This window comes from Alligator mississippiensis, chromosome 4 (genome assembly GCF_030867095.1).
Source record: "Alligator mississippiensis isolate rAllMis1 chromosome 4, rAllMis1, whole genome shotgun sequence".
Taxonomy (NCBI): Eukaryota; Metazoa; Chordata; order Crocodylia; family Alligatoridae; genus Alligator; species Alligator mississippiensis.
This window is the reverse complement of record NC_081827.1, coordinates 214,966,133-215,194,694: the sequence shown is the minus strand read 5'-3', so window position 1 is coordinate 215,194,694 and position 228,562 is coordinate 214,966,133. Positions and strand designations below refer to the sequence as shown.

The 228,562-nt window shown below is 42.6% G+C and overlaps 1 protein-coding gene across 5 annotated transcripts; it reads right to left on the bottom strand.

Annotated features, from left to right (window-relative positions):
• Nucleotides 1-16,935: 16,935 nt before the first annotated feature.
• Nucleotides 16,936-228,057, bottom strand: STK39 (serine/threonine kinase 39). Of its 5 annotated transcripts, XM_019480504.2 has the most exons (19): nt 227,805-228,057; nt 175,516-175,628; nt 164,654-164,762; nt 163,017-163,158; nt 159,746-159,801; nt 150,028-150,137; nt 149,830-149,931; nt 145,770-145,903; nt 142,322-142,370; nt 140,703-140,768; nt 101,841-101,909; nt 100,820-100,942; nt 100,683-100,715; nt 97,651-97,713; nt 96,980-97,047; nt 58,619-58,671; nt 55,042-55,110; nt 27,548-27,612; nt 16,936-18,420 (listed from the first exon to the last, which is right to left on the bottom strand). In XM_019480504.2, the coding sequence occupies exons 1-19, from the start codon at nt 227,974-227,976 to the stop codon at nt 18,346-18,348; spliced, it is 1,671 nt and encodes a 556-aa protein (XP_019336049.2). In that variant the 5' UTR covers nt 227,977-228,057; the 3' UTR covers nt 16,936-18,345. The 5 variants fall into 5 exon arrangements, with proteins under 5 accessions (XP_019336049.2, XP_059583290.1, XP_059583291.1 ...); XM_059727307.1 differs by lacking the exon at nt 97,651-97,713; XM_059727308.1 differs by lacking the exon at nt 101,841-101,909.
• Nucleotides 228,058-228,562: the final 505 nt, after the last annotated feature.

The window sequence follows — 228,562 nt, the reverse complement described above, 5'->3', positions numbered from 1 at the left end:
TGGCACCCAAGGAGCTTTTTTATGGGGTGCTGTCTCAGAATTCCACCACTAAATGGCAGAAATATCATGACAAAATTACATCTGTTGTTTTTGCCTCAGATTTAAAAAACAGTAACAGGTATTAAAAAAAATATTGAGGTGTTAGATGTTTCTTTACTGATTATCACTCATTCTCTTTAGTCTGTGAACAAGCTGAACATAAGTCAAATCAGAAGAGCTCAAAATCCCTAGTAAAAATGGAATAAAAGAGCTGAGAATAGACACGCACAAACTAGTTTCATATTCTAAACAGATATGCATTATGTAGGTGGTTGAGGAGGACTGGACTAACTTTAATAGTCCTATCCACTATGTAGGTTCAAATTTTTTTCTATGGTAACAGATGTTGATTTTCTGCATACTGGGAGACCATTTCTTTTCTTTTTTAACAATAGTAATATAACATGTCTACTGAGACAGGCAAGTGGTGGATAGTATGTATCCACCACTGCAGGACCTTTAAAATTACTTCACAATCACTAACGCTGAATTTCAGCCTCTAAAGATGCCAATAAAGAATTGAGTCACAGCAGGCTGTGAAAAATCTGGCAAATGACTGTTTTCTGGAATGCAACGCAGTTTCCAAGAAATGGTAGTTTTAATTTCTACAGATTGTATGTATATGTGCGCCTCAACAGGGACTACTAAATTAAATACTGGGGAAAATGTAATACATTAAAAAATTTTATCTAATAAGACAATTAAAGATTGACCAATGAAAAGATTTGGGGAGCGAACAAAGATTGAAAGGGTTTCTGTCACAGAAGTCTCATTTGACAGGTAAACAAATTACGTATCACTATGTGAGCCTCTGTCTTAAGAAATGCATCCTCTTCTGTATTCTGTGTGGATTTCAGAATGAGAAAATGAAAAGAAGAGAACATTGTTAATAAGAGGCTCACAAAGAGCCATATTATGTACATATTGGGTGATCAACAAATTACATTGTACCAAGGAGATGAGAGATGATTGGAACTATTGAGGTAAACTTAAAAAAAAATCAAAAGTCATGTAAAACCACATGTAAAATTCACAAGTAAAACCTGAAACGTTTTTATAAACTCATATATATATATATATATATATATATATATATATATATATATACATATACACACACACACACACACACACACACACACACACGAAAAATATGGCTACAACATTTTAATAAAAATGTATAACTTTATATCAGTTTAAAGCCAGGTTAGACCACTTGAATTTTACCAAAAAAATAAAAAACCTTGCTTTGCTGCAGGGCAGTAAAAAAAAAAAAATCAAACCCTGCTTACAAGGGTTTAGAATCCACATAGATGAGCTAACAAGATATAAATAAGGCCTGTGACCAAGCCATTGGTGATGTTGTACACATTACCCCGGTCCATTGAAGGTAATGGGCTGCCCTCAGGGAATAACATGGGAGTGGTGAGACACAAAAGAGAATTACTACAGTTCAGCAAACAGCACCTTATCTACTTTGTGTTTCAGGGCTGTAGACTAGAAGGTACAAAAGTCATCTTGCTTGTAGATTAAGGGTGTATATACAATACAGTCACTGTGCCTGCATTGCAGTACAGACATACAGAAGCTTGCTTTAAAATTAGCTAGCTCAGCTGTCTAGCCATGGAGCTCACAAGGCTTAACCACCCAAAGATTTACCAAGATTTTGGATAGATTTTGGAAGCTTATGCTAGGTTTCTGTGTTGATGACAGGCCTCCTGGCATTCATGGTAGCTAATTTTAAGCTAGCTCACGTACGTCTACACATACTTACAGCACTAATGGTACTGTCAACAGGATATGGTAATGTTGAAAGATAGGACAGACACACATACACACCAATTACCAATGAATGTGACCCCTATTTTGTAGTCATTTTTGAAAACAGACATTTACTAACAAAGGATCATAGAAAAATAAGGCTGGGAGGGACCTCAAGCTCATCCATTTTAACCCCCCACCAAATGCAGGATCATCCCTGTTAAACCACCCCAGACCTGTCTAAACCTGTTCTTAAAAACTCTGAGGATGGGAATTTACAACCACTCTAGGTAATCTATTCTAGCTATTTTCCACCTTCATAGTACATAGCATCATAAGAAAGTAGGGCTGGAAGGCACCTCACAAACTCATCTAGTCTAGCTCCCTGATCAAGGTAGAATCATCCCTGACTAAAGCATCCCAGGCAAGTGTCTATCTAACCTGCTCTTAAAAATTTCCAGGGATGGACATTCCACAGCTTTTCTAGGTAGCTTGTTCTAGTCCTGGACAACTTTTGATGGCTAACAAATTGTATTTAGTTGCTTTTGGGAATTTGCTTGTAAGTAAAGAAGATATGCATTAAAGCAATGACAAGGGTTAATTGATTTCTAAAAGCCTGCTTGTGGCAAAGTTTCTTCAAGGCCCACTGTGTCTGACACAGGCAAGCAGCAAGCAGACACGGGCTGGGAAATTGAAGGCATGTACCACAGTGTTCCATAACATGAGATAAGGTGGCATTAGGTCACAGGTCCCAGCTGCACAGCCTTTGGGACTTCCAGTTTTTGGGGAACTGACCAAATTAGGAGGACATTGTAAAGAACCAAATTAAGATGTGTGCATGCGATGGGTTTGTAAAACAAGGGAATATACTAACAGGACAGAATGTGAACAGTATGATGACCACAGAGATACCAATCAGTGCTGCCCAAAGATGAAGAGTCATCAGAAGAGAGAAAGAATACAATAGGATTTCAGAGTAGCAAAGGGTCCCTGAGAGGGGAACCCAAGGTCTCCCTGGACAGAGGGAACACTACCAGCCCATCTCACCCGCTCCACTGGAGAGGCCTCGGCCTCCAACCTCTGAGTTGCTGACTTCTGACATTCAAGAGAGAATCTCAGAGTGAAGCTCGCATACTGGTCAGACGTACCTTGACTTTGTGAACCCTGGGACTGGTAGATATAGAATTGTTTGCATTAGTCTTATCTGCTATCACTGTGTATCAATAAAACTTGCCTATTATCGAATGAAGAGGTCATGGTTAGTCTGAGGATTGTTGGTCCGCCTGGCACAAGGTATCTGGATCATAAATCCTCTGCCAACAACATTCACAGTCAGAAAATTCCTCCTAATCTCCATCCTAAATTTCCCCTGCTGAAGCTTGAGGCCATTGCTTCTGTCCCCTATAGTCACAGACAAAAGCCCCTCTCCATCCTCTCTATAATAATCACCCTTCAGGTATTTAAAGACTATCATATCAAATCCTCTCTTCTCTTCTCCAGGCAAAATAACCCTAGTTCTTTCAGGCTTTCCAGGTCTTGCCTCCAAGCCCCCTAATCATTTTTTGTTGCTCTGCGCTGTACTCCATCCAAACTATTCATGTCCTTCTTGAAGTGTGGAAAGATTATTTCTAATAATTAGCTTAAATTCCTTTTATAATAGTTTAAGACCATTATTTATTGTTATGTGGACAGTGATGCTTTACTACATAGTAGACTAATCTACTGAGCAGTCAAGCATCTTGTGTAGACACACCCGAGGTTTTCCAAGACCTTTAATCACGTTGCAGACATACCTCAAGATACTTAATGCTAACATCAAGAGTTGGGAGGAGCTGGCTGCTGATTCCAGTGGCACTGCAACCTCAACTAAGCAACAGTCTGTTTCAAGGTAAAATGGCTTTCCCTTGAAACACAGAAAAGAGAAGAAAAGAGGGTAAAGTAGAGGAATCCTAGCCTGCAGCCTATTCTCCTCTGCAGAAAGACTTGCAACTTCTGCAGATGGATCTGTGGCTCAAGGATTTGGCTCTCAAGGCCATGTGTAGATGAAACAAGAGGTGTGTGTGCACGACACTTTAAAGCAGGCTAAATGCTTTTGCACCGTTTTAATGGTGTTGGTGTTTGCACGCCTCAGTGGCATAATGTGCATTAATTCTAGCCATTGTAGAAACCTCAGTAGTGCAATGCTTCTTACATGACCTGGGGCAGAGCAAACTAAAACTCCTCCAAAGCGTTTTAGTTTGTTGCCCCTACAGCCATGGAGTGAAGCACTGGGCTCCATACAGCTGCATGGCTATGCAGGAAGCCCTGCAGGCAGCTTGACAGCAGCCCAGGAAAGCAGCTCCACCCAAGAAAAGCAGTGAGCCTGATTGCCCCCTCTCCCCTCCAGAGCCTGCCTGCTTGCCTACTTGCCTGAGCTGCGTGGGGGCCCGGTGCTTCCCTTTGTGGCTGTGGTGCCACCTAAGACTGTCTGAGCCAGGTGCCTGTGGGTGGGTGCTACCTGGGGGGGCCCACAGCTGCCATGGAGGGAAGCACCATCCCCCCCACTGCAGCCCAGGGACCGCTCCACCCACCAGCAGCTTGCCCTCCCCTTCCCACTGGAGAGGCAAGTAAGTCAGCAGGGTGGGTGCACGACACAGGGGTTTAAATCAGGCCTAAATTGAAGAGGTGTTTTTTTAAACCCCACTGCTTCAGTTTAGGGACCCTGTTTCATCTACGCACGCTTGAAGTCATCTCAAGACCCATCAATGAGCCGTTGTAGAGATCATCCTTGAATTGAGGGACTGCAGATGATGAATCATTTTTGTTGCTTTCTATTGGTTACTTGCAAATTTGCTCATTTATTTCTTCATATGGGGTGCCCCAGATTGGACACAGTACTTCAGGTGAGCCTTGCTGAATAGAGCAGAAGAAACTCTGTCTGCAACTCCACTGAGCTTGGTGGCATCTGAAAATGTGCTAATTGTGCATTCAATCCCATCCTCCAAATAGTTAATATAGGTAATAAACAGTACCAAATCCCCAGAGAACCTCTTCCCACTTGGACACTGAATTGTTTATGACTACTGTCTGAACACAATGATCCAAACAGTTATATATATCCACTATACAGTACTTTCATCTAAACTTTCCTTAACTTACTAACGTCAGGACTACTGATTACTGAGAATAGTTTACTTCTTTGTCAAACATAATATGAACAGGAATTTTCTTGCCACAAAATATACAAATTATACAAATAATGGAGGAAAACATACTATTCTAGGTAGAGGAATAAAAGAGAAGGAAAGAAAGGAGTGATTTCTAATTTAATATGTGCAATTGCCTTGGTAGTAGTTAGCCAGATTTTTAACTTCTCAGCTAGATTTCAGGTTCTCACTAAAATCACTCAGATGTCATTTTTATTCCATAAGAAGTGGCCCATGGAAATGTAAAGATATATGAAATACGCAATAAAATGCATCTTGTAATTAATTAAACAGTCAGAACATTACCTTGAGCAAAAGACATTTTTCCCTTCATAGTACTATCTGCATGTGTGAAGAGTTGCAGCAACTGCATCACAAAAACAAAACACTGCACCAAAAATAGCATTTTCTCAAAGTAGCAGAGTTGGACAGGAAATAAAATCTCATCAGCATCCAACACTGAAACTGTAAATCTTGTACTGATCTAAACACACAACTTGTGCTTGTAAATCAAAAGCAAAATAACCAGACTTCTTTCCTGAGCAGTAACATGCAATTTTTTATTCAATTTGTTATAATTCTTTGTATCCAACAGCTGTACTCATTTTGTAGGTTTTAATTTCACACTGATCATGAGAATACTCTTTTTCAAGTTATTGTGAGACCTTTCACTGGCACTGTAGAATGAGATGTCCATTTAATGAACCTTGGCCTTGTTCACTCTTGGAATCAACTTTTATTTTGCCTAAATCATTTATAGCAGAAAAATGTAAATTCCTCAACCAATTTTAGCATGGAATAAACAGCTAGACTGGCCACAAAACATTATCTGCATATGGTGAGATTTCATATGCTATACTATTAACAGAGATGCCCGAAGTTGAATATCCTGCAATGTTTTTACTGAAATAAAATTAATGTCTCTCTGAGGCGATTAAGAATTAAATATTTGAAGATTAAAAAGGAAAAGCTGAGGAAATAATATATAAGGCTTTTAACTCCTCTGCATGAAAACAGTCCCATTTGAGATTTATAGAGCAATCTGAACAATGTTAACATCAAATCAAGTAAAACAGATTCAGCTGTTTATTGGTCTTGTAAATCCAACAAAGGAACATTGTTACACATGCCATATAAATATCTGGCAACAAGGTAATTTAGGATAATAATAGTAATTATATCATGCTAAATAACATTTCAACAGCTTTCATCCTAGATTTATATTTCTAAAGTGCCACGCAGGAAAAACAAATGTATCTGGCAATATGCAAGTCCAAATTTTTGTCACTTTGCTTCTTTTGAGAGGCTTCTGGTTTATGGATTACTAGACTAGGCAGTGTCTGATGGACAGTCTTACAGTATTAGCACTAAACTTAATCATAAACAACTGAAAAGCCCTCTTTCCAATATTATTTTCTGCTTGGCTGAATATCTATGCTAATAAAAACAAGAAAAGGTTGAGACACAAATAGAAGCGAAGTGGGAAACTGTTTGGATCCACTTTCCATTCAAATCAAACAGACTTTCAAGCACTGGCAGTATATTTACTCATTTTATAACCCTGTGCCCGCCTGGCCTTGAACATCTTGTTCCGTGCTTCCTTAGTTTGGGTGCTCACCAGGATCTGCCCTGCCATTGCAGGTGGTCTTACAGAGAGGTCTTCACACGCGCTGCAGATCGCCCCTTTCTCACCTGCCACGACTTTGAATCTCTTCCAGTGGGAAGGCTTAGTATGGCATGGTTACCCTCGTTAGACACCTGCTCCTTTGGAGGTCTTCCACGAGGCTCCACCTCCCCTCTACCTTACCCTATATCCAGCCTGGCGGGTCACTGTCGATCTTGCGGCCGATCTCGTACTCCATGATCCCCACTCAAACAACAAGGGCTCGACTCGTCTTCCCGTTTTTCTTGTTTTCACCTTCCCTCAACCCCTTCCGACACAGGGAAACACAAAATACTCTCTCTAGCCAAAGAAAAGAACCAATAAACACAAGAAAACCACCACCAACACCATGCCTCCTTGTGGATCCCAGATAGCCCCTCGACGCTCCTATTCGCCCAATAGGGGCCTCACTAGATCACCTAGCCCTGAGGCTTGGTCCCTACCGCCCTGGCTACGGCTGCTCTCCGTCGCGACCACCAAAATGTTATGACCCTCTCTCTGGGTCTTCTCAATCCTGCAGCCTTCTCTCTGGGATTTCACAGCCCCATAGCCCCCTCTCCAGGTCTTCCCAATATTGCTGCCCTCTCTCTGGGTCTTCCCGAAACTGCTCCTCCCCTTGCGGTATCTCTGCATGTGCTCTGAGCCCCTCCACCGTCCCACCTGTTTGGATGTTGTAAGGAGGATCAGCGTTTCCTCCTTTTCCGTGGAAACTATTGGTCCCCAGGCTTTTCCAGGTCCCTTCCTTATTCTCTGCCTTGCCCGTCACCGGAGCGCCTGTTCCTAGTGCCAGTTTGTCTTTACTGCTGCTGCCGACCTTTCCCTTGCTGCCTCAGGCGTTGGCTCCTCCTCGACTCGCGATCCTTGCCTTTCGCTCTGTCCCGTCCTTTAGGCTGACTCCGCCAGCTGGGGCTCCACCCAGTATCTGCCCCCCTGCCTCTCCATGTGCCGTCCTTTTTGTTTCCGTCGGCTGGTAATCGCTGCTGACGTCACCCGCCGGCCGCAGCTGAATGAAGGCGCGGCTAATAACCCGCGCGGGTTTTCCCCATCGCTCCTGTTTTACCTCAAGTCCTGCTGTGGGTAAGTTTTCTTTTTTTACTTTTGTTTTCCCTGCTCCTCCCCCGTTTCTTGGCCCCGGGGTTTCTCCCTTGGGCTTTGGGGTCTCCCCTGTTTGTCTCTCCCCGTGACAAACCCCCTTTGGCATGCTAAGTCGTCGACTGTAGAGGGACATGGAGTTAAATACTGGTCCTACTGATGCTAGTGGCAAGATTTTTTTTACTTCAGTGGACCAGGATTTTTATCAGTGGCCACTGTCCTTGCATCATCTATTCATGAGTTGTTGTTGGGGTTTGGTTGGTTGGTTTGTGGGGGGGGGGGTGTTGGCGGGGGGGGGTGTTGTATTTTTTGGTTCCATTTTCTCTTAACAGAAAACAAAACCTATATTAGAACTGAACTGTGTACTAGTGAGATGGGGCTTCTTTAACCAAAAAAAATCATAGGATCATAGGAACGTAGGGCTGGAAGGGACTCCATAAGGTCATCTAGCCCAGCCCTCTGTTAAGGCAAGGTCATCCCTGACTAAACCATCCCAGGCAAATGTCTATCTAACTTGTTCTTGAAAATTTCTGTGGATGGAGAGTCTAGAGTTTCTTAAGGTAGCCTGTTCCAATACTTGACCACCCTCACAGTGAGAAAAGTCACACTGAAGCCTGTTGAAAAATGGGGTTCTTGCTGCAACTAGGATAAATGGAGCTAGCTCCATTCGTTTTCTTTTCCTACTGAGTCTGGTTGCTGTAGCTAGAGAGGGACATTTGCTATTTCATAACTTTCTAGAACGCTGTCTTATATTTAACAAGTCTAGACATACCTATTTATGCCTTCACTTTAGCTTAATATTTACTTACATGAACCACATAAATAACTACGTACGACTGTGACTGAAGACATGACTATGAATTTTATATATTCAATGTAAAAAAGTGTGCCTGCATATATGTTGTTGATCCTTGTATTAACTTCACAGAAGTAACAGCCAGGAAAAATTCCAGGTACTTTTATACTGGTCTTTTGTCCTTTCCATGATAACGGATGAAAGTATCTGACTTCTAGTAAAGTTACTTTTTCCATTAAAATAGGATTTTTTGACAGATTCTCAAACAGACATTCATAGTCATAGCCAGATGTCATTACAACTACTGCTAACATGGCACTATATATGGTTAGGAATGGAACCTATCAAACCTAAGACATCATGCAAGAGTGCTGCAAAACATTTTAGAATTCAAGTGAAGAACATACCCTTTGCAAATTAAGTTATATGAGAATATAGAAAGCAGAAAATTCAATTGCTCGAATAATATTTTTGCTCGAACTGGACTGGCATGAGCCAGTACATACAAACAGAAACTAATGACAATTCGGTTTTACATTTTATTCATTGTTACAATATGTAGCTTGTTGTCAGTCAGTCAAAAACCAGAACATTATATAGGGGTTTAGCACACAATATTTTTGGCAAAAGTCATTCAACAGCCTCTATCATATGATTCTGCAATGGTTAAAGTTGAAAAATGAAATTTCATGGCTCTCAAATATCTTTGGTGCATTGGAGATAATGGTAATTTTTATAGATCTAATCGTCCAAAACCTCCACTGGTATAACCTACCCCTTCTGTTATATAAAAGTATAGGTACAGGATTAACATCAAAGCACATCATTCTTAGTGTGTATAGAGGAAGAGGGAACTTCTAAATTCTTGTGCACATGGGGTTTATCTGTCTCTTTAAGAAGCTGACATCTTTCCTAGGGCACAATTAGAATGCACTGCTATTTGTTCAGACTTTCAACTCCCACAAAACCTGGAAAATAATCTTTGTGCCTGTTTGTTCATTTAAAAGCAACCTAAGAGCAAATCCCTCCAATCCACAACCACTGGGTCACATTAGTGCCCTTGGTGCATTATTAGTGTTGCATTTTGGATGAGGATTTGAGCCAGCTGTTTTTATAAGCGACAAGTCTAGAAGTCAACCTCATGATTACCTTGAATCTCTTTAAATCTGGAGAACCCATGCTTTATTTATATTCCAGATGATTAGGAAGCAAACATAAGTCTATATGCTATACTTAAAAACTCAACAATGATTCTTTGCCTCTGTTTTCCTGAACAGGGACTGGGATATCCCACCTACCAGAGGTAGGGACAACCTTGGGGATAGCTCTATCAAGCCTTCAGTCAGTGCAGATGTAGTTAGGGATCTTCTGGAAGGGCTAGACATTTTTAAATCTGCAGGTCCAGATGCCCTCCACCCAAGGGTGTTGAGGGAGCTGGCAGGGGTCATCGTGGAGCCTTTGGCCTGGCTGTATGAGTATTCATGGTCATCTGGCCAGGTGCCGGGGGATTGGAAACTGGCTAATGTGGTCCCTATTTTTAAGAAGGGGAGGAAGGAGGACCCAAGTAATTATAGGCCTATAAGCCTCACCTCAGTGCTCGGGAAGCTCTTGGAGAGGATCATCAAGGAGCACATCTGTGGGGGGCCTGCAGGGGAGATCATGCTCGGGGGCAATCAGCATGGGTTCACCAAAGGCAGGTCCTGCCAGACCAACCTGATTGCCTTTTATGACCAAGTAACTAAATCCTTGAATGATGGTGTCGCTGAGGACGTAGTCTTTCTAGATTTTAAGAAGGCCTTTGACACTGTCTCTCACCCCATCCTCATCAATAAATTAAGTGACTGTGACATTGATGCCTGCACAGTTGGATGGGTAAAAAATTGGCTGATGGGGTGCACCCAGAGAGTAGTGGTGGACGGGTTGTACTCAACCTGGTGAGATGTGAGCAGTGGGGTACCCCAGGGCTTGGTCCTCGGGCCCACACTGTTTAACATCTTCATCAGCAACTTGGACGAAGGGGTGGAAAGCACACTGTCCAAGTTTGCTGATGACACTAAGATGTGGGGCGAGGTGGACACACTTGAAGGGAGAGAGAGGCTGCAACTAGATTTAGACAGACTACAAAAGTGGGCAGACGAGAATAGGATGGGGTTCAACGTAGAGAAATGCAGGGTGCTGCACCTTGGGAGAAGGATATCCACAGCATACATACAGGCTGGGGAGTTCCTTTCTTGAAAGCACAGAGGTGGACCATTATTGACTCCAAGATGAACATGAGCCGCCAATGCCAGACCACAGCCAGCAAGGCCAGCCATACCTTGTCATACATCCAAAGGTGCATCTCAAGCCGGTCCAGAGAAATGATACTCCCCCTCTATGCGACTTTGGTCAGGATGCAGTTGGAGTACTGCGTCCAGTACTGGGCGCTGCACTTCAAAAGGGATGTGGCCAGCCTGGAGAGGGTTCAGAGAAGGGCCACCTGCTTGGTGAGAGGGCTGCAGGACAGGCCCTACGAGGAGAGACTGAAGGACCTGAACCTGTTCAGCCTCAGCAAGAGGAGGCTGAGGGGGAACCTGGTGGTTGCCTACAAGCTCATCAGGAGGGATCAACAGCAAATAGGCAGAGCTCTTTTCTCCCCAGCACCACCTGGGGTGACGAGGAACAATGGTCATAAGCTGATGGAGAATAGGTTTAGGTTGGAGAGCAGAAGGCAATATTTTACAGTTAGGGTGGCCAAAATCTGGAACCAGCTTCCCAGGGAAGTGGTCCTCGCCCCTACCTTGGGCATATTCAAGAGGAGGTTGGATGATCACCTGTCTGGGGTCTTGTGAGCCCAGCATTCATTCCTGCCTGTGGCAGGGGATCAGGCTAGATGATCTGTTCAGGTTCCTCCTGATCCTAGCTACTATGAAACTATGATTATGATTCACTGTACTAGGGAAAGCAGTGGAACAAAATACACAGTAAACTGAGCAAAAATTAAAAAGTTTTTTTCTATTTAAGAAGAAGCTCTGTGTATTAACAGAATCCCTCCTTTGCAATTCTTAAACTAACATGAAAGACCCAAGTGACTCAACCTGTTCAGTCCCTTCCAGCTAAATGGCTTTCAGAGCTGGAAAGAAAACACACCTTTCATTTATTCATATTATTTGGAAATTTTACATGGAAGAAGTGGGGATAGAGAAGAGAAATGAATACAAACAATTGAAGTAGAATAAAAGTGCTTCACCACTGTTTCTTTACATAAACATATCCAGCTGCCATACTAGTTTGCTGTACCCCACTGAGATGGCAGCCTAATATATTTGTTCAAATTCATGTATGCAAATTGACTGGCAGGATATACACATGGCTTCCTGAGAAGGACATTATTGCCTCCCTTTCAGTCTGTGCAGTGAAAAGTAAATATTTTTGCTTACAACCATAATTTCTTTTGAATTAGCTCTATAATATCTCAGCTGCATGATCTAGAGCTACCCATACTCTGAAAATTATTAGGAAGTTCTTTACTTCTCAACTACTGAATTTGATTCACACCTCAGGATTTCTTTGACTTTTCAAACAGCTTGACAAGCAGCAATCTAACAAACATAAAACATCCATAAAACCACATTTTTATGTACACAATAATGTTGGGTTTATTCATAGTGACAAAATGAATTACTATACAGCTATTAAGTCTGGATTTTTAATCAGTTGGACTATCATGCAATAAAATGCAAGTAAAACACAGGAGAGATTTTGCTAGTCGGAGTCTTTGCTGGTGTGATAAAACCCAGCTACTCCATCAGCTTATTTGTAGAGCATATACATAGGGAACTTGAAGACTTGGGTTCCAATTGATTATCCAACTTCTCCCTTTAAAATAATTACTGCACTAAGTATATATGTGCACATTATGGGCACATTATAAGGAAGTGGATGACTTGGCCACCTGATGCGAAGGCAAATACCACCTGATGCAAAGCTGTACTGGAACTGATTGGGGGGAGGTGATGTGCAGCATTGTTTGCATCTCTCCACAAGTGCACGATGGGTTAGCATTGAGGCCCCAGCAGTGAATGTTGGCTACGCAGGGGCCGTGGCCTGTCCTAAACTTGTTTAGCAGGGACCACACTCACCATGATAGTTCAAAGCCAGCAGGTTGATGAGTGGGGTTTATCACAAGGATCTTGTTTGTGACGTCCCACGATCCCCATTCCTTGATCCAGAGGGCTTCTGCAACGTTACATATATTACACAATTTACTGGTAAATCACACAATATATTTAGACCAGCCACAAGTAATTATCATACCATAAAAATGTCCATCCAACCATAAAAAGAGCCAACCAGCTATAAAATTAGTGCTTGAAAATATGTAACAACTTTACAGCCAGGTTCTATTCAGGTTGATTATGTCATGTGGCAGGGCACTCAGACTCTTCCTCATAACCAAATGATTTCAGACACAAACCATTTTCACTACCCAACATCAAGATGCAGGACTGGATAGCAGAAAGGAAAACAAATCTGAATACGCCAGAAATCAGGCAGAGATATCTGCTATTTGCAAATCACACAGAGTAATCATTTTTAGGAATATAGCTTTGTTTAAAGGCATTTTGTAGTGGAGCACTTTCTCCAAGTCTTTTACAGAAGTTGTAAAATCCCTGTCACTGGAATTTTTAAAAAAACAGCTTAGACAGATGTCCCTTCTAGGTTTCTATGATCTCCAATTCTAGGGGAACTAAAGCAGGAAAGCAGAATGAGGCAGGGGATTGTTTTGAAAATAACTTCTGTGTCATCATTTTTAGGAGGTAAAATATCAGCAGGTCTAATCAGTTTCCCAAAGGGTTTTAGGACTCTCTAGTGGATGTGTCCAAGACTTGCTCCTTTCTCTTCTACACATTCTTAATGCCCTCTCTAGTCTTCCAATACCAGCTGTATCCCAAGAGGAGGCAGCAGAGGTTGCATGGTAGTATTAGTTTCAGAGACTAGGGGAGGAGGAGCTAGGGTGAGAGGAAAGTTGTCATGGGACCCAGAACTACTAGGAAGAGGGTGGGGAAAGCCTCAGAAGGCCAAGAAGGAAAAGAAAAGCATACATCTTCATACATACCCATGCACTGAGAGCACATAGGTCAAAAGGAACTGGAAGAGGAAAAAGGTAGAATCTCAATTTACTTAGCTTATAACTCAGGTAAGGACCCTAAGGATAAGCATTTTGAAATATATGTCTCGGGTAATTTGATTTCCCCCTTCCCCCCCAAACACATTTGTCTACATTTTATTAGTTTATGTTTAGCTACCAACTTCTCTCCAGAATCTGGTAGTAGTTCAGTTTTGTGCTGAGCAGGATTGTGTGTTAATATTTCCCCCTTTTAGCACTACAAACAAGAATGAGCAGATACAGAACTTCTTTTCCATCTATTGGCTTTCATACCAGTCCACCACGTACACTTGCACTAGTGTGTAGAAAGCATTGAAAGGTTTAGTTCCATGGACATTTAAGTCCATTAACAAACAGATCCTGAAAGTGCGAACTTGTAAGTGGTGGCATATAATCATTGCTACAGAAATGCTAGGGAACTGTCTAATTAAGGCCCATTTCCCTGGGCTCAGAAATGGCTACACAGTAAGTCACCCGCTCCAAATTCATCTAGTTAATTAGACACTTCTTCTTTTGAATGCAACCAGGTGCTCTCTCTATTACTAGGCACTAGGCCATTGTTTCATCAACTCCTGTATAATGAATCTCATCAGAACTGCTTTGGGAAAATTCATATTATACAAGTATAAGGTACATTCATTTTTTGTCCTTTCTCCTGTGAAATTGCACGAACCACATTCACTGTATTTTCCTCTCCATGTTCTATTGAAGTATTTGAATATGGTATTTACAGGAACTTTCTTCTGGAATGCCATCATGTTTATATTAGCTTGGTTTCTGTTCATGTCCCTACACAGGGTGTGCACATTGCTTTCCATAGCAAGCTAGAATCTAGCTATTTTCCAATTCTGAATAGTAGATCTTTGTCTATATTATGGAGGATTTTAAGGTAGAATCCACCCTCATGAGATCCATGTTGACTCAGTATGAAGCTTAGGCTGTTATATTATTTCTCCCCAGCCACTTTCCTTCTGAATTCATTTGGTCATGTAGGATCTGTTTTTTATTTACAGTGCTTTGATACAAACAAAACATAAACCAAGCAACCAAAAAAAACCATGCTAATGCAATGGTGATAACGTATTGTTTTAGTGTGATCAGCTGCCACTTAGTACTCAGGAAGATCATTAAAGTATTTCCATGCTTCTATAGATCATTAAGGGGCAGAAACCCCTTATTTAGTTTAAACCCCTAATTTATTTATTTAAACCCCTAATTTATTTATTTATTTTAAACCCCTAATTGTAGTCACACCCTTGTAGGATATTCATGAATATGCTTGTTTTATTTTTGCCTGAGTACACAGGTGATCTCAATTACAGACATCTGAACAGTTTGGCTAGGGACAGACATTCAAAAAACCTGAGCCTGGATTGATTAAATTTTTGCAGGTTAGTCTAACCTGGCTAGGCTAAATCAGTTTGTATCTGTATAGATATCCCAGACATGCAGGCAAATGCCTGCACTGGGACTCAGGCTAGAAGCCTGGGGCACTAGAGCAGCCCTCCCTTCCCTTGTAGCTAAGCTGAGGGAGGCTTGGCCAGGCCCTGGCAGGATGCTCCGATTACGGAGGGGTTCCCCCCCTTCTGATCATCCCAGCAAGGAATTGATAACAGTGTTCATCACCCCATTAAGGAAACAACAGAGTGACATTACCAGCTACCTGTTGATTCTGCCTTTGTCCCCTCTACTATAGCACAGACTGTAGACAGCATGTGGTCTGCTAGCTAATGCTGATAGGTGTCTGTGTAAGACAGAGGGGAGCAGACAATCCCTGCTTAGCAGGGAGTGAGGAGGGGATGGGGGGAGCAGGTGGAAGCCAGGCAGATACATGCAGTCTCTGCCAGAGCTCCACCCACAGAGCAGAGGGGAGGGGGCAACAGACTGGTTTAACTTAAACCAGCAAGGGGTCTGGGACAGAAATTGCATAAACTGGTTTACCCAAATCAGTTAAGTCTGATACTACATTCAACCAGGTTTATCTCAAACCACTTTCAGCCATTTTCAAACTGGTTTATGTGCACTGAACATGTGTTGTTACAGGATTAAACCAGTTTCTGATCACTTAAACTGGTTTATGTCTAATGTCTGTCCCTAGCCTTTTGCTCAGTTACTGCTTATATGCCCTAACACTTAATCACAGCCTTGTTGATCTCTTTATGCATGACTTGCACTAAGTTTCGTTTACTAGTGCAACATGGTCTAGTAAATGGGCCATTGACTTCCCATATATTCATCACGACTTCTTGTGTGGTCTTGAGCAAACAGCAAGGCTTCCTGCAAGTTAATGTCCTTCTCTAAAAATGGAAGTAGCCAGGCACTACACAGGAGAGTTAGTTAATGTTTGTACAGCTCTTTGAAAATATAAGCTGTGCATGCCAAGAATGATTAAATGCCATTACAGCCTATGTACTAAAAGTTTTGGTCTTGCTCAGTGATCAACCACCTGACCACAGGCTTATCAAGTGGTTTGTTTGTTTTTTTCTAATTAGGAGTCATATGAATAAACAAAAAGGGAAACTATACATATTTCAAAAGAGCAATTGATAATGTATAATTAAATTCCTCAGATTGTACCTATTCACACAGCTGGGACATGAAGTATTCTCATTTTCTCCCCAGATAATAGAAGATGTAGTTCCATAGATCCTAGTTCTGCTCTCAACACTGCCAGCTTCAGTTATTGCCTCAAACTGCAACACATCTACTGACCATTATATATCCAATAACCCAATACTGCTGTGTTTCAGTACCTATACCATGACTCAAGCAGAGGCTAAGGCAGTGAGGTGAGTTAGAGAAGGAACAGTCCACAATATTTGGAAGATGTTAAAATAAAAAAGTGGGAATTTATTTTAATAAATGAGAGCATTACCCAAAGTAATAAAGTTAAGTAAAGGAAATTGGAGTTTGTATATTGGGGTTGGGAAGAGGAGGGAGGAGTCTGTTGAAGAATAATCAGAAAGCAAGAATGGAGATTTTTACACTAGATTAGACGGAACTGGAAATATTAATGGTAAGTAACAATCCTCCATGTGGGTAGATGGACAGAGAAGTCAGCCATTAAGTAGTCCCCTCAACATTTCTTTTTCTAAACTTCATGAACCTGATTTTCCTTTCCAGGAGGCATTTTCTATAAGAAAACTAAAGAAAAAAATATTGGTAATTGGAACTAACTTTACAATCTGGCAAATGGCATGTTTAACCATAATGCATGCAATACAGAAAGCAAGAAGACTCACAACCCAAAGTCTGTGCAATACACTTTTTATTTTTCATTTTACCTTTGCAGTCATCTTTGAATAATCATTGTGTAAACAATAGAATGGAATGAAATTACATTGAGTTGTTTGCAAATGGCTCTAGAACACCTCAACAATTATAACAAGGCATTATAAATAACTTTTTCCTTAATAATATATATTTGCCATTTTCAGTACATTAAAGAGCTGCCATTTATCTAGGTTTAGCTAGGAAGTAATTTAAATTGTAATATCCAAGGAATGTGTGTCCCAGGAAATATGCTCCAAATTTGAGAATCTTTCTAAAGTTTACTAGCTCCATAATATCTAAGTCACAGGTCAAGCATAAGACTACTTGGGTCAGAAATGTTTTCTTTGTTGTGTAACAGAATTTTACTTTAGTCATTGCACAAAGCCCTGTTATTTTTTTCGCTCTGCCTTGGTATTTTGCAGATTTTCAAGTAAAGCTCAAACTCTGTTCTTCAAGTTTCATCATCTTTTTACAAATTCTATCACATAAAGATAAGCCAAATCAGAGATGGGCACAGTAAGCAGTCTAGCTTTATGACAAATAGTATAATAGTTATAGCTTGTAGACTCCCCAACAAAGCATAATTTAGGCCAAACTTATCTAAAGTCTTTTGCTCAGATAACTATATATGGTTCTTCTAGAACTGAGATTATTCTAGTTTTAAGCAGCCTGAGGCACATTCTTGAAACATTAATATCTGCAAGGCACCTCCCACACCCTTGACAATCAAACTGTGGATTGTTTGGTTTTTTTTAGACACACAAAAACCAAAAAAGGCTTCCTAATCCCTAATTAAGTCATTTCCAAAACTAGTAGTTACAAGTACTTCAAAGATATCTTACCTTTTTTGGTTTTTTTAAATAACGGGAGATTAACTGCAAATAGCACGTAATCAAATCAATCATTTTCTTATAACTAGGATGTGTAATGCATAAATATATGAAAATAAAATTCACAGTCAGTTTTAAAACTAGATTTCAAGTTTGGCTAATAAATCTTAACTTTTATCATTATGTTAATTTCTAAATACAACAGAAGAGAGGCAGTATTGTCAATCACAAGTACAATTAAAATAGTATCACTGAAATTTTATGAAAAGAAATAGGTTTAATAGAAAATTCCTTTTATAACCAATAAATACAGCCACCTGAGTGCATTACCATATGTTTTTCATTTAAGGGAAATCCAAATTGACTGCTAAGAGACATTTAGTAGCATTCTGAATGTTAGCAGCAGCGATGTAGCTGTGGGCTTTTGCTTGTTTTGTTTTTGTGAATTGCTAGAGAATGAAGCAGAACTCAGTGTGTGGTGCTTTAAATTTTCCTTCGCATCTAAGCCGGCCTCTTCACAATCTCACAATTCTGCTTGGGGGGTCAAGTGATAGACATCAGCTGACACTTAATTGAGCAAACCCAATCAGTTTCACTTCATCAGGGATCTCAGTGCCATCACAGCCAGAGGCCTGCAAGAAAAAAAAAAAACAGAAATGTTCACTATGAGATGTTAAGAAATATTTGACAGCCAAACTATGTATTTCCTGCACTGCCTAGTTAGTAACAAAGGGGTTTCCTTCAGCTTAAGAATGAAGTGTCTAGACTTCCAGGACAATCCTCTATCAATGTTAATAAAGAGCATAATTCATTTTACCATCATACATCATCTTTCATACAATATTGCTAATTACAAACAGAAAGTGAAGGACAAGCACTGGTGCCTATGCTTATATAAAAGTCAGTTTTCTGTCATCCAAAACTGTCAGTTTTACAAAGATAAAAGCAAAAAGATATTGTCCAAATCGTCCAGCCTTGTCCAAACCTGCATTCAATGTGCACCCAGCTTTTGGGTGAGGAAACCTGAGAGATTTATTCCCAGTAGTGGTTTTAAACATTGTGCTGCACACACATAAATGTGTTGCCAAGGATTCCAACTCCAGATTTTAAGACTGTTTTAGAATTCTGGCCCTGAATTAAAGGTAGGAATGAGGAAAAGGTAGACATTTTTTGGTTATTTGTTTTAAAAAGACCCAAGGGACTGCAGTTTACAGTCTAGTAGTTCACATGGCATTTTTGAGATTTTTAATGGAGTGTTTTGCAGTACAAAACTGGCACAAAGCAAGAATGCATTTTGCACAAATAATGGTACAGGTATAAAAGTTCTCATTTCTTAGGAACAGAGTCTTGCTTTAGCATTGCTTTAATAAATGCAGCCACTGTACGGTATTGTAACACTGCATTTTCTAAATGCAAAATGTATTACTATAGCTCAGAGATTACTACATTCTTGCTGGTGTTCCCAACTAGTTTGAAATTCTATGCCTCTTTGGTGCATAAAACAGAGTACCAGGCCATGGACAAGGCTTACATTTGTGTTGAAAAATACTCCCTTTTCCTGGCACTAAAAGTAAGCGTGCGGGAATTCAAATGGCTTGTAACAGAAAAAAAAGCAACCATACTGATTCTGCCACAAACTATTGGCTCTTTCAAAGACCAGTTTTGCTGGAAAGCAAAGTTTCTAGCACCATGTGTAACGTGTGTTCAGTTTCACACAGCACCATGGAGGTCCCTAGGACTCCTGGTAGTCCACAACCTTTCACTCTCCTCCTTCCCCACCCTGACTCCAAGGGGGTGGGAAAGCACTAGCTCCCTGATAGCCCACCCAGTGGTGAACAGTTAGGGGGGCCTTTGGGGGCCTTGCTGCTACCATGCTTGAACCATCCCTGCTCCCTCTGGAACAGTTCGAGCAGCAGCAGCAATCCCCTCACACCAGCCCAAACACCCTGACCCACCTGTCTGCTCTGCCAATCACCGGAACAGGCAGGTCTGGCTTGTGGGGGGGTAAGGTTGGGGTGACAGAATTCCCACTGGGACTCTGGCAGCAGCACCATCAGAGGTGGCAATGGTGAGGAGAGCAGTTCTCCTTGGTCCTGGCAACCCGGCAGGACAGGGGGCTGTCCTTGGTAGCTGTGGTCATTAACAGCCTGCCCCTTTCCCAGCAGAAGAATAATTCCCAGCCCAATTATTGGGCTCTCCTTGGGAGCCCCCTACCAGCCCTTGTCTGGAGAGCTTTCCCTTGAGGCAATGAGGGGCTGGACTGCCTTATGTTCCACTTCTTGCCATGTTTTCCTTGTGCTGTAACTGAACTCTTGTACAGAGCCTAAGAAATAAAGAAGTTTGATAATAGTAAGCTACCTACAAGGTAGTTTCTGACTCTCTTAAGCATACCACACAAAAACTGTGCCAACAATTGGTTCCTATTATGAAAATGTTTTTAATCCCTTTAGAAATACAAAAAACTCTAAAATTCTTGGTTCTTAGATCATACTTTTTATTAGACCAACTACAAAATAGCCAAAAAAATTCTTTCTATATAGGCTTTTGGGTGCACACACGTTTCCTTCAGGCTGAGGAGAAATCAAAGATTGTAAAAGTCCTCTTAGGTAAAAATATACTTCATTTTGCACAGGAGAAGCTGAGGCTGGACATATATTCCCCTGGGTCTGTTAGAGTCCCTTTGTATGAGTTGCTCTTTGATGCGGGTGCCCAAAATCTTGCAAAGAAAGAATTTTTTTTTGCTATTTTTAGTTGGTCTAATAAAAGGTATCACCTCTGAATCAAGAGTTTTAGAGTTTTGTATTTCTCTTTGTCTTAGACTGATACGGCTACAAAATAGATCCCTTAATCTGTTTATGCATTTATTACAGGTTAGTCTGTAACCTGAGAAAGGAGCCCCAAAATATGTAGATAGAAGTGCTGGCAATATTGTAGAAATATTCACCACCAAACCAGAAATACCTCTTCAGGAATAGTAATAGTCTACTTCTAAATAACCCAAATGTATTATTAGGCTGGCAGTAATTATTTTTTGCCCTTTTGATTTTAGAAGCAATGCTTTAAAAAGATAGACACACAATCCATTAAATTTCTATTTTCAAGCTTAGCATAAACACTAATATGGACCAAAAAACCCCAATCAGTTGAAAATTGTTCAAGAAACAAGCAAACATGCTTTCCATTAACAGTGTTTTATTATAGGGCAAACTTTAAAAAGAATTTTGTAAACTGCAAATTATATTGCACAGTATTTTTGTATTTCTCTAGCTATTCTCATAAATATCTGTATTTTAAAAAGAACTATTCCTACCCCAGTTCTTCATAAATAGATACTTCAGGAAAGTCACAGCTCAACTGCAACAGCATTTTGCAACAAGGACTAAAAACAACATACAATTTGTGGCATTACCGTACAGAGGCATAATTACAATTTGCTGATATTTTATAACATAAATCATTATCAACCATAACAGGTTAGTGTTATTTATTTTTTAAAAATAGACGTTGATAGGACATTAATTCTTACTGTGCATTTTAAAGTTTCCTTCAAGGTGAAAACATTTGTTCATTGAATAGCAAATCTAATACATAAACAATGATCAAAAAAGTTAGATACATATTTCCTAAATAGCAATAAATAATGCCAGACTAATGAACATTTTTCAAACAACTACAAAGCCAGCATACATTGGAAATATGTTACATTTTAGACTTCAATTTTTCAAACACCATTTATGAGAAAAATGAATTTTAATTGACTTAGAAGTGCTGTCAAACTGGGTGAAAACTTGGTAAAAAGTAATGAAAATATACGAGTGTGTGCAGTGGAATGACAAGAATTCCGAGTTAGGCAATACTTTTAGTGCCTCTGTTGCATGATCCAGGAACAAACAGAATAGAAAAGCCACCTATTAAATAAATCCAGGGATGATACCTATACATTGGGAGAATTAAAAAAAAATTAAAAAATTACAAGCTAGAGAAATACAAGAGACACCTGGAGAAGTGAGAAATATCAGCACAAATTAGATTCAACCCTAAAAAATATTACCAAATGAAATGAATCTGTGGAAAAACTATTCAAAATAAAGTCCATTCCAGTGCCCACTGGTGACAACACAAAATGAAACTGCCCCTTTGAAAAGGATAAGGCTGATGATATACAGTTTGTCAGGATGATTAACGATGGATATGAAATTGAAACCCAGTGGCTATTCACACTGTTATGTAGTTAAATGGTTATTACCATATAACCGTGGTATAAATAACCTCTTTGGTTGACAGCAACTAGGAATTAGACTGAAATATGCTATGTCTTAACTATCAGAAAAGGCATAAAATTCTGAATTTTACACAGAAAGGCCTCGTTTCACATACCAGGTAGGCTGTAATGTACATAGGGGTGTGCAAAATGGGCCCTATTCGATTTGGATTCGGTCCGAATCAAGAACAGTGATTTGATTTGTTGATTTGGATCACTGTCCCTGATTCAATTCCAAATCTGATGATTCGATCCTGATTCAGAGAATCAGCAATTCAGACACAGGCTCAGCTTTAACAGTTTTTTCTACATACCTTGAAGTAGCAGCGTGGCTTGTGATTGCTATGGTGCTGGGCCATATGAAGCGTCCCACAGCAGCATGGGGGAGCTCTCCAGAGTGCACGGCAGCAAACCCAGAAGTGGACTGGAAGTACCCCCTGTGCCCCCCCAGCCTGGTGATTGGCCACAGGGGGACCCCGGGTGCCCTCCCCCCCCCTCCGACCCAGGAGACACCAGTTGCCGAGCCAGTGGGCCCCGGTGGACCCAGAAGTGCTTCTGGCCCAATTCCAGGTCTGCTCCCGATTGCACTGGGGAGCCCCCTGTGCTTCTGTGGGACGCTGCATCTGCTCTAGCACTGCAGCATTCAGAACCTCTGTTATCTAGAGGTATGTAGAAAAATCATTTAAAGCTGTATCTACATCCGAATCACCAAATCTGTCCGAATCGATTTGGAGAGATTAAAAGGTCATCTGAGTCAATTCGAATTTGAAGATTCGGCCACCAAATTGGGCCAAATCAAATCAGGGACCGAAACTTTGCACAGCCCTTATTGTGTGTATTTTAGTAACAGATACAAAAGAGGGAGCTCAGCAAAAAGCAAGAAAACTTTATCAGGTGGTTTGGTTTTCAACAAATAGTGACATTAACAATGCTATAGGCATGCCTATGCTAGCTTAATGCAGTGCCAGAGAGCTCCACAATAAGGAATGCTGTACTTCTGATTCAGGAGGCAGCAGGTAATATTGTGCTGAGTACATGCAATAAGGATGCTCTCAGGAGGCTTTAGTGATGCATGACTAGTGCTACACTAAGAGACACAATTTCCCTGTAAGGAGGTAGCATGCATGGAGTGGATGCATCCTGTTTCGCTGCTAGGTGGGGTGTAAGCATGCCCAATCTCACCAAACAACAATTAAGAGTAAAAAAAGATTTTGTATGTAAGGGGTAAATGCCAGAGAAAAAAAAGACTGATTTAGGGTGTTGGAGTAGTCCTGTTTAATGGAGAAAAGGGACATTTGTAAGGGTATTTCCTGACCCCCGAAATTAGGCTAACAGTTCTATGAACATTTTCACAAATGAAAAGGAAAGGTTCATTGACTCTGTTAAAACCATACAAAGTAATTATAAATCCTAAACAGGTAGGTAGATCAGGCAACCAATTGGATCCTTCCTTTTTCTACAAATTTTCTCTGTAGCCTGACAGAAGGCAGCCTCTTTGATAAACAAAACTCTTTTGGAGGTCCTCGTATCTAGCAGACACTTACTTTAACGTTATATAAAGCAGCTAAATTATACTCAACTAAGGATGCTAAAACTAGAAAGTTAATTGGCAGCAGCCTAGTATTTACATTCAACAGCTTTGGGTATGCGAATGTTTCTACTTAATTTTGGTAGTAAAGAAAAACAAATATAGCACATCAACACCTGCAAACCTGAGCTTAGTCTTTTCAAGATAAAGTTAAAATCCATATTAATAACAACATTTACCACTGTACCACCACCTAAGGATCAACAAGAGTGCAGCCTGTTATTGCTTAGAGTAGCAAGGAGTCCAAACTGTAAACAACCTGCAATTTAAATGTACAAGACAGAGCCTGGGTGTGGGATGGAAAAGACCATGGAAGAAAGTGAATGCGACAGCACCAAGCAGTGGATTAGTTCCATGATTGGTGGCAGGATAAGGGAGGAAATAAACCAAGTTGAAAAAACTAAAAGAAAAATGGATAAGAGGGGTAGGCAGAGAGAGAGAGTAAAGCTGAGACGAAGACTTGGGGGGGGGGGGATGGAAGAGGAGAGCAAACAGTATTCTGTGATCACTGCAAAAAATGCTGTTTCCTGTGATTTTGTGTCCCCCCAAAATAAAAGCTCACTGGAACTCAAAGAAAGCACAGTAATCCCTGCACCCATAGAGCACGTAGTTTGAGAGCTACTGAGAGGCTGAGCTAGTGAGATTGACTCAGTAAAGGCACCCGTCAGGAAAGCAAAAGGGTTTCAGCACCATCTTTTAAGAAGCCAGATGCAACGCTGCAGCAATGCTGTAGTCTAAAGATGAGAAGTGAAAAGAAATCCAAGAAAGCTAAATACATTTCAGCTCAGGATTGCATAAGGCAAATTCCCTGTAGGAACCCTACATGCAGATGGTGGGAAATTGTTTTGTTCGTTGTGCAACATGACTCTGGATGTGGCGAGGAAAACATCACTGATTGGCATTTAGAGTTCAAATCACATATAAAGTGAAAGGCTGCTGCAGAAGCTGAAGGTCAGAGCTAGAAACAAGCAACCATGTCCTCAATCTTTAAAAGAACCACTGAAAGCAGTCTGACAAGAAGAGAGGCTGCATTCATGCTAGTGGAGGCATTCACAGCTGCCAACATTCCTCTGGAGAAAATTGATAATCCTAAATTAAGGGAGTACTTGAACAGCCACACACCAAATCCTGGCAGTTTCCCATGTGCAAACAAGCTTCACCAAGATTATCTACCAGGAGTAATTGCTTCGCACGTTCAGTCTACAAAATCTGCATTGGCAGAATATGAATCAGTCTCAATTGTAGCATATGAAACAACAGATGTCCAAGATAACCATGTTCTGCACATTTTATTTGTACTTGGGAAGCTGGACAGACTGCGACCTGCCTGTTTGTCAAACACAACAGTTTCGCCTTGCGTCTGTCAATTTTTCTACCATGGCACAAGCTGTAGCGAAGGCTGTTGTAAACTATGGTTTAGAATTTAACCAGATCTCAGCATTTCTGTCTGATAATGCAATGTATATATGCAAAAAATTCTCTAAGGTGTTCCATGGAATTCATGAGACAATTCATGTCACTTGTAATGCACATATTCTTTCTTTGGTAAGTGACATCTGGTGCATATGTTTTCCTGATGTGACTAGTCTGGTTTCCTCTTTTTAAAAAGCAGTCAAACATTGGTCCAGGCCATAACCTTTGATATAGGGAGTCCATCACCAATCAAACCAGGGATCTACATGCAGCTGTGTCACTTTCATCAGAGCCAGTACTTACAAGGTGGAATTCATGGTTTAATGCAGTTAGTTACCACGCAAAGAATATGAAATACTACCAGCAACTTGTGTGCGAGAAGCTTGAAATCACACCTGGAACACAATGCATGCTTAAACTGTGCAATCTCTTAAGACAGGACAACACTGAAGACCAAGTAAAGTTTGCTGAAAATGCCACCCGGTTCATGGAGCTACTAATGTGATTTGAAAGTTGGCAGGCTTTGATCCACCAAGCACACAACAAACTGATGGATTTAATAAGCTGGGTCATAGACATGGCATCACACAAGCTGTCAATGTGAAAACCAGCAGAGACAAGAACTGTTCCAGGCAATAGCTGTGAAGTTGAATCAGTATTACAAGTACGATCGGTCACTACCACCATGGTTTAAACAACCAGCTTCCTCCTTTTTTAGCGCTGTTCACATTTTTGGCCCCAATCAGGTGCCTTTTTTGAGTTTTGACCCTCAGCTACTGAAATCAATCCCTGAATGGCAGAAAGTGCACAACAAGGAACATGCTGCTTACGTGGACTTTATCAAAGAGCGCTGGATGCCTTTGACTGTGACCGTTTTGGGAATCTGTTTCTGATTGTTTTTCATTTTCCAAATCTATACCACTTTCCACATCTCAAACACTGCCAACAAATTCAGTGGATACAGAACGTGCGATCTCAGTGTATGGACATGTGTTCACACCACAGAGACACAGGATGTCAAATGCAACTGCTGATGGATGCTGCATGCTAGCATCTAACGACTAATATGAATTGTTTCTATCAAGGTTAGCATTAGTTAGTGTTACTAAATTTTTTGGTAGGGGTGTCTCACTGAAAAAAGATCACGAAATTGGCTCTGCAGGCTGTGAGCAGCTCACAAAAATCCCTTTGTTTCACTGTAATTTAGGTATGTCCCTACAAATAGTCCATCAGCACAGGGCAGAGAAAGTTCAGTCAAAAGCTGTAGAATACTTCCGAACATCAGAAGGTCCTTGCCTTGGACCTGTCTGGAATCTCTGGCTGGTTCCTCTCTGCTGGTTCCCAGCACCCAAGGCGATGTGGCAGGGGAGATGGGAGACACTACCAGAGAGTTTTAGTTTCTTCAGTGTGTGAGTTTTGGGTTTACAGCACTTTGGCTAGGCCCAATTTTCTACGTTTTATTATTCCAAAAGAACTTTAGGCATCTATAGGCTTTTCCTCTCTCAAATGCCCACTTACCCGCCAAACAATTTATCCATCAAAATAGTAACGTGCAATAAAAAAACCTGCCATGACAAAAAACCATATTCATTATTCACTAGAATAAGTATGTCATTAAAACGTGTACTGTACATTAGGCCCTGTTAAGGTAATTTGATATCTGGAGTTAAAGGGTTACTTGGTTTTTAGGCTTTCACGTGAGCTGTTCCGCGAGAGCCCCAAATCACAATGAACCTTGATACAATTGCCTTTTAGTGTTTGCTCACTCCCTCTCCAATGACTTGAAGAACCCCTCTCCACAGAAAAGATTAATTTAGAAAATGTTCAGACATACTGAAAGAGAACAGAAAATGGCTGTTTTTGACTTAAGGACCCAGCCCTTCAGTGAAAATACTGCCAAGAGGACAGACTGGTTCTCATTTTACCCTGCCACACTGTTGTGTACCTGCACAGAATCCTTATTTTTCTGATGTAGGACCACACTGACAAACCTATGTCCCTGTGTGGGTTTGTCCTTTCAACCATGGTTATATATCAATGTATTCTGAGACTTATATCATCTCTCAAATGGACACTTCTGGATAATTTCCAAAACACTGCACTGAGGGATAGACTTCATCAATTTTCCCCAAGTATAGAACAGAAGTTTCAAAATTGTAGAACACAGTAGCTCAACAAGACAAGAAGTAAAATGACCCCAGTTCAAGTCTCCTCAGCCAACTGGTATCACCAGCAACCCAGAATGGTTGTTGTGTGTATATGAGGGATCACAAGCACCACAAGCTCAACCATTCAAAGCAGTGTTTTCCTCCATTGCTTCTTCTGCTTAACTAGAGACAGTGAACAGTTAACTCTTTTACATGGTATACTCCTTTAAATTCTTAAAAAGTTAATGTAGATACAGCAGAGTCAAGAACAAAGTACCTAGAGTTTAAAAAGCTTACAATGTGTAATTTATTTGTGTGCGCTATTTTGTCACTAAGAATATTTTACTTACCAACTTAAACGTCAATGTTTTCAAGGCCCTGGGATCCTCTACTATCTTCTGTAAATTAGCAGCAACTGCAAAACAAAGCATGAAAAACGGTGTTCACAGAAAACCAGTCCATATATTTCTACTTCCAATGCTCTGGATCAGAACAGATTATTAAATTCCACATGCACGGTGGTAAAATACTATTGAAATGGTAACATTACTAAAGTCAGGTAGCATGCTACAATTACTGTAACTTTGTACATTTCTGGTAGACATGTACTAGGTACCTCATAGCATAAAATCTAGTTTCTAAGGTGTCTGGGTAAGCAAAAGGAATGAAGGAATGTTTCTTGTACAGGTACTGACAGTTTTTCATTCATCTAGCTCTTTGCCAGATCACTGCTAAATCTCTCTCTCCCCCCCACCACACCCCCTGGTAAGTATACATGTTATATAGGGATATATTACATATAATGACCATGGAAGAGTAAGGCATTCAAAGAGTGCAAGAAAATTGGTTAGCCAGTAAGACCAAATTTCAAATAACCTATTTCATACCTGGAAAAGAGAAATATTTTGAAAGAACATACTCCGCATGTGTACATGAGTAAAAATAAAATCTGATTGTTCACTGATTTAAAACAAGTAACTTAAACAAAAACCAAGACTGCAATCAGTATTTCCAACCATGCAACAAAGAACTATATGCTCTTAACAGGAATAACAGCAAGATAGCACTCCATTCTTAAAAACAGGGGAGGATAAAACCCACTAAATTTCTATCAGAGTACTTGACTCCTTTTTAACAGCCTACTTCAACACTATTTGCAATGTTAATCCTGACAGATTAATGTGACTGTTTTTAAATTCACTGGCTTGTTAAACTTGTTCTGTACAACCTGCACACTACAAAATGAATCACTGTCACCTTTGCTCAAGACTGCTGAGAGTGGGTACCATTGCTAAGACATTATCATGAGAAAAAGACTGCTTGCTGCAGAATTGTATCACAACAATGGTAAATGGAATGCAACAAGAGCATTCAAGTTGTAAAGACACTGGACTGACTGGCACAGCAAAACTGAGAACCAAGAAATGGTAACGTTTTCCTACATGCTTCCTGGTTGAGGACTATATAGTAGGGGTAGAGAACACACAACAGTGAACTAGACTGTACGTTAATGCTTCTTCAAACCTTTAATCTCCCCCAATTAATTACATTTTTAAATGACATGTTGCAAACTGAAGAAACAGGAATCTAACAATTTCTAATCAAGAAGCTCCAAATTTGACCCTGGCATAAATGAGCATGGGTCAATTACTATACATTCCAAGATGGAATTTACCCTTGAATGAGGAACTATATCACAATCCAAGAAATAGACACTTTAGGCTACAACTTCTATGAAACAATGTCAACCATGAACAATATTTGGGTTTTGTTTCCACTTTTTGTGCGATTACCCTTTTCGAAAAGTATCCAATTAGCCTGCACAGATTCATAAAACTATATAAATGAAACAAATTAAGTGGCATTTTAAATGTCTTTTCCTTTTAACATCTTAATATCACAAATAATAATATTTGCTCAAGACATCAACTACAGTTTTTATTTTAATTATTTTAATTTTATTTTAATGGAGACCTCACTAATCCGGCCAACAGATCAATATTATTGCAGTGAGTTCTGTTCACCTTTTAGCTAGTCAAATTGTTGTGCACATGTGGATACACAGCTATTTGTTACAATAATACATGCACAAAGTAAAGATATATCAGAAAGGAACATGTCTCTAGGGAGAAAAACCTTTGATTCTTGGATCCTACAGATGTTTACACCTATTGTCCTGTGGCTCATTCCAGGGGTAAGCCTGTAGGGGGCAAAGAAGGGGGTGTAGGGTTGTGCTCCTCTCTTGTTCAGTTTGTTTCGAGTTTTGACTTGGAACAATCAGGATCACCTTAAATAAGACATATATTTACAATCATAATATATCAATTGTTTGTAACTTATTTGAACTCCACTGAAATATTTTATTTTAAAGATGGGAATTTATTTAAAAATTAAAGCTGGTGGAAATTAGCTGCATTTACTAAAAACACTTTAATTTTCCTGTTTTTTCAAAGACAACAATAAAAGCTCAGGTTCATTTTTAATTTCTCTCCACTGAGATGGATACTAACTGACGTTACCCAAGTTAACATTGACTATTTGCTGATTTACCAAAGTTAATTTCTATTCTGCTGCTACTGCTCCAGGTTCTATTGTTCCTCTAAGACACAGTTACTGTTCTTGCACTGTCATGTACAACACCCCATTATCACTAAACTTTGCACTGCACTGTCATGGAGGAGGAAGTGGTACTAGGTCCCTGGCAATCTGAATGCTAGCTCCTAAAAATTCTGGTCTCCAGATGCTGATCCCTCATTTCAACTGTTAGAAATTTGAAGTCTTTTTTTTATCTGTCTCAAAGCAACCTCCCCACCGCCTCCCCCCCCAAAAAAACCACCAGCAAAAATTTACCATGTTACTTATCCTAATAGCTCAGTTATTTTCAATTGATTTTATCTTACTTTCATATAAAAGTGCTGTAAGTATTGGTTTTATCCATGAATTTGCCAATTTTACAAACACGAGTTTACTTCACCAGCAAGTTTACTGGAGAAAGCAGATATTTAAAAGTCTAAAGAGCAAGCACATGAAGTACATTTAATTTTTGCTGCACTTCCCTGACATGTTACAACTACAGTATGATGTATTTAATCAAAGAGAGGATTAGGAGGAATTAAAGAAAGAAAACCAGATGTTTTGAGGCACTATTCCGCAGAATCCAGAAAGCACACCCGTTGAAATGCCATAGCAAGAAACATGAAGTTTACACAAAAAGATCTAGTTCATCTCACAAAGGCAGCCACTAAATTTTGCTAAAGGTATGTCTTTTGCATTCTATCCACATGCTGTATTTGTTTTTCTGCTTCATGGATTTTATTTTAGACTAGCACTTGAGCAATGCCTATTTGCATTCTGCAATGTTTGCGTTTATGGCCTTTTACCTAAAGATACATCAGAGAGAACAAAAATGAGTATTCCAGAAAAGTGTTATCCGCTCTGGTCCTCCCAGCTACTTACAGAGACTTAAGCTTTTCCCTTGGCTACAAATAATGAGTGATCAGTATCAATTAAGACTTAAAGATGCATACACAACTACCTAAGCCAGGGCAGTCCAACAGTGTGGCAAGCTGAACGTGAGTCTGGGGCTATGTCCAGGTGGGGTGGAGGTATCAAGTTCATCACCCATGTGGCCCAGTGATGGTGGGGGGAGGAGAGTATCTGCACACCATGCCAGGTGGGACCAGTGTGTCATACAGCCCCCAGAGGGTTAGAAGTTTGACAGCCCTCACTTAAGCAATGGCACAATCTTGTCAAAAACTTGCCTCTTACCCAACTTTTTGTTTTTTGTTGATATTTGCCATGTCTTTTTTTAATGTAGGCTGTGAAGATAATTCTCAAAAAAAAGTCACTTATTTAAATGTTAATGAAGGAATCGGTTTTCCAAACTTGGAAGATTCTGGTCCAACTCTACAACTACTTTTTTTTTGGCTTGGCTGTTTGGAAAATGCCACACATAATTTAAGGCAGAAGCCCACAAACTGGTAGACTGGTTATTTATGCTATTACTCCAATTTTTTCCTTTTAATAAAAAAAAAAAGTCCACAATGCTGACTGCAAAAGTCACCCAAAAAGATGGGTAAACACTCAGATAAGTAGCTCACAATGAGCCTTGTTTTGTCATGACTCTGTTGGTATCGCTGCCAAGTTAGAGAGTTTAAAACTGGCTCATATCTGTCTGTAAGCACTGCAGTCACATTTCTGAATATAATAACCAAAATGAGAAAAACTAAATAGAGCCACATAGTGCATAGGCAGATGCTTAAAGATGGCTTCAGAGTAATTAAATCAGTCTCTCATTTATGTAGAAGTCAGCCAAACCGACCTACTGAAAGTCCCTTCAATTCTGACAGATACAAGTCTATACTTAAAGTCTGACTTAACCAATTGTATAATACAGCATATCCAATATTGGATCATTCAGCATTTGAAGACTCCTAGCCAATACCTAGACAAAACAAATATAGAAATCCATTCCAGAAACCAGTGAGGTTTGCGATACTCAACTTTAGTAGCTGCTAGTAGTCAACCCTATTAGAATTATTGATAGAATGAGGCCAGAAAGGGAGAAGGAAACTGCTTGTAAGTGGTACTGTTACCTCTGCTTTATTGATGAAGAACTCAATGCAACAACTGCTTTTGTGCCCTCTTTAGTAGAAGGAAAAAAACCCTCAGGAGAATGATTTATTGTACAGAGGCTTAATGACCATCTAAAAAGTGTGATGCACACAACGTTCTAACTTTGCGTGTTTGGGGAAAGAGCAGTTTCCAAATAATACCCCCACAAAAACACTATATCCCCAACCTACAAATGTAACTACACACAACGTAACCCATGCTCCAAAGCTAAGGCAGGATTTCTATTGCAAATTAAAGGATGTCAAGTCCATTTTGTGTGGTTAGTGCCTCAGGTACTCATATATATTCAGGTGAGAAGCACTGATTTCATTTATTTTTTTGAGCAGTAATAGTTTCCACAGAGTTAATAGTTTCCACAGAACTTAAAGGAACTGAAAACCAACCCTGCTATGAGTCATTCTCTTCTCCAGTGAAGATGCTGAACTAAGATATCGGAGTGCCTCAGCTTAATTTTTTTTCATGTCCTCATGCTTGGATTGTGTTACTATAAAATTAGAGAACCAAATGATTGTAAGGGGAAGAAAGCAAATAAAACAAAATTAAGTATCGGGAGGCGGAGGGGAGGTTTGCTTGAAGGCATTTCTCACAACAAAACCCCTCTAAAACAGTGATTCTCAACTAGAATGCTGAGGCACAATGGGATGCCGTGAGATCCCTTTTGAAGAGTGCTGCAAGGCGCGAGGAGATGAGCATAAAGAGCAGACTCAGGCTTGTCTTTACCTGACCAATCTCCATCCGGCTTGCCCAGCCCCTCTGCAGGGAGGTAAGTACTATAATGTATAAATTAACTTCTGAAACTGAGTACTACTCAATTCACAAAAGTTACTAAGGGGTAGTACACCTCTAGTCCAAATAGGCTGAGAACCACTGTTTTAAAAGTTAACACATTTTTAGTACGATAGGCTTTTTGTTCTTTACAGTAATACATGAGGTGTTGTTTGGCTACTTTCAAAAAATTTCTAAATGATATATAATAGACTTGTATATAATTCATTCGAGATACCTTTGTAAGGCTTTGCTCAGTGACAAATGGCTGTGGCATTCCCTCAAACTAATAATGTTATTCCAACTCCAGGAGCACCACTGAATAAAAGGTCAAGATGAGTGTGTATATAAACACAGTATGGATCCCAATTCATTATAGGTGTAATAAAGTAAAACAAAATTTTGTGACAGTACAACTAAGTGCATATTTAATAATATGGAGACACAAATAACTATCTGCTGTATGAGGCTTCAAGTTGATTAAATAAGTCCCCAATTTTGTAAGAGACCAACCAGCTAATTCAAACTGGAAATAATAAAATGAGGGAGCCCATAGGACAATTCAAATTTCATGATTACAAAAAGACTAGCTGCACTTTTACCAGACTTAAACTGTAGTTTTATTCTTCTAACGTCATGGAAGGCTGTGACTGGTTAGTTGAAATTCTCCACAAAGCACAAAATTTAATCATAATGGCTTCCAAATATGGGAAAATCTCTGGAAAAGTAAAATTAATGAGACAGTAAATACAGCAATATGAAGAATGCTATTTCTTTTCTACTACAATTGCAAGTCAGTCAACTGAGGCAGAGCCATCTGGCAAAAGCACAGACAGAATCTGTAAGTTTGAGACATCATGGCTCACTCCAAAAAAACAACATTTTTATACAACTCTCCATTTTCAAAGGATGGGAAACTACTTAACATTCCCAGCTACTTAAAATTAATAAACTCAGTCTCCATTTAAGAACCCCGACATTTTAGGGAACAGACAAAAATCACCATATTGTACAGGTGCTGACAAAGATAACAACATGGTTGGTGCTAGACTCCAAAGATTATTTAAACCTTTTTAATAAATAAAAATAAAGCATATGCATGCTGTAATATATTTTGAGTGATACCATTTAGTATGTAAGATGCACCTACCTCCTGTAACTAAATAGTTTATCAAGTTTTCCAAAATACATAATTTTTCTTACATGAAGACCAACATAGAAGCAGCAGTGAATAGATTTACTTTTTCACTGCCTTTTTTTTTTTTTTTTTTTTTTTTTTTTTTTTTTTTTTTAAGAGGCAACAACACTGACTCATGATGTGAGACGCACTCTCTCCAAGTTTTTCTCAACACATCTTTTCATTTTAAGCGAATTCATTCCAGGTAAGTAGTTGCTTTAGCATTCACATTTGGTAAGCAGATTCCTACATGGCATCAGTTGTCCTGGAATCTGCTGGCTTCTAAATTAACTCTGGGTTTTTTTCAGACAGCAGAGCTTCCAACAAGTGAGCCTGCTGGATTGGTGTGATATTCTCCAATGAAATTAGAAGCTCTTGAAAACTGTCAACTGCCAGAAAGACTTTTCCTAGGAGGGCTGCAATAATGTGTATTCTTTTGGCAGCTTTATGCCTTGCAAGGCATTTGCTATGACACAAGGTTCACAGTTGACATTTCGTTGCCATGAAAGGTGCAACACTAAATTATTAGAACATGCTTAGATCATTTCAGATTCATGCATTACATAAACAATTCTTTAGTCTTGAAGAAGCATCTTAGTCTGTATACCTACACAGTTCCAAGCTGTCATAGAGTTTGTAAATGTTCGTGATATGAATACTTATCAGCTTTGGACTTGGCACCTAAAACTACATTTGTATGACCAAAGTTGTTTGTCTGAAAACTAAAAAAGGCATCATTAAATAGTTCAAGTTTACCGCAACACAAGGCAAAAAGTCTTATAAACTGTAACAGGATGGCCTCCTCATCAGGTCTTCACCAGCCACTCTGCTCCCGGGGTAACCACCCTCCTTGCTTTTCTGCCACGCCTTGGTGGAAAAATATGAGAGTTGTTACTAAGGTGGGAGGCTACCCATTACTTGCCCTGCTGACAAGGGCCTAATACCCACTCCGACCTCCCCTCCACAGGTCCCATGCCTCACAGATGTTACTCTGGTGTTACTTCTCCGGCCTATGGCCAGAGCAAACTGGGCACACAATTGTGACCCTTTTTTGCAGCCCAGAGGGCCACTCTCATGCCATCCCTCTCTCACCAGGGTCACATTTACTCCATTGGCTCTTGTCCAGCCTCTCTCAGGGGCCCCACACATTCTGCCCAGCCTCACCTGGCTTCGGGTTTAGCTCTCCTCTCCTCAGTCAACCCCGGTGCAGTCTGTTCATTATGTCCCGCTACCCTCACCTGAGCATTGACTGAGCAATTGTAAGACTGTACGCCTATTTCACTCCTAGCCCCTTGCCAGGCCACTATGCCCTCACTGGGCCTCCTCACTCACTCACACTCACAGGGCCGCTCTCTTTGTCACCCCTCTCACTCAGGATCTCTCTACTCATCACCTCTCTCAAAGAGTCTGACTCATGCCCCCAGGCTTAACCCTACCACCTGGGCCTGGCCCCAGGTCCCTCCTCTAGCCTGAGCTCTGCCTCAGGGCTCCTTAATGAACCCTGTGCTCCCCCTGCTCATTACAACACCACCAGGGATGTGGGACTGGGGTTATAAGGCACCCCAACCCGCCTTTCACCGGGGAGGTAACTGGCCTGGCATTTCATGGGGGCTCACACACCACTAGGAGCCCCACCAGACCACTCTTCCCTGGCAGGGTGGAGTTTTACATCTTATCCATGACAACAAGACACCTCCACCCCACTGCCCCTGCCCTTACCTCCTGACTCTAGCCAGAGCAGCCTCTCAGCCTGATCTTAACTTCTTCCCCCTGCAGCAAACTGCAGCCCAGCTTTTATCCCTGGGTTCAAAATGGCTGTCCTCATCAGGCACTTGGCTGATACCTGTTTTCTGCCCTTAAAGTGGCAGGTACCAAAGGTGCCCTGCCACAAACATATGGCATCACTTCCTAAATTTGTACATTCAAAATACTAGTCAGAAAGTCCCTTTTTATCAGAAGTATTTTAAGGCAAGTAGCAAGAGAAATATTAAAGCATTTTGTGAAGATCTCTGATAATTCACTAATAAGTGGGTATTGCTAGAGGACTGGAGGGAGCTGATGTGTCTTATAAGACAGGAACAAAAGAAAATCCTGAGATTAACACAGCTGTAAGTCTAACTTTCATGAGGAACACACTGATAAGAAAAAACATTTGGAAATGTATTATTTATGAAGGGGATGTCATCAGGACATTATCAGAGAGATTAAGGCTCACAAATTTGTTTGAATCCTTGAAGTACATTGCTGAAATGGAAGATAAAAATAAAAACAGAGGATGTGATTTATCTGCATTTCAGCATTTGATGCTTTACATGTAGCAACTTGATTTGCAAGTTCTTGAATCAGGAGATGTGGGTTTAACCAAGAAAATATTCTCATTTGGGTATAGTGATAACCTGAAGAGGACCAGAGCAGCTCTTAGGCTTGCTTTATTTTCTGTGGTACATGTATGGTATGTAAAAGGACTAAAAATTCATAGTGATAGGAAGCTCCCCACAGCTTTAAATGATTACTACCAAGTACCTAAGGGCTCCTATACATGTGCAGGCAGGCTGCTCCGATGTGCTGTAATTGCCATGCTCCAGCAGACTCTAGTGTCATGTGCATCAGTGTCCCCATGCTGAAAAATGGTGATGGGGTGCTTTAAACTTCAAAGTGGGGTTCAAAGTGCCCTGCTGCCATCCTTCAGCACAGGGATGCTAATACACGTGATGCTCTGGGCACTTTAATTGATGGGGCTCTCAGAGCTGCACTAATTAAATCCCCCCCCCCCCCCCCATCTATAAATACCCTAACAGCTCAGAGAGGATCAGGAAAGCCATTGTTTTAGGTGTTGAATAAACCCCACCAAACCCATGACTGAAGTGTATGTGTACATTATATATTTCAGAAATTTCATAGATATTAGGGCTAGAAGGGATCTCAGAAAATCATTGAGTCCAGCCCCCTGCCCCCTCATATAGTATGAAGTATACAAAATTAAGGGTGATAATCAATAATATACTGGGAAAATAATCTGGAAAATGGGTTCTTTTGTTTGTTTTTAATTACTTTCTTAAAACTTTTCTTACACTAAATCCATTTATGCTCTATAGTGAACCAGTACCTAAAACAGTTCTAAAGAGGGGAAGACAACCTACATTTTTCTGTACTAAGAATCAGAGATAAAAGCACCCCCCAAGCCTTCATAACCACCACTCCGCATGTACTTCCTTCCTCCACAAGATTCTTTTCCAACTCTACTCTACAACTGGCTACAATCTAAAACATGATCAACAGTCCTTTCCACTATTATTTGTTCCCATTGCATCAGTCCAGACCTGTTTGTTTCTTGGTACCAGCAATAACCTTTCTACCTAATTTCTTTATTATTCTCATATACTCTAGGAAATGAGGCAAAACTATAAAGGTTTTAACAGTGGTTGCAAGGGACTGGAAAAGATACTGGCTCCAACTGCAGTTAAAAAATGCACAAAATTAAGAATTTCGAGAGAACAGATTCACAGCTGCTGTAAACTGACATTTTGTCTGAGGCTTATGGGGCTATGGTGATTAACTGCCTGGGGTGGGCAAAATACAGCTCGTTGGCCAGATCTGGACCACAAATTGATTCTATTCAGCCCATAGGCAGGCAGCATAGGTGGCAGTGCCACACGGCAAGCCCTGGACAAGCTGCACTCTGGTGTGTGGCGCAGGCAGTGGCTCTAGCCTCTACTGGCACGATGGGGGATGTTAGGAGGAAGCAGCCCATCCTGCCCAGCAAGCTGAGCTCAGGCCCTGGTGGCTCTGACCACCACATGCTAGGTGGGTGCATGGGCCAGCAACTGGGGCCAGAGCCTGGCTTATCCAGCACCTGCCCGTAGGGTATGGAGCCTGGCTGCAGGCCACTGTGCTGTCCCATCCTACTCCACTGTCAGGGCTTCTGCGGGGGGCGGGGGGTGAATGTGCCAGGAACCCTGATGGTGCGGCAGGACAGCACAGAGGCCCATGGCCAGGCTCCATTCCCAGGCCCTCCCTCTCTTCCCCCCCCCCGCAGCTGATGTGGACAGCAGGTGCTGGCTGAAGGAGGGGAAAGGGAGAGGCCAGAGTGCATGTATGTGCAGCCTTTGACAGCTCATCAAAACTCGTCAAGTGGCCCTCTAGCCCAAATAATTGCTCACTTCTGATCTAGTCCCATACGTTCGCAGAAAGTTGAAATTTAAATGCCTTTTTTATAATTCTTTCAATGAATGAGCTGTAGAATAAGTAGAATTTCAAAGTATTTAATATGGATCTTTGTTTATAGGGACAGAATCCATTGGTAATTTCATTTATTGGTTTAAATTTCCAGTCAATTCCTGTTTAGGTTCTCATGCAATGCTGCAATATTAAGAAGTTTGAAGTCTACTGTCTTTTCATAATATTTAGATGTATGCAGGTTCAAGCAGAGATGAATATTTTAGAACTTTCTATATGCCAGGGCCATATTTGAGCAATCCAAACCTGGGTGTGCATTTGCTTTTTTTAGTACATTTTGCTGGCACAAATTCATCATTTTTATTTCACCAGTCCTTATTAAGAAGACTTAGTGCCAATAACTTTCCAAACAGGAGCAAATTCAGATGAACGTGGATGTGCTGTACATGGTGTTGCAGACCTGTTTGCAGTGTCATACACCGCACATGTAGGCATGCCCTGTGCTGCTACCTCACAGCACAGAGGTATTTCTGACCGTGGGAGATCATGGGGTCAAAAAATATACAGCAAAAAAGTGGGGCAGTGCATGTGGTGGTAGCATGCACAGCCCAAAACCATAGCCTGGCCAGTCAGAGCCACACTCCAGCTGCAGGCCAGGCTTCCAGCTGCAGCTCCCCAGGGCCCCCAGGACCCCAGTTAAGGCTGTTGTGGCCAGCACAGTTGCTGGTCCCAGCCTCCTCTATCCTACCTGGGGTAACCTGCTGTATGCCAGAGCACGCATGGCATGGGTGTTCCCCAGGGACAAGTAGCATTGGCACAAGGTTATTTATTTATTTATTTAGTGAATGTAAATCCACAAAGCCAACCAATGGCCTCTTCGCTAGCCGAGTTCAAACTTACTAATCCACATCTTGATTGGTAGAGGGGACATTCCTTGGTAATGTGTGGCGGCACTGTTTGTATCTCTCCACAAGTGCACAATGGGTTAGCACTGAGGCTCCAACAGTGACGGTTGGCTGCACAGGGGCTTCACCTGTCCTGAACCTGTTTAGCAGGGACCACTCTCTTTGTGATTGTTCAAAACCAGCAAGTTGAAAAGTGGGTTCGTCACAAGGAACTTATTTGTGACTTCCTGTGATTCCCATCCCTTGATCCAGAGAGCATCTGCAGACAGATCCTGGTCAGGGAGGTTACTCCATAAGGGGTGTCATGAAGGAAGGCAGGCGTTGGGTGGATTAAACAGGTCATCGTAGAGTGGTATGTAAGGTGAAGCATGAACGGTTTTGACCAACTTTCGGGTCATTCAGTCAACAGACATGTGGGGGAATGATATTTGCCCATGGGGCAGCAGTGGCAATGGAGAGCAGGCACAGGCAGACCCACACAGGCTCGGAGCGGCTGCAGCATGTGGCGCCGGCCCCCCACACTGAGCACCAGTTTGTTCCCCAGAAGCTGCTGCTGCTCGGTGTCACCGGGCAGTGTTTGCTGCGGCCACCCACCCAGAGCATGTACCACGCTGGGCTGTGGTGCAGCTGCTTCACTGCCGCCTCTGTGCTGCCCAGCATGGCAGTAGTGGCTGTGTGGAGCAGCCGCTGGGCAGCAGAGAGGCAGCAGTGAAGCAGCTGCAACACAGAATAGCACGGTGCAGGCCCCAGGTGGGTGGCCGCAGCAAGCACTGCCTGACTGCAGTGAGCGGGGGGGGGGGGGGGGGGGGGGGCGGCGAGCGCACTTTCCTCCACACTGAGCAGCAGCTTCTGTTGCCATGGCTCGGCCCTGATGGGCGAACCCAGAGTCAGTACAGGACCCAGGCTAGCAGCAGCGGCAGGTTAGGAGTTGGCGCTCAACGCGGGGGAAAAGCAGACCCCGCTTCGCCATGGCTGGCGCCCCATGCTGCAGCTGCTCCAACCCTGAGTGGGGCTGCCTGTGCCTGCTGTCCGTTGCCACTGCTGCCAGGCAGGACAACCCCGCGCGGGCTGTGAGCAGCTGCAGCCGGAAGTGCCAACTGTGGGAGGGGCCTGCTTTTCCCCCCGCACTGAGCACCACCTTGTTCCCCATGGGCAAGCGCAGGGTCGGGGTTGCGTGCTGCTCCCCACCTGTACCGCGGGACTGGGGGGGAGGCACTGGGAGTGAGCAGGCACACAGGAGCCATTGGCACCTGCACTGGTGTCCCGGGGCCAGAGTAGGGCAGCAGGAATGCATGGTCCCGGCCAGCAGGGGCTCTATGGAGCCGGGCCAGCTCCCCACTCTCCCTGCTGGTGCAGCCCAGCCTGGCTCCTACCACCCTGCTCTGGGCCCTGGGTGACTGGCACAGGCCCTGCACTCCTGCACATCACTCGCTTCCACACCCCCTGCCCCCACTGATGCTTTCCCACCTGCCCGCCAGCTCCCGCCTGCACGGCCAGACTGTGGTGCTTAGCAGGAACCAGCCCAACCCCAAGGACTGGGGTAATCCCCGTGGTCCCTCCCTGCTTCCCCCTGCTTCTTACCTGAATTTCCAGTGTTGGTGCAACCACAAACAGCCCCATGGTCCCATGCGGGGGAAGGGGGGGAGCTGGGCAGGCCCTGCTGTTGCAGAAGCCTGCCGGAACTTCCCCTGAGTCCTACTTCCCCTGGCTCCTCATCTTTGACAGGAATCAGGGGCAGATAAATATTAATTTTCTAAATTTTTAGGGGCCCTGCAGGCAAGATAGAATGTCCTGGTGGGCTGGATGTGGCCCGCCTGTGGCCCACCAGGCCATTCTATTTTGTCCACCCTGATATAGATGATAAGTTCTTTTTTGGCACTGGCATTGTAGAGATGAAATACACTGGATACAGTTTTAACAGGACTTAGTATGAGCTGCCATGTGGCATCATAGTCTGCCATTTTTATCACATCTTTGTTCAGGGTCCAGAGTACAGAAAGATGGGGCTTGAGTGGTGCAGCAAATGTCATCAGCATAGATGAACTTGTGGGATGTGGTTGCTGGTAGATCATTTATGTAAAAGTCAAACAAAGTGCACCACTGCTACTTATCCCTGGGGAACAAATGGCTTCACTCATCTGAATGCAAACAAAAAATCAACAATAATTTAAGATAGGGAGAGAATGGAATTTGTGATAAGGGATGTAAAAGGACAACACTGGGTTTCAAGTAGAGTAAAGAAATCAACAATTAGATGTTGTGCATCTGAAGGCCATGCAGGAAAGGCTGTGGTAGCCTTAGCAAAAGTGACATTGCATAATTAATGTCCAGACTTCTACCACAAATTTATAAACATTCAGTGCAAAGCAAACAAAAAAACCCAGACACACTAAAACAGAAAAGTCATAATTTGTTGCCCAAGAGATTTAACCCATAGAACCTTGCCCTTATCTAGAAAACATTAATTTTGTAAGGATTTCTGGGCCAGTGGAGGAAAAGGATGCCTAGTCTCCAAAGGGTTAATGCTGATACATAAGGCATGTCCCAAACACAAATCCTAATGGCAGACAGTAAGCATGTCTGAATTTGGTCCCATTTGGAAAGTTATTAGCACTAGGTCTTCTTAACAAGGACTGGTGTAATAAAAATGATGAATTTGTGCCAGCAGTATGTATTAAAAGAACAACTGCACAACCAGGTTTGGATTGCTCATATATGGTCCTGGCACATAGAAAGTTCTGAAATATTCATCTCTGCTTGAACTGCATACATCTAGACATTATGAAAAGATGGTAGACTTCAAACTCCTTAATATTAATACTCCAAGGTAGTGGGCAGAAACAAGTGAAAAATAGAATGCAGGGTTCAGGTTTTGCTTTGAAGAGCTGTGAAAATGTTTTCCATCCAATTAAAATTGAATATTTTTTATTGCATAGGAACTGTGTGTCAAAATGGAACATTAAATAATTTGAGACGAGGACTACACCTTGTGCTCAAGCAATTCTATTTGAATGTTCTCAGTACTGAAAGATCCAAAAGGCAATATATTAGTTCACAGTCCTCCTAATGCAGGGGTATTAAACTCATCCTGACCCACAAGCTGGGTGAGAGGCACGTGCCTGTTTGCAAACTATCTTGGGCTCAGAGACCAGTTCCACGTGCAGGTTCCAACACTCAAGGTTGGTCTAGCACTGGCATTGCATGCTGTGACTGTCCCAGACTAGCCCTGCACACAGTGCATGAGGCCAGTCTGGCATGCACTCCACATAGCACATGGGGCTGGGTTTGGCATGGGCTGCAAGTGGCATGTGTGCTGGTCAAAGACTGACAGGTAGTACTGCAGGCTGGATCATAGGGTTCCATGGACTGAATCTGGCCCACAGGACAGATTTTTGACCCCTGTCCTCCTGCATTCCTTGTACTCTTAGGAAGACATCCAAATTAAGTCAACAGAAAGCCATAATTTAAAACTACAAAGTAAACATAAATATGTAACTATTAAACTACCCTTTTTCCAGAAAGTGAAGAAACAACCAGAAAATAAGATTTAAGATAAACCTGAAAAAAAATTGGATAAGATAGTTGGCAGAGGGGCAAAGATCACAAAAGGCTTAAAAACAAACATTTCAGAACAGGTTAATTTTAACGTGATAATTTTAACGTATCTGCCAAATATGTAACTAGATATTTAAAGGACTGATTGTGTTGTCTTTACTTCATCAAACTCCTTTTGACTCCAGTGGTAGTTTGCATAAGTAAGGACTGAATGAACAGCTGATTAAAGAGAAATTCAGAATATGTTCCTCAATTAGAAAAAGACTTCTTGATGACCCTTGGAGTCTCAGATGTTCCAAGATTAATTATACAAATTTCAAACCTCTTATGTAATGCTTGTAATAGTAGCTTTTTAACAAGTTGGAGGGAATATATTGAAGTCTGTCATTAAAGAAAGCATATTACCTATTATATCTATCTATCTACAGTAAAAGCTTTGTTATCTGGCACCCACGGAGAATGGAGGGTGCAGGATAAAATATGCCGGGAAACTATTGCTATCTTTCTACATGCAATCAGTGGTAAATGATTTGTTAAGCCTCTTGCCCCAAACAGGAGTTTTTGCCTGTTCGGGCTGTTGTTTGTCCCGCCACATTGCTGCCCTTCCCGTGGGGGGGGCCTGCACAGCCTGTATCTATCTATCTATCACTGTACTTGGGGCAAGAGGCTTAACAAATCATTTACCACTGATTGCATGGAGAAAGATAGCATTAGTTTTCAGTCAAAGGTTATATACCAAGTCTTTGAGTTTAATGATTATCAATATCCTGACAGCCATTTCACAGATATATATAAAAATAAAGCTAGGTCAGACTCTGATAGGCTTATTAGCACTTGGTAATCTCATCTCTCTACTGGACCTTCATAGTTCCTCAAGTCCTGAGGTGTGCTCTGAATTATACCTTGTTCTGACAAAACTTGTCAGAATATAGAAGTAGCCCAGCTGCCATTGTAATACTTCATATTTTAACCAAGAATAAGAGACCTCTTTGGAAAGACTTCCTGATGTGCCAGAGTCAGGCTATGTGACAGACTACCTTTAGTTGAAAGAGCAGTGATAAATCCTTATTTTGACCTACTAGGCATGGGCAGATAAGTGAATAGCAAAGGAATGCATACCAGGGCATGGGTATTATTTAGAAAAGTCACAAATATCTTTGCTATCTGTAAGTATTCCTGCTACTAATATAACAGCTGAGAAATATTACATTATTAGGTGGAAAATGAACATTTGGCCCAGATACAACTAGGATTCTTAATACTCTTCTATTCACAAGGCCACATTCTGATCTCCATTACATTAGTTAAATCCTGGTAGATTCAATAATACTAATAGATTTATGCCCCATTCACACTGAATTGAGATCAGAATCTAGTCCACTATCTCCTAAATGAAGTAATTTAACAGAGACATCAGTTTTAATTCTTTTAGGATAAATTTAAAATGTGATTTGTTTGATAACGGCTGCAAAACATGCACAGCTGTTGTGATATGTTTATATACCGTTCTGGGATTAATGGGTTTACTTAACGTTTGAGAATGCCTTGCGTGTTTATACACTTAAACCTCAAATTCTGCCACGAACAACTGTGCTGGCTGTGCTTATGGCTAGATGCACTATTCATTTTCTCACCTTGCACCCCAGCTACTGCTACTAACAAATCAACAGAATAATGGGTGCTTCCATGAAACAGGCATGTTTTAAACATTATACTCTCTCAATGAACTTAGAACTTTAGCATCAAGAACATCTTTCTATATAGCTTGCATGACTAAAATAGGCATAATATGCACATTTTTCTTCCTTTCATTGAAGGAGCAATTAGATGCAAGGCTTGATTACCTAAGGGTTTAGCTTCTGCTCTGATAATTCCCAAGAGTCAAATCATGATGAGTCACCCTTCAATGTGTAAGGATCTAAATGAACTAAATGTGTTGAAATATTTAAGCTCCTAGTTAGCCCCTAAGGATTTTATAGATATTTGCCTATCCATAGTGTGTGCACATCTCTTATTAAAGCTAATGGGAGTTCTGTGCATGTGTTTAGGGGCTACGGTTACTGTTCAATGCCTTAAGAAAGATTAGGTTCAGTTTGGGAGAGATATAAAGAAAAAAAGCTTTCCAGAATTACTTTATTTCAACAGTAAACATTAAACAGTTAAAAGCCAATTTTCTGTCAGTTCAGTTCATTGTTAGAATATAAAAAAGATGCTGTCATTTAGATCTGCAGTGGGAAGGGGGGAAAAAGGGGTGTAGTAATAGATGTACTTAATAGATATTCCAGTGACAGAATCAACTGGACAAAGCAACTGGTATTGAATCTTTGTATTTTACATAAATATAAATACTTTGACAAAATCCCCCAAAGACTACTAAAATTAACAAGTACTTTTTCATTAAGATATTAACAATGAACCTATGAACTGTTAAGGCTTTCAGACAACAGTGCTAACCGAAACCATGCGCCTCTAGCAGCATTAGAGCTTTTCATTAGATTATAAAATCAGTGCAATATATTTTATTCTTCCAACACAATCACATTTTCTTATAACAGTAAGTGAAGTGATAAGCTAAAATTATTTGAACAAAAAGCATCACTAAGTTCAAATGACAACTTAATGATTTTTTTTTAAACAAATATGTTAGATAAAGAAAAAAATAAGGAGCAAAGGAAAAGAAAAAAGGGCAAACTATGAAGAATTTTCTGGCATTTTCCTCTACTTTGGTTTACAAATGCCTTATGAATTGGGAAGATGTTAAGAAGGATAGTATGTTAACATACAGAGCTTTCACTTTTAGATATTTTGACTGAAGCATGAAAGCATAATCACAAGATCTGTAACAAATTAATCCTCAGAGGACTCTTGAAAGAAGAGAACATTCTAATTTTTGATGTCCTTAAAAAAAGAGACAGAATCTGCTTAGCAAGTGGCCAAGCTTTCCAAAGTACTGCGAGTCTTATTGCACCAAAGTGATTAGCCTGCATGCAGCCTATGCTTCCCAAAGCTAGCTAATAACCTTACCCTCTACAAAAAAGGAATTCATGTGTGGCTTAACATGAATCCTTTCAGTTAAATTCAGTCTAAAATTAAGTTTAGTCTGCATAAAAGATTTTCTCTTACACCTCACCAGGCAAAGAAACCAAGATACTATTCATTTAATGAGGCAGCAATTATGGAGGCAGAGATTCATGAGAAATAGCTGGAGGGGTGCAGGAGTCACAAAGCCCGACTTGCAGACAAGAAAATGAATGAAATAACATAAGAGTATAACCTGCGGTAAGCACAGACAACTAGTTAAAAGACAGTCTGCAATACAATCAGGTAACAATTATATTTTATGTTGCTAGCTCAAGGAAGTAAAAGGTAATGGGAATTTCGTACTGTGGGAGGGAAATGAAGGAAGAATCACCTCTGTGTTGTGAATAGTGGTGTTTCATACCGTCTTGACCCAACTGCACCAAGTATGGGACTTGTTTTTCCTTTTATGTAGAGTTGGATGTGCCGCTGCTGATGTGTCACTTTTGGATTCCCTTGTGGTAGAGCATACTTACTGCTTAACCTATTATATGCACAATGCACCTCAGTAGTTAAGAGGAGAATACTATATTTCAAACCACAAGACAGGAAGCAAGAGCCAAGGTCAAGGCCAGAAACTGGAGTCATGGACAACTACGTTGTCTGACACCTTTTTCTCTAGCAGTTATGCATCATCAATGGATCTGAAGATGCAAGCTCTGTAAGGTTATGAGACTATTGGCAGCTGACATTACCACTCAGAGGATGTCTGAGTCTAGTTTTTTGGCTTTTGAGAAGGATGGTGGTGGTGGAGTGAGGCAAGGACTTGCTCAGACTCTATATAGATCAGTGGCCGCCTGGGATAAAAGTGCTTTTTTTAGGTTCTGAGACCATCTGATACATTGAATTTGGTTCTAAGTATCTTGATACCAGAAGAATATATAAAAGAAGAGGAAACTCAGAGAACAAGTGAACTCAGTTGTAGAATTAGCTTATGAGGAAGATTGTTTAAACACAGATTGTTTTATAAAAAAAGAGAATTTAAACAATGCGTTTGCAACTCTTACTATATTCCAATACAGTAGCTAAAGAATATCATAACCATGAAGGGTGACAGGAATTATTAACATAGCATAATGGGATATACTGTATTTACCTGAATCCAAGATGAAACTTTCCCCCCTAATTTAACATGGCGGGGAGAAAATCCCCTTGTTCTGGATTCAGATACAAGCCAGTGGGGGCAAAGTGGGGAGGGGAAAGGTACCTGCTGCAGCTCAGACTCTGGCCTTGGCCCGGGGTCACAGCTGCAACTGCTGCCCACCCCCAGATCTGCCCCCTCACTTCCTCTGCCCTTCTGCTTTCCTCTCCATAGCCTCATCCACCTTGTTCCAGCAGGCTTCTGTCCCTGCTCCAACCTGGGGCAGGAAGCACATAGTTGCTGCAGTCCCAGCCCAGCCTGACAGTAGCTGCAGGGCCTAGCACCACCCAACCCCATCACTTGTACCACCCTGCCATTTCTTGCCCTGCTGCAGCAGTGGGGGAATTTAAGACAACCCCCAATAATTAGACATTTTATAAATGTATAACTTTTCCATGTATACAATCTAATTACTGGGGGTCATCTTAAATTCAGAGCTGTCCTGGATTTGGGCAAATATAGTAAACAGAAGTGTTTAGATGAAAAGTTAAGAGGAAAATGTGGGAAGAGTAGCAGTGGGAGGAGGGGGACAGAATCCTGATGCTAAAAAAAAAGTTATGGGGAAAAAGAAGATATATACCTATTAAATATGATATATTTCAAAAGTAGACTGTCCCCTAGCAAAATCTAGGGAATAATTCAGTACTACCAGGGAGTACTTCCAGACTAGATAGGCAAATTGTGTATCTGTCTCTCATTTTAGGTTGCCATGATTGAGCCAGTGATATTATTTATTGCACAACACACCTTGCAGTGAAATCACTGCAAATTTGGTCTAGTATATGGGTGAGGTCATCATGTTCATCTAAATACAGTCTTCTACTTTAAGTGTGTGGTTTTCAACCCCATATTCATTACATCTTGGAAGATGAAATCCAAAGGAAATCCAGATAAACAAAGATATTTTAAGATGATACTAAAAGTGCTCAAACTTATGTGGATGTATCAGATGTAGTTGAAATAGAATTGATTATTTCAGGAGATGGCCAACCCACAGCATGCATGCCACAAGTAACATGGGCAGGCTCTGGCCACACACAGGAGCTCATTTCTACCTGTAAGAATTCCTCTGAAATTTTTACTGATAGAAAAATAGCCCAGGAGCTGGAGCTTGGAAAGCTCCACAAGCAAGTTCTCCAGACAGTATTAACGAGAGGACTGCTCCGTAGGCCACGTCCCAACCTAAGGGAAGTCCAATGATTGACGGTCTGCCCTCTCCTGTGCCTGGGAAGGGGACAGGCTGCCAACTGGTAGTTGGCAACTGCTGAACAGCAACAGCTGCTGCAAACAGATCGTGAGGGGTTTAAGCCCTTGGAGAATATCCTGCCATCCCACCAATCAGCTGACTGGTGGCAAAAGAGGGAGAATTTTCCCTTGTAGGGTCTCCACCGGTCCCCCTGACAGTTTGCCCCTGGGCAGGCTATCAGGGACCCAATGCTCTCCCTCCCTCTCCCTTGGAGGGTGGGAGGGGGAGCAGAGGACAGTGGGATGCTTAGTGTCCTCCATCCTGAGAGAACCAGACAGCCATTCAAGTTAGATATGGAGGAGGGATATCTTCGTTGTAGGTAACTGATCAAACTTCTTGCATAAGAGCCAGTTCTCTTCTGCGAGAAAGAAGCCCTTGAACAGCTGTAGAGCTCTCTTTTTCTTCTGGGAGAAAGGCTTTTCTTCTGGCAAGAAACTAATGCCTGTTTCTGGCCTCTGTGCATCATCCACAGGATCAGGGAAAGAGCAGACAACATGGTGACAGACAAGACTAGGAACAGAGGGAAGGGAGCAGAGCAACATATTGGCTAGGGGAAGGGTATCAGAGTGGCACCTGCAGAGGATATGGGGCTTATCTTGTAGCACCACTACCAAAAATATTGGCTTCTATTGGCTTAATAATAATATAAGTTATTTATTGCTTCATTTGGCTCATTTGTATATATCAAATCCCTCAGAAGGAAACTTTTGATTTGATTATTTGGTGACAAAGTGATGTTGCTTGGTTTCCACCATCATGAAGACAATGAAGATGTCACTAAAGTATCTGATATGTGATCTCACTATAGAAAATGCCCTCTCTCATGAAACATTCTAAGTTATATACCTCTAAGTAATATCAACCAACATAGGATCATATCATTAATACAGTGATGCACACTATTTCCTTTGTTCCAAAAACACTACCAGCATTTTTGAGCAGGAAGGGGAAAATATATTTTAATATATTATTACTACTAGTTAATAGCTGATTAACTAGTAGTCTAAAGCAGTTACAAAAGCTACTTATATAATCGTACCTACTAGTACAATACAGGGATACTAAAATATTTTCCATACGTTTTTATGAAGTTTACATTAACATTCAGCTATTAATGAGACGCCATCAAGAACAAAATGTAGCCCAAGCAACATGACTTCCTTTTCTTTGAATCTTATCATTTATGAGCATCACAGTGTTGCTGGAAGAAAACTTAGTTAATATGTATTCACTTTTCCCCAAACTTCAATTGCAAAATTACATTTCAGGTGATACTCAAGATCAGCCAAATACTTTTAACATTACAGTCTCATGAGCATATAAAAGTACCTCAAACAACCAACTAGACACCCATGACTGATCAGACTCTGCCCTGAGTAGAATCTGAATTCTTAGGCAGCTTCCTTAATATGAAACGTTCTCCCTGCTGACATCCTTGAAAAACAATGCTACTGTCAACAAGAACAGTAACCTGTCAATCTTAGCAATGTCAGAAAATGTAAGAATATGGATTTTTGCTTCTCTACAGAATTGTAGAGAAGCACAGTTTAGCGCTTCCTGTAAAAGTCTGTTAAGCAAAGCAAATCCAGCAGCACTCAGGAAGTAAAACATGTTGGTGGTTAGCAGCAAACATTCTGGAAGGATACATACCAATTGATTCCCTATAACAACTTTTACTCATGTTTGCAATCTCCACTTTCTGCACTTTGTTGACTGCAGTTCCAGTATCCTTTCAGGAGCTGGTCAGCATACCAAAAAAAAAAATCTGTCTAACCCAACATTACTCAGAAGCATCACACCTTTTTCACCTCTACAGCCTCTAAGATTTATTAAGAAGAACTACAAGAATAGCAAGTTACACAAGGCTTTCAAAAAACTTCAAGTTTTGTTTTTACTCATGTTACAGAGACCGAATTTTCTGCATGCTTCAGCTGAAAAGGAGAATGTAATTTATCAGCTGCTCTCAATATGGAAGCTAATGGAATTGGTTCCTCTGTTGAAGCAAGGTTAACCAAGACAATCTCCCTGCTGTAGCCCCCACTACACAGATTATTTTTGGAATAAAAAAGGCAGTATCAAGACAGGTGCAAAGCGTGAGGTTCCTAAACAAATGATGCATCCATCACACCTAAACTAATAGTTTTAAGCTATGACTCCTAGCTTTAAACTATAGGTCAAATTATTTCCTGGGGTAACTATATTGAAGTGAGTAGAACAAAAGTTGTTCAATGTAGTAGACATGTTCCAGGAATTCAAACAATCATTCAGTTCTCAACTGCAGAGAATTTAAAACTATTTCCTATTTCCTTCCTGGAAACACAGCATTTAAGAAATGTATACCTATAAAATAGATTGACTGCATAACCCTCAAGTTTACTCCTGTCTTTTTGAAGTAGGGTAGTCCTTCCATAGTGCTGTTAAAATATGAATTTGGGAACAGACATATTCCAACATTTGAGCAGATTTTTAATATTTTTCCACAGAGTTCAAAATGGAATATGGAATATGATACATCTGCTTGTTAATGAGCCTTTTTAGTAAACTTCTATGCAACATTTGGTTGTTTTATTTAGAGGGGGACTGTAAAAGAGGACCCAGACCTCTGTTATGTGGGTGTAAGGGAAGGGGAGAAGAGGGAACTGTGGCAGCGAGCCAGGAAGATGGAGCAAGCTCACCTAGCTGTGTGGGGCCACAGCTGCAGGAAAGCAGGCTGGCCCTTCAGATTCACAGAAGTTTAGGGCTGGAAAGGACCTCGGGAGATCAGCGGGTCCAGCCCCCCCTGTTCTGGACAGGAAAGACTGCTGGGGTCATACAACCTCAGCAAGGTGTGACCTGTCTCCTTTTGAAGATCTCGAGGGTAGGTGCCTGCACCACCCCTGCTGGGAGTCTATTCTAGAGTCTGGTCACATGAACCATAAAGAAATTTTTCCTTATATCCAGTCTGAAACCTTCTTCTAGGAGTTTATGACCATTATTCCTGGTTTCACCCTGGGGCACTTTGGTGAATAGTTGTTCGTCTAACCCAGGGGTGGGCAAAATACGCGAGGCCATTCTATCTGGCCCATGGGGCTCCTAAAAAATTTAGAAAATTAATATTTATCTGCCCTTGGTTACTGTCAAAAATGACAGGACCAAAGGCAGTAAGATCCAGGGGAAGCCTGGCAGGCTCCCCTAACAGCAGGGCCTGCCTGCCCCCGCCCCCCCCATGGCTGGTACCCCTTGCTGTAGCCACTTGCAGCTGGCATGGGGCTGCCTGTGCCTGCTCCAGACAGCCCCGTGTGGGCTGCAAGCACCTGCAGCAGGGAGTGCCGGCCACAGGGTGGGTGAGGGGCTGCTTTTACCCGCGCTCAGCACCAGCTTCTTCTCTGCTGGCGAGCAGGGTGTTGGGGCTGTTCACTGCCCCCTGCCTGTACGATGGGGCTGAGGGGCACTGGGAGTGAGCAGGTGCGGGAGCACAGGGCCCACACCAGTGTCCCGGGGCCAGTGCTGGCAAGGCCCAGAGCAGGGTGGCAGGAGCACGGGGTCCCAGCTGGCAGGGGCTCTATTGAGCTGGGCCAGCTCCCCCCTCTCCCTGCCAGTGCAGCCCAGCCCAGCCCAGCTCCAAAGACCCCTGCCAGCCTGTGCCTTGCTTTGGGCCCCACCAGTGCTGCCCCTGGGACACTGGTCCCAAGATGGTGACCAGGGGGCAGGGCACCTGTCAAGGGGTGGGGCTACTCGTGCAGCCCTTGACAGACTGCCAAAACTGGGTAAGCGGCCCTCTGCCCAAAATAACTGTCCACCCCTGGCCTAGCCCCTGATGCTCTCTCCTGATATATTTATAAGCTGATTGACAGGGAAAACCCAGTGTGACCAAAAGGGGGTGTAGCTTCCAGGCATATAAACCTGGGGCCTGAGACAAAGCAGGAAATATGGCCATGCAGGCTGAAGGGCGAGGTGCTCCTCAGGGAGATGCATGTAGTAAATGGACTAGCAGGCACCCGAGTTGTTCCCTGGAGTTGTTCCCTAATGACCCAGAGTTAGGCTCCTGTTGTGCTTTTCTTTATGTTGTGAATTAGGCTTTACACCAGTGGACTCGACAGTGGCTACCAGGGAAGTCTGGAAGCCCCAGAAGGGTTCCTGGTAGAGCACACAGCATAGGGCAGCCAAGATGGGGTAAAGGACCAGAGGGCTGCAAAGGCAAGTGGCCTGGCTCAGGATCAAGGACCAGAGGAGAAAAGCAAGCAGCCCAGTCTGGTGTGAGGGACCAGAGGACAGAGGGCAGAGACAGCGAGGGCAGCCCAGCCTGGGATCAGGCACCCTGAGGGTTAAGGGCTGGCCTAGAGCGAGGGCCAGGGGCTCAGACACACAGAGAACAGATAAGGCTGAAGCTAAAAGAGCTGGGCCTGAATAGGTTGGCCAGGACTGTAGGCATGCAGCCAGAGGAAAGGAAGGCTAAAGGCAAAAGGGCTGAGGCCTCTACAGGGGATGGAACAGTGTATAGAGTAACATCTGCGAGGCATGGGCATGAATGTAGGGGCAGGAGGAGACGAAGAATTTAGCCTCTAAGGTGGGTAGGACATTAGGACCTAAGGAACTGGTATGGAGCACCTTGGGCTCACCAGCCTCTGAGGGCAGCCTCCCTTCATCATATTTTACAAGAAGACATGGCAGGCCAGGAACCAAGGTGGGACCCTGGGAGGCAAGGGCAAAAGCCAGGCAGGGTCAAAGTAACCACTAGGGGGCCTTATGGAAACCCTTAGTGCCTCACCTGTTACAAAGACTCAAATTTGACTTTGAATTATCTTTTTTTAAATTAAGGCAAAACAAAGTTTGCATGATATATGTGTTGGTAAGATCTAAAGCATCAAGCTCTGTTTGCGGAGAACAATATTCTGTGATCATTTGGAAACTTTAAATGCTGCACAGATGAACAGACCCAGAAGTTAGTACTATATTATGAAATACTGCCTACTAAATTGAAGACAAACGTAATGCTAAGAACATTTTTGCAATATTAAAGAGAAAGACCTGCATTAAGTTTTACCATGCAGCAATACTACTATTTACAATTACTGTAATTATGAGTATCACAAGACTTCAGTATAAAACTGTTAAGCATCCAACACTTACACAAAAGGTTTTTCCTGCAAACGTATCACAGTGCTACCAATCTCACATACAGGGAAGAACAGAGATAAAGGAGATCCTCAAAGTATTAAAAATTCAACTCACTTTGTTTTGAACTGCACTAGAAAGCAAGCTAATTGGCTTCTGTTACTGTCTGGTTGAATAATATCTCAGTTTACCCAAAAGGACGACCATAAAGCTCACTGGACATTCAAAGTGGGCAGTTTCACAGTGATGGAAAGATTAGCCAGGAGAAAGAACACAAAGTCACTTGCATGGTAACTTTGTTGTTCTGAACAGGAACCAAAACTGAACGCAAACATGGTGCCTAAGGAGGTATACAGTATACCAGCATTCAAAGAAATAGTACCATATATAATGGCTAATACACAATACCTCACACAAAAAATGTGTGAATTTTGTTTTCTCTCAGGAGCACACTTCCCATCCCTGCAGTACTCCAGTCTGTAGGGAATGGGAAGCATAAACAGAACCTTGCATCAAACTGTTAGTTTGAGAGATACAACTCTCTTGCAAGCAAACAGTTAGTTCGTACTGCTCAAATCTGAAGAGAACTGACCACTCAGTATCTGTGAGCGCCCAGTACGCCCAGTGTAAGAGGAACTAGTTGCCAATTTTACACAGCAAATTTAAACTCGGGGAAAATTTCCATTTCCAGTGTGTCTGCTTGAAAGCATGCTGAGCAAGGGTGGCTTTCCGAACCTTTACAACATCTCTATTCCCTCACAAAAACATCTACTAACAACACCTTCTGGAGAATGCAGTGTCCATGGAACACTATTTTACAGGGCCCAGTGCTCATTAGAAGACACCAATGGCCATTGCAAACGAGTTGCCTGTTCATGGAAATGGCTGCTGCACAGATTGCTAAAATACAAACTTCTCTAAGTTCCCCAAAAGCTTCTTTGACCAAAACACAACATTTTTAGGAGTTAAAAAATAATACAGTTGCCATGTTTGTTCATTAGTTAACATCTCTGGAGGACTTAAAAGGACAGCTGTTAGTTACCCCCATGGTGGTAGAGTTTTTCATGCTATATGCTACTGAATACTGGAGGGAGGCCAAGCAGCCAGTCTGACTTTCAGTCTCAGAAGACTGGGACTGGATTTGAGAAGACAGAAGTTTTGTATTCCCTGAAGTAGTCTCTCTGCCATCCAACCCCTCCTCACAGAAGCACAATGTCATGAGTGGCTAAATAAAAGTCTTGTCAATAGGTAAACATTGACCCTTTCTAGCTTCCTAACACTGGCAAAAATCAACATGATCACTACTGATGCAAAACTACAGATTACATAAGGGTGAATTTATTTCAAAGTGGCAATGAAATACAACTAGAAAAAGTCTCCCTTGTTATGATTCTCAATGATTCCTTTATTTTGGTAAAACAGGACTATTGTCTCTTGCAACCTTTTTTGGGGGGTTTGTTTTTCCTGAAATGAATGCATCAGGAAAGAAGCCTTTCCAAAACAGTCACATTTTGCCTGGTTTAGTTTTTCAAAAGAAATGCCCAAAGTGTGCTCAAGGAAAGTGACACTAGGTTTTTCCTCAGCAACTGCATAACCTCAAGATTCAACTTCCCCTACTAGGACTTGCTTGAACACAGTCTGATTCTCTTCACTGTGAACTCAAAGGGAGATTTGCTAACATCTTCAGTAAGAGCAAAATTAAGCCAATATCAACTGCTTTGGAAAATCCAACTTACAAATCTTAACTCTCTAACGTCAATTTTCTATTAAACAAATTAAACATGAAGTTAGCACAAAAGTTATCAATTACTGCATAGTAAGTAACTGAAGGAGCTGTGCATTAAGGAAATAAAACTTTTGTTGAAGCACCAGGAGTTTCAACATCCAAAAAACAATGGCTGGATTTCCATCAAAATTGGCCAGACACTTTTGTGCATATAAAAATAAATACACACACAAAAATGAAATTAAATGAAAATCAAGGATTTTGTAAAAAACAGATTATACATTTTGTACATCCATTTAACACACACATGTAGCAAGAGTTTAATTGTAAGCTAAATGTAATTTACCTATAACTACATCGTGGCCATCAACCAGGCCTGCAGAGAACAGCTCCTGAGAAACGCCATCTGCCGTATCTGTCCAAAAGGTTAAATGAATAATTATTCATGTCCATAAAATAAAAACAAAAAACCCCAAAAGAAGTGTTTGAAATTTAAAATACCTAACTACTTCTCAGTTTCAAATATTCACAGAAGTAGGTTTGAATTCAAAACAGTCTTCATTAGGAAAAGCAAACCCAACATGATTTCCCATTAATAATTAGCCCATCATCCTCTGCACAACCATACATACCCAAGATAACTATTTGAATCTTTATGAATCCTATAAAGATCATTGCTTGAACATTGGCTTCTCCTCCATTATCTAATTAGGTATTTACTTAAAGAAATAAAGATGGGTTTTCTGCCACGTGTCCTGACATTCTTCCCAAACCCCACAGTACTAGGGCTTGGTATCTGATCAACGAAAAAATACTTGGTCAACTGACCAAGTCATATATTATTAAATCATGATCGAGTATCCATTATTTATCGACTTGTGCCAATTACAAAAAACAGGTTTGTTAAAAGTTAATGTGGCATTGTGAAACAGTGAAATTAAATTTTAAAAAATGTATGAATTATTATAACCAACAATGTTGGTAAGCATAAATTTAAAATTCAGGACCAAGTTTTTGGTCGTAGCCATGTTGGTCTAAAGCAGGGGCGGGCAAAATGCGGCCTGGGGGCTGGATGCAGCCTGCCAAGCCATTCTATCTGGCCCACGGGACCCCTACAAATTTTAGAAAATTAATATTTATCTGCCCCTGGCTGCCTATCATGTGGCCCTCGATGGCTTGCCAAAACTCAGTAAGTGGCCCTCCGCCCAAAATAATTGCCCACTCCTGGTCTAAAGACATAGGCAGGCAAGGTTCTTTGGTTATATGTGATCTTTTATTAGACCAGCTGAGTATTTGGAGAAGTTCTTAACAAGCTTTTGGGTGCAGTCACCTTTCATCAGGCATAGGTACTCTCCGCTGGTCTGAGACTCCAAGGAAAGAGAAGCTTCTCTCATTCCTTGGAGTCTCAAACTAGCAGAGACTACTTATGCCTGATGAAAGGTGACTACACCCAAAAGCTTGTTAAGAACTTCTCCAAATACTCAGTTGGTCTAATAAAAGATATCACATATAACCAAAGAACCTGCCAAATTTAGGACTGAATAGTTCTTCTCTCCTTGGCTTTTATCCCCGGACCCTAGGGTCAGCGCAACAGCTACAATACAAAAGAAATCAAACAGAAATAAACCTACACATCACAATCATAAAAGACAAAAGTTAGCTTTTCTATGGCACTAGGTTTGTTTCCTCCCTCATCACAGTAGCTCCTTTTAATAGGGGGAAGGGAAAGGATGAAGGAAATGCTCAAGGGAGAGGACAGCAGTGGGTGTCCACTCCAAAATGGCCTCTGTGTGTGTGGATCCTTCATAGCAGGGCGAAAAAGAGCTCTCATCTTTTGCCCTTGATAACAGATGACACCATAACACAATAAAGAAGGTAGGCAGCCATTTATACAAGGGAATTCTGGGTTTTATGGAATGCGTGTGACAGTATTTGACCTTGGTCAAATAACAGGTGGTCAACTGACCAGCTTACCAACCCTATCTCAGACCCATTCAACTCAATATGAGTGCTGTCTAAAGCTTTCCTGTTTTGTGTGATTTGTTATTCTTGGGGCAGAGAGACAGGTGAGAGGCAAGTCTTTGCACTTAAGCTTGAGAGTCACAATATCCACAGTCCTTTAGACCAGAGATGTTGGTAGCTGTGGGACAGATATTAAAGGACAGATTCTGTTCCACTGTTGAAAATCTACATGGACCACACACACCTAAGTGTAATTCTATTGCTCCCTGTTCAAGTCCCTGAAACCCCACATCACATCTGCTTTTGTAACGCATCTTATCCTTAAGACTGAGTCCCCCCCCAAAAAAGCAAGCCAATGGGTGAAAGACCTCACCTACCTTCTGTGTTAAAAGTTTTTCATGGACTTGAGCAGAGTGGAATAGGGATGGACTTAGGTGCTTTTACTCACCTACAAACCTAACAAAATCTGGCCTTAAAAAAGATGTCCTCAGGTCTCACAATTTTTATTTTTTGGGTGTGGCTGCTTCATTCCAAAGAATTCAGTTGCTGTAAAGAGCCAGAGCTGAGGAAGCAGAGATGGTGCCTAAGTCAGCCCCAACTTTGAAGCTTAGAATTACAATGCTATGTTGGGTCTTTTATATAAAAGGGAGGAGGTTGGATCAGACTAGAATACTAGGATGATGTGATCCTGTCCTCTAGTACAACGATTCTCATCCAGAGTACCATAGCATGCTAGGGTGCCTTGAGAGCTTTTTAAGGGTGTTGTCAGATGCCCTACAATGTTAGCAATGGTTGGTGTGAGAACATGAATCACAGAGATTTTAAATAGGAACTCACAGTGTTAAAACCATTCTGCCCTGCTATGGTCTTTTTAAGTTCTTTGCCATAGAAGAATCACTGTTATTTTTCTGTAGTCTAAAAATGAGTGAAACAAAGAGCTGGAGTTTTTGAGGGATGCCTTGAGTCTAAAAAGGTTGAGAACTACTGCTCTTAGTGTTTACCTGGATCCATACACACAAACATGCCCCTCTACTCCTTCCCCTCCCCAGTCACCGTACAAAAAAAAAAAAAAAAAAGACATCTTGCTTATGTTATCAAAACAGCTTTTCCAACTTGGATTCATTTTTGAACAGAAACACTTTCAAAAGTGTCTTTAATGGGGTAAATACGGACTACTGTGAAATATCAAGTGCAGCTATGCCCCAAAAGGCAGCTTGCAATGCAACTGCAATACAACAGATCAACTCCCTCTGTGTCATATATCCAAGTAGTATCTGCTTTTCTTTTCAGAAAAGATAAGTTTCAGGGCTTCTTATACCAGGTTGCATTGGAAAACCAATACAACTCTGCAAGAATGAGCTAGATTCTAAAGTCCCAATGTCAGAAGCTTTATTTCTGACAAAGATACAGCCAGAAATACAATTCAAGTTTTCTTGTTAAAGATGGAGTTTGTGAAATGCTTTGTGAAACTCTTCTTACCTGTTAACTCAGCAAAATTTTAAGGAAGTCAGAGACTCAAATGCAGAACCCTACAATGACATCTTTATAGTCATTTTTCAAACCATAACTTCACATGCTTTCAGGATATTATATTCTGTTTTCCAAACCTTGTACTATGATCACTTATTTATTCCTCCACCATAAAAATGTGCATTCCGTAGCTTTTTGACTCTGTGATTCTTATGTATCACTCAAAGCGATCTATGTACAGAATTTTTCATTAAATGAACATCTGAAACTGACAAATACTTCTCTATCTATATACAATCTTATAATATATACTGTATACTATACAGCTTTGTTACTAAAATTTACATACTCTGCACAATTTTTGTTTGAGTTAAGTAGCAGCAGAGAAAATACTTCAGAGTGGTAATTTATATTAACTATAAACAGTAATCAATTTTTGAAATACCCGTTTGAGCAATATAAGAATAATTTCAACTAAAGAAAAGCCTTACCTCTGCCTGGAGTAAACTCAAATCGTATGTCATTAAGTTCCTTTCTAGAGTTTCTGGAAAAAAAATGCATCAAGCACATTAAAATGTAATGAAGCACAGCTTATAAAGCCTAAATGTATTCATCTTTATAAATAAACTGTTAATACATAAACATTATTTTACATTTTTATATTCTAGTATTCCCCCAACTGGAATAGAAGTACATGAAAGCATAAGGGGGAAAGCCCAGGGAATTTAACATTCTGGTTTTATAAAAATCAACCAGCAACTCATTTTGTTAGGATTACAAAATTACATATTTTCATTTGTGATGAATTATGACTTCAAATCCATTTACAGAAACAAATGTTTGTTGTTAAAAATGTCCCTAAATTTCTCAAATATAACAATAGGGCATACTTTAAAACTGTTTACATACTTTAAAATGTAACAATAGGGCATACTTTAAAATAAAATAAAAATAAAATTCCAATAAAATATGCAGTATTTCAATGCCTTTAAAAATCTTAATAAAATCTGAATGACAGGAATATACTAAACAGGTTTATTTACAGTACTCCTCCCTTTTTGTGTAAGGCTAGACCATATCACTGAAAATAAAAATCTGGGGACCAAAACTGGAATAAAACCAGAAAACTGATAAGAAAAGGATCACTTGATACAAGTGAAGGTCAAACTGCATGAATCCCTAGTACACATAGCAAAGTAAAAAATCATTAATGTAAAAAATTAGAAATGTTTTAAGAAACAGAAGTTTTCCAACCCTGAACTGTATACACATTGGCCTGTAGCAACAGAAACAAACCATCCTTAAGTCCATGGCTCTCCACATATACAACAAAGAAACAGATAGCTTGACAGAAAGATGTTTAATTTTCTTTGCTTGCTTAGTAGTTAATGTGAAACAGTACAACATACTAAATATTATTAATTCAAAACACTAAAAAAAAAGTAAAGAAAGGAATCTCATTTTTGATTTCACAGTTTATATGGTAATACTCAATTTAAAGTAATACAGGAACAGCAAATAATAAGCCTTTTGATGAAAAGGACATTCAATAGGTTTTGTTTCTAAAATGAGAACACCATATGATATAAAGCCAATAGACTTAAGAAGTCAGTTGATAAACTGAATAGAAGACATTCCCTTTACTGTTTCAGACTGCAAAACTTGTCCATTACAATACTCCATTTCCCCAGCTCCCCATAGAGTCAGCTTATCTACCTAATTTAGAAAAGAAGCTGCTACTATGTTTCCTCAGGACCAAAGATTCCCTTGCTTGCAAATGCAGCACATAGTAAATTACTGATTTAGCCCAAAGCTTTTATTGTTACACGTTAGTCCTAGCGCTTGACCGTACTCCACAAGATTTGAGCACAGAGACTTTTCCCCTTACCCTCTCACGCTGCAAGGTTGCAAGATGTAAGTTTGCATTTCCTTTTGAAGTACTCCTTAGAAAGGTCTGTGTAGTGGCCACTACACGTTTAAATTAAAGCTGGATAGAAACCAGCTATAGAGTTAGTCACCAGTGAATTGTGTGATATATTTAATGTGTAGCAGGGGCCTGTAAAATTTAAAAAGAATGCTTCTAATGGAACAGAGGAACTGATCCCATACAGAGGGAAATGAAAGAAAACAGCAATGCATTGTGTGATGTATAAAGTAAACCTGTGGTTTTCAACCTTTTTGGATTTGAGGCACCCCTCCTACCTTTAGTGATATGAATGGCACCCAATTTCAAAAACTAATTTAATGATTATAGAGCTTGCTTCCTTGCAGACAGCCTTGGAAGTGGGGATGCGGGATCATATAGACAGGAACAGGCCTGAGCCAGTGCTTATCTGCGTCTCCTAAAAACTCACATATCGCCTCATAACACCCTTCAACAGATAGGGCAGCACCCGAGGGCCACAGCACCCTGAAAAAAATCACGGAAGCAAGCAAAAAAAAGCCTTCATATGACAGTCGCCTGACAGTTATCGTAGGTGTTATTTTTTAACAAAAGTCAACAGCTTCCTGAAGGAAGAACGATCATTTGGATTGACTGGGTCCCTTCAGCGTACTGTGTTTGTGCAATCTGGCCATGTAAATTGCTGCTATGGGTATCATGACTTTAAAATTAATATCTGCCTTTTGCACTTCAATTCTCAACCCTAACATTGTACCCTCATGGGTGTAATGAGATATGATGCGAGGGACTCGCTACACGGTGCACTTTGAGCTGCTCAAATGTTGATTGGTGTTAGTTCTAGTTCACATTTGGAGCAGTCGCACCTTAAGGCTAAAAATGTTCTCCGACTGTCCCGACCTGCACAGCTGTGACTTGCTGTTAGAGGGCTCACAAGCAGGGGCCTAACTAGGAGCTACAGCTGTGAGTTGTAACTACAGGGCTGGTGAGTCAGGACAGGCTTCTATCCCTGCCCTAGTTGGGGGTGGGAGGGGAGAGGTTGGGGTGGACAGGAACATGAAGCTGAAAGGCAGAGAGTTAATGGGATGGGGGTGGGTAATGAAATGGAAGGTGGAAAGGAAATGGGAGTGGGGGAAGGGTGGTGAAATGAAGTCAGCCACTGAAGAATAAAATAAAGAAGTAAAAAAAAAAGTTTAAAATGAAATGAAGAAGTAAAGAAGGTTCCATGTTTTCATAAATTGGGATGGGGGGGGTGCACACTTGGTGGGGGGGGTGCTTATCATGCTTCCTGGGATGGCTGGGAGGTGGGAGAAGTATTGGAAGGCTCTTTTGGGGGAGCTACTGCCTGTCCTGGGAAGGAAGCCCCAGCTCAGGGGGACCCAATCCAGCCTCCTACCATGTTCCCCCCACAACCTCCTCTAGATCCCCCTCCTGGACCCATCTGTGTCCTGTGACCTGGCTAGCTGGCATGTGCTCTGTAGGCTGTTTACATGGGGTTGCACCCCTGCAGGTAGGAAGGTCACACCCTCAGTGGGAAGGGAAGTTGACTTGGTGCCAGATCTGTCCCTTTGGGCAATAAAGTTCAGGGTGTGGAAAGTTTGTCCACACAGAACAGGATGCGAGGGGAGGGGACACTGCATCCTGGGATGCTGGAGGGCTGCAACTTTGGTGACTCATCTCTGGGGAGTGGCTACACATTAATGGAACACAACCTAACATGGATCAGAAATAAACCTGCCCTAGAGTAGTAAAACTTAAAGCTGCCTAAAATATGGTTAGAACTAGTTTCAGGTGTTAATGTGTGGACAATCCAAAGCTTTAGAGCTCCAGAAGCAATCTACAATTAAATGTGCAACAAGGTCCCAAGATATTGTTCACAACTGTGCTTCTATTTATAACTGAATTAGAGATTTAATGTAGCAAACATTTCTGTATGCATTTATTTCTGGGTAATCTACCTTCTCAGACATCACCCATAATATAATGCTCAGGGTCTGTATATTCTAAGTCCCCACCCTCAAGAGTTCAATTTAAGCAAATCAATACCAGCAAACTGTATGAGCTATAAACTACTTTACCACTTCCCCTCCACCTTTCCTATCTCCTTCCCCCTCATCAGCCAACCTGTGCCGTCATTACTAACACTATATCAAATACTACTAGATGCCCAACCTACAGAATATATTCACGATCAATTCAAGAGACTAAGGGAGAAAGCACCCATGTTAATGGGCACCTAAAAGGATGGAGGACCACAGGTGTTACCATCCTTCAGAAGTAACAGCCAGCAACTGTAAGCATTTCTCCCCTACTCTGCACCAGAGGATTTAGATGTTCATTGAAATGTTTGAAGCACAGAACATGCATGTCAACTGAACTCCTAAACTTAGTACTTGTCAATATAGCAAATTATCACACTCTGTGCAAAAATCACCCATGCACAGACAGTGCACAGAGGGTACAAGAAATGGTATCTAGAACCAGCAGAACACAAATGACTGACAGTAAAGCTGTACATTAATGGGAATAAAGAAATTTGCAGCCTCATATGCTATATGTGGATGTGCTCTGGATTCAAACTGGCTGGCACAGAGAACACCATGGGTAAAGATAACTGACAGAAGAAACCAATCTGATGTGGACCTAGGAATCCAGAAATAGGAGACAGGAAGCAGCTAAGACTGCATCAACTATAAAAACGGGTGCACTGAGGGTCCTATAATTTCCACAACTACATGTCTGCATCAAACCAGCTTATCTAGTCTTTGGACAGGACCAAGTGAAATTCACTCGCCATATGATTTGGTAACAATGGCTTTGAGAATGTCTGTGTATAATCCAAAACTGATTGCATCTCATGTTAAGTTAAATCAGGTATCTCTAAACTTACTAGTTCAGGTACCAACAACAGTATAGCCCTTGTGGCACAAATTCAGCTGTCAAATATTTACCCAGCCCACACTTAAGCCTTTGGTAGAGTGGTTAGACTCCTATCAGCATACAAACCAATCAGTTAATTTAAAACTGACTTGGGTATGTCTACAACAGGGAGTGCAATCACTCCTCTGCCGTCTGCATAGATATACCATTAGTTACCTTCACCACATACAGGTTTGCAAAATGTCACACGTATTAGAGATTAAAATAGGAGGTAAACCTCAAATCTTTGAAATAAGCTTGCATGGTCCAAATGCAGAATTAAATTTCTGATTGTGTGTAAAAAAAAAATCCAGAAGACATCACTTATCTATCAAATCCATATGACATCACTCGTCTACCATGTTGTTCTCCTTCAAAGAAAAATAACTAATAAGATCCACTTTAACCTGGGGGAGATTTCAGTCTCAGAGCAGACTTATCTAGAAACTTGCTTCAAAATGCTTGCAAAGTAGACCTAGTTAAAATGTCTCATCAATCCTAAATGCTTTAATATAAATATCTATCAGTTTTTGGCTGTGTATTATAGTTTTTTAACAGTGCTTATAAAATTGGTTTAATATGAATAATTTCTTTTACCGCCTTTTACCAACACTTTCTCAGCTGCGAGGTTTTTCATGGACATAAGAAAAATAGCAGCATATTCCAGCCTAAGAATCCGTGCCTTCAGGTTTACCACGAAAAAGTGTTTTAGCCAATTCAGCATGGAACAAAAGTTAGCACAGGTCCCTATACATCTTTCAAAAATTCATTGAGACCTGACAGGGGCTGTGCTGCCAAGAAATCTCTGTCCCTTGCAAATTTTCAACTTTGGTCTTAGTCAATAATTTTCACCATCAACAAAACATTAATTCTTTTACAAAATAGAAGTCCATCTCATTTTTTGGAACTGGCAAACAGGCTAAGCCCAGAGATGAACTTAATTGCTGCGGCAAACTCTTTTTTCCAGTGAATAGCTCAATCTACTTCAAAAGCTAATAGCAGTGGAATGTGTTTTGCGGTCCATTATTCTTCTTCTCCTCAGTAAGGAAACTGTAAGCAGAGTCATATTTCAGTGTACCAGGCCATGAAGTTTTGCTGTGGGAAAACTAAATCCAACCGCCAGGCACGCTCAGCTGTGACTCAGAACTATTATCATTCACTAAATACGTATAAAAATATTATACTCAAGAAACAGACAAATGAAGGAAAACAAAAACAAAATGATTGGCAAAATAGATGCCTTACTGTTACTAAATGAGATAGTAAATTTTGAAATGATTAAGCCATATGTAGAATTAGAAGTGAAATATCCACCTGTGCAATGAACCAAACAGGCTTCAATTTTAAACAATTTTCAGGTAACCAGAATTTGATTCTAGCAAGACAGGTAATTAAGTAAAATCTAATAGATAAATAATGCAACTATGCAGACATATATTTGATTAATAAAGGTATAGTTTTTTATTAAGCTCACTTGCTTCTGCTATGAAGTTGGCAATCAGTAGGCTGCATTTTGCATGAAGTATATTTGCATTTAGCAAAAAACTAGCTCAAAATTAAAGGGGTTTTTTTTCCCCTCTCTCCCTAGAAAAATTTGGGAGTTTTGGTTTCCAACTAGATTTACCAAGAATGAGAAAGTCACCTCAACTTCTCTTCAGATACAGATTCCACTTTTCTGTGCGACTGGTATGTGGGATGACAAGCAAACTCCACCATAAACACTTGATCTGGCTACCATTGGTTTTCAGAGGTCTCATGCCTCACCCTCTTAAACAGGACACTGTTTAACCAAATGTAGGAGTAGCAGCCGTCTGTACTAATTTTACACAAACCCTTTTGGAACAGCTAAAACATCACTACCTCCCCATATTTATTATTACTGGAATGAAAAACAGACCTAAACACTTTCAGATTTGGAGCCACCACTGATCTATTTGCACTGCGTACTTCTTGAACTAGAAAAACTAAGACATCCAAATGCAAAATGCAGCACTCAGGAACATCCTCTGGATTTATGCCACTCTGCAGTCTTTGCTTCTAAAATCAAGCAGATATATTGCATCCCTCAGATTAAGTTTTCCCAACTGGAACAGAGTGTTTAAGAAGGTGCAACAGACTCATGCAAATCACAAATATAATTTTTAAATTGAGCCTTTCAAATTTCAGAACATCAAGTATGCAAAATAACCTGATAAATCAATACATCAATAGACAATTTCTACATCGTTTCCACTGCGTGTTATACAGTCTGTACCCTGGAAAAAAACTCATGAGTATAAGCTCATGCTATACTTTGAGTTTTAGAAACTGTTTAAACTATGGCATTTTAGAGTCAGATACCTAATTGTGGTGCAACTTTCACTGCAGGGAGACATGCGTCAAACTATTAAAAGGACTATGTTCTGGCTACAAGTAGTTCTGAGTCCAATTTGTAACGAGAGGACATAATGAGGATTCCACAGATAAACTTCCCAATTATCTCTTGCCACCTGCGCCATCAATTGTAAATCACACATCTTTTCTGTGAGAATTAACAGATGCTCCATTTTGGGGGAGAAAAAGCATTTTTTTCATCTGTCTTGCTTCCCACCCCACTTCTCACCAACTTAGGTTTTTGTCCACTCTGGTTTTGAGCACAATCCTCTTGCTTATGATGTTTCTCCAACTTAGATACAAGAAAGAAGGTACAGTATCATGCAGCTAGTCAGCCTCCACAGACCATTAGTAAGTGTTCTGTTAGCAACAGTTTAAGAAGGTCCTGGCACATGAATAATTAAGGCAAGTTTATAAACATATTATAGAGCAGCTCTTCAGTTGCTGGCCAGTTGTTATTTGGAACCTGTAGGCTAGGGACAGAAGTTACACATGAACCAGGTTAAATGATAAGAAATTGGTTTAAACCTGTAACAGAACCGAAGTTCAGTGCATATAAACCAGTTTTCAAAATGGCTGAAACTGGTTTAAGATGAACCTGGTTGAATGTAGTATCAGACTTAACTGATTTGGGTCAAACTGGCTTATGGAACTTCTGTCCCAGACCCTTTCCTGGTTTAAGTTAAATCAGAGTCCCCCTGGGCTGGGCTGGGCTGTCTGCTCCAGAAAGCTCCTCTCCCCCCTAGCCAAAGTCCCAGCTGGCTAAGGAGGTGGAGGACTGCAGTGTTTGCCAGGCTTCCCCAGCCCCATCTCCCCTCTTCGCAGGTTGCTACTCAAGCAGGGATCTCCCCTTCTGCCCTGCGCCTACAGCAGCACCCTGGCAGCATGGACCCCAGATGGCATCAGGCTATGCCCCTCCCTTGCTAGCTAATACTTAGCGGTATTTGTGTGCGTCTCCAATTTCACTAAAACAAAGGCAGACAGAACAGTGTCCGCTTATGTCTAGAAGCCAGTGGCCTGTAAATGCAAATGCACCCTGCAGATAAGAAGAACTTGAAACTAGAGTTGCATTTGTTTTCTTTTATAGGGCTTGATGGGCTGACAGGCTTTGTGTTCTGGTAGGCTCCCTGCTGGCTTGCTTGCTTCAAAGCCTACAATCTGTCAGTGTTCAACAAGGGACAGAGAGAGGTGTGAGAAATAACCTGGACTGCAATGAACGTGACTTGTGACTGCCATCAGGTTGCTACAGACAGTATAAACAAGCAGAGAGAGGGAGACTGAAAAGCTCAATATCATCAACAGATGCATGCAGTCCATACAAGCAGTCCTCCCTCCTCCACCCCTTTTTCAGAGTGCTAGCCGGGGACTCCTTGAGCAGCAAGCAGGGAAAAGCCTGGTGAGGGCTGCTTCCCCATTTCCCTCCAGGTACACTCTGACTGGGGACTCTGCAGGCAGGGTTAGGGTTTAAACCCCTCCCTAATCATAGCATCCTGTCAGGGCTTGGCTGTGCCTTGCCCCCCTGCTCAGCGCTGTTGAAGGAAAGGGAGGGCTTGCTCTAGTACCCTCACTTCTAGCCTGAGCCACTGCAGGCATGTGCCTGCATTTCCTGATTAAAAAGTCAATGTCTATTGTGGAAGCAAAGAATGGCTGAGGCCTCGGGGGGGAGGGGAAGAGAGAGATTCCTTAGATAAGAGGAAGATGACCATTAAACTGTCTTGAAGGACACAAAACAGATACCCCCAAGGCGGGAAAAGCTGGTTTAGGAAACCCTTTGTCTTGAATCTATAAAAGGTTAATTGCCCTTGCTGTAAGGCAGACAGGCCACAGCAGAAATCTTTGTGATGGTCCCTCTCCGATAGCTATCGAAATAAAGTTTCTACCTGACCCGATTCCAAATTCTACAGCGTGTTTTTTCCACGACACTATCTACTTGCAGATCAGTTCAGTCTCTGCACATTAGACTACCCTGCAAAGATGGAGACAATTCAGGTGCAGGCTTTTTGAATGTCTGTCCCTAGCTGTAGTGTCAGCTCAAAATGGCTTACTCCTCAAACTGATAAAGTTGTTCCAGTGATCTATAAAAGCATATGATTAGTAAAAGCATCTAGGAAGCTCATTTCCAGAATCAACAGGCAGAGTAGACATAATAGTGTAAAGATATAGCCAGAAAAAAACTGACAACTCCACAGACTTATATCTGGGTACAAAGAGCTGCCAAATCAATAAAGGAATACATTGCATAGGTTCAGTAACAACATCGTAGATGAAGGAGAGGAAAAACCCCCAACTTGTGTCAATTAACCTTCCTCCCTACTACCAACACAGGATTATCCCTACAGTACAATTTAAACTTAGACTAAGCATCTGTTAAGACAAACAGCCAACAATGGGGGTTCCAACCTCTTTCTCTGGAAGGCTGCAGACACTCCCTAACCCCTCGATCCCAGCCTCTCAATTCAGATTATTCATTTTTATTTGTCACTCCAATCACTGCTTTAGGAATTACCATATAATTATCTAAATAAACAATTCATGTTTATAAATTTATAAATTGTCTACAAGCAACTAGTATACTTAAACATGGTTTTCAAAATAGGTTCCAAGAACATTTATTTATGTGCAGATTATTTCAAAAACTTTTTTATTAATATTTGTAATTTGGGCTATGTTGGCTGGTTTTGACCGGACATCCAAGTTGTATTTTAATGTTTTTGTCTTGTGGTTAGAATTGCAAATTGTTAAATTAAGCTGAGACACACTATCCTCTAAAAGTATGTGATTTCATGTACTTTAAATGCACTGCTTCTATAAGAGCCACCCATCCCAGCCGTCAAACAAGCACTGAACCTTGCCAACCTCATCACCAGAAGCAAACTTCCTCAAGCCCAGAACACACCAAAAAGATCCAGACCGTGCCAGGACAAGAAATGCAAAACCTGCCAACACATCTCCACCACCCCCACTATTACTACACCCCACAACAGAGCCATCAGCATCCCAGGATCTTACAGCTGCACCTCCAGAAATGTAAGATACCTCATCCAATGCACCAAATGCCCTGATGGAAGATATGTAGGAGAGACCAAACAACAACTGCGCACCAGAATGAACGCACACCAGAAATCTATCAAAGACACAAACACCCAATTACCAGTGGGGGCACATTTCTCACAGGAGGGCCACTCTCTCTTCAATCTCTCAGTCCTGATCCTCAAGGGAAACTTACACAACACTTCCCAGAGACGAGCCTATGAGCTCCATTTCATCAACCTGCTGGATACTAGAGATCATGGACTAAACATAGACATTGGATTTTTGATACATTATAATCTGCCTGGCAACTGACTCCCCAGCCCAGCCCAGCCCAGCCCAGCCCCTGGCTTCTTTACTTTTCATTCCGTCCAGGAAGAGCACACACCAACTGCTGAAACTTCCTTAGCTTGATGAAGGGTTTTTGAACCCGAAAGCTTGCTTAATAAATATTCTCCAACCATTTGGGTTGGTCTAATAAAAGAGATCAAATTCACCCAAGGAACCTTGTCTGCCTATGTCCTTAGACCAACACGGCTACAACCTAAACCCCTGCTTCTATAAGTACACTTGGTGTTTGCTTTCACTGAATTTTCTAGAAAAGGCACAGTCAATTTAGTTTTTTTTCTAATTCCAATTAATAGCTTTGGTAAACTTGGTTTGCATTCATTCACTCTATGAATTCACTCATTCATTCCTTCTATTATTACTTTTTGTTTATAGATTTCCTATCACTGTTTTATCCAGGTAATAATGTTCATGTTCAAACTAAGTTGAATGTTCCCCACAAAACATTATGCTTGCCATCTTGTCTGTAACCCATTAATTGTTCAAAACTAACAAAGAAAGCAAAACAAGTTCATTTGACAAGATTAATTTGACAGAAACCTATAATGTCTAGAGGATAATGAAAATATAAGCTATCGGCATTTACAGATTTCTTTAAATCATTATATTTTATAAAGAACAAACAGAAGTATTCACTTTGGAAGTATACAGGTTTGGGAGCATATAGCATCATTCCTCCCTTTGCTGAAAACGGAATTTGCTCTTCAGTTTCTAGACACCTCTTCAGTTCTAATTAGTGTCAGTGGTACAGTAAATTGGTTTGTTTATTCTCTTGATACACTTGGATGCAGATTATTTGGACTAGCTGATTAGTTTATATGCAGATTTCCCAGGTATTCCATTCCTTTTATTGAAAAAGGAGTTCCAATTTTCATAGATTATAGAGTCGGAAGGGAATCAATGGATCATCGTGTCCGACCCCCCTGTCCCTGGCAGGAAAGAGGACCGAGGTCAGACAACCCCAGCCAGGTGACTGTCAAGCCTCCTCTTGAAAACCTCCAAGTTAGGTGATAGTATCACCTCTCTTGGAAGCCCATTCCAGACTCTGGCCACCCTTACTATAAAAAATGTCTTCCTAATGTCTAATCTAAATCTACTCTCCACTAGTTTGCACCCATTATTCCTAGTTACTCCCTGGGGCGCTCTCGTAAACAGCGCATCCCCAATTCCTGGCTGTCCTCCCCTGATAAACTTGTAGGCGGCTACAAGGTCACCCCTCAGCCATCTTTTGTAAAGGCTGAAGAGCTCCAGATCCCGCAACCTCTCCTCGTAGGGTCTTTCACAGAGGCCACTAATCATGCGAGTTGCCCTCCTCTGAACCTTCTCCAGATTCTCCATGTCCCTTTTGAAGTGCGGCACCCAAAACTGGACACAGTACTCCAACTGCAGCCTGACTAATGTCACATAGAAGGGGAGTATCACCTCCCTTGATCTGTTGGTCATGCATCTGTTAATACATGACAAGATGAGATTGGCTTTGTGATGGCCTCGTTACACTGCCGGCTCATGTTCATTTTGGAGTCAACTATGACTCCAAGATCTCTCTCATCCTCTGAGCAGCTGAGGAGGTCATCCCCCAACCTGTAGGTGTGCTGCTTCCTAGGTGGAGTACCTTACAGTTATCTTGTTGAATTGCATCCTATTTTGTTCCGCCCACTGATCTAAGCTGTCCAGGTCGGCCTGTATCTGCACCCTGCTCTCCAATGTATTAACTCTGCCCCATAACTTGGTATCATCTGCTAACTTGGAGAGGGTGCTCTCCACACCCTCGTCCAACTTGCTGATGAAGATATTAAATAACACCGGTCCAAAGACCGAACCCTGCAGGACCCCACTGTTATATTTGTAACGTTTTCATTAGGTGGTAACTCAACTTGATTTGTTTTATTTTTCTTAAATAGAAATGTTTGCAGAAAGGAAGTCAATATCCTAATCATTAATTTCATCTCCCTCATCTTTTGTTAATGGTCCCTAGTTTCCTCTAACACTACTTTTCTTTAATGCACTTGTGAAAAAACCCCTACTTCTCTTTAAAAATGCACACACAGGTCTTTTGTCATCCTGAGTCAGCCCACTTTTGTTGCTATTCCTTCCTTCATTCTTCAGTGTCTCTATAGCTTGATGTACCTTAATTATGATGGTTCGAGATGTCCCAGCTTTTTTTCTGCACTATTGAATTTTAATACTTCTACATACCATAGCACACTCATCAAGCTTATTCTTCCCAAATTGCCTTTTGTTATCTAATATGAATATAGCTACTTTCAGGTTCTAGCAACTTGCTTTCAATAGGAATGACACTTCAAACCAAGGCATTCTGCGTGACTATGTATCATAACAGGACAGTAAAGGAAGCATTCCTCCAAGACTTTTTTGGACAGATGCATTTTTAAAGCCTTCTTTAAGATTCTGTTAACATGTGTATCGTTTGAGAATATTTTATTTCAACAGCAATGAGATCTTGGTTTCTAGTGTAACAACAAATAATTATTTCCAGGGGTGTCTAACTAGTGGGCCAGAGGCTGCATGAGGCCCCTGGACTTCCAACCACCTGCCATTCCCCCTACATTACTCCTGTTGCAGCAGCAGCCAAGATCTCTCACTCCAAGATAATTTAGGCTCCCCCTCCATCCTCTGCTTTCTGCTCCTTGACGCTGCCCCAGGAGGCAGGGCAAACAGTACAGTAATCAGTGATAGCAGAACCTGAAGTTGGGGCACTGTGATTGGGGGCTACAGTGTAGTGAAACAGGCTGAGAAAACACCCACACAGCCTGATGCAAAGGCAGGGGATGGTCATATAGCACAAGGCAGTGGCTGGAGGGGGTGGGGAATTCCTGCACAGGGCGGTGCAGGAGAGAACCATGGCTCACAGTGGTATAACCCACGTGATGTACAGTATCCACTGGTGTGGCCCCCAGCTGCTTATATGTTAGAGAGCCTTGGTTTAAAGAAATCAAAACATTTGTGACCCATTTATCACTTGGGTCCTTCTGTATGCGAATCTCCTGCTTAGAGGAGATTATTTAAAGGCCAAAATAGTAGAGATTTTTTTAAAAGGAAAAATGGTTTTACAAAATAAAGATTGTTTGCACAACCAAGGAGTGGAAAAAGTACACTGTAAAACATTATGTAAAATTAACTTGCTTCTCTTAAAGAAAAAAAAAAAAAGAAAACAAGTTCATAACACAATTTCATGGATCTACATATAAAAACAAAGTAGGTTTACAAATAGTTCCCTAATGACAGCCTATTCCTGATATGGTCAATTAAGCAATGTTTCACATATTTAAAAAAATCTACATTGCAGACTCCTACTTACAATATGGAATTAAAATAAGAAACCATGTATGTGCAATGTTGCAACTATAAATTGCAAAGATTTTAAATGGAAGTTTCTCTTATTTTTATCCTATTAGCTAAGTGCTAATGTAATGTAACTGTTGACATGAATGAGACTAAAAAGAACTGGTGTTTGGGAACTAAAAATCCAGTTCAATCATGCTGAGTTAGTTGGGATACATGGCAGACAGCAGGTCTCCACTGTTTGTGACTACTTTGATGGCTTCATTTTTCATTAGGTCATGTATCACCCATTGTGTTAGGTTAACTGAAGCATTCATTTCTATTTCCAACAAGCTTCGAAATCTTCTATCTTGAATGGCATCTTGTCAAGGATACCTTGATAACAGGATTATTGTACAGACAAATAAATGTTTCATTGCCTTGCCTATGAGCATTAAAATATAATCTAGATTGCCAGATGAGGAACATACTGCTCTAACTACAGAATTATGGACCACTCAAACAAAAAGGATCTTTTAAATGAAAAGCAGAAACAATGTCAGTCAGTTTATGTTTCTGCTTCATGTGCTGTCTTTTTCAGATTTTCACTATTCTGTTAAAAACTAGGTTTTAAAAAATGACCTGAAAGGACTTTGAGACTGGTGGATACTAGCTTGTGTGGTAGAAGAATTGTAACAATAAATACAGTTGGTTTATGACTATCTGTAGGTGAAAACTCTTTGAATACAAATTGTAGCTGCATTCAGGCAGCTACAGCAACATTAGAATTCTTGGATGCAGATGTTTTCGGAGGCTAGGAATCGAGGCCACTTACAATCACAGCCTTTTATACCACTGTGTCATTGAGTGCCTGTCTACACTATATCTACAGGGATGGCACATCCAGTCAGTTAATTGTAAGTGGGTTGCCTTGCATGCTGGCTTTTGCAAATGGATTTTGCTCTACCAGGAGCCCTTCAGCCAGTCTTCCCAAATAAAACAGTCTTTAAGCAATAAACAAATAAAGCCAACCCTTCTGCTCTGTCCCAGGCTTAGCAGTCTAACCCCTCCTTGTAATAGGCTGTTCTACTTGCAGCTTGCATTTCTCCTCCCTTGCTTACTCTTCTCGGAGCTATTTAAAACTCATAGGGGGACATTTTCTGTCTATCTAAATACCCCACAGCTGGGCTTTCAATAGGGCTGACTGTTACCTGGAAAACCTATTATATTAATGCAACAGGATGGTCTGTCACTTTAAGAGAACAGTTTTTCAGTGATATTCAAGCTGACCAATACTACACGTTCTTGCAAGAACCTTTTAGATTGTTAATTTACATTTAAAAAGCAGTAAAAATACTGAAATGACCTTTACTTTTAGCCCAGTGTTAAGAAATACATTGAATTCTTTGGTTACTGAAGTCAAGGAGTACATTTGTGATTTCATTATAAAGGAAAAGTTTCATAAAGCTGCACGCTGAATACTTTTTATGGGGTATGTAAGAACTCTACTCTTCTCCATGAGATGCCAAGGCCTCAGACTTTTCTGTCTACAGGTCTGTCCCTCCCACCCCCGCCATCCCAAAAATAAAGTCAGCTTGCAAATCTATTTGTGGTCAGGCATGAAATGGTGTGAAAGGTTATTCAAGGGCTCTTTCTAGCTTCAAAAAGGGTTGACTAGTAAACAAGTATAAAAACAAAAACTAAAGGGACTTTAGATTCACTTCAGGAACATAATGAAGTTTTGGGTTTTGTTTTCTGGAGGCTAGCTCATCCATCCCCCATTTCTATTTGTCTGAAAGTGTTCAGGGCTTATCTGAAAGAACATGCATATTCAGGCTGTAGATTACAAAGACCATTTAATACAGAACTGCAAGAACCTAATTAACCTGCTTGTGTTCTTAGGATATGAACCTATAATATGCAAAAAAGTTACTTCTCTTCACTTTTTGTGGCAAACAAATAACTAGTCTATAAGGTACACCTCTACCTTGCTTTCTAGTAGAAACCTAGCAGACCAGCTGACAGTAACCTTTTAAGGCTCTAGGCCAGATTGATCCAGTTTGAATTGGAGGTGGGAAAGTCGGTGCTAGGACCCAGCTGCTGCCACTGCTTTTCCCCACAGCAGCGTAGGGAGAACAACTGCTGCCAAAGCTAATCACGACTGAATGCTGCTGAAGTCCTGTGTCTGCAGGCCGGTTTAAATGATTCTGCGGGAGAAGTCTGACCCACGGGCCATCGGTTGCTGGCCCCTGCATAAGAATACTAGTATGTTTTAATGTAAATTAATGTTAAAGAGAAAGAACTACTGCAGAAGCAAGCCTTCAAGAACTAGATTTGAAAACATATGTTCAAACAAAAGACACAAATATGAGAATTTTTTCTGTACTTCAGTTTTCCCACTCCATGCAAGGGTTAGGGATAACTGAAGTACAGAAGGAAAAATCAGTAGATACTGCTGCCTTATGGCAGCCTATCCTGATTAGTTCACTCACCCCTGGAACAATCTTACTCTGATTTAACAGAGTTGATGTACAGTGGTGGCTGCAGCAGCTCTGGCCAGAGGCAGATTCAAATCCTACTTTGATTTTCTCTGGTCTTTGATATGGAGGAAGCAAGAAAGAGACTTGTTCAAAACTATTATACAAATACTAAAAACAAGAAATTGAACATGCAAAACCTTAGGGGCTCAGCAGGAAACGTTTGTCAGCAACAACACCATTATCACCAGAAACTGAAGCCACCCCCAGGACTGCATTGGGTTACACATTCAGGACTAGCTGTCTATCTTCCACTTTGCGGGCACATGAGATTTCTGCTTTCTTCTGGCCTTTCTCTTAAGCTATGGTGGAAGCAGACGGGAGGGTCAAAAAGGGATTTTTTTTTCTTTGTTTAAGGGGAAGAAAGATGAAAAACAGAACCTATTCTCTATGGGTGTTTTTATATGTGCTTCAGGGGTGATGGGGGGTACACTTAATTAGATTGGCTCTGAGAGCTGCTCTAATTAAAGTGCTAGAGTGTCTCATGCGTTAGTGTCCCCATTCTTCAAAATGGCGGTGGGGCACTTTATCTAAAGCTCATTGAACAAGCTTTAGTTAAAGCGCCCCCACCACCATTTGAAAGCACAGGGAGGCTGATACATGAGACATGGAAGCTGGCTGGAGCGTGCTAATTAGCATGCTCCAGCAGACTCAATTAAATCGCTGTAATTACAGTGTGTTGGACCAGCCTCCCAGCAGGTGTACAAACACCCTACAGTATTGTATTCAGTTGAAAAGGACTGTCCAGGCAAGAGACTTCAACTTGCTCAAATGCGGCAGCAATTAAGGAGCTAGAAGTTTCTGCATAATCTTGTCTTTGATCACTTGGTGCAAGGAAAGCTCATTTGTACCCTCGGTGGCTGAAGTGCTCTAGGGAGCATCAAGACCTCTTTAAGAAATCAAGCGTAAAATGTGTGTTGCCACCTCTCAGAAGGATGCAAGAGAAGTTTCTATGTTCCTTCTTGCATGCTCCATTAGGATAAAAGGGTTACTTTTAAGATGCATAATTATGTGAAAGTAAACAGACTCAGGCCATACTTTAGAACAGGTCTGTATAGTCACTCTTATACTTAAGGGTATCCACACCAAAGGAGTCTGGATTAGTGGAACCCAAGGTACAAAGACACCTGTTCTTCTTTGGGGATTACTAACAAGAGAGTTTGCAAATAAAACAACATGTTCCTGGCAGCTGAAGAAGAGAATCAGCTGGGACAGCACCATTTGGCCTCCTGCATCAGTCTCTCACCTATCCTAGTTAGCACAAACAAACAAACCAACTCACATGTGACAATCCAATTCCACAAATCAAATGCTGAATCTAAATTCCTGACTGAGAAGAAACTTTGTATGGAATCAAGAACTTAAACACTGTTCTGCTTTGAAATATGTTTAAATCACCATTATAGAAGCCAAATCCATAATTAGAAACAAGACATGAATAGCCTAAAATACAAGGCGGAGCTATACTGTATTTATGCTGCCCCACTTCACTTACTGATGTAGTTAAAAATACATGCTGTAGTTAAAAAAAAACAAACAAACACTTAAAGTATCCCCTCATTTTGACTACAGTACATCCTAGAACTGTGTTCATCTCTTCTCGTTTCCAATTTCCATTCTACATGGCAGGGCAAGAACCTTTTTTGCATCTTCTGGGTTGTTTTGTTTTGGAGTTTTTGGTTAAAACTCCACAAAGAAAATTCAGAGAAAAATAAGATAATTTATTTAGAAATTTAATGCAACTTGATATATATAAAAAAGACTTGGCTCACGTGTACAACCTTGGTTGCAATATTTTTTGACACTGTTAGCAAAGATCTAGCACAATCATCGCAAGTGTGGGCTGGAGCTACAGTGACAGACCTCAGGTAGCAGGGGAGGGTCCCAGACTGGGCTGGTGTGACCAAAGAAAGCAGGGAGCTATATCTACATTTCAAAGCAGAACCTGTAAAAGGGGGAGAGGACAGGAGAGAGAAAGAGACACTAAATGCATGAGAGTCATGAGGGATATGCAGTACGTGAGGGATATGAAAAGCATGCTATGGTCAAGGCATGAGAGGGGAAGGAGGAGGTGCAGATTCATCTATAAAAACCGAGGCAGAGATGAGGCATGTGGGATGTCTTCCTCATCACCTAAGACAACCTGGGGATCCCCCAGAAAGACATTCTGAATACCTGGCTGCAAGGGGAGGATTCTGTCCCCAAGATTACGCAAGACAGGGGGTGGCAGTTATTTTGGGCGGAGGGCCGCCTACCCAGTTCTGGCAGGTGTTGAGGGCCGCATGGGTAGCCCCACCCCCTGGTCACCATCTTGGGACCAATGTTCCAGGGCCAGCACCAGTGGGGCCCGGAGAGGGGCACAGGCTGGCAAGGGTCTGTGGAGCTGGGCTGGGCTACACCAGCAGGGAGGGGGGAGCTGGCCCGGCTCCATAGAGCCCCTGCCAGCTGGGACCCCACACTCCTGCCACCCTGCTCTGGGCCCCACCAGCACTGGCCCCAGGGCACTGGTGTGGGCCCCATGCTCCTGCTGGCTCCCCACCCACTCACTCCCAGTGCCCCCCAACCCTGCGGTACAGGCGGGGGGCAGCGCACAGCCCCGAACCCCTGCTCACTGGCAGAGAAGAAGCTGGTGCTGAGCGTGGGGAAAAGTGGCCCCTCGCCTGCCCCACGGCCAGCACTCCCTGGTGCAGGCACTCGCAGCCCACGTTGGGCTGTCCGGAGCAGGCACAGGCAGCTTCATGCAGGCTGCAAGTGGCTGCAGCACGGGGTGTTGGCCATGGGGTGGGCGAGGAGCCACTTTTTCCCACGCTCAGCACCAGTTTGTAACCCTCCCCACTGCCAGCCTGGCAATGGAGCTGGGTTACAAGGTGGTGCTGAGCGCCAGGGGGGAAAAAGCAGCCCCTCCCCACCCCATGCCCGGCACCCCACACGGCAGCCACTCACAGCCCACCTCGGGCTGCCTGTGCCTGATCCGGACAGCCCTGAGTGGGCTGTAAGCGCCTGCAGCGCGGGGCCCCAGCCGTGCGGCGGGCAAGGGACTGCTTTTCTCTGCGCAGGGAAGGAGCCCAGTGAAAAGCTGAGCATGGAGGGAAGCAGCCCCTCCCCCAGTACCCCACGCTGCAGGTGCTTGCAGGCCGCATGGGGCTGTCCAGAGCAGGCACAGGCAGCCCCAGGCGGGCTGCAAGCAGCTGCAGCCTGGGGCACTGGGCATGGGCGGGGAGGGGTCGCTTTCCCGCCCATGTTCCTTCCCTGCCTGGGGTCTCCTCCCCCCCTTACCTGTGCTTCCTGTGCTGGGGCAGCCATGTAATTTCTGACAGGAACTAAGGGCAAAGAAATATTAATTTTCCAACTTTTTTAGGGGCCCCACAAGCTGGATAGAATGGCCTCGCGGACCAAGTTTGGCCCACAAGCCATATTTTGCCCACCCCTGATGCAAGAGCTTTTGGTTGTCTTTTTGGCTTATTATGTTGCATTTTAAGTTAGACTAAGTTATATATGTTGTCATTGGCTCTTACTGGGCTGTGACTTAACTTAGGCAAAATCTTTCTGTTGTTGCTGTGTACTTGAAATTGTTACCATGAAACATCCTATCCCTCACTGAAGGGGTAATAACCAGAGAGTAATTCCCATAGTCATCTTGCATTGGTGATTTCAACTATCGTCCATGTGAACATACTTGCTTGAAAATACTATCCTACAGAACAGACAGAAACTAGAATTTTCCCATTTATCTTTTACTGTTTCTCCAGTGCACTGTTTCTATTCCAAGGCTACTATAATGAGTTTACTGTCCCTGTGGATGGTGATTTACTGATAGTGTGTCACAAAGTCAATTTTACCACAAGATGGGTTATCAAGGTTTGGTTTACTTTTGGCATTAAAGGAAATCCTGATAAAATGATGCAATATACTTGAATTAAAAAAAAGAGAGAGAGAGGAAAAAGTATAAATCTGATTTAAAAAGTCAACTGAAAATACACTGAAAATGGTCACGTATTAACTGTTTCTGCTCTGTCCACTGAATTGTTAAAGAACTGCGATTACTACAATTTTAGATATGGAGCCACTGTATAAATACTGTCCATGGAATGAAATACTGGAATGAAACATGACATCTTCAAATTACTTTCATTATTTTTAAAGGAAATGTACTGCTGTGTCCACCCCATTCCATTTTACCTCCACTGAGTCTCCATGTCATGCTCTGTGTATAGAGTCTCATTTGCACCAATGGAAAATATTGCTTGCAAATGATAAGAAACACTCCCTTCTCACATCTTCAAACATGGGCTCAAGTTCTCAATGTGTCTGTGTGTCTAGACCAATTGCCTGCCTGGCAAAATTATTGCAAGTCCTCATGAAGGAAAGCATCATTATGCTTTTGTAACCTCATGGTTAGATTACTGCAAGGTGTTCTCTGTGGGGCTGCCCTTGATGACTATGTAGAAGCTGCAGCTAAGGCAGAACATGGTAGACTACCTTTTGATGGGGGTGGGTCACCAGGAGCACAACTCCAGTCCTGCAGAATCTGGACTGGCTTCCAGTAGCTTTCCAGGTGTACTTCAAAGTGCTGGTTTAGACTTATAGAGCACTTCTACACGTGCTCTGGAGTTGTTGGGGTGTGGTGGAGGTTTAATTAGAGCAGTTCCGAGAGCCCCTCTGAAGTGCCACTGCATCTCCTGTATCAGTGTCCCTGTGCTTAAAAATGGTGGCAGGAGTCAATGATGGCTCGTTCGACAAGCTTCACTTCAAGTGCCCCTGCCACCATTTTTAAGTGTGAGGATACATGAGATGTAGGAGGCTACTGAAGTGGAGCAATTGCCATGCTCCAGCAGACTTGATTATTTGCATCTGCACTTGTGAATAGGCACCAGTAAGAAGCCCAGCATTATGGTGCATTGCCATCTCCAAGGTCAACCGAGAGCAAGTCCCTGCAAGAACCACGAGCATGCGAAGTGTTTGGTGAAAACGCATGCAATGTCATTCTTGGTAGTCATTCCTCACCCCTGGAACTCTTTTTCCCTTGAAGCCCACCAGAGCCTGAACACAGACATCTTCTGGAAGCGCTGTAAGGCAGTCTTATTTCAGCAGATATTTAGCAAGTAAGGTTAAGCTGGGATACTGATTTAGGGAGTTTTGTTTTATATTTTAATATTCTAGTTGCTTTCATTAATTATTTGGCCTCTCACTGTAAGCCACCATGAGTCTTTGTTGGGAAGGGCAGCACAAAGTCAAATAAATAAACACAGATTATTCAAGCAACATGCTCACGCAGACACCTAACTTGACACTTGTTTCATGATTTTATGAATCAGCGCCCTAAATGCTTTCATACTGAATATGAGAATCTCCACATATATAAACTGGAAGGATTCTGTAAAGAAACATTGACCTTCTGAGACTTTGCTGCATACGATGTCACACTTGAGATGTAATTAACCAGTTAAACATGTTAAGTAGTGACCTGGCCATACATTAATGCAGGGGTGGGCAATTATTTTGGCTGGAGGGCCACTTAGCAAGTTTGGGTGAGCTGTTGAGAGCCGCAGGGGGTACAAGAGGGAAAGAAAGATGCCAGTTGATTATGTTGAGCCCACTGACCTGAGAAGGGAGAACTGCACCCCACCCACACAGCTCTGCTCTGCTACAGCCAGGGCCAGGCCAGGTCACGCAGCATGCAAACTCCTCTGCCCCCTGCATCCATCCCCCCACCAAGCCTGCCTTCCTGCTGGCACTGTGTAGTCCTGGCACCGTGGCCACCAGCAGCCATGGGACACAGGGGGCAGAGCTCTCCCTGTGGCCAGCACGGACTCACCTTCTAGTGGTGCCGCAGCAGCAGTGGCTCATCACAGCAGGTATGTGGGTAGGATAGCTACTCAGTATGCTAAATCAAGCCCCATCCCATGTGAGCTCGGGTGTCAGGACTGTGCAGCTGCAGTGTCAACAGGAAGCCAAGCAGGGGTGGGGGACGGGACAGAAGAGTCTGCATGCTGCAGGGCCTGGCTTGGCCCTGGTTGCAACAGAGCACAGTGGTGCAGGCTGCAGCCTTCCTTCCTCAGGGTGGAGGCCAGTAAGCCAGATAGAATTAATTGGCAGGCCAGATATGGCCTGCTAGCTATATTTTGCCCATCCCCTACATTAGTGTGTGATAAAACAAGGAATAAGCCATACATTTATTAAACAAAATACATGTAGTAACTTGTGGCTGGTTACCATAATGCCTTAAATTGCATGTGTGGCCAGGCTGATTGGAGCTTCCAGCCTTGGGAGCACATGGGAGCCCTTGACTCCTATGCATTTCTGAGGCTGGGAGTGCCAATCAGATGACTGCCTCTCAGCCTAAGGGGCAGATAGGAGTCAAAAGCTCCAATGTGTCCCTGAACCTGGAAGCCCTGATCAGCTGCTGCTCCCACCTGTGGGGGCACATTGGAGTCCTTGACTCCAGTGATCCTTGTGACTAGATGCACCAGCTGATCTGTGCTCCCAGCCTCTGGGGCACAGTGGAGATTTTTCAAGTCCATTGCACTCTGGGAGCAGCAGCTGATTAGGGCTCCCTGTCTTAGAGGCACATTAGAGTCAAGGGCTCTGGTGCGCCCTTGGTGCTGGGAACGGGAGTCAGCAGATTGCTGCTCCCAGCCTTGGAGGCAAATCAGAGCTCTTGACCCTGATATGCTCGTCAAAGTTGGAAATAGGATATGACTAGCTTCCTACTTGCCAGTGCATTGGCACTATGGTGTGATGGGGATCTGATCCCTGACCCCACAAATCGCGTCTCCTGTCATGCACGTATAGCATGGCAGGAAGCACAATTATTGGGACTGTGCATCAGATCCTGTGGTGCTTTTCCTAAAGACACATGGTTCTTCTGAAAAGGTTTTACACAATTTAGGTCAGTGAAGAATGAAAGGGCATTTACAACAATTTCTGTTATAAGCAAATTGGATGCATAAAGCGTAAGCCCATTTCTATCAACTTCAGCAGAGCCAGGATTTTACTTTTTGTTAATAATGTATGCTTTTGCAAGCCAAAGTGAATTTTGTTGCTTTCCTCAATGGCTTTGGAACATGCTCTATAATTTTCCCTTTCCCTATGTTAGATACATGCTATTAGTGAGGGTTCAGATTTTTTACATAAAAGTTTAAGACTGAGCTCAGAGTCTTAAGACATTTTAAAAAACTGAAACAGAATGTTTAGTACCATTTTTGGCACAATTCTATGACCAGGATTTTCTTTCCTTCTTATAAATGGTCTACTAACATTCTGTTCTCTTTTATTCTTATTCTATTAAGTTTTCTGATTATATACTGCTTAGAGAAATGGTAACCAGGACATACAATCAGAGAATGAGATAGTGTTAAGAATGTTCCTGGATAGTGGGACAGAAAACATTTTTCAACTAAAGAACAGCTATCTCAGAGGTCCTTGAAGACTGCAGAAAGTGTTGTAATTAATTATTGTATGCTTTTTAGCATCATTTCATAACTAAAACAGTATTTATTCCTCTCTCTCTTTTACAGAAGCATTGCTATTTTTCCACAAAGCAAAGTGGCAACATACAATGTAATAAGATACATTTTAATAACCTGTGTCTACCAAATAATGCTTTCGAAGTACTAGACATTATTAATACTTGAAAGAAACCACATCCTCTCTCATTAGGCTGCTGAAACTGATTTGCTGAAATATTTTAATTCACGGATTGCTCCTTCTGCCCATCTCAAACATATACCTGCCCATTCAACCACTGAAAATTGGAGCTACAATAGCTTTAATGTTAGTTGTTACAACCATTATTAAATCTGCAGTGTACAGTATATGGCCACAAATAGAAGGCAGCTAGTTACCAACTTTCCAGGTGTTTCTGAACAGCAGTTAAGGATGCAAGTAGGCGCAGTGTTATAGTTATTTTGCTGCATCTCCTCGCTAAATTTCTTTACTGGCCATTGTAGGCTGCTAAACAGATGGAAATGAAGAGGTCAGCATCTACAGTGGACATTTAATTGTATCATTTCCTTTCTAGAAGTCTAATTTAGTATGCATGGCTCTCTTTAGAAGCTCAGTTCTTTGGGCAGTAAAAAGCACATGGGTTATCTATTTAATTCCATTTAATAGGCAACAGATAAACACTCTCCACTTGTGTCCAGTTTGAAACTCAGACTTGTCCTGTCTTTTCTTGCATTGCTCCCAAGTGTTTGCTTACATTATACCCAGTTTCTCTGCAAATACTAGTCAGAGCAACATTTTAGAAATAAGTAAATACATAAAAGCTATTCTTCAATTAAAGAAAAAGAACAAAGAAAAGCTTGACTAACAAAAAGCAACTTTCATTTTAAAAAAGTACTTGCATAAGTAAAACGGGCCATGAAATTTTGACTTTTTATTTATTTTTACCAAGCAGGAGAAATTTCAATCCCAGGAGCAGGCTTTCTTCTCCTGAACAAGCAGCTTGAGGTATCTGAAAATGGATTCTAATAAGTACAAAAAAACACTTTATGCCAGTGATGTAATTTATGACAATGAAGAGGGCAATTGTTTGTGCACATAGGAAGTTGATCACCCTTTATTACCCATTAAAGCACCTGCTGCAGTTGTAGATGGCTTTCTTGATTTTGTCAGGTTAACTATTCCCTTTGGATTAGTGCTGTGCAAGGGATCTTTGTCTCTGTGATAAGTTTATCATAAAATGATTGCTCAATGAGCACAGTTTCAGCCCACATTAGCTGTGCGACTGAACTGAGACACTTTCTTCTTGAGTGACAAGAGATGCACTAAACCGTCAAATGTGGATTTAAAAAGTCAAAACATTTACCCTTTAAATTTTATGCTTCTGCATGCTTGTGCATAAGAGCAAGAGCTAATAATGATCTGGCATGTTGGCAAGTTCCTCAAGTACAGAACTGTGTGGTGACCAAGCAACTTAAGTCTACATTCCAGTTCTCCTGATCTGTTTTTCACACAGTCTGATAGTTGATAGGACAATTGGATTAAACCCATTTTAGAAAGGGCTGGCTTGGGACAACACACTCTAGCCAGGAACCCCAGGGTTTTAGTCCCAGTAGGAGCACTGGGATACTCTAGTCAAAATCTCCAACTTTGGCTGTCAAAAAGATGCACGTGCTTTTTCAACCACGGACTACAGTTTCCCTTGGGCAGACAGGAACCTACACATATTCTTATAATTACAAGGCAGGCTGAATAAAACTGGATTTCCATCTAATTTTGTTTAAATAAATATAATTTTCTTTCAAAAGAAGTAAGCCTATTTAAAATGTGAAACAATGCTACAGCTTAATTTATTAATCGCTTAAAATTTAATATATGACCCCTTTGCAAATGTTAATACATACTGTAACAGCAGTTATACACAAACTAGAGGAAATCACCTTTAACTTGAGGTCAATTCAAGCTTTATAAATATTTCACAATATCATGTTCTTCATTATGTGTCTATATTTTCAGACTAATGATCAAATACTGGTATTTCCTTTTTCTGAATTGTAAGTTCCTCCATGTTCTGTTCTACAGAAAAAACTTTTGCCTGAATTACTTTTGATTTTAGATTCGCTAGCAAATACAGGGTCTTCATAAAGTTCTTGTGAACTTTTAGACTTTAATAACTTAGGTCATAGGTATGATGGAAACAATCTGTAAATGGCCTTTAAAAGCAAATTTATTATAGTTTTAGGACAACTAGAGTACACAATGCTAGACTTCAATATAACCACCATCCATCATGATACAGTGCTCAATCCAATCTTTCAACTCCTTGAAAACGTTTCCCAGTTCCTCTTGAGTTACTGCACTAATTGCATTGGTGATCCCAGCCCTAAGTTCCACTAAAGAACGTGGTTTTGACAAGTAAACTACACTTTTAACGTGTCCCTATAAAAGGAAATCCAACGGCGACAGGTCAGGTGAACGAGGTGGCCAAGCAATTGGTCCATCTCTGCCTATCCACTTATCTGGGAAAACATTTAGGAACTGTCATACATTCAGAGCATGCTGGCACAGAGCTCCATTTATTTAAGAATAAATTAGTTATTACTTATGAAGCCTAGCATTGTGTACTATAGTTTAAAACTTTAATAAATTTGCTTTTAAATGCCATTCACAGATTGTTTCCATCACACCTGTAACCTAAGTTATTAAAGTTTAAAAGTGCACAAGGACTTTACGAAGACTCTGTTTAGGAAGGATGTTTTATTTGGGCTAATTTAAATTACTTGCTTTGAATTGGCAGGGAGTTGAAGAACCATGAAAAATTGCTTTTTTCCTTAAAAAAAATTTAAAAAATCAAAGATCTACTAATTCTAAAAACCTGAAAGGCACACAAACAGATGTTCAAAGGTAGTTAGACATGTAAAGATACAATTGGGTGCCAAGTCAGATTTTCCAAAGCACCTGTGTTCCTAATCCCTATTTTATCTGTACCTGTAGCTACCAAAATACCTTGGATAACTTGACTCATGGAAATTGGAAAATAATTCACCAGCAATTAATAGTTCCTTGTTCAATAAAATAAGTTCTATATGTAAAACTCCTTTTTGATAAACTTCCTTGGTTATTCAGCATAAGGTTGTTTTATTTAACCAAGAAATCCATTTAAGAAAAACTGTTAATTCACTCTTTCATTTTAATTTAAATGCAGATTGACAAGGCCCAAGTAAAAACTATCCCCTAAGAAGTGATTTATTTATCATTTTGAACATGATACAAAATGTAAACTGTAGAATCTAAATACTGAACTATACAAAATTTTATAGAGTATTCTCCTAGTTAGTCTTCATGCAAAACTTGGGCTATTTCCTTGCATATCATCATATTTTAATATGCATGCTAACGGATAGAAATGAATCTCTCTTCAGGAAAACAAAATGCAAGCGCAAAGATTAAAAATAAATAAAGACCAGCATGCAGGATTTAAAAATCAAGATTAAAATTGGAGAGTTAAAAATAAATAAATAAAATAAAATTTAAAAAAAATCAATCCTGCTTGGTACAAACATAAAAGTTTAAACTGAATTGATGGAAGAATCTGAAGGTAGGATAGTGCTCACTACAGTAACCATGTGTGCATTTGGCTTCAGGGCTAAGATTTTTGTCACTGATTTTGTTTATGTGACTAAAGTTTGCATAAAAAAAATGATAGGACCTAATTCTTACTCGATCAGTCCCTATACTACATTGAAGGAGAAAAGGAAGCCATACATTATTTTCACATTATAAGGCTTTCAGACAGCTAAGAATATTATACATTGATTTTTAATAATCTAACATATTGATTTCAGTTCTTGGTTACCATTCACAAAAATGTATCCAGAAGTGCCTGTATCTGATGAATGAGATAAATCCTCATCCATTCCTTACAAAAAGGACTAGAGTGAGGAAAAAACAATTCATAAATGTTAACAGAGGTAGAGTCCCGTTATCAAAATAATACATTGCCAAGAGGTGCTAGGTCAGCACCACTTATTCAGTTTTCTCTTAATACATTTATTTTACTAGTAATGATAGTAGCAGGTCTAATACTTCAAGATATTTTAAATAATTTTATCCAAAGAATGAAAAGTTGCTACAACAGGTATTATATACTTTTAAGTATTATAGCTGGGGTACAAACTTGTCAGGTTAGCAGTAATTTGATCCATTCCATGAAATTACAGGAGGCCTGCTTTCTTGTTACAGGGTTCATAGCTACTGCTCTGAACTAAGGAAAGGACCTCCTATGTTTTGAAGGCCTTACTTAGTACCTGAACTGAAGTTGGCAGAATGGTCTGTAAAAGCAGGCAGATCCAACTGTCTTTTGTTCAAGATAAATCAACTAGCATGGGGCAGTTTCTAGAGGCTACCTGCATGTGTCCAACTTCTCCAAGGGCCTTCTTGCTTTGGAAATCTAACACATTTTATTTAGATCAGTCTATGTCTACACGTGAACTTTAATAAGCATTAGCCTATTTTAATGCACATTAAAGGGTTACAAAAAAACTGTGCTCTTTAGCTTATGTGCATTAAAATAGGCTAATGCACCTTTTTCTAGTGGAGGTACCAAATATAATGTGCACTACCTAAAGTGCACTGATGAAAATGTAGAAGCGCCCAGTAAGTACTACCACAGTTAGAATGTATTCTAAGCAGTCACATGGTAATGCTTGCTACAACCTTCCAAACTGGACCTCTGCTGCTGACAGAAAATAGAAGGAAGCATGGGGACTTAAGCCCTGGAGAGGATGCTGCCTTTGCTGATGGATCCTGCTAGTACCCTGGGATCAGAGATGGTTGGAGACTTCAGTGCAGTCCCAGGGCTAGGACCAAAAATCTGCTGATTGTCAGTCCCAACCACACAACTGGATCCAGTGCAGTGCAGGGCTTGGGATGGCAATCAGCTGATTTACTGACATCAACTGATTGCTGGTCTCAGTCCTGGGACCCCACTGGAGTCTTAAACTGGTTCTAGTGCAGTTCCAGGGCTGGGACCAATAATGAACTGATTTTTGATCTCAGCCTCAGGATTGTACTAAACCTGGTTGGAGATTCCAGAGCTGGGACCAACAATCAGCTGATTTTCCATTTCAGCCCTGGGACCTGCCACAGCCATAGCCAGTTCTAGACTCCCATTAGGTCCTGGGGCTGGGACCAACAATCAGCAGATTGTGAGTCTAGCCCTGAGACTGCAACTAATTATATTATCTCCACAGAGTAGTCCAACATCAGCTCAACGTGTATTACTTAATGCAGCCTGGAAATGCTCCTCACTGAAAAAGGTATAACTTTGCTATGATACAATATATGATAAGAGCTCACCAAGCATGTGTTATCCTGCTTGAATACACAGATGATCAAGTTTTCAGTGCATTTAACATATGCTAAGGGTGTCATGTAACATGGCCCTAACAACTTGGTGAATCTTGCTATCGTAGAAGGCAGCTAATATACGTGAAGTGCATGTTTGCTTGTTGCAATGGTGACCAAAAAAGCCCACTTATGCATCATTAAGGGAACTGAAAACAAAATGGAGAACACTGTCATGCCATTATACAAATCCATGGTGTGCGCATATCTTGAATACTGTGTGCAGTTCTGGTCTCTGCAGCTCCAAAAGGATGTAGTAGAATTAGAAAAGATGACAGAGCAGCTGCCACACCAAGAGCAACTAAAAAAGTTAAGGCTCTTTAATGTGGAAGAAGGCTGAAGGGGATATGACAGATGTCTATAAAATCATAAAGGGTGTAGACAAATTGAACGAGGAACTCCTATTCACCAAGTCTCAGAATACTACAGGGGAGCCACTGATATCAAGAGGGGAAAGGTTTAAAACTAACAAGACAAAACAGCACATAGTTAACTTGTGGAACTCACTGTTACAGGAGGTTGTAAAGGTAGAGAGCATAGATAGCTAAGTTCAAAAATGGATAAGACAAATTCATGGATAACAAATCTAGTAACTATTGAACAGAACAGTTGAAGCAATTTTCTCTGCCATCTCTAAATCAATGATGGTAGAATGCCAGGAGGATAATGAACAAGGAACATATCAGTCTAGATGAGCAGTTCTCAACCTTTTTGGACTCAAGGCAGCCCCCTCCATAACTTTTGTGAATCGAGTGGCCTCTAATTTCAAAAACTAATTTGCATATTGCAGTGCTTACTTTCTTGCAGAGGGGCCAGGCAGTGTAGGTAGGTGGATTGCCCAGGCAGGTATAAGCCTCAGCCTACACTTACCTGCTTAGCTCCTCATACTTTGTGGCACCCTTCAAAAGGATTTCATGACACCCCAGGTTCCCCTAGCACTCTGGTTGGGAACCATTTATCTAGATCAGCATTTCTCAACCAGTGGGTTGTGACCCAAAAGCGGTCTTGTGACCCACAAGAATATACAAAAGGGTCATGAGCAAACTTTAAAAATGTATTCTCCTTTAAAGGAGAAAAAATGTGGGAAACTGTGACTTCTCCCTTGCAGGCTAGCAGAGTTCCAGCCTGTACAAGGCTACTTGGGGGCCCCCGTACCTCACACACACACCCCACCTTGCCCCACACACCTATCCTCTGGCCCACAAACTGGGGGCTGCGCTCTGGGGGTGGGGGCAGCAGGTTGGAAGTGACAGGCACTGGGCCACGACTGGTCATCAAATGTTTACAGATGGGTCCTGGTCCAAAAAAAGTGGAGAACCACTGCTCTTGATGTACCTAATTCAATGTTCTCCCGCTTAAGCAACCACTCCAGCAACTGTTGGAGACAGTTGGGCTAGATGGACCACTGGTCTGATTGATTATGGCACTACTTATGTTCTTGGAATCTTTCATACAAAACTGAATTGTATATAATTTTCTTATACCATAGCAGGAGGATTCGAATTTAAGCTTTAATTGAAAGAAACAACAGCTACATTATGGCATGAGAAGGCAAGTAATACACATTTCACTTGGCCCTAGTAACTATTTTAGGCTGGCATCACAAGTTGCCTAGTATTTGCTGCTTTTGTATCAGCTGTGCAGAAATACTAGAAACAAAGGCACAAAAGTTCTTCAGAAAAGGATCAAATCACACAATTTCACATGTGAATGCTATTTTACTGTACAAAGATTATTCTAATAAAGAAGTTCTTTCTCTAGATAAACACAAACAAGCAAAGTGCTGTTATAAACAGTTGTTCCTTATTATTTGTCCTTCCATCAAAGCTCCAGATAATTATACAACCTAACTACCCCATTTTCAAGTGCAGTAAGCACATGGAAAGAACTCCCCCTTTTTGTACTGCCACAGGAAGAATTCATCACAAGAAGTGCATTAAATTAGGTCCAGAGACATTACAAATCTCAGTCAATAAATTATCTGCCTGTCACTAGATCTAATTTAACCTTTTTTAATTGCTTCAGAACATTTGCAATTCTTAACTCTTATCCACTAACAAATCTTCTAATTTAACATGAAATTTCTTTTTTATTAATCTTAAGTAGTCAAGCCCTTAGAGAGTGACCTTCCCTAATCTGTACTGACATTAACAGTCTTTGGGGCTACTCTGGTAATTTTGAGTGACAAAGGATCCCCTTCCCCATCCATCTCAAAACAGTATGATCAATGAGTTAAATTCCTTCTGTGTCATCATTCTTTCAAAGAGCATTGTTTGCATCCCATGGAAGAAGAGGATTTGTTTCTTCCCTTGACCTGTGGATCACCTGCAGTGATTCTGAAGAATGTGGCACTGTTTCACTTGAGATTTGCTCTTTATGGATTAGGAGGGAGCCATGAGCCACGTAATAATGAAAGACAGTCCTTTCACATTTCATTTTTTTCACTTTGCTATCTGTTGCAAAGACAGGCTTTAAGGTAACTTCAAAAAGCTGTTTGACAGGTAAGTACCATACTCCTGAGCAATGTGTAAAGAATACCTATAGACACTATGCTGATGCAGAAGTTCAGGGTCAAATGTCAATTAGAATCAGAAATGTGTACAGTGGAGATCTAATGTGTGGCTTTACCAGTTTAACAGGTACTTGTAGGCTAAAAGAACCAACTCTGTGCCTCAAAATGCAATACGCGCAATACTTCTTCCCAGCATTTAGGATGCTTTCCAGCATTAACCCCTTCTTTGTGATCTGTCTTCTTGTCCTTATAACCACTGGAGCTTTCTTTTCTTTTAAGAAGCTGTCATTTAGGACTCCCATTTCTGCTGTACAGGCAAATTCATGCATCCTGGCTTTGTACTGCAGTCATCCCTTGTACATTCACTCAGTACGTGTCATGCCATCTTTCTACTGTCTTTACACCATGCAAAGATATATGAGCTAGGTGAAATTAACTACATAGGATATTGGAAGCAATACAACTACATGAGCCCAGGTGGAGTTCTGTGCTAAATAGCCCTGCCAACGAGAATAAATTAGCCCAGGCAGAGCACATACTGTTTAAAGAACCATATCTATTTTGAACATCCCTTTATGGCACTACATCTGCGCTCTTCAGACATGCTCGCAGCACTGCTGAATTTACTTTTATTTACTTACTTACTCAGAACTTTTCTATTGAAATGCAGGTTTGTTTGTTTTTTCAGACAAATTAGTGGCAGTCTTTTTATGCCATTATGTAAAAAAAGGGGTTATCATACATGTTCAAAGTTTCCTTCTGCATTTTCCAGTTAGATTGTATTCACGAATCTTTGTTCCTTTTTATTGCCGCCTCCTGTTCTGAAGTTATTTGACTTCATGTTCCTCCCATGGTGTGTAGTGTCCCACCCAAAGCCTGCCTATTGTTTTAAGTATATGCACAGCAACTACTTCTCTCAGCCAACCTTTTAAGTTTGTTTGACTAAGATCATAGCCATGGCTTTAACAATACCCAAGCATTTTAAAAATCCTACCACATAATGCTTCTCAGTCCTCTAACAATTTAAATACTATTCCTTTTGCCACCATTCCATAAAACTGGAGCTAAGGTACAACAGTGTTTAATTTAAGTTTTAAATCTTCTACAGCAGTAGTCACCAACCAGTGAATCTCGATTCACTGGTAGATCTTGGAGCCTCTTGTGGTAGATCTCAGAACCTCTTGGAGTCAATTTGAGGCTGGGGTGGGAGGCTGAGTGCCCGCATACATGCATGTGCACGCCCCAGTCCAGCAGGTCAGTCCATGGGGGAGGGAAGAGGTGGAAGCTAGATCGAGGCCCCTGCATTGAGGGACAGTGCCACAGAAGCAAGAGCAGGGGTAAGTTGAGCAGAGCCCTGGCCGGGTGGGACTTACCTGTGGTGGAAGCACACCCCCCCAATAATTTTTTCTCCCTCTGCCTCAATCTGCACACCCCACCTTCCCGCCCCACAGACTTGCCTGCTGGGCAGGGGACGGGGGTGGGGGGACAGCAACGCATAGTAGATCTTAGGTTGCTTTTAAATGCCAAAGGTGATCTCCTGCTTAAAAAGTCTGGAGATCGCTGTTCTATAGAGTTCACAAGAAACAATGTATGTTTACATGTGTTCAAAGCTATCACCACAGCAAGCAGACATTGGTAATTGGTCATTGGAAATTGGTAATTTCCTTACTACTGAAGGATACCAGAACACTGGTGAAGTCTTGGAAAGGAAATATCAATATGTACATGCTATGACTGCATTAAAATCTCCAAATAATTCTGGATGCATTCCAGGTCAAAAGTCAACTGCCTTTTGGAAGCAAATATGTCCCAGGTGATTGCAGAATAGTCTCCTGAATACAATTTGTACTTTAAAAATAACACTGGTATATATTAAACATTTCATGCAAGAGGACTGAAAAATATTTTACAAGTTTTATACAGAATCACTTCAAGTATCACTGCTCAAGGTGGGAGTAAAATGTAGTAATAGCATACAAGAGTTTAACACAAGTGTGTACAAAATACAACCTGTGGGCTGGATCTGGCCCACCAACTGAATGGACAGGCAGGCAGTCACCAATGGACTGTATCTGGCTTTGATGCCTCCATGGTGTTCCACATGAGGCCAAGCCCTATCTACTCCTGCCTGGCACAGCTTGAACTTTGCTACGCTCTGGCCTGCACCCTCCCTGTGCCCACCAGACAACACCATCCCAGCCCAACACAGCCCACACAGCTTCCCAGTGAGGCTGCAGCTGCCCGGGTACTGCTCAGCTTCTCCTGTATCCAGCAGCTGCTCCTCCTTTTCCCTGCCCCTGCTGCCACTTAAGTTTTGGTGAGCTGCGAGGGCTGCACACATGGCAGGGCAGCAATGGCACTCTCTAAAAAAGAATTAAATATGAAGCAAGGTTAGCAAAAAACAAAATCAGATAGTCAAGTTGGAAACTGGCCAAACAATTACAAAGGGATCTTTAAAGACTGTTTGCATTTGAGAATTGTGAATTGAACAGGATATGCAAGAGATGGCATCTTCTATTAACATCCTTAACTCACTCTACACTAGATAGCTGGTGTAAAGTGTGCATTTCCCACACAACCAGCCCAACCCAGATCAAGCTTGAGAAATCTTAGGCTAGAAATAGATATTGCCAAATGAAGCGAATTAACAGTGTCAGAATGTCCTGACATAGCTGACCCACTTCATTCAGTGAACACACATTGTTCTTCATCCAACCTATTGAACTTGCAGGACAACAGACCATGTGTTCTTTCTCTGCCTGCAGGAGTGGCCCTGATGATCTCCAGATCCTCAGAGATCATTTGGGGGCACATCTCTTCAAGCAGGGAAAGCTGGAACACTCCAGTGTGGTCTGCAGTTCTGTGGCTGGGACTGCCTATCACAGACATGCCCCAGAGATTGCCTTGAGTGTCTCTGGAGGTGGGAAAAAGCCAGGCAGAGGCTCCTAAGGCTTGAGGGCCTGATTTTGTACAGGTAATGTCTGTTATTTCAACCCTTACAAAACTGGAAAAGTACCAGATTATATTACTCGGACAGGGGTGTCAAAATTATGGCCATGGGCTGTGGTAGCTGTGTCATGTGGCCTCTAAGGCTAATAGAGGAGCTGGGAATTCAGGGGCGCAACAATGAGGAAGTAAAGCCTACTGCTGAAATTCAAGACACAATGCCCCCATTGGGCGCACACAAGTGGGGTGTGGGAATGACAGGTGTGGTAATCCCAGTAACTGCCACTAACCCCATTATAGCATCTGGATCCAGCCCATAAAGACCTCTGTGGTCTGGATTCGGTGTAGAGGGCAGGGAGAGTTTGACACCTCTGAGCTAGAAGATACACCAAGACTTTTCCATTATAAGCACCAATCTGGAATGTTCCTTTAGTTCCACTGACATGAACAACTAATAAAATACAACACATTATTTTTGTGACCTCCAAAGCTTGCTTAAAGACCCATGCTAAAAAGCATACATTGAACTGTGTTGCAGAGGGAGCGAAGTGGTGATATGTCTTTCTATAGCATGGATACTTAGAAGAGCCTTGCTAACAGAGAAAACAGCTAATTAATTCCTGTGTGTATTCCACCCCTAAGCATTTGCATTTTTTTTCCAAGCAAGTACCAAGGACATCTTTTTATAGTGAAAACTAAATTCAGGAGAAGCAATAGGCAATTTGAGAAGCATTTGTTGCAAAACTACAAATAAAATGCCAACTTTGCTATATTCTGCACTTTGTGTACCTTTTGGGGGCTTAATATTCCGACTGCTTGAAGAACATGCTATTTTAAGATTTAGAATCATAGAATCACAGAAAATTAACATTGGAAGGAATCTAGTCAAACTCCCTGCTCAAAGCAGGACCATCCCCAGCTAGGTCATCCCAGTCAAGGGTTTGCCTACCCAGATTTCATAGATGTTAGGGCTGGAAGGGACCTTGAAGATGATCAAGTCCAGCTCCCTGCCCCAGGGGCAGGAAGTCAGATAGGGATGGAGGTTCCACAATCTCTCTGGGTAATCTGTTTCAATACTTTATTACCCTCCTGGTAAGAAAGTTTTGACTAATATCTGATCTAAACTTGCCTTGTTGCAACTTGAGACCATTGCTCCTTGTTCTCTCATCTCCAACCACTGAGAACAGTGTAGCGGGGTGGCCAATTGTTTTGGGTGGAGGGCTGCTTATTGAGTTTTGGCAAGCCATCATGGGCCACATGACAGGCAGCCAGGGGCAGATAAATCTTAATTTCCTAAATTTTTTAGGGGCTCTTTTATAATGGCCTGGCAGGCTGCATCCTCATTGGAACCACCCTTTAGGTAGCTAAAGGCTGCTATTAAATCCCTTCTCAGTCTTGCCTTCTCCAGACTAAATAAGCCATTTCCTCAGGGTGTCCTCAGAAGTCACGTGCCCCAGCTCCCTAACCATTTTTGTTACCCTCCACTGAACTATCTCCAATTTATCTACATCCTTTCTGTACTGGGGAGCCCAAAATTAGACATAATACTCCAGATGTGGCCTCACTAGTACCTAACAGAGGGAAAGAACCACTTCCTTTGATCTGCTGGCAATGCTCCTACTAATGCAACCCAGTAAACCATTAGCCTTCTTCATAACAAGGGCACACTGCTGGCTTATATTCAGCTTACTGTCCATTGTAACACCCCAAATCCTTTTCTGCAGAGCTGATGCTTAGCCAGTTGATCCCCAATCTGTACGTGTGCATGGGATTCTTCCGTCCTAAGTGCAGAACTTTGCACTTCCAGGCTAGGGACAGAACTTACACATAAACCAGTATAATGATCAGAAATTGGTTCAAGTTTGTAACATAACAGAAGTTCAGTGCACATAAACCATTTCAAAATGGCTGAAACCAGTTTAAGATAAACATGCATAGATATTAGTATCAAACTTAACTGATTCAGGTTAAAGCTGTTTGCCCCTAGCTAAGCAGGGAGGCATGCTCCAGCACTACCAGGACAAAATCGGGGGAATGCAGACATGTGGCTGCATTTCCAGAATCAAAAATGAAAGTCTGTTCACTTGCTTATTGCTTCAGTCTACACAGCTTAGACTAATCTGCAAAGATTGAATCTATTCAGCTTCAGGCTTTTTGACTGTCTGTACTTACCCCTAAAGATTCTGGATGAAGTAGCAAGTTGTTAACATTTTCAGTTCTGGTATTCAGTGCACATTCACAATATTTATGTAACAAAACAGAGAAGCTGTTTTTAGACATTTTGATGGAGTTCTGTGTAATTGGGCTCCAGGTAGCAAAGGTACCTGGGTTTACAGTTATACAGATACAAAAAAAATAAATAAATAAAAAAGTTCTAAAGACCTGAAGGAGGATACTTGCCATCTGAAAACTTGTCTAACACCTGTCCAACTCTACAGTGGTCTAATAAAATATAGCACTAAATAACCTTGCTTTGCACAAATTTTCTGGACCACCACAGCTACAGCAACACTCCAACCCTACTATAGCTTTAAAATGTTTCAGTTAGGCTAATAAAAAGCAGTTATAATGGGTTCCTGTTTTTGTTTTAAAAAAAAAAAAAAAAAAACTGATCAACATATGCAAAAGTTGTTTTTCATCAGCTGGTATCAATTTTCTTGATATGAAGCCACCATCACGTTCCCCCGCCCAACCACACAATATTAAAGGATTTTCAGAGCACATATTTAAAGTATGACTTCTATCTAGATTTTCAACTATATCCGTTGTCCTGGCTTCTCAGAAAGTGCTTTTTATTAGTAGAACATTAAAACTAGTTTTTGTCTTCCTATTGAAAAGTGGTAGTCCTACTTAAAATGGTCAGCCACATGTTTTATTAAAATAGTAACAGACCCCAATAAGGCTCTTGGCCATATTATTCTGCATGCACACTTAGGAAGATACAACCACAGTCCCAAAGAACCTATCATCTAAAACAGAGACCAAACAAGTGCATCTGAAGAAAACAGGAGGATGGCAGAAAAAGAGAGTTATTATAATGAAACTGCAGTTAGATCTATGCAATACCTGAACTGATTTCAAGTCATGTGAAAAGCTATTTGCAAATAAAATATTGGACTCCTATGCTACCCAGTCATTACTGATTGGGCAATTTCTTGTTGAACGAAAAGTTGGATCTTGGAAAAGGAATAAGAGGAAAACAGTGGATTTCTCAATTAACTTAAGGTGCCAGTTCCACACAGTTTGCCAGTTTCTAATGAAGTAGTTTATTTTATATTGCTTTAATGGATATGATATCATACACCTTTCAAATATCTGTTCTATGTTTACCCAAGAGTCAATCACTATTAAAAAAAATTAATAAATAAAACAAACCTAGGGGTTATTTTTGCACTTGCTGTGTATTTGTGATAATAAGCATATATTCTTAACCTTACTCAAAGCAGAAGATTAGGATGCCTGTGAAAGACAACTTATTCATCTGCATAAACAGGATTCAATGACAAGCTGAAGAGGATGTATTCCCCTCTAACTAAATCAGCAATTTAGGGAAAAACAGTTAAAAGCCAGCCAGCTTTTTAAAGAAAATTGTTCTCTCCAAATACAACGCTATATACTTAAGTAATTACTATATAATATTGAGTTGTAAACTGACTTTCTTCTATTGCATGAAATTGAAGTCAGACATCACATTTGTATCCATTTCCTAAAAGATCGAATGTTCTTTCAAAATATATCTGTCATTTCTCCACAGTGGCTGATCAAACCTGCCAATGAAAAATGTTTTGAGCGGGCAACTTGTAATACAGCCATGGTTTATTTCTGTCAGAGGCTGACTGCTGAAGTGTGAAAGAAACTCATTAAAAATCTCTCACTGTGATCCTACATTGCAATGCGAAAAAAAAGAAAGAAAATACTTAATGAAGGGTACACTTAGCCTGAAGCTACATTCACATTCTGCTTTTCATTTTCTTCCATTTTAGTAAGCAATTAAAAGACAGCAATTAGTCATGGGAACACTATTCATACTGGTCATACTGGGAGATTAAAGAGGTTAATACTCATTTTATGTTAATATTATGAAAGCAATGAGGGAGATCACGAATAACATAGCAACTTAAAAGGAATGCTAAAGGTAAATAGAAGAATCTCTTACCTTAATCTTAAAACAAGATTCACTGCACATGGAACTTCACTATATTCATTACTAACGTCAGGCTGGGACTATTAAGGGAAAAAAGTAGCACACTATTACAATGCATGCCAAAGAGAAACACTGAAAGAGTTTCCATGTTAGAGATTTGATGTCAACATAAATTATTTAAAACATACCCTCTGACTCTCAAGCACCTTTTTAAGCACTTTTAATAAAGTGTTATATGTCTAAAATACAAGTGAAACCAGTGAAGTGGTCTGTGTATATAAATAAAACAAATCCACAAATTAGAAAGCTTAAGTTAGGGGACCAGATACAAGAGTTTTCACTTTGCATCAGATTCTGATAATCCATTAAACTGTGGTAATGCAGTTAAAATGCTGGGCTTTTTATTTTATTTTAGTAGTTTTCACTCAGTACGTTTCTCATTCTTATTCACAGTAAATTCTTATTTTTAATCTAGTTTTGTAGCTATCCTTGCATCTTAAGGTAGAGAGTTTGCAGGTAGTCTACCATGATGGAAATCACTGGCTTTTGTCATATATTTATACAGAATCCATATTCATGATTTCTCTCTCCATCCTCACATCATCCTTTCCACACCACCCCAAATTTCTATGTTCCTGAAATCTCAAGAAAAAAATATCCTAAACTGTAACTAATGACAGTACCTGAGGGTCCTGTACAGACAGATTCTGTATCTGTTCTGGGATATTATTAGCATTCATGGTAATCTGTTAAAAGATTATTATGAAGTCTTTATGATGCGATTCAAAAAACCCACACACTATCAAAATACATGTATGAATAGTTTTTTTCCCCAACAGTGACTCCAATTAAACTCATGCTTATTAAACACATATGAGGTGTAAAAAAGGAGTCATTATTTTAACACATCAATGCAAGGTTATCTTAACACATCAATACAAAGATTTGTCCAATCTACTTTTTAAATGCAAATTAATTAAATTACCCTTCACAAAAAGCCAAATAGGAATTCTTTAGTTTTACTAAATTGTGTTAATAGTATTATTATGCTACATGTAATTTTCCATCTTCAGCAGATGAATTATTTCAAAGTAATGGGACTGCATATCCCCATAATGACTGACAAACATGTAGCTTGGATGATATGCTTTAAGAACTTCCTCATAATCTTAGCCTTCAAACTCTGGCCCATGTAATCTTCCACAGTACACAGGAAGAGACAATTCTACATTTCTGAACTAAAAAATAACAAAATCATAACTAACATTTAAGGAGCACAAACAAAGCTGCCCTTGTCTCACAGTGCTGAGTTACTACCATTCTGCAGACTGATTCAGACACTTGAGATACAAATTCATTTAGTATTCCATATATAGCCACAGAGCAGGCTGATTAAGCCATAAGGTCACACCAGTGCATGACTAGTGTATGGAATGACTGCTCTGATATTCATCTCTACTTCCTAGATCTATGTTGGAATCTGGAAGAGACCTAAAATAGACAAGTGAATTATGTAATTATTTGGTTCCGGCTCTTAGGCTTTAAAGCTTAGCTGTTAAAAATAAATGTGATTAATTTCTGTAAGAATATCACCTTGAAACTTTTGGTTTCAGAAGTGCAAAGGAAGAATGCCTTTCTACCATATTACTTGTATGGATCCCTGATCAAGAGAATCTCCAAAACAATCACTCCTCAATTAGTGAAAGAAAAATCTGCTTCATTCAAGACTTTCACAAAAAGCAGTCAATAACCTTAACAGCAGAGCTCTCCAGCCAAATGTAAGTGACAGTGCTGCAAGGAGAGAGAGATGTCAAAGAGTAAATAAAAAGTTTCAAGTCATGAAACAGGTGTGCAGCCATTTCATATTTCTGAATGTGGATTTCACTTCAGTATTATAGAGGAAGTCTTTCCATATTAAATGTATAAAGAGTCTTCTATGCAGGTGACTCCACAGACTTCACAACTGGATTGACCATTTATAATCCAAACCATTTATAGGGACAAATCTCTCCCTAATATTAAGGGGCCACAACTGGGCCACATATCTATCTCTATAGCTATATCTATAGATAGATATATACACACTAAAACTTCTCCTCAAGAAAACTATACAGCTAGTGCTTCTTACTAGATTTAAAAAACTGGTTCCTATATGTCTCACATAAGGAATCTGCATAAGAGGGCTATATGTTTCAGACATTCATCCTACCAAATCTAGACTTTGAAGAGACAGAAATCTTGATCTCCAGCAAAGAAAAAGCTTTAGCGAATCGTAAATCATTTGGCCACTGCTGTAAATCTCAAGTAGCATAAAGCAGAGAAAAGCAAGGGGGTTACTGAACAAATCCACAAAGCATTTCCAAACCTAATCAACAGCTCCCACAGGGACAGGATCATGGCATATAAAGTGTCTGTTTTCCAGAGCTCAGACAGGAATAATTTCACAGATTTCTCAGGCATTAGGGGCTAGAAGGGACTCCTAATTAGGGCATTAGGGGCTGGATGAGATCGAGTCCAGCCCCACCACCATAGGCAGGAAGTCAGCTGGGATCAAGTGACCCAGCAAGAAATACATCCACCTGTTTTTGAAAGAGTCCAGAGTAATTTGAAAGACACAGGTTTTGAATTTTCAAGAAAGGGTGCCAAAATCTTTGAGGATTGTCAGCCTTTGTGAAGGACTGTGCAACTAACTCATCAGTTTGGACTGGAGAAACCGTAGCTTCACGTGATGTGTCATACCTCAAACAGGCATCTGAATAGCATTTTGGCCTTAAACCAGAAATCTTAGTCCATTTGTATATAGGAGGATTGCTCCCTGGTCGCCAAGCATAAGGAAATGAAATTCAGTATGACATTTTATTTCTGTTTATGGGTGGCTGAATTAAGTTAATCTATTGTACCAGTGTACTGAACCATTGCACTGCATATGGTATGAAGCATTTTAATTACCAGCTAAGTGTTGAGCTGATACAGATTGCAAAGACAGACAATTCTGTCTTTAGAATCTGCATCTGAGCTGTATCAGAACTTTGGAGCTCTTTCAACTACTAAGAAACAGTCATCATTAGTTTGAGAGAAAGGTAGTAATTAGTGTGATCCAGTTATAAAAGCTCATTTAAAAATGACCAAATTACCTTATCTTAACCAGTATTTTTCACTAAACTTCAAAGTTAGAAAGCATGAACAAAATAATTTTAAATTTCCTACCTTTTTTATCCTGTGAGGGCTCTAAGTTCATCACTCTAGGCCAGTAGTTCTTAACCTTTTTAGACTCAGGCACCTCTTGGAAAATGCAAGCTCTTAGTTTTCACTTTTTTTTTTTTTTTTTTTTTTTTGGACTATAGATAAAATAATAGAGCAGTTGCTGTTGCAAAGAACTCAGAAAGCCCACAGAAAGTCAAAATGTTTTTAACACTATGGATTCCTATTTGAAATGTCTGGGTATCTTGTAAATCATGTTTGTAAATCTAATAGTGCTAACACAGCATGTCACCCTTGAAAGGATCTCAAGGAACCCCAGGGTGCTGCAACACCCTGGTTGAGAATCACTCCTCTAGGCCCAATTGTGTAACCCTCGCCATCTCAAACTCCTACTCGTTAAATACATGAGAATCAAACCACCTGAAGTTCTCTCTCAACTCTTATAAAATAAGAAATTAGATCAACAGACCTAATCAAAATATTTGGGGGTAGTAAAGTAATAAAAATCATTTACCTCTGTATTTTCCTCCTCTCTAACTCTTCGGGACTGTAAAATAAGTATAGTTGGATATGAGCAATTATAATTTTGTACATTAATTAAAAATAATGCAAGAGGAACCCCACAGTTTGTTAGCTTGCTATCAATATCACCTTTTCCTGAGAAACAGCTGCTTTGCCTTCCTCACTCTTTTCATCCATTTCATCATCGCTCCACTCCCAGTCCCCATCTTCTGTCTTATGGAGATGGCCACTTGAGCCTGGTACTCTTCTAACCTAACAGAAAACAAAATATTAGGTGTTCTTTATTACCCAGATTTCTACAGTCATCACTTGCATGCTGGGAACTATACAACTGGTTGCTGTATTTACCAGCAGCTCTCCAATGTTTTCATCCTGTAGTCTGCTGCAAGAAAGATCTTTTCCTGGATCACCTTGCCTACCTAACACTTGGGCTTTCAAAAAGGAAAAGCACTTTGTGGACCATCAGTAAAGACTACTTGGGCTAATAAGGATTTATGTTTTCAGAACCACTATTTTTTGTCTAAAAAATATATATAACTGCTTTGGGCCATACTGGGTAAGAGATGCACAGAAGTTGTTGCTATAAGTAGCCTCATGTCAATGGGACCATATTCATGATACTCAGTGTTCCACATGCTACTGTTTCTCAAGATCAGAGGGTTTATGCTTTTGATTTCCATATAGTTGCATAACAACATAAAATTGCTGAACTAAAATGAATAAAAGAAGTTCCAACCTTCTCCCTCCTCCTCCAAAATAGCACCTAAGAATGGTTGGCTTTCAGTGCAAACAGAATTGCTATAGACTGAGGAACCTGTTGAAACCAAAAAATCCATTAAAAAAAAAAAACAAACCTTAATGCCCACCCTCCTATAACACAATAGTCAAGTGAAAGCCTATGGAACATTCTTGACCTGCAAGTAAATTTTCATCTTTATAATATAGACTGAAGTACTAAAAAAAAAAAACCAAACAAACAAAAAAAAAACCCCAACTAAATTCAGGAATGCCTACTTTAAAAAAGAAAAAAGAAAAAGCATGCATGCACCACACTACTGACTGTGCAAATACATATATCAAGCAGTCTAGCCAAGCACACTAGGAACATCCAATGGCTAAATCCTAAAAAAGGGAAGAAAAAGTCAAATACCCTTCTGTTTCCATCTTGCTCTTTTTCAGAACCTGACATCATGCTTGGTTTCCCCGGATTCTGCTCAGCCTACTTGAGCAAAACAAAAGAGCATCAGACTATTCTTAACATACCTTGGCAAGCATTTATAAGACTCATGAGACTGCTAGAAGCACAGCATGGTAATCAGTAACCACATTGGTGTTTAGATTAAAATCAGTCTCCTTAATTACTTCAACTTATTGAACGAAGACACAAAAAGTAGTTCATAAGGCAGAACTTTAAAAATGCCTTTACAGTTATACTCAAAAGGATGCTTTAAGAAGTGCCCCACTATACTAAGTATAAACATGGAAACAATCTGCTCTCAAAAGCAATCATGATGTAAAAGGAAGAAGGGAACATGAAGAGTTAGCAGCATATGTAATGGGAAGAGCTGTACATAGAAAGCAATTTTCTGCACAGGAAGAAATACCAGAAAAAGGTACTCTTATAAGTCTTCTTAAAAAAAAAAAAGTCCATTTTAATTACTACTACCTTAACCTAAGCTAGCTATTCTAGCTTTTGAAGGTTAAAAAGCTTGTTACCACTCAAAACTACCAACAGTTGCTGGGAACCAAACAGTCTCATAAGACAATTTGGTCCAGGTTTGGTTTTAGGTAGGATTTTTATTTGTACCATTTCTCAAAAGAAACCCAAGGCTACAGCTAAGTACATTTTGCTCTAAAGTACACTTAGGCTTGGCAGAATTTGATTTTTATTTTTTAATAATTTTGACAGATAATATCAATGTTTATTTTTAAGCATTTATTTTGATTTGTAATCAATTTAAATTTTCAAGACTGCAGAATTAGAGGTGTGGGGGGCAGCCAATTTATTAAGGATAAACTTAACTACTCTAGGACTGCAACCAGCTTGAGCAGCTGAGCAGCCATCAATCCCTGCTCCGCTCACCTGTAGCTCCTTTGTCTGGCTTGTCACTTCCTTCCCCTTTATTCCCGGTCCCCTGGGGTTTCTGGGAGTTGCAGTCCAAGCTACATTTAACATGGTTCTGTAGGACTGCTCCCCAAGTCATTACACACTCCATCAACTATCATTTTTCTCATATACCCTTACTACAAAATTTGATTATTAATGATGGACATATTTTTTCATCAGTCTGCAAGTGTGAGGTTAAATCAACATTTACTGATAAAAATCTAATCCTGCCAAGCACACTGCATACTGATTTATTTCAGGTCTGAACAACTGGCGACCTCTGAGGGGCTAAAATTGTAGACCCTAGTCAATAGCATAGGCTTCCACCATGACTGCAATTCTGCAGCTGCCAACAGCAGCCACTATTTTCAGCATACTCCATTTGCCCTGCCTTAGTTACACCACTGAGTTCGTATACAGCTGCAACGGTAGCCAGGGGCTCCAGAATCTCCCTCCCTCTGACTTCCCCTTCCAGCATCTGCCCTGCCCTTGTCCCAGGGGGGTCATGTGGTACAACATGGTCCTGCCTTTAGTGCCAGGAGAGCCCACATCCCGGGGTGCCTAAATGTCACAGTACAGTGGAAAACTAAGGGTAAGTCATGGTGCCTGAAAATGATGCGAGGGAGGGGCAAGTGGAAGCAGCAGGGAAGCATGGGGAAGAGCAGCAAAGGGGTGCAGGGTGCAGTGGAGGGACACAGTGAGCAGCAGCAGAGGGTATGCATGGTGCAGCACAGGGGTCATTTGGTGTAGCAAAAGCACAGCATGGAGAGCAGCAGCGAAGGGGCACAGAGAGCAACAGTACGTGGAGGAGAACCCTGCATGGAGAGGAGCAGTGGAAGGCATGCAGTGCACCAGTGGGGAAGCAGGGGCACACAGGTATGTGGTTCAGCAGAGGGGAAAAGGGAGGGTATGACCCAAGGTCGCCAATGGTGCAGCTCATGCTAGTGTGGCCATAGGAGTGTGCAGCCCCCAGCCACTTAGAAGTTGTACAATCCTGCTTTATTTAAGACCACCATGATAATGGTCACAGGCTGTGAAGGAGCACCCTACTACCAATGTTATTTCACATGCCTTAAAAGCACGCAAAAAAGCTTAAACCTTTGAAAAGGTTAGAGAATTTATTACCGATTGATTATTAACAAGATAAAAGCCTCTTGAAAACCTAGATGTGCAGAGTGTATGCTCCATGGTGGTTGCTCCCCAATGGTTTTAACTTGGGGGTGGGCAATTATTTCAGCTGACAGGCCACTTAACGAGTTTTGGTGAGCTGTCGAGGGCTGCACAAAAATATTTTAAAAGAGATCATTTTAACAAATTATAGATAAGAAAATCATACACTAAAAAAATGTCAAACATCTATAATAATATTTAAATGTGATTTCAAAAGATATTTTGTCCTGATTTTTGTTCTCTGGAGTAGTGTATATAGAATTAATTTCATAATAGCTCAAAATAAAGTCTTATCCTTATATATTGTGGGGGGGGTGGTGGGTTGTACGGGGGTGTCTGGTGTGGTTGTACATGTATGGGAAGGGGCTGCCTGCATGCTAGGTCCCGGGAGCCAGCCAGGGATGTTGGGACTGAGGAGGTGGAGCGGAGAGCATGCAGCAGAGCTTGCCCCAGTGGTGTGATGCAGATATGATCTGCACCCCTTATATGGCCCACAGATGTAACCACCACCATGGGACCAGGCCCTGCCCACTCCCACCCACACCTGCCCCAAGCCTACGGAAAGCACTGCCCCAAACCTGGCCAGCGCGCAGCTTCCTAGCAGGGCTGCTCCTGCAGCTGCCCAGGTACTAATCTGCTCAGCTCACCTGCTTCCAGTGGAAGGAAGGTGATCAGGAGCTGGAGCTGGGCCCTTGCAAATTAGGGCAGGAGCCACCTGGCTGCAGCTTCTCCCCTGCCTACAGTGGCACAGCAGAGGCAGGAGAGGAGGAGGAGCCACTGGAGGCAGAGGGAGCCAAGTAGTACCCAGGCAGCAGCAGCAGCAGCAGCTTCACCAGGAAAACTGTGTACTGGCTTGGGCTGGAGCCAGGGCAGGGGCAGTGCTGTCAGAGGACGCAGGGGGCAGGTGTGGGTGGAAGTGGGAGGGGCTTGGCCCCAGGCAGAGCACTACAGGCTGGATACAAATCAATCTGTCGGCCGGAGGATGTGGCCTATATTTTGCCCACTCAGCTTGCATTTTCTGAGAGGTGCATTGAGTCTAAAAAGGTTTTAACTGACCACCAAGAAGGTTGTGTGGCACAAGATGAACTCAAATATTTTTAGTCCCCTCAGGAAATGACTTTCACCACCTTACCATCACACTGCACAAAGTACCATTTGTTTGGAAGACTACACAAGCAGCAGTCCCCACAAAGAACTGAGAGATACATACAGTAATGGTATTCTAAAGGCTGTTCTTTATAGGTTGGCAGTTAACCAAGATGGTTGTTATTATTTAACAATTCCAGAGAAATCCATGCAAACAACCCAAACCATAACTCAAACTACAGTTTTCAGATGCACTATTTCTGTATTCTAGAAACTCTTCCCATCTAACAGATCATATTCTATACCACTTGTGTTTGGCAGGAACGCTTCCCACAGTTTTGAAAACTTATTCTAACTAGATTGATTTTAATGGAGTTTAATGATGCTGGCAGAGGTTTATAAGAGAAAGCCTTACTGATGAAGATGGAGTGTGCTCCAAGTTTTTAAATAGATTGCCTCTTAATAAGCAATAAACAAATGGCTCAAGGAAAAGAAAATAATTTTCTTCAAAATATGGTGTTCAATTAAATGATTTTCTTGAAAGTTGTCTGAAGGCAGAATAAGCATAAATCTAGACCTATAGGGAACAAGTTTGATGAGAAGACTACAGTGCATACATGTTTACAAGAAAAAGTCAACTTGAGCTATATCAAAACACCCAAACCATTTAACAGAAGTCACCTTCAATAATGCAAAATTCCTCCTCACCACATTTTATGTTGTGGCACATTCATATTATATATACAAGCAAGTTATATATAGTGCACACTTATGCACAAAATTACTTAAATTTAAATAAGTATACTGGAAGCTATGATTTAAAGCTACCATTTCACCTTCCTCAATTTATACAAAATTAATATTTATTAGCAAAAACAGAACAAAATTCCTATTATGTATCAACCAAAAAGTTACCCAAGTAATTTTGCTGTGGCAGCCATCAAAGAAACTTATGTATATATTTAAAGATCTCCTTCATTTGAGTAGTGGGAATGGAACACATGCACCATGCATTGTTCTGTAGATGGGCTACTGTAAAATTACATTAATTTCTTGCACACTGCCTTTGGAATTTTATTTGTGTTCATGTTTTGGAGTCTAACCAGCATAGTATTTTTTCCTTTTCTTATTGCATATTTTAGGTAAGTCAGTCTCTCTATCTCTCTCTCTCTCTCCATGTTGTTCATCAAGGCACAGATATCTTTAAATTGTCTTTTGTTACAAAGTTCTGATAATATTAGCAGAGCACAGCCTACTTTCTTCCATTAAAAAAATAAATGAATTCAAATCACTGCCTGCTTACAGTAACCTCATATGCATCTCTCTCTTTTTTAAAGCTATCTTCGCTTTGCTTATAAAAATGACAATACCATTATCTATCAGTGATATTCCAACATATAAACACCAGGAAGAGTAACCAAATACACCTCATACAGTATATATTATTTTTTCTATTAGAAATAATATTATTTCTTATAGCAAAACATTTATATATCAAACTGCAATGCTCTAAGGTTTTAATTTATTTTTTCTGGAAGTTCTGTTTCAAAGGCAATAAATACATTTAAGAACAAATGTGGCTGCACCTATCAAGCTCAGAGTTGGTACTGGCACTTAATTACGATTTCCAAATTTTTCCACATGCAGATATTTTGTAAGAACATGGGTGTTCTGTTCATCCATTTTTCATATAATGTTTTATAACATAACCCTAAATCATGCACAAAATTGCACGATCTTTCTGCACCACAAGCCAATGGAAGGAATGTAATTCAGCTCCTCTGAGAAATAAATCACCCCATAGTATTTGCTATTCAGCACCAATTTTCAGAATACTCCAATAACCAGCTTGCCAACCAACTAGAACTGAACATGGCCTTTGGCTTCAACACTATTTTTCCTCAAAGCACTGCCAATGATGAAAGTGTTCTCATTTGTATTGGTTATATCAAGCGGCTAAACTAAACCTTCAGAAGATCCTTTTTTAACCACACACTGAACCAAGCTCACCTGATTCCTTCTGACCTTTAGGGTCAGCTGCTGAAGTGTTCATCACTCCAACTGCTTTTAAAAATCTGGCCTCTAAAATTAGTCATATGTAATAGTTTAATGTTCAACTCCTGAATTGTGTGCTGTGTTAAATAGGAAGAAAATGTATTTCTCTCTGTTCACTTCACACTAAGAAATTTTTGCCCCAAACTTTCTTAGGAAGTTTGGATTTTATATAGGACTAAGTTTGAACAGTTTTTTCTATCTGGGTTCTTCTGCCATTTTCATCATAGTAATAGCTATGTATAGCAAGTATAGCTAGCTATACTATAGCATCATAGTATAGCCTTTCAATAGTGCATTTACTATATGTTCCTGTTACTACGTACTCTAACCTCTATACTATTTATTGGGAGACATACACATCTAGGCTAAGTGCGGGAAGTTAGATTGTGTTCAAAATGACCACCCAATGTAACTTAGTTCATCCCAGTGCAGAGGTCATACTCCAATCCAGTCTCGGTGATCCGAAACCAATCTAAACCTGTAGCTATACAGAAATTCCACGCCCGCAGACCAGTTTTAAAACTGTGAAACCCAGCCTAAGATAGACCTGAATCGATGTAGTATCAGATTAATCAATCTAGGTTAGCCGGGGCATGGACCTTCTATACAGTTACCTGCGCCATCTGGGGCTGGGAAAGCGCAGCTGGGAGCCCCTGTCCGGGTGCTGCACTTTTCACACCTCCTACCACCTGGCACCAAACTATTTTTAGCCTCCCGGCCCCTTATCTCCCTCCTTCCTCTCATGAACCAGTCAAGTCCCCTCCCCCCGCTCTCCAACCTGCATGATGTTCCAGGTGCCATCAGTTTTATCAGCATTTGCCACTGCCAGGAGCTGAGCAAGTAAATCCCAGTGAGGAGAGGGACGGGGGTGTAGGTTTGCTGGGGAGAAGGTGGGGGGCTCAGGAACCTAAAAATAATCTCTGATCCTCCTCAAGTCCCTCTGTGAACCCCACAAGCTCCCCATATCCCTTCAAACCTCCCTGGATGCCAGCAAGCCCTCATGGGTACCACCTGTCATCCTCTCCATTCTGCCACAGATGCCCCCTGCATCCCTGATCCCACTGATCGTTCCTGTCTGCAGGGCTGTCCCTAGGGGGGGCAAATCAGGGCAACTGCCCCAGGCCCCATGCTTTTGGGGGGGGGGGGGGGGGCGCCATGGTCACTGCAGTACAGGCCCCACCACGGCCGCCATTGACTGTGGCTCCCCCCCCCCCCGTCGGCTGGATCCAGCTGCTCCCCTGCCCTGGGCCCTACACAGGCTGATATGCCCCAGGCCCTGCACACCCCTTGGGATGGCTCTGCCTGCATGTGTCACCTGTTTCTCCATCACCCTGTGGATCACCAGCATCAATTCCCTCTCCACCAGCCTGCTTACCCATAAAGTCCCCCTAATGCCCATGCTAGATCCCCCCCATCCTGGCTTACCTTAGATCAGGTGGCCATTTTGAACCCAATCTAACCTCCCTGGCTAGGGACAGACATTACACATAAATGAGTTTAAGTGATCAGAAACTGGTTTAAAGCTGTAACAGAACAGACATTCAGTGCACATAAACCAGTTTGAAAATGGCTGAAACCAGTTTGAGATAAACCTGGTTGAACTGATTTGACTCAAACCGGTTTATTCAAAGTCTGTCCCAGGCCTCTTGCTGGACCCAGACATCTGCTCGAGGGCTGGGCTGGGCTGGCCCCTCCCCTCTGCTCTCTAGCTGGAGCAGGGATGGGACACGGCGAAACACGGGACAGCATGGCCCTGTTAAGGCAAAGTGGACAGGAAGGGGATTAATTCTTCCCTCCTTCCCCACCGCAGCTGGGGAGCAGAGGGGAGGGGGCTGCAGTGGTGGCCCCTGGGGCTGGTGGACTCCAGCTGAAGAGCATAAGGGAACAGAACAATACTGAGGGGAAACCAGCATAGGTTTGTCACAGGTAGATCCTGCCTGACAAACCTTGTAGCCTTCTGCGACCAGGTCACACACTGCCTGGACGCGGGAGCCGAAGCTGATGTCATCTTCCTGGACTTTAGGAAGGCTTTCAACACAGTTTCACACTCTATCCTCAATGGGAAGCTAGCAGACTGTGGAGTGGATGCCTACACGGTCAGGTGGGTGGCCAACTGGCTTAGGGACTGCACCCAGAGAGTGGTGGTGGATGGTTCCTTCTCGGCCTGGAGGGAGGTGGGCAGCGGGGTCCCGCAGGGTTCGATCTTCAGACCGATATTATTCAATATCTTCCTCAGCGATTTGGATGAGGGCATGGAGAGCACCCTCTCCAAGTTCGCTGATGATACCAAGTTATGGGGCAAAGTTAGTACACTGGAGGGCAGGAAGCAGATTCAGGCTGACCTGGACAGGTTGGATCAATGGGCAGAGAGAAATAGGATGCAATTTAATAAAGATAAATGTAAGGTACTCCACCTGGGAAGGAGGAACCCCCAGCACACCTATAGGTTGGGGAGTGTCCTTCTCAGCAGCTTAAAGGCAGAGAGGGATCTTGGAGTCATACTTGACTCCGGCAGTGTAACGAGGCCATCAACAAGGCCAATCGCACCTTGTCATGCATTAGCAGGTGCATGACTAATAGATCAAAGGAGGTGATGCTCCCCCTCTATGCGGCACTGGTCAGGCCACAGTTGGAGTACTGTGTCCAGTTTTGGGCGCCGCACTTCAAGAGGGATGCGGGGAATCTTGAGAGGGTCCAGAGGAGGGCCACTTGCATGATTAGTGGCCTTCATGATAGACCCTATGCGGGGAGGTTGAGAGAGCTGAATCTCTTCAGCCTTCACAAGAGACAGCTGAGGGGAGATCTTGTGGCCACCTATACATTTATTAGGGTAAGCCAATGGGGAACCGGGAAGCGCTGTTTCCTGGGGCGCCCCAGGGAGTGACTAGGAATAACGGGTGTAAACTAGTTGAGAGTGGATTTAGGTTAGATACTAGGAAGAAATTTTTCACAGTAAGGGTGGCCAGGATCTGGAATGGGCTTCCAAGAGAGGTGGTGCTATCACCTAGCTTGGAGGTCTTCAAGAGGAGGCTAGATAGTCACCTGGCTGGGGTCATCCGACTTCAGTCCTCTTTCCTGCCAGGGGCAGGGGGGCGGACATGATGATCCATTGTGGTCCCTTCCGACTCTACAATCTATGACTATAAGAAGAGATGGAGGGAGGAATTAACCCTTCTCCCAGCCCCCTTCACCTTAATGGGGCCATGCCAGGACAGTTGTCCCGTGAGGCAGGGAGTCAGGCCCTGTTCTATGTTCTGGGGGGATGTGGGGGGGGGGGGGGGGAACTTCCCCCTCCTCTTCCTCCCCCCACAGTGGGGAAGGGAGGCTCTGTGGGCTGCTGGAGAAGAACTACTCCTCTTCCTCCCCCTTCCTCGCCTAGCTGCTGCAGGGCTAGGGGGGCTCTATGCAAAGCTGCCCAGCCCCAGAGGGGCACTCTTCCCCCACTCTTCACCCCCTGCGGCTGTGGCTCAGTTACAGCCACTCCCTGCACCCTGGCCAGGCAGTGCTGCACAGAGCCACCGCTCATCCCATGGGGGTGAGGCAGAAGCAAGGGGAAGAGTCCCCCTCCAGGGCTGGGCCAGGCAGCCTTGCACAGAGCTCCCTTCCTGTCTTCCACTTGTTCCTCCACTGCTGCCACAGGGTGGAGAGGGAAGGCTCCATGAGATGCTGCCTGGCCCCAGATGGGGACACTTCTCCTCCTCCCCATTCTCACAGGGCAGGGAGGGGGACTCTATTCCATGCTGGGGGTACTCTTCCCCCTCCTCTTCCTCAACCTGCCCCTGCCCCCACAGGGCAGGGGGTGGGGGGTGCTCTGCGAGAGGCTGCCCAGCTCTGGCCCCAGAGAGGATACTTTCCCACTCCCTGTAGGGTGGGGGTGGGGCTCTGCTCAGTGCTGGGGGGGGGGAACTCTTCCCCCTCCTCCTCCTCCCCCTGCCCCCTGTTGCCACAGGGCAAGGAGGGGAGGCTCTTGCAGTGCTACCTGGCCCGGCCCAGCCAGGGTGCGGGAAGCAGCTGTAATGGAGCCACGGCTACCTGGGATGGCCCCAGCCCTGTGGCTAGGCCCGACCTGGCCTCGCTCAGCCCCAGCTAAGGCAGTCGCTTGGTGGGGCCAGGCCAGGCTGGGCTGGGCCAAGGGGACAGGGCCACCCCAGGCAGATGCAGCTCAGTGATGGGGAGGCAAGCACAGCTGGGCAGCTGGTTCCCCTGTCAGCAAGTGCAGCTTGGCATGCACGGCTGGCAGCCGGCCAGGCAGCAGCTTAGCTGGGCCACTCAGAGGCCTTGAGCCCAGCAGCCACCCACTGTGGACCTTGAGCCCTGCAGCCACCCACCATGGAGGCTCACTGCCCCCGCAGCATCAGCAAGCAGGCTTGGATAAGCTGCTGCCTGGCCAGCCAACGATCGTGTGCACCAGGCTGCGCTCTCTGAGAGGGGAAGCAACTGCCCAGCTGTGCTTGCCTCCCCATTGCTGAGCTGCACCCGCCGGGGTGGCCCCCGTCATCCCCCCACAGCCCAGCCCTGCCTGACCCTACCAAGTGGCTGCCTTAGCCGGGGCTCAGCAAGGCAAGGCCAGGCCGGGCTGGGTCACAGGGCCAAGGCCACCCCCGGCAGCTGCGGTTCTGTTACAGCCTCTCCCTGCGGCCCAGCTGGGCCGGGCCGGGGAGCACTGCAAGTGCTTCCCCACCCCACCCCACAGTGGCAAGGGGAGAAGGGGGAGTGGAAAGAGTTACCCCCCCACTGAACAGAGCCCCCCTGCCCCACGAGGGGGAAGTGTCCCCCTCCAGGGCTGGGGCCAGGCAGCCTCACATAAGTCCCCCCTCAGCGGCAGGGGCCGGGGAAGGGGGAGGAGGAGAGGGAAGAGTACCGTCTCCAACATAGAACAGAGCCCCCCCACCCCGCCTTGTAGGTGGGGGGGGTTGGGGAAGAGCCCCATTCAAGACTGGGAAGCATTGCACAGAGCACCCCCTCCTCATTCCTCAGTGGTGGGAAAGAAGCAGAAGGAAAAGTCCCCCTCTGGGGCTGAGCAGCCTTGCAGTGCCTCACTCCCCACCCAACGGCGGCAGGGGGGGAGAGGAAGAGGGTGGGGAGGGAGAGGAGGAGGGGGAAGAGCCCCCCTCCACACCGGTGGGGGAGAGGGAGGAGGGGCAAGAGTTCCCCCCTGGGGCTGGGCAGCCCCATGTGCCTGGACTGCTCCCAGCTGTCGGGGAACCGCTGGGGTGAGCAGAGCTCTCCCCTCCTCCTCCTCCTCCTCTCTCCCCGCCACCCACAGCAGATGCTCCCTTTTCCCCCACCCTCTGAACCCTACAGGCTGAGGTGGGAGTTTGGGGGTTTAAACCCCTCCTCAGTCTAACTCAGTCCTGCCGGGGCCTGGCTACTCCCCCCTCAGCTCAGCTTCCCTGTTGGAAGAGAAGGGCTGCTCTAGCACCCCCGGGCTTCTAGGCTGAGCCACTGCAGTTCCTTCTGTAGTCCAGTCAAGAATTAACAAAGGCAAAAATAACTAAGGCTGTATTATCATCAACTAGAATAGAATAGAATCTCCCATATAAGTAGAGAAGATAGAAAATTTTACTCAAGGATGCCACTATGTAATATAATAGCTTAATGTTAGCAACAATTTCTACGTTATGAACTGAACTGGTCAACTGTAGGTGCATAACCTTCAGTCAAAGGAGACCAAACCTCAGCAGCACATTTTTCAAAATGCTTTCCTCTGCAGCTCTCTCTTCTTGCCCAAATTCAGTTTCAGCCAGCTGTCCTTCATCCATGAGCTGATCTTGTCCAAACACTGGATCATCTGGATGACAGCAATGTGATCATGTGCTGACAGGCAGATTCACAGACTAAACTAAGGCTAGAGGGGACAGTTAGGATGGTTTGTCTCGTCCTGTATCTGAAAGTGCAAAATCTCTCTCAGAAGCTGGATTTAGAGTCTGTTTCTAAAAACATCAGATCTTGTTTTAAAAGACTCCAAGCGTTGATGAGTGCACCACCTATTGGGAAAAGTTACTCCAAAATTTTAATGCCCCTATAACTAGAAAATTGTAAATTATTTTAAGGTGGACTTCTAGCCACTGGTCTCATGCTTTAGTCTGCAAGACAGAAGAGTCCCCCCAAAACAGATCTCTTTTCTTTATGAACGTGCCTGTACCTCTTCATCTTCTCTTCAATATGCTGAATAGATTTAGTTCCTAGGTGTCGCATCCTTAGGCTAGCTTTCTAGCCTTTGAATCATAACCATTCTTTTAACTCTTTCATTTCTGACATGTGCATGCCAGAATGGAATACATTGTTTTAGTAGTTGTTGTATAACTCTATGCACTCTATACATAGGGTGACTGTATGTCTCGGGTAAATTGGGGCAGTCCAGACTTCTGTAGCCTGGTCCCGGCCAGTTAGTCAAAAGTCCTGGAGCGGAGGCTAGTGGGGACATGGAATGGCATTGTGTGCCAGGCAGGCATTGCTGCTGCTCGATGGGATCAAGTCAGGCAGACTGGAGCAGGGTGGCACCTGCTGCAGTCTGCCTGCCTTGCTCTCACCCAGCAGCAGCGGTGCCTGCCCAGCCATCTACCTGACGCACCATGCTGCTCCGTGGCCCCACCAGCCACCACTCCAGGACTTTTGACCAACCAGATGGGACTGGGTAACTGAAGCCAGGACTGTTCCAGTTTGCTCAGGACATATGATCACACTATCTATACAGACCCAAGCTTATCTCCTTACTATTATTAAATACTCACCTTTTCGTCCATCAGCCCTTTTGCCACACACTATACCAGGGGCAGGCAAAATATGGCCTACAGGCTGGATCCAGCCCACCAGGCAATTTCATCTGGCCCATGGGCACTGCTTAGCAATTCACTGTATCCAGCCTGCCCCCAAGGCTGCCCCTGCTGTGCTCAAATGGGCCCCAAGCCCTGCACACTCCTGTGGGGGCAGTGAGTGCTGCACTCCCATCCTCACCCATGGGACAGCGTTGACCCTGGCTCCACAGGTAAGGAAGTAGCAGCGGCAGTGGGTAGGGGAAGGGCAGCAGCAGGCAGGGGGAGACAGGGAACGGCAGGGGCAGGAAGCAGCAGTGGGAGAGCGGGAAAGTGGTAGCAAGCAGCAGTGGGCGAGTAGGAAAGTGGTAGTGAACAGGAAACAGCAGCTGAGTAGGAGCACCCGGCCCACGCTAAGTGCTGGCAGGCACCCAGGGCAGGGCAGCAGGAGCGCCAGGATGGTGAGGATGCAGGGTCCACCTGGCTCGAACATGCAGGGCTCCCCCAGGCTCACATGCAGTTTCTGGGTTTTCCGCTAGAGCTGCACACCTTCACAGGATAGCTCTGCTTGATGGAGCCCATGGCCCAGCCCAGCTCATTGCCATGTGCAAGTCATGAGGAACGTTGGGCAGCTCTGCGCTATCTAGCCGGACTTGCTCCATTCCTCTCCCTGCTCCTCTGGCCAAGCCCCATGACATACACCACTGACTTCACCGTGCAGGGCTCAGGTGGAGAACCTGGGAACTCCATGCAAGCCCCATGTGATGGAAACAGTGGCCCAGCCTCAGCTCACTGGGACTGCATGCTGCTGGAGGGCTCTGCCTGCCATAGGCAGCAGGCCCTCAGGGTGCTGACAGCCCGCCACCACCACTAGCAGCAGGGGCTGTGCGCAATGTGGGTAGGGAGGCCTATGTGAGGGAGGATTGTTTGTAGGGGGGCCCCACATGTATACCCCACCATCTATAAGCACCCACACCTCCCTACATACCCTCCCCTCCACCCACCCACCCACACAGCATACATAGTCCATTTGCACAAAATAAATGAAAATACATCATGATCAAGGAATGAACCTGAGCAATTAACTATGTGAGAATGGGACTCATTACTGTGTTACCCACTGCTGAGTTCACAATATTGTTCTATTATTTCTATAACCTAACTTTTGCTACTGGCTGCATAATATAAACATTCTGTCTATATCAGGGGTGTTAAACTCATCTACGGGCTGGATGAGCAGCATCGGGCCTATCCACAGACCAGATCAGGCCCACAGACCCACACCCATACAAGCTGGATCCAGCACCCATGGCTCCCACTCTGGGACCCACACTGAATATGATGCCTGTTCCAGCTATTCTGGGATGCACACTGCATGTGGTGCAGGTCCGGGAACAGCCAGGGTGGGCACCACGTGTGGCATGGGTCTGGGGTCCTGTGCATAGGGCCTGTCTAGTGCACTCTGCATGCAGCCTGTGGGTTTACTCTGAGACCCAGAGGCAGCACTGGGGGACAGATGGCAGGACTCCATGTCAGTTAGGCATCACAAATCTCCCAGAGCATGACCTGTTAGAGATGCCCACTAATGCGACCTCTTAATTTTAGCAGTTAGTAAAATTGTAGTAGTTTAATCCATAAGCATTCAAGGTTCTACAATTCCAAGCTGCCTATAATTCCAATTTATCTGTAACTTATGTAAAATGCCATCTGAAGGAGAGTGCCCTCCCCTTTTTCACCTCCTAAAATTATGACAGAAAAGCTCCCTATGCCTATAAATGTGCCACAAACAGCTGCTGAAACCAATTACTTTTAACAGCCAAACTGCCCATTACTAGCCTTGATGCAGCAAAGATGTTTCCTCTGAAAAAAAGTATGAGAGGGGCTAGTGTCCAGGACTTTCTTAGAGTAAGCCAAACTGCTTAATGCAGGCGGCCAAACTAGAAGGAACTCTCCATGTATTGTTGGAGGCATAGCATCTCTGCTCGGAATTACCATTCTTGGCTGCCAATGGCAGTGGATACTTCCATCATTACAGTCCATAATTCATAAAGACAGAAAGTAGAGCACAGTGATAACACGCTGGCTGCTGCATCCAAGGAAACAGATGCAATACATTGGGTGATTCCAAGGATGCTTTTTTCCAAGCAAGTTGAATTGGCTAAACAAGCACCGCCAACAGCCCATGAAATGTTTACACCATGAAAGTAGGTCAATTTCAACTAGACAAAATGAGCCCTCATTGTAAACGAAGGAAATTTCTGTTTTGTGAGAGTCCAGATGGACCAGGAGTGGAATGACTACTGTAAAATGTAACACTTACACTTACAGCATATAGGGCTGTGCTGCTTATTAGCAAGCAGATCGGATTGTAGTCTGCTACACAGTGAGCAGTCAGCAATGCGCTGATGACCCTCACACATCAGCAACTCATCCTTAAAATGTAATTGTTCTGTAGAGCTAGGCCCCACATAGGTGACTATAAGGATAAATCAATAAGTTATACAGGAACATGGATGGGACTAGCAGCTGTTCCCTATAGAAATATCTTAACACCTAAAGTGTCTGGTATACATTACCCTCTGCCCCTCAATAATATTCTCAGCACAGTACAACTGTGTCTTGCCCTATCTGAACATTCCAGCAAACAGCAACGGATTAAAACTCAAGCATTGTTCAATAGGAAAGAGTTAGGACTTATTAATAACAAATGCTTTGTTCAAGCATCCCCAAGTTAGTGGGCATTGTCAAAGATGTATACTTATACACAGAGAGATTATACCTTGGCTCTGAAGAGGTAGTATACCAAACCAATGGGGAGTCAATCCTTCATAATTATCAATATAGGATGCAATCATAACTTAGTAAAAGCCAAACCACCAAGCAAAGAAAACAAGTAGATATTTTTCAGAGTTCTTTTAACAATGAAAAACTGGAAGTCTGTGAAACAAGACTATACAAAATCTGCAAGCTGTCAACCTCTGGATGGGTAGCATTGATCAGATAGAGCACGGCATCTCCTTCTGCATTACAGAGAGGATAGATAAGCTCCTGTGGAAGCAGATTCTAAAGAAACTGTGACTCATGGAGAAGATTATCAAGTAGTGTGATCACAGGAAGCTACGGGCTCTATAAGAAGATGGATGAAACTAGGAGAAAATTCTCCTGTATGACATGGGTTGCAATTAGAGTGGCAGAAGACTGGCTTGAACAATATTCAATTGTTATATAGAGTCATTTTGTAGTGAATGTCACTACAAAGCCTTAACAAATACAAACTTTCAAAAACACCTCTCTGCAAAAATCCAAAAGAAAAAAAAAACAGCATAACATCCAATGCCTAGGGCATGTATTGCTGAGAACTATATTACATGAATAAAACAAAGCCAATACTGAACGTGAGAGGGGCAGAAGAGATCCAGGAGATAAAAATCCATGTATCACAGCACATTCACTCCATTCTCAAAGCTGAGGATGCAGTAAAGCCACCAAAAGAATAATCAAGTGCCAAGAGGATAATACTGAAGAAGAATTAATTAAAACATAGTAAATGAATAGCTTCTCATCTGGGCCTAACACACGCTTGTCAGTGCAATTAAGGAGTCTGGAAAATGGCTCAGGACTTGGACACAAGTATATTGAAGCTCCTGTTCACAAAAAGGGGGAACTAGTAGGTTTATGGAAACTACTGATACACTCTTGTGAATTGTTGTTGTTCATCATCTTGAAGAGAACTGCACTCAATTTTGAGAACTTTCTGTCTGAATAAACTGGGTTTAGACCCAAGAAAGTATCAGTGAAACAAATATTCAATCTACATGTGCTATACAAGAAAGTGCTGGAGAAGGATGGAAAAAAAGGTCTGTGTCCTTATGGACTTGCTAAGCCATTTGATAAACTTGTGTGTGGGATAAACCTCTTCTGCACAAACCTGTGGCTGGTTGGAGCAAGTAAAATCGTAAGACTAAAACAAAACCTCTATACCAGCACAACTGCTCAAGCTCCAGAAGCACTAAAGCTAATTTATTATTTGGCATCAGGAGGATAAATATCAAAACTCAATTGGGATGACAAGATCAAACAGTCACAAACTCCACCGCGATCGATTCAGGCTGGACATAAGGAAGAACTTCTTTACTGTCCGAGCCCCCAAGGTTTGGAATAGACTGCTGCCGGAGGTGGTTCAAGCACCCACTTGGAATGCCTTCAAGACACATTTGGATGTTTATCTTGCTGGGATCCTATGGTCCCTTGCTGACTTCCTGGCCCTGGAGCAAGGGGCTGGACTCGATGATCCTTTGGGTCCCTTCCAGCCTGAATGTCTATGAAATCTATGAAATTGTATGTTATCACTGTATCGCTTCAACAATTATCCAGAAGTCTTAGGAAAAACCACTGACGATGCATCATCACTGGGTGGAAAGTTAGCAATCTGTACTTCGCTGACAATACTAACCTGATTGGATTGTTGCAATAAGTGGTAAAAAAAACCTGTTATAGAAGAGCAGCCACAGAAATAGAAGTCAGATCTACAGATATGCAAAAAGAACGTACAAATGGTAATACCTTAATCTGTTGAAAGGGCAAAAATATTCCTACCCAAAACTAGAGACATTGGAATACATGGTATTTCAAAAAAATAAATACATAAAATAAAAATACAGCATAGTTACAAGGGATTATAAACATCACTTGGAGACCCAATACAGGTTTCTTTTTTTTTTATAGACAGCTGAGCATCTATATGATGCTGAGTATTATGATGCATAAAAGGAAACAACTGCAGGCTCTTGTCTTTGAGAACTTACTATGTTCCAGGCATGGAGTTAAGGAAACAAGGTATTAAGAAGCTTTCTTCTCTCATACAGGAAAGAAAAGAAAATCATTACATGTTAGCTATGCTCTGTATACAGCTAATGAAAAGGCAATTGTCCAAAGTTTGCAGGGTATCTGGATAGATCTAGACAAATCACCAAAAAAATCCTTTGCGTGTGCAGGATTTGTAGACAGGATCAGTAGAGGAAGACTGCCTAAGCAAAAACTTGCAGGAACGGCTGCCAGAAGCAGTGGTGGCCTGCTGTGAGCGTGATTCAATGTTTTAACTGAATGGACAGAATGTAGTATGGCATGCTCTTAAAGCTGTAAGAAGACTACAAAACGTAGAGAAAAACTGCTAGCCATTAGTGCAGGGTTTACTGCTAACTGTGATACGAATATAGCACTTTACACTGAGAGAATAGATAGCCTTCTCCTTTCTCCCCATTTTATCCTTACAAGCTGTAACCACTGGTTTTCATGCATCAATCATATGATCTATCCAGCCAAGGGAAAACAATACCATATCTTCAAACTGTTTACCACCTGGTATCCTACAACTAGTACAGAGCAAATAAGTGTTTCCTTTACATGTTCTTTTGAGTTTAGATCTGCATGGCACTGGCACTGAAGTGCATATTGTTCACTTCCTGGTTCCTTTAGATGGTCAAAGGATTGATGAGAATTGATTCTTGGGGGATGTCTTGTATGTCACAGTTCTCGTGAAGGAGACAACAATTGGACATATTGATTCAAGAAGCACTCTGATAATTTTAATATGTTACTTGGGATCTCTGCCTTCTCCTGGGTGGGCCACAAAGAGAAGCAGAAGACAAGCCTCAGAGCATGAGAACAGATTAACCTCATTTCCACTGACAGATGGTTATCCCTCAGTCCTATTGAGGCAGTTCCAGTTCCATGCCTTTCCAGACTATTCCAAATCCAGAATTCAGGTTCGATTCTAGGAGCCGGTAGCCATCCTTTGACAAGTTTTTCTACAAACCTATCTTACAAACAGGTTTGGTGCTAAGCAGTAGTTGCTTAGAACCAATGTGTTTCAGCAGTACTGAATGAACTACTGAGTGTTTCAAGGAGGAAGACAAAAAAATTAATCCTTGAACAAGTTTAGTTATTTTGGTCAAGCGTGGCATCTGATGTTCATGGCTCTCTTTCATGAGCCAGGAAAGGCATGGGTCAGGATCACAGGTTTGGGTTGACATTCCTTAATGTGCTTAGGTCTTGTGAGAGACAGAATGCACAAAACTCCAGGAATGCAAACAGATGTTTTTTCGTGGGTAGAGTCCGCACGGATCCAGATAGCTCAAGAAGGCTCACCAAATGTGCATGCAACCTTCTCATTCTCAGACAAAAGGCAAGATGTTTACAAGCTTAAACAAGCCATCAGAAGCATTTACTTACTAATCACACAATGAAACAACTTAGATGTCTAACAAAATGCTACAAAGAATGTAATAACCCCTTATTTGGCTCCCTGTATCATATCTAAACACCCCAAAAATCTTTAAATGTGTTTATCTTCAAAAACAGTCTCCGTCTCCCAAATACTCTCTGAAAAAAATGAAAATTAAACAAGTATCAACCTGTATGTCTTCATCTACATTATTCTCAACATGAGTATTTACCATTGGCTATTATGCAAGGATGTGTCAGAGGGAATGGAAACAAGGAAAGAAAAAAAAACAAAACAAAAAATTCCAACTTGGGTTCCATTATTTCAAAGACTAAAACCTGTTTGTACAATAGGAAATCAACAGATTTGTAACTTTAGCTAATAAAGAAAGCAATGTGACCACTCAGTCTTACAAAAGCAAATTAACATGTATTAGAAAACATATTTCATATGAATCAAAAGAGCATGCAGAAAATAAAAAATGAATTTGAATGGCTGACATTTAAACTGTATCCAGCACAAAAGCAGCTCAGCACATTGTAATCTGCAATCGAAAGCAGTTTGTGGGAGGGGAAAAAAAATTAACAAGCTGCTGCCAACATTACCACAGCTGTGGAAGGAAGACAATATGAATGTCAGCTGGAATTGAGAAAATGCTTGGACAAATTAGAGGGCGAAAATCATGACTATGACAAAAAATATTAAAAGTGAAATTATCCAGTAGAATAATCACAAATTTCTACTGGGACTAGCCATACTGTGTATGATTTGCTCAGCAAAGGGACTGCATTTAATCTAACATATCCCAGGATCTGAAAAGGATTTAGAAAAAATAAAAGGGAGAGAAGAGAGACAACTAATTTTAACAAATGCTTAATTTAATGAGTTTGAGGGACCAATTCACCCAGCCAGCAAAGTTGCACAAGTCATTCAGGAGAAAATAAGAATGTACACAAAGATCCTTATTTGACACTCCTTGTAATATTACAAATTACTTCAATATGCATCTCTATACATATGTACACTGTATGTGGGTAGGAGTGCAAAACTGCATTTAGTAGAAGTTTCAAGCATTTTTCTTGTATCTTTTACAACAAACCATAATATAGCAGTTTGAAAGATGCCTCTTGATGCTCTGAAAGCATCTATAAACATTTTTAATTATCAACCTTATGACATAGTACATTGGGTATACTGACTACCACACAGAGTATCCTAAAGTGTAGAAGTGGTGCTGCTAGAAAACTAGAAAGCCAAAACTGCTTACTCAGAAACGTAATGAGGGGTTAATTCTGAAAGAGCTTTAGTACTCCAGCATTGCTGCATGACACTTTCCTAAAAGTTGCCATATTTTCAAAGGTTTTGTGCTAAAAACAGTACGGGTGCACCGATAACGTTTTTGGGGGCCAATATCGATGGCCGATTATTAGCAAGCCATATCGGCTAATACCAATCCGATTGCCAGTATGCAGCCTGGCAGCTTGAAGAACAGCGTCCGGCTGGTAAGTCTGTTGGGGAAGAATGGACAGGGGAAGGGAAGGGGCGTTTTGGGGGGGGGGGGGGGCAGATTGAGACCCCTGCTGTGCAGGAGGGAGTGGGGCTGGGGCTGGGTTTGGGTAGGCGTTGTCTAGCCAGGGCAGGGTGGGGAGGAAGGGATCCTACCACTATGCGTGTCCCCAGGGGAGCCATGGAAAGTATGTGCCCCACAGACCTGTGCAGTGGCACTACTAGGATGGGGGGGATGTCTACAGGGTGGGTTGTGACCACCCTAAAATTCTCCATAGCCCCCTCTCACAGCACTGCCAACCATCCTGAGCTCAGCCCTGGCCCAACCCCCCTACTGGGAATAGCCTAGCACCAACCCCGGCCCCAGCCCACAGCAGCAGTCTGCCTTCACTCTGTGGACAGATCCAGGGGGTACACCCCCCATGGCTTCCCTGGGGGTGTGCATACCAGTGGGAGCTGCTCCCCACTACCCTCCCCCCCATGCCACCTGGACAAGCCACTTGCAGCCCCACCCCAGCTGGGCAGCACCTGCCCCAACCCCAGCCCCACTCTCTCCCTCACCTCAGGGGCCTTAATCTGCCCTCCCCCTGCCCCTTTCCCCCAAGACTTACCAGCCAGACGCTGCTTTCCAAGCAGCCAGGATGGCCGTGTGCATGCTGCGGCTGTGAGCATGCATGCGGCATGTATTGGCAACAATATCACCCACATTAGCCAAAAAAAGCAGATTGCTGATAATGCCAATTTTCCTTTCAGTGGCAATGCATAGGGAGTGCATGTGCACCTCCTGACTGGCCATGCTCGCCGCTAAGGCAATGGGCAGGCAGGAGTGCCGGTGCCCCCCCCTGCCAGCGCCACAGCACCCTGAGAAGCAGCCACAGCCACTTCACGATCGGCCTAGTCAGCGAGATTAGTCGTGGGGGGGGACGGCCCCTCCCTTGGTTGCTGACTGGTCATGCGTGGGGGGAGGGGAATGACACACACGTCTTGCCTGACTAAGGTGGCACCAGTCGCCCATGTTTCCTTTTATTGATGCCAATACAATATGAACCAATGTATAGATGTACCTCTACAAAATATTACCCCAAGAATGTTCCCCCTTCCAACTAGAGAGTATTCACTCATTCTCAATTAAACAAAGGACCCCTCGCTCCAGCAGTAACAGGGAATTTGAACCCAGTTTATTATTACAATGAAAGATTTAGTTTAAAGCTTGAGACCACAAGGAAGAGCTTGTATTATCTTTGTGATCTGTTAAGCACAGGTAGCTCAAAAAAAGGTCAACTGGCTATTCAAAGGGATTGGAAAAATATTTGCACTAAATGGCAAATGATGTGATCAAAAAGATGCCACAATGCAGGATCTTCTAATTATCAAGGTAATGAAGAGTTTTAGCAGAATGATGCTTATAAATCTAAGGCAAATTTTAAAAATAAAACCTGTTCTGATGTACATAAATCCTAGGATGGTGAAAAGAATTCCAAACAAACCAAATATCAGCTCTTTGATGCATTAATTTATTCAGGAAATGGCAGCCATCCCAAAGCCTCTGAACAATTACATAATTATGCTAATTCAATTAAGATTTAAAAGCACACACTATGAGAACTGACAAAGGACAGGCCAACCCCCCATGCAAAGTCATTTTATGAAATTAATTATTGACCAATGGATAACAAAGAGAAGGAACTCTATGAAATGACCCTCCAGAGAAGGCTCTATTTATGGCCATTCTTGCAATTAAAAAAAAAAAGGGGGGGGAGGCAGAAAAGGGGAGATAGTCTTTTACTAGTCAGCTATGACAGCCTTCATTCTGCCTCACTTTCTTAAAATATTCAGAGGCAAACTACATAAACCGGGGCCCAGCTGTTTTCTTGATAAGTTTAGGTGTAGATTTACTTGAGACAGCATAAGCTTACAATAAATGCAGCCAAGAACTGCTGATTCAGGTTTAGTCATTCAGAAATAATTATTTCTCTTCTAATTGGTGAATTTAAAGATTTTTTTCTTTTACCAAAAATCTTCAGAGCATTGATTTCCAATACTACAATGCATCTAACGTTCATTAAACTAAATGCATATCAAGAAGGAATAATTAGAATATTTCTATTTCTACCATTGATTCTGACCATTTGCACAGAACATATCTAGGTTGCCAGATGCCACCTCTGGGAAACAAAGTTGCTTCTTACTATATGTCCCCCAGAAATGCTACTGGATGAGGGGTTGCGTCTGCCTGGCTCCAAAGGCCAGGTAATGCAGGGCTGCACCTGCTATGGCAAAGACTCCCAAAGGGGAAAGGGGGCCCAAACGGCACACACTGAATAAGTGCCTGCTCACCTTCCATTTCCTTCCTTCCCAGTTATGCTACTGGATGCAGAAGAAAATTTTAATACCTGGCACTACAAACTGTATACTCCCCATTGGTATTAACAGTCAAATTCCTGAAATACCATCCCTTGTCAAATTATAGTTCAAATGAAATACTGCTCTTATAGATTCATAGATGTTAGGGTCGGAAGGGACCTCAATAGATCATCGAGTCCGACCCCCTGCATAAGCAGGAAAGAGTGCTGGGTCTAGATGACCCCAGCTAGATACTCATCTAACCTCCTCTTGAAGACCCCCAGGGTAGGGGAGAGCACCACCTCCCTTGGGAGCCCGTTCCAGACCTTGGCCACTTGAACTGTGAAGAAGTTCCTCCTAATGTCCAATCTAAATCTGCTCTCTGCTAGCTTGTGGCCATTGTTTCTTGTAACCCCCGGGGGCGCCTTGGTGAATAAATACTCACCAATTCCCTTCTGTGCCCCCGTGATGAACTTATAGGCAGCCACAAGGTCGCCTCTCAACCTTCTCTTGCGGAGGCTGAAAAGGTCCAGTTTCTCTAGTCTCTCCTCGTAGGGCTTGGTCTGCAGGCCCTTGACCATATGAGTTGTCCTTCTCTGGACCCTCTCCAGGTTATCCGCATCCTTCTTGAAGTGCGACGCCCAGAATTGCATGCAGTACTCCAACTGCAGTCTGACCAGCGCCCTATAGAGGGGAAGTATCACCTCCCTGGACCTATTTGTCATGCATCTGCTGATGCACGATAAAGTGCCATTGGCTTTTCTGATGGCTTCGTCACACTGCCGACTCATGTTCATCTTGGAGTCCGCTAGGACTCCAAGATCCCTTTCCACCTCTGTGCCACCCAGCAGGTCATTCCCTAGGCTGTAGGTGTGCTGGACATTTTTCCTCCCTAGGTGCAGCACTTTGCATTTCTCCTTGTTGAACTGCATCCTGTTGGTTTCTGCCCGTTTGTCTAACCTGTCCAGGTCTGCCTGCAGCTGTTCCCTGCCCTCCGGCGTGTCCATTTCTCCCCATAGCTTTGTGTCATCTGCAAACTTGGACAGAGTACATTTGACTCCCTCATCCAAGTCACTGATGAAGACATTAAAGAGTATCGGTCCAAGGACCGAGCCCTGCGGGACCCCACTGCCCACACCCTTCCAGGTCGAGACCGACCCATCCACCACGACTCTCTGGGTGCGACCCTCTAGCCAATTCGCCACCCACCGGACTGTGTAGTCATCCACATCACAGTCTCTTAACTTGTTCACCAGTATGGGGTGGGATACCGTATCGAAGGCCTTCCTGAAGTCTAAGTATACGACATCCACCCCTCCTCCTGTGTCCAGGCGTTTCGTAACCTGGTCAGAGAAAGAGACTAGATTGGTCAGGCACGATCTGCCCGCCACAAACCCGTGCTGGTTTCCCCTCAGCATAATTTGCCCTGCCGGGCTCTCACAAATGTGAGCCTTGATAATTTTTTCAAAGACTTTACCAAGGATGGAGGTGAGACTGACTGGCCTATAGTTGCCCGGGTCCTCCTTCCTCCCCTTTTTGAAAATGGGGACCACGTTGGCCCTTTTCCAGTCCTCCAGGACTTGGCCCGTGCGCCACGAGCGTTCGAATATTCCCGCCAGTGGCTCTGCAATGATGTCGGCCAGTGCCTTCAACACCCTCGGATGGAGCTCACCTGGGCCTGCCGACTTAAAGGCATCCAGTTCTTCCAAGTGACTCTGCACCACCTCAGGATCTACGTACAGAAGTCTGGCTCCTTGCTGCTGCCTCTCTACAACCCCAGTGAGAGACCTGTCATGCCCCTTGCTTAGGAACACTGAGGCAAAGAACTCGTTGAGGAGTTCAGCCTTGTCCCCCCTGTCCATCACCAATTGTTTCTGCCCATTTAGCAGGGGTCCTATTCCTCCCTGGGCCTTCCTTTTACTCCCAATATATCTAAAAAACAATTTCTTGTTTTCTTTTACTTGGGTTGCCATCCTCAGCTCCATGGTAGCTTTGGCCCGCCTAACTGCCTCCCTACAAGCACGAGCAGAGGAGGTATATTCATCTTTAGTGATCTCACCCTGTTTCCACTTTTTATGTGCTCCCCTTTTGGCCCTTAGGCTGCTCTGGATTTCTCTGGTCAGCCAGGGAAGCCTCCTGGCCCCTTTCCCTCTTTTGCCTCGCTCGGGGATCGTCTTGCTTTGTGCCCGAAGGATCGTTTCCTTAAGGCACAGCCACCCTTCTTGGACTCCCATCCCTTCAAAACTCCTACTCTGCAGTGCATCCTTGACTAATCGCCTGAGTGCATTGAGATCAGCTTTCCTAAAGTGTTCTTAAAAGGCACTTAAGTTCTAATCACAATTTTGCCCCTCACAACACATTCTGGTCTCTTGAGTTTGCCTAGCCCTATGTTGCTAGAACTGATCAGGACTTTTTTCCCACTCCCACTATTTTGTTTTGGTCAGAAAAAGCCACGTTCATCAGCACAAGCTATTCTGCAGGGGGAGAAAAAAAAAAAATCAAGCTTTTGTCAGATAAAGGTGCTCAGGTTCAGGCTAGAATATCACACTCTCAGCAACTCCCTCCTGCCTCCATTCTGTAGCTGGGGTGCTCACTTGGGATGTGGGAAACCCAGGGTCAAGTCTCTAACTCTTTCCAGTTTGTGCCTGGCTCTCCCACATCCTAGGTAAGTGCCTGAATCTCCCAAGCTATTCACTGTTCTGGAATTTGGTCTTTCCCTCTCAAGTTCTTATTTTGTTCCACGATGAAATGGAAAATTCATGGTCTATTCTTTTCTGCAAAATAGAAGATTGGTGTTGTTATGACCAACCCTTCTTATCCCAGCATACAGAAAGAAATAAACATTCCCTGAATATAGGGCACACATTTGTCCTTTTGGACTCACACATTAACAAGTACTGAGAGAACGTTAAAAAAAAAAAAAAAGTTAAAATGACTATATTTACTCAATGATCCTGGATGCAAGACAACACCCAATAATTGGATTCTATATATGGAAAATTTATAAGAAATTTTCCAGATATAGAATCTACTTATTCAAGGTTTGCCTTGAATGTCCCCCTCCCACTGCTGCAGCATGGAAAATAAGGCTGGGGAGGGGTCAGGTAGCCCCTCTTGCCCTCTGCCCAACTTCTTCCTCCTGAAGCACCTTCCCCGGCTCCTTACTGTCAAACACTGTTCTCCCTAAGCATATGGAAGGGAGGGACAAATTTCAAAACACTGTTCTTGAAATAAACATACCTGTAGTAATTTGCATATAGGTAAATTATTACAGGTACTCATAGACTTAGTTCATCCAGAATTGACAGTTTCGTTTTTTGAAACTGCTTCACGTTTTAGCACAGGTACTCCATAAACACGCTTTTAAGTAGCACTTTCTTATCTACTTACAGAGAGTACAAGCTACGCACAATGAGTCCAAAGCCAAAGGTTCATGATTTACCGTATGGTTCATTGAGCTAGGCCCCAGCAGGATCAACAGCATTTCAAGCCATGGTGATCCCACAGCTCTACTGCTGTGTAGTCCAGATACCCACTATAAATGATCCGTATGCTAATTAGCACCCTCTCCCACTCTGCACTGGACAGGGTATTCTTGTCATGATTCCTAGGATCCTCCAAAAATTTATATGCAGAAGAGGTGCAGGGCAATCTTATGGAGGGGAAGGCCACACTAGCCATATGCGACAGGCTGAGGGGGGTGACAGAGGGATTCCGGGTAAACTGCTTGGGGCCCTATTTCATGAAGTTTGTCAGACACGTAAGGTTGGTGAAGAAACAGGAATCATTGGAAATGGGAAAGAAAGGTGCAGCTCACCTGTGAGAGTGAAGAGGAAGTTGAAATGTATTCAGTGTACTGGTTCACCATGAGCTAAAAGAATCACTGCTGATGGGCACTGCAATACATCTTATTCAGATGAGCTGCACTAACCTATTTTTGTGGCAGGTTCCCATCAGTACGTTTGTCCAACACAAGCCACGTTTTATAGTCATGTTCAATCTTTGCTGCATTTAATCAGCTTTGTAGTTGGTTTCCATTACTAAGCACATGTTGCATTTGGCAGCAGATTAATTGATCAACAATGTATTTAATGAGGTTTCCTTGTATGTGAATGTAAGATTAGGAGTTTTTCGCCCCATGCTGACTGGGGGGAAAACAACTTGTCTTCTACTTGAGTAAATATGGTATTTGGTCTCTATTCCCTTTTAGACTATTCAATTATGTATCTCAAACCATCATGCTACCATTCAACATGTTCTGCTGAACATCAAGAATATGACCACATGGAAAATTTTTCTCCTCCTTTTTGATGTCCCTTGCCTATCTGTGGATTGTGTTTCTTTTACCTTTTTGGAGCTGGTATCCAGCTAATTCTTACATATTTTATGTTCCAGGGCAGGTTGGAACATGGAGCTTGGATACAAAGGAAAATGCTTTTTAGTAGTGGTCCAGAACAGACACAGAAACTATACTTGTGGGGTTAGTGATACTTACACCATTAGTCTGAAGTGCCTCCCAACATACAATGCTAAATTTAACCTTTTATTCTGAAGAGGGCATTTGGATTCAGCGGGTTACTTTTTCCAAGGCATAGAAAGTTGCCTCTGCTACATACCTTTCTCTCCAGCATACAATAAAACTCTGCCTACTTTTACCTTAAGAAACCTCTGTGGGAGAAATCGTGCTTAGGGTGCGTTAGGCAGAGCTCATCTAGAAGGCAGTGGTCAATGCCTCAGACCCTAAGGAATTTGAGTAAGTTCATGTTCCAAGTTGGTATTAATTTGTTCTGTGCTGCACAACCAACCCATTCAGGGTTCCTCCTTGTGCCACCAGCACCAGCCAACAAGTTATCTTGAGATACGAGGCAAATTCTCACCTTCCCCAACTGCTCTACAGCAACTTACTTCTTTTTCACTGAAAGTTAATCTAATGTAGGTAGCTTTCATTTATCTAGAGTAAAAGTGCACACTCTAGCAGTGACTGCAGAGTAGTTGATGAGCATCAAAACCCCACCCTGCTTTGCCTTGCAGTAACTTGTTTGCTCACCTATGCCCTCAAAGGGCCAAGATGGTTTATGGCTTTGCAGTTCTTGAGTTCCACCACTTTTGCTGCCCACCCCCTACATCACTTCCAACAAAAGACTTTAAAGAAAAAACACTATATCATCACAGAAGCAATAGATGAGATAATGGACTACAATAATTTCCCAAACTGGTTTATTCATTCTTCAAGGGGGGGGGGGGGGGGGGGTTGAGAAAGCTTTTAATGACAAGTCTGTCACCTCTGTTGAAGGTAGAAAGGGAAAACTGCCACCTCTCTCAAGTTTCCCTAATCTAGGACCTGGTAGTGAAATTTCTAAGTCCCAATAAATCTTTACTCATCTCCTCCCATTTCTAGTTCTTTACCCCAACTCTTCCAGGATCTGTACTTTCTCCTCTTTACAGCTCTCCAAAGCGATCTTTTCTCCCAGTATTTTCTCACTCCCAATGCCTCTCATCTCACTGGCAGTACATTTTACAGGATATAACTCTTTTCCATTCTGGTCCCACTACATTTTCTAGGAGACCAGAGCACTAATTCACCCTGGCAGTATCCTGTACTGCTAAGGAATACAATTCACATAAATTGTATCAGAGGGATCAAAGCACTAAAGGTCTCAATGAAGAGGTGAAGCAACATAAGTGGCATCTGTCACAGATGGATCATGAATGCATTACAAAAGCAACAAGAAAGCAGTTATATTTATACTCTCAGTGACAGCTGTTTCCATCCATTGAAACATATATATTATCAAGTTCATGTCTGACAGACCCTGTGACAAACTGGAATGAACAAGAATGGAGGAAGACCTCTGAGCAGTGAAAAATCCCAATGAAAACAAATTAGAATAAGGTCAATACACAGGCTGAATACAGAACATATAGGGATAGTCAAAAGAAGAAAAGAAATCCAAAAGGCACCTTCAGTATACTTACTTATACCAATCTACCTTTTGCTTGTGTGGGCAAAAGCAGGGGAGGGGAAGAGAGAGAGAGTCACCATACACCTAACGCTAAAAAGAAAGACGACCTAGGTTTAAGCTTGTGAATTTTCACACTGTAATTCTTAAATTCCAGTCCACAGGACTTCAGGCATGAGAATCACTTATTCCACAGTAAGCAAGCCCCTCCAAATAACAGGCTTCAGACAGCTCATGCAAGCTACTGAAGTGAGCCAAATTTCATTTTAAGCTCCTCTTTCAATCCCAGGAATGATCTTTCTGAGATACAAAACACAACTCATCTTTGCAAATAAACCAGATTCAGCAAGCCTACTACAGATATCTGTTTGTCAACAAAACAGGTAGATCACCCTCACTCTATATTGCTTCTCCTGTAACCACATATGCCTTTTGTGCTCTACTCATGTCTCCACTAAAAGTCAACTTTGTTTCAGAGCACTGTACCCCACCTCTCACACCAGAACACAAGAAGGGAGTTTGGATCCACTAGTTTCAGCAGTGAAATATTGCTAAATCCATCTTATTCTGTCCCCAACTGCTCTTCCTGTAATAATGCTGCTGCCTTCATCAAGCAAAGTGCAGAGTTTAGATTCAGGGCTCCATCTCATCTCACATTACAGGGTTGGAAGGCAGGCAGACATTTCCCCCCATACTAGGTTTAGGGGGGCAGAAGTAAGCAATGTGAACACACACTCAGTTTGGTCCCCAAGCGTGTTTAGGAGTCCAAGATATGACATCGTTTTCTGTTCCTAAACAAGAATGCTACAGATAACCAAGCATATTTCTGTTATGCTACCAGGTTAATAATCCTGCTTTTAAATTTTGTATTTCTCTGTTTATTAATTACATTAAATAGAGCCTCACGAATGCAATTTTTTAACCAGCAAACCAGCCACTTTTTTTCTGTAATTCATATTGTTTTATTGAAAAATACTTCTTTTAGGCATGAATGTGCATTTGTATGGCAGAGGAATCGGAAATTTCAATCTGCAGGGTAATGGTTATTGAGTGCTTCTCAGATAGCGTGCACAACCTTCTCCCAAACAAACTATTCTCATGGCACCCCCTAATGGCTAATTCCTACATGCGAGAGCTACTCATGTATTTTCCCCAGCTGAAACTAAGGTACAGCAGCCTTGCAGCTATTTTCAAGAATGGAAGGAAGCCAATTAAGAATGTAACTAATTGCCACATCAGGCACACAGACCAAAGATGAAGGACAGAGAAAAAGAAATCTCTAGCATGACTACTTCTGTTTCTTAGCTAATCACATGGAAGAATTATTATTTGAAGAGCTACTGGATATTCCTTTTGCACTCAAAATGTTCAGACATTCATGGACATTTGGTTCCCTGGGGGCAACTAGCAGCAGCGCACCTTGTGCTGTTGCTAGTTGTCCCTGGGGAATGCCTATACCACATGTACTCTGGCATATCGAAAGTTACCCTGACTAGAGGAGGGGAGGCTGGGGCCAGCACTGGGCTGGCCCCAGAAGCCTTATCTGGGGTCCTGGGAACCTCCCAGGGCTGCAGCAGTGGCGATCCTGCTGCATAGAGCCTGGCCAACAGTGAAGTGTGGCTCCGGCTGGCCTGGATCCAGTTTTGGGCAGTACACACTGCTCCGACATGCACTATTCCACTATCCCCCACCCTGGCAGGGTTTTTTTGACCCCTGGGTATTCAGGGATCAAAAAAACCCTCTACACTGCTCCCCTGGAACATGGAAAACAATGGAACAAAGAACATACTGCACAGACACACTCATCTGGATGTGGACAACATGTTCTGATCACCATTGCTATGCTTTAGCAAAGAACCTGAAAGATTAAGTGACCAAACTATTGTTTTCTTCAACAACAGAAGGTGAATACAGCTTTAGTTACAGCTTTGCTAAATAATTACCTTCCAAGGGCCAGATCCTGGAAACAAAACTAGTGAATGCTGCAATGTTTGCAATACAGTATTTGCTATTTGAATGCTTCCCTTCGCTTAGAACAGAACAAAATCCAAGGTATCAAATCCCTTGTGTACCTTACAAGTATTATCAAAGTAAGCTCTCTCACAGATTTTTAAAACTTCATTCCAGACAAGAGTTATTTTTAATCCAATTAAAATGAAATCTTGTGTAAAATTTTGTTCATTGCAAAAATACATTTTGCACCTAAGAATGTGTAGAGACCCAAATAGTTTGGGTATTATAAAATATCAAAAAGGCATCTCTATTTTGACTATCAGTATAGTGTTTTCCACTCCACAAGTGAAGCCTTTTTTAAAAACAAGGCTTTCAGCCATTGTTATTATTTTAAATTTCATTGTAGAAGACCAAATCTTATTCATTCTTCCTTTGCAGTAAGAGCAAAGTATTTCAAATACACTGCTGCCCTCTGCTGGAAAATATCTTTTAACTATGGAGTAACAATTCTATACCTTTCTGTTAGAGCTATCCATTTGACTTTTTTTCCTTGCACTTCATACTGTAGGTATGCAAGTACAACTTGAATACCTTAAGCCCAGAAGCTACCTTTCTTGCAAATGAAACAACACACACTTATGCCTGGCCATACACTTATTACTAATCCAACATATCCCAACTCAAATTCTGGTCCACCAATCAGCTCCAAGCGCTCATCTCTAAAACATTCAACCCCATTCCACATTTTTCAGTTTCTTAGCCAGGGAAATGTTTCAGCCATTCTTTCATATGTTCACATGTTTCAGACTCCTGGCTTTTGTAATCCTAGGACATTCTGTTCTACCTGCACTGCTTTAGCAGGACTTCCAGCAACTTACACATTACCACAAAAAGAAAAGACAAAAAAATCATGAGTCATGTCCCAGGGAAAAAAACAAAAAAAACCCCACACCAGTCACAGGCAGATTTTTAAACGATTTTAAAACAAGGAGTATTGAGGGGTTACCTTTGTCCAAGCTAAAGGGCATTTTAGTTGCCTCTGGATCACATTTTCCAGCTTCTCTCAAACTTTAGGGGCTAGAACTCTATTTCTTTTAATGAGAGCGGAGATTTTCTTTTAATGAAAGCAGAGATTTTCATACAGTTACCTAACTCTAGTGCCTAGAGATTTAAGAAAAAGCAATCTTAAGACTTGCAATAACACAGTGACAAACAGCAGCATTGCTTCTGATCCATCTGCTATCACAGCATTCCTCATGGAGCTCATCTCTACCACCTGACTTACCAAAAAAATAAAAAAATAAAAAAAAATAAAACAAAGAAGACAGAAACCATTTTCTTTCACATTCCAGTCTTCAGCTCAATCCTGTTCACAGCTTCAGGTTCCTTTGTTGAATAAAGTACAGGTTCCTTAGTTTGCCCCTACACATTGTGATAAGCGGGAAGTGATCTGTGCTCCTCTATACAGCCAACATTTCAGAGGCTTGTACCACAAAAGGTGTGTGCATGTAGACTGAGCAACATCTGTCCAGTAAAAAGCATTTGACCTACTGTAATGGGGTAGAATTTTAGTTTAAATTCTTGAACTATATAACCTCAGTGTTTAGCAAAGGGAAACAGAGCCTCCACATCCCAGCCACTTCAAATATAGGGCAGACAAGGTTGTGATTCTTCTTCTCTCATTGCAGTTTGGTATCTTATTATTGAAAAAGTGGAGATTTCAATTTTTTGCAGGCAAGTATACTCTTTTAGAATGACAGCTGTCACCTTCCTGGGCATTCTCAGCAAGAGGCAAGAATCAAATAGCCATGGAAAAGTTACCCTTCCCTTCAGTCCAGCTAACTGCGTTAGCTCTGAGCTTTCCAATATAAGGGGATTTTCTTCATCGTGATATTCAACATATTAACCCAAGATACAACTAATGCCAAGCATTCAGAAGTTGAATCTAGCCTAGCCTAATCTCAAAAATGTTCTGAGATTAGTTTAAAAATAAGGAGAGGATTGAAAAATAAGTTTTGGGTCCTTCTTATTGATTTAATGGTTTTATTGTCTGAAGACACTTACGCTTTTCATTCTGGGCTTGTCAAAAAAAAAAATCTAGCTATGCGACTAAAGCAGGGGTGGGCAAAATATAGCCCACAGGCCAGATCTGGCCAGCCAGCGGATTTTGTCCAGCCCGTGGTGGGTCCCTCAGCCCTGCCTGGCCCAGATACAGGGATGGGCAGCCCAGGCTGTGGCATGTGCAGCCAGCCCTGCTGCCCCGCAGCCAGACTCACTTCACAGGAGCCCTGGCTCCTTCCTGCTGCTGCTGCCAGCCTCCATTGCCACTACTGGACCCGCTGCTGCCTCCCACTGCCAGTCTCCATGGCCACTGCTGCCTGGGCACCATGGCCCATCCACCCTGTACCCACCTCCATGGGTGCCAGATGGAGCAAGCGGACAGGGAGTGGGGCTGCAGGTGTGTGGGGAGCAGCATCCAGCAGTGGGACAGGTGGGCACGGCTGGGATCATAGGGCTGTGACAGCATGGGGCTGGGGCCCAGGGCAGAGCCACAATCTGCTCTCCTCACACCCCTTCCCACAGAACTGGCACACATCACAGGGGCATGAGGGGAGCAGACAGCGACTCTGCCCCAGGTTCTGGCCCCATGCCATCACCGCCCTGAGATCCTCATCCCATCCTCAGCCCCACCAGCTCCCAGATGCCACTTTTCACCCACCCATAACCCCATCCTATCCACACCCAGCTGAGCATGGGACAGAGCTACTTAGGGAGTTTTGGTACAGAGGTGCTAACCTGGTCCACAATAGTCCACTAAAACTCCCAAAGTAGCCCTTCAGCCCAAATAATTGCCCATCCCTGCTGTAAAGTAATTACAAAAGAATACTGCTTAACCCTAGGCCAATGATTCCCAACATTTTTTGCTGCAACCCTAAACTGGCAACCAGCAGGACCTCCTGACCCGGCGCCACAGGGGCTACGGGGAATGGAGTGTGGCAGCAGCGGCCTATGGGCAGGGGAACTGACATTGCCTATTTGTGTGAGGCAGCCCCACCCTGTGTGTGTGTGTGTGTGTGTACACGTACGTACACACATGTGCCCTTCGCAACCCTAGTGAGGAACACCCACCCGTGACCCTGATTTGGGTCATGCCCTGAGGTTGGGAACCAATGCCCTAGGCTCTAGCACAGGTTGGCAACTTATGACCCATGGGCCAGATCCTGTGAGCAAAGAAATTCTCTCTGACCCAAACCAGGATGGCGGTAAGAGAAGTGGCCATAGTGACAGCCCACCATCAGATCAAGCTGTGTTAATTCATTCTACCACTGCTAAAAGCTTATTACTCTAGAACACTATGTCTATTCATCACAAAGTAATAAAACAATGGAAGTCTGCAACATTTGAAAGGAGCTCAGGATTTTTGTCTGGTTATGTGTCAAGCAGGTAGATATCCTGGAGCTCATCATTACAGCTACAACTAGAAACTTCCAAAGAAGCCATCCACACAACGTTGCTACTTAAGGGACAATCACTGTTTCAATGTAACTGAGTATTCAAGTTACAGATCGCATACAATAATTAAAATGAAAGCCATTGCCTACAAGTTTTAATGATGCAAATTAATCAAATAGGTTCTTTTAAATCCTGACAGTAGGCAATAGCTGCTGTGTTAACTAATACATAAGTCTCTTGGAGTTTAAATTGCAGTGACTACCTCAAGTACCAAGATTGACTCAGAAGGCCAATTTCAAAGTTTTTGGATTAATTTATGACAGTTTGATTCTGGAAATACGCTATTAGAGAGGACTCTGGTTAAACTCCCACCCATTCTTTCAAAGTTCCCAATGCTACTGTCATAAATAGCATATTTGGGATAGGAAAAGGGGAAACCCACAAGTAAAGTAAGTCACCGCTCCTCTGACTTCACATCTTATAACGGGAATTTATTTCATAAAAATTCCAGGGCAGAATAGTTCATAGCAATCCTCTTTCTAAATCTGCAGTCAGAAGAAAACTGACCAAGCTGCATATTGGCATTACTGGTTAGCTCACCCAGTTTCAATCCATTTACCAATAGAGCTACAAGACAAAACTAACAGTCTGGTTTTGTGAACTATTTTTGTTGAAAACAAAAAACACTACTGCACAATGGAACAGTTGTAGAAATAAGCTTTACATTAAAGTAAATCAAATATAGTAAGCTACAAGAATGATAGTCTTCCCCACAAGATTTTGTAATTGTCTCGAGTAGTTGGAAAAATGTTACATTTTTATGGTTCTCCGAGTAAGGTAAAGATATAGCTCTCAGCGCCACTAAACTGGATGCATACAAAAGCTCGCTAGATATATTTTTTCTCACATCTAATAAAAGGTAAAAGCTCAAAACAGCAGAAAATGGGGTGGAGGGCAGGAAAGGCTCCCAAAAATTCCAAGTAAATGAAATGTACTGCTTAGAATTCAACAGCTGCTTTCTGGTAATAAAAAGACTTCAACATTAACATGTCCCTTCTTTTCTGTAATATGCCAGTATTTAAGAGATACAATTTCTTGTAATGCTGGTTATTATAAAATGAATATTCATTACTTGACAAACTAATTTAGTTCTGTTGTGCAAAGGTGGCAAGTCCAACTGTATTAAAGCCAATCCTCAATGCTTATTCAGTGAGGTGTTTGCATCAAATTAAAACCATCATCTCAACAATATCACCATTTCAGGTATATGAAAATGCCTAACTTATTAAACATTCAATTAGTTTTGACCTAGATATACATTTCGTTTCTAGTGTTCTCTTCCCTCTGAGGCATTCCCAATCTCTAAACTCAGTATGAACTACTCAGGTGTGTCCACTGCATTGCTGAGTTCCAACTCCAAGAGTGATTTTCCATTTTATTCTGATCACTAAAAATATTTCCAATGGAAATAAGTAACTTAATTTTTTTTTACCAAATATTATCACTTAATACTCCATGCAGGGAGACAGTTTTCTTACTTCTTTCTACCATTGTCTGCATGATGATGATAAAAGCTTCAAGCACTAAAAAAAATTTAGAGGTGTTAAGCAGATTATTCCCTGATATAAAATGTAAATAATATCATTATTCAATTAGTATTTCATTAGTAGGACCTAAGGTTACTATAAAATGTTAAAAACAGTATTTTTCCCTATTTGCTTGGTGGATTTGACAGCTTTATCCGGAGTCATTTTAAATTGAGGAAACAGGATTATAAAACCACAAAATTGCCATGGTGTTACAGGGCCACCTGTATTTAAATACCCAAATTTAATTATGATTTTTCCCCACTGTAACTAGGTTTCAAACAAACTGTTTCTTTAAACTCCTGAAGCAGTTTGCTCCTTTCCCTTTTAACCTAACATTGCCATTCTAGAGAATGAAATCCAGCCAAACAAAACTCTAACTAATGGCCTTAACCTAACGGCAGACTCTTGCTCCACTGAATTCCCATTCATTCAGCAGAAGCAGGACTAAAACAGACAAAACCCACTGTACTTCTATTCAGACTGAACCTGAATATTTTGAAAAGATAGTAAGTTTGAAAATGTATATTACTGGTACAATAATAGTGAGACTCACAAAATAAAAACACTGAAGCTCATCTTAAACAGCATCATCTATGGAAGGTGACTAGTAAACACTGGTTGCTAATAACAGGAAATCTTTAACTAAAGATTAAGAAAATTCTTTAGAGACAAACCCTGTGCAGACAGATTAAAAATCTTACAAAGACTAGAATAAACTTTCCTACTGGATACTGTTCCTCAATATATTCATATCCAAAAGAGCCCAGTTCTGTTGAAACTCTTTTCCTCTAACCCTCTTGCCTTTTATCAGACCAAGTCAAAAGGACTTCTTAAAAAGAAGGTCTTTGGAAGTGCTGACTTGTAGCTATTTTCTCTCAACTTTCTAATCAGATCCACTGGTCTTCTGAGCTGGGTGATTCATCTCACCACTGTAATTTTTCGGGCATCTAGGAGACCTACTGCATCACTTTCATAGGTGTGCTCTGAATGATTAAAATGCTGGCTGACCCTCCATCTGACAGCCACCTGCACCACTGTGAGGTTACAAAGAGAAAGCAGATGGGGCAAGAGAGAGAGATGGGAGTTCTCATCTAAATGTTCACCCTTCACCCAGTTTCCATTTGAAAACTTCTTCGTCCTCCAGAAAAAGCTCAATAGTCAAAGATTTCTTTTTTGTTATTCAGTTCTTGGCCTTCAGCACACTATCCCCACATAACTATCTGATGGTGCCTTAAAGTAATGAGATCACAAAATGGAAGATGCAGAGTTTTATTACAAGTGAGAAGTTAACTTAATGAAACTGGAAGTCTTTTAGTATCATGCTAGAGAGTCTATTAAATCAGTTCTAGTGCATGTTAAACAAGATTTTATGCTAAAGAGGCAAGTTATACTCTTACTACGCAAGCAAATTCAGAAAATATCTCAGTTCTACTCTTCACTACTGAAAACGCCAAAAGGGAGACAATTTATAAATTAGCTCTGTTACAAAAGTAATTTAGAATCAATAGCTTTGAATTACTAAATTAACAAAGTAGTATGCAACTGAGGGGGGGAGTATATATTTATTACAAATTTTGTAAGATTATGCCTGTAAGGGACTAATATTTTCCCTGATTTATGTTCAACTTTACATGATATCTAAACATGATTTAAACAAAACAGCAAGTACAAAACATGTACATAAAGCAGGAGCAAGAAATGCTACATAAAGAGAAAAGATTAAGTCACCGTTTTGGGCACTGAGGCAACGTAATGACAAACTGTAGATGCACAGAATATTAAAATTACTTCAAGGCAGCTCCGATATCTATACTAGCTGTCATGCTATTGACCATTAGTTCCAGGCACTCCATGCCAAGTGCTGTTAAAACAGAAGAACTGATGACACACATCACTTTCCCCTCCTTGTCCCATAGACATTTGTACTTTCAGCATAAGGATTATTTCTTACAAGAAAGACTCCTGAAAAGCATAAAAACAGGCACACTGGAAACTATAGTGAATTCAAGTTTTCATTAATGAACGTTAATATTGACGCTTGTAAAAACTTAAAAGAATGTATCAATTCCACTAGTTGACAGCTTAAATTGAAAAACAGGTTTGAAAGTTAAGCTGCATTTAGCAGATTTGTAATCTATTAGCCTCTATAGCAGCCTACAACATTTAAGGCTCACATATCTTAAAGACAAAAATAAATAAAAACAAAAGCAAAAGAAGTTGGTTTCAAGAAGCCAAGAGCAAAGATTCCCACCTGTGGTCTAAGGAGTATGCGTTTGTGGGTCCATGATGAACTAAACATGAAACTGCATATGCATCTCTCAAAGGAACCTGTTCTCAGATTTTCAGAAAGTATTTAAGCCATAGCTTTTGGTAAAAAGCAATTCTTCAACTGGCTCTGAGGCCTCAAATTGTTAGAAGGAAAAGGTGGTGGTCTGCACAGTAATACAAAAAGCTCTAGAATGAAAACTATGGTCTAAGAACCCTTAGTCAAACTCATGGTGAACCCATTTTGGTATAAGATTTAAAAGACTTGGGTGAGGAGCAGAGGAGTTTGAGTCAGATTAAGTAAACTTTCACACATGCATTGCTGCCACCATATGGACAAAGTGTTGCAGTGCTCTGTACTCTTACTCCACATCTTACAGCTGCCTGTGTCCTCAAGAAGACAGGGAGCATCAGACAACCAGACCGTCCATTCTCAACACCGATTCACTAGACCACCAAAACAATTCCCTCCGTCATTATCCACCCTATCCTCCCAAAACAAAGCCATACTCTGTATACGTTATATGAAAGAAATAACATCCTTTCAAAACTTACTCAGGATCACCACCCAACCAAACCAAGTAGTGACAGCACCTGTAAAGAAAGCAAATCTTCCCAGGACACCCCAAGATATTGGTGGGCAAAGTAGATGATGACACCTCTGGAAATTTCTTCCTCGCTAACCTACTTTTAGGAAAAAAGCATTGACAGCTGCAGATGCTTAGCATTTCCTAGCATCGAGTTCTTACTCCACAACAAGGCATGGTAAATTTAATGATTACTTTAACATGAGAAAAACAAAAAAAAACCAAAACAAATTAAAAAAAACAAACAAACCCTGAGGTCTACATGTACCTAACTAGACAGCAGCTGGCTATCAGTTCCCAGTTATCAACTACTCCAGACACACTTGCCAAAAAGGTCTAGTCCTCTATGGCTCCACTCTGTACCAGGTATAAAATAATGCAAGTTAAAGTTGGCGGAGTTTGTACCCCTTGACACCAACACTGCATTGGTAAAAATAATTACACAAAGCACTGGACAATAAATACTCTGTTAATTTGTAACACACAATTATGAGCTTCCTATCTGAGAAAATTACATTGAAATCCACAGGTAGCCAGGTAATCCTTAATAAATACTGTTTGCACCATTCTTAGCCTTGTATTTTGGGTTCTAAAATGAAGCCACAAATTCCTGTATTTGTGGAATTTCTGTGCTTCTTAAGAAGGAAAATATTTCCTTGCTCCTTTATGTATAAGCTTTCTGAAAAAAAAAAATAATAATGAAACGATACCTTGCGTATCTTACTAACAGCTTGGCAGGGCACAGTAAGGAAGTAAAAAATGCCCCAAGCCTATCTGGAGATGGATCAACTTCAGGAACCAATCATTTTAACATCAATTACAACATTAATCATCTATGAATGTGTTAATAAAAGAATTGTTTCTTCTACCTGTTAATTTATTAAAATGTCAATTCTTTTGTCACTTGTGCAACAGTATATCCTACTGTCTAGAGAAAAGAAAAGGTGTAAAGAACTTTACCTTTTTTGCTCTTTGTGCTATATTAGGTGTTCTAGTAAGAAGCTTTTCAATCAGGTATTCTCTATTCTGGAAAGAAAGGAAAAAGTATTCAGGGCATTACATCCAATGCAAAGGAGTGCAGACCAGTGACTCTGAACCAGGGCGTCTCACACCTAGGCTAGGGACAGAAATTACATACAACCTGGTATAAGTTATCAGAAACCGGTTCAAATCTGTAATACAACAGGGCTAAATACAGATATTCAGGAGGTTAAATTGAGTCCAAAATGGCCACCTGATTTAAACTTTGCTCATCCTGGTGCCGACTTTACACGTACAGACCCAGTCTAAGTGGCTTGCAATCAATCTAAACCTGTAACTGAACACAAGTCCATGCACGCAAACCAGTCTAAAAACTGCAGAACCCAAGATATACCTGGATCTAAGATATACCTGCATCTATGTAGTACCAGGCTCATTTGATTTAGGTCAAAACCAGTGCATGGAACTTCTGTACACTTTCCCTGAGCATCCCCAGGGCTGGAAAAACCTAGCCACTGGCCCCAACCCAGAGGCTGTTCTTTTTACTCTCTCCTTCCCCTACATTGGTCTATTTTTGGCCCCCTGGTCCTTTGCTCAACTCCCAGCCAGCCCTCTCAACTCCCATCCCACAAGCTGCTCTGGATGCAGCTGCTTCTATCAGCATTTACCACTGCCAGGGCTGAGCAAATAAGTCCCGGAGGTGGGAGGGCAGGTAGGGATGGGGGTATAGGTTTGCTGGAGGTCCCACCCCACCAGACCCCACCCAACCTTTAGATCACACCTGCCCCCTCACCCCACCCACAGGGCATGCCTGACCCCTATCCCTGAGCAGACCCCCAATCCCCTTCAGCCTGCTAGACCCCCATCCCCCCAGCTAGCACCCCCACATCCTAATTTATGAAATATTGGGCCGCCATTTTCAATTAATTTAACCTCCCTCTAACATTCCCAAATGTCTGTACTTAGCCCAGAAGTTCAGTGCACAAGCTGCTTTCATAATGTCTCAAACCAGTTTACAATAAACCTGGATGGATGTAGTATTAGATGCAACTGATGTATATTAAATCCATTTATTGAACTTCTGTCCCAGATCCCCTCCAGATTCAAGTTAACTTACAGTCCCCCAGCATCCTAAGGTGCTTTGCAACTCCCCTGTAAGCTCCCCCCCTCACAGGATGGGGAAGCTAACCTTAGCCGAAGCTGTCTGCTCCAGCAGATCAGGGAGGTGTGATCTAGCACCCCCACCCCGCTTTTGGCCCAGGCCCACTGCAGGTATGTGGCTGCATTTCCAGAATCAAAAATGAATGGCTGTTCACTTGCTTCTCAGTTCAATCTATGCAGCTTAGACTAACCTGCAAAGATGGAATCAATTCAGTCTCGGGCTTTTTGACTGTCTGTACTTAGTCCTACTGTGCAGGCCCCATGTAAGGAGAGAAGCACTACAATATACAAATTCCTTTCTGACAATAATTTCTTGGGCACTACTCAGTTCGTAAGAGGTATGCCTCGAGTCCAAGAAAGCTGAGAACCACCGGTGCAGACATTTCATGCAGATTGTAAAATGGAGCAAATTGACTTGTACAGTTAAACATTTTTACCTTGGCTTTCTGGAAGAATTTGCATTTTAAAAGTTCTGCTGCTGTGGGCCTGAAAGATCAATACAAGATTAGAGCAGAAGACAAGTATCCCACGAATACTGTAAAAAAAAAAATTAGTGAAATAGTATGTTTCTGTTGTACTTCTGAACGATTGCTGTGTAAATGGCAATGCTATCAAATTATTTTAAGATTAATGGTAGATGTGCACCTTCATTTAACACATTTAGTACAATAATGATGTGCCTAGATATTAATGACATGGAATACAATAAATATCCTAATGGTCTGACACTTTCCTTTATAATACATGCATACTGGATGATTGAACCAAGGTTTAAACAATTTCCTTTCATCCATGAGAACATAATATATGCTCCCCTAAATAACTTAATTCATGTGCCTAAACTCTACTCCAAATTAATCAGCTTCTACACGTGAAAGGATAATTTATTTTATTTTTTAAGAACAGTATCATCAGGTACTGGCAACTGCAGTTTTTTGGTGACGGTGATAGATGTTGACAAGGAACTAGACTGAGCTTTATCAATTTGCTTCATAAACCAACAAAAGCTGACAATTGTGCTTCTAGCCCCTGACTACAAGAAGAGCCCAAAGCAATGGCCCAGTGGTCCAAATTTAATCCTTTCAGTTACCTATTCAGTGAATACCCACTTTCCCACCTAAATATATCAAGTTTGAAATCTACAACAATTTAACTCAAAAGAAGTTACCAGCTTCTTACCACAAAAGCTGCATATAAAGATGTAGCCTGAAGGTGTTGCTCTTTCTAAAGGAGCTCCCTACTTAACTTCCAATTGATGTTAAAGCAAATACCTAATTAATACATATACCTGACTGCCAAGCAAAACGTGTCTAAGTGGGTTCTCCCCCATAAATAATTTCAGCAAAAACAAAACTTTATATTTTTGGCCAAAACCAAAAATATTTTAATTTGAAAATGTTGCTTTGGTGCCTGAGGTAAACTGAGGTAAACAAATTAAATATTTTAATTTGAAAATGTTGCTTTGGTGCTTCAGGTGCTTCATTAACTAAGGCTCACTGGTCAAATAATACATATGATGAGGCATCAGTCTCTCACACAAGAGTCTTGAAACAGTAAGGTCATATGGTAAAGGTAAACTAAGCTATAGCCATCTTGGGTGTTCAGACCCAGGCCCAATCATTCTGAGCCAACTCTGAAGATTAGACAAACCTAAGTGGAAAGGCATCATGAGTGCTAGTACTCTGACATTTGCATATCGGCATGGGTAATACAGAATGAGTAACTCCTAAAAACTCCACTACCAACAGTAAACACTACCGTATTAACTCAAACCCAAGATGAGAGTCTTTCTATCCCCATGTTAAACTGGGGAGGATGGAGGGGGGAACCTCATCTTGGTTCTGAATACAAAGCAGCAGGGGGGGCAGGTAGCTGCTGCAGCTCCTACTCCAGCTCTGGGCCCAGCTGTAACCTGGGGTCAGGGTCAGAGTCAGACCTGCAGCCACTGCCCACCTCGACTCCCTGGCTGCCTACCATCCAGCTCTGGCAGAGCTCCAATTTTGTGCCAGCCCAAGACAAGAATACGTAATTGCTCTGGCCCCAGCCCCACCCTGGTAGCATCAGCAACAATACGAGCAGCTGGCTCCAGGACTAGGCTGGAGCTGCCACCACTACAACAGCTGCTACATGGCCAGGAAGGAGCGGAAACCACCATGTGTTCTGTGCCTCAAGCTGGAGTGGGGCTAGGGCTGGAGCTAAAGGGTTAACAGTGGCAGTGGACAGATCACCAATAATTAGGTTCTGTACAGGGAAAAACATCTACCACTCATCTTTATAAATGTTCCATGTATAGTTTCTAATTATCAGGTGATCTCAAAATTCCAAGTTGATTTGTATTCAGGTAAAAATAGTATATTTTGGACTAAGAGAAGAATACTGTAACTGTTATATCTTAGCATGACAATTATGTTTATACACCAATATAATGTTGCCCTGAAAACAGCTGGTCTCTGTATCCTAAAAACAGCTGGACTTCCTGTAACACACTTCAATCTAAATCTTAAGCAATCTACAAGTTGAAGGGTTGAGTTGAAAAGGATCAGAGTCCAGAGACTCAGATTTAAAGAGACAAACAGGCAGACTGTAAGAGGCTCTGGAATCTGAAAATAGTGCACGTATGCCCCGAGGAAAAAAGAAAGTATCTAGAGAATGTTTGGAAATTAAGGTGTTTTCTTGTAGTTTACACTCTTTATTCCCTAACTATTCTTGGTGCTCCCTATTTTTCCTGCTTTCAGGTCCTAGACCCAATTCTGACTTACTGGAGCTAGAGATGAGAATAGGACATGCTACATCTAATTCACAATTATTTTATTCTGGGTTTTTATGTTATTGTGAGACCTGTGAAATCAAACTATATCATTGTACCGTAATTGGCCCCACTTTTCTTTACACAATTAGAATTTTATAATGCTAGTAATGAAACCCCCCAAAAAGGGGGGTTAAGTAGCATATTAATACCTTGGGGAATATGCTATTTACAGAAAGTGCTTCCTCCACAACTTCAACAAAAGCAAATCTACAAAATGGGTTTCGACAAAAATGACTATGATTAAAATGAAATGGGGGGGGAAAATCACCCTGGAACTTTACTAGCAAGCTAGCAATGCAGACTTTTGGAAGGTTTTCATTATCTGGGTTTTTCTCAGGTGACAAAAACAGAGTAGAGTTATGCAGAGTGCACAGAAGCAGAGAAAATGCATAACCCTAAGTTAACACACAGCCTTCCCGTTGATTATATTACCTAAAACAAACAAAAAAAACCCTTAATATTCCTGAATATTCTCTAAAGTAATCTTGTCACACAGCACATATAGCACATTCTACAGTTGGAAATGAGATCAGATCGTAAAAGGAAAAAAGAAATCTGTAACCATTTTCTGGAGGAGAGTCAAATGGACAGTATGTTTGGTTATTAACATCTCAGTTTGCTCCAGTTGTGTTGATCAGATGACCTACAGAAGTTGTGGAACTTGCTTTATTGGAAGTTTAAGTTCAGGGGAGACAAACATTTGTCCAGAATGGCAAGAATGGATATTCCTGCCTTGAGCAGGTGACTCAATGGCATGATGAAGTCCCTCCCAGTCCTATTTTTTTCTTTAAACAAATAGGTCGTAAAACACGGGTTTCTATAAGATATTACGATTTGTTGATTTCAAGTTAGCAGCTGTAAACTCTTCAAGGTAGGGACTCAATACAACAGTGAGCAGTGCTCAATACAGCAAAATATTTGCCACTAGCCTACTAAATCCACCAGTCTTGTGCATAACAAATGGTTGATGATAATTTTCCCCAGCTTAAAGACCAATGGCTGATATTTAAAAAGAATCTTTAAAATAATTAAATTTGGAGGAACTTAAAAAAAATCTATTTTATACAATGACATACCTCTTGGAAGGGTCTTTTTGAAGGCATAGTGAAATAAGTTTTCTAAAGGATTTGCCATACTTTTTCATCATTTCTTTATCTTCTACACCCGTCTCTAAAGTGGGAGGGTCATTTTGCAATGTCAGCATTAACACCTGTAGTAAAACCAGAAAGGTAACAACGTAAGTGTCTCAGTAAAATTAATACAGCAGAGTACTGTAGAAGAAACATGTATTCGACAATCAAACAATAATTTTTATGTTTTTCAAAATATCAAGTTACTACACAAAAATTTGCTTATGACAATTAGAATATATTAAAGAACGTCTTTGATTTAGGGGACTCATTTATTTATAAGTGTTTCACGTGACATCCGATTATGGCATCATTCCCTCTAAATCTGACAAATTATGGTCCCTGCCAGACATACAGATAAAGGTGAGATAGGAGCTAATGCATGATCCACATGTGGCAGGAACCATGATCCCATCATGCCTTATTCCTGTTGCAGGGTAAGCCCAGGATCACGATCCAGCACTCCCCCTGCACCAACAGATACCAAGCTTCCATGGCCAGGAGCCTGAAGCTGATTTGGGTTCCTAGCTGGAGGGGCGCACCGTGTGACCCTGAGGCTAGGAACCTGCAGCTGATGGGCTTGCAGCTGCAGGGGCGCAACATGAGTTCCCATAGTTGTGAGCCCCATCAGCTGCAGACTACAAGCCTTGGGGGCACGTCATGTGCCCCTGCAGCTGGAAGTCCATATCAGCTGACATGACTCTCAACCACAGGCACATACGATGCACTGCCATGGCTAGGATCAGCTGTTGGAAGTCCTAGCCACAGGGGTGCATAGTAGACCCCCATGGCTAAGAGTTCCATCAGCTGCGGGCTCTGGGCTGCAGGAGCACATAGTGCTCCCTGCTGCTGGGAGCCCTGGAAGTGCAAGGTGCGGCCCTGTGGCTGAGAGCCCCATCAGCAGTGAGTTCCCAGCCGCAGGAGTGCATGATGCAGCACCCCTGTGGCTGAGAGCCTGGATCAGCTGCAGGCTTGTGTACCCCCATCAGCTGACAAGGCTCCCAGCCACAAAGGGATACCAGGCCACAGATTCACTTAATGGTGTGACAGGAATGAGGCACAAAGTTATTACATATTTTTTGTGGAAAAACTTTTGGCTTATTCCTTGTTTTACCATGCCATTAACTAACTATGTGGCAAGGTCACAATTTAACTAGTTAATCACATCTTAAGTGTAACATATGGTAGGGGCCATAAACCCACTTCATCATCTTAAGAATCTATGGGCTTCAGAAATAATGTATGTGTTATGCCAAAGGGTACCACCCAATAACAAAATATTCTATAACTATATATAATATATAGTACGGGTGTATATATAAGCCAAGAGATAACTGGAGACAGAAAAAGAGAGAGAGAAAGATTGTACAAGTGACCCATACAAATTTACACAGCAAGTTGGCTATTAGCAGATACATGCCTACGACAAAGATAGGATGGCAATAATAGAGGAAATTAAAATAGTCTTTGAAGGGTGAAATACAGAATTTGGATCATTGTTTCAGCTCCAGGTGAGGATAACAAAAAGCTTCATTAAATAGTAGGAGCAAAACATGCAGGCAACATGAAGTCAACACCAAGTAAGTTACGCAAACTTAACAGAAATTTAAGAAAGTACATTACCAGAAAAGTGCACTGCAATTAGCAAAACATGACAGGCCAAAGACATTTAATATAAAGGTTACTCAGAGAGTTAGATTAAACCTAAGCCTTTCACTTTGACATATGGTGCCTCTATATCCATAGTCTTATGATACCTAGCCAATTCCTACCCAGCCCTCAGCTAGGCAAGGAAGCAATCTTATACAGAGGGTTGTCTGGTATGTCCCAACAGCTGAAGCTCCCTGCCCAATGCTTAGTCAATGACTGCCCCTTCTGCACCCTCTCTATGGGCAACCATCATACTAAACTGGTTAAGCCCATCATGCCATGCCTTTAAGCAGTTTTTCAGAAGAGATGATAGTTTCCTGCCCGTTCTATAGGGCCTGATGACAGCCCATGACCATAGAGGCAAATGACTTTTCTAAGCCAACACAGTTGAAAATTTCCTGGTGATCTGCATGTGGCACAGGATTTTCCATACTCTCCTTTACTCTTTTTGCAGTAGTCAGTCAGCCCTTCAGATAGGTGATTTCCCTGTGTTTTGAATCTTTCAGGAGAAGGACTTGCTTAAAAAACAGGTAATCAGCAGGTACTGTCACCAAGACAGATTGTTCCTGCACTTTTCCTCTTTTCAGGTATCAATGCATACATGCTTATTCTGTTGAAATGCCATACTATGGATAGAAAAATCATCTGCACTATCATCTGCATGTCTGCACTATTTTTCTGGTCCCTCTGTGGTGTCACATTAATTCTTTTTTCAAGCATCCTAGGCAGTCTGAAAAGGTTGTGTAAAGAAGACTAGTACATACAGGATACGTCTACACAGGACACAAAGTGCAGTAGACTAATTCTACTGTGCATTAGCGTGTCACGGCAAAAGCCATGCAAATGTGCTAATAAGCAGCAGAATTAGTCTACTTTGCATTAGTGTCACCTAAAAGACATGCACCGGAACTATTGTGCAGTAGCGCCAATTACTGCACATTAAGTTTATTACCTGTAATAAAGTCTTTTACCTGCATCTTAGTAAGAAAACTGTTAAATAAGAAGGTTTGTGAATGAAAATTGAGGTAGTAAAAGCTCTTTATCTAAGGGCTTTAGAGCAGCTGAGTTAAGGGCAGGAAAACAACTATTAAAAATTGCAGTAATAACTGTGGGCGCATCTACACATGCATTAATGCACTGCAATTACTGCGCATTAAGTTTAGTATCTGTAATAATATAACTAAACTATACAATAATGTGCTAATCAGCAGTAGAATTAGTCTACCATGCATTAGTGTCACCTAAAAGATATGCAACCAGTGCTACTGTGCAGTAGCACCAATTACTGCACACTAAGTTTATTACCTGTAATTACCTTAACTCATCTGCTCTAAAGCCATTAGATAAAGAGCTTTTACTACCTCAATTTTCATTCACAAACCTTCTTATTTAACAAAGGTTTCCTACTAAGATACATATTACACTGTTCTGTTCACAGAAAAGGATCAAAGTCAAGAACTTACTTAAGTTAAATTAAGGTTCAGGTACAATGTAGCTATTTATTAAGGTATAACAGAGAACATTTAACTAATTAGTCATTAATTGATCAACTTGAAGAAATATTTTAATTTTTGTAGTAAACTCTAAAAATCTTCATGCAAGCCTTCAAGTTTGCCAAATTTAAAAATCATTTACAGCTACTTTCTCCCATCTTTAAGAATAAATAATAGCTTAATAAATTTGACATTTTATATGATTGTTTATTTAAGGACTTAAAAGTTTTTTACATGCAAAAATCTTATTTAAAAAACCATGAAGTTTCATCACTTTTTGATAGACTAACAGTAATAAAGCACAATTACATTCCAAAGTGGCACCATACAAGCACCCCTGACATGTACTTCCTTAAAGACTTGTACTCTCAGAAATGACCAACAGTGCACTATTTGGTATGGGTTCAACGTGCTCCCAAGACTGTAAAACTCTTTAGAGATCAAGTTAGATTCTATTCGGGCTGCACAACAGGATTGTAAACTATATTCTGTTTACTACTGACATAGAAGACAGGACCTTCCTATGTCAGGTGGGCCACAACAGCCCTCCAGTTAAGAAAATAAATGTAATAATACTGCTACTTGCATAAAATTTGTTCAGAAGTGTAAGAGGCGCATATGATATCCTTCAGAAAGCAGCTCTGTCATTGTGGAGCTAAGTATATATTACCAAACTTGTTCAATAAGAGAGGCAAAGGAAGACCAAACAAACAACCCAAGCATGCCATCTCCTAGTTCTCTGCTACTTTAGAGAATGAATTTTTAAGGATTCAAAGAGAAATGCCAGAAACATAAGCAGTGCAATTAACCAGAATTCTATTTACATAATGTAAAAATTATAGATGCTTTCTAATGGTAATTACTTTCATTGGAGGATATTTGTGGTAAGGTGCAGCTCCTGTTGCTAATTCAATGGCAGTTATTCCAAAACTCCACATATCAGCCTTGAAGTCATAACCTCTCACCTATTGCAGGGCAAAAAAAAAAAAAAAAATAGTTTTAATGTAACGTTACATATTCTAGAAAGCATCACAAAATCAGTTAATAAATCATGAGGATACCTGCTCCATGACTTCAGGTGCCATCCAACATGGGGTACCAACAAACGTTTTTCTTACTTTGTTACGAGTAACATCACCTCCTGTTGCTAAAAAAGCACTAACACCAAAATCTGGAAGAAAAGGTGGGGCGGGGGGCGGGGGAGAGAAGAGGAAAGGCCAAATGAATTATGAACTACCAGTGCCAAAACAGAAACAATTTTTTTTTAATTAGTCCAGTCATTGAGTTCTAAATTCAGTTGCAAAGTTGACCTTTTCACTACTTCTGAAACGCTGCAGACATGTAATTTAGCAATGTCACGTTCATAAAATACCTGCTTTTAACCAGACAGTTTCCAAAATGTAAGGCAAACTGGAAAGACAGAATGGAGTCAGTGGCCTGGCTAGGTTGGAGAGGTATGCACTCAACATGTGGACCAGCCTTGTTTACACTTTTTGCTCCCTTTTCTGCTGCAGGCATAGAAAACCTAGGTAACACTACTGTCACTGAAGCAGATTTCCAAATGAGCCCCTTCCATTTCAGACTTGCTCAGTATGCTGAATAAAATTTGATGAGGAGAATATTTAGATCTATTACCATCTGTACTCCAAAGGAACTAGATCTACAAAAGGATCATTGTACACCAATTTAAATTTGTACTTTGTTGTCACCATTTTCCATTTCTAATTTTTAAATCTTTTCTGGATCTGCTTATTTTTCAGAAGCTCTCCTCAATTTTGATAAAATCAAGATATATATAGATATATAGATACTCACACACACACACACACACACACACACACACACACACACACACACACACGCGCCAACTGCCCATCAAGAATGATGTGGGGGAGCGGGTGGGGATGGAGCCCTGTACCCTCCCCCTGTCTGGGCCCGTTTCCCGCTTCCCTTCTGCTGCTTGGGGTCCGGGCCCTCTCCCCCTCTCCACCGCAGCAGCCCGGGGAGGGGAGGAGCAGGCCCAGGCCTGATGCAGAGGAAGACTGGACCATAGGGTGGGGAGAAGCTGGCACACCACGGCTGGGGCGGGGGGGAGAGCTGTGGGCCTGGGATGACCTGGAGGCAGCAAAGGGATGGAAGGAGAGGGCTTGGGGCCGACCTGAGGGAGGTGGGGCAGGGTAGGAAAGGAATGGACCTGGGCCCAAGGTGGGGGAGGAGGCCCGCTCCTCCTCTACCCCCGCTGCTGCCACGTTAAACCAGGCCTGCTGCTCCCCACCACCGGGCCGACATCTCCCCACACCCCTGCATCAGAGCCGGGCCCACTCCTCCCCGCCCCCCACTGCCACATTGGCCCAGGTCCACTCTTTCCCCCCTTCTGCTGGCGTGGCACACCCACTCCTCCCCCTCCCCCCCACTGTGTCAGCCCTGCAGGTGCTGACAATGGAAGGGGGGAGGGGAAGGCTGAGGCCAGCGCTGGTGGCCTCACCCCCACCCCCCCGCCATGGTGTCCTGACCCCACTCCCCCTGTGCCGCCGCTGCCACCTCCAAGGAGCAAGGGGGGAGAGGCAAGGCCAGCTCTGGTGACCTCATCCCCCCGCCCCTCCCCCCAATTGCCAGCTGCAGGAAGCAGGGCACGGGGAGGTGAGGCCAGCACTGTCGTTCTATCCACTCCGTTCCATCCCCATTGCATCCGCTCCATTGCCACCTCCGCTGGCCTCGCCCCCCCGCTCTGTCCCATGTCCCCACCATCATGGCAGTGCTCCGCCACACCGCCACCTCCTGTCTGAATGCTGTATTCACACTCTGACTGGCTGTTTCATTCAGCCAATCAATCAGAGCGTGAATGAAGAGTTATGAACAGACAGACAGATTAAGGCTTTTATAATATTAGAATACATCTATCTATTTATCTGTCCAGGAACACTTTGAGAACCCAAAGAAACAAGTTAAATCCGAACTGAAAAAGACAATGCAACCAAAACAGGGTTGGGCTCTTGCTCAAAAACCCAACAACTATGGGAAAAACAATGCACTATTTTTTTTTACTATACAATCTCCCACCCCCTCCCCCAGAAGCATCTCAGATTTGTTTATTAATCTGTTCATTTTCTTAAATGAATGCAGTATCTGGACACATCTGGTGCTCTTGCAATCATAAGACAAGAGCTACTTTAAGTATGTTGCCTCTGTACAGAAAATAAGATCTTCATGCTGCTGGACTGCAAGATATTAATAAGGGTTCTGTATTTTAGATATAACCCGCTGCTAGTCACCACATGAGGAACTAATAAGCCATTTTTCAAGTGAAGCGTTCAAAGGACTTCCTTCTGCTGCTGCTAAAAATAATCTCTTGTGTAGTCCCTTTTAGGACAGTATTTCTTAAGTTGTCTGGACTGACAATTAACCTGTTAAATGACTGGCATGAATTACTTAACTCAAGAGCTTATTTGCATTTTAACCCGGTATTCTCAGCATGCAGCAGTAAATCCTGCAATGTTATTCTTTCACAACAGCTTAACAGCGATACATCTCCATTACTGAAATACAGAATAGACATTTGGAGCCCAAACATTATCAATTATACATTCGCTGACTTTCTGTGGACGTCTTATGCGGCTACTCTGTCTTGTGGTAAGTAGGAACTATGCTGGGGTGACATGCTCTGAACAAAACAACTGTTCTATTACCAGAGTTTAACTTCCACTAATTATGAGATAAAGGGAGAAACCCTGAACAGCTACTGCTGCACATCAGCTGCCTCACAACTCAGTATTATTTGTCTGCTTTGTCTTAACCTATGACATTACCGAATCCATTTTCCACAGAAGTCATAAAATGAGTGCCAAAAGGTTCAACTAAGATTTATTGTTGTGTTCTGAAAATACAGGGTTAAAATGTAGTCATCTCTCAAGTAATTCATGCCAGTGATAAGATATTGCTTAAATTTTGTCATCTAACTATGCGGTTGTTATCTCTGACAGGAAGCACCTTGTTTTGTTTCATATAATGCTAAAAGTGCAGGAGTCACTGCTATATTACTTGCTGATGTTCTAAAATGGCTAGTGGCAGTAAATTGGTAACAGAAAAAAGAATAACTATATCATCAATAAGTCAATTATGTAGATAGCAGTAGAATTAAAATTAAGAGATGGTAATTAAATTTTTACTATTACTTGAATACAATACATAACAAAATAACGATGCATTAAAAATTGCTTTGAATGAAGTGAGCAATGCAGATGAAAGCTGGGTCTAGCTCCGTTATTTCTCCAGGGCTCACTTGTTTCATTCACTACAGGAATATTTCATTTTTTATAGATTTTTATTTACACGTACATATTTGTATGTCTTTATGACCTATGTTATTTTATTACTTTTACCCATGATGACAAATGCAAGAAAAAAAACTGCAAAACAATAAGCTTCATAATACCTATGCACGTGCTGCCCTATAGGTAAGAATTTCTTGTTTTAACAGATATGAAGGACTTCCAAGTGCATGTTACATTAGCAGAATACTTTTTTGACAAATCATATCTAGATGAACAAAGGACAGAGGTCATGACAGTTACTCAGTAAAAAGGTTTGTTCTTCTCTCTAGCCCATGTAGATCTCTCAAATACAGATTGCTTACTCAAGAGACATTTGATTTCTCATGGCCTAGCCTAAACCTGTTCTTTTAAACACAGAAAAGTGACAATTCTAAAGCACTTGAACAAAAGGTTACACAAAGAGAAAAAGGTGAAACTGAAGTTGATGACAAATAATGCTATGTACTAATGGCAGTGCTGTACACTATAGCTGCCAAGGGAAGCCTGTTAACTATGGTATTCAGTGGATCTTCTTAAGGATTTTATGAATAGAAAAATAATGGGTCTGAGGTCACCTTCTACATACAGTGAGAGAACCTACTAGTAATAAACTTTAACATGAAATAAAGGTTACTCAGAAGACCATTTTCTGGAGCAACATAGAACCCCTTGATAACTTCCAATAAGCCCTGAGTATGGTGTATGGACCAAGTCAATGAAACTTAAGGACTTCTATGCCCAACTCATTTCTGACTATGAGATCAAGGTTAATGTAAAATAAATAAATATTCAAACACACACATAGTAGCAGAAAGGATGACCTACTGCTGAATTAGTTTCCTACATGCAATCTCACTCTAATCCAGAAAGTTATTCCAAAAACAGCACAGTGATTATGTGATGTGATGTGAACCACTGCCAGTCTCAATTCAGGAAGAAATGCTCAGGTCTCTGGTACCTGGGCATTATGCCTTCTGAGGTATGATTTTTTTCCCCCTGGCCTTGGAATTACCTTAAGGAAAAATGACAATGAACATAGTAGACATAATTGTGACGGGGCATGCTTGGAGGAAGATCTCATGCTGGCCTGACCACCTGTCTCTCCTGCCACAAGGCAGTCCACCCAGTCTCGCCTGCCACAACTTTGCTGTTCCCATAAACTGGTAGTATAATGTGGGAGACTGTCCATTTCCTGCCCCGATGCTAGGGGGCATCATCTGTGGCTTCAACCCTCCCCTACACCACAGCCCATATGTCATAGATGGCATCCACATGATGTAATTAGAACCTACCCCACACCTGGTGCTCCAGGGTCTCACAGGGACTCTCACTCCCTCCCTGGAGCAGCAGGTCATTGTGCTTTTGACACACACTTGGTGCTTTTGACACACACTTGGCCTCCTTGCTGTGGAGGTCTTACCGGGGTAAGCAATCGCCCCTAACTCTCTGGCTGAGCCCTCCCTACTCAGCCTCTGGCCCAACTATGGCCTCAGGCATCCGAAGATATACCTTGGCCTACTCCCCACTCCTGGGGTTCCTACTGCGCCTACTCTAAGGCCTCTAAACCACACCTCACTCTGGGGTCTTCTCATCTTCATGATCAGCTACTCACAGGGCTGGCCCTTGCACTGCCCTTCAGGCTTACTCCCAGTTCAGCTCTACTCAACGTGCCCCTGGAACTGCCCTTCTGGCCTACTCCCTATTCAGCCCCCCTCATGCACAGCCCTTCAGGCTTACTCGCATTCAACCCTACTCTCCCTACTCTGTGTGGGGCCATCTACATCCCTGCCCTCTCAGGGCCTTCACAACTGCCCTCTCTCTCCAAGGCCACACAACTATCTCCCCCACCAGAGGCCTCTGGGATCTTCCTCCCCTAAAGGCTCAGATAGCCACAGTTGTGCCTGGCCCCACTCCTCTCCTGGGATCTTCTACCCCATAGGGCTCAAGTGGCTGTAGCCATGCCTGGCTCTCAAACCCACTGAATTGTGGGGGCTAGGGATTAAGGCACCCCAACCCACCTTTCACCAGGGTGGTAACTGGCCTGGCATTTCCTGGGGGCTCCTGTGGCACCAGGAGCCCAACCAAACCACCCATCCCTGGCAGGGTCCAGTTTTAGGTTGTGCCCAGGACTAAGAACCTCCTGCTCCTACCTACCAGATGTCCCATGCAGCTCAGCCAGGCGATGTTTCTGCCTGGGCTGGCAGCAGCAAACTGCAGCTTTTATATACCTGGTTGTCAAAGTGGCTACCACCATCAGGCACCTGGGTAGCTGCCTGACACTGCCCTTAAAGTGGCAGACACCCAAAGATGCACTGCCAGAATCATGCTATCTACTCTACCTTGAATTCTAAACCCCATGGTTTTGGGTGCAACCTCCCAGTATTAAAATTATTATTACCCTTTCACATTTGAAAGAAAAGCACTAAAATCTTGTGTATATTTTACATGACCCACCTACTTTTTCAGGCCAAGTAGTTTAAATCTAATTGAATACTATGAGCTAAAACATTTCTATTATAAACAGTTTCAGAAGAGGCCTCAAAAGGCACTTGAAGAGGCTAGTTAAATATTCCTTGTTCATTCGTGTGGCTTGGAAAGAGCAGTTTGATGAAATTTGCATTCTTGGTTCCACAAAAGGTGAAAGTGAAAGTCAATATTCCTAGATTCCTAAAAGTTGCATGATCTTTCTTTCACACCTTGCAATAAAATTATCACTTCTTATACAGACTAAAAATTCTGTATAATAAGCCACATCTTTTCCCTAATCTCCAACTAAAATAACAAGGAAGGATTACTTATTAGTATGTGCTCCTTACCTCAACTTGGAATTCTGTTAATTTATGCTTTTCATGGTATTTTTATATTTTCTCTAGGCAATTCAAGTTTAGAAGTCTGAAACATCGATGAAGTATCAATTATCTCTCTTACACAGGTCACCAAACTTTACAAACTTACTGGTATTAAATAAGATGTGGAACTGCAATGATTTTAGAAACATTTAGTTACCAATACAATGTCTAAAGATTTTTATTCCCCACAAGTGAAAAAAGGAGTTTGTGAACATTAAAAAAAAAGAATTCAAAACCACACAGTTATATAGTTCCCTTTATTTTCCCCAAGGTGATTTTGTCCAGAATCCTCTAGATCTGTGACTGGTACTACTTAGTGTAGTTCTGGGTTTTTTTGAGGAACCTGTTAGACTGAACCACTAAACCAGTGGTTCTCAACCTTTTTTCTACTGGGACCCATTTGCAAAGGTTCATGGCCTGTCCCCACCCACAAACCCCTGGCCCTGGCAGGTGCATGACCCAGAGTCCCTAGGCTCCCCCCCAGGCCATGCTGGTGTGTCTCACTTCCAACCCGTAGCCCCTGCCCCCACAGCCCTGACAGTGTACCTCACTCCCAGCCCCCAGCCCTGCCAGAGGGCCCCCAGCTGTCCCCCTCTGACCCCTGCTTGGGCCAGAGCACAGTGGCTGCGGTAGCTTGGGCTCACGCAGGCAGCAGTGGAGTACGTCCAGCCCCAACATGAGCCGAAGGGAGGAGGCGAGGCCTGTGGCAACCCTTGCCCTGGGCTGCGGCTACTGTGCCACACCAGGCAACCTGGTCACAGCCCCTTCCACCCCCAGAACATCTCCCTGCCACCCTACAAGCAACCAGCGCAGCCTCACAGCTCTCTTCCACCCTGTTTCCCCACTGGAAGGGGCAGGCAACCTTCCCGCTGCCCCTCTGCCCTGCCACAGTCTCGGCACTTTCCTGGGATCAGCATTTCTCAACCCATGGCTTGTGACCCTCTGAATTCTTGCAACCCATTTTGGGTCACAACTCATGGGTTGAGAACTAACACCCTTCTAAGTCTAGACAAAACTTGTTTTCCAAGTAGTCAACACAAATGAAAGCCAATATTAGTTAACAGCCTATTATTACGCTACTAACAGCAGCACCAGCAGCAGGCTTAGGGTTCCCATGCAGGCACAGGCGCTGTACATTGCAACAAGGAGCACAGCTCGGCCAGCTCATCTCTATCGCCAGAGCTCCCTGCCTTGTACGTGCAGTCCCCACACTTGTGCGCCACCAGGGGAAGTGGGAGCCAACTCCCTTCCCCAGCTCCTGCTGCACAAGTCCTGGGTCTCCACCCAATAAAGCCCCGTTCCCTGCTTCCCCACAGTTTGAGGACCTGCGCGGCAGGGGGTGGGAAAAGCAGACTGCTCTTGCATGGGGCTTTCCCCTGTGGCATGTGAGTGTGGGAGCTGTATGTGTGTGGCGGGAAGCCCCAGCAATAGATGCTGGCTGGCCAAGCTGTGCTTCTTGCTGCAATGCGCAGCGTTGGCCAGAGCCACAAGCTGCTAGGCTGCAGCACCTGCACCGGGCACCAGGGGCCTAAGCACCCCTGCCTGCTGCTTCTGCTGCTGCCTGTGGGAGCTTGCACACCATGGGAGGAGTTCCCACCCCCCCCACACACCCACAAATGCCACACACCCACAACCTTCCCCCACAACCCCTCACATGTACAAAACCCCCAAAAATACCATTACACCCACACACACAGCCACACCACCTCAAACCCCCCCACACCTCAGCATACACACACACGCACCCCCCAGCACACCTCCCCACATAATACACAAGTCTAAGACTTTATTTTTGAGTTATTATGCAATCACCTCTATATACAGTATGCAAACATAAATCATGACAAAAATATTTTCTGTAATAAAACTAAAATGTTACAGTTGATGTTTTACTTTAGCGACTTTTGTTTCTTATTGGTTCTAAGATGGCAACCCCCCCTCCTCCCAAAAGGACTATTTCTGGGGGGCAAGGGGAGAGACTTCCAGTGGCCTAAGTCAGGGGTTAGAGGCAGGACTTCTGGTCCCAAGATGGTGACCAGGAGGTGGGACAACTGTCATGGGGTGGGGCTACCCATGCAACCCTGGATAGCTCACCAGAATTCATTAAGCAGTCCTCCAGTTGAAATAATAGCCTGTGCCTGGATTAGAATAAGCTTCTTAAAGAAATATCAAGATGCAAGAGGACTCAACATCTTAGACGCTTTTGGTCTGTAAATTTACTTTTAGCTATTACTGGCTTTATAGCAATCACATTTCAAAACTGCTAACAGAGTTCTGATCCAATTCTCCTTCCCAGGGTAAGAACTGGAATAGCCTTCTAGATGAAAATGTACCACAAAGACAAACTGCTGCCTGCACATCGAACTGTGATACTTAATCCTCATTAACTGGACATTTTTACAGCACAGTAAAAGGCTTTTACTCATGGAGAGCAATGCTTAGTAGGGCAAGGATAAAGAATAAGATCAAATCAAAGGAGTAAAGCTAGAAAAAGAAGATGCAATATAATATCCAAAAAGACACAAGGCCAACTTGGCCAGAAACCCTATATTGGTCATAAAAAAAACTAGAAACTACAGGGATTTCATACAAATCAGGTGATCCTAAAGTTCAAATCAAGTAAGACTTCAAAAAAATCTAATGTAATCATTGCATGGCTATATTTTGGAGAATTTGGAAAGCTAGAGGATCTCAAATATTAAACTGTTTAAGACCAAATATTTCAGTAATTCCAGATATAGCTGTAAGTATGCTTCAGTTCAGCATTAATTGAAAAAGCAATCATTGATAACTGCAGTTCAAAAGCTGTACATCCAATATTTTGAACTAAACCTAAGATTTTTTCTGCTCTGAAAAACAAAGACTAATACTCTCTTCTAATAAGCATTTTGCTTTCGAAAGAACAGAAGCTGTAGGTGAGATATCCAGTTTCAATGCATATTTAGGCTTATTATAAAAAAGCAATTCAAAAGGCACATACACATTCCATGGTCATGAGACTTACACCAAGCTGTTTGGCACAACTATGATAAAATAAAGGTTAATTATAAGAAAAGCAAAAGTCAAGATACTGCAAGAAGTTTTGAGCATTTTATTACTACAACAACATGCCAGCATTCAAAATCAAAGCATTTTTTCCAAGCATTTCTATAATGATAGTAAAGAGTGTTGAAGCCAAGTCACTATAAATGGCAGTATGTATTGTAGTGTTGTTCTTCAATCACCATGATTCATTAAAATTACTTGAAAGAATACTTCCTGAAATAACACGCTGCACACAAATGTGAATGTGAATTGGTAGACCTCTGGGTAAGAGGTTCTTCCCTGATGTGTAGAGTCAGAAGAAACAGTTGAGTAGAAATATGTTTTCTGACACTACAGGGTAAAACTTTGTCTCTTAGATGCTCTGAACAGCCTATAATGTGAAACATGGCTACTGCGCTACGTTTCTCAACTAACACCTGTTTTATGAAATTAGCTGCATAAAAAGATATAATTTGAAGAAGAATCTTATAAAATAGCACATATGTCACGTGTACACAGATGTGTCCTTTAATCCTGATTAGCCACATTTCCTGTTTTTCATTGACTAACCATTACATTTTGATCAGCTTCGTTACCTGCTATTTGTACTGAGCCATCTTCACCCAAAAGGATATTACCAGCTTTCAAATCCCTGGAATGCACAAATAAGTTTGGTTAGACCTTATGTAGAAGAATTGTAATCACATGCTATGAAATTTATTCCAAGATCATCACAAGATGGCCATTTTAAAATTGATAAGCTTCAGCCACTCAAAACATGTTTGGTTTGTGATCTGCCACAATAAAGAAGCAAGTAAAGAAAAGCCATTGATATTTAACGTTAAGGGGAGAGAGAAATGAAGTGACAGAATTTAATTGACATGTAATACTGAGTAAGAGGCAGAATTCAAATGACACTGATGGGAATTTGAGATAAAATCATTTTTTTATGTAAAAGAGCAGAACTTCATTGATATCAAGGGAGTTGGCCAGCTTATAATGGCTGAGAGGTTGGCCCCAATTGTTTCCATCCTAAAAACTGATGAAACCAGTAATTTTTTTTTTTTTTTTTTTTTTTTTTTTTTTAGGAGAAGGGGGAAGGTGCTTCCATTATTTACCTCTAAAATGCTCCTTTTGATCAGTTTGTACAAGAGATAAATTCACTACAGATTTAAGAACAAAAACTACTAATATTGTCTGGGTTTTTTGTTTGCTTTTTGTTTTGTTTTGTAGTGCGTTGCATTGTTTTTTGTTTTCGTTTAATTAAAAAAACCTTAGGAACTCAATCCTGCAAAATCAAATACACGCTTAGCTTTAAAATTCAATGAATTCGGTTACATACATAATGTGATTATTTACTGCTTCAAGATAAGCATATGTCTAAGTCTTCCTAGGATTAGGACCCTCTTTAAAAATAGAAATTTATATTCCCATTTGGAAGGAAGTTCAACATGCATACTGTAAACATTAATTTGAATGAGTCAATCTTCCTAGGATTTACTGAGAAGAATTAACAATTGTTGCCATTGAAAACACTTTACTCAATGACATTTTCTGGCAAGGAAGCAGGTGGTTGTGGAAAGAAGAAAAGTCATTTTGGAAGTAGCATCTCTAATCAGCGCTCCTTGACAAACCATTTGAAGAAAAACACATAGAAAGCTTGCATTTCTCAACTCAATCTTATAATAAGACAAGACCTTTTCTAAATTTCTTTAGTCCCTGTAGAGTTGAGAAAACTTATTTCTTCTTAACAAGACACATGAGACACAGCAAACTTTCCTCACCCTTAAAGGCTGCTTAATGAAGGCTATAAATTATGGCAAATTTCTTGAAATTCAAGACTGGAAGTCAAGTCAGGAAACCCAACTTCTACTTTCTCATCCATCCCTTTTGAAGAAGGAAGAAAATATTTCCCAGTTTGCCTCAGAGGTGGTTAGTTTGTTAAAAATCATTTGAACACCACATGTGCTACACAGGACAAACAACCATTTACTTCATCCAGCCTGAGCAGTACCTATTCTGGGACATTTATAATTATCTTTCTGTATAGCCAGCCTCACCTTAACAAAAAAATATTAGCAAGATTGCAACCTAGTGCTTCTGACAAAGACTCCAACCCACCGAAAGAAATGGAGCATCATGGAAGCAGTTATATGCTGACAGTATGGAAATGTCATGAGCAATCTTTACCGTGGAAGGCCATGGGAGAAGAGAAAGGAGATACAGAAGGGCAAGGCTGCAGAACAGGCAATTACTAGGAGACATTAGCAACATGCATGGGCTCTTCAACTCACAATTATCAAGTAAAAGATCTCAGAACTGCTGTAAGCACTAACTAATTGTCACAATGGAATACATATCATTTACTTTCTTTTTATTGGCTGTATTTCATTTATATTGGTTATCCCATTCAGGACCTTACTGCACTGAAACTCCATATAAATGGCAGATAATTCTTATCAAATTAAAATGTAAAAGGCATAGTTACACTCAAGGGCAGATCCAGAGGGGGGGGTGCAGTGATGTGCCTGAATCCCCCTTTCTGACCATGCAGCAGGAGCAGCAGCCAGGGACTTTAAATATCCAAAGGTATAAATCTCTCCCCCCACAGGCTTAGGAACACATCCCTTTTCCTCCCTCCCTACCTGCCACTGCTGCTGTCCCTGCTGTCCTAGGGGCAAGGGGACCTCTTGTCCTGCTCCAGCCTGTGTGGAGGCTGGGCTCAGCCCAGAACATCGGCAAACGAGTGGGTAGGATCCTCCTCCCTGCCTTCCCCTCACCCTAGATTTTCCACCAGCCCAGGAGTAGGCACGGAGAGAGTGTACCCACCTACCTGCCACTTCTCTGGGCTGAGCCCAGCCCCTGCCAACCTGGCTGGAGCACTTCTAGGACTCCTGTTACCCTTGGGGCCAGTTGAGACAACAGCACTGGCAGGTAGGGGGTGTGGGAAAGGGGAAGGGAGTGTGCCTCTGAGCAGAGAGGTGGAGGGGTGCAATTCTTACCTTCTTGGGGGACCTAAAGTCTCTGACTACTGCTCCCATCATGCAGTCTGTCCACCCTGGGGGAGGGAGACTGGGAGCAAGGGGTATAGCCATCCTGGGAGTGCCATATACACTCCATTGAACTGTACTGCAGGTATCCAATCTAGTTTTAGTTTTAAACTAGCTAGCTTCAATACCAGTAGCAAATAAAGCCACAGCAGCATAAAGCACAGTTTAGGCTTGTTTACTGCAGTGCAGACATACCCTTCATTTAAGCCAGGTGTGTCAAAAATACAGCCCATGGACAAGATATGACCTACAAAAGTGGATCACCCAGCCTGCAGGGCTTTTATTGTGGGTGCCAGCAACCAAGGACTTGCTGCTACCACCACTGAAGCCCTGTCATCACAGCTGCCAGAGTTGTATCATCAGCATGGCCAGAACCCAGGGTTGAATGTGACCAAAATGTAATAGCTGTTTCAAGTTGCTGCTGGCAACTACGAAGCATTCCCCACCTGGGTGCTGGCACTGCGGCTCCAGCAGCCACAGCCACAGCAACAGCAGTAACAACTTCAGAGAAAAGCCCTACAGGTTGGATTCAAGGGTGAGCTGTCTGACCCATGAGAAGCCCTGTGGCCCACCAGCTAATTTGATCTAAGCAAAGATGCAAGTAATGCAGACAAATGACAGTACACAGAAATAATAAGCTGCACTGAGCACACACACCAACTTCATTTTGCTTGCAATCAGGAATTACTAAACGGTTTCATATGCTGTTTGAAACCATCAAAATAAATTAATTTAGCCAGTCTACTGGTTGACCAGTCAGACATAGAAGGTTCTAAATGCAATTTTAAAATGCAGCTCACTGTACATGTGCTCCTACCTGTGAATTTGACCATTCCTGTGTAGATAATCTAAACCTTCCAAAACTTCTTTAAGAATTGTTGCTATTATTGGTTCTTCAAGTACACCATTCTTGTGTTCTCCTCTGTTGACAATATGCTTTATTATATCCAGCATCGAACCTAAATTGACAAATTCGGGTTTCCAGGAGAAAAAAATAAAACTGTTTAATTTGGAGCAACTTTACCACATAAATTCTTGCATAAATGCACATCTTCACATGTATAAGGACCCTCAGCTAATCATCTGTTATAATGGTGTATGGTTAACTTGTTCTAAATAGAAAAGACACACGGTAATACACTGATCATAATTATTATAAACATGCAATATTCTATTTGTAAACACAGCTTCACGATCTACCACTGTTATGTTTCAAGAGCACTCCAATTTAAAAGTACAAGTACTTTACAAGCTAGACTAGAACATACGTTTACAATTCAGAGCCCCAACCCTTTGCACAAATCCTATGCAAGCCACACAGCATTTTTGTACAGGTCCAGTTACAGAAGCTGTGCCACCAGAAAAAAAGAACACTGCATTATAATAACATGGAGCTTGATGTATAAGGTATTCTGCATGGGGAGGGTCTTTATTCATTTATTTATTATTAATTTCTCATATTGTGAATAGCAACATTGTTTTTTTAGCCAAGCATTTCCTAGCGCTTGATGAGCTGGGTTAGAGACTGCTAGTTTCCAATTCAGGTATATAAAGCAACACTGCATCTCTCTAGTCCCCTCTGTTTTAAGAGACCGCTTAACATTTATTTTTGGATTATGACAATGTAATAGGAACCAGCTGCCGATCAGAAACTGACGATGGAGACTAACAAGAAAAAAATAATGAAATGACCAAATTGATTTCCCCAACTACTAACATACATAACATTTACCTTTCCTCCTGCCCAGCTGTCCAGAAAAGGACTAGACAGACATGGACAGCTCCTATTACAGGACTAATAATCAGGAAATGGTACTAGCACCTCTTCCTTAGGTAAAAGGACAGGAGGAACACACAGTGAAACTACAGTGGGTCATCTACTCTTCTCATTTTAGTAAGTGAAAAAGGTGCTCAAGAAAATACAAAGTCCAGCAGAACTGATTAGAGCCTGACACCAGTACAAACCTCTCCGTATGTCTTACTGATGCCCATGTCTTAAAAAAGGCTACGTGAAGCATCCCTACTATGTCATTCAGCTAAGCCTGTGGGTTTCAGAGCACATCCTTTTTGTTCCATTTCAGAAGTTTGCATCCTTTTTTAATAAATTATTACAAAAAGGATGTACAACAAAAAATGAGATTGTACACAGTCTTAAGAAACAAACTGAAGGGCAGGGCTGACCCAGGCAGGGGGAAGAATTGGGATAACTGCCCAGGGCCCCGCACTTTGGCGGGCCCTACTGAGCTGGGTGCAGCAGCAGCACAGACTGGTGGCTCTGCGTTCAGCTGCTCGCTACTCCCCCTCCCACACTGCCGCTGACACTGCCACCGCTACAGCAGCAACTTCTTCAGGTTCATGGGATCAGGGTGGGGGTGGGACCCCGCATGGGCCGATTTGCCCCGGACCCTACACCCTGCTCGGGTCAGCTCTGCTGAAGGACAATCAGCAACTTACCTCCACTCAATAACTTCATAACTAGCCAAAGTTCATCCTTCACCACAAAAGATGTATAATAGGTTACTACATTGGGATGACTGCATTGACTCATCGCTTGAATTTCTTTCTGTAAGGAATACGAACACACATTGCATAGCAGCCTTACCAAACAATTCTGTCTCGTTACATCTTCATTCATTTGTTATTTTTAAAAGTGAGATATCAGAACAATATGTTAAGAATGCATAGGAAACAGCATACTAAAGCTGTTTATAGGTGTATACACATACAATACAAGACAAAGTATATTAGTATGGGAAATATTAAAGAGAATCTCACTGGAAAGACAGAAGCATAATTCCATCAGTATTCTTCTGAGGACAAGGAAGAAAGAAAGCCATCAGTTCAGAGGAGTAATAATCAAGAGTCTCCAAGTACTGAAGGTTGGAGGAAAGGAAGGATGAGAAAAGCATGATACAGCATGGAAATTGTTGGAGTTAAAGAACAAATTTTGTTGTGGAATAAACCAATACCACCCCTAACTTTTCTTCAAAAGCACTTTACAGCTGGAAACACCAAGGCAACACCAACATCAATTATTGTTTGGATGGACAGGCAGAGTGACAAGGACAGATGGGCAGGGAGAGGACACGTGGAGTTCAAAATTAAGTGGAATGAAGCACAAGAGGAAGGAGCATGTTCACAGGTACAGAAACAAAAACACATGAAGGGCCTGAGTGGAGGAGTATGCTGCCGGAAATGACTACACCACAGGACCAGCAGGTAGTGCACTAACCAAGTCATACCATCCTCAGCCAGTCACTAGTAGACATGTGAAGGAATTAAAAAAAAAGACATATCTTATTAAATATCTATCAAAGGCTTAACTTTTTACTTTGCATAGTAGAACATTTCATTGTTTGTTTGTTTAAGAGATGTACATATTGGATTTACCTATGTCCTTCAAAAGGGGAAAGAAGCAGTGTCTACCTTACAACAGCTGCTTTAGTCGGCTTCTTGTAAAAGGAGAAAGAGAAAACTGCTTTGATCATTTATTCTTGTTAGTTATTCCTAACACATTTAACTGTAGGTCATGATAAGGGTGAGATTTATGACAGAATAGGTTTTTTCTAGTGAGTTATTAAGCAAAGGTTCTAAACAAGTGGTTCTCAACCTTTACAGACTCGGGTCACCCCTCAGAAAATACCATCTCTTAGCTTTCACTTCTTTCATTACTACAGAAAAAGTAATACAGCAATTCTTCTGTTGCAAAGAATAAGAAAAAACACAATATGTCAAAATATCTTTGACACTGGATCCTATTTGAAATCTCTGGTCTTACCTTGTGAATTATGTATAGGTGTTTGTATACCTGACCATGTTAATATTGTATAGCACCCTACAGCCGCCTGGTTAAGAATTACTGTCCAAGTTACAATAATAAGTCAGACTTTAAAAGAAAGGCTTCTAAAATGCACTCCCTAGGGTATTTAAAAAGGGAAACAAGATCTAATTTTTATCCAATAATTTAGTTAAAGTGCTCACATTAAGCAGCCCTATTTCAGATTGCATAAGCACCCCTCCCCCCCATCAAAGATTTTGGTAGAGAAAAGCCACCTTAAAAAGTAATTAGATTTTTTTTCTATTTTGAATGAACCAAGGGGTGAACATCCCCCAGTTCTGCTCCATAGAATAAAATGGACTACTCCAGTGCTGCCAGTACCTCTCTTTTGCTTGCCCTATTGTAAAAGAATGAAACTCTACCCAAGGTTTGTTTTGTTTTGACACTTTGCTTTTCAGTATTTTTACTGCAGCTCAGATTTTTACTGAAATAGATTCCAAGGTATTTAAGTTAGGGCACCAGCTCCAATTTATTTCTCTACAAAACCCATTCTTATTTCCTCCTTTGATTCCCAAAGACCAGTACCTTGGAGGTAGCAGTGTTGATCCAAGCTTTTTGAGACACAATAGGAGCATCTACATGAGATGCTTTGAGCGCAGCAGGCTAATTCTACTGTGCATTAGTACAGCAGGCAAAACCCATGCTAATGCACTAATGTGCAGTAGATTTAGTCTACTGCACATAAACATCACAAAATACCGTTTGTTTGCGCTAATGCATTGTAGCACTGATTACAGCTCATTAAGTTAGTACATTACAGGTACTAAACTTAATGTAACGTAATTATGGTGCATTAATGAACATGTAGATGCATCCACTATCTCTGAAAAGCATCTTATAACCCTTGAAGACCTATCTGGAATTGTAACATTAATAGCATGTCACCTGCATAAAGCACAACAGGGACAAGATTATTCAATGTCATGGGTGCACAGAATTGATATAACCTGTGCCAACAGGGAATATCATTCAGGAATAGATTAAAAAGTAGCAGATGAAGCAAATATACTTTTCATACCCATGTCTTAGTTGGAAAACTACTGGACAGGCACCCTGGATCCCATAAAGCACTGTAGATGCTCTAAGTCCTGAAGGAGCTCAGCCTGGAAACTGACGAACTCCTAACTGTAGTATGCAACCTATTGCTAAAAACAAGCTTGGTACCTGAGAACTGGAGGGTTGCCAATAAGACTCCCATATTTTAAAACAGCTATAGAGGGGCCATAGGAAACTCTAGGCCAGTGAGCTTAACTTCTCTTCCTGGAAAATTAGCATAAACAATTTAAAAAGCAAATGTTCAGTATATAGATTAACGTAATTTATTGGGGGCAAATCAACACAGCTCTGTCAAAGGGAAATCATGCCTCACCAACCTACTAGAGTTTTTAGAGGATGTCAGTAAGCAGGTGGATTGAGGCAATCCAGTTGACATAGTATACTTGAACTTCCTAACAGCCTTTGACAAGGTCTCCCCATCAGAGGCTTTTAAAGTCAAGTAGTCCTGGGATTACAGGGAACATCTACTTGTAGATTAGAAAGTGACTCTAAGATAGAAAGCAAAGAGTATAAATGGTCAATTTTCAGGATGGAAAGAAGTAAACAGGCAACAGGATCCCCCAAGGATTTGTGTTGGGACCAGTGTTGTTTAACATATTTATAAATTATCTGGAATCGGTGGTGAGTGGGGTGGCCAAATTTGCTGACGACACAAAATTATTCAAAGTGGTAAAGACCATGGCAGACTGTGAGGAACTACAGAGGATCAGGCACAATTGTGCAAATGAGCAAATAAATTGCAGATGCAATTCAACGTAGAGAAGTGTAAAATGATGCACATGGACAAAAATAACCCAAGCTACACCTATATCACATTAGCTGTCATCAAACAGGAACGAGATCTGGGAGTCATTGTGGACAGTTCATTAAAAACATTAGCTCAGTGCTCAGCAGCCAACAAAAAGGCAAAAAATGTTAAGTATTATTAAGGCAATTGGAAACAAACCAGAAAGTATCGTCACGCCCCTTTACAAAATTGTGGTGCATCCGCACCTTGAATACTGTGCCCATTTCTGCTCCTCACACCTCAAAAAGGACATAGAAGAACTAGAGAACATCCAGAGAAGGGCAACAAGAATTATTACTGGTATGGAGAGGCTTCTATATGAGAAGAGATTAAAGAGGGTAGGCCAATTCAGTTTAGAAGAGACTTGAGGAGGGACTAGTGTTTACAAAACCTAAATGGTAGAGAGATAAATAGGAATTTATTTACCCTCTCTCTCAATTCAAGAATAAGGGGGTCACAAACAAACTAGTAAGTAGTAAGTTTAAAATTAACAAAAAGAAGTCCTCTTTCACACAGCATGTAATTAAAGGAGCTCATTGCTGCAAGATGTTGTGGAAGCTGACAATTTAGCCAGATTAAAAAAGGAACTGGACAAATTCTTGAAGGAAAGGGGCATCAGTAGCTATTGAGCATAGGAGTTGGGGATACAGCTTCTGAATCAGAACTTCCTAGACCCTAAATGCTGGAGGTTGAAAATAAGAGAGGAACAGTGGAAAAAAACCCTGGTCATACCCAGTTTGTTTTCCCTTTCATTATCCAGGCTCTGCCACTGTGCAACACAGGATACCAGGCAACATGGACCAATGATCTGGCCCAGTAAAAGGCAATTCTTATATTCTTATTTGAATAAGAAGCAATGATTAATTGTAGCAGAATGTATCCATTGATGTCACTGCCAATTTCATCCATAATTTTAAAATTGGTCTATGGAGTCAAAAGTTCCCTTTAGATCAATGAAGGCTACATGTAAAAGGTTTGGTCTTTTTACACATTTGGATATCAAATAATGCAACTGAGTGGTCTACAAAAGAATGGCCTTCTCCGAAATCAGCTTGCTCTTTTCCTAGAATGTCATTTTCAGAAATCCACAGTTGTAGATGAAACTAAATGTCTCCCAAATATTTTGGCTGGAATAGACATAAGGTTAATAGGACAAAATGCTGCAAGATCTTTCTTATCACCATTTTTTAAGATTGGGACTAATATTATTTTCATTCTAATACTTAGGATAAATGTTTCTAAAATAATTATGTTAAAAGCTTTTGTCAAAATTGGATGCCACCAATCAATGAATTTCTTGAAGATTATTGGGGGAAGAAAAAAAATCAAGGTCAGCAGCCTTCTCACTGCTCAGCAGAGATATATACGATTTTACCTGAGATTCAGAGGTGAAGTAATGATCTACTTGCAATTTAACAGATAAAATTTCCTTCAGCAAGCAGCTATTATTTTCCTTACCAGGTACGAGTAGATTAAACATGTTTTCATAAAACAAAGCTTGTGTTTCTTCAGGACTATGTGCATCAGGGATTCAGCTAAAAATGTTGGTCTCTTTGGCTATAATCTGCCAAAAGCATTAATTATTTTTATAGCCCTGCAGCCACCAGTTCCTTCCACATCATCCTTTGATATTGTTTCTTCCATTAGATTTTTTATAATTTCTTTTAATTTCTTGATTTGTTGGAAGCTGGCACAATCATTTATAGGACTTCTATTCCTCCATGGCTTCTGCATCAGAGTCCTTAGCTTTACAGCAGTCCTAATCATTGTTTATACCACCGACACCTAATCCCTACCAAGATGAGTCTTTGTAAAATAATTTTCCAGCAGCTGGACAACCATTACACATTAAGTAGCTGCTCCTTGGGAGTCTTTTTCTTCGAGCATTCAAGGTGAGGGGCCTGATAAAGTATCTTTAGCTAGAGCAACATATTTCTCTTAACTCTTCATTCCATTTAATTTTCATTTTATTAACCAATTTTACCGGGGGAAGTAGGGCTAGTTGCACAGTAGATAAGAAAGACTCCACATGAAATTCTAACAACATTTTTAGATACACGGGGAAGTGGTCACACTTTATGCACTGCAGAATTACAAATTATTTCTAATTATGCCACATATGTGGTTCTATTAGTATATGGTCTATCAAGCTTTCTTGGTTAGTTCTAACAAACATGAATGCCCCAAGTATATCCTTTCCAGTTAGTCCATAAAGCATTCTAAAATTCTCTTCTGCAATCGATTTCAAAATTTTCTTAAATGTCTTATCACAAAGTTGCTGGGGGAAATTCCCCATGTTTCATTTTCATCATCACAGATATCAGTGCAACCAAATCTAGCATTAAAATCACCTGCTATTTATTATTTCCAACTCTGCCTATTTATCTAGGATCAACTCCAGGGATTATGTAACAATTCACATTTCAAGACTGCAACCGTTCTTGATGTAAATGGTGGGAAATAAACATTAGTAAAAAATTTAATGAATTAAAAGAGTGATACCATGAAGTTTAATAAAACTGCAAATAGGTATTTAGACTCCAATTCAATTTCTAATACCTCAATCAGACTCCTAATTGAAATGACAGTAACCAGGTCTCCCTGCTATCACCCTTTAGTTATACCCTTCCAGGCATTTTTATAAAAATGAAACAAGTCCAGGAATGCACACCACCTTTCCATACGTCTCTTGTAAAATCACAATAGCAAAATCATTAATAAAACTTTCCACAATGGGTCAAGTTGTTTGTCAATACAGCTGTGTTCCACACCAATCTTACCCAAAGAACAAACAATTTGCTTCTCCTTAGAATCTACTCAATCTCAAATCCACAAATACAAGATTAGGATAATCATTGGTAGGAACCGAGTTCTTCAATTGCTTATCATATTCCCTACTTTGCAGAGGTAGACTATCTTTAATTTCCATCCCACAAAGAGGACAGTTGACTGCCCCTTTTATCACCAGATACCTAACATATAGGCTCCTAAAACTAACTCTCAGAGGGATATCTAGCTGATATTCTTATTGATTATAGCCTTGATACACAAATTGTTTTCCAATAGTTTAAGAAAAGTGTCTTTTGGTTAAAAATCATGGTATTCTCTGTTTCACACTAAAAAGGTTCTCTCTCCTGAGTGGATAAAAATTAAATAAAATAATTTTGCTCTCTTAATTTTTTGTTTCTGTTTCTAACGGAACTAAGCTTAATCAAAATTGGGAAGAAATATTTTGTTTGTCAGGAACTGACTGTCAGTTCATCAACTGTATCAGTTTACAAGAACTGATAAAATCCTTACTATTCAGAGTTTGGTTTGCTTTTTGGTTGTTTTTATTAGACCCATTCTTTGAAATGTCTTCATCAATTTTATTATTATGTTTAATAAAATATCCTGTGCTTCTAGGTGTGATTTTAAAACCACAGATTAATTTTCTGTGTACTGTTAATACATTGAGAAATAAAACATTTCTTTCTTCAAGCAGCATAGTAACTGAAGATATGAGAGATACCTTGGGATTTTATAATCTGAGGCATCCTTGTTGCCCTCATTTTTCCCCACTGTACAGCAGCTGATTCACATAACCTGATCCTGTCTCCTGGGAGGACTGAGCCAGGCAGTGAAATAAAACTCCCTCCCACTCAAGGTATAATCAAGAGTAAGGGATAGTGATGAATTTGGTAAGTCTATATTAAAAAATTTCCTTCTTCCAGAGTACCTATAGCTGGTGGTGGGGTAAGAAGTAGGTTGTCTTCTTCATTTGTCTTTTCTTTCAACAGTTCTCTTCCACTAAACTGTATCAGTGAACTATTTGTGAGGATGCTTCTGGGTTAAAAGAAGTTCTTTTTAGGCCTTCCTTGAACAACCAGTCTTGTAATTTTTGGTTATGCAGATAGAGCTTTAGTTCCTGATAGCAAAGGTATAGAGACAAGGGGTGATCCTATTGTGGGGGAAACTAATTATCATATTTAAAAATGCCACACCTCTGAATTATAAACTCATTACCCAGACCTAGGAATTCCTTCCCTAAAGCATAGGCAGGCTAATTGAAAGGACTAGCTATTGCACTTAAAAATGGACCAAATTAAAATAATAATTCAGGCTTCCAAAAGGCCAGCACTCTCTGGCTACCACATCTAGGACAGCAGCAGCTTGTAAGTGTCCAGCTGACCCAGGTGAAGATGACTCCCCTGACATGGGTGTAGGCAACCTTTTCCAATTGAGGGCTAGAGTCCACTCTAGGTCGGAGCCTGGTAGGCGAGTGGGCACAAGAACCCTGTTGCTGCTGCAGCTCGTCCCCCCAGTGCCACATGGAGAATGCCTGCAGAAGGCACCCCCTATGGCCAAATGCTGCCGAAGCCCCATAACCATATGCTAGAGCCAAAGGTTCCACAGGGCAGATCTGGTCCATGGGCCATAAGCTGCAGAGTCCTGCTCTAACAGTCCCTGGGAGGCTCCCTGTCACAGACTATAGATTTGAAGCAACCTGGCCCCAGGAGTGTAGGAGGAATGGAGGGGACAAGTTGAGTTGCAAAGCACAGCTCCATGTGTCAGCCTGCCCACCCACTCTCAGCACAGTGGATTGCTGGGGGTGGAAGGGGACAGCCACGGCAGCAGTCAGAGGATCAACTGTAAGAGTAGCTGGGACATGTGCAGGGTGCCAGACAGGGTAAGAGCATTTGTTTTCTCTCTCAGAAATAATTTAATGACACACTAGTGTGACAACCCACCCTTTGGGAATCACTGGTTTATTGTACCAGAGTCAGCTTGGAAGTCATTTGACCATATTTTTAAAAAAAGATTTTACAGGGGCCAGATTACCTGGAACACCTAACCACAGTCCAGCACTGTAGATCTTACTTATGTGTACTCTATAATCAGTCAACTTAATTGCTGCAAGTAATATTTCAGCATCAGCTAATCATTCCCCCACCTCACACACACACAATTTTTTTTCCATCCAAGATCAAAGTTGGCCATTTAATGCACCTATGAAAACTGATCTCCTTATTGAGTCTGTGCTGATTATGAGGATGAACTTCTCATACTGATATTTATTAGTTAAAAGCTGTATTCAAGACAAACAGCAGTAGACAATGTTGGTAAAGATCTGTATTTGTAGTTGGTAAAAATCAGGCTGCTTTTTTAAAAAATAAAAAGGAGCAAATGGACAAAAAGAACAAGATAGTTTGTTTGTTTTCAAGTATAACGTACTATTACAAAGAAAGGATACACTATAAGGCAGAAGTACTTATATCTTGTGAGCTACCCAGCAGAAAAATTGCTCTCCTATAGCATCTTTCATTATCTTCGGAAAAATTTTCCCCTCAGATACTGTATACCATTATCAAAAGGCTTCACTACAAAAAAAATCAAGTGTCCAAACAAATAGCTTTCACAGACTTTTTGGAAAATGTATTCTAAATGCTACAGTTACAGGTAAATTGTGATTGCATAGATTACATAAAATATTTTAAGGATAAAATTATGTTTCTTTGTATGCATGACTGCAGTAGAACATCTCTATTTTGCAACAATGAAATGTAAGTAGAGGGAGAGTAAACAAATCATCAAGGTCCTCTGGCTCTTCACGTGTTTGATTACAGACTCAAAAAAGAATGTAAATATGTACTTGGTCAGAAAAATCAACACAGGAAGGCAATGAATAAAAGCCAAATAGTGACAGGCATTGGGAGGGAAAGACTATTTCAATTCAAACAAAGTAGCAGGAAGATTTTTTTCAAAAACAATGCACAAACAGCATAATAACTGGAATTTAATGTATTAAAATGATGGCATTGCCAGTAATATCCAGGGTCTGAGGAAGGCAGAGGATGCAGCAAAGTTGCCGCTTTTGGCAGACAGACAAGAAATCTTAAGTGATAGTTTGGTGAATCTCTCAAAACTTCTGCAAAAAATAGTCTTTTATGAACATATAAGCCAAGGTTAGGGGAGGGCAACGACAACTCATTTTTTTTTTTTTTACTTATTACTATTATTATGTACTCTGAATGGTCTCTGACCTCAGTCTAAGGGAGAGACTGTTATTATTTCAAAACAATACAGTTTGGCTTTTTTAATAAAAACTTTATTTTGGAATGGGGTATCAGATGGTGTGTTAAGTTACCACCTAGTTTTTCACAGTACACAGTCCATTTTTCTTCCTCTCAGTTTCACTTCAAAGCCCCTATCATCTTCTAAGAAAGGGCTACCCAACTGATAGTCTGAGGACTGCATGTGGCCCCCAATGGATTAACCTGCAGCCCCTGGGCTCCTAGTCAGGGCATCCCTACTCTCACTGATCCAAGAGTTCCTGCAACTGGAGTGCCTGGGCTCCCCCTTCCTTTGATGGCTTCCAATGCTTGATCCCACTCTCATAAGTCTGAGGAAGTCCAAAGCCAGGTGGTCTGGAGGGAATCCAGGGGGTCTATGCAGGGTAGCATGGGACACTGGCATGGTACAGGAGGGCGCCTGCTGTTTGGTGGAATAGGAAGGACCCACATAGCACAGTCCTATGGCCCCCACCAGACAGAGGTTAGACAACCCTGATCTATGAGACTAGATGCATTTAAATCAAGTTTTCCAAGAGACAAATTCTCCTGCTACAATTGATTCAAAACAGTTCCTTGTCTGGAATACCCACTCTATAAATCAAATGCGACAGCCATTAAAACTAGAGAAAGAGCATTTACAGTGGAGAACCCAGGACCTACAGCGCAGCAAACTAGACAGAGGGTAAACTTTCAGTAACAATTTTCATGAAACCTTTTGGCTTGGCACTTCCAAGCGGAAGATAATCAATTTGCTGAGCAACAGGAATTTCTGCACTGGTGAGGGAGGGTAAAAGCTTTTACCTTCTTGGCAACAGTAACCTGCAAAGCAGCAAGAAGTATTGTCCCTTTTGGAGAGGTTTCATGTCCTTTAATTACTATTATGCTGCCAACATAATAAGGCAATTTATCTTATTAAGCACCTCAGTAAAAGAGGTACTATTAAAAAGCCTGCTTGTAAAAAAAAAGTTCAGAGTGACTTGCTGACTTGACTGCCATGACCGGTGCATTAGCTTGGTAAACTCTTACTACTCTAAATTTGATACACAGAGGTGGCACAAACCCATACTGTGTCTGAGAGAGTTCCTGGGGTATGGAAGAAACATTCATCTCTGTAGTAACCCTAAATAATCTGGCCATTTCTGTATTTTCCAAGGTATTTTTAAAAGCTACCCATGTCTGCCATTTATAAGTTTGACTCAACAGCTTCCCCTAAAATTGTAAGTTTCTACTTTACAGATTTTTTTTAAAAGGTACTTCAAATATTATACACTTCTGACAACAGGGTCTCCAAAAAACAACAAGCTTAATGTTGGGTAGAGCAGTTCTTCCTATATCTTCTAACTTCTCCCTCTCCCCTGCCCAAACAGAGTCCTGAGAAATTGGTCTTCCAATGCCTGTTGTGTGTACTCATGCACCATCATACCTACCATGTTGGAGAGGCAGGGGTAATGGATAATTTGGATACATTTTTTAGTGTAGTAAAACATCCATGTTCTTTTAAAATCCTTTAACCCTATTTTCTGCTTAAAATCTCAGCTCAAGGGAAAATAAACCTAATTGTTTTCCCATTCAGATTACTTACAAGTAATTCATCCATACTGGTTTGGCATTTTTCTAAGTTGATTCGCTTTATTGCTACACGTTCTTCTCTGGGTTTGCATAGCGCTGCCTGGACTACTGCTGTAGCTCCACTCCCTGGGGAAGAAAAAGAAAAAAAAAAAAAGAGAGAGAGAGAGAGAGCTAGAAGAATTGGAATGCACATTTACTAACAGAAGCTCCTAAACTTTGTCAATTTAAGAGACAGGAGCCTCAATGAAGTGTGCCCAAGGCAATACTGCCCCCCTATGCCCTACCTTCCTTGTTCCAGCTCCAACTTCAGCTCCAGCAGTGAGAAGGACAGAGCAGTGGTGGCTGTTTTTTAGTAACAAAAAGGAGGTAACATCTGCCCCAGCAGTAGTGAACCTCTGGCTGCTCCTCCCACCAACATAATGCTGCCACTTCTGTGCTCTCCCCACTGCCTGAGCCAGAGACAAGGAAGGGAAGGTTTGTGTGGGGTGTGGAAAGGAAGAAAGAGGCAAGCGGCTGGGGGGAGGGCAGAACATGAAGGTAAGAGCCCCCCGGCTCCATTCTGGGCCCCCTTTTAGGGAGCACCTGCACCTTGTGTCTGGTTTGCATACCCATTGTTATGCTACTGTTGAGAATTATCAGGCATAAGATTTAGTGCTAACCAGTCGCTAAGGGAATTGCTGATAACCAAGGATCCAGATTTTCCATTTGCCATGGAAAAACATGGATTTCCTACTCTAAAGGTGAAAATTACAGATTTAAAGGAGAAAAGCCCAGGAAACTGGCTCTCTCTTCGCAGGCTGGCAGAGTTCCAGCCTGCAAGGAGCCTCTTCAGGCTGTAGGGAGTGGGACACAGGGGGCGGGGGGCAACACGTGCATGTGTGCATGCTCATGCACACATGGCAACTAGGCAGTATGGTAGAGAGCAGCTCCCACAGCTCCCTCCAGATAAGTCTATAGGGGACGAAGCAGGGGCAGGGCAACAGGGCACAGGCAACAGTGGGAGGTGGGGAAGGTGTAATTTCTGCACCCACAATGGGGTACAGGGCTCCAGCAGGTGAGGAGCCCCCTGCCCACCCGGCAGCAGTGAGGGGCACAACTCCGTGCCACCGCCATGCCTCACCTTGGTGGCCATGGCAGCGTGGCACACGCTCTCGCACAGAGTCCCTCCCACTGGGACATGAAGCTGGAGCTGGTCTAGCCCAGCTGCAGCCCCACATCCTGCTGTGGGTGCAGAAATCACATGCCCCCCACAAGCTGCCTATGCCCACACACTCCCTCCTTCCCCCCCCCCCCATCTACTTCCTCATGCACTGGGGGAGCTGGGGGTGGAGGGCAGCAGGTCAGGAGCGAGTGGCAGGGCTGGTGGGGGGTGAATTGGGAATGATTGGCAACAGCATTGGCAGGGGCAGGGTACCAGCATATCAGGGCTACTCAGCACCACAAAGCCACAGGGGGGAGACAGCCACATCTGGACCCGAATCCTGGTGAGTGAAGGGGAAAGGGGAAGCTCTGATTTTCCATAATAAAAAAAAAAACCAGAAGAATCAAATGCCATAATTTATATGTATTTTGAATTAATTTTATTATAATGACTGAGGCACTGGTAGGCCTCCAAATTGCTTTAAAATTGTAAATATATCAATAAAACAATGCGTTCAACTGATACACACACACACACGCACGCAGAGTGACATTTCATTTTAATCACAGAAAAGCACAGATTTGGTGTTTTTAATAGAGAATTTGGGATTTTTATCAGAGAATTTGTCACTTAAACAGAGAAAATCAGGATCCCTGCTAATAACTCATTTTTAAATTTTTTTCCAAGCTTTATTTTGTACTAGGCACTTACTACCAATGTGTTAATTATCACATTTAAAAAATAAAATAAAAATATATATCAATGTACGCTCAGAGAAAAAGGACAAAAATCTAACCTTTTTTTAAAAAAGTGTTGGGTTGTTTTTTTTAATGAGTTGCATTCACTTTTTCACCTCTAGTTCCTGCTCTGTATTTTGAATTACTAGAAAACAATTATCTTTCCCTTGAAAGTATGATAATTACTGCACCACAGGTGTCACCCCCAGATCTTGTGGCAGACTGGTTTCAATTAGAGGAATTTAAACATCCCATTACAAGCATTATTAATGTATTAAAAAAAATACACATACTTTTTAGTAGTTTTTCAACCATCATTTTTCTCAATTTATGTAGAACTAGCCATGCCTTTTGTCCATGATGCACAATGAAGAGAGAAAAGCCATGCATGTCAAAGCTCCTGCTGTTTAGTATGTTCCTGCTTATTCCTATAGACATGAATAGTCCAACCAAATGTGCAGCATAGGGAGCATGTGACAAACAGGATAATCAGACAAGTGCTGCTCAGACAAAGTTTCTATACCGCTCAGGAGTAGGGGTGGGGGTGGGGAGGGAGAAAGAGTTTTAAGTGCTATTTGAGTTAAGCATGGCTGTAGTATTTCTAATTTTCAGCTATGACACAGCTATATTAAGTGAGTCCAGTGGACTGTTGCATGGCAAAATACAGCTTACAAGCCGGATCCGACCTGCCAAGCAATTCCACCCAGCCCCTCCATAAGTCCCGACCCTCGCTGCACCTCTCCAAGTTGGCGTCTGCACGTGGGAGGTGCGGCTCTGGTTGCTAAGTAACCACCCCCCACCCCAGCCTGGCCTGGTCCCCCCAGCCCCAAGCACAGCGGCACTAGAGACAAGAAGCCTCTGCCTGGCCGAACTTGTGCCTGGCCACCCCGAGGCTGTTCCCAGCCTCCCTGCCTGTGAGCCTGGGAATGCAGGTGAGGGCCCCACCAAGCCAGGGCCAGGGACTCCCACTGCGGGAAGAAGGCAGGAACACGGGGAGCTGTGCACAAAGGGGCCAGGCTAGGCTGGCCCTGCTCACTGCCACCATGCACAGCTTCAGGGGCTCTCTGACTCCAGGGACTCCGAGGATTCCCCCCCCAACACACACACACACACACACACACACACACACACACACACACACACACACACGCCACCCCCCACCATATCCCCAAACAAACCCACACCCTCCCATAGCCCCTCCACACGCCCCGACCAACCAAAAACCCCCCACCCACCATACCCACATCCTACCACACACAAGAGTAAGACTGTGTTTTAAGCTATTCTGCAATTGCCTCTAGATATACTAAGCAAACACATAAATCAGGACAGAAATTTTTTTTAAATAAAGTTAAAATAAATAATAGTAGGGGTTTGATTTTTTCAGTATACGATTTGTTGGGTTTTTTCTGGTTTCAAGATGGCAACCACCACTCCCAAAAGGAGTACTTTTCAGGTAAGGGGAGGGACTTCCAGTGGCAAAGGTCAAGGGCAGGATTTCTGGTCCCAAGATGGCAACCAGGAGGCAGGTCACCTGTCAAGGGGTGGGGCCACCTTTGCAGCCCTTGACAGCTCACCAAAACTCATAAAGCAGCCTTCCAGCCAAAATAATTGCCCACCCCTGTCTAAGAAGATATTTCTCTGAACATTTTGCTTTGATCAACAGGATGAGATGATACCAAAGGTTTGTGCTATCAAAAGCTTACAAGGCCGATTTGTTCCAGAGTGAGCAACTTAGTACTACTGCTTCTAAATTAGTGTTCCTTTCTCCTAATATTCAGGGAGGAGAATTTTGCAATACGTGTTCATTTTCAAATGATGCAGTATACATCCCTGAATACTCCCACATGGACAGATAGCCTGCTGTCCATTCACGTAGCTAATCTGAAGTATTTCAGCCTGCTACAACGTGTGGAACCACTATTTCAATTTAAATTCGTGATTTCTACCAAATCACTGAACTGAGCGGGGCTTGTTACATTCCAATTGGCCTGCTCACACATTATGTGCTATTTAGGCTTTGAAATTGTAATGTTATAGATGAATACAGTTTGCGAACAAAAAAAGCCTTTTGTTGCTAGGCTCCACAAATGTGGCTTCAGTTACCAGTTGACTTAAGAACAATTGGGGGCTCTCCCCTCCTACATCAGAGAACAGCACTGACAATACCTCATGACTGGGAGTGATTGTCTTGGTTTTAATTGCTATTTGTTTGGTTATTTAGATGCACTGTTTATACGGTATTATTCATCTAAATTGTGCTTGAACACAATGCTTTTAGCTCACTGTATCAACCCTGCTACAAAATAAAAACAGAACTGATCTAAAAAAATAAATAAATAAAAGGCACAAGTCAAGGTGTTCTTGCAGCATGTGGTCTTTAGCAAATATTGATGCAACCTGCTCTGTTAACTTGAAAAGTCTTTAAGCTATTCCAATAAAAGGCATTATCCAGAAAAGGAATTAAGAATAAACAAACATTAAAAATAAATATCACCAGAATGGAAAACACTACCCAGCACAAACCAGTTTTCTAATATTCATCTTAAAATGCTTTCATTAAGTTCTTATTTGATGCACATGAGCAAACTGACTCATGATTTGAGCTACGAAGTGGAAGAGTCACAAATAGAAGTGAAAAACTAGGAGGCTACAGGAACTAACATGTACATCAGGACAGCTCTCTCTTCTCACATCAGGAGTTTTACATTGTTTGTAAAAATGAGAACTCACCCAGATCTACACCTTTCAAACTGGTACAGGAGCCAAAGCTGAAGTTAAAGACACACCTAGGACTTTACTGAAGCCAGGAATTCATCCCCAGTGTCTCATTAGGTGCCAACTAAAATTAGTGCCACAGCTAGGCATGAAAACCAGACTTTCTGTTTGTTACCACCCCTCTTCTGGATTTGATTTCATGCCTTTCAAGTCCAAAGCTGCTCTAGTAAAAGTTACCCATCATTATACCCATCCCTCAATTATACATCCAGGCCTTGTTCCCAATGAAATTCATATGCATGCAACCCGATTAGAACATAGAACTACTTCTACATTTTCAACATGTGCTTTGCTTTAAACAGTAGACTCGAACCCCAAAAGTAAAGATAGTTATAGTATAAATAGCCCCTCTTAAGGACTCCCTCTCATTCAGCTCCAGTCTAGTGCTCTGTATTAAGCATTAATCATAAAATGTTTCCTGCTTTGTTTGCAGAACTAGGATGAGATGCAAGTTCTTTAAGACTTGTCCAAGCAAAGTTTAAAAACTACTTGTATCACTGCTTCCATCATGGACTAGAAATACTCACTTTTCCTTTTTGTTTACCAGCTTCTGATCACCTTGACTTGTCTTTATGAATAGCAAAATAGAGGAGTGGGAAAATGTCACCCATGATACAGCAACAGCTGTAAGCACAGACTAAAATAAAGCAAATCCATCAGTGCCTCTGCTAACCCAATTTCTCTCTTTTTGTACCCAAGAGCACAGTAACTTGAAGGCAAAGGTCCGCAGCTTGGTATTTAGATTCTGTATGCCTGTAGTCTGTTTAGCAAGTTCATTTTTAGGTACCTAAATAGGAACAAAATATTTGGTGGGCTTAGGGAATGATTTTAGCTCCTAGTCTGTGCGCCTCCTCCTTCCCTTCATTATGCTTATTCTCTCTTCCTTAGGTTTATAAAGAAATACATTTGAGCAATAGGTAGGAAGGAAAGAGGAGATAAAAAAAGAAACCTGCAAGTGTCCTTTGTGTTACTGCAGATATACAAAAATGAAACATAAATCTGATATGTAGTGACGTAAACAGCCCCTGAAGGACAAGTGCTGCAACAGGACTAACCAGCATTTTGGGTAACACAGTAACTAGAGAATTGCCCTGGCATACAGTCAGAAACAGTCAGTTTTGCATATAAAAAGACTACAATAACCTGTTGTTTGTAAAACCTTGTAAACTTTCACTAAATTCTTTATACAGCAATCACATGGGAACTATCCTCCAGCAATGAGACTATCAGTCATTTTACAAATTAAGCGCAGAATTGTATTTAGCAAACAGCTTTGTCTTCAAGTATGTATTTTGAAGGGTTACAGAAGTGCAACTGGTATGGGGGGAGGGAAGGAGAGTGTGTTGAACACTGAAGTTGTCAACTCTTTAGGAATGAAAAGAGATACAGGTATCTTTAAAGTGTATTTAAAGTATCACGGGTATCTAACATACCACTAAGCTTCAAAATATGAGCAGAGAAAGACAGATATACAAAGAATGATCAATTATCACATTCACAAGAGCTTTGAAAGAGTGATTTTCTTCCGTAGTCAGAAAAAAACAGCAAAGTCTGTCTCCCAACTACTAGAGTAGGGATTGCATAAAGAACAGATTCAAGGTGGCAAAGGGTACTCTTACAATTTCAGAATTTCACAGTGTGAAAACCATGTTAGTTCATGTCAATGTACCATGTAATATACGTGGTTGGTCATGTGACCTATTAAAGGTGTTCTGTAACTTGCAGGTCCTCATTCTGAATGCAGGGGAATAGGTTGGGTGACAGCTGGAAGGGGTGAGGGCACCCAAAAAGGCCAAGGGAGGAGAGCTTCATAACTGCGACTGGAGAGCCTAGGGTAGACTGGTACAGTTTCCCCCTTTAGGGTTTCTCACTGAGAACAGTGAAATCGTCACCCATAGTACACAGGAGGGCTGTCTCATTGATGAGACCTAAGGGAGCTGCCCTAAAGAGAGACTCCAAAACAGCCACAGGCAGCAGCAAGTGGCACGAGTGACAAGCAGAGAGAGCTCTTTAAAGTGCTGACAGTGTCAGCAACCTCCAGCCACAGTGCATAGCCACTCCAGCAGCACTCGCCAGAAGTGGCAGCAGAACAACTGTCGCAGAGCAAAAATTTTTTAGCCCAGCAGGCAGAGCTCCTTATAGGGCTAGCAGCAGCAGGGTTCCCCAGTGCTGGGAAGAGCAGAATGGTGCCCCGACCCCAGAAGCTGTAGCGAGCATCAGCAACACAAAGCAATGCTCCCCAAAACCAGCGGGGAGCTGGGATAAACTCCTTCCAAATGACCCAAGAAGAAACCCCTTCCCATCCCCCACCCCCAGACTGGACTGAGCAAGGCCACATAACTCCCCAGGAAAAGGGAAGGAAGAAGGGGCCAATTGCCACTGCAGCCCCACAGGGCAGACAAATTTAATGCTCATTAAAATATCAACTGTGTGTTAGATATTGCTAAATTGTTTAATATTTTAAATAGTTGATAGTGTAGCTTCTTTGACATTTAGGGTAATTCATTTCAAAGCGGAGAATTTTAAAAGGGTGAGCATTTGGAATTGTTGTTTTGGGTATTCGGTATTTGGGATATTTACATTTCTAGTAGCTGGGGAGTTTAACGGTTGTAGCAGGGGAATGAGATAAGAATTAGTGAATTCATTTTTTTTATATTAGTTATTTATTTACCCACAATAAATCAGTCTATGGTTTAAATTGCTTGCAATGGGGAAGTTGTCTCTCTGGATCTCAGTAGGATAGGTTCTCATCCAGAATTGTGGGTAGTGGCTCAAGCCAAAATGTAGACCAAGCCCTTCTTCTACCACCAGGGCCCAGCTAAAGAGTTACAACCCCATAATCCCATTTGCTGACAGGTAAAATTGTTGAGACAGACCCAAACACAATCTTGGTTGTGGGTTTTAGACTGAGAACCACTTCTACAGTATGAATAGGTTACATAATTTACATATGTTAGAATCAAGATGCAGAGATAGCCATTTCCTTATTCTGCCCTTCTATACTCTTTGCCATGAACAGAGACCTTCCCCCTTTTCAGGAAGATGGCAGGGCACTGAAAAATTTCTTCATCTTTAATTATTTCATTTTCTGCAGTATAGAAATGTGACTAGAGGGCTATGATAATTAGCCATCATGCACTATTTTATACTGCATGCACTCACTTAAAGCACACCCCCATATGTAGTACATACCTTGATTTTAAAGGGGAGCCTGAAGAAAAAAAAAAAAAATCTACCTACCATTGAGATAAGCAGGTGCAAGCAGCTAGGGAGCAGAAACTGCTCCCTAGCCTACTACTGGTCCTATGTGCTGGATGACACCCACAGACAAACCCAGCACACCAGATCTGAGACCATGCACCAAGTCTGACCCCGTAACACTGACTCTGGAGGAACATGCTGCATCTTACCCAGTACACTGAGGTACCACGTGCCAGGTTCATAGCCCCCTACTGGCTCTGAAGTTGCATGCCAGGTCCAACCAGGCACACAACCCCAGAGCCAGCATGTGGGGTCCAGACCTGGCATGTTAGATCTGGGGCCATATGCCAGGTTGGATTCAGGGCACTAGTTCCAGCAATGGCTAAACCCCATGCACTGGCTTGATCCAGCATGCGGTTGGAGAGGAGAATTCCCCAGGGGTCCAGAAAGTTCATAGCAAAAAGGTTACGTTCTGGGCAATGTTCATCTCTTGTGGTTCCCAGAGCTGCAGCAATTAATGCTGCCACCCCCACCACCCCCCAAGGAGATGCCTTTCCTTGCATATATGTATGCCCCAACTTTCCCCAGATGGTTTTTGAGGGAAAAGGTGTGATGTATATGCCAGAAAAGGTGGAATGCCTCAAAAGTGACATCACTTTCAGAAAGCCGAGTTTAAAAAGTTAGCATGGCTCCTAATTCCATTAAAATATTCCAAGAGTCAGCAGTTTCCTTGCTAGTAGTGTGTGTGCGCGCGCGCATGCACACACACTTCTTAAAATGCAACATTTGTCAGGGGTTTAAGCCTACATAGAAAATGTTCCTACAGCCATTCTAAAATGTGATACAAACTTATCAAAGGTTCTTTGTTCAGGTTCCAGTTCATTCCCCACCCACCTTCCAGGTACAAATGCACTCTCTCAGATTATTTAGGAATATAGGACTGAAAGGGGCCTTTCTGGGCTATCAAGTTTAGTCCCCTGCATTACTTTTCACAATCACTGGATTCTAAAATATCAAATTCTGGTCATTAAAATTTAGGCCAAACCCCTCCACATGTGAAAACTATTTCAATTTTATGTCTTGACAGAAATGCCATTTATGATGGATTTTTCCAGATTCACCCAATATAAGTAAATAAATGTCACTTCACATGTTTATTTTGAATAGCTTCACAATAATCAAACAACTATGATTTAGACCAAAGAATTCTGATTCATAATGCATGGTATTCTTATTGCAAGTGGGTTATTAGACAGGAGGAGTGATCCCAATATGTTTTCATTGTACAGCTTCAAAAGCTTACCACAGTGATTTAAAAATTATGAACATGCTGTTCATATATTTTAATTCTGTATATACCACTGGCTTCTGCAGCTTAACTCTTTAAGAATAAATATTCATAGCACTAACTGGCAAAGCATCAGTTATTATACTGCATACTGGCCCTTACAAGTGGTAGTGCCCATAAAAAGGGGCACCATTGTGCAATTCAATTCTTCACTGTACGTTAGGAGGGAAGTGGTTTAAATATAAATCTGAAATTTAACAATGCTTAGGCCTTCCTCTTTTCTACAAATTTTGAAAATGTAATCTTGAAGGACCCCAACAAAAAGTTAAAAACATTTCAGAAATGTTTACATAATGAGACTACAATCCCAGATATGGAATATGAATGTCTTGGTCAATTGCTAAAATGTAAAATGGGAAGTCTAAGAAAGTATTGGGCAAGCATGTTCTATAAAGAAACAAGAGGGGTTGTAAAATCTGACAGGAAGGGCGTGTATTAATCAAATATGTTTTTTTAGGGGGGGAAAATTACCAACAAAATCCTATATGAAAAGAAAGGTCTGTTCAGTGGTGGAAGAATCATTGTCAGGGACAATCTTTAAGAGATATCATGAAGATTAACCAAGTTTGACATTGGCTTGAGTAATAATAGAATGAAAAAAAAAATTAAAGCTCACAATCACTAAGCAGTACTTCAGTTGTGTTGCAACCTGACAATCCCTGAAAGAAACATGCAGTAGAATCCACCAAGCCCAGGGGTATTCAACCCCATGTCCACAAGCCAGATTTAGCCCCTGGTGGTGGGTAATTTGGCCCATAGGGCTCCTCGCAAGTCTAGAAATTTGGTAACAGGGAAGTGGTGACACCACTCCATTGCTGCCAAATTTCTGGACCCAAGGAGCCTGGGCTCTGCATGCTGGATCAGGGACCCAATCTTGATGTACAGGGGCAGCCCCAATCCCAGCACAGACAGGCAATGTTGGGCTCCAAGGCCCAATCCTGGTATGCGGGAGCCAGCAGAGACTCCATGTGGACAAAAATAAGGCTATAATGGCTGACTTCTGAATATGCTAAAAGATGGCGATATAGGTATCCGGCAAGCCAGGTACTAAGTGAAGTTACAGAAACTCAACCAGATAGTAAGGGAAGTGTTGTCAAGTATTGGCATGGCTAACAAACTGAATCTTCAATTGATTGTGGGATATGAGCACGACCATCTAGGCAAGATGGGCAGGGAATGCACTGTAGATAACATAGGGTTATGAGTACAATATTTGTTCTCCTAAATGTGGATAAGGGCAGCTTTTGGAGGGTGAGAATAGGTAATATGGGTTTTGTTGGCACAATAAAGGTAGAGGGAATGAGAGCCAAGAACAGGAGTAAAAAAATCTCCTAGTTTATGCATATAACAGAGGTTCTGCAGGCAACTCACTGGCACTGTATGTGCAGCTCACCAAAAATTGGCCAAAGACTTCTCCTAGGACTGCCAGTTCAAGTGCTGGGCTGCCTGGGTGGGGGCTGCAGCACACCGCTTATCCTGACAGCGTGCCCCCCATGGGGAAGCTCCAGATTCCTCGGCACCCGCCCTCCTGCTCCACTCTGGGTCCCTCAGCCCCCCCAAAATCTTAAACTTCCACAGAGAATCCCAGGGTAACTAACTCTGGCCACCCCTGGTATATAAATTACTTGTTCACAACCTCAAAATAATCAAATGTGAGTAATCCTGCAAAAGCATCTCAAATTAGATTTTTGGAACAGAAATCTTGGGCTATGCAAGTGGCAAACTTACAAGAATGTTGCAGACAGCAAAAGGTCTCCCTGTGTTAATCAGCACTTAAAACACATCCTATCTTTAACACCACAAGAGAAGAATACCAGACCAATCCACACTTCAATATATAGATGGGATTCTCCTCAGAGCAAGTTTAAAAAAATTAACCTTTTACTCTCAACCATCTTTTCTGTGCATTTGCTTAATAGTCTTGGAGTTTGTACATGCTGGGATAATTTACAGGAAATATATCACTACAAATCTTAATGCAAACATCTTGTCTGGAATGAAAGGGTGCCTACTTTCCATACTACTTAAGACAACATAAAATAAACCACTTTTTGCAGTCTTCCGTTTCATGTGGTTTTGGCATAAGCATAAACTGAATTGAATATAGGCACTCCCATTCCAGGATGTGGTGAGTTACAGTAATAATTATGCCAATTAATTCCCCCTTGCAGACCAGACCTTAAGCCCTACCTACACTAGTGTAATATTACTAACACTAGCGTAATAGCTACAAAGGTAGTTAAGAAGGTTCTCTCTAGGAGGATAAGGAGGGACCAACACTCTCTTCCTTTCTCTAAAAAATGTAGTAAAGAAGTTCCCCCTTGTTTTATAGAGGACACAGAAGCATGTTACCACCAATCACAAGAAACAAAAGTGACACTGTCCCAGTTAACAAATCACAAAGCTAATCCTAAATAAGGGTGTAGTGAACTCCATGGCAAGAAAGTCACATTGCCATTGTTCATTAAGGAAATGCAATGATCTATTGTTTTTATCATGAATTTCCTGGCACTCGAATTCTCATTTTGCTTTATGCTCTGTTTGGATTGTAATGTTTAGTTTGAGCAGATCTTATCCTGATGTAATAAAAGATACCTTCAGAAGAAAGAAGCTGCACAGATTTTATTGACACAACTTTCAATTTTATTGACATAACTATATTAACAGTGCCCAGTTAAGCACTTAAGAGTCAGGAAATGTCATAAAATGACATATGCAGTCTTAGTTCTGCCCCCCACCTTGGAGTACAGCCTCCCCACATATTATTTATATATTCACAACCTGTTACTCAGACAGTGTATACATCTTCTGTTACCTTAGATATGCAGCATCTTATAGTTCAATTATACTACAAGGGCACTGATTTGTAGATTACACAGGTAGCACTTCCATATCATAGCGCAGGTTAAGCATAAAAACAGTAATAGCATAGATGGTTAGATTCAGCTCAGTTTCATATTAATTGACTCATTCTCTACATTACATTTAATGCATTCTTACTAGTTGAAGGAGGAGAGAACACCATAACTGAAGGGCTAAGTTATTAAAACTAATTTATTAAAAAGAATTTACATAGAAAGCTCAGGCACATTTAAACATGAAGACAATCTTAGTTTTGTAATGCATCTTTTATTTATATCTAAATGCAGGGTGTGCATTTTAATTTTAAAAGATCCCATGCTATTTAGAATTGAGCTCACAATCTTATAATCTCATCAAATCCATTTTAAAATTTATAATCTGTTGTATTTGAAGTGGCTGGACCTGTTCCCCCCCCCACCCAAATTTCACTGGTCTAGGTCCAGCTCTATACACAGAACTAAGGCTGCAGACCTGCACTTAAATGCTCACAATTTTTTTTTTTTTTAAATAATTGGGGTTTTTTTAAATATCCATATCTGAAATTCTTCAGATGAGATGACATTCAGGTAAAGCATTTTCCACGTATCAGTCACAGACCTTCAGAATGGAATAAAAATACTTCTACCTTCTGACAGACAAATCCAGAGAGGCTGCCCAGGCTCAGGCCCCGTTGCCTACCTGGTCCCCCCAGGTGTTCCCCGCCAGCCCAGGAGCAGCTGTGGGGGCATGGAACCCCTCCCACCACCACTGCTGTCACAGGCAGATGCCCGCCTCTGCAGAGCCCAGCTGGAGCTGGGCAGAAGCGACTCTGGAAATCCCCTTGACCCCCAGACAGTGGGGACAGTGGCAAGGACGGTCGAGATGTGGGGAGAACAGGGGTGACTGGTGCTTCCTGCGTCAGGGGGGCACAATTTGTGGGCAGGTGCAGGGGCAGACCAAAAGCCCCATATCCACTCCTATACTTCTGTGCCATGGCTTAGTGGCCCCCCCCCCACACACAAGCTGCCAGCCCACACAGCAAAAAAACTGCCCCACTTTCAGGGGCCAATCTCAGGGAGGACATGTTCCCCCCACCAGTTGCCTTGGGGAAGAAGAAAAAAGGGAAGGAGAGGGGATGTGCTTCTGAGCAGGGAGGGGAAGGGATATTTTCCCTGCTTCAGAGACTTAAAAATCCCCGCCTGCTGTTCCTACGGCATGATCTGCCCACCCCAATGTGGGATAGGGTAAAGGGGAGGAAGGCTGGGAGCAAGTAGAGCTCCTCCTAATGTCAGTCACTCCTGCCCCCCCTCCCCCCCCCCCACACTCCCCCTTTGCAAAATCCTGGAGCTGCTTCGGTCTTCTAATGCTTAAGGAACAGACACATCAACATAATCTGCATCTCCATGCAGTCATAAAAAATCTTTATCAAAAAGTAAATGCAACTCCAATATTTAGGATTCTTTTAAGTTACAATCATCTAGGCTAATAACTAAGAAACAAATCTGTCAGCCAAGTGAAATCCACTGATCTAAAAATCTCCCAGCTACCAAAAGGAATAATTCATCTAATTTTCAAGTCCTCTCATATTTCGGTTTGCTCCTTCTAGGTCTATTTTTCCCTTAAGCGAACCATAGGTACATAAAAATATTCTACCTATATCTAACAACAGACTATTGACAAAAAGTGAATTTTGATTTGGAGAGCTTTATTTTTGAGAAGTAAGTTTGCCATGGATTGTACTATGGGGTTCTGCTTCCTATGCTGGTCAGTTTTGCTGGCACAAATCAAAAACAGCTCTTGCAATACATATGTTTATTTTCTAGAACGTGACCAAATAAGTGCCAATGTTTTGTTGAGTGATCACCACAAAACCAATTTGTCTTCTCTAAATGTTTAGCTGTGTCAGAATGTTTCAGAGTTCTAGACAATGAAAGCAAGACAGTTCTATAATGAAGTTATTTGTACTTTTTCTGTACGCCAATGCAGGCAGCCTTTCAGATTGTATCAACAGGAGGAACAAGAAGCGTTATTAATATATAATCTCAGAGGAATGACAATACTTAACTAAGTACTAGTCCACTCCCTTCTCATACCCTTTACAACAATCACTGCTTTTCATACTAACATTGAAAGAAATTTGCAACATTTCTTAATCACAGAATTAAGAAAGAATTTGCAACGTTTACAAACTTTAACAAATTACCTTACCATATGCAATTTATAAATAGGAATTGTGGGGATGGAAGCAAGTGCTAAGGTCATTTAAAGCCCATGGTTTTAACTGGAACAGAACCCACAAGTTTTAACTTCAAGTCACTTATCTTTGCTATCCATCTTAGTATTTCTGATTTTATGTCAAGCTGCACTCCAATCCAGTGCATGAAAACCTTGAGAGTTCAGAAGAAAAGCTATGAAACGGATGAGATGACATTCAGTTACAGCACAGTAAATACTCCAAATGTGTTCAAAGAAAGCACAAGAAAAGGACTCAGAAACTGGAATCTAACAGGTTACTTCAACAAGAAACTCTCCTTTTGCATCTTGGATAGGTTAGAAGTATACCCTTATGGGAAATAACTTGCAGAGCACCTCCTTAGCTGTTGAATGAATGCGTAAGTATGCATTACTGACATAATCACTCTCCATGCATTTTTCATGCTGCCAAAGCAGACAGTTAAAAAAAAAAAAAAAATCATCAAGCTTTTCATTACAAAAACCAGGAATTAAATGGATTCTTGTCCTCATGTCTGAAATGCAGCCTTTTCACTGTGGATGCAGTTGAAACTGGTGCCTCTCAAAGATAAAAAAAAAAAACAACAGACCACTGCAGTCATGGTTGTCTACTTCTGTTTCAAGCTCTGAGAGCCCACATTAAAATCAACAGGACTCAGCTTCTTACTCTTCCACATTCTGCACTGTCCAGAAACTAATTAAAGCTGCTGCTACTGCTAAGGAAGACTGCGCAAAGGCAAGATTAAATTAATTGCAAAAAAGTAACAGCTTCTTCTTTCATATGACCTTTTAGATATTAATCTATGAACATTGTAATCCTAAATTTGATAACCATTTGACTGCTTCAGGGATGGCTGCATGGATTGATTTCAGATTGCCACTACATGATCTAATTTGCAATCATTCATAATGTGTTGCACCATCTGAAAAATTGCACCAAAATCGCAATCTGGACTTTCTTTGATTCTCCATTTATGGAGTAGATGTCCACATTTTCCATTAAGTGTCTAGATGCGATTCAGGGAGAACCAAATCTTTCTCAGTGGATCAGATTCTGGCTGGGGAATTGTAGGTTTCACTGATGATGCATTTTTGCAGCAAGCTGATATTTGCCCAGGCTTCTCTCGATTATTCTTCGGTGCTCTTGTTATCATAGAGCTTCTTGGCATATTTCCAGGAGGGTTTTCCAGATTTGAGTCTATCTGGTGGTGGTGTAGTGATGTCATTGCTGATTGGGAGGTTTGGGTTACCGATGGCCTTATGCTAATCCAGGGGTAGGCAATGTTTTTTGGCCGGAGTGCCAAAAAACACCATAATGCCTACCTCGGAAGCTGCCGGAGTGCGGCATGGCAGAAAAACAAAATGAGGGCAAGGGGTACATGGCAGGATGCCCTGCTTGGGCCCCTTGCCTCCCCACCCAAAGCATCTGCCCCCCCGGCCCTGCTGCCCCTTGCCCCCTACCCACAGCCCCTGGCCCCCAGCCCTACTGCCCCTTCCCCCCAGCCCAAAGCCCCTGCCAGCAGCTACCCTGGCTCTGGGTAGCTGCTGGAGCCCGGGCTGGCTACAAACAGCTACCCCGGGTTCATCACCTCCGGGCCGGGAGTGGGGAAGAGACCGGGGCTGCGCTGCCTCAGGCCCTGCCCCCACACCCTGCTCCGAGGCGCACCTGCTCATGCAGGTACAGAGCTGGTGCCGGAGCCTGGCACAGCTGTCTGGAGCCTCCCAGCTGCAGCCGCTCCGGCTCTGGGGAGCTGCTGCCAGCCGGGATCCTGGGCTGATCCCAGCAGGCAGCTTGGACACTGCAATGCCTGCTCAGAGCAGCCCAGGCTCCACCGCTGGCAGCAGCTTCTCACAGCCGGGGCTGGCCACAGCATGCCAAACAAAATGGCCTCGCACGCCACGCTCGGCTCAAGTGCCAGGGGTTGCCGACCCCGTGCTAATCCCTCACATGCGCAGCATCTCAGCAGATCTGTGGGGAAGCAATGTTCTCTAAGACTGGAAGCCATGGCAATGGTGTACTTTTTGGTGTTCCTGATATGATCCACATAGCTGCATTTAACTGTATCAATGATCTGTGTGTGCATGCTTTTGTTCCAAACTGGGGAGCAATATTCTGCTGCAGAGAAAACTAGTAGAGTGGCTGTTCGAAGCATGGCTGCATTTGCTCCCCATGTTGTTCTGGCCAGTTTATGCACAAGGTTAACTCAAGCTTTCAGCTTTTTAGCAATGTTCCACAGATGTTTGTGAAAAGTGAGGCTCTGATTGAAAGTTACACTGAGGTATTTTGAGAATTTGCTCATGCTTAACCTCTTCTCCATAGAAAGCAATGGCAAGTTTCTGGTCAGTGTGGTCATTGTTTAGATGAAATGACGTGACAACAGTTTTCCTCAGATCTGCATGGAGTCTCCAACATGCAAAATATTCTCCAAATAACTTGGTCTTCTCAAAGATCTGTCTGGACTTCAGCCTAGGTCTTTCTTTGAGTAGCAAGCGTCAAGTCATTGGCATAGCTGAATTTCTGGCTGGTGGTTACAGGAAGATCACTTATGTATACATTAAAAAGTACTGGTGCAAGCACTGATCCTTGTGGGAGACCATTATTTAGTAGACAGGTTCTGCTGACAGTGTTTCCTAGATGGACACAATATTGCCGGTTAGACAGAAGTGCTGATAAAAGGCTCAGGGTCTACTGGCACCTGACAACTCTTGACACATTCAGCAAGCAGTCATCTCACCATAAAAGTATCATAAACGTGATAAATCAATAAAGACAGCTCCTGTCATCTCTCTGTGCTAATACCCAGCTTCAATATACATAGTGAGCACCAGCACTTGGTCACAAATGCTGCATCCAGGGCAAAAGCCAGTCTGTTCAACTGGTATAACCTTCTCAAAGATGGAAGACATGTGAGCCAGTAGCATTTTTTGATAAGTTTATACATCATGCAAAGCAGGGATATAGGGCAGAAGTTTTCTGCATCTGTGGTTGATTTTCAGAGTTTAGGAATAGCAATGCCTTTGCTTGTTGCCATATCTTGGGAATTTTGCTTGTAGACATTATGTTGGAGAAGAGTCTGGCCAACAAACAACGTCCTTTTTGGCCAAGATGTTTCAAGAACTCAGGATAGACACCATCGAATCCTGCAGCCTTCCCTGATCTGGGAACTCTTAGGGCTTCAATGAAAGGAGATGGCAGGGCTGTTTTTGGTGCACATTCTGTCAGTGATAGACAGGAGCTGAGCCCTTACTCGCTGTCTAGTCTGGCAATCCCTAGGGGTCCTTTCATCCAGGAGCATTTTTGAGGCAATGGAATTTATGGATATATATTGATGGTCTTATTTGGTGGTGGTGGTGCAACTCCTATGCCTCAGGAGACTCCAAGCTTTACAGCTTCAGTGTGTGAAGTCTAACAACTCCATTGCTTCAGTCCACCTTTGTCTTCTGGATACATTTAGCGAGTTCAAAGGAATTTTGCCCCATCTGGTTTCCTTAGGCTTTTCCACATTCAGCAGTATCCAGAATCAATTTAAAGCTGCTACTGCTAAGGAAGACTGAGCAAAGGCAAGATGAGAGTAACTGCTAAAAAAAAAAAGTAACAGCTACATGCCTCAAATTGGCTGGGAAGGGATAGAAAAAGAAAAAGGTATCAATAAGTTTGCCAAACTTGCTAGCCAGAGGTAGAGTTGAAATTCCCAGAATAAGCATGAGCAAAGGTAGAAGTACCAAGGTCTGAGGATAACACCCTGGAAGGAAGCATACCTCTCCCTCTTCCCTCCATCAGCTCCAAATGGTGAAAAAGGGGCATCTTTGGAGTTTATACCAAGATGCAGAGAAGCATTTAAGGTTACAAAACTGGTTGTTTCCCTACACATTTGTAGCCAAGAAAGATCTTAATTTCTGAAGATTTATTCTCTTTAACTTCACCAATGGGAAGAGCCACTTTCAGTTAATATGTTCTTCTTCCAGTCTTTTGCTTGCTCCAAGTACTCTCTTTCCACTGAGATGGAAGTCTCTCTCTTTCCAAATGCATAGTTTTTTGGACAAAAGTTCTCCCCATTTGTTCCATTAATATTTAAAACAAGTTTTTGAAAAGTTGTAAGAAAAACAGTGATAAAGTAGTTACCAGGGCAGTTAATTTGTGTTTTTATTGCTTCAATCTGTAGTCCTTTATCCATGTTCTTCCAGAGTTGAGGGAGATCGCAGTACCTCCTTGAGGCTGCATGCTTTATAATACACCTCAAGAGACAATTTAGGTAGCCAGAACAATTTAGGTTCTTGAATGCTTGTCAAATGTGAAGGGCAACCACTTGTCAAACAAAATCTCCCACCCTACTAAAAATGGTTATTATACACACGCATTGAGGATGGTAAGGAAGACTACACTTGATCCAACATGGTCTTTACTATTTAGTTAGGACCTCTGGCACTGTGTTAACAAATATGATAACTGAAATGCTTGAGAGAGAGAGAGAACACCCAACCACAGGTGGATCCATAGGGGATGGAGTGGCACAGATACCCCTCCCTACCTTTTTGATCACATGGCAGAAGCAGCAGCTGGAGACTGAGTCCCAAAACATAGTAAGAATATATTGTTATTTTTAATGTTTTTCTTGTAAGGTTTTCATTTATTGTTTGTTATCCATTTGTTATTATAGTAAGAAAAAAGATAAATTTGGACTTTTCTTATTATTCACTGAGACAAATTAATTCCAAGTACCCCACACTAGGTGCTGCTAGCTGGATTGTGCACCTAATATTGCATACTCTTTACAGTTGTAGATATCTGAGCAACTCCCCCAATGATTCAGCTTTTGTCAACAGGTTCAATACACCCCGTCAGTCCTGACTCTTGTTCCAGTAACAGCCTCATACCCATTCTCATTCCAATCCATTCTTTTCTGACACTTTTCTTACCCTCCCTGGAATTCTCTCATACTCTAGGATTCCCCCTTCCTTCTTTATCACTACCCAATGCCTGATTCATCTTCTCTTTCCCCTAACCAATGCTCCAAGACCCCTCACCCTCATTGGGACAGAAATAAGAGGGACAAGGAGTGAAAGGAGGCAGATAACATCAAAGTGCTGAAAAGTAAGTAGCGCTCAAACGGAGTACACAGAAATCACATGGAAACAGGATTTTTCTCATCAGAAGCTGCATTCCAGATCCATTGGATCTGATTACCTCACTTAGTACACTAATCATTTCTTTGACTTTGTTTTATCAAAACCTTTTGATTTCGTGGCTAAGCATTTCTTCTTTTCACATCTTGTCATTGAGATACACAAGAAGAGTTAACAATACTTTAAAAGTTAAGAGATTTGATGAATAAAACCCAGCCAACTGTGCTTGCAACTACTTTATGTCGCTTTACATTCCAATTAATTGTCCTCCCCATCCCACCCGTCATTTGTTACAACTTACAAGACTAGAAAAAAAGTGGAAAGTATTCAGGCAGTTATTGTTTTTACGAGTTAGGCCTTTTACACAAGCCAGATCCTAAATGGTACCTCTGGGTAACAATTTACACTAGTGCAGAGTCCTTCCCATCTAATCAGGACTCTTTTTACTGAACCTTCTGCTTTCTTCCGATTGTCTATCTTGTCCTGTTTCCCCCTCACGCTTAATTGGCCATCCCTCTAAAGCAGGGGTGGGCAATTATTTGACACATGGGCCAAATACGGAGGTTTGGGGAGCTGTTACGGGTCACGTCAGCATCCCTCCTCCCATATGCAACAGTTCACCAAACCTCCCTATGTGGGATTGGACCACGGGTGGACTGGCATGGGTGCCAGGGCTGCCCTGTGGGTCCTCCCCATTGTTGTCACCTATGCTGCTTCCAGGCTACCCCCTGGGGCTGCACAGAGAAGCCGCATGACAGTCCCAGTGCAGGCTTCTGGTCCCACTTTTTCCCCGGTGTCACTGCTCATTGTGGCCAGGGTGGGTGGGTCCAGAGCAGGTGCTACAGGAACAGCTACCCCCTGACATAGGGCAGGCTGCAGACAATAGGAGCTGGGGACAGAGGCAGCAACAGACAAAAGGAGCTGCCACTGCCTCTAAGCCTGGACCCCACCACCACCAGCACTGCCTCCAGTCCACTCTTCTACCCCAAAGAGGGACTACAGGAGCTGGAACTGCTGCCTAGTGGCCCAGAGGCAGCAGCAACTCCTTCCAGCTGCCACCACCATGGGCCCCAACCATATGGAGACAGACACAGATGGAGCCTGAGCCCCAGGCTGAGTGCACAGCCCTAGCCCTGGCCCACCCCGTGCAGGGTGTTATTGGGGTCTTTGCAGCACCTGCTCTGGACCCGCCCGCCCCAGGCACAACGAGTGGCAGCTGCAGCAACAGCAGGAAAAAGCAGGAGTTAGAGCCTGTACCAGGGCTGCCACCACTGCTGCTACTCATCTTGGCTGGGGCAGTCAGGTCCAGAGTGGGCACTGCAGGGACCTCAACCCCCCCATGCAGTATGGGCCAGGGCCATGCACTCAGCCCAGGGATCAGGCCCTGCCCACACAGGTCCCTGTTGGTCTCCATGGGTTCCAGCTGCAGAACTGCCTCAGCCCAGCTGCATGCCTGGGAATAGCAGGATGCATCACAGGCCAAACAGCCCCAGGCCAGGTAGGAACAAGGGACCTGCTGCAAACCAAATGAAGTCCCTCAATGGGTTGGATCGGGCCATGTCTGGCCCATCCCTGCTCTAACCCTTCTACTTCTCGTTTTGCACTCCCTCTCCATACTTATTTCTATTTTTGAACATGCACTATGAAGTAGGGTTGGGTATTTGACCAATCAAATTAAATTTTGACAACTGACCAGTCAAATATCAGTCAAAAATAGTAATAAGTTGCCAATAGGTACAAATAATACATAAAAAAAAGCACAGTACTTCCTTTAACAAATGTGCTGAAAATTGTAAAAAGCATATTTCTGTCAAGAAAAAGTTTAAAAAGTATGTTTTCGGGGGGCGGGGGATCGGGGGGTTTGTAAAATTGCTATAATCTTTGACTGGTCAAAAAAATATGCAGTCAACTGACCACTCAATTGACAATATTTGACTAGTCAATTTACTGGCTTGCCCACCCTGCTACAAAGTATTCCTAGAAATCCCTCCCCCAACTCATCCCCAAATTTATGACACCTCCTAACATGCAAGTAGAGAACAGTTGTCACAACCCAAGGGTGTGATTTTGTGTGTCTGCGCTTCGGCACTGCTAAATTATTTCCTGCCACGAGGAGCTTTCTTTGCAGGGTGCATTTCTCAGTTGCAAAGAGAAAACCCCGGTGCAAAGGAGTTCCTGCCACCCGCATGCAAATTTGTGTCCCACTATTGGCCAGTTCTAAATTATTCCCATGTGGCGGTTAGCGATTGGCTTGCTAGCCGTATAAGAGGCTTGAGCAGTTTCCACCCAAGTTGGAGAACTCCAAGGAGAACCCCGCAAGGGAGGACTCCACAACCATCTGGAGGAGGAGGACTTCACGTCCCGTGAAGACCTCTAAGCGCTGCGGAGCCTAACGGACCCAGCGTGTACCTTAAGAAGGCTACTGGGGTCTGATCAACCTCTGGCCTCTCCCCGTCGCCGAACGATCCCTCAACGAACCCCTTCCCTGCGCGCAAGTTCCACGGAGCCTAGCAAACTTCGTGTGAGTGTATCCAGAGCTCTTCTCCGAGTTGTTTTTTTCGGTTGACATGACGGGCTCGTGTTTTTAGAGCCTTCAACCGGATTGGGCTAGAGTTCGCGAGTTTAGAACTTGTCCGCTTTTCTTCTTTCCTATCTGTAACTGCAACTCAAGCAAGTTTTCCTGCCTGCACCACGACCGTCTACGGTGTAAGTAAAATAATATTTAATCAACCGCTACGCGTCCATGCCTAATTCTAGTCTGCTGGCCTGCATTCCCCGACCCGCGTGCCAGGGCCGCTGGCCACAGCCCCCCACGCGCCCCCGAGGGCCTCGGACCGCTCCCGGCCTGCACAAGTTGTACCTGTATTTCTGAAAAGCTTTTCTTCTCCTTACCAAAGGGCCAACAGCAGCAAAAAATGAAAGAGTTCTTCATTGATCCAAATGGGCTATTACCTTTCAGTCTGAAGCATCCCTTATTACACAGTAAACCCTCTTTAGGCAGACAGTACAAAATAAGTCAACTGACTTTTCAAAAGCCTATAATACTGAAGAGCCTTGTATGCTAACTCCATCATTTAGCATCAGTGAAAAGTAGCAGTACTACAGTAAACCTTAGGTCAACCCTCAGTGTTGGGAGTGGGTAGTACCTGTACTTCCTAAAGGAATGGTGCCTCGGGTGTAATACCAGCACCCCAAACAGAACTTCTTTTAGTATGCCAATAATAAGGATGGTATACTGCTGGCTTAGTTACGCAGTGCAATTTTATATAGCATGCATCACTACAGAACTTCTGTTAAAAATGCAGAAAAAGATAAAAGAAAATGTTTAATACTAGATTTAAAGAAACTAAAAATATAGCTTTTTGAGGAAGAAAAGACAAGAGTTCCAAGTGTAAGGGACTGTGCAAGGGACAGATCAACATCTCTACAGAGGTGAAACAAGCATGAGAAGCTAATCAAACATGAAGCAGGTGAGTGTACGGGTCAGAGAGATACCATGCAGCAAATTTAAAGAAAATATTAATTCATGCAAAAGCTGTTAAAGACTTGCTAAAGGAGACATGTTCTTAGGGCTTTTTGTCAGATTGAAGAACAGCCAGTCTGCCTATGGGCTAAGAAACATCAGACTGTACAGGCATAACTCGTTAGAGCATGGGGTAGGAAGGGAGAAAAATAAACATCAACTTTTTGTGCAGCATTTTCACATCTATAAAGTAAGTTGTCTCAAGACAAATAAATATTTTAGGAATGATAGCGCTAGTCAGATGCCGACCATACTGCATAAAAGTGTTTGGCTATGAATGGTGCACCAATTGTGTCATTTTCTATCCCTCACTTTATTGCAAATTGCTGTCCTTTCAGCATTACACATATATCTAGTTATACAGAACCCAAATGCAGGAGTTAAGTTTTGTTTATATACTGTCCTACTTTTGGGGGAGGGAGAGGCAGAAAAGTAAAAGGACTGCAAGAAGAGCTCATTATCAGGGATCCTGATTTTCTCCGATTTAAAATAAAATTCTATAATAAAAACCCCCAAATCCATAATTAAAATTAAAGGCCCCTGCAGAGGGCTCACTGCAAAACTGCGAAATCCATGGGTTTCTCTGCTAAAATGAGAAATCCACTTTTTATTCCAGTAAGGGGGAAAATCCATGTTTTACTCTGTTTTTCCGTAGGAAATGGAAAACCCAGATCCCTGCTCATTATTAACACATTAGTCTGAACAATTAAGTCGACCTGAAGGACAGAGAACTGGAAGCAAATCATTCCTCTCAGCAAAATAACTATGGTCTTTCCAGGCATCCATAGAAAGTTTAGATAAAGCATCCACCTCTTTTGTTGTTGCCTTCCAAAAAAGGATAAAACAAAAATACTGTCCTTAATGGGCGACTTTCAGTCCAAGAGCTCTCAGAGTCGTTTAGAAAATATGTATTTCTAATAAGAATGTAAATATCATTTTTAAATGTTCCATTTAGCCAATATGATTAAGGGAGATTAAATGGTTAATCGATAACCCCGCAGGTTGGACACAGCTGCTGGTGGGAGCCGTCCCCCAGACTCTTTGACTGGGGGAGGAAGAGGTGGCAATCTGTGCCAGACAACACAGCCCACATGGCACCTGCAGGCTGGGAGGAAGAGAGCACCTGTGATTAAGCAACTAATAGCTTAACTGATGAGTCATTAGGCCACCTACTGTTTTTTTCCTTTATCCTCACAGACTACCCGTACTAGTTCCATCTCACCTCCCCGCCTCTCTCTTCCTTCCCTCCTGCCCCAAGGCCTTCCGGTTCCTGCAGGGCACTATGAGGCTTCCCTTCCCCCCCGTCACCCCACGACTTCCTTGCCAGACTGTGCCCTGCCCCATGCTAAACAGTAACCAGCAAGCTAACCAGTTATCACTGGGCTTATCAGTTAAACAATTAATCTTTTAACCTTTCACATCCAATTTCTAATTAGAAAAATATAGCTACCTGCATGTTGCAAGATAGCAGCCTACAGCACAAAGAGGAAACACTTCCAGTCAAAAACTCTTGATTACTGTAAAAGTTTATCATTCTCCCTGTCCACCTTAGAATGGAGGGCAGACACAAAAATCCTGGAAGTTGGAGGGGTGGTTCCAAGTAGTCTCATTTATTTAACTTGAAGTTTAGACAAAAGTTTTGCAACTTGACATGTAGCTATCAAGAGTTAGATTTAATTGAATAATGAACTAGTAGATTGAACACAGCACATCAGAATTTTGTGCAGTAAAGTCAAACTCCCACTAGTTAAAGGTAGTAAAGACTTCAGATTTCTTTGCTGAACTTATGTTCTATTACATAGGAATACACAGCTGCAAAGGGAACTCGGGTCAAGTCCAGCTCCCTTTTATTGAAAAATTACATGAACTTCTCTAGTTCCAGCTTTAAAAAAAAAAAAACAAAAACAGTTAAATCTTTTGTCTCTAATACTGCTGCTGGAAGATTATTCCAGAAACTAACTGTTTTGTAAGGAAACCTTCTAATTTTGATTGCAGACCGGCAAACCGCGGACCGAAAGTGACCAGCATACTGCGGCGTGGCAGCCAGTTCACAGTATGCTGGTCACTTCCAGTCCAGCAGCCAACCCTCCTGTGGACCAGCAGCCAACCTTTGCGGCCTCGGGATTGGGAACCTCTGATTTACATTATTTGTTCTCGTATCAACACTGTCCATAAACTTGACTATTCCTCCCACTCTCTGTTGTATTTATTAATAACAAAGGCAGAATAAGCCAACATTTTCTAGTCTTCTCTCATAAGACAGGCTCTCCATTCACCTAGTCATCATAGTAGGTCGTTCATGCACCGATTCCAATTTGATTTAATCTTTATAAAAGCAGTGTAATTATGTAAACACATATTTAATTCTGCCAACCCCTAAGGAGTATAATAATCAAGTTTTACCCCTTCATCTAACTGAGCAGTCATAGTAAAACTTTTCTTTTTTTCTATCCCCCCTGACCTACCTAGCTACATCTGCTCTCCAAAGGGAGTGAAACAATAGCTTTCCAGCAATGAATGGAGAAGTCCTGCCATCACAAACATCTAGATGGAAGGGAGGTATTGTACAAGATAGGTTCTAGTTCTAGTGCAACTCAGAGAATTTTTAATACAAGAAAATAAAAACACCACGGTTCACCAAAATAGAGAGTTTCTGGTTGATAACACATATGGGATAGAACATTTATTTAGTATTGGTAAATAAAGTTGCTATTAAAATCCATGGGAAACAAAACTACCTCAGCAGTAGCCCACTACCAAAAATATATTCCACAAGCACAGTCTCAGCTAAAATTTAGACAATACCTATGTAATATCATAATACCTCTGAAGTAGGAGTGCACCGACAGGGATTTTGGAGGCCAATAGTGATAACCAATTTTTAAGGAGGCGTAACGACCAATACCGATACAATTTCCGATACAGCATGGAGAGCTGTGATTAGCTGGTAAGTCTGTTGTGGTGGAAGGGGAGGGGGGAGGTCAGATCAACACACTGCTCAGCTGCATTCCTATAAAATTGGCTATCGGATTGATATCAGCCAATAGAACTAGTTAATAATCGGCCGTTGGCATCAGCCAAGAAAATCTTTATCAGTGCACCCCTAGCGCACAGTGTGCTTAAGCTTGGGTCCCCTAAATGTTTTACCAACATTTCCAATATATTTTATTGCATAGTTGGGATAAAAATGAAACCATTGCCAGAAATCTCACCTCATCCATCAAATACTTGTTATGGGGCTGTGCAAAGCTTCAATTGCTGATTCGATTCAGAGGAGATTCGTCCCGATGTTGGCGGCTGAATCTCCAAATCCGAACTGAACTAGGAGACCCGTTCCTCTCTGAATTGAATTGGAAGCCTCCAATTTCATTTGGAGAGATTCAGCCATAGACACAGCTTCATATGTTTTTTCTACATACCTTGAGGTACCAGGCATGGCTCGTGAACACAGATGGTAGGGCGGATGGAGTGTCCCATGGGAGCGTGGGGGGGGTCCCCCCACATGCTCAGTGACGGACCCAGAAGTACAGCCGATCCACTTCTGGGTCTGCCATGGAACGCGCGAAGGACCCCACTTCCCCCCACCCCTGGCTCAGCAACTGGTGCCTCCTGGGTCTGGGGGAGCACCCGGGGTCCCCCTGTGGTCAATCACCAAGCTGGAGTGCAAACGGCAGACCCCCCACACACTCCCATGGGACGCTCCATCCATCCCACCATCTCAGTGTTCACGAGGCACACCTGGTACCTCGAGGTACGTAGAAAGAAACATACAAAGCTGTGTCTATAGCTGAATCACTAATTCTCTGAAACAGAATTGAATCTTCAGATTTGGATTCGGCCAAATCGAATTGGGACAGTGATCCAAATCAGCAAATCAAATCACTGTCCCCCAAATCGGGCCAAATCCGAATCAAATACTGCCCACTTCACACACCCCTTGTTAGGTAACACCAGTGCAATACGTAGCAACTGAAATCCACTGAACTGATATACACTGAAGACATACTAAAATTTACTCCATATCTGTTAGCCACTTTCCTGCATGCCAATTCAAGATAACAGGCCAAAGTCCATAACTAGTATAACTGATGGAAATGGGGAGAGCTCTGCTCATTCAGTGAACCTACACTGATTTACACAAGTAAAAGAACTAATCAAGAGAGGAAGCTTACAACAAAAGATCTCTCAGGGACATCCCACTGACAGACTACAACACCTATCTCCTTACATTACTAGCTAAAACAATAAAAAAAACCAAACTAAAACCTATTGTTTCAATGCAATTCCTTACTCCAAGGCTTGGCAACTTACAGCCTGCGGGCAGGATCCAGCCCACAAAGATCCAATCTGACATGACAGATCAGTGTCACCGAGCTGCATCATGTAATGCCTGTCCCCTCTGCAAAGCTCCCATTAGCTGTTAAACTGCTGCTCCCCTAGCATTTGAGCTTACCTTTGCTGTTTAGGGATCAGGAAATCTGGCAGCTGGCCACTTGGAGGGAGGTGAAGGGAAGAGACTTCCAGCCAGTAGAGCTGGGTCGCAAGCTCTGGGCCATGCCAGCAAGAGCCTGCCAGCCCCTACCTTATGCCAAGAGAAATTACTACTAATTGTGGCATAAACTTGAAATACTCTCAGAAAAGCATTTAAGATGCACCATTTCTACCACTATGATAAAAGTACCAAATATGAAAAAGTAGCATTGGAAGAAAGAGGAATGGAGACAATAACAACCCAAAAATAGGGCACTGAATATAAAGAATGTGTATGGTCTCAGGATTGTACAAGTTCAAAAACAGAAGCATTCCAAACTGAAGTTTCCTTCTTACCATTCGTACTACATACCATAGCGCAAGGGAGGCGTGAACAGGTTGAGAAGATACTCAAGTAGCATGAAACTGCCACACATTCACATGCATTAAACTTAGAAAGCTCAATACTCTACCTTCCTCAGAGAATTACAGGTCAGACTGATGACCATTCTCTTCCCGTTGCCTCAGAGTGGTGGGAGAGACTTATGGCCATTCTAGCTGCTTACAGACTTTAAAAAACAACAAAATGCCACTTTAAACTCTGTGCGCCCCCGTGACAAGCCCAGCACATGCCCAGAAGAGGCACTGCATTAGCTGGGTCTGGCTTGCCCAACATCTGTATAGATCAGATGCTTTAGTGGGGCTTTTTTGATGCTTTTATCCAAGACCTGACTGAATCAGCCGTTAGATAAAAGCATCAAAAAGCCCTGCTGAAGCACCCAATCTATACAGATGCTGTGGAACCGGGTCAAACTAATGTGCTGCTTCTTCCAGGAAAGAGCGCTTTGGTTTTCTTTCCCCCACCCCCATGTCTGTCTGCGCTCTCTGTTACCTCTAAACCTCTAACAAGTTCATCTTCCTATCCATCACTCTATTTTTTCAGTCTTGCTGCTAATAGGAATAATTTGTTTCATATCTTGCAGAAATAAGCGTTATGAAAAGAACATACTCTCATTGTACAAACTATGCCTTTGGTGTGAACTGTGATGCCTTACGAGGCAGGGGGAGGAGAAAGCAAACTTGTTCCAAAATTATAACAGGAGTCTGGGATGAGGTCAGTAAGTGCTAATACTACACTGTTTTTGGATACTTTGAGAGAGCCAATAAAAGGAGTCCAAATGAATGTTAACTTAGAAATTTGGTGGAGATGCTTGGGATATGCTAAAAAGAAACTTCTCCTGCCTCCAAACCAGAAAGTTTGAGAAACTTTAAGTACTAAAGGGAAGTGCAAGGTCTGTGAGCTAACATTTAAGAACAAGTCTCAAAATAAACTTAAAACATAGAAGCAGAGATGAGTAGAAAATTGTTAGCTTTCCATTGTGTAGAGGTCTAAGGAAAAAGATGGATTACTATATAGAGATGAAAAAACACAGAAGCTTAAAACAGAATGAAACAAAAAGGAACAATAAGAGACTGAAAAGTAGGAGAAAAGAATGCAAGATCCTTGTGGGCAGTGACTTGGGTTAAGGAAACACTGGTGTTGGAAGGTAAATTTATTCGTCTTTATGTATATCTTAGAGGACTGGATGTATTTTTAAATATTAAATTTGTTATTTGGCAAGTTGGATTCATTAATAAATAAAGGTTAAAAAAAAAAGAAAAAAGTGAACCCAGCAGAGCTGGTTGTACCTTAGGTCCCCTCTACACATTACACTTCAGGTACCGTTAACCAGTTAATCACACCTTAAGAAGTTGTGACCCAGCTAAATGGTCAACAAATTTATGGTGTGATAAGCAATAAACTACAATGTTATTCCACAAAAAATATGTAGTAGCTTTGTAGCTTGTTCTAATCATGCAATCAATTGAACATATGGCCAGGTGCTTCCCTCTGGCTGGGAGCCCCATCAACTAAGCATTCCCAAGTCCTGCCCCCACTGTGAGCCTTGTCAACTGCAGGGCTCACAGGAGGGAGAAGGCTACTCAGTTACCCCACCCCTCCATGAGCCTTGCTGGCTGCAGGGCTCCCAGTGGGGGGGCAGTGTCATCAGCTGTGGGGCTCATAGTGATGGCAGCCTTCTCCCCACTGCCCTTTGTGAGCCCTGCAGCCCCCAGTACCAGCTCCACAGACAAGGGGAGAAATGCTGCCCCTGTTACGAGCTGTCAGTTGCAGGATTCACAGCCACTGGAACCAGTGCAGGGGGATCCTCTGATCCCAGACTCCCCTGCACCAGTGATAAGGCACAATGGGATCTGATGTACAATCCCAGAATTGTGCCTACTGCCATGCACACGTGGCAGAGCAGGAGGCAAGACTGTGTGGATTGCTCATTAGATCCCATTGTGCCTTGACTTGCACATGTAGAGGAGCCCACAGAGACACCATTAGACACACAATCATGTTGAAGCAACATAAAGGAAAAGCAGCAAAAGACTGCCTTGGGTGAACAATGAGTTCTGTGAGTTGAAACCTAAAAAGAAGTTTCACAAAAAGTAGAAATTTATCCAAATTACTAAGAACAGGTACACAAGTGAAGCATGGGCATGCAGAGAGAAGAATCAGGAAGACCAAGGCACAAACAGATACAGCTATCACAGGACATAAAAGGCAACAAAAATATGCTGTTAGTATGTTTTAAGTAACAGGAAAGACTGAGGAAAATGTAGGTCCCCCAGCAAAGGGAAAGAGAAATCTAATAATGGATATAATACCTGTTTACAAAAGTGTTCAATTTTCACAAAAAAAGGTCAACTCTGAGAAAAGCAGTTAACAGATAGGTCAGGGGAAGAGATCGCCAGAACAGTGTACGGAAAGAGCAAGTTGGAGATTACTCAGAGAACTAGGTGTTTTCCAGTCAGCAGTGCCAGAAAAGATTGATCTTGGAGTACGTGAAGAATTGGCTGAGGTAACTGCAGAACTGTTGATTGGAAAAGGGCAAATATATCGGGTCCAGGTATTCATACACCTATCAATCTGGCTTTAATATCTGGAAAGATCATGAAGCATTTCAGGAATAAAGGAATCTGCTATGCACCAAGAGTAGTTTTCAACGTTTTGGGCTGCATACTCCTTTACCTACAAAAACATTACTGTTCATAGCCTCTATACCCAACATCTCTGAATGTTCATTCTTAGGAAGAATGTCAACAGCATGGCAGTAGCATTAATCACTACACATTGACCAAACAGCAGCACCACCACCATTACTAAAATTTAGGTATGTACCCCTTGGCATAGCACTACATGTGGGGGTTGGGGGTACATATATCCCAGTTTGAAAATAACTCATTTGGACATTAACAAAACGTTCAAGAACAACCAGAGTGGAATTGGCAAGAACAGGTCGTGCTTAAACAGCCAAATTCCTTCTATGAGAAAATGGATTATGTGTATAGGAAAGCCAATGGATGAGATCTCAATTTTAGCAAGGCTTCAACTATTTGTCTTTCACACCAACTCATTAGCAAACTTAAAAATACAGTCTAGCTAAAAATACTGTAGGACAGATGCATAATTAAGCACGACAACCCAACTAAGAGTAGTCATCAATGGCTCAATGTCCAACTGGGAGGAGGTATCACGCGGAGTTGCACATAATGGAAGGTATGGGCTGCTCAATATCTTCATTAATGGTTTGAAAGATAGAATTCAGTGTGCACTTAGTAAATTTCCAGGCATGTTAGAGGATAGGATTAGGATTCAAAATGACTTTGATAAATGACCTTAGGCACTGTACTTCAGGAAAGACGTGTACAAATTGAAAAGATCCCAGTGGAGAGCAACAAAAATTATTAGAGGCCTAGAAAACATGACTTAAAAAGAAAGATTGGAGCAACTGAGATTTTTAAGTCTTCAAATACAAAAAGGATCACTATAAAGAGGAGGGTGATCAACTGTTCTCTGTGCCCACAAGGAACAGGACAAGAAACAACCCTCCCTTTAGATTACAACAAGAGAAACTTGAACTGTTAGGAACAACTTTCTTAGTACGAAAGTGGTACTTAAAGCACTGGGACAAAGCTACCTGGAGATGCTGCAGGAGATGCTCCATTCTTTGAATTCTAAAAGCAGGGGAACTCAACCTCCAGTTCACGGAATTATGTCATCTAGCCCACAACGCTCCCCACAGGTCTGGAAATTTGGTGGCAGGAAAGTAGTGACACCACTCACATACTGACAAATCCCTGGACTCACAGGGAACCACAGTTTTCTCTTTTCCCTGCATGCCCAATCCAGCACCCACAGTGCCCTCTCTGGCCAGTCCAGGATGAGAGCTGCAGACGGCACTTGCTCTGGCCAGCCTGAAATGTGAGCCACCTGCAGCACACTCCCAGACTAGCCAGAAGAGGCACTGGATCCAGCATGAGCAGAGGGGTAAGAGGCAAGCTTTGTGGGTTCCCAGCATGCCAGTTCTAATGCCTGCTCCAGCTGCTCCAGGCCCTGCACTACACATGACACCTGCCCCCGGTCAACTGGAGCAGACACCGTGTGGCTTGTCCCCTAATCAAACCAGAGTGCAGCACAGTCCTGGACCAGCTAGAGCAGGCACTGGAGGGTGCAGGCACTGGAGGCACTGGACCAGCTGGAGCAGGTGCTGGAGGGTGGCAGTCCATGGACACGATACAGCTCATGGGTCTTACCCCACACCATACATCTAGTCCATGGACCCGTCCTACGCCACTCATCTGAGGCCAGATAAGTTTGACAGCCCTGTGCTAGCATACAAAAAAAGCTGTTGTTTCACAACTGGGAAACAACACTGGGACCTCCATTTGCTATTGTAACCCGGGTGGTACTCCAAGAGGTATCCCCTCTCTAACTGAAGGGATCAAAGCAGGTGCACAAGCGCTGTGGGAGTTGTAGGGACTCTCCTCCCCCTATAGAGCAGAGCCAGACCACCAAGGGGGACTTAACCATATACCTTTTAATGAGGGAACAATACTAGGAACATAGCCAGTATAAACCGTGGGGGTATAGGTACAATGCCCTGAAGGGGCAGGATTCAACAAAGGTTAGACACTTATGATCATAGACATATTCACCCAGTTGACAAAAGACAGGGTTAACCAAAATGTAAAACACAAACAGCAGAACAAACAATACTGGTTGGTATTACTGGAAATAAAAAAGGCACCAAAATACAAAATGTCAAATATCAAGGAATATAGGGCCTAGGTACCTGGAGGGGGAGGAAGGGGGAAAACACAATGGCCCCTTTCCACTGCAAGAAGAATTTCTCCCTGTTAGCTCACTCACCCCAAGTCACCACAGCTAGGATTTGAACTCAGATCTCCCATGTGACAGGCAGAAACTCCACCACACAGCCACCAGTGCAGTAACTACTTCAAGCTGCTAGGGGGTCTTGACCTTCCCGGAGCCCTGGGCTCACGTCATGCTGCCTGGCCTCTGATTGGAGGAGCTGGAAGCAAAGCTGGGAACCTCTCAGGTCGCTGCTCAAATCCTTGCTGGAGCAGGGAAGCCTCTCCTGCTGGTCACAGCCTCTCATAAGGGATCCTGGAGCCCAGGGGGAGCCTCTCCTGCCGGCCGCACGCCATGTTGCTGAGGACCCCAGTGCTGCCTGCAGGTCCCACTCCTTCAGGCTCTTCTGGGGCAACTGCTCCTGCCCCGCTGGCTCAGCTTTTTGCCAGCTCTTTGAATCTCCTTCCTCGTGGTCCCTCGCTGGTCTGTCCCGAGTCAGCCATGCTGCCCCTTTTATCCCCCTCCAGGTGACCCAAGGGGCCAATCAGGGGACATGGAGGGTGAGTATCTGGGGCCTGATTGGTGAGGAAAGGGAATCCCAGGTCCTCCAATCATCTTTTGCCCTTTCAAAACCCCTGGACTAGGTCACTATCAGCCAGCCCGTCACACTATTTTTACACTGGGACCTTCATTTGCTAAGCTACTCCCTGGAATGAATTGGACAAATACCAGGTCCCATTCATTTTAGAGACTATATGCTATTTTCCTCATTGTAAGAGCTCTGAAAGTTCATAATTCTGCACTTCAACTACTTTTAAGTTTGCATTGTTAATTCCTAAACAGGTTTCCTCCAACAAGTATCATGGTCACAGATTTCCAAGAGATAAAGCCATCCCATAATTTACATTTTTGCGCATCGCTACATCAAAAAAAACTCCAAAACAACAAAAACAAAATGCAGTCAACTTTTATGGAGATGGGAAGTCATCCAAAACAAGAATTGTTGTGCACTGTTTCTATGCAATTTTCTTACTACTTTCAATTTTTTTATTTATTTATTTATTTTTTACCAACTTCTTTTCCATCAGAAGTAACAATCATATACTAAAAGCCTCTTTCAACATGCATTTCTAAGAGGGTTTCAGAGTGTATTATTCTGTTAAATGCTGTTAAAACCAAAGCTTACTACGTTAATTTTCTCACATATACTTTTTAGTGCATTTGAAATCTGTTCCTTCCACTGAAGTCCCTTGAGACCTAATATGCTGCCCCCCCACCCCAGCCATTATGCAAAAAAACCCCACTTGTAATATGCATGCATTTACAACTGGCGTCACCTGTTTCATCATATTCTAAAAACTAAGCCTTCAGGATCCTCATGGATTTTGTTTTGCTTTTTAAAAAGTGGGAAAAATTAACAGAATCTGAACCATCCAATTAAAAAACATGCCAATCATCTATAATTAGATTACCTTAAAAAAAAGTCTCATTTCAGACATACTTATCTAATGTATATGAAATAGTGCTTTTTGTGTTCAACATTGTGCAATATGCAAAAGTCAGTCAATGTATTAATACTCATATTTTACATTAGGTTATGGATAAAGGTAAACCACCTGGAATGCTAACCATGGAGCAAATAAATCAAACCAAACATGCCAAAAATAATCTACAGGGCTTACTATTATGATGTAGCATTTATCCAAACTCATTGATAATCACAAATATTACCCATGTTATTAATTTTGTGTCAATATTGCAAGCATTACCATGCAAGCTGAGGGGTGAGGGGAGGGAGAACCCACATTTTAAAAAACGACTCGGCTCTAGGAATTATGCAATAATCTGAACTTTTATTTTAAAAGAGGAATTTCTCATCTCAAAGATACAGAGAAGTGCCAGCTTTACTAAGCAACGCCCCACCCTCCTCCCCAACACACACAGCCACTTTTTAATGTCATGATTTTAGGCCTTGATTATGATTAGTTAGGGGTGATAAAGAAAGCAAGAAAGGGAACACTCATTCATTTTTAACCATTTAGTCTGTCTGTACTGTAGCACATTGAAATGCTAGGAAAACTATTAAATATTTAGGGACTCGCTTCTAGGCATTAAGCTGAATGAGTGAAACCCACTTAGTTCACGAGGAAAAGAGCTCCTACAAAAGTTAGTAAGATAAATCTTTTGTCTACTGTAGATTTTCTCTCCTTACAATTCTGAGCTAGAAATGTACTGGTCCTTACTCTACCTAATTAGCCTTTCTGGAAGCATGCCAGAAGCATCCTCTGTCTAAATAGAGAATTCATACTGTGACAGGTTGGTGGAGGAAAGAGAAGTACGTTATAGAAACTAGATGCGTTATCTGTTTTAAAATCCAAGCAAAAACAAACTTCTACACAAACATCTGGATCCAAATCAAAATAATGCCAGACAGTATGTCTCAATTAATTTTGGAAAGGCTCATTCAAGAAGAAAACAGGAAATTCGGCATCCATATGCCCCTTAAATATTTGGCATCAGAAGTAGTTGTCTCCAAGTTCTAAAATGTGACTCCATATACACTCATACAGCAATCTGAGAGAAAGCTTTCTGAAAAAGAAAAATCTTATTATCTGTTATCTTTGAAGCATTCAACTGCCAGCAGCAGCTGGACTCTGTTCTTATGGGCAGAGCGATGGTGGGGGGTGGAAAATAATAGAACTGTGAATAAGTATACCCGAAGGACAAAGCTGCGAGTACAAAATTCTGATTTAACAGGGAAAGCCATACAGTTCCAAGGGAACCCAAGATCCTGGAAGGAGACAAATACTGGGATAACTTACCACCCATAAACTGCTTCTAAATCCATTCCCACAGCCAATGAGGAGATGCACCCAGCCTGCAAATTGTAAAGACTGAACGTGGCACACAGCCTTAGAAAGGGCAAGGCACTGCTGATTAGATCACTGCTAGCTTTTGCTTATGGTTTCTCTAGATTTAAATCTTCAGTGAAAGACATGTGACACCACTTACAAATTTATATTTTAGCCCTTCCCTGTTTTGCAGAATCAGGGCCTACAGTATGAAAAGTAAAAAAAAAAAAAAAATCCCAATAGGAAGATGCTGATCTGAGCTTCAGTTACTGGTATAACATCGCCTAAAAATAATAATAAAATAGGAAAAACTGGTTCTTACAGACTTGAAGGGTAAAGAAGAGAAAAGACAAAGATGCAGTTACAAGGTATGTTATGATAAATCGACCACTACCTAGTCTCACATCTCAAAAATTATTTTCTTCTCTACAAGCTGCAACAGCAACTTTAAAACCTCCTGCTTTCCGAAGTCACCAGAAAAGTTCATGCTGCAAAGTATCATTCATACAAGTCCCCTAGACTGATTTACAGAAGGGAGATCCTGTACAAGTTAAAAAGTATTCCTGAAAAGTCCTTAAAATTATGCAATTATCTTATATGGTTAAATAATTAAAATACAACTAGCTCCTAGAGGTTTCCTCTGCAAAAGAGAATGTCCAAGGATTGGGGGGGAGGGGGGAGAAAGCCAAATCCTGAATTAGTTTGTTATCCTAGACTTAGCAATATAGAAGCTCTATTTCTCCCAGCCACAGTCTACAAGCAGGCTAAATTAAAGAACTTCTCCAGGAAAGCTAAATAACAAGGGATAAGTTTTTTAAAAGAACTACAGCTCATTTTTCAAATGGCACCAAAACACAAAGAAAGACTGTGATGTTTATCATTAGGCACATTTTTACTGCTCTTATTTCAGTTTGGAAGTAAGCATTTTAAAACAATCAGAGCTGCACAGGCACGCACGGAGTATTTTCAAAGTCTTTCACATGTTAAAGCAGAGCTGCAAAGACTGGAGCAGGCTAACCACATGTCACCAGAAACAAAGATAACACTGCTGCTGCACTGACACCAAAGTCTCCAGCTAATGCTCCACTACTGAGCTTTAGTTACAAAGCAACTCCAACTAGTTCATATCTCTAGAATTTGCTTTGCTATAACTTGATTCTGCTGTGGGAGGACACTAGTAATGAATGCCCTCACATTAACTGCCAAAATAACTCCAAAGGTTTTGTTGTTGCTGCTGCTGCATTTTTGTTTTTTCTAGTCTCAAGTTAAAAGGAAAATAAAAGCACCATCTTAACTGACTTCTCCAGAAGTTGTTTTAAGCCAATATTATAAGACCATTTGGATGAAGAAAAATGACCAGGCATGTTAAAACATCAATATGTATTTGCTTTTAATTTGACATATGCAATCCATTTTCTTTTCAAGCTCTGGAGGGGTAGAAGTTAAGAGGGCACATCTTACAATTTAATGGCGCTGTTGGAGGGAAATAGAACTTGTTTAGAACTATAACATTAGGAAAGCAAGCTCATGACAACTTGTGGATCACCATTCCTAGATCATAGTACATTTCACAACATAAAGCCCTGTACTTTTATGACCTATTAAAAACAACAATATATGTTTCTGCTACTAGCTTAAAGCATACAAGCTGATTGCTTGCAGCTACTGTGATGATTGATTTTATTTGCGCAAGCTAAAATGCAACATTCAACATTGATTCTGACTTTAGAGATCATATATGAATCTATTATAAATAAAGCTCCACACAACTGAGCAAGTGCTTCTGCCATAGGAAAGGCATGGCTGTGTTCAAACTAGACTGCTTACTACCTTTGCTCTCTCACCACTTCTAAACTCTGCCCCCTTTAGGTATAACATATAGCTCAGGGGTGGCCAGAGTTACTCACCCTGGGAGCCACATCCAATCCTCCACGGAAGTTCAAGAGTGGGATGGGGGGGGGGGGACAGCGGGTGCCGAGTGACCCGCAGTGGAACTGGTAGAGGGCTGATGGGGGAGTGCCGAGCGACCTGGAGCCGCTCCAACTTCCCCCACGGGGAGCGTGCCCCAGGGTAAGCAGCACAGCTGCAGCCTCCGCCCTGGCAGCCTGGCACCTGAGCCAGCAGTCCCAGGAGAAGTGGACAGGGCTTCGTCCAATTTCAGGTGCGCCGCATATACTGTGCTGACAAGCCAGATACAGCTCCCAAGCTGTGGTCTGGCTACCTCTGATATAGCTCATATGCCTGTTTCAATATTATACCAGCTTTTCAAGACACCTTCAGCTCCCACCAACACAATTTCTGATCAGAAAGCCTGGGAGGCATCAGTGATCTACAGAATACTGAGGAGTAATTAGACTAATACAATGATTCATCAGTTCTTGTTAATCATAAAACAAGATTTGATGCTAGCTTCTCAAGCTGTGGGGCTTTCAGAAACCTGACTAGTAAAGTCAGAGCAAATGCCTAGGGATCCCAGGTTGAAATGTTAACTCCTCTGATGTAACAAAATGAATTTTCCAACCAATTAGTGAATCATAATTTATGCTTTTCATAATGGCTTCTTTTGGAAGATTCCTGAAAATTGTCACTGGTAACGCCTTTTGAATGTTTCCAGTTTTGTTAGAGAAACACAGAGAACCTTCCAGATCTTCCATCTTTATTACACGTGTTAATATAACAAAAGTATGTTGGGGAAGATTAAAATACAATTACTTTCTGAATAATCCAGAAATTAATCTAGGGGGTACATGTACTCTACTAACACATATTAGGTAAATGCATACTTCACTTAGCTGAATAACAAAATACCATTTCTAATGTTACCTATTGCTTACATTGTAAAAAACATTGATAATCTGCGTATAAGTCCCTGCCATCTTTCAGCCTCATCGTCTACTTTATAATTTAACTGTACATTTTTTAAACTGCATAATTGGTGAAACGGACACCTGGACATCAATTTAAAGGCTTCTCAAGCACCCCTAAACTAAGTAAGTCAGAGGTGGGCAATTATTTTTGGTGCAGGGCTGCTTACCCATTTTTGGCAGGCTGTTGAGGGCCACATGGGTAGCCATGCCCCTTTGTCAGGTGCCCCACACCCTGGTCACCATCTTGAGACCAATGTCCCAGGGCCAGCACCAGTGGGGCCCAGAGTGGGGGTCTGTGGAGCCAGGCTGGGCTGCACCAGCAGGGAGGGGGGATCTGGCCCGGCTCCATAGAGCCCCTGCCAGCCAGGACCCCGTGCTCCTGCCACCCTGCTCTGGGCCCCACCAGCACTGGCCCTGGGACACTGATGCAGGCCTTGTGCTCCCACTGGCTTCCCCGCCCGCTCACACCCAGTACCCTCCAGCCCCGTGGTACAGGTGGGGGGCAGCACACAGCCCCTACCCCCTGCTCGCCAGCAGGGAAGAAGCTGGTGCTGAGCATGGGGAAACGTGGCCCTTTGCCTGCCCCATAGCTGGTGCCCCGCACTGCAGGCACTCGCAGCCCACGCGGGGCTATCCAGAGCAGGCACAGGCAGCCTCACATGGGCTGTAGGTGGCTGTAGTGCGGGGCGCTGGCCATCAGGTGGGCGAGCGGCCACTTTTCCCCACGCTCAGCACCAACTTGTAACCCGCCCCCGCTGCCAGCCTGGCAATGGGACCGGGTTACAACCTAGTGCTGAGCATGGTGGGGGGGAAGCTTTTCTCCATGCAGGGAAGGAGCCCAGTGAAAAACTGAGCGTGGGGGGGGAAGCGGCCCCTCCCCCACCCCATGGCCGGTGCCCCACGCTGCAGGCACTCACAGCCTGCATGGGGCATCTGGAGCAGGCACAGGCAGCCCCATGTGGGCTGCAAGCAGCTGCAGTGTGAGGCACCAGGCGTAGAGGGGCCGCTTCCCCCCCGCGCACTCCTTCCCTGCCCGGGGTCTTTCTCCCCGGCCCCCCGCTTACCTGAGCTTCCCGCACCAGGGACAGCCATGTGCTTCCAGCCCACAAACCCCGCCTAGGGTTTCCAGCTGGGGGGCGGGGCAGGGCAGACCCCGCTGTTGTGGGAGCCCGCAGGGCTTCCCCTGGCTCCTACTGCCCTTGGTTCCTGTAATTTTTGACAGGAACCAAGGGCAGAGAAATATTAATTTTCTACATTTTTTTAGGGGCCCTGTGGGCCAGATACAATGGCCCTGTGGGCCGCATCCAGCCCACGAGCCAGATTGTGCCCACCCCTGGAGTAGGTCACAGCAGTTTCAAGGGGGCTTATCAGAAGCATATCAAACAAAGGAACATTAGTAAGGTATAAAAAGCTTAGCCAAGGCCCTTCCTGTAGTTAGTTAACAATGTTTATGTTGAGTTAAAGTCCCTGTTCCAAATAAATAAAGTCTTTCTTCAGGCCTGAAGGCATGTACTTAATGAACTTCACTGTACCTTAGTCAGTGTAGCTCCCAGAAGCTTAAAAGAGCATATATTTCAGAGAACATCCAATTATCTTCTCTACCTTTATTGCCCTTGCTCCTACCTCAACAGACCCTCTTACATACACCATGCCACCTGCATTTCTCCCAGGAGAGAATCCCCATGTTCAGCCCCCGCTGTATATACAGTAGCAGTGTGCTCACCAGGAACCTAGCTGTAGAGGAAGAGAGAAATGTCTGGCAGGAAGCAGAGACAGGCTACTGTAGATCAAGCTCTTTGATCTACATCCCTGCTACCTTAGCAGCCACATCATATAATCTCATTCATAGACAGTAGCCCCAGCTCTGGGTGTTGGGGAGAAGGACACGAAAAGACGACTGCTTTCTCTAGGTATCTAAAGCTCTAACTTCCCCAGGTCCCCAGCAGAATGGCTCCTCTTCAAGTACATCTTTTCCCCTGTGGAGTCAAGTCAGATCAGATTTCAGAGGTACAGAACCTCAAAGTCAGGAAGTCTTTGGGAATGACTGAGAAGAGAAAGTAGGAGCTGTCCAAATACAAAGAGAGGTTGCACAGCAGTTTGACAAAAAGAAAGAAGCTGTAGCATGCACTTCTGCACCTATTAGCAAGCAATGCTATGCAGCACCAGTTAAATATACAGTGTGTTCCATACATTCCATATGCCTTTAAACTCCAGTTTATCAAACTAGTTTTAAACTAAAAGGTTTTATTCATCTGTTACATACGTTACTATTGATATGTAATTTTTAAATTTATTTATTTTTAGCTACTTTCAACATCTCTTCAGAGAAAGGAGAAATCATGTAGCTAAAATTCAAACAAAATCTGAAATTGAGGGGTAAATAAAAATATTTGGAATTCTCTTGCACCCCCATAAAAATAAGTCAATGTTGCTAAGCAACAACAAATTTAACTACTATGTCACTAAAACAGCCACACACGAGCCCTAAGAAGCAACAAAAACTAAGACCTGGTCTATACTAGACAGTTTTACAGACATAACTATTCTAGGTTAAAAAAAAAAAACTCTAAACAAAGTATTAATTAACTGTCAAGGCCAGACTAGGTCAAGCAGCTAGAACTCTTACACAATTATATCACAGTCTTCATGGATAAAAACAGCTTTATCACTATCACTTCAACTCTGACTCATGAATTTTAGGTCCCTACACATTAAGTAATTTCTCAAAATTTGAAAATTTAAATGTTAGTCATCCTCACCTGACAGTCTGTCTAATGACAGACTATCTTAGCAAATAATTGTTTCCTGATAAACATGTTGAATATCTAGCTTAATAGGAATGTTTGACTATCAAGTTATTTGTGTTGATTTCAACTCATGCTGATTAGTAGCATTATATGCACATACACATTAAATGCAAAGTTTTGTTTAATGGTGCTGTGTTATTTTGAACAGTACTTGTGGTGGGTCAAAATTAAGATAATTAGCTATTTAGTTCATACTGAAACTTTCTTTTGACAGAAAAACTAAATACTGCATAAATACTAGTTCTCAAATAATGCAGTAATTGAACTCAGGTCTCTTGCAGGAGCTAGTATCAAAAACTAACTAGGCCTCAAGTGTTGTGGTGTAACGTTATCCTGATGGGCAGACAGAGTGGTTAGTATTTCATTGTGCCCATTACAACCCATTTCAAAAAAGAGCCCTTTGAGTATTTTAAATTTAAATGATTATGCACTTGTGTTTATCCAAAATTTTCTAAGCATTCTACTTGTTACTGAGACTTTACCCTCTAAGTGTAAGAAGGATAATACAGATGCTATTACAATTTAACTACAGAAAGGCTTTTTCTTTTTCTACTAAAAACAAACACCTACAGAATCCAGTCCTTTAGCACCACTGGCTTCCACCAGTGAGCTAGAGGATGATCTCACAGACAGTAAGAACTAAGGAGTGTTTATTCTTTCACGGCTTAAACAAAAAACAGCAAAACCAAAAACACTTACCATTAACAATACAGATGCAGTATACACTGTCCTGTGAAAGGGAGTAGAGACAGAGGGAAAAAAAGATCCTCAAACACTCACCCCGGCCCATACATACACCCTTACCACCCAAATACTAATAAAAACAATTTTTAAAAACTTCAAATTCAGACATTAAAGGGAACAGATTGCTCCAAAGCCATGAGAAAAATTAATATTATTCAACTGAACTATAACTATAAAGCCAAATGCATGCAACTCTGCTATACTGACAATCTAATGCAGTGGTTCCCAACCTTGGGGTTGCGACCCCATTCAGGGTTCCAATGATAATTAAAAAAAAAAAAAAAAATGCGGTTCTAAAGACACTTCACAGTGTTGACCGATTATGAATAGGCTTCTTCCTTATAGATATGTAACTCTTGCACATGGCAGTTATTCATCCACACACAACAGTTGCAGCCCCGATGCAAGGTGCTTGTACATTACAGGAAGCCGACGTAAAAATCAGTATGTTGATACTGACTGGCTGAAATATGTTTTACATGACAAAGAAATCTAACGTGGATGCTCTTCTCCAAAGTTTCTGCTTTGAGCTCTAGCAGTAAAACTAATGACAAGATGAGAATAAGAAACGAAAGGAGTTCAAGAGACAAGTGGAAATTTGATGAATCTGTCTTCATTGATCTTGTCTGCATTATTTTGGGGTTACAAAAAGTTTCCAATGTTTAAATGGGGTCATGCTGAGAAAGAGGTTGGGTAGCCCTGGTCTAACAGGACTCTAGTTTACAAATTATTATTGAGCTTGAGGACAGTAAAGGGATATTACACAGGAGTCTTAATCTTCAAGTAAGAGGACATTTAAAAATGACCTGTATTAAGTATGAAGAGAATTCATCATCTAGATGCAACCCTTTAGAGTAATTATTTTTTCACATCAGGCAGAGAGGAAGAGCTTTATACCAGATCCTGCCTACAAACTTTGGTTACAATCACGCTACTACTTCTGTCATCTATCCATGACTGCCAAAGCACTTTACAGGAGTCGGCTGCCTGTCTTGCACATCCGGAAGGTAGAAAAGTATTAGTCCCTAACTTAGAAATGGAAAAAGACAAACCACACGCTTAATTCTTTCAAAAGCAGTCAAAATTCTTTCAAAAGAAGTCTTCTCAAAATTATCATATTTCTTAGTCTTTATTAACATCCAGCCATTTCAGGTCAACTCTAGCATGATTTTTATATGATTCTTCACCTGCTAACTCATTTAACTGATTTAGCATATCCTTAAAAACAATCAATTTAAGATGCGAATTTCCCTTTGTTTGAGAGGCAAATACAACACAGTTTATAAATAAGTTTATAAATCCTGCTGGATTTCACTCTCCAACACAGGACGTCTAGGGCTCACACCAAGGCTAAAGCCCTTGACTTCAGAAGGGCCAACTTCAATGAGCTTAGGAGACTAGTGGGGGAGGCACTAATGGCCCAGAAGGTAGAGGAGATGGGAGTCCATGAGGGATGGTTGTACCTTAAAGGGGCGATCCTCCAGGCCCAAAGGATAACAGTCCCTGAGAGAAGCAAGGTGGGGGGTAAGAGTGTTCAGAAACCCGCTGGCTCAGCAAGGGCATTCAGTAATGCCTGAGGACTAAAAGGGAGGCATACAACCAGTGGAAGGGAGGAGCTATCACCAAGGAGGAGTACTCCTCCTTGACCCAGGAGTGTAGGAGGGCTATTAGGAAGGCCAAAGCAGAGATGGAACTCAGGCTAGCGTCCAGGATTAAGGACACAAAAAGTCCTTTTTCAAGTACATTGGGAGCAAGAAGAGGGCACCAGGCAATGTAGGGCCCCTGCAAGACACAAATGGTGATCTGGTGGCCACGCCAGACAAGGAAGCTGATATTTTTAACAGTTTCTTTGCCTCTGTTTTCTTGAACAGGGACTGATCCCTCCTGCCAGAGGTAGGGACAATCTTGGGGATAGCTCTATCAAGCCTTCAGTCAGTGCAGATGTAGTTAGGGATCTTCTGGAAGGGCTAGACATTTTTAAATCTGCAGGTCCAGATGCCTTCCACCCAACGGCATTAAGGGAGCTGGCAGGGTTCATCATGGAGCCTTTGGCCTGGCTGTATGAGCGTTCGTGATCATCTAGCCAGGTGCCGGGGGATTGGAAACTGGCTAATGTGGTCCCAACTTTTAAGAAGGGGAGTAAGGAGGACCCAAGTAATTATAGGCCTGTAAGCCTCACCTCGGTGCTCGGGAAGCTCTTGGAGAGGATCATCAAGGAGCACATCTGTGGGGGGCCTGCTCAGGGGCAATCAGCATGGGTTCACCAAAGGCAGGTCCTGCCAAACCAACCTGATTGCCTTTTATGACCAAGTAACTAAATCCTTGGATAATGGTGTCACTGAGGGCGTAGTCTTTCTAGACTTTAAGAAGGCCTTTGACACTGTCTTTCACCCCATCCTCATCAATAAATTAAGCGATTGCGGCATTGATGCCTGCACAGTTGGATGGGTAAAAAATTGGCTGATGTGGCGCACCCAGAGAGTAGTAGTGGACGGGTTGTACTCAACCTGGCGAGATGTGAGCAGTGGGGTCCCCCAGGGCTCAGTCCTCGGGCCCGCACTGTTTAACATCTTCATCAGCAACTTGGACGAGGAGATGGAAAGCACGCTGTCCAAGTTTGCTGATGACACTAAGATGTGGGGCAAGGTGGACACACTTGAAAGGAGAGAGGCTACAACTAGATTTAGACAGACTACGAAAGTGGGCAGACGAGAATAGGATGGGGTTCAACGTAGACAATGCAGGGTGCTGCGCCTTGGGAGAAGGAATCCACAGCATACATACAGGCTGGGGAGTTCCTTTCTTGAAAGCACAGAGGTGGAAAGGGCTCGAGTCATTATTGACTCCAAGATGAACATGAGCCACCAACGCCAGACCGCAGCCAGCGAGACCAGCCATACCTTGTCATGCATCCAAAGGTGCATCTCAAGCTGGTCCAGAGAGGTGATACTCCCCCTCTACGTGACTTTGGTCAGACCGCAGTTGGAGTGCTGCGTCCAGTACTGGGCACCGCACTTCAAAAGGGATGTGGCCAGCCTGGAGAGGGTTCAGAGGAGGGCCACCCACTTGGTGAGAGGGCAGCAGGACAGGCCCTACGAGGAGAGACTGAAGGACCTGAACCTGTTCAGCCTCAGCAAGAGGAGGCTGAGGGGGGACCTGGTGGCTGCTTACAAGCTCATCAGGGGAGATCATCAGCAAATAGGCAGAGCTCTTTTCTCCCCAGCACCACCTGGGGTGACAAGGAACAATGGTCATAAGCTGATGGAGAATAGGTTTAGGTTAGAGATCAGAAGGCAATATGTCACGGCGGGGTCCTCGCGGAGGGCCGTGATCTCCTTGAGGCCCTCTCACTGCGCTACTCCGGCCCGAGGGCACCCTCCATTCTCGCCCGCCACGTCTTGATGTAATATGTAATAGGGAGGCTGCCTTGTGTTTCCTCGGGCCTGTCAGCTCCTGGACCCCTCGTGGGTCTCCCCGCACAATGGGCGCTACCCAAGCGCCCTAGCCTTATGGGCTATGCGTGGCTCCTACCAGCCCCTAATACCACGCCCCAAGCCTCGCAGATGTAAAGGTCTTTACACCCGCTTCCCTCCTCTCTAATGTGGCCCACTCTGGGCTCCCTCTCTCATGCCCAGCCTCTTGCTGGGACTCTCATCTGGCCCACTCTGGGCTTCCCCTGCCAGTGTGGTTCCGCTTCGGGACTTTCTAGCGGGCCTCCGGTCCTATGGGCCGACCGCACGGACACCCTCCCTGACTCTGGCTCCCTGCGCTGCTACTCCCTGTCCTCTCAGGGGCAACCGCAGCGCACTGCCTTGTTATGAGGGGTATTGCCGCACTAGCCTGCGGCCGGGCTCGCTATGCCCGTGCGCCCACGCTGGACTACTCAATAAAACCCAATGGCGTTCCCCCTCTCTGGGGCTCGCCGCGCCCGCACTGGGCTACTCAATAACATACAAGGGCGTTCCCCCTCTCTGGGGCTCGCTGCGCCCACACTGGGCTATTCAATAACGTACAAGGGCGTTCCCCCTCTCTGGGGCTCGCTGCGCCCACACTGGGCTACTCAATAATGTACAAGGGCGTTCCCCCTCTCTGGGGCTCGCCGTGCCCACACTGGGCTCCTCAGTAATACCGCCCCCTTTCCTGGGGCTGGGGGCTATGTTCCCCCACCCGCAATACGGGGTCTAGGTCCCCGTCTGCAACCTACGGGTCGCGCCCGCGACCCACTGGCCGCGCTCCTCGCCGCCAGTTGCTCACGCACTGGCGTGCGAGTAATTGAGGCCTCCTTCAACCCCTACAGCCTCGCCCAAGCCTCTGGGTGTAATAACACAACGCAAAACCACAAGCCCCTAGGCTGTAACACAAATGCAAGCCGCCTGGCCATAACTCCTCATCATAGCTCAAGCCTCCAGGGCTATCATGAGCTGTACTTGCGACTTAGGCTCCTTCCCATATCTCGGCCGAGGGAGCTCCTGCCTCTCCGGCTGCTGGCAGAGAACTGCCAGCCTGGTCTCAGCCCTGAGCTTTATAAGGGCCAGGCCCTGCCCCTTACAGGCAGCTGGCTCTGCTTAGTTGCTCCGGCAACCCACAGCTGTGCTCATTGCCTGAGCAACCCTCAGCTGGGCTCGTTATGTCCAGCCAGGGCACGCTCCCTCCCTCCCTGGCAGTTTCTCCTCCATAGGAGCAGGGGCACCGAGGTGCCCTGCAACACAATATTTTACAGTTAGGGTGGCCAAAATCTGGAACCAATTTCCCAGGGAAGTGGTCCTTGCCCCTACCTTGGACAAATTCAAGAGGAGGTTGGATGATCACCTGTCTGGGGTTTTGTGAACCCAGCATTCATTCCTGCCTGTGGCAGGGGGTCAGGCTAGATGATCTGATCAGGTCCCTCCTGACCCTAGCTACTATGAAACTATGAAACTATAAAACTATAACTGTATCTCAGAGGCATTTTAATTTCAGTTTCCTTGCTGAAAACTCAGAAATGGAAGGCCTAAACTGACAAATTCCTATTAAAAGTAATATTCCCAGAAGTAATAGTTGCATCTCAAGCCTTGGTTGCATCAAAAAAATGTTCAAAATGAACTTGCAACAACATCTTCCAATATGACAAAACCCATTAAAGTTTGACTCCACAGGTCCCTGCTAAGCTCAAGTCTAGTCCCTTGCAATCACAAGCAAGATCAGATAACCCCTTTCAGAAAGGGGCCAACCTTCATTTTAAAAAGCACTTAGGTTTCTTGCCCTGTCCATTCCTACTAGAAAAAAAGTTCAAGAACCTCACTGCTCTGGGCTACGTACAGACAGTCAAAAAGCCTAAGGCTGAATTGATTCAGTCTTTGCAAGTTACTCTACACTGCAGACTGAACCAATAAACAAATGAGCAGATGATTACTTTTGATTGAAGAAATGCAGACACATGCCTGCAGTGGCTCAAGCCAGAAGCCTGGGAGTGCTAGAGCACACCTGCCAGCCACTGCCAAAAGGGAGGGAAGAAAGAAGCCCTCCAAGACTTTTTCCCCCCCTCCCTACTGGAGCAGAAGGGGCATTAGCCAGGCCCCAGCCCCATTAGCCAGGCCCCAGCCCATGCTCTGCTGGGGATGGCAGGCAGGGGGGGAGAGAAGGTAGGAGGGCTGCCAGGTTGAAGATAGGGTGGGTGGGGAAAAAGGTAGTGGCACTAAATTCATAAAAGCTTGAACAAGAAGAGTTATTTCTCTAGAGAACTATAAACTAAAGAACTATAAATACAGCTCCGCTATGTAGTCACTTCCTCTTCCTGCTGCCCCCCCAGTCTCTGGGATTTACAGTCCACAATCATAGCAGAAGAACTCTGCAGGGTTGCTCATCACTTCCTCTTCCTAATTCTAGGTGCCTCTGGGATTTGTAGTCCACAGTCACAGCCAGCACTAAGTAAGCAAGGCAGGGCAGCACCGTACTCAGGGGAAGGGAAGTTTAACCCACCTCTCCAGCCCCACACCCCAGCCAGGGCTTACCAGCGGGGTGGGGAGCAGTGGGCCAGCCCTCACTGCTCTGGCTAGGGAGCGGAGCGGCGGGGCCAACCCTGCTTTCTGGAGCGGACAGCACAGTCCAGCCTAGGGGACTGTGATTTAACTTGAACCAGGATGCGGTCTGGGACAGAAGTATCATAAACCAGTTTAGCCTAAATCAGTTAAGTGTAATACTCCAACCAGGTGCATCTTAAACCAGTTTGAGTCATTTTGAAAATGGTTTACGTGCACTAATGTATTATTCTGTCACAGGTTTAACATAGTTTCTTATCACTTAAACTGGTTTATGTGCAACTTCTGTCCCCAGCCCTGATGTGTGATGCAGTCTTCTAACGTCCTGCCAGACCTAGCCATTGGCAGCTTAAACCAGCAGTTCTCAACTTTTTTTGAGTCAAGGCACCCGCTGGATAGATTTGAAGTACCTCTGGATTGACTCAAGACACCTCTTAAAAAATGCCAACTCTTAGTTTTCACTCTTTTTTGACTGCAGAAAAATAGAGCAGTTTTTCTGTTGCAAAGAACTGAGAAAGACCACAACTATGGATTTATATTTGAAATCTCTGGGTTTATCTTGGGAATCACATTGATAAGCACTGCAAACATTGTGTGGCACCCTTGAAAGTATCTCAAGGAACCCCAGGGTGCCAAGCTACCCTGGCTGAGAATGACTGGTTTAAACCATCAGTTATTGTACCAATATTCAGCTAAAGGACAACCAGCTTTTCTCCCCTTCCAGTGTTTACCCACAATGTATTTATAGACAGCAAACAAAGCTATTCCCTCCTGCCCTGCATTTCTGCATTCCAGGTTTCAACTTCTGAGAAACATCCACCCCTGGAAATCTTTCTAGAGGGAGCATACAGGCAGTCCCCAGCCTGGAGAAGTGCAGGGAGTATTGCCCTGCTGCTTCACTCCCCTCATGGATCGGACTGAAAGGGGAGCATAAAAGCACTCACTCTTCTGAGAGAGTTTCTTCCATACTGACACCTGGAAGATCTTTCTTCTGGAAAAAGTATGTTTCCCCTAGAAGAAATTAAAAAAATGCTTGCATGGTCATAGTTTCTACTATAGGAGCAGCAATTCTCCTGGTAAAAACCTAATGCCTGTATGTAACCTGCAAGTGCAAAAGAGAAAAGAGTTGCAAAATCCTGGACTGTATTACTTTCCGAGGAATACGAAGAAGTTCTACAAAAGCAACCCACGTTAAGTTAGTTTAAAAATGTAAACATTTACCCTGGAACTGCAAAATTACATAAAGATTTTTTTTTGGCCAATAACAGCAGCTGATTATTTACCAGCCCTATCAGCCAATACTGATCCGATTGCCAATATGCAGCCAGGCAGCATGGAGAGCAGCGTCCAGCTGGTAAGTCTGTTGAGGAAGAGGGAAGGGGACTAGATCGAGGCCCCCGCAGTGGGGGTAGAAGTGGGGCTGGGGCAGGTGCTGCCCCGCTGAGGTGGGTCAGAGTGCAGGATGGAGCCAGCACTCACCCAGGAGGTATGGAGGGGTGGGGGGGAGCGGGCAGCTCCCACCACTGCGCACACCCCCAGGAGAGGGACACAGGGAGCATGTGGGCCCCCAGATCTGTGCACGGGCCAAGGGCGGGATGCCGCTGCATGCTTGGGGCCGGAGCTGCTCCAGCTTTTTCCCAGTGGCTGCACTCAGGCTGGGCAGGGCAAGCAGCAGCAGTACTGGGAGAGGGGGTTACCGGGCGGCTAGAGCCACCCCAAAACTTGCTGTAGCCCTCCCTCCTAGCACTGCCACCGCCCACCCGCCCCGAGTGCACCCACCAGGAAGAGGCTGGAGCAGCCCCAGCTCCAAGCATACCATGGCAGCCCACCCTCACCCCACGCACAGATCCAAGGGAACATATGCCTTCCATGCCTCCCCTGGGGGTGGGCGCAGCAGCAGGAACCGCCCCCCCCACATGAACCACCAGCTCTGTCCCACACCCTGACCTACCCCAGCTGGGCAACGCCTGCTCCTGCCCCAGTCCTACTCCCTTCCTCACCACAGGGGTCTTGATCTGCCTCTATGCCCCTTCTGCCCCTCCCCTTCCCCCCCAACAGACTTACCAGCCGGTTGCTACTCTCCAAGCTGCCGGCCTACACTCCTGGCCGCATACATGCTGCGGCTGCACTCATGTACACGGCATTTATCTGTGATATTATCAACCAAAAAAGACGAATGCCAATAATGTAAATTTTCCTTTTATTGGTGCCGATATGGACCAATATACTGATATACCTCTAGTTATTAATGTTATATTATTATAAAATTATATATTAATATTTAAAGATTGGCATGGAATCCACGTACAGACAATGGAAGTGTCAGAAGTCATTTTTATTGTTTAAACAAGTAGCTTCGGTCATAGCAGTCCCTTGTCACTTATGGCAAAAAAAAAAGGAGAAGAAAAAGAAAGAAATTAGCAATATACGAAACTTCAGTTGAAAGACCTATTTTGCTCAGCATGGTATTTTTATATTTGTCTAGTATGAAGTATTACTCATTGCATTTAGAGTAGAGAAGTCATTGTAACTAACCGAAACTTGGTAAAACGCTCCTATGAACTTGTTGATACTCAGCACAGGGTAGGAGGTGCTCAGGACCTGACTGGATGAGGTCCAATAGAGTCCAAACTTGAGTTCCTTGCTGGGAAGCCACCCTGATAACGTATTTACTAATCATATTGTAGCTCAATACCACCCAGTCAGTTAGCAGGGAGGTCTGTCTATAAGCAGTATCATCTCTACAGAAAAAAAGAAAGTGCATCCTTGCAATTGTGAATGTTTTTAAAAAAATCTAGAATTTTAAACTTCTGAAAGCTCTATAAAAGTGCAGAAAAGGATGATAACCATTCTTTAAAAAGCATGCTGCAGATTCCAGTGGTAACACAGATAAGAATTATTTTAACATTCTCTACAGCAGCATTTCTCGACCCATGGGTCACAAGAATATATGAAAGGGTGATGAACAAACTTTAAAAATGGATTTTCCTTTCAAAGAGAAAACCATGAGAAACAGTGGCTTTCCCTTGCAGGATGGCAGAGTTCCAGCCTGCTAGGGGCTACTTGGGGCCCCCCATGGCCAAACACTGGGGGGGGTGCACTGGGGCCCAGGGGTGGGAGGCAGCAGGTCAGGAGTGCAGGGCACTGGGTCATCGATGTTTAGAAATGGGTCCCAGTACAGAAAAGGTTGAGAAGCACTGCTTTAAGGCTTTTTCTGTGCCATAGGCTTTGCTCCTTTAGCTATACCAGCAAATCCTGGCATTGGAAATGCAGCCTATACCAGCAAAATAAAAAGTTCTTACTCTAGGCTAGATAAGACCCATTCGCAAAGCGAAGTAAACTATATCCAGGCAAAATGAGTTGTTTTGCCAGCATAACTGCAGAAACCCCAGCAGAGATGTGGTGGAGAGCTCTCCTAGCGAGGGGCCTCCCTTCTCCTAGTAACACACCTGCACTGGCAGAACTTTTACGGCTAGACCAAGCCTCAGACTTGTCCAGTCACTAGAATAAAGCAGGAAAGGGAGTGGGCGTTTTAAACCAAGCACTGGCAAAACTTGCAAAGGAAAAAATTTTATTCTTCTCAAGACTTGGTTTCAAACGATGGGAAATAAACAGCTTCAGGACCCAGCGCTCACTATTTACAACGCAAATCGATAGCGCATAGTTATGGCTGTCATGCGTTTGACGAGCAGCCATCGGTTTCCAATATTAAAGATAACCCAGGGCAGCACAAGGCTCCAGAAATTTGGGAGCCGAGCGGATCGTGGCCTAACTCAGGAACAGCGCGTGCCGTCCTGGGTCCGGCCTCGGACTCCTGCAGCCTTGGTGTGGGCTGTGCACAGAAAAGCAAGAGGTTCCCTGCGGGTGGGGAGGGCCGGGGCCGGGGCCCCCCATCCCAGACCCGAGGAGCCCGAGCGCTGCACCGCGCCCGGCTCTTCCCGCCTGGCCGGCCAGGCAGCTCCGAGGCGAGGGGGCAGGGCGCCGCCCGCACCGCGTGTGGGGAGCCGGGCGGGTGACAGGAGGAAGGCGGCTTTCGCCGAGGAGAAGGAAATCGCCACCACAGCGGCAGCGGCGCCGGCGGCGCGGAGCCTCACCCGCCTCCCAGCCCCCGCCGCGGAAAATGCAGAGTAATCGGCGCGGCTCCGAGAGCGGCCGCGTGCCGGGCGCCAGGCAGCGGGGCCGGGCCGGGCCGGGCCGGGCCGGGCCGGGCAGCAGGGAAGGGCATAAGTTAATAATGCCGGGGCCGGGGCTACACTGAGCCGCCGCCCCCCGCGCCCGGCGGCACCAGCCCCCGATAAACTTTGCCGCCGCCGCAGCGGCAGGGCCGGGCGCAGCCGCCGCAAGGAGCGGAGAGAAAACGCCGGTAGGCCCCGGCGGCGCATCCCGCCCGCAGCATCCCCGCCCCGGCCCCGGCACTGACCGATCACCTCCTGCAGCTCGTAGGCGTCCCGGCAGATGGGCCAGGCGGGGGCCTGGGCGGCCGGAGCGGCGGCGGCAGCGGCGGGGGCCGGCGCCGAGGTCGGGGCCGGGGCCGGAACAGGCGCGGGCTGGGTCGGCTGGACGTGCACGGGCGAGTCGCTCAGCTCCGCCATGATGCTACCGGAGTGCACGGGCACCCGCGACCTCCTTCAAACTTCCCTTCCAGCGGCACGGCACGGCACCGCTCCCCGCCCCGCCCCCTGCCAGCAGCCGCCGCGCGGCGGAGGAAGGAGGCAGGGCAGCCGGGGGCAGAGGAGGGAGCAGCCGCAGCAGCCGGCACTGAGCACGAGCCCCGCCAGCCAGTGCATCGCGCCGGGGCGGGGCCCATGCTGCTGCTGCTGCTGCTGCCCTCCGTGCCCTGGGCTCTCGGAGCTGCTCCCGGCTCCTGCGGCCTGCTCGTACCCCCGCACCCCGGCTGGACGCTCGCCCGCGTGTGTCGCTGCGGCCGGGGGTGGCTCTGCCTCCACAAGCAGCCGCGCTCCCTGCCCGGCCCCGGGACACCAGCGGACCCGCAGGAGGTGGGGTGCACGCCTAGGCCTGACTTGCCTGATTAGCGGGGTGTTTTCCCCCTGAAGAGATGTTTAAATAACGTAAAGTCTCTTCTACTGTGTTTTGCTTAGGATTGGGGGAGTTTAAATACACGGAAGAGAAGCAAAAGTTAAGCGTGTAGCTGAGGTTTTGGTTCCACCATGGCCAAGT

What these genes read in the sequence shown, in the direction of transcription:
- STK39 (XM_019480504.2), bottom strand. Translation starts at nt 227,976, where the DNA reads ATGGCGGAGCTGAGCGACTCGCCCGTGCACGTCCAGCCGACCCAGCCC. An exon ending in TATGAAGTTATTGAGTGGAG is followed by an intron (nt 163,159 to 164,653) that starts GTAAGTTGCTGA and finishes TTGTCAATTTAG; the next exon opens with GTTCGATGCTGGATATAATA. An exon ending in TAGCACAAAGAGCAAAAAAG is followed by an intron (nt 101,910 to 140,702) that starts GTAAAGTTCTTT and finishes TTGCTCAAGTAG; the next exon opens with GCTGAGCAGAATCCGGGGAA.